The sequence below is a fragment of the Phacochoerus africanus genome, chromosome 8 (assembly GCF_016906955.1).
Source record: "Phacochoerus africanus isolate WHEZ1 chromosome 8, ROS_Pafr_v1, whole genome shotgun sequence".
Classification (NCBI taxonomy): domain Eukaryota; kingdom Metazoa; phylum Chordata; class Mammalia; order Artiodactyla; family Suidae; genus Phacochoerus; species Phacochoerus africanus.
Genome location: NC_062551.1, coordinates 58044287 through 58271769, shown reverse-complemented (window position 1 = coordinate 58271769; position 227483 = coordinate 58044287). Strand labels below are relative to the sequence as shown.

The following is a 227483-nucleotide window of genomic DNA, read 5'->3' as shown; positions in this document are numbered from 1 at the left end:
ATCTAAGTGGGAGAAGCAGCACCCACCTTTGTGACACAGATAAGGGAGCCCGGCACATTCCTAAGCCCTTCTTATCTGGTGGCTTTTCACATCTCACATCTCAGTGTTTTTCCTTGCACATGGAAAGTGAGCAGGCAGTGGCTCCTTTTCACAGCTGACATCATCAGGGTCTGCTGTGTCCTCCTCTGCAGGGGGATGGAGCGACATCAGTTACAGCGATGGGAGGGCTGAGGACGGGGCGCATCACCCTCGCCTCCAAATCATCACCCTGCCTCTGCCTCATTCCCCACCTCAACCGCGGGGTCTCAACATGGCAGCCAGAGGGAGCCTTCAAAAACAGGATTGCCAGGAGTTCCCGTCATGGCGCAGGGGGTAACAAATCCGACTAGGAGCCATGAGGTTGAGGGTTTGATCCCTGGCCTCGCTCAGTGGGTTAAGGATCTGGCATTGCTGTGAGCTGCGGTGTAGGTCACAGACGAGGTTTGGATCCCACATTGCTGTGGCTGTGGTGTAGGCCAACAGCTACAGCTCTGATTGGACCCCTAGCCTGGGACCCTCCATAGGCCAAGGGAGTGGCCCAAGAAATAGCAAAAAAAAAAAAAAAAGAGAGAGAGACTAAATAAATAAATAAATAAAAACAGGATTGCCAGATTTAGCAAATGAAAATACAGCATGCTCAGTTAAATTTAAATTTCAGATCAACAAAAACCCCCAAATTTTTTTTTGTATAAGCCTGTCCTTTGCAGTTTTAGGGAACTTCTGCATGCTGTGGGGTGGCCCCAGAAAAAAAGAGGAAAAGAAAAAAGAAAAATTAGCCAAGAAGCCTGTATTTAATCTGGCATTTATGGGTGTGTGTGTGGTTTTTTTTTTTTTTTTTTGTCTTTTTAGGGCCACACCCATGACATATGGAGGTTCCCAGGCCAGGGGTTGAATCAGAGCTGCAGCCGCCAGCCTACACCACATCCAGAGCAACGCAGGATCTGAGCCGCATCTGCGACCTACACCACAGATCACGGCAACGCCGGATCCTTAACCGGTTGATCGAACCCATGTCCTTGTGGATGCTAGTCAGATTCATTTCCACTGAGCCACGATGGGAACTCTTTGTTCTTCTTATTTGTGTATGTATGCATTGGCTGCGCCTGTGGCATGCTGAAATTCTGGGGCAAGGGATTGCGCTTACTGCCCAGCAGAGACCCGGGCTGCTGCAGTGACAATACAGACACCTTAACCTGCTGGGTCACAGGAGAACTCCCTTATTTATTTCTCACTGAAGTATAGCTGATTTACAGTGTTGTGTTAGTTTCTGGTGTACTGCAAAGTGGTATATGCACGTATATATGCATGTATATGCATTCTAGTCCATGATACTTTATTACAGGATCTTGAATATAGTTCCCTGTTCTATACAATAGGTCTTTGTTGTTTATCTCTTTTATACATAGCAGTTTTTACCTGCTAATCCCAAACTCCTCATTTATCCTTTGGTAACCCCAAGTTTGTTTTCTCTGTGCGTCTGTTTCTCTTTCATAAGTTAAGTCCAACAGGTGTCATATGTAAGTGACACCAGATGGTATCTGTTTCTCTTTCTGACTTTTCAGTTAGCATGAGAATCTCTAGGTCCATCCATGTTGGTGCAAATGGCATTGTTTCATTCTTTTTTATGACCTAGTAATATTCCACTGTATGTATGTACCCTATGTCTTTTATCCATTCCTCCGTCAATGGACATTTTGGTTATTTTCACATCTTGGCTATTGCAACGAGTGCTGCAGTCAAAACTGTGGCAGAACCTCTTTTAGAACGGAAGTCTGATTATGCTCCACACTCTGAAATAACTCCCTATTCACTCAGGGAGAAAAACGGCATCCTTAGAACACATAAAAGTATCTTTCAAAGCCTCATTCCCCACTTTCCCCCTTATAACCTCTGCCCTCTGCCCCCAGATAAGGGTATAAGTAACCTTCTCATGGCTTCAAGGTTTTGCTCAGATAGTCCCTCTCAATGGGACTCCCTCTTCCCATCAGCGGCAGCATGGACCCTCCGAGATGTCCATGTCCAGCCACCGGACCCTGTGAACAGGTGACCTTACCATGGTAAAAGGGACTCGGCAGTGTATGATTAAGTGAAGGATCCTGTGACGAGACCATTATTCTGGATGATCCAGGGTGCCTACATTTTTCCACCTGCAAAAGGGAAGTGATGAGGTATGTAGTCTGTCCAGCTACAGAGTGCCCCCCCCATCCACTTCTGCCCCTTCAGGTGCCCTTTTCTGGAATGAGGCATCTCATGCTTCTTCTCTCCTCTTGATACTCGTTCCTCCTCTAATAAGACTCTAAGCTATCAAAAGGTGAGAGGGCACATTAAAGAGTCTTCTTAGAAGCATCCTTGGCACCTGGAGCCATGGACTCTGGTCCCTTCCCATGCTCTGCCTTGACAGGTAATTCCATCAGCTAGGAGGAGCTCAGCTGCAAGAAACTGATGACCTCACGCTGGCTTACGCAAGGAAGATACTTAATCGTCTCGCCCCACAGGGAGGTTTTGTGCAAACGGGCTGGAGCATGCTGCAGAGTACCAAGCTCTTTCTATTTTATCACCCTGACATCTTCCGTGTTTGGTTTGTTGCCTCAGATCGCATCATGGCTGCAGCAGCTCCGAGTATCATGTCCTGGCACAAACACGCTCTCAAGTGTAAAAGAGCATCCCCCTGGCCTTCCATCAGGGAGCAATCTCCACATCAGAATCCCAGCTGGCTTCTTTTTTATTTCATACGGGCCGTACTGTCCTTTGCCTCTCCCTAGACTTTATTTTTATAGGGGTAAAACACTCGTAATAAAAAATTCACCATTTTAGCCATTTAAAAACCTACAAGTCAGGAGTTCCCATGTGACTCAGCAGGTTAAAGACCTGGCACTGCCACAGCAGCGGCTTGGTTTGCGGCTGTGGTGCAGGTTCAGTCCCTGGCCTAGGTACTTCCATGTGCTGTGGGCACGGCCCAAAACACCAAAGCAAAACGAAACAACCTAGAAGCCAGTGGCACTAAGTGCATTCTAGTTGTTGCACAACCATCATCACTATCTAGTCCCAGACATTTCTCACCACCCCAAAAACAAACCCCGCACCCACGGAGCCAGCACTCCCCATTCCTCTCTTCCCTCAGCCTCTGGCAACCACTCCTCTGCTTTTCGTCTCTGTGGATTTACCTATTCTGGAAACTTCATATAAATGGAACCACACAATATGTGCCCTATTGTATCTGCTTCTCTCACAAAGCATCATGTTTTTGAAGATCATGTGATAGCGTGTATGCGTACCTCATTCCTTTTTTATGGCTGAATAGTATTCCATTCTACAGATATGAGACAGGCTGGGACCTGGGACCTGGGACCCTTTGCTGCAGCGCTTGCTCCTAGACAAACATCTCCTCCAGCAACAAGATACAAAGAAACTATACGGGACTAAAAATAACTGTGCTTGGGCATGCACAGTTGGGGCAAATTATGGACAACAAGATACCAAAAAACAAAACAAAACAAAAAAAACAACAAAACCCCTACAAAAACACAACCGCCACTTCTGAAGAGCCAAGAGCAAAAGCAGAGTCATATACATGGCTCCCGCCACCCCGAGGAAAAAAACACCACTAAAAAGGGGTGAGCAAACCACCTAAGCTGCCCCTCTGGCCTGACCTCTAGACCTGCCCCTAGCTTCACCCCATATCAGGAACGAGCTTGCCCCACCTCAGGGAGCGAACAAGGTCATTTGTTACTTGCTTCTGCTCCCTGCAGGCAGCAGCAGGGCCCTGGATAAAGCCTTGCCTGAATTGCATGCCTGGCCTCTTGTCCATTTCTATTGATTCCAGAAGGCCAAGAACCCTGGCTGGTAACAGAGAGACCATGTTTTGTTCATCCATTCATTAGCTGCTGGGTGTCTGGGTTGTTTCCACCTTCTGGCTATTGTGAAGAGCGCTGCTAGGACCACCCCTGGACTCTGAATAGAGCTGTGGTGATGGGCTTGGATGAATCATTCACCCACTGAGGCTGGATGCTTTCCACCCGGACCTATCCGGGCTTATCAGCAAGAGGAAGGAAGCGCTATGGAGTAGGGGATGCTAAGGGTAGGGAATACTGGCTCATACTGTCCAGAATCATCAGCCTGCAGGAGCTTGCAGCAAGGGCAACTGCAGAAAGCTGATTTGGCTCTTGTGCAACCTCTTTCTTGCAAGATCCCCTGAGGTTCTCATCCCCCTCCGACCAAGCATTACGTTGCAACTGCAGGAAGCTGATTTGGCTCTTGTGCAACCTCTTTCTTGCACAAGATTCCCTGAGGGTCTCATCCCCCTCAGGCCAAGCATTACGTTGTGCAGATGTAGCCGTGACTCAGGGCCTTGGGACACCAAAAGCACTGGGCAAGGCAGGGCGGGGCCCCAGAGGAAGGCGTGGAGGTTTCTGAAGCTCAGAATCTCCAGCCAGGGTGAGCCTCCTTGCCACCTTTCTAGAAAAGCAGAGTAACCTGCATGCATGAGCAGATAAAAGCTCTGGATAACCTTGATGGTGGTTCTGGCCGTCCTAAGCCAACTCACCCAAACTCTCCGAGCCTCCGTTTCCCTTATTTGTTAAGTGGAATAACAGGGGCTCTCCTAGGGTCCTGCGGCTGAAACGGGTTCTTTCAGGAAGAACAGTTAGGGCGGTGCCCCGTACAGATGCGGCACTGAACAATGTTAGTGGTGATTTATTATCTGTACTAGTGGTAATAGTAAAAGCAGAGGAAGGAGGAGGAAGAGGGAAGGAGGAAAAGGCAGAGATAACATGAGAAGCAGAAGAGAAGGAAAGAGATGGACCACGTCCGGAGGCTTTGGGGAACAGGTCTGAGAAAGTCCTCAGAAGCTGCTGACTCGGGGGGGGGGGGGGGGCGCCCTCGTCAATCTTCTCTTTTGCCTCAAATAAATTCAATCCTGCCTACATCCTCCCTCGGTTTAGGGAACCACATGGCCATTTGCTCTGGTCCACCCCAACGCCACTGTTGCTAGGCAACCTTCTTGTGCGCTTGCGCACTTTCTCTCGTTTTTTTTTTGTTTGTTTGTTTTGTTTTGTTTTTTTGTCACACCTGCGGCATGTAGAAGTTCCAGGGCCAGGGCCAGGAGCCAATCCTACCCACAGCAGCGACTGGAGCCACAGCAGGGACAACGCTGGGTCCTTACCCCACCGAGCCACCGGGGAACTCCCGGGCAACTTTCGACTACATCTCCAGCACTCAGCTCTCATGGAGCAGTGGGCCTCTGTCCAGCTGTGGCTAAAGTCAGAGTCTGGTGCTGCCAGAACCCTCAGAGGACAAGGTCAGAAGAGAGATTACATGAGAGATCATAAAATTACAAAAGCGACTGCTTAAACACCTTATCCAGGGCATGAGGCATTATCATCGCTAAGAGTTAAGACACAGCGCTTACTATTTAGCGTCTTCTGCTAAAAACTTGACATGGATTAACTCACTAATCCTCCCGATAATGCTATTAAGTAGGTATCATTATTATCTCCGCTTAATAGATTAGAAATGGAGGCACGGCAAAGGCGAAGCAACTTGCCCAGGAAAACGCACAGGCGGGAAGTGTGGTTCCCGCAGGAGGCTGGGACCAGTCCATCTTCTTTCCTCACCACAAGCCTCACCAAGTCTCTCAGTCAGAAAGAAGCTAACCCTCTCTCCCAGTCCTCCTCCGTGAAGAAACACAAGCGCATGCAAAAATTGACATGCAAAAAAGCAGCAGAAAGGGACTTCCTGTCGGGGCTCAGCGGAAACAAATCTGACTAGCATCCGTAAGGACACAAGTTCGATCCTGGCGTTGCCGTGAGCTGTGGTGTAGGTCGCAGATGCGGCTCGGATTCCCCTGTTGCTGTGGCAGTGGTGTAGGCCGGTGGCTACAGCTCCGATTAGACCCCTAGCCTGGGAACCTCCATATGCTGTGGGTGTGGCCCTAAAAAGGCAAAACAAAAACAAAAACAAAAACAAAAACCCCAACCAACTAACTAACCAACCAACCAAAAACAGAAGAAGCAGAAAAACATCACACAAATCATTTAGATACAAACCCACAGACAGGCACCAATACCCAGAAATACACTAAAGCACAGATGGACACAAATGCATAGACACAAATAGAAACCCACAGAGAAACAAGCTCACAAAAACCTATTGAGGGTCTTACACACACACACACACACACACACACACACAGAAACAGAGATACGCTTGCACAGAGAAGTTTACACATACAATACCTTGTACCTGGTGTTTATACAAATAGCATGCTTGCACAACAGAAGCAAAAGCCACAATCCAAGGCAGTTGCAAAGGTGACAGAGACAGGGCCAGGCAGGACCCAAGAAGGGCTGGGAGTGGAATGAGCCCCTGAAAGCCATTGTCCCAGGAGCCAATCTCCCTAAACAAGCCCAGAGGGCAGCCAACCTCACCCAGAGCCAGCCTGCAGATTGTTCTCACAGAGCCACAAGCTGAGACTTGTTTGTGCAAGTTTCAACAGGGTTTAGCTGGGTGGTGCTGGTTCTGGGACTCCCGTGAATTTTCATACAAGCTGTTTCTTGGCCAGGGCTGCGGGGACAAAAGGCTTGAGGGGAGCCTGAGGATCTACACCCAATTTCACTCCCATGGCTGTTGGCAGGAGGCCTCAGTTCCCCTCCAAGGGGACTCTCCACAGGGATGCTCGTGACGTTTTCCCTGGAGTCAGAAAAATAAAAGGGCAACCGAGATGGGACTCACGGTGTCTCGTATCACCAACTCTTGGAAGTGACACGCTGTCACCTCTTCCATATGCTATGGGTCACACAGACGCATCCTAGGACAGTGTAGGAGGGCACTACACAGAGTGTTATGCTACCCAGGATTCCCCAGGGAAACAGAACCAACAAGATGTGCAAGAAATACAGAAAAACATTTATCGTAAGAAGTCATCTCACCTGATTGGGGAGACTGGCAAGCCCCAAATCTCTAGACTGGGTCAGGTGACCGGGGACCCAGGAGAGGTGATGCTGCAGTTCCAGGGTGAACGTGCTGGGGAATTCTCTCTTGCTCAGGAAGGCCGGTCTTCTCCTTCTAGCCTGTCCTTCGACTGATTAGATGGGGCCCACCCACCTTATGGAAAGCGATCTGTTTACACAAAGTGCATTCATTTAAATGTTACTTTCTTCTAAAGACACCTTCACAGAAATACCTAGAATAATGTGTGGCCAAATATCTGGGCACAGTGGTCCAGCCAAGTTGACAACACAAAATGAAGCCTCATAGGCAGGAACATGAGGAGGCAAGACTCAAAAGGGCCATCTTGAAGGCTGACCTGCTACCACTGACATGGAAAAATTTTTTAACATATCCTTAAATTCAAAAGCAAAAGACAAATCAATATTTACTCTAAGCTCCAGCGCAGGGGGGTGGAGCTGCTGGGAAATTGAGAATGAGTCACTACTGGGCATCTGCTAGAATTCTGCCAAGTTCAGGGTTAGGGGTACAACCACGTTCTGAGGCATCAGGGTTCCCCTCCAGGGTGCAGGTAAATCTGTGCTCAGGTAAAGAAATAAAACTCGAGGAGTTCCCCTCGTGGTGCAGCGGACACGAATCCGACTAGGAACCATGAGGTTGCGGGTTCGATCCCTGGCCTTGCTCTGTGGGTTAAGGATCCGGTGTTGCTGTGAGCGGTGGTGTAGGTTGCAGATGTGGCTCGGATCTGGCACTTCTGTGGCTGTAGTGTAGGCTGGCGGCTACAGCTCCGATTCGACCCCTAGCCTGGGAACCTCCATATGCTGCTGGTGCGACCCTAAAAAGCAAAAAAGAAAAAAAAAAGAAATAAAACTCAGAGTGTAAATACTCTGCTAGGGTTACTACGTTGCCAGTGTCAGTTTTTCAACAGAACCTGGGAACATGGATTTTGATGGGTAGTCTTTTGATGTTTAAAGGTGGGAAACTAATTCAGAAGTAAACTTTTGAGGTCCATCCACGTGTAGAAAGTACCTCTTTCCTTTCTATGGATGAATAATAGTCCATTGTATGGATATACTGCATTTGGTTTATCCATTCGTCCGTGGATGGATATTAAGGTGACTTAATATCTTTGGGTTTCTGTAAATGGTTGTGCTTGGAATATTCGTGCACAAGTATTTGCCTGAACACCCGTTTTCAGTTACATGAAACATGGAGAATAGATAAATCTGGAGTTCCCATCGTGGCTCAGCGGAAATGAATCTGACCAGTACCCAAGAAAACAGATAAATCCATAGAGACAGAAGGCAGATGAGCGGTTGTCAGGGGCTGGGAGGAGGAAGAAAGAAGGAGTAAGCATTTGATGGGTATGAAATTTCTTCGGGGCTGAGAAAAATGTCACAGGGCTAGATAGAGGTGACAGTGGCACAACACTGGGAAGGTACTCAATGCCACTGAGTTGTTCCCTTAAGGTACTCAATGCCACTGAGTTGTTCCCTTAATGGTTCATAGGGAGTTCAGCTGGTTAAGGATCTGGCGTTGTCACTGTGGTGGTGCAGGTTCGATCCTTGGCCCAGGAAGTACCACATGCTGCGGAAAAATGTAAAAAAAAAAAAATGGTTTGTGGTGAATTATATGTTATGTGACTTTCACCTCAATTAAATGCAGTCATCCCTCTAGTATGCCAGGGGATTGGTTCCAGGATCCACCACAGACACCAAAATCCACAGAGGCTCAAGTCCCTTATTTAAAAGGCGTAGTATTTGCACAAAACTTACACTTGTGCTTTAAATATCCCCTGGATTACTTATAATACCTAACACAAATGTAAATAGTTATAAATACAATGTAAATGTTATGTAAATAGTTGTCTGCCTTGGCAAATTCAAGTTTGGCTTTCTGGAACTCTTTGGAATTTTTTTTCCCCCTGAATATTTTCAATGGCAGTTGGTTATAAATAAATAACTTAGTAAACATTCTGAAGGCTACACGAAACACGCCTGTGGGTCTTATCCAGCCTTGTGGCTAGGAGTTGGAATCCTCTTCTTTGGGCTTAAAAAAAAGAAGACAATTACACAGAAAAATACAATACGATTCCATTTACATGAAGTTCAAACATAAGCAAAATGAAACAATTTTTTTTTGGTCTTTTTTGCCTTTTCTAGGGCCGCTCCTGTGGCATATGGAGGTTCCCAGGCTAGGGGTCTAATCGGAGCTGTAGCCACTGGCCTACGCCAGAGCCACAGCAACGCTGGATCTGGACCATGTCTGCACCCTACACCACAGCTCACGGCAATGCCGGATCCTTAAGCCACTGAGCAAGGCCAGGGATCGAACCCATAACCTCATGGTTCCTAGTCAGATTCGTTAACCACTGTGCCACGACGGGAACTCCAATAAAACTTTAAAAAATGAAAAAATAAAATAAAATAACTCTACCCAAAGTTTTGTGATGATCTATGTGGACAAAGAACTCTGAAAGAGAATGGATATGTGTACATATGTGACTGAATCACTTTGTTGTGCAGCAGAAATTGTCACAACCTTGTAAATCAACTGTACTTCAATAAAACTGTAAAAAAATGAAAAAAAATTGAAAAACTAGAGTTGTGCATTGAGGTGGGAATATCAGTGAGGAAATAGCAGCAGCTTCCAAGATGCTAGTTCTTTTTCTTAGTCTGGGTTCTGGGGAAAATAGGTGTTTTTTATTCTAATTCTTTTCTAAAAAATTACAGAAAAAATTAGCGTTTGGCCACACTCGTGGCATACAGAGGTTCCTAGGCTAGGGCTCGAACCCATGCCACAGCAAGGATCTGAGCCACAGCAGTGATAATGCCAGATGCTTAATCCCCTGAGCCACCAGGGAACTCCAATTTTAATTCTTTAAATGGGGTGTTGAGTCGCCCATTTTAAGAGAGTCAAACTATTCATACAATTTGTCTTCATAAAGCAGCACATGTAGGGGGCACTTCACATTTAAAAATAAATGTTTGGAGTTCCCGTCGTGGCGCAGTGGTTAATGAATCCGACTAGGAACCATGAGGTTGCGGGTTCGGTCCCTGCCCTTGCTCAGTGGGTTAACGATCCGGCATTGCCGTGAGCTGTGGTGTAGGTTGCAGACGCGGCCCAGATCCCGCGTTGCTGTGGCTCTGGCATAGGCTAGTGGCTACAGCTCCGATTAGACCCCTAGCCTGGGAACCTCCATATGCTGCGGGAGCGGCCCTAGAAAAGGCAAAAAAATAAAAATAAATGTTTGCTGAATTTTAAAAAAAACCCATACATTTGGATGTAAAGTAAAATATCCGCCTTATGTGAATCTGACTTGAGAGTGTATGGGTCTTCTAGGTGCTATTTGGATCCTTGCGACTTCTTTTTAAGTTTGAAATTAGGTTCCAAAAAAGGTAACTGTAAACAGAATGGGACAGAAAAGGCTGTAGGTTTCCAGAAGCTTCTATTTTCCTGCAATTCAAAAAATTTGAGGTGGCGTTCCCATCGTGGTGCAGCAGAAATGAATCCTACTAGGAACCACGAGGTTGTGGGTTCGATCCCTGGCCTCGCTCAGTGGGTTAAGGATCTGGCGTTGCTGTGGCTGTGGTGTAGGCCGGCAGCTACAGCTCCAATTAGACCCCTAGCCCAGGAACCTCCATATGCTGCGGGTGCGGCCCTAAAAAGCCAAAAGCCAAAAAAAAAAAAAGAGGTGACAAGATGCAAATTAATGCAAATAAATGCATTAAGTTCTCCTATAATACAATGTGGTTCCAGTTATTTGGTATTTCCTTCTTCCGGTTTTGAAAAGTCTACAGAAACCCCAGGTGGGAAGGATGGTGCAGAGGGAAGGCCCCACTGGACAAAGGGTCTCGCACCCAAGACCACAGGCCCCCTCCCCCAAGGCGGATGTCTCCCGGGCTTCCCAGAGTCAGCTGGGCACAAAGTCAAGTAGAAAACGAAAAAATTGTCCAGGATCCCCTTTCCCAGCACTTATCTCAGTTTATAATTGCACATTCATTAGCGTGATTAATGATTAATATCTGTTTCCATCACCAGAGTGTCAGCTCCGTGGGGGTCCCTTTTCACTCCCTACTGTATGCTGGGCCCAAAGTGCCACTTGATAAATAACACTAACAGCAAGACTGATGGAGTTAGAACTGTGTGCCAGAAGGTCTTCCAGGGGCTTTGCAGGGATTATTGCTACGTTCACGCCTCACGAGGACTCCAGGTGGTGAGCGTGAGGAACCAAGACACAGGGCGAAAGCAAGGGGTTGAAGCTATGAGAGGGGGAGCCAGGGTTTCAGGTCAGACAGTCTGGGTCCAGAGCCCACATTCTCAGCCACAACCTGACGCTTCCTCTGCTCCTTGAAGAGAAGTGAATGCACAGGAGTTCCCGTCGTGGCTCAGTAGTTAATGAACCTGACTAGTATCCATGAGGACTCAGATTCGATCCCCGGCTTTGCTCAGTGGGTTAAGGATCTGGTGTCGTTGTGAGCTGTGGTGTAGGTCACAGATGCAGCTTGGATCCAGCATTGCTATGGCTCTGGTGGAGACCAGCAGCTGCAGCTCCATTCAACCCCTAGCCTGGGAACCTCCATTTGCCTTGAGTGCGGCCCTAAAAAGACAAAAAAAAAAGACCAAAAAAAAAAGAAGATGAAGCTTTCTGCTAAGGATTCTGAGCATGGAGTTCCCATCGTGGCTCAGTGATTAACGAATCTGACTAGGAACCATGAGGTTGTGGGTTCGATCCCTGGCCTTGCTCAGTGGGTTAAGGATCTGGCATTGCCGTGAGCTGTGGTGTAGGTCGCAGATGCGGCTCGGATCCCACATTGCTATGGCTGTGGCATAGGCCAGCTGCAGCTCCGATTGGACCCCTAGCCTGGAACCTCCATATGCAGCAGGAGCAGCCCAAGAAATGGCAAAAAGACAAAAAAAAAAAAAGGATCCTGAGCACGATGTTCAGTCCATAAAGGAAGAAAGAGAAGGTCCTTCTGGGGTTCCCCACTGCATCTGAGATGGGGTGCAGTATCAGCCAATCAAGAAAGGGTTATCCCACCCCTCCTGGATGACAAATGATCTCCTTGGAGAGGAGAGCTGCTTCTAACCCTGGGACAAGTCATAATTATATTATAAATGTTACATGGTTTATGTAGTATAATACATGGTATTGTATAAATATCATGTTACATATATTTATATAATAACTTACACTGTGTAAATATCATGCCACATATGTAATTGGTATAATATTTATGTTATAAATATATTAATATTTATATATGTCATGTCATTTGGTTACAACATATATGCATATGAGTACATATATGTAATCATAGGAATTCTATATATGGCAGAATATGGATATTTTATATAAAGATAATATGCTATAATTATATATGATTATATAACATATAGTTATATTCATAAGGTATAATTTGATATAGAAATATTTGTGACTATATTAATATATTATCTCCATAATATTAATATAATAATCTGTTTATTATGATATAATCATATATATATAACATTAACATAATACATAGAATTTTATTTATGTTAGAGTTTTTATCTTACCATGTTTCTATTTATATTAAATATTATATTAATTTTATAATATAAAAATATGTATTATATATTTTCGGGGGCCATGCCCACAGCATGGGGAAGTTCCTAGGTCAGGGGTCAAACCCACGCCACAGCAGTGACAACACTGGATTCTTAACCCACTGCACCACAAGGGAACTCCCTATAATAGCACTTTATATAATATTATATATTATACATAACGACAAGTATAGTTTTATACTTACAGAGAGAAGCACTTTGGAGACTCACAATCACATTAATACACTCACATCCATAAGCCACCGCCGTTTCCGTATTATCAATATTTTTAGATGTTTAAAAGCCTCTGGCCTTTGCGATCAGCCTTAGTGATTCCTATCTAACTGTAGAATCCACTCGAGCTGTGATCTTCGAGTTGAAATACGTGCCTCGGTCTTCGAGAGAGGAGGCTGGGCCCTTGGCTGAAGGACTTCAACCGGTGGCATCAGGTTTTCAGGCCCTGGTCACTGTCCGCTGTTAACCAGCTTCCGCCAACACTCTGTTCACAAGGATACTCGTGGGAGTTCCCACTGTGGCACAGCAGAAATGAATCCAACTAGGAACCGTGGGGTTTCGGGTTTGATCCCTGGCCTCGCTCAGTGGGTTAAGGATCCTGTATTGCCGTGAGCTGTGGTGTAGGTCGCAGACGCGGCTCAGATCTGGCATTGCTGCGGTTGTGGTGTAGGCTGGCAGGTGCAGCTCCAAATAGACCCCTAGCCTGGGAACCTCCATATGCCACAAGTGCAGCCCTAAAAAGACAGAAAAAAAAAGAAAAAAGAAAAAAAGGATATGCGTGTTCTCTAAGACAGAAGCTTCTTCCCGGGTCCTCCTCGGAACTTCCTTCCATGTCCGTATTCCTACCAACAGCTGGTCAAGGCCACATCGGCTGCTTCTCGAATATACCTCAACACACCTCTGGCCTCTGCCCATTTCCCACTTCCGAGGCCACTCCTGCATTTTCAGATGTCCGTTATAGCTGAGCCCCGCTTCCAGGTACCAACGTGTGTATCAGCTTGCAAGGGCTGGAGTTCCCGTCGTGGCACAGTGGTTAAAGAATCCGACTAGGAACCATGAGGTTGTGGGTTCGATCCCTGGCCTTGCTCAGTGGGTGAAGGATCCGGTGTTGCCGTGAGCTGTGGTGTAGGTTGCAGACGCGGCTTGGATACCGCGTTGCTGTGGCTCTGGCGTAGGCCGGTGGCTGCAGCTCTGACTGGACCCCTAGCCTGGGAACCTCCATATGCCAAGGGAGCAGCCCAAGAAATTGCAAAAAAAAAGCAAAGTTTGCAAGGGCTGCTGTCACAAAAAGTACCACAGCCAAGGGGGCTTCAGCAACAGGGATGCACTGTCCTACGGCTCTGGAGGCTGGATGTCCCGGATCCAGGCGTTTGCAGGGCTGCTTCCTTCGGAGGGCTGCGAGGGCACCCCCCCTCGCCCTGTGGCCGGCTGGCCGCCTTCTCGCTGTGTCTCTCCCCTGCATCGTCCCTCTGGCCGCGTCAGCATCCTCATCTCTCCTTATTAGGACATTGGTCCTATTAGATGAGGGGCCTCCCTAATAACCCTGCGTTCCCTTGCTCACCTGGGCAGAGACCCCATCTCCAAATAAGATCACACTCACTCGGAGGTCCTGGGGAGGGGTCGGCACCCATACGTGTACTTTCAGGAGGGACCCCATTCAACCCACAATAGTGTTTGTGTTCCAAGCTGTGTTTTTTGTCGCATTCTGTGGGTTTGCAGACATGTGACTTTGGGGCGGACTAGTAGCACGTGGCAGGTTTTTGGAGCAACCAAGGGGTCCCGTTCCTCTCCCCTGGGATGCACGAATCACATCACAACGGACTCCAAAGCAAAGGTGTTCAATTTCCAAACCTTTAATCCCCAATCAGACCACAACGAGGTCAGACCCAGTGCGCCCCCCTATCCCCTGTTTCCCCAGAAAAAGTCTCTCCCACAAGTGAGGGCACCCAAATCTGGGAAATGAACAGGTCCAATGCCCTCCCAAGACCTCCCCGACCCCACGCCCCCATCCCCAGCTACCCCATCAGGTCCCTCCCGGCCTTCCCTGGGGACCTTCGTTCGTGAAAACCCGCCCCCCACCCAGCAACCCAAATTCAGCCCCAAGAAAAATATATGTACAGAGGAAAAAGATGAGGGCGTGAAGGCCAGGTGTTTGCAAACAGCCTGGGCCCCAGAGCAGGGAGAATACAGTCTCTCCAGGACAAGGGACAAGAGATTTTGAGGGGGACAAAGGAGAAGGGAGAAGGGCTTGGAAGTTGCTTAGAGAAAGCACAGCCGTGGTTCTAGGTGGCCCTGGGCCCCGACTTGGGACAGAGTGAGCCCCAGGGCCAGGGAGGCAGAGTGAGCAGGAGAAAGCAGCCGCCCCCCAGGATCAGGACCAGGCCGGCCCCCACGCCACAGCCCAGAGACCACGAGTATTCATAGGTCAGGGCTGGGGCCGGGGGCGGCTCGGGGCTGACCCTCTGTAGCAAGGCGTGCACAGAATGCCGGAACACCTCCAGGCTGACCAGAAGCAGCAGGCCTGTGGGAGAGGAGAAGAGACGTGGCACTCAGGCCCCTGGGGTCCCCAACTTAGGTCTGCGCATCTCCCCCAGTATCCCCCATCACATGCTCACGCAAACAAGAAACCTGGGGGACCCCCTAGCATCCCCTTAGTGACTACTTACTAAGCTCCTAACTCTACAGCAAGCCCAGTTTTGGAAGCTGGAGAGAGAGAAGGAGTAAGACACAAATGCAGACAGAAAGTAGAAGGTGGGTGCCAGAGGTGGGGTGGAGAATGGGGAGTTGGTGTTTGTGTGTCTTTTTTTTTTTTTTTTGTCTTTTTAGGGCCACACGTGCAGCATATGGAGGTTCTCACGCTATGGGTCCAATCGGAGCTGTAGCCACCGGCCTATGCCAGAGCCACAGCAATGCGGGATCCGAGCCACTTCTGCGACCTACACCACAGCTCATGGGAATGCCGGGTCCTTCACCCACTGAGTGAGGCCAGGGATCGAACCCACATCCTCATAGATCTAGGCAGGTTCATTAACCCTGAGCCATGACGGGAACTCCCCTAATGGGGATAGAGTTTTAACTGGCGAATGTGTGAAAGTCCCGGAGGTGGATGGTAGTGATGGTTGCACAGCAGTGTGACTGTACTTAATGTCACAGAACTGGACACTTAAAAATGGCTCAAATGGTAAGCTTTATGGTACATAGATTTTAGGGCTTAGAAAAAGAACAAAGCAAACCCAGGCATCGAGAATCACAAAAGTCAAATTAAAACTCCATCAAGATTTGAGTACAGCAAAGGAAAACATTAAAAAAAAAAAAAAAGCACGAAAAGACAACCTATGGAATGGGAGAAAATAGTTGCAAATGATGCAACCAACAAGGGTTTAATCTCCAAAATATACACACAACTCATAAGGCAACAACCAAAAACCGAACAACCCAATTGAGAAATGGGCAGAAGACCTGAACAGATTTTGCTCCAAAGACATACGGATGGCCAACAGGCACACGAAAGAATGCTCAACATCACTAATTATTAGAGAAATGCACATCAAAACTATAATGAGGTACCACCTTATACCAGTCAGAATGGCCATCATTTAATAAGTCTATGAATAACAAAGGCTGGAGAGGGTGTGGAGAAAAGGGAACCCTCATACACTGTTGGTGGGAATGTAAATTGGTACAACCACTATGAAAAACAGTATGGAGGTTCTTCATAAAACTAAATATAAAATTACCACCCCTGGGCATATACCTAGACAAAACTACAATTCAAAAAAAAAAAAAAAACCCAAAAAGATAGATGCACCGGTATGTTCACTGCAGCACTATTCACAACAGCCAAGACATGGAAACAACCTGAATGTCCATCCACAGATGAATGGATTAAGAAGACATGGTCCATATACACGATGGAATACTACTCAGCCATAAAAAAAGACCAAAATAATGTCATTTGCAGCAACATGGATGGACCTAGAGATGATCAGACTAAGTGAAGTAAGTCCGAAAGAGAAAGACAAATACCATAGGATACCACTTATATGTGGACTCTTAAAATGGGGGCACAGAGATCCTGCTGTGTCACACTGGGGACTCTGTCTAGTCTCTTATGATGGAGCCTAATACTGTGTGAAAATAGAAGGTGTACATGTATGTGTAACTGGATCACCATGCTGTACAGGAGAAAAAAAAATTGTATTGGGGAAATAACTATGAAAAAAATAAATAAAATGTGGAGTCTTAGATGTTAAAAAATAAAAATAAAAAATAAAATGGGGGCTCAAATGAACCTACCCACAGAACAGAAACGGACTCACAGACCTAGAGAACAGACGCGTGGTTGCCAAGGAGGAGGGGGAGGGAGTGGGATGGACTGGGAGTCTGGGGCGAGTAGATGCCAACTGTTACCTTTCGAATAGATAAGCAAAGAGGTCCTACTCTCTAGCACAGAGACTATCTCCGATCTCTTGGGACAGACCATGATGGAAGGTAGTATGAGAAAAAGAATGTATATATATGTATGACTGGGTCCCTTTGCTATATCGCAGAAATTGACACCACACTGTAAATCAATTATACTTTAACAAAAAAATTTAAAAAGACTTTCGTACAGAGTGATGATCGAATCTAAAATAGTTGACATCGGATTCCCTGGTGGCCTAGTGGGCTAACAATCCAGCGTGGTCACTGCGGTGGCACGGGTTCAAGCCCTGGCCCGGGAGCTTCCACATGCCATGGGTGTGGCAAAAAAAAAAAAGTTGAAATCAGAGAAGCAGAGAGTAGACTGGCACTTGCCAGGGACTGAGGGGAGGGGGAAAATGGGGAGATCCTGGTCAAAGGGCACAAACTTCCAGCTGTAAGATGAATAAATTCTGGAAATCTAATGTCTAGCATGGTGACACCACACACACACACACACACACTCACACACACACAGAGTTTCTACTTGTCAATCATGCCCCTGATAAAGTTGAAAAAAGAGTGACGGTGGATGACAAAATGAAAAGAAAATCAGCTCGGTTGTAATGCAATTTGATTAAAGAAAAAGAAAGAAGAAAAAAAAAAGTACCAAGCCAGATAAAGACCCTAAGCGCATGGAACCTATGTCCTACTTGGAGGAGGCAGAGGGTAAACAAATCAACCAAGGCTTGCAAAACGCAAATGCCTCCAGGAGACAGTGAGAAAGGACAAACACATGGGCAGGCAGGTGTGGTGGGGACAGTGACAAAGAGTAAGCAGCCCAAGCCTGGCTCTAGCCAACTACGGCCCAGCGGAAACAGGGACTTAACTGTCCAGCTCTTCTGATTTTTCAAGAATATCTAGCATTTGAAAAAATTACTACAATCTTACCCCCCCCCCCCAAAAAAAAGGAGTTCCTGTCGTGGCATAGCACAAATGAATCCAACTAGGAACCTTGAGGTTGCGGGTTCGATCCCTGGCCGTGCTCAGTGGGTCAAGGATCCAGCCAACGCCGGATCACAGCAACCTGTGAGCTGTGGTGTGGGTCACAGATGTGGCTCGGATCTGGTGTTGCTGTGGCTGTGGTGTAGGCCAGCAGCTGCAGCTCTGATTCGACCCCTAGCCTGGAAACCTCCATATGCTGTGGGTGCAGCCCTAAAAAAACAAAACAAAACAAAACAAAATTAGACCTCTAAGGGAATCCACCTGACCTTTAAATACGGCTCAGAGAAGTCTTCATACACTGCCAACCAAACCAAGTACACGGATGGGCCGTGGCTGGCCTGCGGGAGGCCGGGGTGTAACTTTCAGAGTAAACACATGAGAAGACCGGCTAATTTCAGACAGTGATGCTCCTTTTAGGAAGAAGGTAAACACAGAGTGATGGGAAGGGGTGTGGCAGCCAGGGGCGGGGCCGGGACTTGAGATGGAGTCATCGGAAAAGCCACCTGAGCCGAAACCCGAAGGATGACGAGACGCCAGCCAAGCACGAAACACTCAGTGATGGCTGTTCCAGGCAGGAGGGATGCAGAATCTTTGTGGCAAAGATGGAACACAGAGTGTTGGAGGGAAAAAGGGTCAGTGTGGCTGGAGCAGAGGATGGTGAAGGGTGGGCAGGGGTCTGGTCCTGCAGGACCACTGCATGGTCATGCATGAATCGTGGGTCCTGGCTGCCTCCCCTCTCAGACCCTGGAGTCCTGCCCCAACCTCACCCTGACCTTCCTTCTTGCACTCCGGTTCCCTCATGGGTTGTTTTTTTTTTTTCTTCTTCTTTTTTTTTTTTTTGGCTGCTCAGCAGCATGCGGAGTTCCTGGGCCAGGGATCAGATCTGAGCCACAGTTGCGACCTATGCCACAGCGGCGGCAACCCCGGCTCCCTTAACCCACTTTCCCGGGCCGGGGATCAAACCTGCGTCCCAGCATTGCAGAGACGCCACCCGTCCCGTTGTGCCACAGCTGGAACGCCCAGTTTCCCCGTGCTTTTAATTCAGGAGCTTGGAGGAGCTCCTGTTGTGGAGCAGCAGAAACGAATGAGACGAATATCCATGAGGATGTGGGTTCGATCCCTGGCCTCGCTCAGTGGGTTGGAGATCTGGTGTTGCTGTGAGCTGTGGTGTAGGTTGCAGACGAGGTCCAGGTCCTACCTGCGGCTGTGGCGTAGACCAGCGGCTACAGCTCCGATTTGACCCCTCGCCTGGGAGCTTCCAATATGCTTAGGGTGTGGCCCTGAAAAAAAAATGGCAAAAAATTTTTTTGAATGAAAAATAAAAAATAAATCAGGGGCTTGGAGAATACAGCCTGGAGTCTATGTCCTGTGGCTCAGTGGTCCCGCTGGGAGCCCTCCTTGTGCCCAGGCAGCTCAGCATTAGGGCTCTGGAGGCGGGAGAGACACCATCCTGTCCCCTTCATTCCACTGTACATTCATGCTTCTTCTCATTCAGTCAACAGATCTTGAGCTTTCATTAGAAAATACTAGAATATATTGGAGTTTCCTGGTGGCCTAGTGGTTAAGAGATCCAGTGTTGTCACTGCTATGGCTTGGGTTGGATCCCCGGCCTGGGAAACTTCACATGCTATAGGTACAGAAAAAAAAAACTATACATATACATATATATTAAAAAGTATACATGTATATATATATTTTTTTGTCTTTTTGCCATTTCTTGGGCCATTCCCGCGGCATATGGAGGTTCCCAGGCTAGGGGTCCAATCGGAGCTGTAGCCACCGAACTACACCAGAGCCACAGCAACGCGGGATCTGAGCCGCGTCTGCAACCTACACCACAGCTCACGGCAACGCCGGATCGTTAACCCACTGAGCAAGGCCAGGGATTGAACCCACAACTTCATGGTTCCTAGTCAGATTCGTTAACCACTGCACCACGACGGGAATTCCCCAAAAGTACACACACACACACACACATGTATATACATATATTAGAATCAATATATTATATATACAAATATATATGTATATACATATATGTATTATGTAAAAAAACAAGACTAATGAAGGCCCTGTCCTCCTGGATCTTCATCCTGAAAGTGGAGCTGGACGAAGATCAGGTAAATGTATTTTTAAATTTTTTTGTCTTTTTAGGGCTGCATTTGTGGCACATGGAGGTTCCCAGTCTAGGGGTCGAATGGGAGCTACAGCTGCCGGCCTACACCACAGCCACAGCCACACAAGGGATCCGTGCATCATCTGTGACCTACACCACAGCTCACGGCAACAATGGATCCTTAACCCACTGAGCGAGGCCAGGGAATGAACCTGGGTCCTCATGAATGCTAGTCAGATTCGTTTCCGCTGCATCACTGTGGGAAGCCCCAGGTAAATGTATTGATATGGGTTGAACTGGTGAACTGTGTCCCCCTCAAAAGTTCACACATTGGGGGTCCTGACCCCTAGCACCTTGGAATGTGACTATTGGGAGATCGGGTGTTTAAAATAGATGATTATGTTAAAATGACGTCACTAGGGTGGGCCCTAATCCAATATAGCCGGTGCCTTTGGAGGAGGAGGCAATGAGCAGGCAGGGGAAGGACCACGAGCGCTATTCCACGCCTAGGAGGTGGCCTCAGAAGGAACCAACCCTGCTGCCATGTTGCCCGCAGACTTGCAGCCTCCAGAACTGTACAAAAATGCATTTCCGGTGTCCAAGGCACCCAGTCTGTGGTACTTGGCTGTGGCCACCTGCGCAAATGAACGCGTTACAGAAACAGGACATTTCAGGCAGTGATCCCTTCTGAGAAGCAAAGTAAGGCCAGGCAGGAACACAGCAGGCGAGCCATGGTGCCTGACAATGGTCACTCTCTGAGCAGGTGATATACAACCAGAGACTTCAATGCTATGAAGAAACGGGGACATGGGCAGAACTGGCCGAAGAACGTTCCAAGCCGAGGGGAGAGCTGTGCCAGATGCGCTGAGGAGGGCATGAACTTGGAAGGCATGAACTTGGAGCGTCTGAGAACAGCAGAGAGGCTAGCGTGGCCGGAATGGAGAGAGCCTATGCAAGAGGTGACGTCTCCCGTGGCCAGGACCAGGCCACATACAACCCTGGAGAATTCCAGTGGTAGGAATTTATCAGTGGTCTTTGCTATGGGGAGGAACCACAACCTGAGTGATGGTTTTAACACGTCACCAAACAAGGGGCAGGTAGGATCTGGCCCTGGGCTCTAGTATGGGGACCACTGGCCTTGACCCACTAGCTTTGTGCCAGAATCGAATCAAATGCTCCCACGTCTTGCTTCTTCCACTAGACCTGATGAGGGGGTATTATTATCAGTCCCACATTATAGATGGGAAAATTGGGAAAATTGCAACCTAGAAAAGAGGCGCTTGAGTTTGAGCCTGGCCAGGTCTCTGGCAGACTGTTAATTGTATCACTTGACCTCCTCCCGGATCAAGGATCAAGCCTGACTTCCCTCCTGTGACCCAGAAGGGCCTCAGGATCTGGCCCTTGCCTCCTTCCGCAGCCTCTCTCAAGCTGCTCTTCCAGTGCTGCGGCAGCAGGGAGTAGAACTTCTTTCAGATCCTGAAATGCACCAAGTTCTTTCAAGCCTGGAGAGCCTCAGGCTGCTTGGAATAACTGTCTGCTAACCCCTCCCTGAGCCTGCCTTACGCATCCTCATTCTCTACATCTCCACTTAAATTACTGCCTCTTCCGAGAAGCCTTCCCTGACTGAGAAGTCGCCATCAGGTCTCGCTGTTACGTATTTTCATTATGCTCTTTACTTGTCACTTATAGCACTCATCACAATGGGTAATTATTACATCTATTAATTCATTCATCAATTTTTGCTTTGTAGGGCCACACCCATGGCACATGGAAGTTCCCAGGTGAGGGATTGAATCAGAGCTGCAGCTTCCAGCCTACACCACAGCCACGGCCACCGCAGATCCAAGCTGCATCTGTGACCTACACCACAGCTCACGGCAACACCAGATCCTTAACCCACTGAGCAGGGCCAGAGATCAAACCTGCATCCTCATGTATGCTAGTGGGATTCACTTTCATCGCACCACAAAGGGAACGCCCATGTATATTAATTTATATGAGCCTTATTTATTTGCCTAATTTCTATCTCTCCACTAGACTATATAATCCCCATGAGGGCCACAAACTTGTTTGTCTCTCATCTCTAAAACCCAGAACACCACCTGACAAATGTATTTCAAGAAGAGAAATAAAATACCCTGAACATGTCATTTGCTTGTACAATTTGCACAACATTTTCGTGCCCGAGACTTTCACAAAACACTTTTATAGCCACCCCTGCATGGCACCCCCAGGAATAACGCAGGCATGGGTTCAGTAACCACACCAGCGCCAAATTCCTACCAAGCTATAGGTTCCATGACAACAGGGATGTCTTAATCTTGTTCATCATTCGACGGCCAGTGGTACCTAGCACAGCATCTAGTACCTACTAGCTATTAAAGGCACGCTTGTTGAGCGAATGGCTGGATGAAGAGATGGATAAAGAGATGGATGGAGAGAGAAAGGGAGGGAGAGGAGAATGGAAAAGAAGGAAGAAAAGGCAGTGGGGGAAGGAGGGAACGGATGGATCAATGGAAAGACGGATGACTAGATGGAGGGATGCGTGATAAACAGATACTTGGATGAGTGAGTCTGTAGATCGGAGGAGAATTAAGCTCAGAGATGGAAAATGATTTCCCTAAGATCACTCAACTCTTAAGACGTCGGGGCACCAACCCAGATATCTTTGGATGCCCTGGGGATTTCCTGGTCCGTCTTTGACACCAGCACCTTCCTCGTTCTCTGTGCTCCAGGTCCCACGGGCTTTCTTACGGGACCTGAAATTGACCAAACTCTTTCTAGCGTGGTCACCCACTCAGACATTGGAAGTGGCGCCTCCTCTGCCTTAAATCAAGTGTCCTCATCATGCCCGCTGCTAGACTCTACTTTTCCTTCAAAGCACTTACCACAGTTGATAAGTGCGGGATGATCTGTAGCATTTCGGTGTCCTTAACCAGAGGACAATCTTCTTAAGGGCAGGCACTTTTCTGCCTGGTACACTCTTATAATATTACATATGACATATATATTATATATGCTGCACAATAATAGTATATCAAGTGGAATATATAATTTCACATGGAATGATATATTACATACATAATACAGAATTGTATGATATGTATTATTATATGTCATATGTAATGACATATGTCCTATGTAATATATATATTGTGTATAATGTGTCTCTGTATCTATCAATGAATTAAATGAACTAATGAATACATGAAGGAAAGGGAATGACTGGATTTCTCCTTTATTGAGGATGATTTTCTAAGGCAACACAAGAAGAAGAAGAAGGGGATTACTATTGGTTTCCATTTACGTGCGCTCTTGAACACTCATCCTGTCTCTGCAGCCTCATCTTGAGCCAAGTCGCTGCTTCATCTGCTCGTTAAGGTTACCATGTACATTTGTGCAAGCTTTGCCCTGCTTTCTGGTCTGCTCCTTCATGCTTTTCCTCAGACTTGCCAGGCCTTTTACAGACTTCATCCATGCTGTGCCATCACCATTGCTACCAAACACCAGCTCACCACCACCACCACCGCTGCCACAGACATCACCCACCTTGCCACACCACTGTCAACACCATACTTTGGAGAACTCCTGTTCCTCCTCCACTTGTCAGCTTAAACAGCACTTTCTCAGAAAGTGTCTCTGATACATCATCGTGTATACCCGTTATCTGCTTTATCATAACTCTCATCACAATTATGGTTGAAGTGTTATGTGTCTAATTGTTGGTTACTGACTATCTCTGCCTGAATCTAGGTTCTATGAGGGTAGACATAGTGTCTCTCCAGCCCTTAGCACACTGCCTAGAACATAGCAGGTGCTCAGTAGATATGCAAAGGATAAATACATGAAGTTTATATGACTAATGACCTATCTTATATTTTATTTTTATTTTGTCTTTTCTAGGGCCGCGCCTGCAGCATATGGAGGTTCCCAGGCTAGGGGTCTCGTTGGAGCTATAACCGCTGGCCTACACCACAACCACAGCATCGCAGTATCTGAGCTGCATCTGCGACCTACACCACAGCTCACAGCAACGCCCAGATCCTTAACCCACTGAGCGAGGCCAAAGATTGAACCCACAACCTCATGGTTCCTAGTCAGATTCGTTAACCACTGAGCCACAACAGGAATTCCAACCTATCTATCCACCTTAGGAAACATCTGATCCAATGAACGCTACATTTCACAAGATATAGGATTTTTTCTGGACTCTCAATTCCAAAAATGCAATAGTTCTTGCAGATCCCAGGTCCGAATCTAAAAGAGTATTTGGAGAAACTTCAATTCCCAACCAACAACAGGGGCCTGGAATTTTCTTACACTTGAGCCTATTATTGTCCTTGTGATTCTTTCCCAGCATGCAACAGGGCTTAGGGCCCTCCCTCAACCTCCCAGCATGCAACAGTGCTTAGAGACCTCCCTCAATCTCCCAGCATGCAACAGCACTTGGGGACGTCCTTCAACCTCTCAGCATGCCACAGTGCTTGGGGACCCTCAGGTTCAAAGAGAAAAAGTGTTTGGAGACCACCCCCCACCAATTCCCAGTCCACAAAAGAACTCAGAACTCACCCATCCATGAGGCTTCTAAAGCCCTTGAGCTTCCTCCAATTCTTTGCACACAGTAGGGCTCAGAGACCCAACCTCCCAGCATGCAACAGGGCTTAAAGCCCCAACCTCCCTGCATGCAATGGTGGTTGGCAACTTGACCTCCCAGCATGCAACAGGGCTTAAAACCCCAACCTCCCAGCATGCAATGGTGGTTGGAGCCTCAACCTCCCAGCATGCAATGTTCTCGGTCTCCAGGCTCTCACCCCTCACCTGAGAGGCCAAAGCAGACTGCTCCCACCCGGAGCAGGAACTCTGCACCTTTGCTGAGCACCATGATGATACAGAGGCACCCCAGGGCCATGACTATCAGGCCTAGCACTGCTATCACCGCAGCTGCCACATTCACCTCTGCGGGAAGGGGAAGTAGAGAACATGGGATGTAGGGAGTGGGGAGAATTCCTACATAGGGACCCAGAACCAGGAAGCTGAAAGATTTGGGACTGGAGGAGAATTTTCAAGAAGATCATCCAGTCCAATATTTTACTTCCACTGTTGAAAGAACTAAGACTCAGAGAGGGTCAGTTATTTGCCTAGGATCACAGAGCAGAGAAGGGACAGAGCCAGGATAAGGAGATGAGAACTACCAATTATTACTTATGGTCTGGGCACCACTGGTTTACAGGTGTGGAGTCAGGCAGTGGGATATTACAGGGGAATGACCCCAGTGGGATGTCTCCCCAGCTACTTCCTAGCTAGAAGGCTCTAGTAAAGTCACTGAACCTCTCTGAACCCCAGTTCCCTGCTCTAGAAAATCAAGATCAAAATCCCTCTTTGGTTGGGCTGCCATGAGGATTAGACATGACACATGTAACATGCCCATCGCTCCGCTTGGCCCAAAGCGCTTGTTCCATAAATGTGCGTTATGGTTATTATACTAACCCAGAGAAGCAGTGACTTGCCCAGGCTCACGTAGCACCAAGACACGAAAGGAATGATATATATGTGTACATATGCACACACACATACATACCCATATATATTCATTTATATATATATACACACATATATATATATTCAGTTTTACACAACACTGTAAATCAACTATACTTTAATTTTTAAAAAAGGAGTGGAGAGAGTAAGGAACCACTGCTTATTAAGGACCTACGATGTGCCAGGCACCACACTGTGTTTGAGCTGCAACATCTCATTAAAACCTTATAAAGACAAGATAATATCCATGACACGACCACAGTTCCTTTACTGGGGAAGATACTGAGGCACGGGAGTGATGGAGAGGCTGTGGTTAGAGTAGAAACGCTAAAGTCTTAAAAGTTTCATTGTCTAGTATGGTAGCCATGAGCCACAGATGGTCTTTTAATTTTAAATGGATTTAAATTGGACAGGATGTTTTTTTTTTCCCTTTTTAGGGCCACACGCATGGCATATGGAGGTTCCCAGGTTAGGGGCTGAACCAGAGCTGCAGCTGCCAGCCTACGCCACAGCCACAGCCACGCCAGATCCGTGCCGTGTCTGTAACCTACACCACAGCTCAGGGCAATGCCAGATCCTTAACCCACTGAGCAAGGCCAGGGATCGAACCCGCATCCTCATGGATGCTAGTAGGATTCATTACCAATGAGCCACAATGGGCACTCCAGGATTTATTTATTCGTTTGTTTGTTTAATGGCCATACCCAGGGCATACGAACGGTCCTGGACCAGGGATGGAATCTGAGCCACAGCTGCCACCTACAATGCAGCTGTGGCAACGCTGGATCCTTTAACCCACTGCGCTGGGCTGGGGAGCCAACCCGTGCCTCTGCGGCTGACCTGAGCCACTGCGGTCAGATTCTTAACACACCGTGCCACAGCGGGAGCTCCTCGATAGAATTGAAAACTCGGTTTCTTTGTTGCACCAGCCACATCTGGCCAGCGGCTACCATGTCTGGCAGACAGAGAACATGTTCATTTTCACAGAAGATTCAGTAGGAGAGCACTGCTTCAGAGCCAGAGTGATTGGGGTTTGAATACTGCCTCTGCCCCTTCCTGGGAAAACAAACTATTTATGGCCTTCCGTTTTCTCCTCTGGAAGATTGAGATAAAGCCCCTGCCCTACAGGGTCTTGGCAAGGGCAGGCACTCTTATCAGTGCAACACCCAGTGCTGTGCTTAGCATGCGGGGGGTGGGGGGGGGGGGATGCACATTTGCGAGGGGTTAGCCTGCTCTGCATAGAGTCGGGCTGGGACCTGCCCAGAGTTACAAAGCACATGGCGAAGGCAGAGCCGAGGCAGGACTGTTGGACCCAGGGCTCTGGAGAACCAACCCCCTAAAGATGAGACACCCCCCTGCCTGCCCCAGGACTTAGAGGCTTGCTCCCATCCTGCGGTAAAACAGCAAAGGGGACAATGCTATTAAGAGCTCCAGATACAAACTACTACACATAAAATACATAGGCAACAAGGATTTAGCTGTGTATCAGAAGGAATTATATTCACTATCTTGTAATAACCTATAATGCTACATAATCCGGAAAAAAAGAACCGAATCTCTGGGAGTTCCCGTCATGGCGCAGCAGAAAACGAATCCGACTAGTGTCCGTGAGGATGCAGGTTCAACCCCTGGCTTTGCTCCGTGGGACAGGGATCCAGCATTGCAGTGAGCTATGGTGTAGGTTGCAGACGCGGCGGCTTGGATCCTGTGTTGCTGTGGCTGGGGTGTAGGCTGGCAGCTGTAGCTCTGATTCGACCCCTAGCCTGGGAACTTCCATATACCGCAGGTGTGGCCCTAAAAAAGAAAAAAAAGAGAGAGAGAGAGAGAGAGAGAACTGAATCTTTTGACTGCACACCTGAAACTAACACAATATTTTAAATCAACGGTACTTCAATTAAGAGAAAGAGAGAGAGGAAGGAAGAGGGAGGGAACTCATCTAGCAGGGTCAGCATATCCCCTCCACCTGGGGAAAAAGTTCTTACCTTTCTTTGTGGTTCTCTGGAAGATGTGTGCATTCTCTCCTGTGGTGAAGAATTTAAAGTAAGTGCAGTTTGCTTCTGTAGGAACAGAGAGAAAAAGAGAGGTCATGACCTGGAGCTCCCGAGGGTAAGCCCAGGGCTGGACAGTTCGCACAACTCACAGTAACCTAGAAACAGGGCATGAGCTACCCTCACAGAGAGATAGGATGCCCAGGGAAATAAAACCACCAGCTATCACACAGCTCTCCAGGAGCTGGGATTCCAAGCCAGGGCTTTGAGGTCCAGATCTGTGGCTTTGAGGGGGCAACTGATCTCCCTGAGCTTCTCACTCTTCTTCTATAAAGTGAGTGAACAGTCTCTTTCCTGGCTCTGTCATGTGGGTTTGTTGAGGGTCAAGCGAGATGGAGGATGTGCTTTATTCAACCAAGGACACCAAGATCCAGGCAGCTAAAGGCTAACACTCTGAAGAGATTTTTACCTCAGAAAGGATTCCTGTCTCGACCACACAAAGAACACCTGCAGATCCGCAAGAAAGGAGAGGCGACCCAATTGAAAAACGGGCAAAGGCTAGGAAGAGTCAATTCATAGAAGAGGGAGCCTGGATTACTCACAAGTACATGAAGCGATGCTCCGCCTCACCAGGGATCACAGAAATGCAACTGAAATCAGCAGCGGGACGCCACTTCAGATCAATGGGATTGGCAAACATTAAAAGGGTGATATTGGAAGGAGAAGAGGAAACAGCTGCGGGTGAAGGATAGGTACTAGTCTTTCTGGAAAGCACTCCGACATGCTTTTTCATTTTTTTTAATAATGATTTTTCTTTTTTCTTTTTTTTTTGTCTTTTTGCTATTTCTTGGGCCGCTCCCACGGCATATGGAGGTTCCCAGGCTGGGGGTCTAATCGGAGCTGTAGCCACCTGCCTACGCCAGAGCCACAGCAACTCGGGATCCGAGTCGCGTCTGCAACCTACACCGCAGCTCACAGCAACGCCGGATCGTTAACCCACGGAGCAAGGGCAGGGACCGAACCCGCAAACTCATGGTTCCTAGTCAGATTCGTTAACCACTGCGCCACGACAGGAACTCCTATTTTTTTTCCATTATAGCTGGTTTATAGCGTTCTGTCAATTTTCTACTGTACAGCGTGGCGACCCAGTCACTCACACACGTATACCCTTTTTTTCTCACATTATCATGCTCCATCATAAGTGATGAGACCTAGCTTTCCGAGCTACACCACAGGATCTCATCCCTCATCCATTCCAAAGGCAATGGTTTGCATCTGTCAACCCCAGATTCCGAGTCCATCCCACTCTCTCCCCCCTCCCCCTTCCCCTTGGCAACCACCAGTCTATTCTCCAAGTCCATGAGTTTCTTTTCTGTGGAAAGATTTGTTTGTGCCGTATATTAGATTCCAGATATAAGTGCTATCATATGGTATTTGTCTTTCTCTTTCTGCACTCTGATATACTGTATGAAATGAAGCCTGTTTATAACCCAACAATTGCACTTCTAGGTATGCATCCAGAAAAAAAAAAACAGGTGCAAGAACATATATGTGTTGCATGATGCTCACTGCAGCACTGTTTGGAAGGACAGGGAGTCGGAATCAATGGAGGTGTCCATCTCTAAAGGAACAGAGAGATGCTCCCCTCCCTCCACTCCCCCTGCAGCCTCGGGCAAGTCTCTGCCCTACGTGCTGAGCCACAGACTAGAATAATAGAAAGCAGCACCAGAGATATCTGAGAAACCCAGTGTGAAGCAAAAAAGAAAAAATAAAATAAAAATAAAAATTGGGAACAATCTACAGCATGATGTTATTTAAGTAAATTAAAATACCTAGCTAAAAATAACGCTATATATTTCTGAGCTCAAATACATAACCACGGATGCACAGCAAACACGCTAAAAGATGAGTTAGGAAGGAATGAACACAACAATAAGAAGGTAAAATAGAGGGAGTTCCCTTGTGGCATAGCAGGTTAAGTACTTGGCATTGTCGTTGTGCTGGCTTGCATTGCTGCTATGGTGCAGTTTCAGTCCCTGACCCAGGAACTTCCACATGCTGCCAGTACAGCCAAAAAGAAAAAAAAAAGAGAGAGAATGTAAAATATATCACAAGAAGGATCTTGCAAAGGCTGGTAATGATTTTGTGACATAAATGCAAAGTATGATTCACCCAACTCTGTGTGCTTGAGGTTCAAGAAACCCTACACCATGAAACTACAATTTAAAAAGACACATGCACCCCAATGTGCACAGCAGCAGTCTTCACAACAGCCAAGGCAGAGAAGCAACCTAAATGAATGGATCAAGATGTGGCACATATATACAATGGGATGCGACTCGGCCATAAAAAGAACAAAATAATGCCACTGGCAGCAACACAGATGCAACTAGAGACTGTCATACTAAGCGGAGTCAGTCAGAAAGAGAAAGACAAATACCATATGATATCACTTATATCTGGAATCTAATATACGGCCCAAAGGAACCTTTCCACAGAAAAGAAAGAAACTCATGGACATGGAAAGAGACTTGTGGTTGCCAAGGAAGAGGGGGAGGGAGTGGGATGGACTGGGGAGTTTGGGGTTGGTAGATGCAAACTATGACATTTTGAATGGCTAAGCATCGAGGACCTGCTGTATAGCACAGGGAACTCTGTGAGGTCTCTCGGGATAGACCGTGATGGGAGATGACAGAAGAAAGGGAATGTGTGTGTGTGTGTGTGTGTGTGTCTGTGTGTGTGTGTCTGTGTGTCTGTGACTGGGTCACTCTGCTAAGCAGCAGAACTTGGCACAACATTGTACATCAATCACACTTAAAAAAGAAACTCTATGCTAAACTAAAAGGGCACCTTCAGAATTGCATTTTAAAGCCAGAACTTCCGACAGAATTCACCTAGTCCAATTCATCTTAGTCCCAACTTTTTTTTTTTGTCTTTTTGCCTTTTCTGGGGCCACTCCCGCGGCATATGGAAGTTACCAGGCTAGAGGTCCAATTGGAGTTGTACCCACCGGCCCATGCCAGAGCCACAGCAACTCGGGATCCGAGCCGCGTCTGCCACCTACACCACAGCTCATGGCCATGCTGGATCCTGAACCCACTGAGCAAGGCCAGGGATCGAACCTGCAACCTCATGGTTCCTAGTCGGATTCGTTAACCACTGCGCCATGACAGGAACTCCCAGCCCCAACTTTCTACAGAGGGGGAAGCTCAGGAGAGAATGGATGGAAAGGGAGGAAGAGAGGGTGGGAATAAGCGGGGCCAAAGAATTGGGAGAAAGGTCAGGTGGTCTAGGAGGGTGGAAAGGAATTTTCCAAATGGAAGGAGGAGATGGAGGGAAAAGAGGTCAACGCCAGAGTCAGGTGAGGTGTGTGAGACATCCCACCTGGTCCTCTGAGGGAAAGAGGGCGGCGTGAGATGTCCTGTCAGCAACAGCGGGAAGTATGAGTCCTGATGCTGCAGCAGCAAGAAGTAAATAAAGGATGTTTCTGTAACAAAGCAAAGGGCAAGGATGCTGTCTGTAGCTGTCGGTGGGGAAACACAGGCCTCGCCTACAAGGGAAATGGGGAGGGGGGCTCATCTAGGGAGGAAGGAGGTGAGGTACATCCTTCTGAGACAATGTGGAGTGTCTGGCATCCATCCGGGCTACCCATGATTTAGGATATCTTGTCTCTGGAGTTCCCTTTGTGGCTCAGTGGTTAAGGAACCCGACCAGGAACCATGAGGTTGCAGGTTCGATCCCTGGCCTCACTCAGTGGGTTAAGGATCCGACATTGCCGTGAGCTGTGGTGTAGGTGGCAGACGCGGCTCAGATCCCGCGTTGCTGTGGCTCTGGCGTAGGCCAGCGGCTACAGCTCTGATTCCACCCCTAGCCTGGGAACCTCCATATGCCGCAGGAGCGGCCCTAGAAAAGGCAAAAAGACAAAAAAGACAAAAAAAAAAGATATCTTATCTCTGACCCCGGAGAATATGGTACCTCCCATTCGGAAATAAGTGGGTGATGGGTCACGCACACCCCCACTTTGGGAGGTCCTTTGATGGGCAATGGAGTGTGATGGATATTTCTGAAATACTGATACTTGTGCGATGTCCTCTGCAGGGTCAGAATTGTGGGAAGATGGTGATGGTCCTTTCAGGAGGCTGGAGCCCCTTTTGACCATTAGGGCGACATCAAGGGATGTGAAGGACCTCACATTATGCAGTCGGGTGGGGCAGGACAGCCCCTCCACGGCCGTGAGGACCTCTGGGACATACCTACGGACAAGGGAGATGTGATAGAGTGTAGTTGTTTTTTTGTTTTTGTTTTTGTCTTTTTGCCCTTTCTAGGGCCGTTCCCGTGGCATATGGGGGTTCCCAGGCTAGGGGTCAAATCGGAGCTGTAGCTGCCGGCCTACAGCACAGCCACAGCAACGCGGGATCCTTCACCCATGGAGAAAGGCCAGGGATCGAACCTGCATCCTCATGGTTCCTAGTCGGATTCGTTAACCACTGAGCCATGATGGGAACTCCAAGTGTAGTTAAGAACAGAGATGACTAGGGTTCAAATCCCATGTGACCGGCCCAGGTGCACAGACCGAGCCCCTGACATTGCTGGCTCCACATGTTGGGGATCATAACTACGCCCAGAATTGCTATGAGGATTGATGAGTTAAGGTCTCTGAAGTACTTAGAGCCAGGCACGACCTAAGCATCTACTATTTTTATTACCAGAGCATCCCATTCCTCTGCAGTTTGGGAACTTCCTGCTTGAGGCTCTGAGGTTGCAGCCTCAGCCCGTCTGCCTGCTAAGTGGGTGGGTACCTCCGATAACACAGGTGCTCGGCATCCCACTCTGCTATCAAGGGCTTGGCACTTCCTAATTTGGACCCTACGGATGCAAGACCGTAAGACACCCTTTGGAGAGTAAAGAGTGTCATGGATGCCATCCGGGTGATCAAGCGACATCCTAAATGGCCTCTGAGGGGTGTCAGATAGTTTCCTTGGGTCAGTAGAGGTGGTGTGAGATCCCATTCCCGTTCCCAAGGGGTATAGGATGTCCCACTGGTATAAGTTTAGGGCTTGGCATGTCCCGTCAGGGAGAGTGAGAGGTATGGGAGCGATCTCTGGCATGGGGAGAGGGCGACAGAGCCACTCTGTAGGAGAATGAGGGCTGCAGGGGCGTCTGTGAGAGAAAATGAGAAGGGCTGGAGTGTCCAACCTGGGAATTTGAGGTGAGACAGACAGGAAATGAAAATATTTCATGGGAAGCACGAGGTCAGCCCCGGGAGGCTGGGAGGTGGTTGGTGAGTATCCATTGGGTGAAATCAGCAGCAGGAAGGAACGACACAGATTCTACTTTGGGGGTGGGTCCCCAGGATGGGAGTGGACGCTGTGTCCAGTGTGGGGAGGGCACGTTGGCACTAGGAACCCAGACTCTTTCTCTAAGGGCCCAGGTTGTCTGTGGGCACATGCACAGGATGTCTCAGGGGCTTCAGTCGATTCTGGGGATGCAGGGTGTCTGAGGGCACCAGCTGTGTCCAGAGTCACAGGCTGTGTGCAGAGACACACGGTGTCTCTGGGGACACCAGCTCTGGGGGTACAGTCTGGTCTGGGGACACAAAAATGTCTGGCATCACAGGCTGGGCTGGGAGTGTAGGAGCTATGGGGGTCCCAGGATAGCCTGGGGGCATAGGCTGGTCTGGAAGCAAACTGGTTTGGGGGAACCCACTACTCTGGGGGGCAGAAGCTGGTCTAGAGATATAGACTGGTCTGGGGGTGCAGGCTAGTTGGGGGGGTACAGACTCTGCAGTTTGTGCCTGGAGCACAGGGGGGATGCCGGCACTGGCTCTTTCTGGGGATGCAAGCTCTCTGTCTTTGGGGCTCAGGCTCCCCCTGAGACTCGGTGTTCTCAGATCCCGCCTCTCTGCTGTGTGGGGGGTATGAGCCCGTGGCAGGGCCTCTCACCTCCAGGCAGCTCCGCGGGACCGCAGGTGTCTCTGCCCGCCGGCATGTCCGCCTGCCACAGTCGCTTGGTGCACATCTTCCAGAGCCCCAGGTGAGCTGCATCGCAGACGGCACTGCTGTTGTCCCTGTAGGTGTTGAGTTCCACCCAGAACTCGGTGCCCACGGCCAGCACGGCCAGCGTGGCGCCCACGGAGGTCAGCAGCAGCGCCAGCTTGATCTTGCCCTCCCGCTCCGGGGTCATCCTGCCGGACTTGTGAGCCCGCCGCCGGCTCTCGGCCCCTCGCCGCCGGTCCTCCTCTTGCAGGAAGAAGTTGGACCACATCATCATCTTTGCCGCCGGCAACGAGGCTCAGGTGCGAAGGAGGCCCGGAGCCCGAGGCAGGCTCTGGAGGGGTGGGGGCGGGGAGGGAAGCGCCTGGCGTCTAGAAGCGGGTGAGGGGCCCGGCTTCCGCTGATCTACGAATAGGAAAAATCTGAAACCTCCCTGGAACCTCGAAAGGAGACGTCGAGGTGGTCCCCTGTGGGGCTTCGCAGAGAAAAAAAAAAAAAAAAAAACTAGATCCTCTGCTGAGAACCCTCTAAGGTCCAGAGGAGGGCCCGGGGTACCCACTGCAGCGCAGCAAATATGGGACCAGAGAAAAAGCAAGGTTCCCCCAGCGGCAGCGCTCGAAACGGGGTACCCGGGAGGGGAGCCTGAGGGCTCCAGGGGAAGGAGAACCGGGTTTCAGCTGAAGCTCTGCGGGGCGCTCCGGGGTCCCCACCCGAAGGAATCACCAAAGGGAAACTCTTGTTCCCGGATGGAAAGGACCTGAGCTCCCCACGAGGGCTCAGCGTTTGGGGTACTCGGGAAGGAGAGCTGAGGTCCCTTATGTGTTTGAGAGGAGATGCTTCCTGGCTTCTTTGGGCTCAGAGTCTGGGGAAGGAGGAGCTGGGTCCCCTCTGCGATTCAGAAGAGGAAAGACTGGGGTGCCGGGTGGGGTGGGGTTCAGAAGAGGAGGGCAGAATTACTACCGGGTCCCAGAGGGGCAGTAGGACCTGCAACTTTCACAGCGGAGGATCTGCTGTAATTCAGGAAAAGGGGCTGGGGGTCCCCCTGGTCATTCAGAGATCAGAGAAGGTCTACACTGGGGCTGAGGGACTCCCCCAGGGCTCAGGAAGGGGACCTGAGGTCCCCACTGGGGCTCAGATGAAGGGGCTGTGGTCCGCACTGCGGCTCAGGAAATGGGGACAAAGCCCCCCGCGGCTCAGAGGGCAAGTGGGACCCGGGAGGGACTCTGTGTCCTTTGAATCACTCGGCTCCCCCTCCCCCGGGCTCCCAGGGCCTGCCGGACCGGGACGGCTCCAGGCTCAGCTCCAGGCCAGGCGTCTCCCTCAGGCCTCCCACCCCCGTCTCCTGGACAGGGACCCCTCTCGCTCTCCTGCCTCGGCGCCGCGCCGACCCCAGCTCCGCGATGCCTCCGAACCGCCGCTTCTGCGCGCAGCTGCCCGCTCGGCCCGCCGGCCCGGCCGCTCCGCTCACTCCCAGCCTCGCCCCCATCCGCCCACCCCCCTTCACCCTCGCCGGCTATTTCGGGCGCGACCCGTAAATAACACCCGCACCTGTCGCCGGCGCCTGTTGCCATAGGGATCCCGGGTATTTTAAGGGGACGAGGGGCGGGGAGGAGGCAGGCTGCCCGGGGAGGAGGGGCCGGGGGCCGGGTCCTGACCGCCGGGGCCCGAAAGGACTTTTACTTCCTTAAGGGAGCAAGGGCGGGAGCTGAGGGTCCGATCGCCTAGGCGGCGGGAGAGGGGGCGGGGCAGGGCAGGGAACCTGGAGCTCGGAGCCGGAGCAGGCGCAGCCGCGACCCTGCACGCCGGGGTCTGGGGAGGAGGGGCCGGAAGTCTGGAGGAGGTCCAGGCCCCTAGCCCCGCCTCCTGAAGGCCAGGGGAGACTCCTAGGACCGAGGGAGGCGGGGCTAGTGGCCTGGACCCCGGCCTGTGGGGGAGGGGCGAGGGGCCGGGACGCCCGGGTCTGTGGGGGAGGGGCCGGCACTCTTGGGTATGAGGCCGGAGGAGCCCTGGGGACTCTGTTTCCGGGGACTGGACACCTGGCATCTGGAGGAGGGGTCTGGGGACCCAGACTCCTGAATCTGTGAGCAGAGACGCCTGGGGCCCAAATCCCTTGCATCTTGAAGGCTGGACGGGCAGGGTCCCGGCAGGGGTCCTCAGCTCTCCTGGAGGTTAGAAAGGGCAGGCCTTGGAGAGAAGCTGGTGTCCAGAGCGGGGAACCAGAGCCGCAGTCCTCTTCATCGAGTTTATTAGACGGGGCATCCCCGGGGGGACCTTCCATGCAGTTTCAGCTCCCCCAGGGCCAAGGACAGGGACAGCCGTGTGGAATGGCAGCAGGGCCTGATCGTAGCCCCTTCAGCCCCTCTGCGACGGCTCAGGTGGAACCCACCTTTCACCAACTCCTTCGCCACCTGTGGTTGGCTGCTCCAGCTGGCTGGGTGCACCCTGGCCCTCTCTGGATGCCCGCGGCGCCCCAGGCCACTTCCGTTGGAGCACGCACTGCCCTGGGATGTGACTGCGATTGTGTGCGCTTGTGTCTGGCTCACGCGTCAGCCTGGGGCAGGGCTCGGGTGCAAGAGGAACCCCTCTCATTGTCCTCGGCACCGCCCAGCCCTAACTGCCTCCACAAGGGGCCTTAGGAAATGGGCATCGGTGATTGGAATGAATGAATGAAGGGCGATAGTGGCACGGAGACATCCCCCTCCCAGGCCAGGGACGGTGCTGGCTGCATTTCCTCAATGCCTGAGAGAGGAGCATGACGCCTGTCTTCGGATCTGAGCCCCCCCCCCACCCCGCCCTGAGCTTGCTGGGCCCGGCACCTAACGGCCTAGGGGACTGTTTCTTAAATGAATGAGTGAGACCTGTCCTTTCCTTCCCCTCTGGGGGTGTTCCCAGGCCTTGGCAGGACTCAGAGGGGAATCTGAGAAAGTGCCGGGTGCTGGCAGCAACGTGAGTCGGGCTGTGCAGCCCTGGGTGAGGGCCCCAGGCGCCTCCATTCTCAGAAATCAGACACCGTCTGGCAGCACCTCTGCCCTGCCTCCTGGATCTGCCTTCCCCTCCTGGCCCCTGGGTCTCCCCATCTTTCTCAATCTTGCCTGTGGTAGCGGCTCTCTCCTTTTAGGGTGTATTTTTCTTTCTTCTGTCTCCCTCCCTCCCTGCTGGTCTTCCGTTCTCTCCTTTCACAGAAAGGGTATCTGTGTCTTTGGTGGCAAAGCGATTATCACGTTCATACCACAAGGATGGCCTGCTGTCTCTTTCCCTCCACCACCCTTTCCGCAGTCTCGTCCTTCCACTCACTTCCAGGACTCCAGGCCCCACCCCTGCATGGCGGTGACCTCTTATCAGGGTCATGTTATCTAACCAACGGCCACGTGGCTCCATGGAGCCTGCTCAGCTGCATTGGGCACCGCTGGTCATTTCCTTCTGGTCTCCTTCTGGTCCCTTCTTCTCAACCCCTCGCCTCTGTCCTCACCCCTCTCACCCCATGCAGATGCCTCCAAGGCCCTGGCCAGGGTTGTTTCTCTGCACTCACCTCCTAGGTCACCCCATCCAGTCCGGAGGCGTTAAATAAGCTGTCTCTTAGACACTGGCCTTTCAAAAACTTAGATGTTCAACCACCACGACCTCTCCCCCAAGCTCCAGTCTCACACACCGAACTGGCTACCTGATAGCCCAGCTTGGATTGCTCACAGGCATCTCTCATGGGTCAAGTCCAAAGGAGGATGCTTGATTCCTCCCTCCCAAATCCCCATCCCCCCCACCCCCAGTGACCCCCTTCCAGGCAACTCACAGCAGCAGCACAGCCCCAGCTGCACACTATTTTGTTTTTACATAAAAATAGGAGCTGCTTGTTCCTGTGTCCATCCCACCAAGTCTAGGATGAAGTTCAGTTTTCTTCCCAGGGCTATGAGCTCCCCACAGGACTGGTCCCCTGCCCTTTCGTCTGATCTCACCCCACTTTTCCTCCTCGTTATTAATCCACCTGCCATGGGGCCTCCTCAAAAATCAGGCGCTCCTCAGAGCTTCTGTGTCTGGCCAGAATGCTTGTTGAGTTTCTTTTCTGCTCACAACCCTCGTTACCTCTGTCCTGAGTTCTTCCTGAGGCTCCTCATAGCGAATCACCACGTCTTGCTTCATTTTTAAGGCCTTTTGTCATAACCGAAATTCTTTTTTTTTTTTTGTCTTTTGTCTTCTGAGGGCTACACCCGCAGCCTATGGAGGTTCCCAAGCTAGAAGTCGAATCAGAGCTACAGCTGCTGGCCTACACCACCGCCACAGCCACTTGGGATCCAAGCCACGTCTGTGACCTACACCACAGCTCATGGCAAGGCCAGATCCTTAACCCACCGAGTGGGGCGGGGGATCGAACCTGCGTCCTCATGGATACTAGTCGGGTTCGTTAACCACTGAGCCACAACGAGAACTCCATATAACTGAAATTCTTATTGTTTGTCTCTCCTGTACATTCCAGGAGAGCAAACCTTGGCTATCCGCTCACCGCCACAGAACTTACACCCAGCCGGGTCTAGAACAGGTTGGCACTTGGTGAGTATTTCTTGGGATGAATACTGCAACAAACCAAAGAAATGGATTGTTCCTATATGCTATGCTTGCTTCTGTGTCTCTATATTTCTTTTGGGCACATCCCTGCAGCTCTGCCCCGCCATCTCTGCGTGTATGTGTGTATATACATATTGCAATATAAATATATGGCATCTCTGAGACGTCTCTGTTCTGACTTGTGTGTCACCCTCTCTCCTGTCCCTTTCCCCCTCCTTTCTGGATCACCTTCCTGTGTCTTGAACTTTTTCCTTTTCCTGGGGACTCACTTAGTTTTGGTCACTGTCGCCCTCATCTTTCTGGCTCCAACTTCCCTCTTCCCCGTCTCCTCCCCTGCAACCCTCCGCCACCTTTCTTGCCTTCTGTGTGGCTTTGGGACTCTAGAATCCACTGCCCCCTAACCATTTCTTTCCCCCTTTCCCACCGAATTGGTCTCCTTTCTCTCCACGTCTCCCTGTCCTTCCCATTTATATCTCTATGCTAAGCTCTCCTCTGTCCTGCTCATTGCATCCCTTTCCAATGCTGCCTCCATGGAATTCCTCCCCAGTCCCCTGCCTGGGCACTAGATGTCTTTCTAGTCCATCCACAGGGGCCCCAGGGGGAAATTCCCAGCACCCAGGTCTGGTCCCGTCCCTCCTCTGTTCCCTTACTGATGCCCCATGTTATAAAGATAGAGGCAGGTGGACCCTCCGGCAGCATGGCACCATCGCCAAGCACTTCCTCCTGGCTGTGTGTCCATGTCTGTATTCTCATTCAGACTGGGAGCCCCTGGAGGGCAGGGCAGGCTCTGAATCATTTCTGTACCCCCTGCGATGCCCAGCAAAGGACCTGGCATGCTGGGGACCTTGGGAAATATTTGTTGAGCAAATGAAGGGAAACCCACTAAGCACTGTCCCTTCTGGATCCTCAGGGACCTTCGAAGCCATACCCCCATCCGGCCCCTCTACCCCATAGCCCTTTCCAGATCAAATGCCATTCTCTCTCATCTATTCCATAGCATCAGCCTCTTGTGCAGCCCTTTCTCATGTCTGTGGTGGTTCCTTTTAACTCTGACATCTGATCCTGCTGTTTACCTGCTCAAAACTCTCCCGTGTCTCCCAGTACCCTTGGAATAAAGCCCAAGCCCCCCAGCCTAGAATCCCTGCACCTTTAGACTCTGGCTTCTAACTGTGGCTCTGGTTTCACCTCCCACTGCGACCTGACCTTCTGCACCCCCAAAGGATGAGCCCTGTCTCCAATACATCATGATTTCATCCTCATACCCTCCACCCCCGTTCTTTTGCCACGAAAGCCTTCCTCACCCCTCATCACTCATCCTTTGAATCCCAGCCTGGGCCTGATGTCCTCCAGAAATTTCCCTGAGTACTGTCCAATCCTGGCAGTTGGTCTCTTCTTCTCTGGTCAAGGTGCCCCTCCTGGTCCCTGTTACAGCACCGATCATTCTGCCTAGATTTTTTTTTTTTTTTCCTGTCTTTCATCTTTTAAGGGCCGCACCCGCAGCATTGGGAGGTTCCCAGGCTAGGGGTCGAATCGGAGCTGTAGCCCCTGGCCACAGCAATGCAGGATCCAAGCCACGTCTGCGACCTACACTACAGCTCACGGCAATGCCAGATCCTTAACCCACTGAGCGAGGCCAGGGATTGAACCTGCAACCTTATGGTTCCTAGTCAGATTTGTTTCCACTGCGCCACTACGGGAACTCCTAGATTTCGGTTTTTGACTCCTCCTTGAGAGGACCACTGGGGGTCCTGATTCTAACACCCTGCCTGGTTCATTAGCAGACACTCAGAAATGGCAAGACATGAATGGCTGGATTAATGAATGAGCAAAACTTGAATCTCTAAGTCCAAGTGTTTCTCCTGCACACCAGACACCATGCCTGTGCTTCAGTATTTGCGTAATTATCTGCCCCCCCCCCACGACGAGTGTGTTTTTTAAGAGCCAGTGCCTGTGTTTGATGCTGGATCTCAGTATGTCTCTGCCTCTCACTCTTGTCTCTGAGTTCCTGCCTCCCTTTGTATACCATTCATGTTATAATCCTCTTTAAAACCATGTCCCCCACCCCCACTGCCCTCAGAATAAAATCTAAACTCTTGGCCTGACCTACAAGTCCTTGGGCAGTCTGACCTTGTCCGCATCTCCAGCCTTTTCTGGTTCCATCTGCTCCTGGCTCACTATGTACATGCTAGTCTTCGCTGGAAGTTCTTCCTGCCCCAGGGCCTTTGCATATGCTGTCCTCTGGCTGAGGCACTTCCCTCTTGCTTCACCTGGCTGACTTTTTTTTTTTTTTTTTTGGCTGTGCCTGAGTCATACAAAGGTTGGATTCCTGGGCCAGGGATCCAACTCGTGGCACCGCATCCACCCGAAGCTGCTTTAGTGGAATGCCAGATTCTTAACCTGATGCACTGCCAGGGAACTCCTTGGCGGGCTTGTCATCCTTCTAGTGTCAGCTGAAATATCCCTTCCTTTTAAACTGGGTTAAGCTTCTCTGGTGGAGCATTTTGTACTTTTCCTTTGCCCTAAATGTAACTTACTGATTGTGTACACAATTCTTTGATTGATGTCTGTCTCACGCACAAGAAGTAAACTCTTATGAGGATGCTGGGGACCCTGTCTGACTTTCTTCCTTCTGTATGCTCAGCATTCAGGACAATGCCTGGCACTTAGGCACACAAAGAAATTGCTGGTAATGGGTGAAGGATTACCTCTCTGTGCCTATTCACGTTCCCTCCCCAGCGCCATCCTGGTACACAGCAGGTGTTTTTAAGACGCTCGTGGAATGATGAATGAAGCGAATGAACGCCCCCGTCCATCCCGTGCCACTTTGCCTTTCTGCATCCCTTTATCTTTCTGTGTCTTTATATAGAGCATATATATAGTTTGTAGGTGTAACTCTATATTCGTGTGTTATGGGCCCCTCTCCAGGAGTTGGGCTGGGCTGGGAGTCCCTCCCCCTGCCCCGCCCCCACATGCACACAGCAAAACAGTAAAAAGAAAACATCTCAAAACTGCAAAAAACACCAGAGCCCTCCCCCCTCCCCCCAATCCCACAGAAAAATAAAACACGACGCTCCCTCCCCACAGCCCCCTCCCTTCCCTTCCTCCTCCCTCGGGGTCCCTGATTCGGAGGGTGGGGGGGCTCTCCCCCACGCCCGGGGGGTGGGGAGGGGGCGCGGGGGAAGGCGGAGCCGTCTCCAGCGCGCTCACGGGGAAGGAGGGGGGCGCCCCCGACCCCCGGCAGCCTCGTTGCACGCGCGCCCGCGCACGCGCCCCGGACACGCCCCCCTCGGCGCCCCCCGTTGTGCCCCTACACGGGCGTGGTTTTCCTGTTGAGCGTGTTGGTGTTAGAGGCGGCGGCCTCCTTGGCCAGGGTCCCGGGAGCAGCCGCGGCGGGGGCGGGCGGGGCGGGCGCGGGCGCAGCAGGCGGGCCGGTGACCGTGACCGTGACTCCGCCGCCGCCCGCCTCCTTGGGGAAGGCGTTGTGCAGCGTGAGGAAGCCGGACGCCCCCCCGCGGTCCCGCTCGGCGCCCGCCCCGCCGCCGCCGCCCCCTGCGCCCCCGGCGGCGCCGCCGTACGCCCCGCCGCCGCCGCCGCCGCCGCCGCCGGCACCGGCGCCCGCCAGCCCCGCAGCCACGCTGCCCTTGGACGGGTCTCGGCTGAGCGTGTACATGGAGATGTCCGTGGAGGCGAAGCCTGGGCCCCCGGCGCCGCCGGGAGACGCGTCCCGCGACGGCGACGGCTCGCTGGAGCGGGAGCTAGAGCGGGAGCGGCGGCGGTAGCGGAAGCGGTAACTGGGCAGACGGAGGATGGCCGAGGGGCCGCTCCCGCCACTGCCGCCTGCGCCCCCGCCGGCCTTGAGGAGGTCCGAGCGAGACTGGCAGTGCGCCTCGCGGCTGCGCTCTATGTAGATGTTGACGGCCAGCACGCCGATCACCTCGGCCAGGATGAACGACAGCCCGCCGAAGTAGAAGGACCAGCCGTAGGAGTAGTGGTTCTTCTTCTCCTCATCCCGCTTTGGGCCCGGCTCGCCCGCGTTGGCCGAGATGTACACGATCACGCCAATGATGTTGCTCAGGCCTGGGCGGGACGGTCAGACACGGGAGCCTCGAGGCCACCCCTGGCCCGGGTCCCGCCCAGCCAGCCGCCTCTCCAGCCGTCTAAGCTCCGCCCCCGATGTAGTTCGTAGCGCACCCCGGCCAGCCCAGGCCCCACCCCAGGTTAGGCTAAACTCCACCCACTGTGGTCTAGCCCCGCCCAGAGGGCCTAAGCTCCACCTCCGGGTGGTCCCACTCCTTCCCGGACGGTCTAAATTCCTCTCCAGCTGGCCCAGGCCTCGCCCCAAAGGGCCCCAGATCCTGCTTTGCAGGGTCCAAGCCCCGCACCCAGCTCATTTCCCAGCTAATTCAAGTCCTACTCTGTAGGTCTAAAGCCCCGCCTGGCTGGCCTAAACGTTGCCTCAGCTGGGCCAGGGTCCGCCCCAGATGGTACAGGCTCGCACCCAATGGTCCCAATGGACCTGCCTAGTGGACGTCCCTGGGACGGTCCGAGCCCTGCCCTCGATGGTCTAAAACTCCTCCCTGGATGGTCCAGATTCTGCCCCAAGATGGCGTAGGCCTCGCCCCCAGGTGGTCTAGGCCCAAAGGGTCTAGGTCCCACCTTGGGTGGTCTAAGCTGTGTCCCGGATGGCCCAGGCCCTTCCCTGGCTGGCTTAAACTCTGCCCTTGATAACATCATCCTGGCCAGGGTTTCCACATTCTACCCTGATGAGTCTAACTCCACCTGCTATAAATCTCAGTCTCCCTTAGGCCTCACCCTCTGCTTGTTTAAACTGTTAATGACGTGGTCCCGCTCTGACTCGCCAGGTCCTGACACATGCTGATTTAAACTCTTTCATGATTATCATCTATTCTTGGCCTTCTCCTTGCTGGTCTTATTAAAGCAAGTCTTCCGGCTACTCTAAGCCCCGCCTCCAGGTTGCCAAACCCCGCCCCCTGAGGCTTGAAGCCAGGCTCCTCCCCGAGGCAGGAGCTGTTAGCCCAGCCTTTTAAACACTCCAAGCCCCACCCGCTGTAGATCTTGATCCACTTCCAAAGCATCCCCTGCTGCTTAACTCCTTCCCCTTCTCTGGATTCCACCCCTTCGAAAGGGCTCCGACCCCTGGACTTTCCCAGTGCTACTCACTTTGAGTTGAAAGGGGGTCTTGCGCCTTAAAATCGTGCCTCACTCCGAAGTTGGTCTGGATGCTTTCGCAGGACCAGCCCCATCTCGGATATTTCCGAGTACACAAGGCCCCGCCCCCTAGAGCAGGCTCCTCCCCATCCGCATCCAAATCACTTTCTCCCTCTTAGTAGAGACAACTCTCATCTTCAAGAACACAATTAAGCCTCAAGGCCCCACCCCGTCTCCAAAGCTTCTCCCCTTCCTTTTCCTGGCCCGCGGGTTTTGGAATCTAAACTCCTGGCATCTCGGATTACGCGCTAGACACCTGTCTGTGCCAAGTTCACTCCCGCAGATGGAGGGAAGACGACACCTACCTCGCCCAGAGGGTGGCGATGGAGCTTGGGAAGAGCCTAGGAAGCCTCTGGGCCCCAGGGAGCGCCCGCGACAGGGTGGCTTTGCAGGCGCGCGCGCGCACACACACATACGCCACACGGGCACACGTGCGCGCTCAAGTGGGCTTCCCCCTCCCTCTGCCTCTCACCTGCTGCCACGAACAGGATCCCTGCGCCCAGAATGATGTTCCTCTTGGACTTGTAGACCCGGGAGGCTGCCACGCACACGCCCCCAAGCAGCAGCAGGATGGCGCTGAGGATGGGGAAGATGCTGGAGGCCCGGACGACGCCTAGAGAGAGAAAGGAGAGCAGGGGGAGAGAGAAGGGAGGGTGGGAGTCAGGGTGTCAGAAGCTGCCGCCTGCGCCCTGGCGCCCGTGCCTCCAGCCTGCCTTCCTCTCCGCTTCTCTCTCGCTAGTTTTCCAAGTCTCCTTTTTTGCCTGTGTTCTGATCAGTTTGGTTTTGGGAGGTTTTTTTTTTTTTTCCTCTCATTCTTTCCCGTCTTTAAAATTTCTCTATTTTTCAGTCTGTTGCCTCTCTTTTTCTTTCTTCCCCCATTTTTCTCTCTCCCGGCATATTCCTTTTTCCACCCCCTCTAATCAGTCTCCCCCTCCCCCCTCCCCCCGAACTTCTCTATTTCTCTGTGGAGCCTCTCCTCTCCCTCTCGCTTTCCTTCTCTCACTCTCTTTCCCTTCCTCTCTTCTGCGCATTTCTTTTCTCCAGATCCTTCTATCAAATTTCTATATCTCTCTCTCTCCCTCCCACCCCCCTTTGTGCCTGGCTTCATCTGTCTCTCGGGGTGTCTCTTCTCTTTTCCCTTGCCCCCTCCCGCCCTCGCTTCCTCTTCTTCCCTTCGTCTCCCCTCTCTCTCCCCACCTTTTCTGTCCGGCTTCATCTGTAGCTCTGGGTTTCCCCCTCTTTCTTTCTTTCTCCCTCTTCTCTGTGTCTCCCTCTCCGCCCCTCTTCTGCAGTCCTTTCCACCCTCCCGCAAACCCCAGGCAACCAGATTTGGCGATTTCTCAGCCCGGCTGAGGCCACAGCCAATCATAATTCGGGATTTGCCGCGTTTGGCGTAGCTGCCAATCGCACCACAGGCTTCCCCAGCCAGCTCCCGAGAGTGGCCAGTCTGCGCTGCAGATGCCCGCTCAGCCCCAGGACGCTGTGGCCAATCCCAGCCCAGAGAGTGACAACATTTACAGCACCGAGTTGCTTCGAGTCCCCAGGCCTGCACGGGGGCCAATCAGCTCCTGGGATCCCCCCTCAGCCCGCCCCAAAGTGAGAGGAGGAGACGGGAGAGGCACTGAGCCAATCGGAGATCAGGGGATCTCAGTATCTGGACTTTGATTGGCTGACAAGCTCATCTCTGCTTGTCGATCTAGGCACCTGAGCAGCGCCCCCCCTCCTTCCACTTGCCCAGGCCCCGCTGTCCCCCCAGCTGCGCCATGGACCCCCACGTACGGAGTAGATACTCCGCGCTGTCATGGTCGTAGTCCGTGTCCTCCGGGAAATGGTTGATCTTCACGCAGACGCCTCTTTTCAATCCTGGAGGGGGATGGGGGTGATGGTAGGTGGGCACTTAAGAGTGAGGGACCCCGGTGAGAATAGATCCTCCCCTTCCTCAAACCACTTCTCCCCCTGGGCTGACTGGGAGACAGGAAGTGCTGGAGAACGGTAGAGACGGTCTGGAACCAACTCCTGGGCCTCAGTTTCCCCACCAGTTAAAGAAAACAGGAGAAAGAATATGCAACACTCACTACCAGGCCACCAGGACCTTTGCCCTGTGTCCTGGACAAAGACACTCAGCCTCTCTGGCCTCTGTTTCCCCCTCGGTAAGAAAGAAGGCATGGGTTTCAGCAAAGTCAAGGCACCCTTCAACTCAAAACCTGTTGAGTCTGAAAATGCGTGGGAAAAGCTAGAGGCGACCGAGGGCGAGGAGGACTACATTTCCCATGAGGCCCTAGGACATCTTGTGTCCAATCGTGAGGAGACAGCAGCCCCAGCGGGTTACTGGGGTTGTAGTCCTTTCAGTCCTCCATCTACAGAGAGGGAGTCCCCCGTCTCTGCACGGACTAGCTGGAGTGGTTGGAGCCCCGCAGAGGCGCGAGAGGTGCAGCATGCCTCCAGGGGTCCTGCAGTCTCAGCCCCTTCCTTCCTCTCGGAACCCTCAGCCTGATGTATCCATAAGTATAAATATAAATACATTTTGCTTCCTCAGTTCTCCAGGCTTCTTCCAACCTCCAGGTCTTTGCCCAACGCTCATCCTGCACATGCTACACATCCTGCTCATCCTTCGCTGATGAAAAACTTACCCTTGCAAGCGAGTGGCGTTCGGGACACCTGCTTGAGGCAACTTTCCCTCACACACACACAGACACACCTCCCACCCCTTCGGGCGGTGCTACCCCCTTTTAAGCACGCATCTGGTGGACCTGTGATCTTCCTCACCACGCTGGGGGGGGGGGGGGTCCTGCATGCGGTCTGATTCCCCTGCGTGTCCCTAGCGTTGCCTGGCTCAAAAGAGGCCTCGAGAAAGGAGTGTTGAAAGATTTAAATTATGAATTAATAGAAGGATAGCAGAAGGGGGAACTGCCAGGCAGATAAAAGAAATGGGGGTAAAGGGAAGGACTGCAAAGAAGGACTGCAAGGCAATGAATAATCTAAGAGCTGATGTTTGTTAAGTGCCTCCTAGGTGGATTAATTCATCCAGAGCTCCCAGGAGGCCTATGAAACAGATAACATTATTGGTGTCAGGCAGGGGCCAGACGTTGGGAACTGGAGCTACGCTGCTTGATAATGAAGCCTAAATCCATCATGCCCTCATTTTGTGACCTCGTTGGCCTTACCTGGACCAATTTGCTTCAGTCCCTTTTCCTGTAACAAGGGGATACCAGGATCTACCTCCTGGAGTTGTTGTGAGCCTTGAATCCAGGTATACAGATTTAGCACTTTGCCTGGAACATAATTAATTGTTCAGCTGAGACCACGCCATATACCCATTGTCCAGATGAGGCAATCAAGGCATTAAAAAGGGTTCATCAAGTCACAGCAAATGGGTGAATTCAAACACACAGCCGTGTTGTCCCACTGGAATGTAAGCATATGGGGTGTTGGCCACTGTCTTCCCTAATATCTACCACAATGCCTACCACATGGTAAGTGGTTGGTCAAGATTCATATGAAATTTGATTGAATGAGCGACAAGCACGTGACAAGATGCTCAGTGTCACTAATCATCAGGGAAATGCAAATCAAAACAATGTAATACCATCCCATTAGGATGGCTACTGTAAACACACAAACAACAAAACAAAACAAAACATAACCAGTGTTGGTGAGGACATGGAGAAATTGGAACTTTGCTGCATTGTTGGTGCAGGGGCTGTGAAAATAGTACAGAGGTTCCCCCCAAAAATGAAAAGCAAAATTACTATACGATCCAGCAGTTCCACTTCTGGGAATACACTCCAAAGAATCGAGAGCAGGGTCTCTAAGAAATATCTGTACATCCATGTTCCCAGCAGTATTATTCATAACAGCCAAAAGCAACCCAAATGTCCATCAATGCATGGATGAATCAACCAAATGTGGCTTATACATACAATGAATATAATCCAGCCTTTAAAAGTAAGGAAATTCTTTTTTGTTGTTGCGGTTTTTTGTTTTTGTTTTTGTTTTTTGGCTGTGCCAGTAGCATGTGGAGGTTCCCGAGCGAGGGACTGAAGCTGCACCACAGCACAGCATTGACCCAAGCCAAAGCAGTGACAATGCCAAGTCCTTAACCCGCTGAGCCACCAGGGAACTCCCTAAAGGTAAGGGAATTCTGACACATGCTACAACTTGTATGAACCTTAAAGACATTATGCAAGGTGAAATAGGTCGGTCACAAAAAAACAAATACTGTGTGATTCCACTTATATGCGGTATCTAGAGCACTCAAAATCAGAGAGCCACGAAGCAGAGTGGTGATTGCTAGGGGCTGGGTGGGGAAAGAATGGGTACAGAGTTCAGCTTTGCGAGATGAAAAGAGTTCTGCAGTTTGGGCACACCATGAGAATATACTTAACACTACTGAACGGTACTTTTTTTTTTTTTGTCTTTTTGCCATTTCTAGGGCTGCTTCTGTGGCATATGGAGGTTCCCAGGCTAGCGGTTGAATCCAAGCTATAGTTGCCGGCCTGCACCACAGCCACAGCAATGCCAGATCCGAGCGGAGACTGCAACCTACGTCACAGCTCACGGCAACACCGATCCTTAACCCACTGAGCAAGGCCAGGGATCAAACCCGAAACCTCATGGTTCCTAGTAAGATTCATTAACCACTGAGTCATGATGGGAACACCTGAACTGTACTCTTAAAAATGGTTGTGATAATACATTTTATGTTACGTGCATTTTACCATATTTAAATAAAAATCGCAATTGAAAGAATGAATGAAGATACACATTTTGAGTGCAAATGCTTACCATCAGCACATCCATTATGGCGTGACAGGCAGGGTCAAGTTCTCTCCTTTCTTTCTTTCTTTTTTATTTGCTTTTTTTTTTTTTTTTTTTTTTTTTTGCTTTTTAGGGCCACACCTGCAGCATATGGAAGTTCCCAGGCTAGGGGTCAAATCCACTCTGCAGCTGCCGGCCGTAGCCACAGCCATAGCAATGAGAGATCCGAGCTGCATCTGCGACCTACACAGCAGCTCACAGCAACACCAGATCCTTAACCCACTGAGCGAGGCCAGGGATCGAACCAGCATCCCCATGGATACTAGTCGGGTTCGTTTTCGCTGAGCCACGACAGCAACTCCCAAGTTCTCTCCTGTCTTGAATGGGATCATAGTACTTCTCTCAAAACATTAATGCTAATTTGATGAGACTGAGCATGAAAACTACACGGCGTGCACACCCTCTAAGACACTAGTCATGATGGCCATTAACTAGCGCTTACCGAGGGCTGACCACACACCAGGCACTGCTCCAAGTATTCGGCAGATATGAACACATCAGCATGCAGGATAAATCCTAGAGATACTAGGCAGTAACAACAACAACAACAAAAATCCCTGCCGAACTATATCCAATCACTTGCGATAGAACATGATAAAGATAATGAGAAAAAGAATGTGTATATGTATATACGTATAACTGGGTCACTTTGCTGTACAGCAGAAATCAACAGGACAGGAGTTCCCATTGTGGCACAGTGGTTAACGAATCTGACTAGGAACCTCGAGGTTGCAGGTTCAGTCCCTGGCCTTGCTCAGTGGGTGAAGGATCCAGCATTGCCATGAGCTGTGGTGTAGGTCGCAGATGCGACTCGGATCCGGCGTTGCTGTGGCTCTGGCATAGGCCGGTGGCTACAGCTCCGACTGGACCCCTAGCCTGGGAATCTCCACATGCCGTGCAGGAGCGGCCCCAGAAAAGGCAAAAAGACAAAAAAAGAAAAAAAAAAGAAAAAAAAATCGATAGGACATTGTAAATCAACTATAATGAAAAAAATTAAGAAATAAAAAAAAGATAAAAAGCAAAAGCAAGGGATTTTCCGTTGTGGCTCAGTGGTTAATGAATCCGACTAGGAACCATGAGGTTGCAGGTTCAATCCCTGGCCTCACTCAGTGGGTTAAGGATCCGGTGTTGGCGTGAGCTGTGGTGTAGGTCGCAGACGCAGCTCGGATACCATGTTGCTGTGGCTCTGGTGTAGGCCGGTGGCTACAGCGCCGATCAGACCCCTAGCCTGGGAACTTTCGCATGCTGAGGGTGTGGCCCTAAAAAGCAAAAAAAAAAAAAAAAAAAAAAAAAATCTGGGGAAAAAAAATCCCTGCTTCACAGGTTAGGAGACAGAAGTGTAGATTTGAAGCGATTCCTCAATCCTGTGTAGATGGTCAATCCCACGAGGAGGCTCATGCACAGCCCGGCCTCAGAGCTGAGTGTATTTAAGGCAGCAGAGCCTGGAGGCCTTGAGCACATGCTCTGGACTCAACGCCAGAGTCACCACTTCCCAGCGGTGTGGCTCTTGGCCCTGGAACACCTCCGAGCCTTGGCTTCCTCACTGGAAAGTGAACATGGTCCTAAGACCAAATCAGGCTTGATAAGAGTTCAGGGAGGAGTTCCCGTCGTGGCGCAGTGGTTAACGCATCTAAGAACCATGAGGTTGCGGGTTTGATTCCTGGCCTCACTCAGTGGGTTAAGGTTCTGCTATTGCCATGAGCTGTGGTGTAGGTTGCAGACGCAGCTTGCATCTGGCGTTGCTGTGGCTGTGGTGTAGGCTGGCTGCTGTAGCTCCAATGAGACCCTAGTCTTGGAACCTCCATGTGCCGTGGGTGTGAGTTTTGCAGCCTGCCTCGGTGTCTTACCCGACCCATTGGGCTGGGAGCTCTTTCTGTGCTGGGATGGTGGTTATGTGTTGCAGGGCCTGCCTGGCACAGAACGAGGGTGTGCTGCCATCAGCACTGGGGCTCTGGCCCTCCCGTGTGGGGTGGCCAGACAGCTGACTCACTTCCCCTTTCTGGCCATTAGCTTCCTGCTCTGACAAACTCCAGCGATAATAATACCTTCCCCCTGGAGTGACGGGGGAGGACTCGATGAAATAATAAGGCCTGCAGATGCTGAGCACAGAGGGGCTTTATATGGTTGACTAGACTATATGGGGCTCTGGGTCCAGATTCTGGAGTCCTATGCCTGCAATTCCTGAGAAGGTGGCTAGACCCCTACAGATGCCCCTGGCCCCGGGGCTGGTTCTTGGGCACATGAAATGTGGCAGTTGACATGAGGTGTGAGCATAAAATATGTGCCAGATTTCAGATTCAGTATGAGGAAAAATGCATAATATTTCCTTAATATTGTTACATCATAATGTGTTAAAATGATAATATTTTGGCTGTGCTTGGTTCAATAAAATATATTACTAACCTTTCTATTCATGTCTTATAGTGTAGAAACTCTATTTATTAAATTAGATCCATTGAACCTTTCTCTTTTTACATGGTTTAACATCACGGCTAGAAATATTTACATTACATGTGCAGCTTGCATGCTGTTCCTAGTGGGCAGTGCTTGCTGGGACTTCTGGGTTATCAAGGAGGGAGACTCCGTCCTTGTTCACCTGAATTGCTAATAATAACAGGAAGAAGAACAGAATCTAAACTATGTAATCTAGGCTTTACTCCGTGTCTGCTGGCCTTTTGGATGCTTTGCACGAAATAACTCACTGAATCCTCCCACAGCCCTGTGGGTTAGGGGCTATTAGAATTCCTGTTTCACCGACGATGGAAACAAAGCACAGAGAAGTTAAAAATATGGCCCAAGGTCACCTTTCTGTGTGGCAGACAGGAGGTAACCCCGGCAATCTTGTTCCAGGGTCTGTGTCCCAATCGTGACTTTCTACAGTGTGTCTCAGAGAGACTCGGAGGGAGATGGGGAAGGGACCCAAGAATTCCCAAGGATGCAGCACCTTCAGGGGGTAATGGCCCAGGGGGACCAGTTTCTACACTCCTGAATCCCCGATGGGATGGAGGCTGGTGGTTGTGTTACCTCCACTCCTAGGAAATAAAGATGTGGATTCAAATCCAGACTCTACTGCGTACTTGCTGTGTGACCTTGGGAAAGTTGCTTCCCTTCTCTGAGCCTTAAGCTTTCTTTCTTCCTTTCTTTCTTCCTTTCTTTCTTCCTTCCTTCCTTCCTTCTTCCTTCTTTCTTCCTTTCTTTCTTTCTTTCTTTCTTTCTTTCTTTCTTTCTTTCTTTCTTTCTTTCTTTCTTTCTTTCTTCCTTCCTTCCTTCCTTCCTTCCTTCCTTCCTTCCTTCCTTCCTTCCTTCCTTTCTCTCACTGTGCCCACAGCATGTGGAAGTTCCTGGGCCAGGGGTTGAACCTACTCCACAGCCAGCCATGCAAGCCAGTGCAGGGACAATGTCAGAGCTTTAACCTGCTGAGCCGCAAGGGCAACCCTAAGCTTTCTCTTTTCTTTTCTTTTTTCTTTCTTTTTTTTTTTTTAATCTTTTTGCTATTTATTGGGCCGCTCCCGCAGCATATGGAGGTTCCAAGGCTAGGGGTTGAATTGGAGCTGTAGCTGCCGGCCTACACCAGAGCCACAGCAACCCTGGATCCGAGCCGCGTCTGCAACCTACACCACAGCTCACGGCAACACTGGATCGTTAACCCACTGAGCGAGGGCAGGGACCGAACCCGCAACCTCATGGTTCCTAGTCGGATTCGTTAATCACTGCGCCACGATGGGAACTCCCCTCTTTTTTCTTTTATATTGGCAGCACCCAAAGCATGTGGAAGTTCCCGGGCCAGGGATCAATCTCACAACACAGCAGTCACCCGAGCCACAGCAATGACAATACTAGATTCATAACCCACTGAGCCACAAGGGAACTCTGAGCCTTCAGCTTTCTTTTCTAGGAGAAGGGGGTAATAATAGCACACAGTGCACAGAGTTTTTCGAGCATTCAGTGACAGATGAATGATAGTTCTAGTAATGAGAAAGCCAACCTTTCTTTACCTCCTCCTTAAAACCTTTCCTTTGGCTCCCAGGATAACTACTTACCTCATTACCTTTTCTTTCTTTCTTTTTTTTTGTCTTTTTGCCTTTTCTAGGGCTGCTCCCGTGGCATAGGGAGGTTCCTGGGCTAGGGGTTTAATCGGAGCTGTAGCCAGCAGTCCATGCCAGAGCCACAGCAATGAGGGATCCGAGCTGCGTCTGAAACCTACGTCACAGCTCATGGCAACGCCGGATCCTTAACCCACTGAGCAAGGCCCGGGATCAAACCCGCAACCTCATGGTTCCTAGTCGGATTCCTTAACCACTGTGCCACGACGGAAACTCCTTACCTCATTTTCCCCAAAATGAGGTCGCTCCTTTCTCAGCTCCTTTTGCTGGCTCTTCTCATCTGCCTTTGCTGGCTCTTCTCATTTCACTCATTAGGCTTTTTTTTTTTTTTTGGCTCTGCCCTGTGGCATGTGGCAGTTCCTGGGCCAGGGATCCAACCCACGCCATAGCAGCGACCCAAGCTGCTGCAGTGACAATGCTGGATCCTTAACCGGCTGAGCCACAAGAGAACGCCTCTGATTGTCTTTTAATACTGGGCGAGCTCAGACTTCAGCCCTTCAACTCATTTTTCGGTTTCTTACTGTCTCTGCTCTGCTCATCCATCCACGGGCCACGACCTCCACCCCCACCCCGCTCAAGTTATATCTCCAGCCCAGACTTTCCCCCGAACTCTGGCCTCATACATCATATCACTAACATCTTAGATCAGCGGTCAGGGGTCAGCAAACTACCATCCATGGGCCAAACCCAGCCTGCCAAATCCAGTGAAGAATGTATTTTACTTTATTTTTTCTTTTTTTCTTTTTTCGGTTAGCGATTGAAAAACTGTCAGGGAAGAATATCTTGTGGCACATGAAAATGATATCAAATTCAAATGTCAGTGCCCATAAAGGAGTTTAATGGGAACCCAGCCATGCTCCTCCACTCACGCCTTGTCTCTGGATGTTTTTAGGAGGAGCAGTAAGAGAGATCGCACGCCCCACCAAGCCTAAAATCTTAACTGTACTGGCCCTTTGTAGGTCCTTTCCCACACTGGCCCCTGCCCCAAGTGACTCTACGACACGACCTCTTAGCTGTGTGATCTTGGAAAAGTCGCTTCCCTTCTCTGAACCTTCCTTTTAATCAACTAGATTAGAGAACTATGACAAATACCAGCCGTTCCATCTGTCCCTCATCCCCACCCTGTGCTCCCGGAACCCAGGCCACAGCCTTTGAGCAGGGATTCTCAACTAAGGGCGCTCTTATTCCTAGTCCAGAGACAGGGGACAATTTTGGTGGTCACCCTGGTGGATGCTGCTGAGGCAGATGTAGAGGCCAAGGATGCTGCTAAACATCCCACAACAAGCGCACAGGAAGGCCCCCCACCACCTGCTGCACCAGGGAATTAACCATCCCAAGAAGCCAACAGCGCCGAGGTCGGGAACCCCTGCTTTCCAGACACGCGGTCTCTTTCTCTCAGATCCCTTATCCCACACCCGCCCCATCAGCAATTTCTTCCCGCTGTAGCTGCAGAATATTCTCCGAATTCAAGCTCAACTCGACGGCTCCCATCCCAGAGAAGCCACGTCCAGGTTTCCAGCCTCCCCTCCGGCCTTCCCCTTAGGCAAGCAGCAGCAAGAGAGAGCCCCTTAGCTTTTCACTCAGCGCAGGTCAAACCCATGTCAAACCACGTGGAAAGCGGATCACGCTTCCTGAACCCGGACGTTCCTGTGATTGGCTGGGAGCGCACCTCCCACCGCCCCCCCCCCCATCACCGGCTCTGCCCCCGCCTCGCGGGCTCCCCTGGTGGTCAGGCACGAACTGCTACTGCCTTCACGATGTCCTACGGCCTGCAGCCGTTGCCTCCGGAAGCCACCCGGCTCCATCTGGGGTCATTCAGACCTCCTCTCGGATGTCACCTGCTCCGTCTCCTTCATCTGCCATTTCTACCATTTCACACACTTGTCCAGAACTCTTCCCATCACCTCTCTTGCTCTTTTTCCTCCTTAGCCCTCGGCTCTCGCATCCTACGTACTTATCTCCAGTATGATCTGCCTCTCCTTCTAGAATATAAGACATATAAAAACAAGGATTCCCCCCCCACTTCCACTGCTGTAGCTCCAGAATCAAGAACAGTGCCTGGCACGTAGTCTAAACTCAATAAAAGCAATTGTTGAGGGACCTGCTGTAGAGCACAGGGAACTAAGTCTACCCAATATTGTGCAATAACCTATCATGGAAAAGGATCTGAAAAAGAATGCATCCGTGTGTGTGTATAACTGAATCACGTTGCTGTACAGCAGAAATCGCCACAACATTGTAAATCAACTATACTTCAATGAAGCTTTAAAAATGAAAAAAAAAAAAGGGGGGGGGGAGTTGCTGAAGAAAGAGATGAATAAGTGGAATGATGACTGTTTGCCGTTCACTGTCCTAGCGGTTTCAGGACACAAGCCCCCACCCTCGGCTCTGCACCTGATGCTCGGTCAGACCGGGGTCTGAAGATGAAGCCAAATGCCCGCAGGAGGAAGAAAGCAATGGGATGCGAAAAGTGGACAGGTGTGAGGTGACAGGGACCAGAGGTGGCTGGAGAAAAGGGGATCTGATCTGATCTGAAGAGGCAGCTGCTACTAGGATCCAGCCAACTAGGACCATTACGGAATATCGGCCCACAAATGTGAGGCCTTTCCCTAGTTCAAAAGAAGCCTGAAATCAGAGTTTCGATGTGCAGCCTCTCTATTTTTAAGTGTTGGCAACTGATTCCGATTTTGGTTTCAGTTTTAAACATTCCGCACGCCAGACAAAGCCTATCTGCAAATCCCATCCATCAGACCTGAGTTCTCTTGGCTCTGCCCCAGTCACAGCTGGGTGACCTTGGGCAAGTGTCTTAACCTCTCTGGGTCTCGGTTTCCTCATCCCCAACAGGAGGGTGGCACCCCACCTATCGGAATAAATGAGATAATAACACTCTTTGCTCATCCAGTAAAACGGAGGAGGGAAAGATGGGGGAAAGAGAGGGATGACAAGACAAGGGAAGGGATTTCGATCTTTTGGGCCCTGGAGGGGGAGCTTTGGGATTGGCTGGTCCCGCTCCTTCTTGCAACAGTCCAGGGCTGTGAGGCTTGGGGAGGTGACAGGATAGCGGTCACACAGGCAGACAGATGCACAGGAGACCTAGAACCGGGGGATCCTGCTTCCCAGCCCAACACCCCCATGATATGTGTAAAGAAATGGTGAAGCTGAGAATGGGACAGAGGAGGAAGGGATAGGAGGAAGGCTGGTGTGGGGAGATGGGAGGCAGAGGGGGCTGGCTGGGAGGGAGGCCACGAGAGGGAGAGAAGGACCCAGAAAAGAAGGAATATGGAGGTTAGACGAGGCGGTGGCCCCAGGGTCAACCAACAAGGTATGGAAGGAGAAAGAGGGTGGGTAGAGAGAAGACGAAGTGGAGGCATCTAAAGGACCAAGGAGGGCAAGGACCAGGATGGGAGCTTGGGGGAAATTCTCTTGGGGGGTGGGGGAGGCAAGCAAGACAACAGAGATCCACCAAAGGACAAGCCGCACAGAGGAAAGAAGAGAGGTCATGAGTTATGGCCCGATCGGCGTGATGTTTCAGGGGAGAAACAGCCAACGTGAGGCCAGAGGGATGGAGGAGATGAGGTCGGTGACGAGGTCCATGGGAGGACTGGGGTGGGAGGAGATGCAATGAGCAAGGAGGAGCGGGCGGGCTCTGGAGAACTGCGGAGCAGGAAGGAGCGAGGGAACCGAGGCAGAGGGAGCCCCACGTGGAGGCCAGGCACCCAGAGCGGGTGAGAGGGACGGAGTAGAGGGGGATACATCAGGGGATTGATTCTGCCTGGAGGAGGCGCCGCCGGAGAGATGGAGGGGAGGCGTGGATGGGGAGGAGAGTCCGGGCGACCGGATTTAGAGGGGGGCCAGGTCACAGAGAAGAGTGCAAAGGACAGGAGGGGAGTGGAGGGGGTCGCGGGGGCTGGGGGAGAAGTGGGAAGGCCCAGGACCCGGAAGGGACCGGGAGAGTCAGAGGGAGGGGAGGAGGGGCAGGGCTCTCTCGGAGGGGCGCGAGGCGGGGGGGCCCTCTGCACCCTACCTTCCAGGCAGCAGATCCTCCAGAGGCCCGAGTGGGTGAGGCCGCCGGGGTCCTTCTTCTCCGAGGAGCCGCTGCCGCCGCGGGGCGGGGGCCCGTCGTCGCCCGCCGTGAGGTTGGTGGTGTTGCAGATGAAGGCGCGCGTGTAGAGCCAGTAGTCCGTGCTGATGGCGATGGTCATGAGGCCGAAGGCCGCGAAGGCGCCCACCGTCGTCAGCAGCACCTGCACCCCCTTCTCGCACCAAAGGCCCCTCTCTTCGTTCCAGCGCTTCAGCGACTCCAGTTTGACCACGGGCAGCCGGGGGGCCGTGGGCCACCACCGGGGCAGCGGGGGCGGGGCCGTGCCGGCGGCTGGGGGGGGTCACAGCGCAAGCGGAAGTGGGGGGGCCCGGGCCCGGGGCTGGGGAGGGGGCGACGAGGAGGAGGCTGCGGCCCGGGAGGGGGTCAGAGGGCGGCCATGGTCTTCGGCTGGTGGAGGGCAGGGAGCGAGATCAAGGATTAGACGGGAAGGCTTCCCCCCCCAGTACCCCCTTCCTTGCACCCCCCCAAAAAAATCCCTACTCGTTCCTCGGTTGAAGAAACTCCTTCCACTCTGCTCCCCACTGCCTCCCTTTCCCTGAAAAAAAAGGAAAGAAAGAAATCTCCCTGTGCTCAAAAAAGTCTTCCCACTAAGCGCACTCTGAGAAAGAGCCCATGTCCCCGACCGTGGTAGGACACGCCTCCAAGCCCCTCCAGCTCCGCCCCCAGCCCCACCGTCCAGGCAGCCCTCCCTCGAGCCCCCAGCGCTTCCTCCTCCCAGGGACACCTCTCCGGTTCCTCCTTTCTCACCACACCTTTCTCTCCTAAAAGTTCCACACGCTCCTTATCTGTCCCTGAAAGCCCCACCTCGTCACCTTCTGTGGCCTCTACTTGGGAAAAAGAAATCTCTCCATCTTTCCTCACCTTAAAAAAAAAAAAAGAAAAAGAAAAGAAAAGAAAAAAGAAAGAAAGAAAAAAGAAAAATCTTCCCAGCTAATCCTGTTGGCACAACTCCCAAGAAGCACACAGTTGCACAACTCCGAAAACCACACACTGTTCCACCACTACCACCCGATGCCCCCCTCCCCCGCCCCCCAGTCTCCTCTGCCTAAGAACTCCCTGCCCCACTCAGACCCCTGGGCCTCTAGACCAAGGATGCCAACCTTGATGGCACCTTGAAACCATCAGAGGACCCCTAAAGAGACTAATACCTGGGAAATTCTGATTTCATTGGCCTGGGGTGTGGCCCTGAGCCTCTAGGGTTTTAAATGCTCTCTGGGGGATTCTCAGACTAAACCAACACAGCAGGACCCCCTGGTTTGGAAGAATGCCCCCTATTTCCATCACATTCCCTCTGACAGCCCCCACTTGTCTCTCTTGGATCCCCCATCCCCTACTCCATCTTAGACTGGAGAAAAATCCCCCACTCTTTGGTGTATTTATAGGAGTCTTCCAAATCCAGCCCCTAGTGTCTCTACAACTTAGACAAACTCATCACAGCCATCACTTTCTCCTCCATTAAGAAAAATTTCCTCCGTGAGTGGCACGGCATTTTCTACTCACAGGAATCCCTTTCTCCAGACCCCAAATTTCCATCCCTCTCCATTCAGACCTCCCACAAGTTCTGACCTGTATACTCACTGCTGTGGCAGGAAAGCCCCCTACTCCACCCAGCATCCCCCCAACCCGTTCCTCTGCCCTTTCCCCATCTCCCCCTACCTCCAGATCCCTCACTGCAGCCCTTGTGAGAGGGATGAACCCCCTTTCCAGATCTCCCCAGTTCACTTGGAGTTCCCACTCTGTCTTTGACTTACAAGAACGCCCTCCCCACTGCCCACCCCCTGCCCTGACTTCTCTTACATCATGAAGGCTCCCCTTTGCTCTTGCCATCTTCTTCACCCTACTCCAGCTTCCCCAGACTCGCCCTCTTGGGGACACCCCCAGAACTCCCCCTACTATTTCACCTGTGCCGGAACATACACTGTACACTCATTTTTCTTCCGATTCTAAAAAGATCGCCTCCACAGATGGTGCCCCTTCGAAATAGCTGAGCCACAAGACTACAACTCTTTCAACTAGGAATCATTTCCCATTCTGCCCCCCCCCCAACGAAGAGTCCATTCATTCTTTCCCCCCTCCCACAGCAACACCACCACCACGCCCCCTGCCCTGCGTCTCCACCTTACCCAACCCACCTTCCAGTATATCCCCTACCTGCTTCCACCACTTTTTCCCAGACTTCTTCCCCCAAGCCTCCTACTAGAGTTAAGAGCCTGGAAGCCTTAGAGGAGAGGAAAAAAAAAAAAAAACAACCTGGTACGAGGTCCCAGTACCAGGGTGACCTTGGCCTCTTCTGCCCCCATCAGCTGGCCCTCGCTGGGTCTACTCCAAGGAGGGGTGTTGGAAAGGTTGTCGGCGGGGGGGGGGGGGGTGTCTCCATGGCAACTGGGCCTAGTGCCCCACACGTGTGTTCCCTCCTCACCTCCACGCCTGCCTGCCCACACGCAGCCCCTGCCCGAGCCCTATTCATCAGTGCCCTGGACACTGACACCCCCAGCCTCCCTCTCCCCCAGTTCTGGCCCCTTCCTCTCTTTCCTCTCCAGGAAGATGCTGAGTTTCCACTCCTCTCCATCTCTCGGCCTCTTCTCCCTGTGTATCTGTGCCCCCTTGCCACAGGCACCACCAGCTCCAGCATCCAAGCAAATCCCTGTCTCCACCTGGGGGTGAGTCTGGGACCCCCCCCCTCTCCAAGACATACCCTTCCCCTGCCAGGCCCCCTACAGCCCAGGACAAGGAGGAGATGGAGAGAGGAGGCAAATGAGGGAAATTCTCCATCAAATACAGATTCGAGACCTTTTCATTTTGTCGATTTGGGGGGCAATCTGCCTGTTTTGGGGGATTCTCCCCTTAGTCCATCTGCCAGCGGCAGCAAAGGAGGAGGGAGCAGGGGACCCCAATTCTGAAGCTCTGGGATAGGAGATGGGTCAGCATCGCTTCTCCTTCTGAAGGGGACCAGTTCCTTCCTCTAGAACTGGGGGGGGGGGGTGTCACAGAGCCTGGATTCTACAACCACCCACCTCCGATTAATAAAAAGATCCGTCTCACCTCTGGTAACGATAGGTCAACTCTCCGATGCAGTGGGGAGGGGATGCTGAGCCCCCCTGACGGCACCCCCCCAGGAAGACCCTTGTGGCTCCCAGTTCTCACTGCTCCCCCTCCCCCAGCAGCGAGGGACCCAGGCGTCCGACCTGGTTGGGGGGATGGAGATGAGGAGGCGGAAGGGGAATGGGGGTGATGAGGTGGGAGGGGAGGTTGAGGGGCAGCTCGGAGCTGGGGCTCCAAGGGAGAGGGGGTCGGGATGGGGGAAAGAAAGGTGAGGAGACAATTTTGTTCTCGAGTCGCTGGGTAAAGTGCGGAGCTGGAGGACGAGAGAGGGAGGAGGGAAGGAGGGGGAGGGGAGCCGCTGAGGATGGGGGAGCCACGGAGAGGAGATGGATGGGGGGGAGGGAAGGGATGGGGGGCAGGGTCTGGGTGGCAGAAGGGAGCTGGGGGGAAAGAGAGAGATCCAGAGAGGGAGGGAGAGAGACAGCCAGGAGAAGCGGAAAGAGACAGAGACCCAGAGTCAGGGAAACAGAAATGGGGGAGGGAGAAATTTGGGGGAGGCAGCGGCTGGTAGCAGAAGGAAGTTGGAGAGGGAGACACACACAGAGAGAAATATCCAGAGAGAGAAGGGGATGGAGGCAGAGAGAGGAACCCAGAGGCTGGGGGAGGGATGGGGGATGGGGACAGATTGGGACAGGGGAGAGGATGAGGGGTCAGGATCTGGGTAACAGAAGGAAAGAAGAGACTCAGAGTCATCCAGAGAGGGGGAGGAGGGACAGATGGGGAGAGACAGACAGAGGGAGACGCAGAGGATGGGGGAGAGAAGGAAAGAAATGAGGGGGGAGATGACCTGGGGATGGGGCAAAGGTTTAAGAGAGAGAAGGATAAGAGGGAGAGGGAGAGGGAGAGGGAGAGGGAGAATGAAAAACATTTAAGGGAGAGGGGTCCGAGGGGCAGAAGGTGCCTGGAGATAGAAAGGCATGTGCAGAAGGGAAGAGTGAGACCCAAAGAGAGAGACAGATGGGGAGAGACTGAGGCTGGGGGAGAGAGAGACCCAGGAAATGAGAGTCAGGGGTAGAGACTGAGGAAGCCTCCAAAGGAAGCTGGAGAAAAATGGGAGAGGGGCCAGGCTCGGATGAATGAGGGAGGTCAGAGATAAGGGATACCCTTGCCTCCTCCCCCAACCGCATCCCCAGACCCTGGTCCCTACCCCCATCCCCATTTCAAAGCCACCACCCCCACCCCCACTAGCCTCCATCTCTCCACAGCATCGCTTGCTGCCGCCACCGCCTCTTCCTGTCGTCATAGCAACAGGATCCAGGCGCCCAGCCAAGGCTGGCAGCAGCGGCCGGAAATGAGGGGAGGGCCTTTTAAAAAGGACCCCAGGAGCTCTCCCCTTTCCCCAAATCCAAGGGAAAACTCCTCCTCCCTGGGTCTTCCCACCACTCCCCCCCCCCCACCAAGTGGCAAGGGCAAAGATCTTCTGAAAATAAAATTACATTAAATTTACAAGGATAGCAAGCTTTTTGAGTTTCACCGATGATTTTTTTTTCTTCTTACCCCCTACTCACCCCTAGCTCAAAGAGTTAGAGTCCCCCAAGACAAGACGGAGATGGGAGTGAGAAAAAAAGTAGGATATGAAAAGCTTGCATGGAAATAAGTTTTCAAGAAGTCTGTCTGGGTTTGGGTCTCAGGGCTATGCCAGGGTTTTGAAAAGAAGGGATTTGCAAGTTCTAGAACTAGCCAGTGGGTAGAAGTGGGGCAATGGGAGGCATAAAATCTGCGATTTTCCGAGTCGGGAAGTTTGGTCTTGGGCTCAAACCTCAGAGATGCCAGTAGCCATGGTGTGACCTTGGGCAAAACGTTTCTTCTCTTCTAGACTCGGTTATACTGGAGGCAAAAGCTGTCTCCCATTAGAGGAGAACATCGGTGAGAAAAGGTCTTTGCACGCTGCTCTAGACAAGCAGTTCTTTCAAGACGGTATCTTCATGGAAATGCTGTCAAAAACGAAATGCTGGCCCTAATCACAGACTCGGGTTGGAGAGTTTGCCTGCTTCGCTGTCTCGTGGAATTCTTGCAGAATCCCGGCAGGGTGTGCACTGATGTTCCCATATTATAGATGAACAGACTGAGGCAGCGATTTGCCCACCATCACCTGGGGAAATACAAAGACAGCGCTGCAGATGAAGCAGCCTCTCTGTGGGGAGTTGCCAGGAAGAGTCTGTAACAGGTGAGTTTCAGAGTCACCTAATCCTCCATTCCTGGGTCAGCGCCTCCCTTTGCGGGCACTGGCCAAAGACAGAGAAGACTGGTGTTCCCTGCAGATACAATTGCCTCCCCTGGAGGAGCAGCTCGAGATTTCCACTGGCATTTCTTTAAATCCGTTTACTGAATTCTCACCCTGCCCCTATCGGAGAAAGGTGTTTAGAGAAGCATTCTGATATTCCTGGTTTAGAAGCGAAGAAATACCAGCCTCAAGGCGAGGGCCCTGGAATTCGTGAGAAACATTGGTTCAGCCTGCGTTGCTGAGCCAAGGAGAAGGATACAGCTGTGGACCATAACGGTAATTGATATAAATTGAGTGCTGGATGGACCAGATGCTAAGTGGTTTGCAGGCAGGGACTAGGTCCTCTGGGTTTGTTATTAGTCCCATTTTAAAGATGTGAAAACTGAGGCTGACAGAGACGAGCATCTCTTGCAAATAGGAAGGGTAACTGTGGAAATCAGGGTCAAGTCTTCAGATTCCCGAGCCTGTGCTATTTTCACTGCTGCTCTGTTTGGTGGTGGTGGTGGGGGGGTGTTTATATCCTAAATGGGGGAAATTATAAATAAGCAATAACAACAAAACAGATACTTTCAAAGGGTGAAAACAACATGACGATGATAAAATAAGCCAGGGTTTCTAAATCTCGGAACTATTGATATTGGGGCTGGATAATTCTTGGGGTGGGGGTGGTCTGTGAAATGTAGGATGTCCAGCTGCATCCGCGGACTCTGCTTAACTAGATGCCACTAGCAAGGGGTTATAATACAAAGAAGTCAGCCTGTCCTACCTCAAATCCTGTTCCTTATTGGAAGTCTTTGACCTTTTTCCTGTTTCCTGAACTGTTTCTTCTCTTACTTGCTTTTACACCCCTCAATAATGATGAACTTCTTGGAGTTCCCGTTGTGGCACAGTGGCTAACAAATCCGACTAGAAACCATGAGGTTGCGGGTTCGATCCCTGGCCTTGCTCAGTGGGTTAAGGATCCGGCATTGCCGTGAGCTGTGGTGTAGGTGGCAGACGCGGCTCGGATCCCGTGTTGCTGTGGCTCTGGCGTAGGCCAGCGGCTACAGCTCCGATTGGACCCCTAGCCTGGGAACCTCCACATGCCGCGGGAGCGGCCCTAGAAAAGGCAAAAAGACAAAAAAAAAAAAAAGATTGACTTCTAGATGAGTCCACCTTATACACTGTAGATTCTTTTCCCTAAGAGATCAGGGCATAGCTCATGTAGACCTCATTTTTCCTCCCTTCCTTCACATATCAGTATTTAAAATTCTTCTATTGATTAATTTTGTGGCATGAAGCAATAGACATATCACGAGTTCTTTCAGAGGGCATATCTCTTCTCTCTTTTTTTCTAGCAGTTTTATTGAGATGGAATCCACATTCCATGCAATTCACTTACTTCAAATGGATAATTCAATGGCGTTTAACTATATAATCACAGACCAGTGCAAGCACCAACCTTAGATCCGTTTTAGAACATTCTCATTACCCCAAGGTGGTACCACACATGCCTAAGCCCGCCATCACCCCCAATCTCCCCCTACACCTCATCCAGCCCTAGGCAATTACTAATCTACTTCTCATCCGTATAGATTTGCCAGTTCTAATCATTCCATATAAATGGAATCATATAATATATGTTCGTTTGTGACAGGCTTCTTTCACTTAGCATTAGTGTTTTCAAGGTTCATCCATGTCATAGCCTGTATCAATACTTCGTTTCCTTATGTTACAAGATAACATCCTGTGGTTTGGACATGCTACATTTTATTTATCTATTCGATATTTGGGTTACTTCCAAATTTTGGCTACTCTGAGTCATGCTGCCATGAACATTTGTGCATGATTTTTTTGTGGGAACGGATGTTTTCCCATCTCTTGGATGTATACCTAGGAGCAGGATGTCTGGATCATATGTCTATCCTTTTTATTTTTTACTTTTTTATTTGTTTGTTTGTTTTGGTCATGCCACGGCACACAGATGTTCCCAGGCCAGGGATGGAACCTGTGCCATGGCAGCAACCCCAACCACAGCAGTGACAATGCCACATCCTTAACCTACTGAGCCACGAGGGAACTCCTATTTATCCTCTTTAGAAATGTGATAGCAGATTTCCCGCTGTGGCACAGTGGGCTAAGGATCCAGTGCTGCTGCAGCTGTGGCGTAGATCACATCTCTGGCTTGGATTCGATCCCTGGCTCAGAAACTTCCATATGCCTTGTGTATGACTGAAAAAGGAGAAATGAAAGAAATGAGATAGCATCTCTGGACCTCATTCTGCAAGATAGAAATATTAGGTTGCTGAACAACCCTTCAGCTCCAGGAAGAATACTTTAGAAGGGATGTCCCAGAAGATGCAGGTTATGGGCCCTTCTAATCTCATCCCTAAATCTGTCCATGAATTCATCTTGCATTAGCTGAGGTCTCCCATGGGGCTGACCTGGAGACCTAGAGGCTGAGGCCCAGAGATAAATCTGCTAAGACCCCAACCTTGAAAATGTCCTCCACCCTCACTTCTCCTGATCCCATGTAGTAGGTGGAACCCCCAAATAACCCTCAATATCCCACCCCCTGGTGCACCACCTATAAAATCCCCTCTCTTTGTATGTAGGCAAGACTTGTGAATAGGATGGAGTGTCACCTCCCTGATTAGATTACATTATATGCCAGGTGAAAGGATTCTGCTTGTGTAATTCAGGTCCCTAATCAGTTGACTTGAAGTGAGTCAAAAGAAGATTATCCTGGGTGGGCCTGACCTAATCAGGCAATCCCTTTTAAAAGGGTCAAGAATCACCTCACATCAGTCAGAATAACCATCATCAAAATCCCACAAATAATAAAGTCTGGAGAGGGTGTGGGGAAAAGGGGACCCTCCTACACTGTTGGTAGGAATGTAAATTGGTACAGCCAATATGGCAAACCACATAGAGGTTTCCTTAAAAAGCTTAAAATAGAGTTACCATATGATCCAGCAATCCCACTGTTGGGCACATATCCAGAAAAAACTCTAAATAAGAAAAATATATGCACCTCAATGTTCATAGCAGCACTACGTACAACAGTCAAGATACGGAAGCAACATAAGTGTCCATTCACAGAGGAATGGAAAGAAGATGTGGTACATATATACAGTGAAATACTACTCAGCCCTAAAAAAGAATGAAATTTTGCCATTTGCAGCAACATGGATAGACCTAGAGATTATCAGACAAAGGCAAATATCATATGATATTACTTATATGTGGGGCCCCCCAAAATGATATAAATGAACTTCTTTACAAAACAAAACAGACTCACAGACACAGAAAACACACTTATGGTTACCAAAGGGGAAAGACGGGGGAGGGATAAACTAGGAGTATGGGGTGAACCAATATACACTACTGGATATAAACAAGATAAAGCACACAGTCCTGCTGTATTGCACAAGGAAGAATATTCAATATTTTATAATAACCTATAATAGCAAAGAATCTAAAAGAGTGTGTGTGTATATATATATATATATATATATGAATCACTTTGCTGTATTCTAGAAAATGACACAAGGCTATAAATCAACTATACTCCAATTAAAAAGGGGGGGGGGTCAAAAGTCAAAGAGATTCAAAGCAAGATATGCTCCCAACATATGCTTCCTGCCTGAAGGAGCAAATGGCCCCATTGCAGAGACAGCCATGCGGCCAAGACTTGAGGGTGGGAACCGCTAGCAAAACATAGGGACTTCAGGCATTCAACCACCGGAAATGAACGCTACTCAATGTGAGGGAGCTTGGAAGGAGGTCTCTCCCTAGTTAAATCTCCAGAGGAGGACCCAGCCAGTCGACACCTTGGTTTCAGACTTGTAAGACCCCCCCATTTTTTTTGCCCCCATCTACTGCATATGGAAGTTCCTGGCCAGGGATTGAATCTGAGCTGCAGCTAAGGCAGTACCAGATCCTTAACCTGCTGTGCCGGGCCGGGGATCAAACTCACACCACCGCAGGGACAACGTGGGATCCTTAACTTACCGTGCCACCACAGGAACTCCTGTGAGACCCTGTTTCATTGTATTGGAGTCCTGATCCATGGTAAACTAATAAAGCTGTGTTGTCTTGGAGTTCCCTTGTGGTACAATGGGTTAAGGATCCTGTGTTGTCACTGCCTTGGTCCCTGGCCTGGGAACTTTTGCATGCCATGGGCATGGCCAAAAAAAAAAAAAAATCTGGGTTGTTTTAAGCCCATGTTTGTGGTAATTTGTTATGCAGCAATAGATAACTAATACACCCTGTAAATCACACTGCACCAGGAAGCTCACACAGGGACCACTCAGGCAATGTTGCATTAACCACTCCTCCCTTACTCCCCACAACCAGCCAGCCAGTCCCTTCTGCCTCCTGCATCTCTTTCACATACATTTCCTTCACTCTGTCCAGCTCTTGTCTAGACTGTGTCACCAGCCTACACCATGGTTGCCTGCAGTCCAATTTTCACTTGGCCCCTAAACATTCAGAACTTTGCCCTTCCTCTGCTCAAAATTCTCCTATGGCTCCCTATTGCCCTCTGGAGAAAAACCTAAGCCCCTCACCTATGTCCTTCTGCCAAGGTCATTGGTCTGCTCTATGCCTTCCCTGTTGCCTCCTGCAAACTGGAATTGTTTTCCCTCCTCTGCCCAGATGCATCATGCCTTCAAGGTTTCTGAGTGTGGCTCCTCTTCCTGGACGCCTCTTCCATCTCTCAGCCATTTGACCAAACCTCTTCTATTGCTCCAAGATTCCGCTGACATGCTTCTTCCTCCAAGAAGGCTTCCCTGACCCCCCAGGTTGGCATCGGGGGTTCCAGCTGTGCTACCATCCTGCCCTGTAGTGCTCTCATTAGAGCACAGTCATCCTGCTTCGCGATCGGCACGTCAGTGGTCTCCCCCAGGAGAGCAGGACCTGTTGAGGACAGACACCGCTCGGGTTCCCGTTGGGGTCCCCTAGAGCCTAGCCCTGGCAGACAGGATGCTTCCATCCCCAGGTGCTGAATGAATGGATGGATGGCTGGATGGATGGATGGCTGGATGGATGGAGGGAGGAAGGAAGGAACCAATGACTCAGGGAATGAGTGGATCCGCATGCCAGGGTCCCTACCCTCCAGCAGTCCCTGCCCCACATCCTGAGTGTGCTTTTTCCCAGGTGCTTGAGTGTTTCTCATCAACAGCAGCTGGGGCCTTTGTGTTTTCTCAAGAGGAGCGCAGTGCTGGTGGTGTGTTTTCCCGCTGTACCAGGAAGAGAAGATCAGCATTTCTAAAACGTCCTCATTCAGGGTGAAGTGGAAATATTCCAGCGCTGCTGGGGAGTCAGATGGCCTGAGTTCCAATCTTTGCTTTTCCTTGCCTCCCTAAAGGACCCAGAATCAAATCATTGCGCTCTTCACGGAAGCCTGCCTTCTCTTGTCTAAAAAGGGGTTGAGGGCTGGGACTAGGGATTCCCCCCCCCTGGATGGGATCAAAAATGGGATGGATATTAAAAAATCACACGTCCAGGGAATGCTGGCAGGGCTCTTTCGGAGCCTGTGAAGCCCCTGAAATTATGTATGAAGGGTTTTTTTTTTCTTTTTTTTTTTGGCCACAACCGCAGCATGTAGAGGTTCCCAGGCTAGGGGTCGAATCGGAGCTACAGCTGCCGGCCTACACCACAGCCACAGCCACGTAGGATCAGAGCTGCGTCTGTGACCTACCCCACAGCTCATGGCAATGCCAGATCCTTAAGCCCCTGAGTGAGGCCGGGGATCAAACCCACGACCTCATGGTTACTAGTCAGATTTGTTTGCATAGTGCCACAAAAGGAACTCCTAGGAATTGTGTGAATACGGTTATTGTGTTGGGGGGGGTGTTTCATAGCTTTTATCTGATTGTCAAAAGGATCTCTAATCCCCTCTAAGGTAGGAGTCACTGCTTATAAATTGAGTTAGCGGATTTCCTGTCATGGCACAGCAGAAACAAATCCAACTAGGAAACCGTGAGGTCGAAGGTTTGATCCCTGGCCGTGCTCAGTGGACTGAGGATCTGGCGTGGCTGTGAGCTGTGGTGTAGGTCACAGACTCAGCTCGGATGTTGCTGTGCCTGTGGTGTAGGCTGGCAGCTGCAGCTCTGATTCAACCCCTAGCCTGGGAACCTCCATATGCTGCCGGTGCAGCCCTAAAAAGACAACAAACAAACAACCCCCACTCCCGGAGTTTCTTGAGGGCATGATTCGTGTTCTAGTCACCTCTGTATATGCCATCACAATGCTTCAGTGTAAGTGAAGTAAAAATAAATAATAAAAGTAAAAAATAAATTGATTTAGCAAAGTCTCCTGTGTTAATAAAAATAAAGGCCAAAAAAAAGCAAGAGAGACTATATAAATGCATAGATAATATCTAAAGTAGGTTTTTCTCAGCCCTGGCACCAGTCACATCTTGGGCCATGTCCTTCTTTGTGGTGGGGGGCTGTAGGGTGTTCAGCAGGATCCCTTGCCCCACCCGATGCCAGTAGTAATGCTCCCCCCCCCGTATCATCCAAAAATGTCCCCAAACATTGCTCCTTGTCCCCTGGGGGCAAAAATCACCCTGAGCCGGGAACCACTGATTTAGAAGAAGAAACTCATAACAGTGGTTCCCTCTGGAAAACAGAACTGGGATGGAGAAATGGGAGAAGAAGAAAGTTATTTTTTCTTTCTATCCTTCTCTGCTGTTTGAATTTGAAAATTGTGATGATGTGTGACATTTACAATAAAAAGGTTTATTGTTAAAATAGAGAGTTCCCTTGTGGTGCCGTGGGTTAAGGATGCGGTGTTGTCACTGTGTTGCCTTGGGTCACTACTGTGGCGTGGATGTGATCCCTGCCCTGGGAACTTCCACATACCTTGGGGCGCAGCAAAATATAATGTTTATTATGAAAAAAAATGACCTCTATTCCAGGGACCACAACACAGCAAATCACTACATCCGATACATTGCCTCCATGGCACACCACAGCAATGATGACAACTTTTGTGCCCAAGACCCAACTATATGCTTAAAAATGGTAGCAGACCCCCCAAATTTTTGTGTATGTGTGTTATGTCTGTCATTGTATTTTTTTTTTATGCCCACACCCATAGCATATAAAGTTCCCAGGCCAGGCATTGAAACTTCACCCCCTCAGTGACCCAAGCCGCTGCAGTTGGATCCTTAACCCATGGAGCCACAGAGGGAAGGCCTGCCTATCAATATTTAACATATTCAAAATTCAAAATGGGGCTATTTAAAAATATGTATTTAAGTAAAATAATAATAAAACAATTGTATGTTTGCATAAACAAAATGATTTCAAAAAGATAACTAACTATATTTTCCTCCCAAATATAATGGTATTGGTTTATATTTGAAAATCTACTTGATGTTTGGTCTCATAGAAGAAAAGTTAGGTTCTCTCATCTAGTTCTGCATTCAGTCTCTTGGGTTATTAGCCACTGGGACTCCTCCCAAAGACTCTGCACTCTACATACTCATAAGCGGTTAAGAATAAAGGGCAGATGTCTTAGTATTATTATAAAAATGGTTCTGACCTCGTGGGGGCCACACTTTGAGAACCACTGGTCCATAGCACTGTTCTGTAATGAAATGAATGCAAAACACTGTGTAAAAAATGATGATGGATAATAAGATGAAACTGGAGTTCCATGGTGGCCTAGCGGTTGAGGATCTAGTGTTGTCACTGTTGTGGCTCAGGTCACTGCTGAGGTGTGGGTTTGATCCCTGGCCTAGGAACTTCCACATACCACGGGTGTGGCCAAAAAAAAAAAAAAAAAAAAAAAAAACAGACTGAGGGGCTTCAACATACATGGAGGTGAAGGCTGCAGTTTAATAGGTAACCAGGATTCAAATCTTAGCTTGACCACTTACTAGCTGTGTGACCAGGAGAAAGTTAATTAACCTCTCTGTGCTTCAGGAGCTCATCTGTAAAAGGGAGGTCATAAAAAAGAAAAAAAGCACTGACCTCCTTGGGTGATTCATGTAAAGTCCTCAGGACTTGAATGCAAAGTGTCTGGCACAAAGGAAGCACTCAATACATTATGCAATTAATTTATGCAAACTATTATTATCAATAGTTTAAAGACAATCAGTTATACAATTGATGCTAAATGATCTCCATACTACAGGTGCAATTAGAAGGTACAGAACTGTGTGCATACTATAAATGCTATATCAAATAAACATATATATGCTACAGGTTCACCTGTGTATGGATTTAAACACATATATGCTTAAATATGCACATGGTATTCTTGAAATTATACATTGAAAGATGACAATATCTTAGGGCAATGGGCATTTCTGGACAGAAGGAGGTCATAAGACTTTTCCCAGCATTCCTTTTTTTTTTTTTTTGTCATTTTTAGGGCTGCACCCGTAGCATATGGAGGTTCCCAGGCTAGGGGTCCAATCAGAGCTGTAGCCGACGGCCTACACCAGAGCCACAGCAATGCCAGATATGAGCCGCTTCTGCGATCCACACCACAGCTCACTGCAACGCCAGATCCTTACCCACTGAGCGAGGCCAGGGATGGAACCCACAACCTCATGGTTCCTAGTTGGATTGGTTTCTGCTGTGCCATGACCGGAACTCCCCCAGCATTCTTTTTATAGAAGATAAACAAGGAGTTCCTTGGTAGCCTAGTGGTTAAGGATTCAGCATAGTCACTGCTGTGGCTTGAGTTCCATCCCAGACCTGGGACTGCATGCTGCAGGCACAGCCAGAAAAAAAAAAAAAAAAAAAAAAAAAAAAAAAAAAAAAAGATAAACAAAGCTTTAGCTATGGAATCCCATTCTCTTTTCAAAATGTAAAAAACAAAGCAAAAACAAAAACACTAGCTTATTTTTTAAAGAACATAAACTTTGGAATTGTTAAATTCTAGACAAAATCAGCAAATACCCCAGCACCTGCACCACAGCTAACCATCCTGCAGGCAAGACAGACAGCACCAAGCGATCAGGATGGCAGACAGCATCAATCGATGGGGACATCCTTCCTCCCGACACGCCCCCCGCCCAGCCGATCTTCAACTCCTTTTCAACACTGTGCTCCAAGCAGCCACTAGGAATTAATTAGTCTTGACAAGGAAGCTGAAACACATTTGCCCTCCGAGTTCTCAAACACGACCTCCAGAAATTCCTGAAATCGTTGAAAATGACTCAGAGTATTTCCCTCAGGGCGTCTGATCCTGCTGACTCTTAATTCTCTCCTGCCAACCTACCCCCACCACTCTCCTTGTTCCAGAGGGATTTGGAGTCTGCTAACCCATCCCCCTCCTGTTTTTACAGAAAAAGAAACGGAAGCCCCAGAGATTAAAAACTTGCTCAAGGTCAGAGAATGAGTTTGCATCAGATTCGTACAAGTGAAATATAGCAGCTGAGAGAGTAGGCTCTAGGATTAGGCAGAACGGGGTGTGAATTTTCCTTTGCATCTGATCAGCTGAGTGACCTTACCTTCCAGAGTCTCAGTTTCCTCCTCCACAAGATGGGGCTCTTTGGAGTTCCTGCTGTGGTGCAGTGGGTTAGGGATCTGGCTTGTCTCTGCAGGCGCCGGTTCTATCCCCGGTCTTGCACAGTAGGTTAGGGATCTCGCGGTTCCTCAGCTATGGCATAGTTTATTCCTGGCCCGGAAACTTCCACAAGCCGTGAGCGCGGCGGAAAAAGAAACAAGAAACAAAAAACAACTTGGGGCTCTTTGAAATGCCTGGTTCACAGGCTGCGAGAATCCAAAAAGCTAATAGGAGTTCCTGTCGTGGCGCAGAAGAAATGAATCCGACTAGGAACCATGAGGACCAGGTTCGATCCTTGGCCTTGCTCAGTGGGTTAAGGATCTGGTGTTGCTGTGAGCTGTGGTGTAGGTTGCAGATGAGGCTCGGATCTGGCGTTGCTGTGGCTCTGGTGTAGGCAGGCAGCGACAGCTCCAGTTAGACCCCTAGCCTGGGAACCTCCGTATGCCACGGGTGCGGCCCTGGGGGAGAAAAAAAAAAAGCTAATGAACAAAAAGGACTCAGCACAGTCTCCGACAGTGTGGTTGTGATCTTTACAGGATGTGGTAGGGATTGCAGAAGCTGATCTGGTTGCCCCCGGAGGCCAAATCTAGAGGAGGGGGGAAACCAAATTTTTTTCTCACTTTTAGTGTATTCAAGAAGAAGCTCATCAAACATTCGAGCTGTTTTCTTTTTTTTCCCTTTTCTTTATTTTGTATTGCTTTTTAGGGCACATGGAAGTTCCCAAGCTAGGGGTCAAATGGGAGCTACAGCTGCCGGCCTACACCACAGCCACAGCAACGCAGGATTCCAGCCGCATAATCAGCCTACACCTCAGCTCACCGCAACGGTAGATGCCCTGATCCGCTGAGCGAGGCCAAGGATCGAACCTGCATCCTCCTGGATACTAGTCAGATTACTTCCCACTGCATCACAACGGGAACTCCCCCGAGCTGCTTTCAGTCCCTCAGTGTAGTAGGTGAGAGCCCACTTTGAGCCTGTGAAATGTTTGTGTTTGCGTGTGTGCTAATTCCTACATACAGGGCTGCTGGAAACGTTTATTTCCTGTCTCCTGGATGGGAGGCCAGTGGCTCATAGCAGGTGCAATCAATATTAGCAGTTACTCTTTCTTAACCGAGCGACCAGGAGTTAGAAGAAGCCACTGCTCCCTGGTGCGGAAGGAGGGAAGCTCAAGGGTTGGAACCAGATGAACCCAGTTTCAACTCTGGATTCACAGCTCTGCCCAGTTCCACCTGCCTGACGCTGGGTGCGTCGTTTCACCTCCATAGACTTCGCTGCAAAATGAGCCCAACAAACTCCATGTGCAGGCTTGGGGAGAAAAATTAAATGAAGCCATAGAGGTAGAAGGCAGGCGAGTACTAGTTAACAGCACTCTACGTGCTCGCAGTGATACCAAGAGTTCATTTTTCTTGATCCTGACCTGTGTCATTGGCTGTCCCATCTGCTTTACAGGGACGGAATTTTAAAGTGCGGCTGTTGATAAGCCCGGTGATGAAGCAGTTTAAGGAACACCCATCTAACCTTATTCTGTAGCATTGTAGACTCCCTCACCCCCACTCTGGGGTCGCGATCTGAACCCGCCCTCGGAGGCCAATGCCCTCCCCCATCCCACCCCCGCAGGCGGAGACGTGTTTGAAATAAAGTTTATTGAAGTTTCTGTCGGTATTTACATATGATACACGGTAAATAACAGAGCCAGGCCCCCCACCCCACCCTTCCCCCCCCCTGAAGCCCCCCTCCCCCCAGCCTCGTTAAAAATCGCTGCGTAAAGACAGGTTAACTGCGGCGGTCCCCCCTCCCCCCCTCCCACTTAAGATGCAAACTAAAAGCCCCCATCCCTCCCCTGCCCCCCTCCCCCCACCCAGGGGGCCTTTCTGGTTCCGTGTACAACACTGTGCTACCTCGCCCCTCCTCCCCTAATAAGGGGGGGGGTGGGTGTGTTTCTGGAGACCCACACCCCCAATCTGTCCAAGGGGGCGGACGGACCCTTGGAAGAGGCCAGAGTTGGGGGTCTGAGATGGGAAGGGGGACTTCAATGAGGGGGGGTGCCAGAAAATGGAAGACTTCGAGGTTGGGGGGGTGTCGACCCCCGCTACTACCTCTCCCTCCCCCGACGGGGCCTCGAGGGGGAAGAGGCGGGCACAGGCGTGGAAACGGCGTGGAGGAATTCCCTCCACCCTAGGGTCTCCATTCTTGTCGTGTGGTGTGTGGGGCTGGGTGCATCTAGGGACTACGGATGAGCAGGTGGGGCGGGGGGAGGGAGGCAGAGGAGGAAGAGGAAGGCAAAGAAGCCAAGGACAGCCAGCAAGAAAATCCGTTCAAGATTTTCTGTCCTCGAAAAGGCAAGTAACCTTCAGAAGGCCGAGAAGAGTCGAGCAGGTGAGAAAGAAGGGGTCTCGCAAGTGTGTGTGTGGGGGGGGAGGATTAACCATACACACGGCCTCCAGCCCCCCAGCCCACTCCGGAGCTGTGGACGGAGCAAGGAGCGACCCCCACTGCACCCGACGACCCCGAAGGTCCGGAGGTGAGACTGGGCCCGGAAAGAGATTTGGGGGCAGAGGGGAGAAGAGGATGTTTGGCATTCCTGGCGGCTGCCGGAACCTACTCTCCAGCCCGGAGCCCCTGCAGCGAGAGGGAAGGTTGGGGGTCCGCGGAGGTGGGCGCGCTCTGCCGCTCCGCGAACAAAGCAGAACCTGGGAGCCTGTAATTGGCTGGGAGGGGCGTGGCCTGAGGAAAAGGGGCGGGTCATTTAGGAGGAGGAGGAGCCGTCTGGAGGTGGAAGGGACCACTGACGTGTTAGGGTCAGGAAAAGGGGAGGGGCCATTGGAAAGAAGGAGGGGTTTTGGAGACGGGGCGGGGCTAACGCGCGCACGGCATCCTCTGGGGGGGAACCAGGCGTCCCGAGGGCTTGAGCTAGAGCTGCGTTGCGGGGAGACCCGTGAGGAGGAAGAAGAGGAGGAGGAGGAGGAGGAAGAGGGGCTCTTGGAGGGCCGGGGCCTCAGCAGGGCGAAGTGGAAATGTGCAGGTGGTCGGGGTACTTGATGGCGGGTGGGTAGTTCTGCGTCATCTGGATGGATACGTCGCTAGAGATGTCGGAGGGGCTGCGGCCGCGGCGCCACGCCTCCGGCTGCAGAAACTGGCCCGAGTAGTCGGAGCAGTCGCTGAGACGCGGGCGGTAGAAGGCGGGGTGCGGACGGTACATCTCCTCCTCGGCGTAGCGCTTGGTGAACAAGTACACAGACATCACGCCGGCTCCCTGTGGCAAGGCGGGGTCAGAGTCCCAGCGGCTGGCCCTGGGCTCCCTCGGACCCCAAGACTCAAGACCCCCAGCCCCTCCTCTCCCAAGGCCCAAGAGTCCAGGCCTGCAGCTTCCTCCTTTCCCAGAACCCAGGAATTCGGGCCCCAGCCGCCTCCTCTCCCAGGATCCCGGGAGTCAGAGTCCTCAGCTTCCCTCCCCCAGATCCAGGAGTCCAGGCCCCCAGTGCCCTACTCCCCCGGGGAGTTGGAGTCCCAGACCCTCCTCCTCCAGGACCCAGGGGTTAGGACCTCAGCCACCACCTCCTTTGAATTCAGAGTCTACACCCGCAGACTCCTCCTCCACCTGGGCCCCAGAAGCATGCCCCACCCCCCCACCCCAACTCCCGCTGCCCTGCGCGAGACCCCATCCCCATTCAAAACTCCGGAGTCCGGGTCCCACAGACATCACCTCTTTGAGCAGGAAGGAGGACGCAGCGAAGGCAAAAGACCACCCGTAGCGATAGTGGAAATACTGCTCAGAGCTGCTGGGCCTGTTCATGACCTCGTCGTTGATGCTGGAAATGTAAAGAACCAAGCCCACCACCAAGGAGAGGCCTGGGGGGGGGGGGCAGAGGGGTGCCCTTGGTCCATTAGCCGTGGACCCTTTCCCCAGCCCCAGGCCCTCTGCATCTCGCTGCCATCCTCCCTCCTCTCCTCCCTGCTCTGTCCTGGACGAACTCCCATCCTTGGAAGCCCCTTGCATTGCTGGGCCTTGGCGGGATGCAGGGAGCCCAGAGATAAACCAACAACCTCTTCCTCCGCCGCCCCTCAACCCAAATCTGCCATCCAGGAGCTCACAGGGCAACTGGAGAAGGCACATACGGACACGGGTCAACAGTCATGTTCATGGTGACAGATCCTGTAAGGGAAGTAGCGGCACCAAACCCACCTGGGGTGGGGGTGGGGGGAGTTAAGGGAAGCTTCCTGGAAGCAGGACTTTGTCCAAATTCTAAAGGATGGGGCCCAGGGGAGAATTAGAGTACACCATTGCACCCTTCTGGCCAGGGCAAAGGTTGGGGGAACACTGAACTGATCCATCCATGTAGCTAAAACACAGACCACAGACACAAGACTCGAGGCCAGAGAAGGGAGCCAGGATGAGCCTCGAATGCCAGGCTGAGGAAGGAGCTTGGCATGGGTGCCAAAGGCACTAGGGAGCCATGGCAGGCCTGGAGCAGAGTAAGGACAGGGCCAGACTGGAGTGTTAGAAGGTCCTTTTGGGGCTGGTTTGTTCTGGGAAGAGACTGGAGGGGAGAAACTGGAGTTGTGGTATTCCAGGGGGAGGAGGCTGAAGCCTGAGCGAAGGCTGAATAGATGCAAAAAGCAACACCAACATCAGCAGTAATAGTAATAATAACAATAATAATTCCTTCAAACCTCACAACAGTGCTTTCAAGAAGGTACCATTTTTGTCTCCATTTGCAGTTTTTTGAGGAGATAGAGGCATGCGGAGAAGAGGGAGAGGAGAGGTCTGGTTTGAGAACTGTGAAGAGGCAAATATCTCATCCTCAAGAAGAACATGCTTTTATTTTTTATTTTCATTTTTTGTCTTTTTGCTTTTTTCTAGGGCCGCTCCCATGGCATATGGAGGTTCCCAGGCTAGGGGGCCAGTCGGAGCTACAGCTGCCGGCCTACGCCAGAGCCACAGCAATGTGAGATCAGAGCTGCATCTGTGACCTACATCACAGCTCATGGCAATGCCGGATCCTTAACCCACTGAGCAAGGCCAGGGATCAAACCTGCCACCTCATGGTTCCTAGTCAGACTCGTTAACCACTGCACCACGACGGGAACTCCGAACATGCTTTTAAACAGTAGCCATGCAAGGGTGGCTTAAGGAGGCTATCAAGTTCCTTGTCCTAAATTAATCCACATAGTCCTTCTCAGCATCTCCCCCTAGAACCCTACAAATAAACATTTGTGTGCTCATCACACCCCAGAATAACACTAAATGCCTTCCAGTGCCTACAAAAGAGGTTAGCAAATGATAACCCCAGGCTGCATTCAACCCACTTCCCACATTTGTATGGCCTACTACCTAGGAATGGCTTTCATGGAACTAAAATGGTTGAAAAAAATGCAAAAGAAGAATGTTTTGTGGCATGTAAAAAAGTCTATGAATTTCATTTGGCAGTCCGTCAAAGTGTTAAAGATAGAATTACCACATGACCCAGCGATTCCACTCCTAGGTATTTCCCCAAGAGAACTGAAAACATATGCTCACACACAAACTTGTGCCTGAATGTTTGCAGCAGCATTATTCATAATAGCCAAAAAATGGAAACAACCCAAACGTCTATCAACTGAGTGGATAAACAAAATGTGGTATAGCCATATAAAGGAATAGTATTCAGCCAAAAAAAGGAGTGAGGTACTCATTTACACTACCACGTGGATGAACCTAGAACATGTGTGAAGAAAAAGCAGCTAGACGCAAAAGACCACACATTGCACGGTTCCATTTATATGAAAGATCCAAAACTGGCAAATCCATAGAGAGAGAACGTAAATGGGTGGTTGCCGGGGCATGGGGTGGAGGGGGGATTAGGATGGGCTGTGAAAGGGAGGGAGGGGTCTCTCTGGGGTGACGACAACATAAAATGAGGTGATGGGGATGGTGGCACACCCTTGTGACTGGATTAAAACGGCTGACTACGTGAAGAGTGTGTTATGCGGGTTACACTATCTCAGTTCAGAAGGTAGATGCATGTATCATTTCAGGGTCCATAAATAAAATCTCGTGGGAACACGGCCACGTCCATTTATTTATATTTCGCCTATGGCTTCACTAGCGGTAGTGCCAGCAGAGACGGTATGGTCATAAAGCTGAACGTGTTTATTTGGCCGTTTGCAGAAACACTTCCCAGACTCCCGGACTGCCATGCCTACCTGGCCTGGTACCTCCCCAACTCACTCTTGCAAGTGTCTCCTTGCACCTTCCATTCAGGTCCCATGACTTTGCCCATCCTTCCTTGAACACAGCAAGCTCCCTCCTGCCTCAGGGTCCTTGCGCTGGCTGTTCCCTCATACTGGATGTCTCCATGTCTCTGTCACTGCATTTAGATCTCTTCTTCCTTGTCCCCTCTTTCGAAAGGCCTCCTATGATCTCCTTGTTTAAAAACATTGCTCCTTCACTCAAAATTAAAGACACACAGATGAAAACAGTAAGAAGATACCATGTCTCTTCCATCAGATCATCAAAAGTTAAAAAGCTTAACTTTTGGGGACACTGAGGAAATGGCCGCTCTTATGTATTGTTGGCAGGGATGCAAAATGGGACAACCGCTGTGGAGGGGAGTTTGGCCACGTCGAGCAAAATTACACACGTCATTATCCTTTGGCTCAGCAATCCCACGTCTAAGGGTTTACCCTAAAGATATACCCATTCAACAATATGAAATCACCTATGTACAGGTTAATTCACTGAAATATTATTTGTAATTGGAAAGCACTGATAATGACCTCAATGCCTTTACACAGAGGATTAATAAACTAGAAAACATCACATAACACAATGAAAAGGACGAGGAAGATCTCTATGAACTGATGTGGAGTTCAGTGATAGTTCCAGACTACATCACTAATTTAAAAATTAATACACAAAGGATTATAGAGAACACTAACTTTTAAGTTAAAAAAAAAGAGGTACAAAAATTCATATATATGACTGCTTATTTTTTGCAAAAGGGGCTAAAGGAGGGAAAACAAATATGAAGTTGATTACCCACAGGAGGTAGGAAAGAACAGAAAGGAAGAGATGGGAAGGAATTGGCATTCCTCTGAGCACATATTTTGCCTAATTTTGACCTTTGGAACTATGCAGCTATTTTCTATATTCAAAAAATAAAGGGAGTTCCCGTCGTGGCTGAGTGGTTAACGAATCCGACTAGGAACTATGAGATTTCAGGTTCGATCCCTGGCCTCGCTTAGTCGGTTAAGGATCCGGCATTGCTGTGGGCTGTGGTGTAGGTCGCAGATGTAGCTCGGATCTGGCATTGCTGTGGCTCTGGCGTAGGCCAGTGGCTACAGCTCCGATTCGACCCCTAGCCTGGGAACCTCCATATGCCGTGGGTGCAGCCCTAGAAAAGAAAAAAGAAATAATAAAATAAAATAAAATGAACATGAGTGAGGGAAGAAACTAAAATTCAAGATAAACAAAGATAAATGAAGCTAACTTATACCAAATGAATAATACCACCACAGGAGGTGGGGAAAGTAGTAAGCTAAGTAACTTTTAGCCAAAGTACTTTGAATAGTGATCAAGTTTAAAGACTAAGAGGCTGATGAAATCTTGAACCTCATTTCGTTGATTTTTGTTGTGAGTGGTGTAGGGGTAGCAGTGCCTAAGTTCTGTGCATTGTAGGGTTGAGCGAAAGCACACATATACCGATGGTTGCAGGAGCTTCTGAGAGAAGGAAGGTACAAATCTGAATGGGGTAAAGTCAGGAAAGACTCCTGGAGCATCAGTATAAACGCTGGTTTTACAAGTATATATAATTTCCCAACATGTGTACGGAAATATCCTAGAAGCAGTGACACCCCAGCAGCAATAAGCATACCTAGTGCCCAGATTTTGGTCTCTATCATCATCCCCACCAAGTCAGGAGCTAGGAAGAAACAGCTCATTTGAAACGGGAAATGGGGCCAGTAAAAGAGCACTGGTACCACAAAATAAGGATGAACTCAAAAAAAAATGTTGGAGACATGTCAAAAAAGGACACAAAAAAGAATGAAATGATGTCATTTGCAGCAACATAAGACAAGGATACAAAGGAACTTATTTTCAGAACAGAAAGAATTCACATATTTTGAAAAACTTGTGGTTAAAAAGGGAAAGGTTGGGGGGGATGGAGATGGACTGGGGGTTTGGGATGGGCGTATGCACACTGAGGGGTAAGGAATGATGGGCTCATGGGGACCTGCCGTCTAGCACAGAGACGGCTACCCGATATTCTGTGACAATCCACGTGGGAAAAGAATCTGAAAGAGAATGGACGTGTGCACATGGGTCACTGAATCACCAGGTTGTACAGCAGAAGTGATCGCAACCTTATAAATCAACTAGACCTCAACAAACCTTTAAAAAACGGGGGAGGACACAGAAACTCGTTTGAAGGGACTTCCTGATAGCGCAACGGGGGGGGGGGGGGCAATTTGAACACCAACATGAATAATAAAACTAACGGCATATGAAACACTGAATTTTTTAAAATGTGAATCCATACTAATATATTCTTTTTTGGGGTTTTTTTGGTCTTTTTTTTTTTTGCCATTTCTTGGGCCGCTCCCGTGGTATAGGGAGGTTCCCAGCCTAGGGGTTGAATCGGAGCTGCAGCCACTGGCCTACCCCAGAGCCACAGCGACGCGGGATCCAAGGCACGTCTGCGACCCACACCACAGCTCACGGCAACACCGGATCCTTCACCCACTGAGCGAGGCCAGGGATCGAACCTGAAGCAACCTCATGGTTCCTAGTCGGGTTCAGTAACCACTGCGCCACGACAGGAACTCCCACCATACTAATATATTTTCCAAAGAAATAAAGAAAACAGGAGAAAGTTCTTTTTTCCAGTGTCATCCATATAGACAGAAAAACAGTCAGAAAACACCACTTTGCAATCCCTGTAGTGATATTAGGACCCAGGCAAGCACCATCTGGACATTAAATCACGGACAGACAGAATCTTCCCATGAACTACCTACTCATTACAAAGAGATTTTTTATTGCTTAGTTTTTTTTTTTTTTAAATTATACTTGACTTACAATGTTCTGTCCATTTCTGCTGGACAGAAAAGTGATCCAGTTATATATATGCATATATATATACATACACACATTCTTTTTCTCCTGTTATCTTCTACCATGTTCTATCCCAAGAGATTGGATAGAGTTCCCTGTGCTGGACAGCAAGACCACTTTGCTTCTCCATTCGAAATGTCATCGTTTGCATCACTCACCCCAAACTCCCTGTTCATCCCACTCCCTCCCTACTCGCCTTGGCAACTGCAAGTCTGTTCTCTATGTCTGTGGGTCTGTTTCTGTTTTGTAGATAGGTTCGTCTGTGTCATATTTTTGCTGTTGTTGTTTTTAAGGCTGCACTTGCGCCATATGGAGGTTCCCAGGCTAGGGGTCAAATCGGAGCTGCAGCAGCCAGCTTACCCCACAGCCACAGTGCCGTCAGATCCCAGCCGAGTCTGTGACCTATACCACAGCTCATAGCAATGCTGGATCCTTAACCCACTGAGCGGGGCCAGGGATCGAACCTGTATCCTCATGGAGACTAGTCAGGTTTGTCACCACTGAGCCACAATGGGAACTCCTGTGCTATATTTTAGATTCCACATATAAGTGATATCCTATGGTATTTATCTTTCTCTTTCTGACTTACTTCACTTAGTATGAAAACCTCCAGTTGCATCCCAAAGAGATTTTTTAACACTTCCTTTATCATAAAGGAACCTGGCAGGTACCATCTGAACCGTGAAAGCAAAGCTAACATCACCAATAATAGGGCAGAGGGACAGCCCAGTCTCCTGATGTGACCGTGCCACTTCTTCATTTGTGGAGTGTCCCTGCTGGAAAGTTGTAACCTGGTTCCACTCTGCGGAAACCGGAGGTCCTTCTACAAAACACGGGCTGCGCTTTTCACAAAATGTCAACATGAAAGAGTTCCTTTAAAAGGCACAGGAACTGTATAAAAGATGAAAGGAGACCAAAGAGACACAGCAAGGAAATACACAAAGCGGGATCCTCGCCTGGATCCCCAATCGGGCGGAACACTTACTATACAAGTATAGGCAGTTAGGGGATGATGGGTGAGATTGGAATTTGGACTGTGTCTTAGCTATAACACTGTACAAATGTTAAACCTCCTGAATTTGATTATTGTACTGTGATGAGGAAGGAAAATGCACTTCTTCTTGGGAGATATTTGCTGAAGCATTTAGGGGTGAAGTGTTTGCAATTTATGTTCAAGGGGTTATACATAATATATACATATACCTATACATACATCTGTAGATATATACACATAAAATAGATGGGAAGAGGAGTTCCCGTCGTGGTGCAGTGGTTAACGAATCTGACTAGGAACCATGAGGTTGCGGGTTCGATCCCTGGCGTTGCTCAGTGGGTTGAGGATCCGGCGTTGCCATGAGCTGCGGTGTAGCTTGCAGACGCGGCTCGGAGTCCACGTTGCTGTGGCTCTGGTATAGGCCGGTGGCTACAGCTCCGATTCGACCCCTAGCTTGGGAACCTCCATATGCCGTGGGAGCGGCTCAAGAAAAGGCAAAAAGACCAAAAAAAAAAAAAAAAAAAGGCAGATGGAAAGAAAGAAAGAGACAAATGTGGCAAAAGGTTAAAAATTGGCCCAGGTGGAGAACATACGAGAGGAGAGTTCCTTGTATTATTTTTGCAGCTTTTCTGTACGGTTAATTTTTTTCCAAAACATCAAATTGTAAAGAAAGTAAGCACCCCCAAGCAGGATTTTCCCCCAAGATGCCCAAGTGTTACTGCAACTGGCTTATGTGTTCATGGTAAAGGGGAAAATGTCCCTTTTCAATAGAAAGCTCTAATGATGACCAAGTGTTCAAATTTTGTTCCACTCCTCACGGAATAATTTGACGTTATTTGCTACCAGAAGCAGTGGGCTAGAAAGAACGTGGCACCACCTCTGCATCTTCTTGCCACACACTTTTTTATTTTCTTTTTAGTGCCACATTGGCAGCACATGGAAGTTCCCAGGCTAGGGGTTGACCTGGAGCTGTAGCAAAGCACAGCCACAGCCATACCAGATCTGAGTTGCATCTACTACCTACACGGCAGCTTGCGGCCACTCTGGATTCTTAACCCACTGAGCGAGGCCAGTGATGGAACCCGCATCCCCATGGAGACTATGTCCAGTTCTTAACCCGCTGAGCTGCATCAGAAAATCCTTGCCAAACACATTTCACCAGGGTCTAATCAAGTCCAGACCTAACTTCCGGGTTACAGAAAATACAAAGAAAGAGGAACAACTCAAATGATACCAGGAGGAAACAATCAAACCACGAGTAGGATGTGGGATGTTCTACCAGACACCCTGTCCTGCAGTTTTGCACAAGGACAATGATATGTGCCAAGCTGTATCACCTGAGCAAGTCATCAATCTTATCTCCAAAAGAGAGACGACCAGAAATTATGATGTCTCTTGATATAATGCAGTAGGATATAACCGCACCACCTATGAATTCTTTGTTTCTTTGCTTTTAGGGCTGCACCCAGGGCATATGGAAATTCCCAGGGTAGGGTCGACTCGGAGCTGTAGCTGCTGGTCTACACCACAATCCCACGGCCACACCAGATCCTTAACTCAAAGAGCCAGGCCAGGGATCGAACCGGCGTCTTCATGAATACTAGTCACGTTTGTTACAACTGAGCCACAACAGGACCTCCCTATGAAGCATTTTTGCCAAAAAAAAAAAAAAAAAATCAAATGTGGATTTTAGTTTTACAGGAGAACACAGGATGAAGGAACACACTAAACCACAGCACAGGAATGCAACTGGAAATACTTAGAATGTGTGAATTCTATAAGACAAACGGCTAGATGTCTGCAACATAAAAATGGCAAGGGATCCGTAGGAGAGGGACCGTGAGAGATTAAAAGAGGCTTCAGGGATCTGTCGACGAAGTACACACATGGAATCTGGATCCTTACTTGCAACACACTAATTGTAAAAAAATAAAATAAAATGAGGCATTTATGAGGCCAGCAGGGCAATCGGACATTGGCTAGATGTTCATTTGTATTAAGCAGCTATTTGTAAGTGTTTGGGCATGTTAGTTGCACCATGGCTGTGTCAAAGAACAAGGTGCTAATTTCCCAGAGATATACTGGAATCGTTGTGGATAAAACGATTTCCTGTTTGAGACCAGTTTTAAAATAATGGAGTGAAGGAGTCCCCTGGTGGCTCAGTGGGTAAAGGATCCAGCGTTGTCACCGCTGTGGCTTGGGTCACTGCTGTGGCATGGGTTCAACCCCTGGGCCAAGAACGTCTGCATGCCCTGTATGTGGCCAAAAAAAAAAAAAAAAAAAAAGATAATGTAGTGAAGTGCAGAAGGGAGATGTGAGAGTACGACTAAAAAAAGATCCACCATATGTTGATAATTGTTGAAACTGAGTGGAGGGGACATGGCGAATTATACTATCCTTTCTATATTTTACAGTGAAATATATTTTAAAAGTCAGTGTTGTTGTTAAAAAAAAAATGTTGTGAGAACCAGTCTAGACTAAAAGAGACATTAGCTAAATGCTACGCATGAACTCAGATTGAATCCTGGCTCTGGGGGAAAAGCTATAAAAGGCGTTCTTGAAACAACTGGGACAGTTGGAAAAAGGAATGAATTATATTATGGAATTATTGTAAAATTTCTAGGTTTTTTTTTTTTAAAGAAACTTTGGCTTTTAATTTATGAAACACTTGAGGATTTTGTTGTTGTTTTGACTGCACCTGAATCATGTGGAAGTTCCTGAGCCAGGAATCAAACCTGCGCCATGGCGGTAGCCAGAGCCACAATAGTGACAATGCTGAAACCTTAACTCTCTGAGCCACCAGGGAACTCCAAAATTTCTAGGTTTGATAATGGAATTGTTGTTATGTAGAAAACGTCCTTACTTTTTTTCTCTGCTTTTTTTTTTTTTTTTTTTGAGGGGGAGGTATGCAAAGTTCTTGGGTCAGGGATCACACCTGAGCCATGCAGTGACCTGAGCTGCAGCAGTGACAATACCAGATCCTTAACCTGATGAGCCACCAGGGAACTCCAAAATGTCCTTCTTCTTTTTTGGTCTTTTTAGGGCCGCACTTAGGGCACATGCAAGTTCCCAGGCTAGGGGTCAAATCAGAGCTATTAACGCTGGCCTACGCCACAGCCACAGCAATGCTGGATCTGAGCCAAGGCTGTGACCTACACCCCAGCTCATGGCAATGCTGGATTCCCGACCCACTGAGTGAGGCCAGGGATCAAATGTGCATCCTCATGGACTCTAGTCTGATTCATTACCACTGAGCCACCATGGGAACTCCCCCAAATTTCCTTATTCTTGAGAGATGCATACTAAAATGTTCAGAGAGGAACACGCATGACGTCTGAAACTTACTTTCAAATTGTAAAGCCAAAAAAAAAAAAGTATGTAAAGAGAAAGAATATGGCAAAACGTTAGCAAAATCCAAGTATCTATGTGGGCCTGCGTGGAAGAAGGTGTTGTACTATTCCATAGATTCCCAAGTTTCCACTGAGTGATTGGGGTAAGATAAAATGACCCCTACCAGTCTCCTTCCCCTTAATCTGCCTTATTTATTTTTGTAGCATTTATCACCACCTAACATTATGTTTTCTATTTGTATTTTTTTTTTCCTATTTACAGCTACACTAGCAGCATATGGACGTTCTCAGGCTAGGGGTCGAGTCAGAGCTGCAGCTGAGGCCCATGCCACAGCCACAGCCATGCCAGATCGGAGCTGCATCTGTGACCTCTGCTGCAGCTTGTGGCAATGCTGAATCCTTAACCCACCGAGCAAGGTCAGGTATCAAACCCAAATCCTCACAGGGACAACGTCGGGTACTTAACCTGCTGACCACAACAGGAACTTCTATCTGTAATTTTCTCGTCATGCATCTCCTCCACCTCCTCCAGGATGCTGGCAACTAGTCGGCCTTATTTCCTCTTGCACTCCTAGCATTTGGCACAGGATCCAGCAGATAATAAATACTAGTTGAATGGGTAAATACACTCGCCATGCAGCTGGAACTTCTGAAAAGCTTGTTTGCTGCTTTCCCTTTTTAAATCCACTCTAAATCCCCATTCCTCCATCTCTACAGCACTTTCGACTTCCAGTATGCCATAATTTCTGCATTCAAGGAGGGGGGCCCATGAAGTGTTCCATGGTGGACAGGCATCTGAGATGGGTCTTGAACGGTGAGCAGGTTTATAGGAAAGGAATATTTACAGAAGGCCAGAAACTGCACTCACTAGCATACCCTAGTCAAATGCTTGGGAGTTCTCTCGATGCCCAACACCCCTCGTCCAAGAAGGATGGTCCATCAACAAGTCATGACCATTTTACTTCCTCAGTTTCTCATGGATCGAAACCCCTTTTTGCATCCCCGTCCCTGACCCAGCTAAGTCTGATTGCTATGCCTGTGCCATTGCCTTCAAACTCCTATCTCCCTGTTTATTATTTATTTCCTTAACCACACCAACAGCACGTGGAAGTTCCTGAGCCAGGGATTGAAGCCTGAGCCAGATCAGTGACAATGCCAGGTCATAAGGGAGCTCCCAATATCTCCCTGTTTTATTTTTATTATTTTTTTGGCCACACCCATGGCATATGGAAGTTCCCAGGGCAGGGATCAAAGCTGAGCTGCAGCTGTGACCTACACTGCAGTTGCAGCAAGACCAGATCCTTAACCCCCAACTGAGCCATAGTGGGAAAACCTATTTTAGATACTCGTTTTTCCTTTCTTTCCATTTTTTTTTTCAGGGCCGGATCCATGGCATATGGAGGTTCCCTGGCTAGGGGTCAAATTGGAGCTGCCAGCCTATGCCACAGCCATAGCAGTGCCAGATGTGAGCCTTTTCTGTGACCTACACCAGAGCTCATGGCAATGCCGGATCCTTAACCCACTGAGCAAGGCCAGGGATTGAACGCACGTCCTCATGGATATTAGTTGGGTTTGCTAACCACTGAGCCACAATGGGAACTCGGATACTGGTTCTTTTTAAGGCCCACACAAGCCTCTATCCTTGTAAAAACCCTTGTTGGCTCCCTAGTATTCACAAGAGAAAGTATTCATTCCTCAGTCGGATAGTCCAGGATTTTTTTTTTTTTTTTTGGTCTTTTTAAGGCTGCACCTGCTGCATATGGAAGTTTCCAGGCTAGCGTTTCAAATCAGAGCTACAGCTGCCAGCCTACACCACAGCCACAGCAACACCAGATCTGAGCTGAGTCTGCAACCTACGCCACAGCTCACGGCAACCAATGCCAGATTTTTAACCCACTGAGTGAGGACAGGGATCAAACCCGCGTCCTCATGGGTATTAGTCGGGTTTTTTACAGCTGAGCCATGACAGGAACTCCACACCAGGCTCTTTATAATCTGATTCTTGCTTCACCTTAAGTCCTATATTTCACATTGCTGTTCTAAGTAATACACATTCTCCAGAGAGTCGGGATCAGGGTGGATGAGAAGGAAACAAGCATTTCCGAAGAGAAAAAGAGTGTTTTCGCTGTTGTTGTTGTTTTCTCTCTTTTTGTTTTTAGTAATTGAAAGGTATCTAAAAATGATCTCAAAATGTAAGTTATTCTTGTCTTTCTTTCTCCTTCCTGGCCACTTTACAGTGGCTCTGGTTCTCAAAAAATAACCTTCTTTTCTCTTTTTTCTCCTTCCCTATTTCCCCCTCTCCCTCCCCCCTTTCTTTCTCTGTCATCCAGGCTTCTTCCTCCCTCCCTCCACCACATCTGCTTCAGAATTCTTAGAGCGCAGTGGGCAAGAATCACCTACATGCCAAGATGAATAGGAACAGCTTGGCTTTAGAACAAAGAGTTTCAGGACCATGGAGAGCCACACAGGCAGACGGTCCACCTTAGTTGCTTTCTAGGCTCTTAACACACGCTGGGGATACTCATCTCTGCACGAGGCACTTTTCTTTCTTTCACTTGAAAAAGTCTCCCTTTGCCATTTCAGCATCATCAATTTAGGTGTCACCTGCTTTTGGAACCCTGGTCACTCTCAGCCTCCCTACCCCTATTGCATCCACTGAATGCATCTTCCCTTTCCCCAGATGCCCAAGTTCTCCTGATCACGCATCCCTCCTACAAACACCTCACTGTGTACTTTGTACCAGCAACTCATCGAGTCTCTGGCGACACAAACAAGAGCAGGTCCCTGCCTTTTGGAGTTTACAAGTTCTGGTGGAAGGAGACAGAAAACGAATAGGATGACAAGAGCAATAAGTGCTATAAAACGAATATAAAATAGGGTCTGGGGTGGCTAGTATAGCAGGGGCAAAGCGACCTTGGGTACCATTGGCAGAGAAAGAAACTCTGAGGAGGAAACGGTGGAGCTCTTTGAGAATCAGGAAGAAGACAGGGTTCGTGAGTGGAAACGTGAGGTTGGGATGATGGCTTTCAATGAAGAGACTGAAGCTAGGGAGGCTGAACTTAGGAGCAATGGAGAGAGTGTTTGTGAATGAGGAAATGAGGTCAGGGGCTGGACAGGGGCCAAGTCTCGGAAGACCCTGTAAGTCAGCGTGAGGAATTGAAACGTATTCTCGAAGCAATGGAAATCCGTCAAAGCATTGAAGGAATGGGAGGGTTCTGGGATAAGCTCTGATGGACATGGGGCTGGGAGCTGTTTGGGGGCTGACGGCATGTGGGCTGCCATTTACGAGTCTGCATGTCACCAGGGCCCAGCACAGGCATGGCATGGAAGCGATCTCTCTAAAAGTTGGAGGCCTGACTGAATGAACCAGTGACTGAGCCTATGCACAGAATACATTTGAGGATCAGGAATTAATAGGAGCTATGCACGAGACGCATGCCTCTTATGACCTGGAAAAAAGAAAATCAATGTCACTCAGCCTCCTCCCCCTTCTCTCACCAACCAGATCTAGTCAGTCATCTGGTTCGATTGATTCTTCTGTCACCATCCTTTTCTCTCAAGCCATCCAGTCACCTTTAACTTCCCACCCCCTGCCCTGGCTCAAGCCTTATCCGTGATAGCCTGGACCACGGCATCAGCCTCCTCCACAGGCTGCACATGTCCCGTCTCTTTCCCTTTAGTCCATCCCCAGCATAGGCCCCTGAGGGATGTTTAACACCTGGGTGTGACCTATCCATCCCTGCCCCCAGCCCTCTCAGCACTTTCTCCAAAACTGAATGCTAAGGCCACCATTTACCAGGCCTCAGACAACTCCTGTCTCTAAGTCTGGATTTCCTCCCTGGGAACGTGAGGTGGTTGGATAGGATCATTCCGTTCTAGGATCTAAGACACCAGAATTATTTTCATCCTTTCCTCTCTCTTTCTCTCTCTTTTTTTTTTCTTCTTCTGCTTTTTAGGGCCAGACCTGCAGCATATGGAGATTCCCACACTAGGGGTCAAAATGGAGCTGTGGCCACCGGCCCACACCACAGCCACAGCAACACAGGATCCAAGCCATGCCTGCGACCTACACCACAGCTCACGGCAACGCCGGATCGTTAACCCACTGAGCAAGGGCAGGAACTGAACCCGCAACCTCATGGTTCCTAGTCGGATTCGTTAACCACTGCACCACGAAGGGAACTCCTCTTTAGGATTTTTAATTGTGGTGGGACAGCCGAGGGCCAGGGTGATAGGCTGAGTGGGATCCTGCTTCCACACGGAGCAATTTAACTACTGAGTGCTTCTGTTTCCTCCACTGAAAAACGGCAAGAATGATAATGGCATCTGCCTTACGGGTGAAGCAAAAGAAATCATGTGCATTGAGCACTTAGAACTTCTCCAAACCCCAGCACTCAATGAAATATTTATTATTACAGTTGCATTGTTACTGCTCTATGTCTGTCTGTCTGTCTGCATGTATGTACATGATCTGTATTTATTTGTTTATTTAAAACTCCTACATATTAAGCCCTTACTGCTATAGACTAGGCACTGGGTTGACTCTTCGCATCCATGATCTAGACCTGGGATCAGAAGGCTGCTATTTGTCCCGCTGCCTGTTTTTGTATGTTTGGTGAGCTAAGTGAGCTTTTTACATTTTTAAAAGGGTGGGGAGGAAAAAACAAAACAAAATCAAAACAACAGAAGAAGATTTCACGACCCATGAAAGTTACACTGAATTCAAATTTCGGGGTCCATACATGGGATTGTAGGAATGCAGCCAGGCCCACCGCTCTGCCTCTGGCTGCTTTGGCACTTCAACCCCAGGGTGACAAAGCCTGAAACATTTACAATCTGGCCCTAAGCAAAAACAGGTTGCTAACTCTCACCGGAGACTGGTCCTCTCACCAGCTCCACAAAGGAAGGCTGTGGTTTACACAGTAAGGGTAGGATGCTAACCCAGGTCTTTCTTGGTTCACAGTCACTCTCCCCTTTGAAAGCACACAAGTGGATATGTTGGGTGGGGTGCATAGGTCACAGTCCACGAAAGGAAGTTAGAGATATGGGGTTCAACCCCCTCCCAATTGCTCTATTGTTACATCATCAGAGGCCTGACTCTTCCAGACCTGACCGTTAGCATGACCTCAGGAAGTCAGGTCCTAGCACCCTGACTGGTATAAACATGGCTTTGGGGAGGAGAGCACCCTCATCCCAGTAGCATCCCATCCGATTCCAGCGCCAGCGCTGCTATTTACCAGCTACGTCGTCTCTCTGTTCCCACTTCTGTGCACCACGAACAGTGCAATTTTCCTTCTAATGTTTTGGGTGGGTTGAATAAAAGTCCCCATGCTCCCTACCCTTGCCCCACTTTCTGTCTCTCTAGGCCACTATTTTTCCATCTGACACTCTGGGATGGTGCTATTCTATGTGGCTTATTTTAGCTCGGTGTCTGGCTCCACATGCCATGATTCAAGTCTGCACGGAGGTTGCACCCTGGTTTCCCTAGGAAAAGGCCTTGTTGGGTTAGGTTGGAGGCGCGGAGGAGGTTTAGCCTAGAGAAAGCAGGGTGAGGAGAGGAGCGGGGAGGAGCCTGGGGGAGGGGAATGTTCAAGTTCAACTCTCCGCAGAGCCGACTCCAAAGAGGTAGCCCAGCGGGGGCCCCAGGGGAGGAATGGAAGTGAGACATGCAGTGGGGTTTGCTCATAGAATTTCAACTGCACTAAAAGGACCCGAATGGAGCTTAATCAAATCATGCTGAATTAATTCGCATTGACCTGAAGAATTGAGTCAGGATAGATTGCGGGTAGTTGAGTTGGGCCAGATGGATGGAGTTAAGCTTGTCAGAGCTGAGACGAGCTGGGCTGACCTGAGCTGAATTAGACCCAATCGGACAGGATGGAGCTGGGAAATTTGGAGGAGGGTAACACATCAGAAAGAAACTCTATTCCAGAGCTCAGGACACTCGCGTCCCCGGGGGCACCAGCCTACGCTGGTATCTTGGGCAACTCCCTGCCCAAGAGATCCCCATTTTAGCAAAGGAGTGCTCAGGATAACTCCCAGGCAGAGATGTTACGAGGTTATGCGTTCACTCGTGCCAAAGAGCCTTGTGTCTCAAAAGGACAAAGAACTATCCACAAACATTCAATCACAGCGAATGACAGGCATGCTGAAGATTTCAGGATGCAGTGTACTGATGCCTGCAACTCACTTCGAAATGCCTTTTAAAATGATGATAAGATAGACTGGTGGGTGGGTAGACAGGTACAGTGTAAAGCAAATACGGAAACATGGTCATGGCTGACTCTAAGTGGTGGCTACAGGGTTTTGGGGTTTTTTGTTTGTTTGTTTTTTGTTTTTTCCTAGGGCCGTTCCTGGGTCATATGGAGGTTCCCAGGCTAGGGGTCCAATCGGAGCTGTAGCCACCGGCCTACACCAGAGCCATAGCAATGCGGGATCTGAGCTGCGTCTGCGATCTACACCACAGCTCATGGCAACGCCGGATCCTTAACCCACTGAGTGAGGCCAGGGATCAACCCGCAACCTCATGGTTCCTAGTCAGATTCGTTAACCACTGAGCCACGACGGGAACTCCGCTACAGGATTCTTTTGACTTTTCCATTTGAAACACGTTCACGTACGATGTGGCACAGAACATAAAGAGCCCTGTAATCTGTTAATTGCTAAAATATCAGGAGTGGTTAAAAATACAGCCTCTGGAGGCGAAATGCGTGAGTTTGAGCCCCATCTCTGCCTCTCACTGGTTTTATGGCCCCTGAGAAAATGACTTCATGTCTCAGGGCCTTTGTTTCCATAGCTGTAAAATGGGGCTATTAATAGCGTTTACCTCACAGGGTGTGGTGAGTATCAGAGCAGAGCCGGGCACCTAATTAGCACCAATAAGCCTTCGCTGCGATTTGGCTGCTATCTCTAGTTCAAGAGAAGGAACGTGCGGCTCAGAGAGGTTCTGCAACTCCTCCAGGATCACACAGCGAGGAAGGGGCTTTCTTATGGGAAAGGGGAGCCAGAGGTTCCTGGAAACTAAAACAGTCCCGCAGCCTGTAAATCCTTTCCTTGGGCTTACCCGATAGGATGAAGAAGATGCCAGAAACGAAGGCCAGAATGGTCCTCTGTGGGCGGATGTGGCCGATGTTGCTGATGACGAAGGCGGTGAACACGAGGAAGAGGCTGACCATGGGGAAGGGGGTGGCTGTGCGCACTGTCTCTGGGGGAGGGGTAAGCGGAAAGACGGGGGTGAGGGGGGCTCTCCAGGGGGCACACCTTCGCCTTGTCCACTCTTGTGACCTCTCCGCGGCCACCGCCTCCCGCCTTTTATGTGGCTCCGCCCCTTTCTGAAACTTCCACTGCTGCCTCCACCCCTTCACCCAGGCTCCTTTGGTTTGGCCCGACTCCTTTCCTATTGGCTCCACCCACCTCCAAGACTCCGCCCCTTCACCTGACCCCTCCTCCTTACCCAACCACTCCGCCCGCTTCCAAGCTTCCAAGCCTCTGCTCCAGTTGCCCCTGCATCCCACCCCTTCCCTGGTCCCGCCCTTTCTCCCAGGACCCGCTCTGTCATCCTGCCCCCTTATGGCCTAACCCTCCCACTCCCGCTCCCCCTCACTCAGAATATTCTCCGTGTTTTCCGTCACCAAGTTGATCTCCGGTTCAAGGAAATATTCTGAGGCCACGCAGCGACCCTTTTCTCGGCCTGGGGAGGGGCAGATAAGACGGCAGGGCTGGGTGAGAGGCCCCTAAGCTCTGGAGAGGCGGTCAGGGGCAGGACGCACAGTAGAGAGACCCCAGGATGGGACTGTGAGGCTTAATCCAAGGGTCCTGCTCTGTCCTGCTCTTAGGGGGTTGCGGAAGCGGGTGGGCAGGAGTCTGGAAGCTCCTACTGCAAGCTGCCCTAGAGGCCCTTGGATGGAGGAGGATAGGGGGCACACCTTAAGTGAGGAAGGGCTGTGGGCCGGGACTCTTAAATCCCTCAGGAGGTCAAGGTCTGGGAGGTGAGGTGGGACACGATTCCTAGAAGGAGCGGTCTTTATGGTAGCTGGGAGGCATGGATTATTGTTGTTATTATTACTATTATTATTATTTAGTCCTGCTCATTCAACACTGGAACTGTCCAGAAGACAAGTTCTGAACCTAGACTACAGCTTTTAAGGGATCAGGAGACTCCAGGGGCCTTACTGGGGATTAGACACCTGGAGATTGTGTGAGTGCTGCATTGGGGTTCTTAGATCTGGGGAATAAAGAGCTAGAATTGACTCTCCAGATAGAAATTTGACTCTCTAGAAGAAAAACGGGATCTGTTTCTGGATTTCTGGCACCCAAGGGATGGGACGATGGATAAGGACTCTCGGGTCCCAGGCAAGGTGGGGAGAATTGCCTGGAGGGAAGGCGCCTACCTGCGAAGAAGCAGACTCGCCATAGGCCGGCGTGCAGTGCCATCTTGACCTCCGTGGTCTGGTTCTGCGGCAACACGGTTCCCTCCTCCATGTACAGCCAGTAGTCCGTGCTGACGGCGATGCCCACCAGCAGCAGGCCGCACGCACCAAACACGCTGCTCAGCAGGGTCAGGGCGCGGCTACTGCAGTGACTCATCCTCAGTGGCGGGGGGCGCCCTGGGGGGCCTGAGGGACACGAAGCCCCGGTGGAGAGCCCTGATGGGACCACTAGAGTCCCCCAAACCCCACGAAGCCGTGTGGGACACTGGACCTGGGCCAGAAACACCAATCCCCAAACTGAAGCCTCTCGAATCGACCTCTGGGTCCTGACCCATGACACAGATTGACCCTGGATTCCAACCCTGTGTCTGCGCCTAGGTCCCAAATATCATGCCTCTGACTAGAAACTCAATTCCTGTATTCTCAACTCAACCTCAAAACCAGACCCTCCAACCTTAATTGCCTGCCCTGACCTGAGACCTTAAATCTAGACACCAGACACCACCAGAATCCCTAACCTTGAGCCTAGACCCATGACTCAGAAACTATTACCCTGATCACACACCTCAACCCTAGGACAAGCACGCCCACCCCACCCCACCCCCAGTCCTGACTCAGTGCCCTAACCAAGCCCCCAACTTTGAATACCAGACCCCAACAAGAACTCATCACCTCAACTCTGAGCCAGGTCCTAGGTCCCTAGACCCTGAATATTGGATCTTGAACACTAAGTGGTAACTTAACTAAGTGGCAAGGTAACTGGTCTAGAAACCCTAACCTAGGCCACCAATTCTGACCCCTTGCCCAGACCTGGCACCCTGACCCCTATCCTTTGGACTCTGTCTCTGAATAGCAACCAGAAATCCCCCAGGTGGGTCACTAACCACATAGCCTGGCCTCAGGCCCTGACTTCAGGCCTTTCATCTAAATTTAACTTTTGGACTCTTATATTGACCCTTGACACCCAATTCTAACACCCAATTCCAACACCAAGCCCTTGACCCATGACCTTCTAACTCTGATCTGCTGGCTTGACCTCAATTTGGTATCCCAATCTGAGACTGTACATCATGACCCAGATCCAAAATTCCAGAGCCTTAATCCCTCCTCCATCCCAAATTCCTCCAGGCCCCTGAACTGGGATGTTGGAATTCCACCCAAGGCCACCAGATCCCAGAATATGGGGGGGTCCAGAGACCTGGAGCCAGGATTTGGGCTAGAAACTCCAGAATGTCAAAACCAGGCTATAGGAATCCCCCCTTGCCAACTCAGCATGCTAAGCGGACCACTCCAGTCCAATGGTGACCCTCCCTCAAACTAGGAATCAGTGCTCTGAACTCTAAAACCCAAATCAGGAAGCCCAGGAAAACCACTCCTCCCATTCCCATTACAAACCCCCCAAATTCCCTGCCAGAAGGTCTGCATTCCAACTTCCCAAGCTAGGACCTCTGATTACAGGCCTTCTTCAGCATCCAACATGGAACCTGAATTCCCTTAACACGGGACCCTCAAAGCAAGAGATCCCCAGGTCATAGCTGTGGTCTCCCAAATGCCAATCAGGGATCTGGAGATTCCAACTAGGGAGTTCGTAACCCCTTACCCACCACACTCACCCTTCACAGGGAACCTCTAAATCACACAGTCCCATGAATTGGGGGACTCAACTTGGGATCCCCAACCCATCTCAACTAGAGACCTCAACATACTGGAATACCATGATTTTCTTTTTTTTTTTTTTTTTTGGCTGCACCCACGGCATGCATAAGTTCCCAAGCCAGGGATCAAACCGGAGCCACAGCAGTGACAAGACCAGATCCCTAACCCACTGAGCCACCAGGGAACTCCTCTATCACTTTTTTAACCATGAAGGTTAAGACCCCTAATCAACTCCCCCCACAATGCAGCTGAGGCTTGGGACCCCACTCTCCTTAACCAGAATTCTTGTAGCCTTGAAACTTGACACTGCCCCCAATAAGAACCTGGGAGTTTGAGGTAATCTAACCTGCTTCCACTCCATCCTAGCATTCAGTGCTCCCACCCCACCGGCCCCACCCCCAGCCTCCTGGAGGATTCAGGGACTGGGGCCTGGCAGAGCTCCCACCAGTTTTTCCTCCCATCCCCCATCCCATGGCTCCAGGGCTTGACTGGCAGCTGCCTGCTCCTCTTCCAGTCCACTCATCTCAGCATCAAAACCCCTGTCACTCTGTCTGCCCTAGTCCCAGGTAGCTGACCTCGGCGCCCCCCACTGGCTCCCCAGCACTTGGGACTTGCCCACTGTCACCCTTCTCACTTTGGCTGTGGCGCTCCCTTCTTGCCTTGCTAGATCCCTCCTCCCTCTAAATGGCCCACTCAGATCTCCTCATTCTCCTCCAGCCTCCAGCCCTTCCTCCTTTGGGACCCCCACCCCCCTGGCCCGGAGCCTCCTTCCTATCCGTCTTTATCCTGGCCTCTCCTGGATATAGGCTTTTGGGTCCCCAGGGTCCTGTTCTCCAAGCCCCAAGTCCAAACTCCACCTCCTTTCAATCTCTTGGGAAACGTACTCCCCCTTTCTGGGTACCCCTTCTCAGACCGACCTCCTGCCCTTACTGGGCCCGGGCCCTCCCCACTCAGCCAGGACAGCCTCTCTCAAGGACCTGGCCTCACCTTCCTCCGTACTCAACGATCTCTAAGACTCGGACCTCAAGAGTACACTTGCCCCACGCTGGGACCCTCGGACCCCGTCCTCCCGATCCCTTAGGCCCAAACGTCCCTCCATCCTCCATTGCCTCCCGAACTCGGGACCGCCAACATCCCCCCAACCCCCGAGCCACCCCGACTCTTTTTAGCCCCGATTCCCCGGCTCCCAGCCGCCTCAAGTGGAGCCCCCCACCCCCCCGCCTTCTTCCAGGACCCTCCCCTCGCGCTCACCTCGCTCAGGGCTGGGCGGACGCTCCGGGCCGCGGGCCCCGCAGCCGCATGACCGGCCCCGCGGCTTCCCCCGGCCGCCGCCGCCGCCGCCACCGGGGTCGCCGGTGCCCGCGCCCCCCGCCCCCGCCCCGGAGCCCGGCGTCCCGGCCCCCTCCCGGCCTCCCACCCCCCACCCCCCGCGCCCGCGGCCTCACTCGGCGGACGACGCCGGGAGCTGGGACCCGCGGCCCCTCATTGGCTGCTGCGGAGGAGGGGAGGGACGGGGAAGGGAGGGAGGAAAGGATGCAGGAGGGAGGGAGACGGGCCTTGAGAATGGGGGAGGCAGGGAGGGAGAGAGAATAGAAACAGAAGCAGAGCGAGCTCGCGAGGGGCAGGGGCACACGGAGAGGCAGAGAGACAGAGTAGATAACCCAGAGTCACACAGCGCGACCGCGAGGCTGAGAAATCCTGAGAGTCGCAGGTCTGGAGACTGAAGGAGACACAGAGAGGGCCTAAAAGAGGCAGAGAGAAAAGGAGAGGCAGGGATCGGGTCTTGGACCCCCCTCGTCCAGGCTCAGAGATGCTGGGGTCCTGGACGTGGAGAGGTCACAGAGACACAGGGAGACAGGTAGATCATCAGAGGCCTTGGGCTGAGAGATGCTGAGACCCAGAGACCTTGAGGTAGGGAGGAAGGGGGAGAGCGAGATAGAAATAGAGATAGAGATAGAGCAAGAGCAAGAGCGAGAGGGAGAGACCCTGAGCTGGAGAAACAGCAGGGGCAATCCTGGGGGTTCCCCTGATGAAGACTGGGGCTCTGGACAGGTGTGGGGCGGAGCCTGGGGTCTGGGCGGCTGGAGGAGGCGGGAGGGGGCGTCCCGGGCCGGGGTCCCCTGAGCAGCAGGCGGGCGCAGAGCGGAGCCGGGTCCTGCAGCCGCCGCGGAGCCGGGAGCCGGGCCAGCACCCCCGCCCCCCCGCCGTGATGTCAGCGGGGCCACTCTTAAAGGGGCAGGCCGCCCGCCGAGGGTCGGAAAGGGGGCTGGGGGCCTTGGACACCGGATGGGTGTACCGCGGTGGTGCTGGAGGGGCAGGGGGAGCCCCAGCACCCAAGTGGACTGAGTCCTGGAAACCCAATAACCTGCTGGGACGAGGAGACGCTGGGGCTCCCCGAGGGAGCCTGTGAAGCTTTGGGGCTCAGTCCCCTCCAAATACAGGCAGAGGCACACCATTCCACTGGCCTGTCCCTGTCCAGGGACTACACTTCCCATCAGCCCTGGCGGCGGGGCCCCGCACTTGGGGGAAGGGTCCGCCGCGCTGTCTGCTGGGAAGTGTAGTCTGTCTGGGCTGTCCTCTCCACTCCCCTCAAGCCCAAGAGGGTCAAGGCAAAGGGGCCCAGAGGGCGCGTTGGCCTGTCTTCTGCCTCAGTGGCTGAGTCTTAAGTTCATGGGTTCCAACTGTTTTGCTTTCTCTGTTGCGGGGTCTCTCAATTGCAGGTTTGCCTTTCATCCTCCCTCTTAGGACACCCTGTCTCCCGGGTCTCAGTGTGTCTGTTTCTGTGAGCTTTACTGCTCTGGGCGAATGTGTATGTGCTTGTGTCTGTGCCCAGGGTCTCTACGGGACATGCTCTGTGGTCTGTGAGGACACCTCCGCCTCTTTCTGCACGTGTCTGCTTTGGTCCTCTCTGTGGCGCTCTCTCATTGTGTGGCTCAATATCTCTCTAGCTCTCTCTCCCTCTCTCTCTCCTCTCTCCTCTCTCTGGGTCTCTGTTCTTTGCTTTCATGCTCTCACTTTATGGGTCTCTGTGTTTACTCTCTCTCTCTCTCTCTGTAGCCCCCTCCCCCACCTCTCTCTCTCTCTCTCTCTCTATTTCTATATACAATCATTGTCCCACCTCCACGCCCTCTTCAAACTCCAAGCTTGGAAGAAAACATCCAAACACTTCAGCATCAGCATCCCAAATTTATTCTCCAGCAGCTGTGGCCGGGTGGGAGAGGCAAAGAGGATTGGGAGTGGGGAGGGTCACCGAGAGTGGTAGGCATAGGGTAAGGGTGAGGTTCCGAGAAGGACTGGAGCCATGCAGCGATGGGTTTAGGATGGGGGAGTCTAGGACGAAAGCTGAGAACAGTTGGGGAAAGAAGCTTCCATACATCCCAGGAATCCTCAGAGCATAGAGGAAGGGCACTGGAGCATGGGGCACAGCCTCCCACTTAACTCCAGAACAGAGTGGAGCTAGGCGGGGCCTCGGAGGTGGGGAAATGTTGTTCTGGAATCTGTTGAGTCTGGAACAGCCCACCCCATGAGACTATTTCCCAGAAATGGGGGGGGGGGGAGGAGAGGCATAGATTCTACCAAATGGAGTCTAGAACCCCGTGGAGTTGGGACGGTGGTGGTGGTGGTTCTGGAACTTGGTGGAGCAGAGTAGGGCGAGAATCTAGAGCTCAGCACAGCAGAATCTATAACACGGTAAGGCTCTAGAGACTGTGTAGAGTTCAGAACGCCAGGAACACTTGAGAGAGGCAGCTAGAACCCAGGGGTGGGGGTAGGGTAGAACCCCGAATGCTTGGGAGCAAGATCGAGAATTGGAAAGAGGATGGTGAAGGGCAGGCTAAGGCTGGCGCGGCTGAGGGAGCCATGGGGACACCTAGTGGCGGCAGGTGAAATTACATGACGGGCACAGGTGCTGGGCTGATGGGGCTGCGGGCATCCGGGTGCACAAAATCCGGGTTGACATAAGTAAAGCCTTGGAAATCAGCTTGGTCGATGCTGGCCAGGACTAGGCGGTCTGGGGGCGTCAGCGCTGGCGCCGCCCGCGTGAAGAACTTGTCGAAGTTCTCACCGCTGCGGCCACACTGTGGGGAAACATGGGGACGGAAACACGATGTTCTGCCCGCTCCTGGGGTGTCCGCCTATGGCCCTGCAATCACCTCCTGTCTCCTCGCACATCCTCCATGGCCTCTGCATCTCCTTTTAGAGTGTCTCCGCAGAGGGAACCCCACCCCACCTCCACATATCAAGCCTGGAGCTCATGGGTACCCCATCCAGGAAGGGCCAAGTTTCCTCCCCCCCCCCCCAACGAAGGTGATACTGACCGGACGGGGTCTGAACGGAGGGGCGATCTCCAGTCGTTCCAGCCGTTCCCAGTCGATCCAGCGGAAGAAGCCATGAGCTCTGATGGTGGATTCTCCATCTGGCCCTGAGCCCAGGCGCTTTGCTGGGTGCTTGGTTAGGAACTGCGGAAAACACAGAGAGAGACGGACAGACAGACAGAGTCCCAGACGGGGAGGCCCGGAGAATGACACAGGGAGAGGATGACAAGGAAGGAGGACCAGAGAGACACGAGGATAGAGATCCAGAAAGAAGAGAATAGCGAAGGGAACAGAGACGGGGGCAGGGAGGTGAAATAAGAAAGGGAGAGAGAAAGAGGAAGAGGTGGAACAGATGAGGTGGGGGTAGGTGAAATCCAAACCCCCCAAACCCAGGGGCAGACAAAGAAAAAAGCAAAATCAGGGTATGAGGGTGTGAGTGGCAGAGAAACCCAGAAAGAGAAGAAGGAGAAAGGGGGAGGAATGCCAGAAGGGGGATGGAGGGAGAGAGGGAGAGGGGCAAAGTGACAGGGCCCAGAAGGGGAGAGAGGAGATTGAAGACCCAGAGAAGGAGGGGAATAGAGATCCAGAGAGAAGGGGAGTCTCAGGGCGGGGAGGGGGGGACAGAGATGCAGAGAATGTAGGAGATGCGGCAGGAGAGGGGGCGGGGAAGATGGAAGCCCAGGAAGAAGGGAGGATGGAGTCCCAGGAGATGCCCAGAGAGAAGGACAGAGACCCGATAAGAGAGCAGAAGAGGAAGAAGAAGACAGCGGCCCAGGCAGGACAAGGAGGAAAGAACCCCAGAGAGAGGACGGAGATCCAGCGTGTGGGCATGAGGGTGGGGGTGGGAGGGAAAGAGAAGGTAACAGAAACCCAGAGAGAGGAAGACAGAAAAGATGGCCAGAGATCCCCAAGGACACAGAAAAGGGAGAGACACGGAAAACCCCATCACATGGAGATGGAGGCAGAAGGATGAGACGGAAGCCCAGAGAGAGACAGTCAGAGAGACATGGAGACAGGAGCTAGAGGCCAAAGTGTGCTAACACCTGTTGAACAACTGCCACAGGCTAGGCTCGTTCTCCTGTCTTAACTCCAGAACCCCAGAGGAGTCTGAGGCTCCCAGAGTTTGGGTGACTTGCCCGAGATCCCACAGGAAGAAATGTGGTAGGCGTTAACGTCACCTGACCCACACCCATCCTGGAAAGGCAGCCCTGGCCTTCCAGTACTTCTTGCAGGGAGCTGGGGAGAGGGGGCAGAAGCAGAGGACAGGATAGAGCCCATCCTTGGGCTGGAGGTGGCAGCAGGGCAGGATGTTACTGTTCTAACAGCAACAACAAAATATCTGTATTATGTAAACTTTTTCAGCAGATGGAGGTAAAACAACTCGAGGAGTGGGAGTGTTTTTCTATGTGAGCAGAGATACTGCATGGGCAGCCCTGGATGGGAGCAGGGCACATGGGTTGTGGGTCTGGAGACTCTGGCAGTCAGGGGGCTCTCACCCCCTTGCAGATGGCCACAGCTTCACGGGACAGCGACTTGGGGTAGGTGACCGTTTGTTCCATGATGGCCTGAAACAGCTCCTCCTCGTCCTCCCCATCAAAGGGGGGCTGAGGAAGTGGAGGGGATAAAGAGTTAGAGACTTGACAAACTGCCTGTCCCCGCCTTCCACACCCTTGTCACCCACCATGAAAAGGGCCCCTCCTGTCCCCAGATTCCCAAGGAAAATTTTGACCAAATTGGCAAATCTCTATCTTTCTCACTCTCAGACACTCTCATTTCCTATCTCAGATGCTTCAGCTCCCTGCACCTCTTTGCTGTTCTGCCTCTCTCATCTGCTATGTAAATCAGCAGCGTATTAATTAGGCAATATGTCATTGAAACAGAAGAGAGAAAAACCACAGGACAAGCTGTAAAAACATTCTCCTGGATGGATGAGTGGCCACCAGTCTTCCGGGATTAGGGTAAGCAGTAACCAGACAAGGATTCTTTTTTTTTTTTTTTTTTTTTGTCTTTTTAGGGCCGCACCTGCAGCACATGGAGATTGCCAGGCTAGGGGTCAAATCAGAACGGTAGCTGCCAGCCTACACCACAGCCACAGCCATGCAGGATCCAAGCAGTGTCTGCAACTGACACCACAACCCACGGCAAAGCCAGATCCTTAAGCCACTGAGCAAGGCCCTGGATCGAACCTGAGTCCTCATGGATGCCAGTCAGATTCGTTTCTGCTGAGCCATGATGGGAGCTCCCAGGCAAGGATTCTTAAGGTGGGGTTTAGGGAGTCTATTTATACAATTGAGAGGGTCTATGAATTTGGGTGGGGAAAAAATGCATCTTTCTTTAAAAAAAATCTCTAGCTGAAATCAGCATTCAGCTTCAATTATGAATGTAGGAAGCAAACCACAACAGGAGTGGTTGTGACTTCATCACCCACGGAAATCATAGATATTTTCTTATCTCATCAGAGTGGCAGATATCTCAAAATACCAGTCGTCTCTACTTCAAAACTTCTGGTAGACCTTCCTGTTTACTCCCTATTCCTGTGAGATAGTACTATTTCATTCATTAGTAGGAAATCACATTTATGCCCATATTCTGTTATATTTAAACGACTGTACATATTTAAATTACATTTAGTTGGTTGGTTAAATTAGACTCAAACTTTTAACATTTTGATAACCATATTTCCATATGATTAACTTCTTTCATAATGCTGTTATTCTATTGCATGCATTTATTTTATTTTATTTTATTTTTTGCTTTTTTAGGGCCACACCTGCCGCATATGGAGGTTCCCAGGCTAGGGGTCGAATTGGAGCTACAGCTGCTGGCCTATGCCACAGCCACAGCAATGCCAGATCTGAGCTGTGCCTGTGAACTCCACCACAGCTCACGGCAACGCCGGATCCTTAACCCCCTGAGCGAGGCCAAGGATCGAAACCGCGACCTTGCGGTTTCTAGTCAGATTCGTTTCCACTGCACCATGCCGGGAACTCCTATCGCATGTATTTAAAACATTGTTCTGAAAAGGGGGTCCGTGGCGCAAGACATGAAGAACCCCTAGCCTATGGGAAGACAATGTTTCAGGACCACGGAGAGCGCCTTCTTATACCACGTGACCTTCCCCACTGCTCAGCACCATCTCCTAATCCTATACGCATCCTTCCAACCTGCTCCTCCTGAGATTATGGCCATGTAATAGGTGGAGCCCCACCTCTGTTACCTTTAGCCAAGCCAGCCTCTCCCCAGCTTCCCTTACCTGGCCTGCCAACATCTCATACAGCAGGACTCCAAAGGACCACCAGTCGACAGACTTCCCATAGGGCTGGTAGGCAATGATCTAACAGGGGAGGAAGGCAGGCAAGGAATTATGACTCGTACCTTAGAAAACCTAGGGCCCCTCTGGATTCACCACCTTGGAACCCTGACCACGTTAAGTGTTTTCAGCGCAAGCTTTTCCCACTCAGAACACTTCGGCTCCATCCTTTGGAAAAGTTGGGAAACAAACTCTACCTACCGAGAACCTTCCGTTGGTTCCACATACAAAGACTACCTTAAGGACCAATTTCCACTCACCTGGAAGATTTAGGTAACTGGACTCTCTCCTTACAACATCAGGTGCATAGGGCAGAATTTCAGAGACCAGAGAGGGTCTGCAGTCTGGACATGCATCAGATTCACCTAGGGGACTGTTTAAAGACGGGCGTTCCCAGCCCTGAAGAATGCCAGCCACGACAGGCCAGAGTCAGAGGCAGGAAGATGTGTCTATTTTTCAAAATCTCCCTGGGTGATTCTGATCAGCAGCTCTGAAGGGAAGATCAAGGCTGGCACCACCAACCCACCTGCTCCTTCAAGGGAGAAAATAGGGATGGGTGTTCTCAGTCTATATACATACAGTTAGATCATTAGCTCCACCCCCCCCCCCATCAAAGGCAGACCCACCCGCTTGAAATACTCAGGAGACAGCCTCCCAGGCCTGTGTTCTGGGGGGATGCCCCCCCCTCAGAGAACACTGGAAATCATCTCCAGCTTCTTAGAACAGCCAGTAACAGGCCCTGTCCTCCTAGAATCCCTAGAGCGGGTCCTGCTCTTTCGGAACTTTCACCCACCGGTCCCCGCCCACTTTACCTATTTAGAGGCCCAGCTCCGCCCACCTACGATGCCTCCCATGAGCCTCTCTGGGCTGCTTGCATTAGAACACCCATGATTGGAGTTCCCACTGTGGCTCAGCCAAAACGAACCCACTAGCATCTATGAGGATGTGGGTTCGATCCCTGGGCTTGCTCCGTGGGTTAAGGATCCCATGTTGCCCTGAGCTGTGGTGTAGATTGCAGACGTGGCTTGATCTGGTGTGGCTGTGGCATAGGCTGGCAGCTACAGCTCCAACTCGACCCAGAGCCTGGGAACTTCCATATGCAGCAGGTGTGGCCCTAAAAAGATGCGCACTAAAAAACTCCCGTGACTCATGTAAAGACCCCAGGGTCCCACATTGTGGATTTTTGTTTTTGTTTTTGTTTTTATGGCCACACCTGCAGCATATGGAAGTTCCCAGCCCAGGCAGCAACACCACATCTTTTTTTTTTTTTTAAGGACCCCACCCACAGCATATGGAGGTTCCCAGACTAGGAGTCAATTCGGAGTTGCAGCCGCTGGACTACACCACAGCCACAGCAACGTGGGATCTGAGCTGCGTCTGCAACCTACACCACAGCTCATGGCAACGCCAGATCTTTAACCCACTGAGCAAGGCCAGGGATCGAACCCTCAACCTCCTGGATCCTAGTTGGCTTCGTTAACCACTGAGCCACGACGGGAACTCCCCGAAGTCAGCTTCTTGACCCATTGTGCCACAGTGGGAACTCCCCTACACTGTGAATACTGGACAACCAGCCCTACCCGCTCAGCAACCTTGGAGAGCACCAAGAGCAACAGAGGTGGGGTTACCTCGGGGGCTATATAGTCTGGGGTCCCACAGAAGGTGCGAGTGGTGGTCCCGGGGAAGACGTTCTCCTTGCACATGCCAAAGTCAGTGATCTTGATGTGTCCTTCGGCATCCAGCATCACGTTGTCCAGTTTCAGGTCCCTGGGGGGGGGATGGAGTGGAGTGGGTAGGAATTGTGGGAAGAGTTGAGTTCAACAGGCTGGAGCCATAAATTGCAATCCCTTCCCCTCTAGGGGCCTGACTCCTGCCCCTGAGAGACCTGGGACTGCTCACCGGTAGATGATGCCCTGGTTGTGAAGGAAGAAGAGGCCGATGGCGATTTCTGCAGCGTAGAACCTGAGGGAGGGGGCGGGGAGTCAGAAGGCGGAGGCTGGATCCGGCGCCCTTCCACCTGCCCCTCTCTCCCTCCTCTCTTGGCGGAGACTCACGCCGCATGGGGCTCCTTGAACTTGCCCAGCTGCTGAATGTGGTACATCAAGTCGCCCCCGGTGACGTACTCCATCACAAAATACAGGCGATCCTGGGAAGAAGTGGGCCGGGTTTGGGGATGAGGACACGCCCACCCGCGGTAGGCAAATCTCCATTCCTGCGCCTTCAGGGCAAAGGCGGCAGGCTCTGGATCCACCCAGTCAGAAATCAGGAGCAACTGTATACGCTTCCTCAAAGGCCGTGAAGATCTGGAGCCCCCACGACCTCGGAATCTCGACCCACCCCATCCCTTGTTACTCCAAACTCTCAGGTGTTCTGGGTCTCCATTCTCAGAAGTGACGATGGAAGCCCATTCCTCACTTGAAATCCCAGGGTTCCTGAAACCTCTTTCCATAGCCACTCACACGCATCTGCAATCCTGCGGGCTGCCTGTTAGGAACCAAAGTTGTTCAAGGTTTCACTTGCAATTGGTACTAATTAAAAAAAAAAAATTCCAGGAAGCTGGCTACACCCACTCAGAGCTCTTGAAAGGAGAGCTCAAACTCCTAACGGTTTTGACTCCTTGTCCCGGTTCCATGATCTTAGGGAAACACCTTGTTGCTGACAAATCGTTAACTCAGAAGCCAAGAGTGACAGTCTCGTAACTCAGAGCCCACTTGTAGGCATGCTCACTCAGAGACATTCTCCACGCACTCCTTTACTCCAGAAACTCTTAGTCAAAAAACACCCACTCAAGAAGGAGGGTTTTGGAGTTCCCCTCGTGGCTCAGTGGTTAACGAATCCGACTAGAAACCATGAGATTGCAGGTTCGATCCTTGGCCTCGCTCAGTGGGTGAAGGATCCGGCGTTGCCGTGAGCTGCGGTGTAGGTTGCAGATGTGGCTTGGATCCCGCATTGCTGTGGCTCTGGCGTAGGCCGACAGCTACAGCTCCAATTAGACCCCTAGCCTGGGAAGCTCCATATGCAGCGTAAGCGGCCCTAGAAAAGGCAAAAAGACCAAAAAATAAATTAATTAATTTAAAAAAAGGAACGAGGGTTTTCAGGCCACGCCCACTCAGGAGCCCAGCCGTCTGGCCACGCCCCTCCAGGGCACCTGCATTCTGGCCACACCCACTGAGGAGCCCGCTGCACCCAGAGTTCACAGAGTTCTTGGAAACTCAGACTTTCAAAGCCTGACCTGATCTATTCCGTGGGGATGAGGCCGGGGTCCTGAGCCGACCTCTGCCCCCTCCTTTCTTACCGGAGTCTGGAAGGTGGAGTGAAGCTGGGTGAGAAAGTGCGGCCGGCCTCCAGGGCCTCGGCCCCCCAGGGCCAGCACACGTTTCTCCACCAGGGTGCAGTCCACGTCGTCATCCTGGACAATCACGTCTTTCTTCAGGATCTTGATGGCATAGAGCTCATCCGAGCCCCTGCGCTCTGCCAGCATCACCTAGGGGCAGAGACCAGAAGGGTCTGGTCCATTTTGGGGACCCAGACGTGCAGGTCCCTACTTCTCCCTTTCAAGGACACAAAGAAATGGAATCCCAGGTCCTCCCTCTGTCTCTCAGGGGACCGGGTGCCCCGACTTTGCCAAGCAGTCCCTTAGGGAATGGACCCACATCTTTATGCACATGCTCTCCAGGGACTCAAGAGGGCCCATCAAACCCTCTTTGGGAACTTAGTAGCCTAGTGTCCCCCCCCAACCTCCCCCCCACCTTTGAGTCTAAGAATCAGAAACCTGGTCCCCACCCCAGACACCCTCCCTTCCCTCAGAGCCCCAGGAATCCAACCTTCCCAAAACTGCCTTTTCCTAGAACCATGAGAAAGCTGAAGTCCGAGATGTGCAGACGTCCAGGGCTCGCCCCAAAGAAACAGCGCTTGGAGTCGGTGGGACTAGGGGATGGGGAGGGGATGGGAGAGGATGAGGGACCCATCCGCACCCTCTGTGAGAAAGGGGAGAGATCCAGAGGTAGTCAGACCCCAGAAGGGGATAAGAAGGCACCCCTAAGAGAGACAGTATCCAAGAACGAAAGGGACAGGGAGAGACGGAGAGAGGAAAAAAGCTGTTCCACCCCACTCCTTGGCTTAAGAACCATCTCTGATCTCCCATAGTCTCGAGGGTTTTTCTTCATTATTCAACTAGCACTCAGTTTACAATATGCCATGAATCCTCTGGAAAACCCTTATCACCCCGTTCCCACTTTAGAGAAGAGGAACCTGGCATAGAGATATCAACGAACTGGCCCCAAGTCACAGAGCGTGTAAAAAGCAGAACCAGAAAATCAAAATCCATTAAAACCAGAAGGAGCATCTCCCCTCTTTCTGTTTCTGCACCATGCTTGGGTCTCAGGAAGAAGGCATTGAACACAATGTTGCAAATCAATGATAAACGACTAAAATTTTTTAAAGGAGAGAGAGTGTTGAGTGGATAAAGGTCTCAGGAGAGGAATGGATGTCCTACGGTTCAAGCTCCAGAGCATACCCAGAATCTGAATACCTGCACCGTCCTTGTCCCCTGGGACCAAGCCACGGGCAACTCGCCTCTGGGCCTTCCCAATGGCCCTCTTCCTTTTTCTACCATCAGCGCTCTCCACAGAGGCAGGCATCCTGTTCAAAGCTAGATCATCTCAGGCCACCTCCAATGCCCTCCCATCTCCCTTGGTTGAAAAGCCAGAATGGTCCCAAGACATGACAAGGCTGGCCCATCGCCTCCCTCTCTGACTCCATCTCCTACTTCTTCCCACCCTCACCTCTCCCCCTTCTCCAGCCTCACTGTTCTCCTTGCTGTGAAGACACTGCTGGCCTGCTCCCACCTCAGGGCCTTTGCACATGATCTCCCCTCTGCCTAGAAGGCTCTCCCCCATCCTCATGGCTCTCTCACCTCTCTGATGCCTTTTTTTTTCCCCCTTCTGTGTCCAAGGCATACAGAAGTTCCCAGGCCAGGGATTGAACCTGAGCCACAGGAGCAACTCAAGCCACAGCAGTGACAATGCCAGATCCTTAACCCACTGAGCCACCAAGGAACTCCCTCACCACCTTTATGCTTTGGCCCCATGGGCACTTCCTCAGTGAGGCCTAGGTTTCTCAGTGGTTCCTAGTCGGATCGGTTTTCCCTGTGCCACGATGGGAACTCCTCCTGTATTTGGTTTAATGTCTTCCTCTGAGTGTAAGCCCCATGAGGGCAGGTTTGTTTTTTCCTCTTTCTCTCTCTCCTCTTGTTTGCTGCCATAGCCCTAGTGATTGGAACCATGCCTTGCACACAGAAGGCTCAACCAAATGTTTTTTTGAAAGAAGAGGTGGTCTGGAGTTTCCATCGTGGCACAGTAGAAGCAAATCCACCTAGGAACCATGAGGTTGCGTGTTTGCTCCCTGGCCTTGCTCAGTGGGTTAAGGATCCAGCATTGCTTTAAAAATTTTTTATTGCTGTGGCTGTGGTGTAGGCTGGCAGCTGTAGCTCTGATGAGACCCCTGGCCTGGGAATCTCCATATGCCTTGGATGTGGCCCTAAAAAGCAAGAAAAAAAAAAAGTGGCCTGAAAACCTGGTCCTTCTGTGCCTGGCAAATCCGGCGTTTCTCTATATCAAGTTTTCTTTGCCTCTCAGGTCCTGCCCGGTGCTTCTGAGGGCTCCCTAGCATCTGAGGCCACCTCCCTTAACAAACACATTCCTTCTTTATCTGTAACTTTCTCCTGCATTGAAAGCGGAGCTCCCCAGGGAATGGCCTGATTCCACTCCCAGAATAGGGCTTGGTTTATGTAAAATCTCAGGAAATAGGTGTTCGGTACATGAAAAAAAAAAAAAAAAGAAGAAGAAGAAGAAAAAGAACGAATGGCAGAGAGAAAGGCCATCTTGATAAATGGAAAGAACAACTCAAGGAGCAATGCAGGCGTCACCTCCTTAGGGAAGTCCTCCCTGATCACCTCCTCCCACCCCCAGGCTGGGTTGGTGCCTCCTCTGTGATTCTTCAGGTCCCTGGACCACCTCTGATTCAGCATCTTCAGGTCCCTGGGCTACCTCTAATTTGGCATCTTCAGGTCCCTGGGCTACCTCTCTGATTCAGCATCTTCAGGTCCCTGGGCCACCTCTAATTCAGCACATCACCTTGGAATCTAAGTATCTGTGACTCTGTCCCCACCTTGGAGAGTTGCCTGAGGGTCGGACTCACCCCGGGAGAGCCAGGACTACTCAGCGAGCACATGGCCTCACTTTGAGCATGTGCTCAACCCATATAGGTGGAAGTGAAGACAAATATCAGCAGAACGAGATGTCGGGGGGACAGATACAGACCACGGGGATAAAACTGTCTCTATCCCAGGCCTCCAGCTCTGCTCACCTCATACAGTTCCAGGGGGTAGTTACAGGCCTGGGGGAGAAGAAAGCCAGAGTCAGGGCCCCAGAGGGGTACCGATTGCCCTAAAGCAGGGGGTGGTGGCCCCCAGACCCCCAAACCATGGGGATGAGTAGGAACTCTAATTCCCAGAAGACCCTGGGGCAGGAGCCCCCTAGAAAAGCAAGCGAAGGAGTTCCCTGGTGGCTAAGCAGGTTAAGGACCTGGTTGTCACTGCTGTGGCATGAGTTTGATCCCTGGTCTGGGAACTTCTACATGCTGCCGGCGGTGCATGGCCAGGAAAAAAAAAAAAAATCAGGAGAAGGAACACCAGGGTTTTCTGGGAATTTCAGTCTCAGGACCAGAGGGCAACCAGCGATGGAGTTTGGGAAAGGCCAGCTCTGAACTGTGGGCTGGACTGGGCTCCCCGTGGGGAAGCTGGGGTCTGGGTACCTCAAACTTCTGGAGGAGGCTGCAGTTGTCAGCATCAGCCACTGGCACATTGTAATATTCGCCCTCCTCCTGGTTCAGTAACTTGTACCTGACATACAGACGGAGACCAGAGCGAGGGGTGGGGTGGGAACGGGGCACCCGCGGGAGAGGCAGAGACATCCGAAGGGGGGAAGAGACAGAGAGACAGAGATAGAGAGAGAACGAGTGAGCTAAGTCGAGAGGCATAGGGGAAACGGGGGAGGAAGGAGCGCCAGAAGGTAGAGAAGAAAGTGGCCTGGCCAAGAGAGACCCCACACGGAGGGAGATGCGGGTTGCTGGGCACCCCCGCCACCCTTACCAGCCGTCCACTGGCGCCTTGAGCAGCTCCGAGACCCCGAAGGACATGGCACCCATGAAGTCGTTGCGGGAAGTCCGGTCCCAGTCCCACACCTCCACGCTGAGCCGGCGCTCCACGTCCCCCGGCTTCAGGTTGCTGCGGGAAGATGGGGGGCTGCGGTGAGGGGCCCGCCTCTCGGCTCCCCCACCTCGCCATGCTTGGTGCTGGAGCACGGGGGGCAACCCTGGAGCGCTGGGGCCTGGCTCCTGCCTTGGAACGTGTCTTCCCACCCTGGTCTCCCCGAAGGGGATCTAGCTCCTTGTCTGGGCCCTCAGGAAACCTAGACGGCTCTCTCTCGCAGTCTCCCTTCTTCTCTTCCCAGCCCTCCCCATCCCTCTCCCCCGGCCTTTCTCGACAGATCCTTCCCACTTTCTGTCTCCCCCCGCCAGATCTGTCCTTCTGCTTGTCAGCTGGCTTCCCTTCCTCTCCCTGTCACCCACCCATCACCCCCCACCATTCCATCTGTGTCTCTCTTTGGTTTGTGTCTCTTCCGAGGCTCAGTGTCTGAGTCTCTGTCTCTGATCTCTGTCTCCCTCTAAAAGGGTGGGCTTTCAGATGGAAATTAAATACACAGATGTCTGTCTGTCTCACCTTCTGTATCTCCATCCCTCTCCTCCCTCAATCACTCCATTTTCTTCTCCCAGCACCTTCACCTTCTTCTGCCCTTTGGGGGGTTCCCTCTATTCTAACACCTCCCACCAGCTGCTCTCTGGGGCCTTGTGGGCCACCAGGACCCTCCGATCACTGTCCAGCAGTCATCACAGACTCCCCTGCACCCGAGGCTCACAACACAAAGGTCTCGTTCCACACAGGGTTTAGCGTGGCTTTCACCGTCCGGGTCTTCTGTTTCGTCAAATTCCGAGGGTCTGGGATGAGTTTCAGTTTCACATAGGGGTCAGACAGACCATTGGGGTCCATTGGGATGAGGTTACGGGCCTCGCCAACTGATGGAGGTAAGGAGGCAAAGGAGCAAAGATGGGGTTAGAGACCCAGGAAGGGTCCCCCCCGTCCCCCGCCCCCTTAGCCATCAAGAATTCAGTACCCAGAAGACCAGGCATAAACCCCTTTCCCCAGCCAGGGACCCAGAAATCAAACCCCAAACCCTTGCCTCTATTAAAACCCAGGAGTCAGGACCCTGGTCAAATCGCCAGTAGAAACCGAGCCGCCCTCGGAACCACCTCCTTCCCCCCACCCCGTCCCCCGCAACCCGAGCTCCTCGAGGCCTAGAACAGCAATTAAGAGGCGCTGAGGGTCGCCAGAGGCAAAGCTGGAGAAGGGGCTTGAGCTAGAAGAGGCGTGGCTGGTGGTGTTCCGCGTGTGCAGCTGGGATCAGGAGTGTGGGCGTGACCTCGGGAGGGGCGTGGCCTTGTGTGTCACCTCAGGCCTTCCGGCTTGGGGGACAGGGCGGGGCATGGCGAGGGGGCGGGGTCTCACCCGTGATGTGGATCTCATCTGAAGTGGGAGCCCGGATTTCCAGCTGCAGGCGCCCGCGGCGCTCGGTGTGGTCCACACCGCACAGAGAGGGCACGCTGCGCACACAGCGCCGGTGCACGTTCATCTCGCAACCTGAGATGGACAGAACTGCGGTTAGCACTGCCCAGAAACCCAGACACCTAGCTTTTGCAGGAGCTCCGGAAGTGCCAAGGTGCGGCCGGAGCCACAAAGAGAGACTCACAGGAACATTTCATGCCCTGATGAACCAGCCCGTAAAGAAGGGAGCCGCAGTGGTCGCAGAAGGTGGGGCTGCTGTAGCTGTGCAGACGGAACTTGTGCTTGTTCCGAGGATCCTGCAGGCAGGGAAGGGTCGGTCAGCAGGGGTCTGGAGGGTGTGCTAAGAGAGCATCCTTCTGAACTCTTCCTGCCTCCGCCCTGCTCCCAGTCTTCCTGCTGCTCCACCTCACTCATTCACTCTGCAGTATTTACTGAGCACCCAATGTGTGCCAGGCACTGTCCTGGGTGCCGGGACCCAGCCGTGAGCAAAACAAATACAAACTCTGTCCAGGCAGTGTTTTTAGTGGAGGGAGACAGAAAATAAACGTGATCAATAGAGAGTATATTGGGTAGCAACAGGTGCGCTGGACACAAGTGCAGCAGCGAGAGGGACTGCCAGGGCTGGGGTGGGGGTGGGGATGTGGGGCAGGAGATCTGAAATTGAGTGATCAGGGGAGGTGTCACTAACACGGTGGTCGTGGGGGAGAACCTGAAGGAAGCGGAAGATTCCAACATCCCCGTAGTCCTACCCCCACCCTGCCTTCCACAGGTTGATCTCTGAGAACTTGTGGCCATCATGAACCCCAGATCATTCACTGTCAGCCTCTATCAATGTCTGCCCGCTGACGATCTGCCTTCTCTGAGCCCCTTTTGGGATGGAGAATATGACCTCTCAGTTTTAGGGACTCCCGCCTCAGGTGTAAAACACATAACCTCGCCTGGCATGTTAATTGCGCTCAGTACTGGTACTGCTGTCATTACCGCCCTGGTTATTATTAGTCATTTTATTGCAGTCCCCACATAGACTTGGGTTTAATTACCAGAGAGGCCATTTCCCAGCTGTGCGATTTTGGACACGTACATGCCCCGTTTTGAGCTTCGACGTCCTCCTCTGCCCAGTGGAAATACACAATCTAGGTCTCAAAGCAGCGCTAAGTGTCCAGTCCAATTGAGCACTTATTTAAGACACCAGTAAAAGCATTTCTCCTTCCACCCTCAGCAATGTCTGAGTGTTAAATAATTTGATATTTGCCTTTTCCCTATTATTATTATTATTATTTGCAAAAATTTCCTAGGCTGAAAATTCAGGGCATTCTTGGACTTTCATTTCTTTTGCAGTTTGGTGGAGATTCTATTTTGCATTATACTTGAGTGGCAGGAGGGTGCTGGCCATGGCCGTGAACTCTCTTTTCCTGCCCTGGACCTCTAAAAATCTTCAGCTGACCCCAGCCCAAAGGGTTCCTGCCACGGGAAATGAGATAGTATGGGTGAAAATTCCCAGCAGGGCACCTGATAGAGAAGCTGTTCTGATTATTCTCAAGGGGAAAGGAGCTATTAAAAAGGAGACAGGGAGTTCCCGTCGTGGCGCAGTGGTTAACGAATCCGACTAGGAACCATGAGGTTGTGGGTTTGGTCCCTGCCCTTGCTCAGTGGGTTAAGGATCCGGCGTTGCTATCAGCTGTGGTGTAGGTCGCAGACGCGGCTCGGATCCCACGTTGCTGTGGCTCTGGCGTAGGCCAGTGGCTACAGCTCCGATTCAACCCCTATCCTGGGTACCTCCATATGCCATGGGAGCGGCCCAAAGAAATAGCAAAAAGACAAAAAAAAAAAAAAAAAGGAGACAGTACTGGGGCTCCAGTTCGAAAAATGAGGGTCCCAATTTGGACTCTGCCCACCAACCAGCTGTGTGGCCTCTCCTCCCCCACCACCATCCTTTTGAGATACTCAGGCCTCTTCTCCAGAAAATAGGACCAAGACCCCCCCCCCTTCCCCCACCAAGGAGCTCTCATGAATAAAAGAAATCATGCTTATCAAGCCCTGAGCACTTCCTAAACCCTTGATCTGTGTTTCTGACAACAAGATTAAAAGCTTAATTCTTCATTGGGAGTTCCCTAGCAGCATAGTGGTTCAAATGAAGGCGTCAGGAAGTTCCCTTGCTGGCTCAGCGGTAACAAACCTGACTAGTATCCATGAGGATTGAGTTTGATCCCTGGCCTCACTCAGTGGGTTAAAGATCCAGCGTTGCTGCGAGTGGCATATGCTGGCAGCTGCAGCTCTGATTCGACCCCTAGCCTGGGAACTTCCATATGCTGTGTGTGTGGTCATAAAAAGACAAAAAACAAAAAACAAAAACAGAAAAAGCTAAGGATTCAGCCTTGTCACTGCTGTGGCATGGGTTCCATCCCTGGCCCGCAACTTCCCATATGCCAAGGGGATGGCCAAAAAATTTAAAAAAAAAAATTTTTTTTTAAGCTTAAAGCTTCGTAAAGAAAAAGAAAGCCAGGAGTTCCCATCATGGCTCAGCGGAAATGAATCTGACTAGCATTCATGCAGATGCAGGTTTGATCCCTAGCCTCGCTCAGTGGGCTGGGGATCCGGCGTTGCTATGAGCTATGGTGCCATTGTGGTGTAGGTCGTAGGCGCGGCTCGGATCTGGCGTTGCTGTAGCTGTGGCGTAGGCCGGTGGCTTCAGCTCCCGTTCAACTCCTATCCTGGGAACCTCCATATGCTGCGGGTGCGGCCCTAAAAAGACAATCGAAAAAGAAAGCCAGGGTGCTAGAAAGACCGCATACTCAGTATTTCTCTCTGTTTCCTCATCAGTAAGAGTAATCATTTTGCAATAATAATAATTAATATTCTGTCTTTTGCTACGTCCTGGTGCTATCCCAAGTATGTGACTCATTTCATCCTTAAATCAACCCTCTAAGGTGGACATGGTTATCAGCCCCAGTTTACAGACAGGAAACTCCAGAGGGGCAGAGAGGTAAATTAACTTTTAGAAGGTCACAGAACCAGTATGTGATGGAGGTGGGATTCCAGGCTAGGAGTTTAGGAGCCTCTGTCAGATGATGACAGGACTGATACCTCACTTTACAAGCTGTTGAGCAGATTCAACCCTCTGCTGTATAGAAGACACCTGATGAGGGCACGCAATGAGCACTGAGTAAATCAGGAGGGCTGATGTTGGAGATGGGCAGGTGATGCAGCCAATCAGAACATACAAAGATGCCAGTGACAGTGATACTCAGCATGTCAGTGTATGTTTTCTGAAGTCATATCTTCTATGCAAACTTCACTTTTCTTTTTCTTTCTTTTTTTTTTTGTCTTTTCTAGGGCTGCACCCGCAGCATATCGAGGTTCCCAGGCTAGGGGCCCAATCGGAGCTGTAGCCACCAGCCTATGCTAGAGCCACAGCAACTTGGGATCCGAGCTGCATCTGCAACCTACACCACAGCTCATAGCAACGTCGGATCCTTAACCCAGTGAGCGAGGCCAGGGATTGAACTCGAAACCTCATGGTTCCTAGTTGGATTCATTAACCACTGAGCCAGGATGGGAACTCCTAAATTTCACTTTTCTTGACCTGCCAAGGTGGCAAAATGCCTCATGGACGCCTGTGGTTCTCGTGCTCGCGCTCTCTCTCTCTCTCTCACTCTCTCTCTCTCTCTCTCTCTCTCTCTCTCTCTCTCTCTCTCGCTCTGCCTCCTTCTCCATCTGCTAATCAAAAAACCTGTGTCAAACGCTGGGCTAGTCTCTTAACCCACACGACTTCACTGGGCTGTCAAAACAAGCCTGGGGGCGTCTAGATGGATGCCGTCCCACAGCCTAACCACAGGTGGCTATTTAAATCAAAATCAATTCAAACAAAATGGGACTTAGATTTCCACCCCTCCGCAGCTAGAGATGGTGGCTGGTAGCTGGACAGAGAAGATACAGAATGCTTCCATCATTGAGGAACGTTCTATTGGTCAACACTAGATGGTCAGCTCCATGTTACCGAGGGGGAAACTGAGGCTCAGAGAGACGAGCCCCGCGGCCAGACAGAAAGGGCAGGAGGGCTGGGGGTGGGCTCGTAGGGTGGACAGCTCTTGTAAGCCCTTGATGTGGTGGGGCAGGGGAGAGAGAGAAGGGCTGTGCGTATCTGTGTGTGCGTACATAGGATCCACACATGCACACACGGGTGTGCACGTGGGAGTCTGAATGTTAACACGTGTGTGCATCTGTCTTACAGGATCCCCCCCTGGGCTTGCCCCTCTCAGCACCTCCTAAGCGGGTATTTACCACCTGGTTCTCGTTTCTCTTTCTGGGTGTCTGCACCTCTGTCTGTCTCCTTCCTCCTATGTCCGTGTCTCTGCTCCATTGCTCTGGCTCTCTCTCCCTCAGTCTCTGAGTCTCTTTTTCTGCCTCCCTGAGACTCTCTCTCGGTCTCATCTGGGGATCTTGGTGCCTGCATCGATGATCAATTTCTCTCTCTCGCTCTTTCTCTGTCCCTAGGTTCGCTAGTTTGTTAAATCTCCACTCCTGGATCACAGCCCACTGCCTCCAGCGCCGAGGTCCCCTCACCCCTGCCTCCTCTCTGTCCCCCACCTGGGTCCCCAGACTGTCCCAGTCCCCTCTCATTCCCCTTTCCAGGCCAAGGGCAGGGAATCTGGGCCAGACTAGCTCTCCCTATCTCTCCAGCCCTCCCCTCCCCTCCCAGCCTTAAAAATAGCAGGAGAAATTGGGACGGACGCCGAGGGGGTGAGGGCGGGGGCGCGGCCCGAGGAGAAAGAACCAGGTGTCCGGGTACTCACGTCTGTCTGGGGGCCCTTCCCAGCGCCTGGACACTCGAAGGTCACAAATTCGTGGCATCGTCGGTGAACCACAAAGCTGCAGACTGAAGATGAGAATCACAAAGACACAGAGACAGAGAGAGAACCCAGTGGACAAAAAAAATCAGAGCGGAGACCCCAAACCGCAAAGTAAAACGGGAGAGGGGCTTCCCGATAGAGGTCAATACAGAGAAAAGCAAAGAGACCTTGACATGTAGAGAGAGAGGGAGAGAGTCAGAGACCCTGGGAGACAGAAATTCAAAAGGTAGACCCAACGAAACAGAGATGCAGAGAGTCACAGAAACAGAGTCCAGAGAGCCTGATGCATACACACAGCCAAAGGGAGCCAGAGCCAGAGAGACAGTGAGAGGCAGAGACAGAGACAACAGAATCCCATGGACAGACACAGACCCACAGACAGAGATATGAAAGCGAGGAGAGAGGCAGGCTGACTAGAGGAGAGGAAACCCAGAGAGATGTCCTCCAACAGAATGGAGAGCATCAACTTGGGCAGAAGTGAGTCTGGGGGCGCTGCTGCCGGCCCGCCCCCCTCCCTGACTCACGCTGTTCCTCAGCACGAGCAGCTGGTGCTTTAGGCCTCGCCCCCCTCCCCCGGCCCCCATAACTGCGGGCCCCACCCGGCCCCCCACCCGCCCATCGGTGACCCACTCGGCCTGCCCCTGCCTAGGACTGTTGGTGTTGTCATGGCAACAGCAGCCGGGGGGGGGGGGGGGGGGGGGCTCTGACTTTGCATCTCCAGCCCCCCCCTTCGGCTCCCCTTTTCCAAATCTCCCTGTTCCCATGGCAACAGATTCTCCAAATATCTGTCCCCACCTGGAGCAGACCGAGGGAGGGGCCCCCAGCACCACCTCCGCGGTAGCCCCGCCATCAGAGAGCTCCCTCCCCACTGCAGGCTGTGTCTCTGCCACACCCCCCGCCCCGGGCTCCCCCGCGCCTCTCTGGGGACCAGGGAACACGTGTGTGAAGCAGCCTAGGCTGGGAGGCCCCAGCCGCCACCCTCCTGAGGGTCCCAGGAGTCCAGGCCCCCAGCTCTTACCTTGACACTGCAGGCCCTGTTTTCCAATCCCCCTGCAAGAGGCAAGATCTGAGATCAGTGCAGAAAAGGGTACCTGGACCCCTCACCTCTGCCAGTCAGAGAAGGCCTGCCTGCGTCCTCCCATCCTCCTCCCCCCGGACCTAGAAGTCTGAGCCCCAGCTGCCTCTTCTTTCCAGAGCCCAGAAATTCTGCCCCCACCCAAGTCCTCTTCTCTTAGACCCAGGAGCCCAAGCCCCCCAGCCCCTTCTTTCAGACACCCCAGAAGTCCAGGGCCCCAGACCCTCCTCCTTCCGTCCCAGAAGTCCAGGCCCCCAGCTGACTCCTACTCTAAAGCCAGGAGCCAGGGCTGCAGCCCCCTCTTCCCTCCTCACTCAGGGGTCTGGTGCCTCAGGGGTCTTTAGCCCTAGTCTCCTCATCCCCCGGGGCCCCAGGCCCCTTCCCTCACCATATGAAGTCAGTGCAGTGGCTGCAGAAGGTTGGTTGCTTGAAGAAGCGAGCTGTGAACTTGTGGCTCTTGACTTCGTGGACCACCTTCTGCCTCAGAGCCCCTTTTCTGCAAAACAGGGGCCGGGGTCCCCCCTCTGAATCGCCTCCGCCGGGGCCCAGGCCTGCCATGGCCCCAGGAGCGTCGCAGGGACCAGGATCCTGCTTTGCTGGGGAAACAGGTGGAAGGGCAAGGTGCCGGAGACTCGGGAGAGCGAACGAGCCAGCGGGAAATTCCGAGGTTGGAAGAGGGGCGAGGCACCTCCAGGAGCGGAGCGCGCAAGGCTGGGAGCGGCACCCCTGGGCGCGCCGGCTCCGCCAGGGGGAGCGGGCGAGCGGGGCGGAGAGCCGAGGGCAAGGGCGCGGAGGAGCCGGAGGCACGGGCGGCGGCGGTGGTGGGAGCTCCAGCTCAGGCACCTGCTGAAATGTGGGAGCTCCGGGTGGGGGGAGGCGTTGCCATGACGACCGAGGGGCGGGGTTTCGGCTTAAAGGCGTCCCCCTCCTTGAGACTAGGGACAAATGCCCTCCCTCCTCTCCCCAACACACACGTGCACACACCCACTCCGGAGGCTGGCTGAAGGGAGGGGACATCCTCCGAGCCGTGCCCTGCCCCCTCCCCAATCTGTCGCCCGGCCTCGTCTCCCTCCCCAACTAGGGTGCCTCGGTGGGTCCTGTTAGCCCACTGCAACGCCACTCGGATCTCTGGGTCTTACTGTGTCACTCTGTCATTGCACAAACTTTGTATTCGTGCTGGGATCCAATGGTGGGCAGGGAGGCTTGGTGTCTCACTTTTTCTGTTGCCACCCGAGTCTTGATTTCTCTCTGGGCTTCTGTGAACTGGACCATCCTTGTCTGCCTCTGGGTGTGTCTTTCCCTTGATCTCTGTTCTCTCAGTATTCTTGGCCCTCGGTCTCTCTGGGTGGATCTGGGTTCCTGTCCTGGTCTGAGAATTTGCTTTCATTTCTCTGTTTTCTTCGCTCTGTGTCCCTATTTATGTTTGTCACTCATCCTATGACCCTCTCTGGATCTGGATGTGTCTCTCACTCCGTATGTGTCTCACAGTGGATCCGTCTCTCTCTGTCTCTTCCTGTCTCATAAATCCTTCACGTCTGTCTCCCCGAAGCTCTTCCTCTCCCTGTCTCTTTGGTTCTGCTTCTGTGAATCTGTCTCTCCCTCCCTCTGCGTCTTTCTCTTTGAGAGGCAGTCTCTGTCTCTCTCCCTGTCTCTTTCTCTACGTCCTCTTCTATTTCCCTCTGATTCTCTCCCCTCCTCTCTGTGTCCATGTCTTTGCAGATGCTTCAGTGTCTGTCTCTCTCCCTTCCTGTCTCTACGAATCTCTCTCTGTTCGTGCTTACCTCTTTCTCTCTATCGCTGGGCGTCTCGATCTAAATGTTTAAGTTGATCTCTCTCCCTCTCCTCCCTAGCTCTATCTTCGTCCCTTCCTCACCTACTCTATTTGTCTCTCTGGCTCTCTTTCTCGTCTCTGGGGGGTCCCTCCCTTCCTCCACGTCTCTCTGTGATTCAGTCTCTGTTCCTCGCTGGCTTGGGAATGCCCTGTGCGTCTCTGTCTGGGGGTTGGCAGGGTCTCTCCGAACGTTGTCCTTGTCGGTTTCCTCCTGTCTCTCCCCTCCATCGCCCCAACTGCGTCTCTGCCTCACTCTGGTCGCTCTTGATTCCTCCCCCGGCTGGCCACAGCGTCTTCGTCCAGGCTCCGGGGAGACCTGCACTGTTGCCAAGGGCAACCATGGCCCGCCCGCGGCTGCGGGGTGCAATGCATTCTGGGACTTGTAGTTTGGACCTGCGGATCGGCTGTTCTCGCAACTCGGCCGAGAACTTCCTCTCCCGGCACGCCCCGCGAATAGGGGCGGGGCGCTGCAGTGGAGCCTGGGGATTCGGGACACCCCCCACTTCTTCTTTGGGACTTTTGGGGGTCGGGGTCCGGCTTCCCGAAGCCGAATGGGAGATGAAAGAATCCGAATCCTCTCCTAACCCCCCAACATGGTGTCTCCTGGCTTTCTAGCCCCCCTCCAGGCGTCCACCGAGGCTCAGGATAGAGGATAGGGGCCGGGGTGTCCCGGACAACAGATCTGGGAATCCCACCGCGCTCTGTTCCAGTTCTGCTTGGGTTCTTCCCGAGCCACGAGCCTATCATCCTCGGGTTCTACAGCTGCTGTGTCAGATGCCTTCCAGACAGGGTTCAAGCTTGGGATGGGGGAGATGTGGGGGGCGCGATGTCCTCTGAGAAGGTAGGGACTGGAGTAGGTCAGAATTCTGGAGTGGATACTGCAGAGATGGAAAGGAGGCTTTTCCTAACCACAAAGATGTGCCCCTGCTCTAGTTAGCCCTCCCCACCTTCTCCAGCGGGACCCTTCCCTCCCTTGCAGTGTCTCTTCCCAATTGCTTTTGCCGATGTAGGTGGTGCAAGAAATGGGTTGCATGATCCCGGAATTTTCCCAGATTCATGTTTCTTTGGGATTCTCCTCAGGCCGGAGAAACAAAATTACCTGTGAGAGATTCATTGCAGGAGGAATTCATTTGCTCATCAGGGTGTTCTCTTGACCAGGTGTGTCAAGAAGCTTAGAACTGAAGGTAAAACGGAGCTGGGAGTGGGGATACAGGCAGGATCAGATGCTGAAGGCCTTGACTGAGGGCCTTTGGTATTACCTGTGGGCCACCTGGAGTAGGATCTAGAAGGATTTGAGCAGGGAAGGGCAGGATCAGATCTGGATGTTGAAAGCAGAGTATCTCTCCGGGAGGGCCAGGATGCACTGGAGGTGGGATGAAGGAGGCCATGGCCATAGCTCAAACGAAACAAAATGAAAGGAACTTGTGGAGAATGGGACAGATAAAAATAGGATTTAAGAGGAGGAAGAGACAGTATGTGACCAGCCACTGACTGACTGGTAAGAACGAGTGCCTGGGTTTTCAGCCCTGAGAGGTTATTCCTGAGAAGTGGGGAGCCTGAAAAGCACTAATTTTGGAGGAAAGATGCTGCACATTGAGAACGAAACACTGAATTTTTGAAGTGCTCATGCGACTTCCAAGAGGGAGAAATCTTGTTCATTTCTATTCCAACTAGCTCTCCTGATTTGAGTGAGTAATTTAGAAAATCCAGACACAGGTAGTCCATTCCCCCCCCCCCCCCCCCCGCCATGAGACCAAAGTTGTCTTGGCTTCAGCCCCTTTCTCCTACCAGACCCAGGAATCTGGGCCTTGCCCTCTTTTCTGGAGCCCATCCTGATAATAAAGCAAGCACGAGTCTTTCTTTTATCTTTATATTGAGTTTTTAAAAAAAATGAACATGACGGATGTGGGAGAAGGGACAAGGCTTCTCTCTCTGATTGACAGCAAGGCCTGATGGGAACCAGAAGCTCCGGGGAATTAAAAAAAAATAAAATATATATTTATACATTTATATAGATCATGTTAGGCGTGTGAGTCCCAGAGAAGCAGGAAGCAGCAGAAAGCAAACTAGCACGCAGAAACACGTGTGTGCACCACACACTCAAGCAAGGCAATTCTTTTCACATTGGCACAGCAACCATTCCCCCCCCGAAATAAATGTTTTGAAAAGAAAAAAAAAAAAGAATATCAGCTTAATATCAGCTTTAAGGCTGATATTAAGGCAGTGGCCATTTTTTTCTCCTCCGGCAAAAGGCAGGAGATACTATTTTTAACACTGAGGCTGGAGGGCGGCATCACTGCCCCTTACACCTATTTCACTCCAAGACCCTGCACTTCTTTGCCAGCTCCTTTTTTGGCACCTCAGGGAGTAGCTGGGATGGAAGGCCTCCAGTCCTTGCTTCCTTTAAGATGGCCTGTAGGCAGTGGGTTTTTGGAACCTTGGCAAAAATTCTGGATCCAATCCCAGGCGAGGCTGAGCACCAGGTGGGGCCTAGGGCGCCAGGATCTATGCTTGAAGCCTCCAGCCCACTGGGAATTCCTGACCTCCAGCGTTTTATTTTTGAACTTAAGGAGGTGAGGTGCATTGTATACCCCCCTCCCCTGAGAGAAAGGGGGCCCGATCCCTAGCTACCCACCCCACCCCCCAAACACACACACACACAAACACATACACATCAACTAAGGCACAGCCAGGACGGGCAGGCATGCTTTGGCAATGAGGCCCCTCTGGAGGCCCAGGGGATGAAGAGCTGCAAAAGGGTGTGTGATGTGGGGCTCAGCACCTTCTGGGGCTCAGCACCTTCGGACGTGGGGGGGAGGCAGTGGGGCAGCAAAGGGAGATGTCTCAGGGCTCGGGATGGATCAGAGGGAAACGGGGAAGAGGTGGGTCAGGAAGAAGGCAGAGAAAACCAATAGGATGATCAGGACCCGAAACGAGCCCCCACGGAGAACATGAAAAAAAGAAGAGGCATCCAAACAGGATGTGGCAACCAAACAAAACAGGAAGGGAGGCAGAGTGGGTGGAGGGGTGAAGAAAACAGATCAGAGAGCAGGAGGAGTCAGGAAGGAGAGAGGGGAGCCAGAGAGAGGACATCAGAGGACCTCGGAACTCGGGAGAGACTCTCAGCTGAGAAGAGGGGAGAGGATGGGGAGCCCCTGGGCAGAGCCTCAGACCCTGACAAAGACCAGGCGGGCCGAGTGCACCAGGTCGGCCACGTAAGCCAGCAGGTTGATGGCTGTCAGGATGGCCACAGCCAGTCGGCGGTCCCAGGGGCACACGTAATAGGTGTGGCGGTCGCCGCAGCCCGGATCCATGGACCGCCGGGGATGGCCGCCGTACTTCTGGTCGAACTGGTAGAGCGGCCAGAGGACCAGAGCCGTGGCATAGAAGAGGACGGAGATCAGGGCCAGTCCGGACAGGAAAGTGGGGAAGGCGATGGGCAGCACGTTCGTGCAGTCACCCAGGTTCAGCAGGATGGCCACAGCCGCCAGGATGAAGCAGATGGAGTACACGGCCACGCACCACTCCAGGGCCGGCTGGTGCTGGTACAGGTTGGGGTTGCTGATGAAGGCGAAGATGACACAGGCCACGAAGGTCTCCAGCACCTTGAGCAGGCCTGGCACGGTGGCCATGTAGCCGGTGATCTCGCCGGGCCGGGCCCGGGTCCAGGCCACTTCGGTGGCATAAGCCACACAGGCGATGCAGGAGAAGGCAGTGGCAGCGATGGCATGGTCCCGGGAGCGGCCGTGGGACAAGAACTGGACGTAGGTGGTGGGGTAGATGACGGAGGCCGAGAGGCAGAAGAGGGCGGCGTAGCAGGCGTAGGTGATGGGGAAGTTGCGCCAGGATAGGGGGAAGCGGGCCTGGAGCCCCGCTAACTCGACGATGAGGATGATGAGGGTCACGGCGAAGCAGAAGCACCACGTGAACATGGACCAGTTACCCATGGCTCCGGTCCACGCGCCCACGCTGGCCACCAGCGAGAAGGCCACGCAGGTGGAGATCAGCTGCAGCAGGCGGAGGAGGCCCAGGGGCTGGGTCAGTGCCCGAGGGGACCCCACGATGGTCGAGGAGCCCAGGCCCGAGGATGACGACGTGGTGGTCGTGATGGTGGTACGGGTCACCGTCACTGGCATGGCTGGGGCGGGGGAGGGAGGGGAGAGAAAGTCTCCTAAGAGATCCCGCTGTGGTGTAACGGCGATCGGCAGCATCTCGGGAGTGCTGGGACGCAGGTTCGATCCCCCGGCCCCAGCACGGTGGGTGAAGGACCTGGTGTTGCCGCAGCGGTGGCTGCTCAGGTTTCACCTGCCGCTTGGATCTGATCCCGGGCCGCGAACTCCACATGCCGCGGGATGGCCAAAAAGAAAGTATCCTAGGAAGGTTCCAAACTGGAGGACCCAGGCCTCCAGCACTTGCCTCCCCGGGGTGGGGGTGAGGGGGTATATATGGACAAAGTAATGTGGACCTGAGCTGGGGGTGCCCAGGAGGTGGGGCCTTTCAGGTTTCAGATTGGGCCAGTCCCAGGCCTGCCTGGAGGAGGGGTCATCCTGGTGCTAGCCCCCTCCTCCCTCCACCCCCAGTTTTCCTACCTCCCACGTCAGAATTCAGGACTGTTGGCCCCCCTCTCTCTTCTTCTCCAAACCCCCTTTCCTCTCTCTGAAAGCCAACTTCTGCCAAGCCATGTCTCTTTCTTCCCACCCCAGACAGGCAAAGCAGCCCTCCTTCCTCCAGAGACTCAAAGATTCTGCTCTAAATTACATCCCCCTACCTTGCCCTCCCCATCGCCCCTGCCAGAAGAAGAGGCCCTAGCTTCTGTGACTTCTCTCTCTCTTTCTTTAGGGCCGCACCCATGGCTATGGGTCAAATTGGAGCTGTAGCTGCTGGCCTGCACCACAGCCACAGCAATACCAGATCCTAAGCCATGTCTGCAACCTACACCACAGCTCCTGGCAACACCAGATCCTTCACCCACTGAGCGAGGCCAGGGATCGAACCTGCATCCTCATGGATGCTAGTCAGATTTGTTTCTGCTGAGCCCTGATGGGACGTCCTCTCTTTTTTCCAAATTTTGTTGTTTTTCTTTTTAGGGCCACACCTGTGACATATGGAAGTTCCCAGGTGAGGAGGGGTCGAATGGGAGCCGTAGCTGCAGGCCTACACTACAGCCAGGGCCACATCAGATCCAAGATGCATCTGCAGGCTAAGTTGCAGCTTGTGGCAACGTTGGTTCCTTAACCCACGTCCTCGCAGAGACAGTGTTGGGCCCTTACCCCTCTGAGCCACAGTGAGAACTCCTGTGGCTTCTTAAAAACCTCATCTCTGCACTTCCTCCCTTAGGGTACTCAGGGTTCTGCAACCCAGTCCCCGTGCCCAACTTCCCTCTTTCACCGAATGGCCCCATGTGAGCCATTCTCAAGTCTGATCAGAGCTTCCAACCTCCCAGCCCATCTCCTCTCGCCGAGCAGGGGTCTGGTCCCAGCTCCTGGAAGACCAAGAACGCTCCCCTCCCTCTTGGACCTGGGTCTTCTGTCTCAGCAGTTCCTCCTCCCGTGTCCACCCCCACATGAATTTAGGTCTGGGGTAATTCAACCCAAAGGAAACTGAGCTTTCTCCTGCCCCTCCCCCAACACGGGGTCCAGCCCCTCTCAGGAACCAAGCCAGCTCACTCCCCGACTTCCCGGAAACCTCAGCTCCCCAGATTCTCAGCTGGTCCAGTGCCACTGAAATAAATGTCTAGGCCTTCCTCGTTCAGTAATACAGCTTCTGACCCCAAGGCTCTGGCTCTCAGCACTGAGCACACCAGACTCCAGGAAAATCAGCTTCTTTCTTCCATCGCCTCAGAACCTCTGGCTCTGACGTCCTTGTCCTAAAGACCCTCAGAAATGAATGCCCAGCCTCAGCTCCCAACCAGGTGTCAGGAATTGAGCTCAGGCCCTAAAATATCTAATCTCAAGGTTGCCACCCCTAAAAACCTCAGAAAGCCTCTCTCAGCCACAGGACCATTAAACTTCTTCCTTCCAGGGTTAGGCACACAAGAGGGAAGTGCCACAGCCTTTAACCCAGCGGTCCCCGAGGACACAGGAGGCCAGCACCTGGACACACTTCTTCCTCAGACACACAGGTGTCTGCCCCCTTCTCCTTGGAACCCAAGCTCCCAGGATCGAGGAGTCCAAGTCCCCAGGCCCTCCACCTTCAGACCCGGGAGCACACCCCCGAGCCCCAGCTCCTGTCTCGGACTCCAATATTCAGGACCCCCAGCCCCTCCCGGCCTCAGACCCAGGCGTGCAGCCCCCAGCCCACTCACCAGCGGCCTTTGCTGAGGACCCCACCAGAGAAAGATCCGGCTCTGGAGGCGGATTAAGGCAGACACCTGGAAAAGGCTAGTCAGAGGACAGGAGGGGGAAAGAACGTCAGCGTCCAGCTCAGGCACGGCTCCGCCCTCCCCGAGATCCAGGCGCTCAGCCGGGCCCGCCGCCCGGGGCTCGCCCAGACCACGCGGTGACGGTCCGCAGGCCCCAGTCGCGCCTCCCCGCCGGGGCTGAGACTTGGCCCCGAGCCCCAGGGAGGTCGGGGTGGGTGACCCCAGGGAAGCCCCGCCCCTTCCTTCCTCCCCCTTCCCTAAAGCGCGCGGGCGGGAACGGAGGGAACCCGGCGAAAGTGCACGCCCCGCGGGCCGGCGTGGGCGTGTGTGATCGTAACCCCGTCCCGGGCTGGAAAGCCGCAGGGCGGGCAGCGAGAAGGCCCAGGGCGGTGGCTGCGGGGGCGGGCGGCCGGGCCAGCGCCGCGTCTCCGTGCCTTATAAGGGCTTCAAGTCAGCCCAGCCATTCGGAATGCGGCGGGGACCTGGAGGCGGTGCCGGGACCCCCGCCCTGCTCGTGGATTGGGGGGGGCGGGGGGCGGGGAGGAGGGAAGGGGCCCGGACTCCAGATCCCAGCGAGAGAAGGCTGCAAGTTCGGATTTCTGGGTCGTTCAAAAATGTGAGTTCTGGGGCTCCATAAGGTGGGCTGTGAGCCTGGGCGCCCAAGAGGGACTCTTTTAGGGAACCTGGACCCCTGGGGTCGCCTTGCATCCGCCCCCTGCCTCGGGGCGGTAAAACTGTGGTCGGTGTGGGAATCCAGTCCCGAGACAGCAGCCACACCTCCCCGCCGGTAGAGCAGGGCCTCCGGGGCCACCTGGGAGGTGCTAGGGAGGAGTCGGCCACCTCCGGCTTCCCCCAACCCGTTAGGAGGAAGTTGGGGCGGGCCAAGGAAGCAGAGGGCGGGGCACAGTCAACAAGTCTCCCGGAGAAGGTGAGTGAGCGCACCGAGCACCGGGAGGGGAGGGGTCCACCTCCATTCTCAGAGCCCCCAGTCGTGGTCTGAGGTCAGAACTCAGGAATGCACACCCAGAGACCGGAGGAGGGAGAGGAAACACCCCGTCGGCTTGCTGGGAAGCTCAGGACTCCCCGGCCACGCCCCAGCCTTCTCTCCACCTCCATGCCAAACACCACACCCCATCGCTCCACAAACCCAGAATCGCGCCTTGAACCCAGCCTATGCTCTCAACACCCTGGGGCCCAGCACGACCTCACTTTGGGAGCCCAGGGGCTGAATCTCAGCATCGCCCCCCACTCCTTCGAGTCCAAAGTTCGGATGAGGAGATCAGGAATTCTGAACCCCAGCCAATTCCTCAAACCCAGGACTCCAGACCCCAAGCTCCTCCAGGAACCCAGGGTCCCCAGACCCCTCCTCCATCAGACCCAGGAGCCCAGACCTCCAGCTCCCTCCTTCAGACCCCAGTGCTCGGGGCCCCCAGCCTCTCCTCCATCAGACCTGGGTGTCCAGGCCCCCAGCCCCTCCTCCCTCAGACCCAGGTGTCCAGGCCCCCAGGTCCCCTGCTCTCTCAGACCCAAGTGTCCAGGCCACAGCCCCTTCCTTTTTCGGATGTATGACCTGTAGGAGTTCAGGTCCCCAGCCCTCGCCCTCTCCGGAACCCGAGTCCTGACCCAGCCCGTCTCTCTGGGGACTCAGACGTTTGGAATCTCTCTGCACCTAAGAATCCTGGACGCTTCTCCCACCCTCGGGAGTTCCCGAAGCCTCACCTCAAGGGCCTGTGGCGTTAGCGGCTGAAGCAGAGGCGACAGCTGCAGACTAGAAGGGTCTGCGGACTGGGTGGGGCTGGCGAGCCAGGGACAGAGCGCGGGCGGGGCCGGGGGCGGGGCCGGAGCTCCGGGCTCCGGCCGGGTAAGGGACTCCCCCGGCCAGGGCTATCCCAGCCCCGCCCAGAGGGCGGGGCCAAGACAAGGCCACACCCCTCCAGAAATAAATACACCGCAGAACTCCCGCCCTGCCAGCGGAGGGGGTGGAGGGCTGAGGTCACTGTTTCCGTGGTGACAAAACAGGAAGACACAACAGCTGGCGGAGTGGGGGCTCCTGGGGGCTGCCCTCCTGGACGCAGCACTGGGGAAGTCTCCAGGGCCGGCCCGGGAAGGCTGTTGCCATGGCAACCCGTCTGTTTAGTATTTGTTTGGGACAGAGCCCCCCAGCCCAAGTCCCCATCCCGGTCTCATTTCACTCTGTTCTCCCTCTCCCTTACTGCCCCCTCCCTCCTCGCCGGCTCCAGCCCCGCTCTTCCAGGATGCGTGAAATTTTGGACATCGGGGTCGCCGCGGGTTGGGAGCGGACCAGGCCTCTCAGTTTAATGGGGTCTACGGACAGAGTCTCTATCTCCTGGATCCCCGAAATAGGAAAGGGTTGAGGGTGTGCCAATCCTTAGTCCTTAGGGGGGTTGAAGACTAAGGATTGGGCTGAAATCCCGCGCTCCTGGATCCCCGAAAGGACAGTGGTTGGATTCCTATATTTAAGGACCTTGAGGGAGGAGAAAAACGGGTCCCCGGATCCTCATTTACACGAGGATTCGCGATGTAAGGGGCTGATGAGCCGTGTCCCTGGGTCCCCTATGTCACTGTCGATAGGGGCAGGGGAGGGGCGTTGTTGGGAGCAAAATAGCTGGAATCAGGGCGATAGGATTTGGGGGCATGGACTCCCGGGATCGACATGCCGCCTCGGCTGCGGGCCCAGATTCTTGGCTCTAAGAAGCCATCAAGGGCTCAGGCTCAGACTCCTGGGTTTTCAGAGCAGATGTGGTTACAAGCCGAGCCTCTTGGGTCTGGAAGTGAAAGATATTTTTGGCCTGCATTCCTGGCTCCTGGAAAGAGGGAGGGGCTCAGAAGCTTAATGAGGACGAGGCTGGGGGCTGGGGGTGCCAGATTCCTGCAAGAAGGGAGGGCCCAAGAGGCTGGTCTGCCCAGGCCCCACAGCAGGGAGGGGCCGTGGGGTCCTTTTTTAAGGGGTGGCTCTGGGGCCTTGAATCGGATTGGCAGAGCCAAGAAGCAAGCGGGAGGTGAAGGTCGGGATGCACAGCCCGGGGCTGGGGTGGGGCGGGCACCGGGACGCCCGGGTCCCTCCCTGCTGGCTGGGCTCACTCACCGTGCTCTGCAGTCGTCCCCGGCGCCGCCTTGCTCGCGGCTGCCGCTGGGCGGGGCCTGGTGGCTGCGGATGCTCGACAAAGCTGAGCTAACGGGCGCTGCCCGCGCTGCTGCCACTGGGCGCCTTCCAGGCCGACTACTGAGGAGGCTTTGAGGCCGAGTCCCAGGGTGGCAGCCGCGCGCCTCGCGAGGGGAGGGGTCCGAAAGGATGCGGGAGCTCTGTGTCCCAGGCTGCGTGCCCTACGGAGGTGGGAGGGGCTGGGGGGGGCACCTGGAAGCCTCCTGCTCTGCAGAAGTAGGAGGTAGGGATGGAGGTGGGAGGGGTGTGGAGCCCGTATGCCCACTTTTGGGCCCTGCATAGGCGGTAGACGCAGACCCTCTCTGTCATTATGTGTCCTGAATGGTGTGTGGGGGGGTGTCTCTGGGCCCGGCATCAGGATGTACAGGGAGTCAGGACATGGCATTCGTTGGCAGTTCTCCAGGAGCGACCCCAGGTTCTACTCACACAACCCCTTGACCCCCAGGTAGAAGCGTCTTTTACCTCCTTCCTGCCCAAATCAGCCACTCTCTCTGCTTGACCCGGGAGGGGCACTCCTGAGGTAGACCCGAATAGTCCAGGGGCCGTCTCTCCTGCAGCTGTGCTCACTGGTGGACGCAGAACGCTCTTTAGGCACTAAAACCTCAAAACAGCAGATTTTAGGGTAGTGGGGACAGGAAGCAAACATTTAAGGAATGAGTCAGCGGGTGTGATCCTGAGACATGACCCCGCAGGGTTCCTGAGTCTGTGTAATCTGGCATCATGTATAAGCCACTGGTTCACAGTGTTTACCCACCCTGTAGGACCCCAACCCAAGGTCCTGGCTCCAACCTGGCACCCAAACCCAGCCTCAAACAGGCCATGCCTCTGTTCTGGGAGACTAGGGGCTTTAGGGGATGTGGTACAGGTTTCTGCCCCTAACTTTGTAATAAAAACACAGTTCCTCCATCAGAAGCAATGTGGTGTGGGTCAGCTTGACAGTGAAAAGGACCATTCAGCGTGTACACAGATGCTGCCCTTGGCAGGAGTGCGGAAAAGCAAGGAAAACAAATACAACCCAGAGGTAATGATGCCAGGCAGGAAAACACCATTGCCCAATCCCTGATGGAAGGGGTCCCTTGCGATTGGCAGGTAACCAGGCATTTGGCAGGTCTCCCTAGGAAGCCCTGCCACCTTCAGGGGGGCCCAGCACTGCCAGCAAGGTGGGCCTCCACCAGTGACCAAGTTCTGTTACTTGGATGAGGCGAATCCATATCCAACCACCTCATTCATAAGCCCGTTAAACAGCTACTGGGGAGACGAAGAGAAGAAGCTTACTGAGGAGTTCCCGTTGTGGCTCAGTGGAAATGAATCTGGCTACCATCCATGAGGATGCAGGTTCGATCCCTGACCCTGCTCAGTGGCTTAAGGATCTGGTGTTGCCATGAGCTGAGGTGTAGGTCACATATGTGGCTCAGATCTGGTGTTGCTGTGGCTGTGGTTAGGCCAGCAGCTGTAGCTCCGATTGGACCCCTAGCCTGGGAACCTCCATATACCACCAGCCCTCATCCAAGCTTACTGGGAACCTACCAAGAGTCATCTCAAGAGTAGAAACTCAGAAGTTCCCATTGTGGCTCAGCGGTAATGAACCTGGCTAGTATCCATGAGGATGTGGTGGGTTCGATTCCTGGCCTCGCTCAGTGGGTTAAGGATCTGGTGTTGCATGAACTGTTGGTATAGGTTGCAAATGCAGCTTGGATCTGGCATTGCTGTGACTGTGGTGTAGGCCAGTGGCTACAGCTCCTATTCGACCCCTAGGCTGGGGACTTCCACATGCTGCAGATGAGGCCCTAAAAAGACAGGAAAAAAAAAAGTATAAAGTCACATACTGTTGGAGGGGTCTTATTATGAATAACCAAAGACACTTTTTTCAGCCCTATCACTTAGTAAATTATGGGGGTTTGGGGAACTTGGTGCCAGGAGGGAACAAACCCCCAATATATAGATCTTTTTATATCAGAGTATCACACAGGGTTTTCCATACGCTGGGTGCCCTGGAAATTTTCATTCATTTATCAGTGACTATATTTATAAGCACCTCCTATGTGAGAACAAAAGACTAAGGAGTATTTCAGCCTCCACCTTGGCATGCAGAAGTTCCCAGGCCATGGATCAAACCTGCATCACAGTAATGACCTGAGCCACAGCTGTGACAATGCCAGATCCCTTAACCTCTAGGCCACCAGGGAACTCCTTGAAGGGGATATTTCTTTCTTGGTTACTTCCCTAAGTGTCAGATTTCCCAATTTTCATGGGATTTTATTTCCCATGCTCTAGCAGGTGTGTTTTAATAACACAGACAGTGTATCTATCCGTTCTTTCTTACTTTTAAGATCTTATCAGCATAATGTGCTCTGTGCAACTGACCAGAAGAGCATCTATGGGGTATTGAACTAAGAAGTTGCTTTTATAGGAGAATTTGGTGATTCTCCTATATAGTCTGTCTTCCTATCACCCCAGCCTTGGAAAAGAAAAAAAGGAAAAGCCCGGCTATCAGGGCTTTTTTCCTCCCTGTGCTTGTCCCAAAGCACTTGAGCATGACCGGAGAAAGTCATGTTACAGGACATAAAGATAGGGTGGCCAAATGCAGATGTACCCTCTGTATTGCCTCAGTCCTAGTGCAATCACCTGGTCAAATCTTTCTTCTTGTTCCCATAGTGACAAGGAAAGGATTTTTTTTTTTCCTCTTCAGTCTGCTCTCACCCCTCATTCTCAGCCTATGACCTACCTTCTTTGTTTAGAGAGATAAAAAAAGCCGTTGACTGGTAAGCCCCTCAACTTCCCTATATGGAAACCACAAACCTGACTGTATTTCCAGGTCTCTTCTTAAACAGTCATGAAGCTGTTCCCATCTCATCATCTCATACCAATCCTTATTCTTTTTTTCTTTTTCTTTCTTTTTTTTTTTTTTTTTTTGCTTTTTTGCTTTTTAGGGCTGCACACACAGCATATGGAGGTTCCCAAGCTAGGAGTGGAATTGGAGCTGTAGCCTGCTGGCCTACACCACAACCACTAGCAATGCCGGATCTGAGCCGCATCTGTGACCTACACCACAGCTCACAGCAACACTGGATCCTTAACCCACTGAGCGATGCCAGGGATCGAACCTGCATCTTCATGGATCCTGGTCAGATTCGTTTCCACTACGTCATGACAGGATCTCTCCCCATTTTTTTTTTTTTTTTGTCTTTTCTAGGGCCACACCCATAGCCTATGGAAGTTCCCACACTAGGGGTCTAATCAGAGCTGTAGCCACCGGCCTTTGCCAGAGCCACAGCAACGCCAGATCCGAGCCACGTCTGCGACCCACACCATGGCTCATGGCAACACCAGATCCTTAACCCACTGAGCGAGGCCAGGGATTGAACCTGCAACCTCATGGTTCCTAGTTGGACTCGTTTCTGCTGCAACACAACTGGAACTCCCTGCTTTTTTTTAAATAGAGGTGCAGCTGATTTACTGTATCGCATTAGTCTCAGGTGTACAGCAAACTGGCTTGCTTATACACATATACATATAGCTATTCTTTTTCAGATTCTTTCCCATCGTAGGTCATTACAAGATATTGAATACAGATCTCTGAGCTATACAGTAGGTTCTCAAAAAGTAACTACTATTACTTTATTTTTATTTATTTGTCTTTTTGCCATTTCTTGGGCCTCTCCCATGGCACATGGAGGTTCCCAGGCTAGGGGTCGAATCAGAGCTGTAGCTGCCAGCCTATGCCAGAGCCACAGCAACGCGAGATCCAAGCCGTGTCTGAAACCTACACCATAGCTTACGGCAACGATGGATCCTTAACCCACTGAGCAAGGCCAGGGACTGAACCCTCAACCTCATGGTTCCTAGTCAGATTTGTTAACCAATCAGCCATGATAGGAAGTCCCCCCAGTCTTTATTCTTTTCTCTTTTTTTCTTTTTCGGGACCTCCTGCATCCCCTGGCATATGTTCCCAGGCCAGGGGTCAAATCCAAGCAGGAGCTGCGACCTACACCATGGCAATACCAGATCTTCTTAACCCACTTCACTGGCGAGGGGATCGAACAGGCACCTCAACAGAGACAAGTCAAATCATGAACCCACCGCACCACATCGGGAACGTTCTTTTTCTTTTTTTTAAATTGAAATATAGTTGATGTACAATATTATGTAAGTTACAAGTGTGTAATATGGTGAGTCACAATTTTTAAAGGTTATACTCCATTTATAGTTAGTACAGAATATTGGCTATAGTCCCTGTGTTGTACAATATATCTTTGTAGCTTATTTTATACATAGTAGTTTGTACCTCTTACTCCCCTCCCCCTATTTCACCCCTCCTCCTTCCCTCTCCGCACTGGCAACCGCTAATTTGTTCTCTATAAGTCTGTTTCTGTTTTTGTTACATTTGCTAGATTGTTATAATTATTATTATTATTATTATTTTGGTCTCTTTAGGACCACACCTGAGGCATATGGAGGTTCCCAGGCTAGGGGTCGAATCGGAGCTGTCGCTGCCGGCCTACACCACAGCCACAGCAATACAGGATCCAAGCCACGTCTGCAGCCTACACCACACCTCATGGCAACGCTGGATCCTTAACCTGTGGAGCGAGGCCAGGGATTGAAACTGCAACCTCATGGTTCCTAGTTGGACTCGTTTCTGCTGCAACACAATGGGAACTCCCAGTTTGTCATATTTTTTAGATTCCGCATATAAGTGGTATCATACAGTATTTGTCTTTCTCTGTCTGTGACTCTGTGGCTTATTTCACTTAGCCGAACAACCTCTAAGTCCATCCGTGTTGTTGCAAATGGCAAAATTTCCTTCTTTTTTATAGCTGAGTAGTGTTCCATTGTGTATATGTACCACATCTTCTTAATCCACTCATCTGTTGATGGACACTTAGGTTGCTTCCATATCTTGGCTATTGCAAGTAGTGCTGCTATGAACATGGAAGTGCATGCATCTTTTTTGAATTAGAGTTTTTGTTTCTTTTGGATATCTACCCAGCAGTGGAATCGCTGGGTCATATGGTAGTGCTGCTTTTAGTTTTTTGACTCAAAAAAACTTGTGTTTTGATCCTTAAATATACCCTTCATCTCAAAACCTCACTATTGCTGCTAGTAAACAATATTCTTTGCTTCTAATACTCCAGTGTCTTTTGCTAAAAGGAACTTCTTGTTGTCTTTTAAAGAAATAATGAAGTTCCCATTGTGGCTCTGTGGGTGACGAATCCGACTAGGAACCATGAGGTTGCAGGTTCGGTCCCTGGCCTTGCTCAGTGGGTTAAGGATCCAGCATTGCCATAAGCTGTGGTGTAGGTTTCAGACACGGCTTGGATCCTGCGTTGCTGTGGCTCTGGCGTAGGCTGGCAGCTACAGCTCTGATTCGACCCCTAGCCTGGGAACCTCCATATGCCGCAGATGTGACCCTAAAAAGCAAAATAAAATAAAGTGGAAATTTTATGTTTTATAACAAAAGTTAAAAAAAGAAAAAAAAAAAAAGAGTAGCTGGGCCAATCGCAAAGAAGAATAACCAAGCTGAAGAACTTTTACTGCCAGGGATCAAGATTTATTTATGAGGCCAAGGAACTGGAAGAAGTTGTATTGGCACAAAGCTAGAAAGACAGAACCTGGAACAGACTGGAGAGACTGGAATGGAAGAGGAGAGGAAAATGGAAGATCATGAACACCCTGAACCTCTTTTTCTTTGACATTTTAAAAGAATGTTTGAGACCGATAAATGGAATCATTCAAATGTCACTGGGGTGGATTTTGCCAGGCATGCTGGATTGAGCAAAAAGCATCCTCAGAGGGGCTCTCCGTGCGTGGGTACCTCATAAACCCATGCTCAGGAGCACATCTCTAGAATCCTCGGTATTCTAGCAACCCTCCCTCTCTGATTGGGCCTCTCTGGTTCTTAGACCATCTAGCATCAAAGGGATGAATGGATTCCTGCCTTCCTTAGAACAGCGCTGTCCAACAGGAATGTAGTATGAGCCATCCCTGTAATTTAAACACTTCTAGTAGCTACATTTTAAAAATATAAAGAGACAGGAGTTCCCACTGTGGTGCAGTGGCTTAAAAATCCTAATGCAGCAGCACAGGTGACTGCAGAGGTGCGGGTTCGATCCCTGGCCCTGCACAGCGGGTTAAGGATCCAGCATTGCCAGAACTATGGCATAGGTTGCATCTGTGGCAGGGATTCAATCCCTGGCCCCAGAAACTTCCATGGGTCAAGGGTGTGGCCATAAAAAAAAAAATGAGAGAGAGAGAGACAGATGAAGTAAATTCTAATCATATAGTTAACCTAAATTATTGATATGTTTTACATGATTTTTAGAAATAAATTACCTACTTGTTGGCTGATGATGGAGGTGGCCTGTACTCTCTTAAAAATCCAGTGGGTAGGAGTTCCCATCTGACTAGCGTCCATGAGGACACAGGTTTGATCCCTGGCCTTGCTCAGTGGGCTAAGGATCCGGTGTTGTCATGAGCTATGGTATAGATGGCAGATACGGCTCGGATCCTGCATTGCTGTGGCTGTGGTGTAGGCCAGCAGCTGCAGCTCTGATTCGACCCCTAGTCTGGGAACCTCCATGTGCCACAGGAGCGGCCCTAAAAAGCAAAAAAAACAAAAAAAACAAAAAAACAAAAAAAAAGAAAAGAAAAGAAAAGAATCCAGTGGGTAAATGAAGTCAGACAGAGAGAGACAAATAACATATGATATCACTCATATGCAGACTCTAAAAAAATCATATAAGAGAATATATTTATAACATAGAAACAAACTCACAGATTTTGAAATCAAACTTATGGTTACCAAAGCGGAAACTGTTGGCGAGGGGGGGAGGAGAAGCTAGGAGTTCGGGATTAAAATATACACACTACTGTATCTAAAATAGATCACTTGCAGGGATCTGCTGTGTAGCACAGGGAAATCTATTCAATATTCTGTCAGAACCTATATGTGAAAAAAGAATGGATATTTGCATACGTATAACTGATTGCCTTTGCTGAACCCCTGAAATGGATACAATGCTGTTAGTCAACTATACCCCCCAAATTAAACAAACAAACAAACAAACAGTAGTTTGCCCTGAGTACATCTTGATGTGAATGGTATATATATGTGTGTGTATATATATATATATATATTTTTTTTTTTGTCTTCTTGCTATTTCTTGGGCCACTCCTGTGGCATATGGAGGTTCCCAGGCTAGTGTAGGGGCCACTGGCCTACACTAGAGCCACAGCAACTCGGGATTCGAGCCACATCTTCGACCTACCCCACAGCTCACGGCAATGCCAGATCCTTAACCTACTGAGCAAGGCCAGGGATCGAACCTGCAACCTCATGGTTCCTAGTCGGATTCGTTAACCACTGTGCCATGACAGAAACTCCGTGAATGGTATATTTTTAAGAAAATGTTTCAAGTGGTACTTGGAGGTAGAATTCATGAAATGGACAGTTGAAAAGGTAAATTCATACGCTCAAGTTGTCTAAATATAGGGTAACATGTTATCTACCAGCTGAAGCAAGTATCTGCTTTTAGATTTAAATTAGTTAAACTTAAGTCAAATTTAAAACTCAGTTCCATAGTCCCACTGGCCACCCTGCAAGCACTCAATGGGGCCATCAAATTGGATGAGAATGTGTGAGTTTCTCGTGCTTGGAATGGAACTCTTAGTTAGTCCGTGCCAGCTTGTATTAGCATACAGATTCCAGCTGTATTTTAAAAAATAATACATTGTGACCAAGTGAGGTTTATGCTAGGAATGGAAGTATGGCTAATATCCGGAAACCATCAATGAAGTTATCATATGAACAGAGCCAAAGAGAAAAAGCCACATGACCAATTCCATCTGTGCTAAAAGAGTATTTGACAAAATTTAATTAAAAAAAAAATACAGTGAATAAATAGGAAATTAGAGTTTCTAAAGCTGTGAGACATCTGTGGGTCTCCAGGGTTCTACTGGGTGAAGGGAGTTCTCTGGTCTTTGGTGTCTAGTGGCAATCAAGAGCTGCCACTTCTCAAAATGCTCTCTACAGACATCAGCCTTTATAAGCTGGGGGGACTTTCCAGCACTGAAATTCTCAGCTTACTTGCAGGGGGACAATTCCTCATTGTAGGCACACTGGTGGGGGCTGCTCTCTTATTTATTAGGAAGGCAAGGGGAGCCAGACCTGTCTTCTTCCTGCTCTCTGGAAGGTAGAGAGTAAACACTTGAATGCTTCCTCCTGGAATTTTTTTTTTTTTTCCTTTTAGGGCCACACCTGCAGCATATGGAAATTCCCAGACTAGGAGTCAAATCGAAGCTACAGCTGCTGGCCTACACCACAGCCACAGCAATGCAGGTTCTGAGCCACGTCTTTGACCTTCACCCACTGCTCATGGCAACACTGGGTCCTTAACCCACTGAGTGAGGCCAGGGATTGAACCCGCATCCTCATGGATGCTAGTTGGGTTCGCTAACTGCTGAGCAGCCACGACAGGAACTCCTGCAGCTGCACTAATTGCTTTGTGTCCTTGCCCCTTTCTGGCCTGATCAAAATCCTAGGAGGGATGTTCCCATCCTGGCGCATCAGAAATCTGTCTGCTGTCTGTTCTTGGCCTCCAGCCAACTGACATTCTCCAGCCATCGCAGGCACTCTCACTGTGACTTATGTGTCCTTCCTGTGTGTCTGAGACCGAGAGCAATGCCTGTCACGTGAAAACCAGGACCACTGAAGGCAGGTGCTCTCCGTGCCACATGCAGGAGACTCTCGGGAGTTCCCTGTCCTGCAGCCCGACAGGAAGTTTCATGCCCCTGAGATGGTCTGGCTTTTCCTCGTGATGCAGATTGTGAAACCAAGCGTGGCCCTGTGGGGCTCCTGGGTGCAAACGCCTTTCTGGGCTCCCCATTTCTTTCTTTTTCTTGTTCTTCTTCTTTTTTTTTTTTTAGGGCTGCTCCTGCATCCTATGGAGGTTCCCAGGCTGGGGGTCGAATCAGAGCTGCAGCCGCTGGCCTGCACCACAGCCCCAGCCCACGGTGGATCTGAGCCATATCTGCAACCTCCACCACAGATCACGGCAGCGCGGGATCCTTAACCCACGGAGGGAGGCCAGGGAGTGAACCTGCGCCCTCATGGTTACCAGTCAGGTATGTTAACGCTGAGCCACAACGGGAACTCCTGGGCCCCCCATGTCTTGCTCCTGGAAATGAGCTTCATTCAGCCATCACGACCTTCCCAGGGACAGGTTCAGACGCGTGCTGATCGGGAAAGGGAGGGGATGCAAAGCCAAGGGCGGAGCCGTCAAGGAACAGCTTCGAGTCCTTCCGTGGCCTTCTCCCTGACTTAACAGCACCCTAAACACAATCACCCATAAGCCAAAGAATCGGCACCCTGCGCACAATCGCCTGTGGGTGAAAGAGGATTAGCACAGGATGTTTTTCAGGCACTTTCCTAGTTGGTTTTCATCTCTGATCAATCCGCCCTTTTTGCAAGTACGGTTATTCGAGGCAATAACCCAGAAGACCACCGCCAGGATCAGGCCGAGAGCTCCTGGCTCCAGCTTTGATGACCAAGATCCTTCCAAAGAAAGAAGAATGTATGTTTGTCCCAATCCTGATTCCTATCCGAAACCCTGTTTTTCTCCTTTTTACTATAAAACGCCTCACAATTCTTTCCAATGGAGGGGGGAGGCCGGGGCGGGGGGCGGGGGGGGGGAACCACACAGTCTTTATGGCATTAGCCTGCTGTGACCCTCCTTTGCCTTGCCTGGCAATCAAGAGAGCTATTTTTTTTTCCTCCTTTATCCAAAACTCTGTCTCTGCGTTTCAATTCGGCACCGGCACACAGAGGCCAAATTCCGGCAACAATTGGAGTAACAGATGGTGACTTTCGTTGTCCTTAAGCAAAATAGACCAAAGTCTTCTGTTCTGAAGATGTAGGCTGCACGGGGGGTGTGTAGGGAGGTGCGGAGGATGAGGAAGGAAGGAAGGAAATCCATTTGATTTGAAAAACTCCCCTGCTGAATGTACTTATCAGATGGAAATAAATCAAGTCTCCGTCTACAAGGAACTGGATAAATAAACTGTGGTACCTCCCAAGAAAGCTACAAAGTGCAGATCTAAAGAAAAAAAAAAGAGAGAGAGAGAGAGAGAGAGAGAGAGAGAGAGAGATAGGGAGCTCTAGGTACCGAAATGAAAAATCTCCCAGGATATAGTCTTAAGTGAAAAAGGCAAGATGCCGAACCACATATGAAGATGTAATCGTCTGTGTGAAAATGTATAAAAATAAGAATCCGGGAGTTCCCCTGTGGCCTAGCAGTTAAGGACACAGCCTTGTCCCTGCTGTGGCTCAGGTCACTGCAGTGGCCTGGGTGGGATCCTTGGCCTGGGAACGTTCACATGCCATGGGTGTGGACCAAAAAATAATTCAAAATAGGTTATTCCTATTTTATTATGTTTGCATAAACATTGGAAGGATCCCCAAGAGACTCATAATAGGGGGGGACCTTCAAGGGAGGGCAAAAAAAAAAAAATGAAATGAAGGGAACCTGTATGGAATTGCAACTTCTCTCTGTACGTGTATAAATTTAAAATGTTAAACACGTGAACATATTACTTACTTAAAATTATATCTATATACAGATTAGATGACTCAAGACATGGAAAACGTTTAGAACAATGGCCCCACGTCAGAATGTGCTAATTATTACTCAATACACGTGCTGTGGAAAGTTCTAGAAAGATGCAGAAATTGATTCCGACCAGAGGGCGGACTAGACAAGTGGAACATGGGTATGAGTGACAGCTCTTTCCCTATCTACCCTTTTTTGGCGTATTTTCTCATCCTCTGCCATGGTAAATGTGTTACCAAGTCAAACCGCAGAAGGATGCCTGCATTTTAATGAGCTATTTATAATCTGCCAGGCAAGGAGCTTTATGATGACAAATGAATACAGATGCCTTTTTCTAGTGCGCTTCTAGGAGGAGATGAGAGGAAGCGCATAAGAAACGCTGCAGTCTCTTTCACAGATAAAAATAATGGGGATCAAATATCCACGGGCTGATGGCTTGAAGGCCAAGACTGATTTAACCCGGAGTCCGTGATCCCCGGGCGTGGGATTTACTCCACACCTTTTGAGGGGTGTCAGAGTTCTGTGAGCCAGGCTGCGGCCAGGAGCCAGGGGTAACCTCCAGGACCGCCACGTGGCCCCGGGAACCTGGGCCTGCCTTCTGGGACCTCAGCACCCAGGAGGCTTCCATAAAAATACCTCGGCTCAGGTCATCTAGGGCTGAACCTATACTGTCACCGCTTGTGGTCTGTCTAAATCTGTCGTTAAAGGGCGTTGGCCAGCGGAAAACACACGAAAACAGCTCAAGAAGGTCTGCAGAGCTGGGTCCCCCTCGGCGGGTTGCGGGGGCAGGGGGGCGCATCCGTGTTAGATCGCCCTCTAGCGGACTCTGAGGGTAAAGCACCTTCAGCTTGGAAATGGACCAGGGGCGTGTGCATTAGGGCGAGAAGACCAGAACCCCCGGGGGCTCGCTGCTTTGCGCCCATGTTCACGGGGAGCCATTGGGTAAACACACACCTGCACTACTTGTTTTTGCCCAGAGGAATAAAAGGAGGAAGTCTGTTGCGGGCTGAGTGAAATGGCCACTGGAGGGTGTGAGCTGAGATAAAAGGATGAAAGACGCCAGAGTCCAAGGATAAGGGCGGGGGTGGGGGTTGCGGGGAGAGACCCTCCCCCCCAACCTCCACCCCCACCCGCCCCACTGTGGAGGAGCAGGAAGGCCAGTGTTGATGAATCCAGAGTGACAGCAGAACGACGGGTGTGAAATGAGGCAGATAACGTGGTGTTGTCACAAAGACAGATACACAGATGGATGAAACAGAATATAGATTTCAGAGACACATACGCACATAGAAAGCCACCTCATCTGTGAACAAATGCTGGCAGCATTGCAGTGGGGAAAGGGTGAACTTTTTCTTTCTGTCTTTTTTTTTTTTGTCCTACTGAGCCAGTGACCCCTACCCCACACCATATCCTCAAATAAATTTCCAGGTGGTTCTTAGGTCTGACAAAGAGAAACAATACACATTCAAGGATAACACATCTTGGAGTTCCTATCCTGGCACAGTGGTTAACGAATCCGACTAGGAACCATGAGGTTGCGGGTTCAGTCCCTGCCCTTGCTCAGTGGGTTCAGGATCCAGCGTTGCTGTGAGTTGTGGTGTAGGCCACAGATGAATTCCCTGGTGGCTTAGAAGGTTATGAACCCCGAGTTGTCACTGCCACAGCCCAGGTTGCAGCTGTGACTCATGTTCAATTCTGGCCCTGGAAGTTCAGCATGTCACAGGTGAGGCAAAAAAAAAAAAAAAAGAATAAGACGTCTTTGGGATATTGGGATTGGCAACAATTTCTCTTTTTCTTTTCCAAACACATGGCATATGGAAGTTCCCGGGCCAGGAAGTGACTCCCAGCTGGAGCTGCAACCTACGCCACAGCTGTGGCAACTGCAGATCCTTAACCCACTGTGCCGGGCTGGGGGATCGAACCCATGCCTCCACAGAGACAAGCCTGATCATTAACCCACTGTGCCACAGTGGGAACTCCTGGCAACAATTTCTTAACCAGGATACAGAAGCAGTAAGTACTAATGAAAAGTGAGAAACTGAACAATCTTAAAATGGAGAATTTCTGTGCCTACAGACAATGTTTGTGTCTCTCCTCCCCAAGTTTATATGTAGAAATCCTAACTTCCCCCCTCCCAGATGTATTTGGAGGTGGGGGGCTTGGGGTGGTAATTAGATCATGAAGGTAGAGCCCTCATGAAAAAGAGGGCTGTCAGGGAGTTCCCGTCGTGGCTCAGGGGTTAACGAATCCAACTAGGAACCATGAGGTTGCGGGTTTGATCCCTGGCCTCGCTCAGTGGGTTAAGGATCCGGCATTGCTGTGAGCTGTGGTGCAGGTTGCAGATGCGGCTTGGATCCCATGTTGCTGTGGCTCTGGTGTAGGCCAGCAGCAACAGCTCCAATGAGACCCCTAGCCTGGGAACCTCCGTATACTGTGGGTGCAGCCCTACAAAAGACAAAAAGACCAAAAAAAAAAAAAAAGAGAGAGAGAGAGAGAGAGAGCAAGAGAGTGAGCTGTCTATGAGCCAGGAAGCAAGTCCTGGCCCGCCACTGACTCTGCCCCCGCCTTGATCTTGGCCAGTCGGGTAGTGTTCTGTTAGAACAGCCTGATTGGACGAAGACATCTGTTCACCAAAAGTCACTTCTGATGAAATGTGGGGGTGGCACCTCTTGTGTCCAGATCCTCTGCAGAGATGTCCCTAGACCTTATCACTCCTCAGGGGACACAGGTTTTGGCTGCACGGATCTGGCCTCCAGGGCACTTGTCACCCACAGAGTCTGTATGGTTTTCGGATGTCTCAAAGGACCAGTCAGTCTTTGAGTCAGGAAACAGCAGACTCAAATGGGTGACTGGTGGAGAGCTTAACTGTTTACAGCGGTGTGACCAGAGCGTAGGAAAATAATCCAGGATCTACTGTCCAGTAAAATAAAAGCGATGCAGAGCGGATCAGGGTTATGCCACTGCATGAAGAAAGTTGAAAAATAGGATTATATTTTCCTGTGTTCTGGGTTTTGCACAAATAGTGGAAACATGCATAAGAAACTCATTGAGGGAGTTCCCTGGTGGTCTAGTGGTTAAGGATCTGGTGGTGTCACTGCAGCAGCTTGGGCTGCTGCTGTCTCGCAGGTTCAATCCCTGGCCTGGGAACTTCTGCATGCTTCTGGCATGGCCCCCCCCAAAAAATAAATAAAAGAAAACCATCATGTGGTAGCATGTGAGGAAGGGAGGGGAACTATTTAAGTGTAGTAGCAGGAATGAGATTTTCTTTTTTGGGGGGCTGTATCCATGGCATGTGATTGAACCTGGGATTGAACCCATGCCAGAGCAGTGACCAGAGCCAGTGACCAGTGACAATGCTGGATCCTTAACTGCTAGGCCACCAGGGAGCTCCACAATATCTTTTAAAAGGTACGCCTTTCCCTATTATTTGGATTTCTTAAACTCATAGGTGTGTTACCCATGTAGCAGCAATATATTAATTAGGAGGCTCCCATCAGGAAAAGCATTGGAGTTCCTGTCGTAGCTCAGCGGTTAACGAACCCGACTAGTATCCATGAGGACAGGGGTTTGATCCCTGGCCTTGCCCAGTGGGTTAAGGATCCAGCGCTACCGTGAGCTATGGTATAGGTCGCAGAGACAGCTCGGATCTTGCATTGCTGTGGCTGTGGCGTAGGCTGGCAGCTATAGCTCTGATTCAAGCCCTTGCCCGGGAACCTCCATATGCCATGGGGGCGGCCCTAAAAAGACCAAAAAAAAAAAAAATGAAAAGGAAAGAAAGAAAAGCATTCAGAACAGTGCCTCAATTGTGGTGTCTTATTACCTACTAACCACTAAATCTATATGAGTAGCTGCAATGAATTTCTGGAAAAAGATAGGGAAGAGTGGTAAGAAGGGAGGGGGGTTGAGAAAACTGGAAAATTGGGGTGTGGGGGGGCATTTATGGGACCTAAAAATTGTTTTTGAGATGTAGTGGACATATGGCATTGCGTAGGTTTAAGCTGCACGTGTTGATTTGACACACTGATATATTGTAATACAATGGCCACCACAGCATAGGTATCGATTTGATACATTTAAATATTGCAAAATGATTGCACAGGAGCCTGAGCTCACACCCCATCATCTCACATAATTACCATTTCTTCTCTGTGGTGGGAACACTTAAGATTTCGTCTCCTAGCAACTTGGGAGTTTATAACGCAGTATGGATGACTCCGATCACCACGCTGTGCATTCGATCTGCAGCACCAGCTTATCCCACTTCCCGGTCTGTGCCCTGAAACCTCAGCTCCCCACTTCCGGCACCCCCTGCCCTGGTAAGTACCATGCACTTTTTTTTTTTTTTTTACCACTTGTGGCTTTTTTAGATTCCATGTATAAGTGATGGCCTACAGTTTTTATCTTTCTCTGATTTATCTCACTTAGCATCATGTCCTCAAGGTCCATGCCTGTAGTTATAATCTTTTTTCTTCTTCTTCTTTTTTTTTTTTTTTTTGGCCACATCCATGGCATATGGAAGGTTCCCAGGCTAGAGAGATGAAATCCAAGCTGCAGCTGCAACCTATGCCACAGCTACAGCAATGTCAGCTCCTTAAGCTGCTGAGCCAAAAGGGAACTCCTTTTCTTTCTTTCTTTTTTTTTTAGTAAGGTATAACTGACATATTGCATTCTGCTAGTTTCAGGTGTATAACATGATGTACTATGTGTATATATTGTGAAATGACCACCACAAGAAGTCCAGTTAACATCTATCACCATATGGTTATTTTTTTTTAATTTTTTTATTTTTTGGTCTTTCTGGGGATTCGAATTTTTAAGACCTAATCTCTTAGCAACTTTTTTTTTTTGCTTTTTAGGGCCGCTCCCACGGCACATGGAGGTTCCCAGGCTAGGGGTCTCATCGGAGCTACAGCTACCAGCCGACCCCACAGCCACAGCCACGCAGGATCCAAGCCACATCTGCAACCTACACCACCACTCATGGCAACACCAGATCCTTAACCCACCAAGCGAGGCCAAGGATCGAACCTGCAACCTCATGGTCCTTTGAAGGATTTGTTTCTGCTGTGCCACCACGGAAACTCCAACAACGTTCAATTATACAATTCGGTATTGTTAGTTACTATTATCATGCTGTGTATTATGCCACCACCACTTACTTTCTAACCTGAAGTTTGTACCCATTTGTAACTTTTTGTTTTGGCTACACCCATGGCACGTGGAAGTTCCTGGGTCAGGGACTGAACGTGCACCACGGCAGCAACCTGAGCCACAGCAGTGAAAATGCAGGATCCTTAACCTGCTGAGTCACCGGGGGACTCCCGGTAACCCTTTTTCTTGTATGTCTGCCATTCTGTCCTTTGTCCTTTGCGATTCACCACGTGTGTTATTACTGAGTCAGAAGCTGGCTGCATAATTTCCTCTGGCGAGTGGGGAGCCTTATGATGGGGAAAGGAAGGCAGAGGCCTCTCTGTCACCCAGCGTCTGGAGGAGACTTAACTGAGCTTGCCCCTGGGCAGAGAATACCAGCCACACTGCAAAGACTGACAGAGAGATACACAAAGATTGCTGACATGCTCCCCCACAAGTGTCGGAGAGGAAGGCCAGAATCTGACCCCACGCCCTGCATCTCTAGATCTGGGCTTCCCCCCAGCGTTTACCTATCACTGGGATCTGGTTTCTGTGAGTCGAGTCAGGTGGAGCGGGCCTGTCCACCCAGCAGACCGGGAGCTGCTCCAGGGCTGCAGCCCCACCCATCCCTCTCCAAGAATGAGAATCCTAGGAAGTTTCCAGAATGTGTCATTCCCAGATAAACTTAGGCCTGGAGAGTGAGGTTGGGCAGGCCCCAGGGAGCTCTGTCTGTCTGTTCTGGGCAGGAGTCTGGGGCAGGCTGTTTCAAGAAAGAAACTTTTAGAAAAGAAAGGCAGAGTTTTCAAGGCAAGGCTGGGCCCGTGAGGGCTCTTGCTTGCTCAGAGCTCCCTCTAGGGGCTGTGATGGGAAAGTGCACTTATCCCAGACTAAAAAAGACGATAATATTTGGAGCTGCCTGTGTGGCTCAGCAGGTGAAGAACCCAAATAGTACCCATGAGGATGCGGGTTCCATCCCTGACCTCACTCAGTGGGTTAAGGATCCAGTGTTGCTGTGAGCTGTGGTGTAGGTTGCAGACGCTGCTCAGTTCTGGCATTGCTGTGGCTGTGGTATAGGCCGGCGGCTGTAGCTCAGATTCGATTCCCTAGCCTGGGAATCTCCATATGCCATGGGTGTGGCCATAAAAAGAAAAAAAAAAGGTGATAATACTCTTCCCTTTGGCAATTATTTGTTGATTGGGCAGGCCAAAGGACGGTGGCAGGGGATAAGACAGGCACAGTCCATACAATGAAATATTAGTCATAAAAAAGAACCAAGTTGTGCCATTTGTGACATGGATGGCCTAGAGGGTATCATGATAAGTGAAAAAGGTCAAACAACACAGAAACAGAGTCACAGACACAGGTTAAGGGACCTGGAGAAAGAGAAACAGGAATGGCTTTCTTGACATCAGAACCCATGTTGGGAGTTCCCTGGTGGTCTAGGGGTTATGATTCAGTGAGTTCACCCTGGTTCACTCTCTGGCCCAGGAGTCCCAGGCACAGCCAAAACAAAACAAAGACATTTTAGCCCAACCCATTGTGTGATCTAAGCCTGGCTACAATGCTGGCTTTTGAACAGGACTCAGAAATTAATGATCTTAAGGGAGGGAAAGAAGGAACCAGGGAGGAGCAGTCAAGAGACAAGAGTGCAGCCTTGGGGCAGGTCCTGGTTCCTCCTCAACAACAAAGTCTTTGAGTCTTGTGGGACCTGATGCCCCACCCTGGAGCTGGGATGTTGACTCTCTAAAGCCTGGCCTCTGCCACCTTGGCCCCAATTCTATGCTGAATTCTCCTCTGCTCAAGCCCTCTCATGAATATGCATGGATCCTTAGCTTAAAACTTCCCCAGTTTTGCTAATTGAGGGTGACACTGCTTTGGGAAAGATCCCTGATGTTCTCCTTATGCACTGCAAGTAATAAATCCTTCCTTCTCCCACTCTTGGGCTTGGTGGTGTATTGGCATGACACCCACCAAGAGGCGAACTCAGTTTTCAGGTAGCAAACCAACAGGGCATTGCCAGAGGGAAGAGAAGTGGGAGTAGGAAAGAAAGAGGTGGGGAGACTGAGAGGGACATGCATCCAGTGGCAAAATAAATGAGTCACAGGCAAAAGAAATGCACAGAGTGGGGGATATAGTCAATAACCACATAATAGCTTCGTACGGTGACAGATTGTAACTAGACGGCTCCTGGCGATCATTTTGAAACGTGTAGAAATATCCAATCACTATGTTGAGTTGCAGCAATTAATATAGTGTTGTAGGTTACTTATAGTCAAAAACAAACGTGCCAAGAAACAGACAGAAAGACGTCAGGTTTGTGGCTGCCAGGGGTGGGGGTGGGGGAATTGGATGAAGATGGTCAAAAAGCACAGAATTCCAGTTCTATGATAAATAAGTACCAGGGCCATCGAGTAAAACAGGATGAATTAACTAAGTACTTATTTATGAATTAAGTATGTACCAGGGCCATCAAGTAAAACAGAGAATTAACCCTGCTCTGCGTTATATATGAAAGTTCTCATCACGAGGGAGACAATTTTTTTCTATTTGTTTTCTTTTCTTTTCTTTTTTGGGCCTCCCCCATGGCACAATGAAGTTCCCAGGCTAGGGAGCCAATCAGAGCTGCAGCAGCCGGCCTACACCACAGCCCCAGCAGCACCAGATCTGAGCCGTACCCGCCATCTACACCACTGCTTGCAGCAATGCTGGATCCTTAACCCACTGTGCGAGGCCAGGGATTGAACCTGCATCCTCATGGACACTAGCTGGGTTCTTAAGCCGCAGAGCCATGACGGGAACACCCTCTTTCTTTCTTTCTTTTTTGCTTTTTAGCTGCACCCAAAGCAGGTAGAAGTTCCCAGGCCAGAGATCAAACCCACACCACAGCAGTGACAATGCCGGATCCTTAACCTGCTAAGCCACTAGGGAACTCCTCTATTTCTTTAATTTTGTATTTCTAGGAGATGGTGGATGTTCACTAAACTTACTGTGATCCTTAATTCAGGAAGTGTGCAGATCAGGTCATTAGGCTGTACCCTTAAACTTATGCAGTGCTGTATGTCAATTACAGCTTGATAAAATGAGAGGAAAATTAAATGACAGACACGGTCCATCAAGGGCCACAATCTAAGGAGACAGAAAGAAGACACATAGGCAAAAAAAAAAGCTAGAGGCTTTCAAATACAACAGGTGGAGTCCAGGTGAGGATATCTGGGGATCCTGGGAGGGGAACTGGCAGGTGTGGGAGCCATGCCTGAGATGGTAAATCCGAGCTGAGGACTGAAAGATGAGGGGGAGCCACCCCTGTGAAGAGCCTCAGTGAGTCTGGACATCCAGACACAGGGGAGAAGGAGCATCAGGACCCGGCATAAAGGGGATGCAACTTAAGTGTATGAAAAAAAAGTCAGAGGTGTTCCCGTCGTGGCTCAGTGGAAACAAATCTGACTAGTATCCCTGAGGATGCAGGTTTGATCCCTGGCCTTGCTCAGTGGGTTAAGGATCCGGCATTGCTGTGAGCTGTGGCGTAGGTCAAGGATGCGGCTCGGATCCCGCCTTGCTGTGGCTGTGGTGTAGGCTGGTGGCTACAGCTCTGATTGGACCCCTAGCCTGGGAACCTCCACATGCTGTGGTGTGGCCCTAAAATAGAAAATCAATCAATCAATCAATAAGGGGGAAAAAAAAGGAGTCATAGAGAGAGAGAGACGCTGGCCAGGAGGTAGGAAATAAACAGCTCTGGTTAGCCAAAGCCAGATCCTGTCAGGCCTTTTTAGGACACAATTAAGTCGCTGGCTTTAGTTTAGGGTGGAAAAGGAAGCAATTAGATGCCTTTTAGAGAGGAAATGACAAAATCTGATTTCTGTGCTGAAAGAGGCTGGCTGGGTGGGGGAAAGACAGCAAGATGGGAGTTCCCTGGTAGCCTCATGGTTAAGAATTCAGCATCCGGAGTTCCCATCATGGTGCAGTGGTTAACAAATCCGACTAGGAACCATGAGGTTGCGGGTTCGATCCCTGCCCTTGCTCAGTGGGTTAACGATCCGGCGTTGCCGTGAGCTGTGGTATAGGTTGCAGACGTGGCTCGGATCCTGTGTTGCTGTGGCTCTGGTGTAGGCTGGCAGCTACAGCTCCCATTAGACCCCTAGCCTGGGAACCTCCATATGCCACGGGAGTGGCCCAAGAAATAGCAAAAAGGGCAAAAAGGCAAAAAAAAAAAAAAAGAAAGAAAGAAAGAAAAGAGAAGAATTCAGCATCCTCAGTGCTGTGGCTTGGGTCGCTGCTGTGGCGCGGAATCCATCCCTGGCTGGGGAACCTGTGTGTGCCACGGGCACAGCGCCCCCCCCCCCCAAAGACAGCAAAGTGGCAAGCATGAAGCCAGGAAGCCAGCTGAGAAGCCCAGAGCAGACCTGGGGACGTCACTGGGGTCTTTGGGGAAGATGCCGGCGGTCTTTGGCGGGTGGCTGCAGGGCACCCAAGGTAATGGGAGCTTCTGCAACTCAGCCAGTCTCTACAGAGCGGAGTGTGTCCTATACTGCCAACGAAGCCAGGAAGAAGACAAAGTCCCTGTGCTTGTGGGGCTCCTCTTCCACAAGGGGGGACTGATAAGTGACCACATGAGCACGCAGGCTTAGCCTGGGATGTCTGAGCTGACCCGGACAGTGAAGACGGACAGAGCCATGGAGGGGACTGGGAGGAGGTTAGGCCTCCGAGTTGCCCGCAAGGTGATCAGCAAAGGCCTTTCCAGAGATGATGCTTGACCTAGGGCCTGAAGAGTCCCCAGGAGAGCCTTCCAGGAGAGGAGATGCCAAGTTCTAGGTCACTGCTGCGGCGCAACTTTGAGCCCCGGCTTGGGAACAGCTGCACGCTGTGGGCAGGGCCAAAACCACCAGGCGCGCCCTCGTGCAACCAAGGACAGAGGGTCATCTTAGAGGGACTCACCTTATGATAGACTCACTGTTCCACAGAAATCCACCCAGGATTGCGGGCTGAGATCGTCTGAGGGGCCAGTTGTCCCAGGTGATGCTGACTGGGCTCTGTGATGGTTGAGAGACATCTGGTCAAGACAAGATAGCAGGGTTATTCCACCAGGTATATAGGAAGGCAAGGTCATTGGGGACCAGGGAAGTCCCTGGATGCCATTGCTGGGTATGTCGGCAGGACAGGGGCTTGCTGCTCTTTTCCCCAGCATTTCTCAGGGTTGCGTTTCACACAAGCTACCTGGATGGATGAGGACCGTCTCCCTCTGGAACCAAGCACAGGGCTCCCAGGAAGGGGGTGGGTTCTGCCAAGCTTAGTGCTTTTTAGCTCAGACACGAAGTCCTGCATGTTCAGACACCCTCCCGGCCCCTCTGCTGCCCAGGTGGAGAGATTTGGAGACCAGAGGAACTGACAAAACTACAGTCTTGGTGTTCCCATTGTGACTCAGCGGTTTAAGAACTCGACGTAGTGTCCTTGAGGATGCAGGTTCGATCCCTGGACATGCTCAGGGGGTTAAGGATCTGGCGTTGGCTGTGGGGTGTGGTCTAGGTCACAGATGCAGCTCGGATCTGGCGTTGCTGTGGCTGTGGTGCAGCCCTCAGCTGCCGCTCCAATTCAGCCCCTAGCCTGGGAACTTCCATATGCCACATATGCAGCCCTAAACAGATGAAAAGAAAAAAAAGAACAAAACAAAATAGGACATGGTCTCTTGCTATCTGTCATGCTGTGAGTAATTAATATATCTTTGATCTCTGACCCTGGTGTCTCGTACCTTCTGCCAGCATCCATGAAACAGAATAAGATATTGGTTTGTACTAGTGCAAAATCTGGGACCCCCGAGCATGACCTTGAAAAACGGATCGCTAAGATCTCTGAGAGCTTTGGCAGAGGCTGTGGGCTCACTCTCCATTCCAGACTGTGAGGGATGGAGTCAGAGTTCCCCTTGGGTTAAGACCTCATTCGCTACAGGATCTGGAGGAATGCCTGGGACAGAGTAAAGAGGTTACATAGAAGGCACTGTGCTTCTTAGCATTTTTAAATTGTTGTTATGGAGACATGCAGAGACACACTTTAAAAGGAAGAAGGGCTCATCTGGGGAACTTCTGGGAAGAAAATGAACATATCTGGGGGATTTGGCCTCAGGCATTCTGGGAAGCAGATGAATTCATTTTGGAAATTGTCCTACACTCAGAAAAGTTGTCATCCCATGGACATAGATAAGAAGGTGCTGAGAAACATGCTTTTTTTCTTCTTTCCTTTTTTGGCCACCCCACACCATATGGAGTTCCTGGGCCAGGGATCAGATCTGAGCCACAGTTGTGACCTACACCCACTGTGCCAGGTCAGGGATTGAACCTGTAACCCTGGCGCTGCAGAGACGCTGCCAATCTCCATTGCACCATAGCGGGAACTCTAAGTGTGCCTTTTTTGTGTGTCTATATCTATATCTACAGAGAGAGGAATTTTATTATGGGGAATGAGCTGGTGCAATTGCAGAGACTGATAAGTCTCAAGATCTGCCTTCAGCAAGCAGGAGACCCGGAAGAGCTGATGTCTCCTTCTTGATCATAGACCCAGGAGGAGTCAATATTTCAGTCTGAATCCAAAGCAGGGGGAAAAAAGGGAGTTCCTGTTGTGGCTCAGTGGAAAAAATCTGACTAGCATCCATGAGGATGCAGGTTTGATCCCTGGCCTCACTCAGTGGGTTAAGGATCTGGCAGTGCCATGAGCTGTGGTGTAGGGCACAGACACAGCTCGGATCTGGTGTTGCTGTGGCTGTGGTGTAGGCTGGCAGCTACAGCTCTGATTCGACCCCCAGCCTGGGAACCTCCATATGCCATAGGTATGGCTCTAAAAAGATTGAAAAAAAAAAAAAAGAGAGAGAGAGAGAGACACCAAAAATGCAACTTCCCAGCTCGAAGGCAGTCAGACAGAAGGACTTCTTTCTAACTCAGCCTTGTTCTATGCAGGGCTTCACCTGATTAGATGAGGCCCACCCCCTTGCAGAGTGCAATCTGCTTTACTGATTCAAATGTTAATTTCATCCAGAAACACCATCGCAGACACCCCCAGAATAATGTCTAAAAATATCGGGGCACCTCGTGGGCCAGCCAGACTGACACAGTGAATTAACCATCACACTCAGGGAGTTCCCGTTGTGGCTCAGTGGGTTAAGAACGTGACTAGCATCCATGAGGAAGCAAGTTCCATCCCTGGCCTCGCTCAGTGGGTCATGGGATCTGGCGTTGCCATGAGTTGTGGTGCAGGTCGCAGACACAGCTTGGATCTGGTGTGGCTGTGGCGTAGGCCAGCGGCTGCAGTTCTGATTCAGCCCCTAGCCGGGGAGCTTCCATATGCTGCAGGTGTGGCCATAAACAAGCAAACCAAAAAAGAAACCAACCAGCCAACCAACAAAACCCCATCACACTCAGCCTTTACTCTGAGCTTCTGGGGACAGAGCTCTGCATCTGAACTTCACTTGATCTATGTTTTTGGAAGGATTCGGGGAGAATCTGAAAAGCATCATGGGGAGGAGCCAGGGCACAGGTGTAGACAGCCTAGGTTCAAACCCTGTCTCTACCATTTAGTAATGAAATGCCTGTTACATATTTGCTGCAAAGATTTGCTGCAAAGATTTCCTCTCAGATTTGTGTCATCCTGTTGCTTCTTCCATCTGAAAGCGGAGTCTGTACTATACATAAAATAAATAAGCAATAAGGATTTACTGTACAGCACAGGGAGCTATATTTAATATCTCGTAACAATCTATAATGAAATATAATCTGAAAAATATATAAATATAACTGGCTGTACAGCAGAAATGAACACCACATTGTCAATCAACTATACATCAATAAAATAATTTTTTCTTTTTCTTTTTAGGGACGCACCTGCTGCCTATGGAGGTTCCCGGGCTAGGGGTGGCATCGGAGCTGCAGTTGCCGCCCTACACCACAGCCACAGCAACACTGGATCTGAGCCGCAACTGCAACCTACGCAGCAGTTTCCAGCAACAACAGATCCTTAACCCACTGAGTGATGCCAGGGATTGAGCACACATTTTCATAGATGCTATGTTGGGTTTTTAACCCACAGAGCCACAATGGGAACTCCAATAAATAATTTAGAAAAAAAAGAAATAAAGGAGTTCCCATCGTGGCTCCTTGGTAATGAACCCAACCTGTATCCGTGAGGATGCAGATTTGATCCCTGGCCTTGCTCATTACGTTAAGGATTCAGCATTACCATGAGCTGTGGAGTAGGTCTCAGACGTGGCTCGGATCCTGAGTTGCTGTGGTTGTGGCGCAGGCCAGCAACTGCATCTCTGATTCGATCCCTATCTTGGGAACCTCCATATGCCACGGGTGCAGCCCTAAAAACACAAAGAAATAAATTCAAGGAGTAAATAGGTACTTTATAAAAAAAAGAATGAAAAAAGAAAATAATCATTGAAACCAGAGGCCAAAAGTTTCAACTTACTAGTGAGAACACCTTCAAACAATCTCCAAGAACAAAAAACATTCGCCCATATTAGCTCTGGGTTATTCATTCATCTTTGTGTGGATAAGGAAGAAAAAAGTTAGCAAATATTTACACACCCAGTGTCTTAAAATTAAAGTCTAAAACACATATATTCTATAACTTCCCATCATAAAAGATAATACTCATCAGATTGATAGTTTTTTTTTTTAAGAATCCCAAGGATGATACACTTGAAATTAGGACTGACAGTAATGGGCAATCATATTAAAATGTTTCTTGTGAAAAATTCTGCTGATTGAAGGCTGTGTGTGAAATCAGGTTTGTGGAATGTTGGTGAGTTTGCTCAACAGACTTGTGATAACCAAACACTGGCTGATAGATATGGAACCTGCTGATGTAGCTTTAAGTAGCTTAACGAGTATAGATGTTTGCACAGATTATCTCAGAATTTAGGACAAATATAAAGTTCTTCCTTCCTGCAAAGTTATCCTGAGTGTAAAATAAACCAACGGCTCTAACAGGTACCAGTGGAGAGGGTTGCACAGATTGCCCTTGAATTTGGAACAAATATAAAGTCACTTCTCCCTGCAGAGTTATTCTGTGTATCAAATAAACAAATGACTCTGACAGGCAACTTTAGAACAGTGGTTCTCCACTGAAGAAAATTTTGCCCCCTCTTTTTTTCTTTTTCTTTTGACTTTTTGGCCGCACCTGTGCCAAGTGGAAGCTCCTGGGTCAGGGATTGAACCTGAGTCACAGAAGCAACCTGAGCCACTGCAGTGACAATGCCAGATCTTTAATCCGCCTTGCTACGCGGGAACTCCTGTCCCCTGTTTTAAAACACAGGTTCTGTTGCTATCCAGGTATGGTGAGGCCAACAGATCAAGGCATGATTGCCATTGAAAACACAGCTTTTTTTCTTTTCGTTGTCTTTTTTTGGGGGGCCACACCTGCAGCATACGGAAGTTCCCAGGCTAGGGGTTGAATTGGAGCTACAGCTGCCAGTCTACACCATGGCCATAGCAATGCCAGATCTGAGCAGCATCTGCCACCTACACCGCAGCCCAGGGCAACACTGGATCCTTAACCCAGTGAGCGAGGCCAGGGATCAAACTAGTATAGTCATGGGTGCTACTTGGGTTTGTTGCCACTGAGCCACAGCGAGAACTCCAAAAAACATGGTTTCTGGGGAGTTCCTGTTATGGCTCAGTGGTTAACAAATCTGAATAGGAACCATGAGGTTGCGGGCTTGATCCCTGGCCTTGCTCAGTGGGTTAAGGATCCAGTGTGAGCTCTGGTGTAGGTCGCAGATGTGGTTCGGATCTCGCATTGCTGTGGCTGTGGTGTAGGCTGGAGGCTACAGCTCCGATTGGACCCCTAGCCTGGGAACCTCCATATGCCAAGGGTGTGGCCCTAAAAAGGCAAAACAAATGAAAAAAAAAAACCTGGTTTCTTACTGGGATATAATAAGAAATATGTATTTGATTTGCATCCCTGGTTCCTGGCACAGAGCTTCTAAAACCCTTATAGGTGTTCCTTGGTGGCACAGTGGGTTAAGATCTGGAAGTGTCCCAGCTGTGGTGCAGGTCGCAACTGTGGCACTGGTTTGGTCCCTGGCCCCGGAATTTCCACATGCCATGGGCATGCCCTCCCCCCAAATTATTTAAAATTAAAAATAAAACCCTGTAATTTCCTGATGGATAGACCTGAGAGAAGCATCATTTGTTTTATTTGGTCTTTGCCCAAGACAACATAAAACCCTGGAACCTCCAGAGTCATAAGAATGCCTTTTGCAGAGGAAATGAATCCGACTGGGAACCATGAGGTTTCGGGTTGGATCCCTGGCCTCGCTCAGTGGGTTAAGGATCCGGTGTTGCTGTGAGCTGTGGTGTAGGTTGCAGATGCGGCTCGGATCTGGCATTGCTGTGGCTCTGGTGTGGGCCGGCAGCGACAGCTCCGATTCAGCCCCTAGCCTGGGAACCTCCATATGCCACGGGTGCAGCTCTTAAAAAAAAAAAAAAAAAAAAAAAAAGCTTTTTTGTACATTAGAACATAAGTGAAGATGTAGAGCAATGATGATGAGGATGGATGGGGACCCCTCATAGCTTCAGGAGGTCCCCAGAATGACCAAGTCACCATGAGAGGTCTGCAACTTTCAGCCCAACTCCTTTCTGACCCCTGGTGTGTTTGAGCTAATCGCCCATGGCCAGCGATGTCACCGATCATGCCTCTGCAATGCACCCTCCGTAGAAAACCTGAAACGATGGCCCTTGGGGAGCTTCTTGCTTGGGAAACCTATCAAGATGCTGGGATGGTACCATCCCGCAGAGGCTTGGAGGTTCTGGGTCTCCTTCCCCAACACCTTGCCCGTGCATCAGTTCTCCACGGCTGTTCCTGACTTGTATTTTTTTTCTTTCTTTTTTTTATTATTGAGATAGAGCTGATTTACCACTTTGCAAAGTCTTTCCACGGACACTTAGGTTGTTCCCATGTCTGGCTGTTGTGAACAGTGCTGCAATGAACATGGGGTGGGGGATGTATCTTTTTTTTTTTTTTTCTCTTTTAGGGACCCACGCATAGCATATGGAAGTTCCCAGGCTAGGGGTTGAATCAGAGCTGCAGCTGCCAGCCCACGCCACAGCCACAGCCGCAGCCATGCAGGATCCAAGCCACATCTTCAACCTACACCCCAGCTCATGGCAATGCCGGATCCTTAACCCCCTGAGCGAGGCCAGCGATCAAACCTGCAACCTCAGGGTTACCCGTTGGATTCGTTTCTGCTGCGCTATGACAGGAACTTGGGCATGTATCTTTTCGAATGACGGTTTTCTCTGGGTAGATGCCCAGGAGTGGGATGGCTGGGTCACAGGGCAGTGCTATATTTAGTTTTTAAAGGAACTGCCATACTGTTCATAGTGCATATGCACCTGTTGTATTCTTCATGTTAAACCACTAATCAACAAAACACTTCTCCTGAGTTCTGTGAGCCGTTCCATCACGTCCCTGATCCCGAGGAGGGGGTTGTGGGAACCCATCCTTTATAGCTGGTTGGTCAGAGGTTGGGGCTGGGGGGGGGCATTTGGAACCTACAACTAAGGCAGTCTCTCGGGATGGACCCCTGAACTCCCAGGGTCTCACGCTAATGCCAGGTGGATAGTGCGAGAGTTGAACTGAATCAATGGACCTTTATGTGGGGTCTGGAGAATTGGTCGCTGGTGCAGAGAAAAATCCCTGTGTTTGGTGTCAGAAATACCAGGAGTAAAAGCAGCACCGCTGGCCTCAAAGATCCCAAGTGGGGGGGGCGGCAGGAGGCAGATGGGGGTGAGCAGAAAACGAGAACAAGAGTCCTTTTTGTGGTTTCTGTGGGAAGGATCAGGCAGGCAGGGTAGGCAGATTTAGGGCTGTCTAGTTCATCTTCTTTTTTTGGGGGGGGCGCATCTGTGGCACATGGAAGTTCCCAGGCTAAGGGAGGAATCAGAGCTGTGGCCACCGGCCTATGCCACAGTCACAGCAACGTGGGATCTGAGCCGTGTCTACAGACTACACCACAGCTCATGGCAACCCTGGATCCTTAACCCACTGATCGAGGCCAGGGATCGAACCTATGTCCTCATGGATGCTAGTCAGATTTGTTTCCACTGAACTATGCCGGGACCTCCGGGTTGTCTGGTTTGAAGAAAGGCAGCCGACTCTAGGGCTTAGGGGCAGCCCCTCATTGTCTGGTATTTGGCCCCGGGGTGCCTGGGGCCAGGGAAGAGGGCATAAGAGCATAATAAAGGAGGCAGCTGAGGGTCTGGGCTCTGGGTTGGATGGTTTGCCTCTAAAAGGCAAGTTGTGGCATTCCTGTCATGTCACAGTGGAAACGAATCCGACTAGTATCCGTGAGGATGAGGGTTGGATCCCTGGCCTCGCTCATGGGTTGAGGATCCAGTATGGCCATGAGCTGCGCTGTGGGTCTCAGACACGGCTCGGATCTGGCGTTGCTGTGGCTGTGGCATAGGTTGGCAGCTGTAGCTCCTATTCGACCCCTAGCCTGGGAACCTCCATATGCGGCAGGTGCAGCCCTAAAAAGCAATAAATAAATAAATAAATAAATAAATAAATAAATAAATAAAAGGTAGGTTGTTTGCCCTCTCTAGGAATCAGCGGGTCCTGCATGGAGCGGTTCCCCCCAGGGTCAAAGACCTGGGACATGCCCAAGCATCAAAAACACAGAATCAGCACAAAGTTGCAAATCAACTACACGCCAGGAGTTCCCTCCTGGCTCAGAGGGTTAAGGATCTGGTGTCGTCACTGCTGTGGCTCAAGTTGCTGCTGTGGTGGGGGACCGATCCCTGGTCCAGGGACTTCTGCATGCCACAGGCAGCCCCCCACCCAAAAAAAAATCAACTGTACGTCAATAAAACTTTAAAAAATGAGAAGGAAACACACACACACACACACACACAGAATTAAAGGAGAGAATTGATATCCCCTCCCATAGATAATTTCAAGGTCTTGAGACATGTTCGGCTGCTACCATTCAGAGAAGGGGGGAAGTGCTGTTGGCATCTTGTGGGTGGACACCAGAGATGCTGCTCAACACCCTACAGGCCCCAGGACCGCACCCCCCCGCAACCCCCGCCCCAAGAATGAGCCAGCCCTAACATCAACTGTGCCGAGACTGAGAAACCCTGGTTCCGAGCAAAATGCAAAGCCTCATTTCCCCACCGTTGATTAATTAAATAGTTTCCTAATTCAGTAGCTGTTCCTGTGGCTTCCTGGGTGCCAGGCTTTGCAATGGACCACAGGGGCAGGTACCAACCACATGGGCTTGGAGGGAGTCACGCTGGCAGAGCTGGCTGACTCGGGGCGAGCTGGCTGACTCGGGACCCAGCTGTTCAAGATGTGCTGTGAGAAACGCTCTAGAGAGCACGGAACAGTGAGAGTTCTGCCTGCCAGCGGTTTCCCTTCCTCTTCCTGAGTCTGGGTTTTGATGAGAAAACATGAGTAATTGTTTGACTCGGCAGGCAGCACACAGGCGGCACCTGCTGTGTATTCCTAGCTCTTGCCTAGGTCTTCCAAGCTTTTTTATTTTATTTTATTTTTTTGTCTTTTTAGGGCTGTAACCGTAGCATATGGAGGTTCCCAGGCTAGGGATCAATTTGGAGCTGTAGCCGCTGGCCTACACCACAGCCACAGCAACACTAGATTCAAGCCTACACCACACCTCATGGCAACGCCGGATCCTTAACCCACTGAGTGAGGCCAGGAGTTGAACCTGTGTCCTCATGGATACCAGTCAGATTCATTTCTGCTGCATGACAACGGGAACTCCTCTTGTAAGCATTTGATACATTTTTTATCAAATCATATATTCATTTTTTTTTCTTTTTTGGCTGTGCCAATAGCAAGCAGAAGTCCTGGGCCAGGGATGGAACCCACGCCACAGCAGCGGCCACACCAGGTCCTTAGCCCACTGAGCCACTAGGGAACTCCCATGTGTGCAATTTTATTTACTTATTTATTTAAAATGTATTTTTTTTTTTTAGGGCCATACCCAAGGCATATGGAGGTTCCCAGGCTAGGGGTCCAATCCGAGCTGTACCCACTGGTCTACACCACAGCCACAGCAAGGAGGGATCCAAGCCGTGTCTGCAACCTACACCACACCTCACGGCAACCCTGGATCCTTAGCCCACTGAGTGAGGCCAGGGATCGAACCAGTGTCCTCATGGATGCTAGTCAGGTTTGCTAGCTGCTGAGCCATGGCGGGAACTCCCCGTGTGTGCAGTTTGAAATAGCTGTGCATTTCATGGGTATGTGAGTACTCAACAAATGAATGAATGAATGAAAATCATGAATACATTTCTGAGGAATAATGAATACATTTAGAGAGAGGTAAGAATGACTTGTTTTTGAACCTCCCTGATTCCTCCCTGAAAAACCAACACAACACTAAATTAAATGTATTTCAATTAAAAACAAATAACCCCCGGAATTCCTGTCGTGACTCAGTGGTTAATGAATCTGACTAGGGTCCATGAGAACCGAGGGTTCGATCCCTGGCCTCACTCAGTGGGTAAAGGATCATGAGCTGTGGTGTAGGTCGCAGATGCGGCTTGGATCCCATGTTGCTGTGGCTGTGGTGTAGGCTGGCAGCTACAGCTCCAATTAGACCCCTCGCCTGGGAACCTCCATATGCTGTGGGCGTGGCCCTAGAAAATGCAAAAAACAAACCAACAAAACCAAATAACCCCCCTTAAAAAAAAGAATGGCAGGGAGTTCCCGTCGTGGCGCAGTGGTTAACGAATCCGACTAGGAACCGTGAGGTTGCGGGTTCGGTCCCTGCCCTCGCTCAGTGGGTTAACGATCCGGCGTTGCCGTGAGCTGTGGTGTAGGTTGCAGACGCGGCTCGGATCCTGTGTTGCTGTGGCTCTGGCGTAGGCCGGTGGCTATGGCTCCGATTCGACCCCTAGCCTGGGAACCTCCATATGCCGCGGGAGCGGCCCAAGAAATGGCAAAAAGACAAAAAAAAAAAAAAAGAACGGCAAACACAGCAAAGAAAAATACCTACAGACAACGTTTTCAGTAAAACTAGGTGAACCCCAGTGAACCTTGGAATACAAACAGATGGGCTCAACTAAATATATATATAATATATTTTGATATTATATAAATATATAAAAACATATAAATATGCATTGATATAAAAAAATTTTTGGTGGTGCCTCCAGCATATGAAAGGTTCTAGGCCAGGGACTGAACCCATGCCACTCCAGTAACCCAAGCCACAGCAGTGACAATGCCAGGTCCTTAACCTACTCAGCCACAAGGGAACTCCAAAGTATGTTTCTTGTTCTACATCATAGCACCAGGATAGTTATGAGCAAACAACTACGTAAATGGAGGGAACCTTAGAAAGAAGCTAAGTAGTCGGAAAAGATCACATGGAAAGAGGACCTGACAAGGGTCAGAAAAGGACTAGAAACTTCAACATTTGCAAAAGGACGGCGCCCCTACAAGAAACACAAGACTGAAGTGCCCCACAGAAAATACAGTTAAACTGATGATGGAGAAGGAAAAAAAAAATCAGATCTGAATGAAGAGATTCAAAGGCCAAGGGACAGAAAGACAAAGAAGATCCCAAAATACCTGAATAGAAACTGCTGACGGAAGAACGCCAAACAGTGGAACAAAACAAGTCAGAAAAATCAACATCTAATAAACGCATCTGAAAGAAAGGCTTTGGGTCTTTGAATTGAAGGAGAGTCATCGGTGAGACACGTGCTAGGAAAACTACCAGTTGTTTGTGTTTGTTTAGGAAAATAATTATTTACAGATCTGAGCAACAGATCAAGTTAACGTAGAAGGGCAAGCCAGTCAGATTAGTATCACATTTTTTGACGGCAGTACCGTGTTCCAGGAGATGGTGGTTTAACAATTGGATGATACTTAACATAAGCGTTTTTTTGTTTATTATTTTTTTGATTTTTAGGGCCACACCCATGGCATATGGAGGTTCCCAGGCTAGGGGGCCAATCGAAGCTGTAGGTGCCAGCCTAGCCACAGCCACAGCAACACAGGATCCAAGGCACATCTTCGATCTACACCACAGGTCACGGCTAGTGGTTTTTTTTTTTTTTTTTGGTCTTTTTGCCTTTTGAGGGCCGCTCCCGCGGCATATGGAGGTTCCCAGGCTAGGGGTCTAATTGGAGCTGTAGCCACCGGCCTGTGCCAGAGCCACAGCAACGCCGGATCTGAGCTGAGTCTGCCACCTACACCATAGCTCATGGCAACGCTGGATCCTTAACCTGCTGAGCAAGGCCAGGGATCGAACCCGCAACCTCATGGTTCCTAGTTGGATTCATTAACCACTGAGCCACACGGGGACTCCTTTTTTTTAAATAAATAAAAAAAAATCTTGACGAAGTGGGGCTTATTCTAGGAATGCAAAGATGGCCAACATTTGGAGATTATTAAATGAACTTTATCATCCTAACAGAGCTAAGAATAATCACACGATTGTCCCTGGATATACTAAAGGGACACGATGAAATTTAATGTATATGGAGGTTAACACATACTGTAATAGGAATATTTTAAAAATATTGATAGAGGAGTCCCTGCTGTGGCGCAACAGGATCAGCGGCTTCCCTGGAGCCGAGGGACACGGGTTCGATTCCCAGCCCAGCACAGTGAGTTAAGGCTCTGACGTTGCCGCCACCAAGGCAGCCTCGGTCGGAACGGCAGCTCTGATCTGGCCCCTGGCTCAGACACTTCCACGTACCCCGGGGTGGCCAAAAAGGAAAAAAAAAAAAGTTTTTTTAAGAAATAAAATATTGATAGCCTAAAATTCAAGATCTCAATGAGCAAATGTTAGAAGCTGTGATAAAAATAACCCGAGAATCGGAATTTACATCAGGGCCAAGCCAAGAACCCCCACGATCTTCGCTGCAACCGCACACAGATAACACATCCTCCACAGGGGAGCGGCTGGCCTTGACCATCGCGCTCCCCCGCCCCGGACAATCTGATCTCCGACTCACCTGCCACGGAAAGTGTTCCGAGGAAGAGACTCCGCTTTCCGTGACTCAGCACTTTCGTTTGCCCAGCGATCTTTGCGTAGCTCCTGCTTTTGGGCACTCGTTCAGGTGCGCGTGCTCTCCCGCTGGGCTGGGACAGAAGAGGATCCTGGGGTCAGGGTGACACAGTCTCCCCCACGTTCCTCTTCGTTTCCCTTAAGGGTTCTCGCAGGATCCATAGCTGCGACTTTCTTCCTCCCGACAAATGGGCTTGTTTGAGGAAAACCGAGCAGGGAGCGTAAACCGGTGCCTTTCTCTGCCCCCCCCCCCTCACTCCAGGGTTGTTAGTCGCCAGGTACTTTTTAATGCGGCCATGAACTAGGAGACAGAGGGAGGGATACTTTCTCAGCTGTTTTCTTTCTCCCCCTTCCTTCCAAACTAAAGCAGTGAATTGCTTGCCCTGCCGTTAGATGCATATACGATCCGGTACCCCCGAAAGCATCTGTTCTCTTAGAGTGGAATCCTCTACCAGAATCCACCTACCCGCGTGGCTCGCTGAGTAGGGCTTGGATCCTTGTTCGGGATCTGAAACACGTGACCACCTTCATCGCCAAAACTGCCACGCAACCTTGGGAACTGTCTTTCCCCTATGCTCAGAATCACTGGCTGTTAAAAATTAAGAGGTTTTTCGTTCCCCCCCTTCGAGAACAATAGCATCGTTTAACTTGGAGTTTCTTAAAGTGTTACTAAGATATCCCAATTTGGCGACTGTTAAAGGAAGCTAATACCTCTGCTCCTTGAGATTATTCCTAGTTGCTCTCACGTGCTCAACTGTGCTCAGGCGTGAGTCATGTAAAAGTTGCCCTGGCGACGCTTTGATGAGTTTCACTTCCCGCTGCTGCAAGGCTGGCTTTGTTTTTTTTTGCTGCTGTGTTGGCGCGCCCTCTGCTGGGGATACACACGCTCTGCAGTCTCGGGCCCGTCCAGGCCGGACTCTGAGGCAAAGGTCAGAGGTCCCTTTACAAAATTTAACAAGGGGCGCTCTCACCGTACCCTGGGAATATAGTTCCAAATTTGCTTATGACCATCCATGGAAGCTTCAAGTTTATTTTAAAAAAATGTCCCTTTCCCTGATTGCGGGGCAATTAGGATATAATTATTTCTGATTTGCAGGCCCTGGGAATTATGTAATTGAAGCCTCAGTCTGCTCATAAGTAAAAGCTGACTCCTCAGTTACCTGCTCATTAAACTCTTGAGTGGATTCACAAGTGGGCGAGAGAGGTTTATTGCAACAGCCAGCTCTGCTCCCAATAGTTTTAAATACAAATTTTGACATGTTCCTACAACTACCTGGATGGAAGAGATATCTAAACGCAGCTTTTTTGTGCAGTTTGGCATCTCCCAAACTAGGAAGCATCTTTTCATTGAAGGCATATTACTCTAGGGGTTCAAGCCGGAGTGGCCATAAATACATGGAAGCCACTTAAATGTCCATCAACAGATAAATGGATAAGGAAGACAAGATACATACATAGATGGAATATTACCAGCCAGAAAAAGAATAAAATTTCCCCACTGGCAGCACCATGGATGGGCTTAGAGCATATCATAGAAAGTGAAGAAAATCAGATTTAAAAGGGTAAATACTATATAATATCACTTTCTGTGGAATCTAAAAATGGTACAAATGAATCTATAGAGAAACAGAAACAGACTGATAGCGAACATACTTATGGTGACAAAAAAGGAAGTTGGCGGGACAAATTATGGGAATGGGAATGGGATTAACAGACACACATGGCCATATGTAAAATAAACAAGGATTTACTGCAGAGTAAGGGAACTAAACCTTATCTTGTAATAAATTAAAATGGAAAGGAATCAAAAAATGTCTATATGTATAGCCGAATTCCTTTGCTGAACACCTGACACTAACACAATCTTGTAAATCAAACAGGCTTCAACTAAAAAAAAAAAGATTCTTTGGCCACTGCCAGTGATGGTCACATTCGCCTGCTGCAAGGCGAAGGCTGTTTCTCCTGCTGTGTTGGCGCGCCCTCTGGTGGTTATACCTCTGCAGTGCAGGCACCGGCACTGCAGTCTGGTCAGTGAGACAGAAGTCAGAGGTCCCTCTAAAAAATCCACCAAGAGGCCCCCTTCAAGGTCCCCTAGAAAAATCATTCAAAATTTGACTCTCTCCATCCACGGAAGGTCTGATTGAAAAATTCTCTTGCCCTAATTGACTGCTGGGCGATGAGAAAAACATTTTAATGGTTTGCAGGTACTGTGAATTATGTAACTGAAGCCTCAATGTGCTCATATGTGAAAGCCGTAGAAGTGTTCCTGAAACCAACTAGGAGGTAGAGGTTTTCTAAATGCACATTTTGGACACTTCAGCATCTCCCAAACTAGGATGAGTCTTGTCATTGAAGGCAGATTATTCTAGGAGTTCACCAGGAGTGGCCATACAGATATGGATGCTACTTTAATATCCATCAACGGAAAAATGGATACGGAAAATATGGTGTATATATGTAGATGGAATTTTCACCTGGCAGCAACATGGATGGACCTAGAGGATATCAAGGAAAGTGAAGAGAATCAGACAGAAAAGCATATTGTATGATATCACTAACTGTGGGTGAATCTAAAAATGGTACAAATGAATCTATATAGAATATAGAGACAGAAACAGACTCATATACATTGCAAACATACTTATGGTCCTGAAAAGGAATAAGGGAGGCACAGACTTTGGATATGGGATTCACAGATACACATGAGCATATAGAATATAGATAAGCAGCAAAGATTAACTGCGGAGTGAGGGAACTATATTCAATATCATATAAAAATTGAAATGGTAAGGAATCAAAAAATATATATGTATAGCTGAATCGCTTTGCAGAACATCTGTCACTAACGCAACCTTGTAAATCAACTAGACTTCAAGTTAAAAAGATTCTGGTGCGTCTCTTGAATAGCCCATCCTCCTGCTGCAAGGCTGGCTCTGTGTCTCCTGCTGAGCTGGCCCGCCCTCTGGTGGTTATGCAGGTGCACTGCAGGCACGGACCCGTGCCGCCTGGGCTCTGGGACCGAGGTCAGAAGTCCCTCTGTAAAACTCAATAAAAAGTCCCCTTCATGGTCCTCTAGGGAAATCATTCAAGTTTTGACTATCACCACCCATGGACGCTCCGATTAACAAATTCTCTTTTCCTAATGGACTTCTGGGCCACGAGAAATATTACCTATGATTTATAGGTACTGTGAACTATGTAACTTAAGCTTCCATTGGCTCATATGTAAAAGCTGACTCAATTAGCTCGCGTGCTCATTCATTTTCTTGAGTGGATTCACATGTGGGCATAAGACGTTTCTCAGGACAGCTAGCTCTGCTCCCAGGAGTTTTATATACAATCTTTGAAATGTAGAAGTGTTCCTGAAAGTAACTGGATGGAACAAGTATCTAAATGCATGGTTTTTTTGCATAGTTCAGCATTTCCAAAATTAGGACGCCTCTTGTCACTGAAGGCATATTATTCTAGGCGTTCAAGCAGAGTGACCATAAAGATACGGATGCTACTTAAATGTCCACCAACAGATTAATGGATAAGGAAGAGATGGTGCATGTAGAGCTGGAGGATTAACAGTCAGCAAAAGACTAAAAATTTCCCTGGAAGCAACACGGGTGGACCTAGAGGAGAATCATAGAAAGTCCGACAGAAAAGGATAAATATTGTATGATATCACTAAGGGTGGAATCTACACATGGTACAAATGAATCTATATAGAAACAGAAACAGACTTATTGACACAGAGAAGATACTTACGGTCACCAAAGGGAAGGAGGCGGGACAAATTATGGTAATGGGATTAACAGAGACACACAACCACATGTGAAATAAATAGCTGGGATCTACTGTGGAGTAAGGGCACTATATTCAATAGCTTGCAATAAACTAAAATTGTAAGGAATCAAAAAATATATATATGTGTGTAGCTGGATCCCTTTGCTGAACACCTGACACTCGCACAATCTTGTAAATCAAATAGACTTTAGCTAAAAAGGATTTACTGTAGAGTAAGGGAATTTTATTCAATATCTTGCAATAAATGAAAATGGTAAGGAATCAAAGAATATATACATTCTATATATATATATATCTTAATCCCTTTGCTGAACACCTGACACACACACAATATTGGAAATCAACTAGCTTTCAATTAAAAAAAAATAATAAAGGTTCTGGGGCAACTCTAGAGGAATAGCACATCCTCCCGCGGCAAAGCTGGCTCTGCTTCTCCTGCTGTGTTGGCGCGCCATCTGGTGGCGATACACATGCACTGCAGGCACCGGCCAGGGCTGCCTGGGTTTTGAGACAGAGGGTCAGAGGTCCCTGGATCAAACTAATAAGGGCTCCCCTTCACGGTCCCCTAAGAAAATCATTCAAAATGTGAACTATCACCATCCATGGGAAGTCAGATTAAAAAAATTCTCTTGACCTATTTGACAGCTGGTCGATGAGGAAAAGTTATTTATGTTGTGAAGGTAATGAGAACTGCATAACTTAGGCTTCCATCTGCTCTGTGTGAAAGCTGACTCCTCAGTTCCCTTGTGTGCTCATGGACCTCTTGAGGAGAATCACACGTGGGCATAAGAGGTTTCTCTCAAGACAGCTAGTTCTGCTCCCAGGAGTTTGAAAGACGCATTTTGAACAGTAGAAAGGTTCCTAAAACTAATTGGATGGTAGAGTTTCCCTCGAGGCACATTTTTTGAAATTTTAGCATCTCCCAAACTGGGGTGCATCTTCTCACTGAACGTTTTTACTCTAGGGGGTTCAAGCAGGAGTGGCCGTAAATACAGGGAAGCCACTTAAATATCCATCAACAGATAAATGGATAAGGAAGACACGGTAGATATATAGCTGGAGTACTACCAGTCAGAAAAGGAATACAATTTTCCTATGGGCAGCAACATGGATGGACACAGGAAATGTCATAGAAAATGAAGAAAGTCAGAAAAGGATAAATATTATGTGATATCATGAACTGTGGCATCTAAAAATGGTACAAATGAATCTATACAGCAACAGAAACAGACTTATCAACATAGAGAAGATACTTATGGCCACAAAAAGGGAAGGGAGAGGGAAAAATTATGGGAATGTGACTAACAGAGATCTCTGACCATGGGTAAAACAGATAAAACAACAAAGATTTACTGCCGAGTAAGGGCAATCTAATCAGTATCTTCTAATAATTTAAATGGGAAGGAATAAAAAAAAAGTATAGCTGAATCTCTTTGCTGAACACCTGACACTAACACAATATTGTAAGTCAAATAGACTTTAGTGTAAAAAAAAAAAAAGATTCTTTGGCGACTTTTGATGAATATCACATCCACCTGCTGCCAGGCGAAGGCTGTTTCTCCTGCTGTGTTGGCGCGCCACCTGTTGGCTATACCGGTGCACTGCAGTCACGAGCCAGTGCTGCCTGGGCTCTGAGACAGAAGTCAGAGGTCCCTCTACAAAACTCAGCGAGGGCCCCTCTTCACCGAACCCAGAGGAAATCGTTCCAAATTTGCTTACAACCATCCATGGAAGCTCCAAGTTTATGTAAAGTTTCCCTTGCCGTAACAGATTTCTTGGCCGTTAGGATACAATCATTTCTGATTTGTAGGCACTGTGAATTATGTAATCAAAGTCTCAGTCTGCTCATAGGTAAAAGCTGATTCCTCAGTTACCTGATGTGCTCCTTAAACTCTTGAGTGGATTCTCACGTGTAGGCAAAAGAGGTTTACTGGGACAGCCAGCTCGGCTGCCAGGAGTTCTAAATAAAACATGACTGTAGAAAGGTTCCTAAAGCTACACGGTAGGAAGAGGCATCTAAATGCACATTTATTGACCCTTCAGCATTTCCCAAACTAGGAAGCATCTTGTCGCTGAGGGACTATCACTCCAGGGGTTTAAGGAGGAGTGGCCAAAAAGATATGGAGGCCACTTACATGTCCATCAACATATAAGTGGTACATGTGCAGATGGGGCACTGCCAGTCAGAAGAGTAGTAACATTTTCCCATGGGCAGCACCATGGATGGACCTGGAGAATATCATAGAAAATGAAGAAAGAGAGAAAAGGGTACATATTATGTAATATCACTTACTGTGGAATCTAAAAATGGTACAAATGAATCTATAGAGAAACAGAAACAGACTTATAGACATAGAGAACATACTTGTGGTGACAAAAAAGGAAGTTGGTGGTCAAATTATGGGAATGGGATTAACAGACACACACGGCCATTTGTAAAATAAACAAGGATTTACTGCAGAGTAAGGGAACTAGTCACTATCTTGTAATAAATTAAAGGCAAAGGAATCAAATTATATCTGTATTCATAGCCACATCCGTTTGCGGAACGCTTGATAGTGACACAATCTTGTAAATCAAATATACTTCAACTAAAAAAAAAAAAATTCCTTTGACAACTCCTGAGAAATATCACATTCTCCTGCTGCGTTGGTGCGCCGTCTGGTGGTGACGCAGGTGCACTGCAGGCCCGGGCCAGGGCTGCCTGGTCAGTGAGACAAGAGGTCAGAGGTCCCTCGATTAAACCCATCAAGAGGCCTGCTTCCTGGTCCCCTAGGAGAATCATTCAAAATTTGACTTTCACCATCCATGGAGGGTCTGATTGAAAAATTCTCTTGCCCTAATTGACTGCTGGGCGATGGGAAAAACATTTTTAGTGGTTGGCAGGTACTGTGAATTATGTAGTCTGCTCATGCATAAAAGCTGACTCCTCGGTTACCCCGTGTGCCCATGAACCGCTTGAGGAGATTCACATGTGGGCATCAGAGGGCTCTCGGGACAGCCAGCTCTGCTCCCAGGAGTTTTAAATATAAACTTTGACCTGAAGAAGTGCTCCTATGAGTAACTGGATGGGACAAGTAGCTAAAGGCATGTTTTTTTTATGCAGTTTGGCATTTCTAAAACTAGAATACATTTTGTCACTGAAGGTTATTATTCTCGGGGTTCAAGCAGGAGTGGCCATAAATACATGGAAGCCAATAAATGTCCATCAACAGATAAAAGGATAAGGAAGAGATGGTATATACAGAGATGGGATATTGAGAGTCCGAAAAACAAGAAAACTTTCCCACCGAAGCACCATGGATGGAATTAGAGAATACCACAGAAAGTCACACGGATAATGAAAAAATTATGCGATAACACTCTCTGTGAAATCTACAAATGGAACAACTAAATCTATACAGAAACAGAAACATACCTCTGGGCATAGAGAACATATTATAGTCACGAAAAAGGAAGTGGGAAGGACAAATAATGGGAATGGGATTAACAGGTACACAGAGCCATTTACTGCAGAGTAGGGGAAATATGTTCAATATCATCAAATAAATTCAAATGGTAAGGAATCAAAACATACATATGTATATCTGAATCAATTTGCTGAACACCTGGCACTGACACAATCTTATAAATCAACGAGACTTCAATTAAAAACAAAAAAGATTCTTTGGCAAATCTTTTTTTAAATTTTTTTATTTATTATTTATTTATTTATTTATTATTTATTTATTTTTTTGGTCTTTTTGCTATTTCTTGGTCTTGGGCCACTCCCGCGGCATATGGAGATTCCCAGGCTAGGGGTCCAATCGGAGCTGTAGCCACCGGCCTACACCAGAGCCACAGCAACGCGGGATCCGAGCTGCGTCTGCAACCTACACCACAGCTCACGGCAACGCCGGATCGTTAAGCCACTGAGCAAGGGCAGGGATCGAACCCGAAACCTCATGGTTCCTAGTCGGATTCGTTAACCACGCCACGACGGGAACTCCTTTTTTTATTTTTTATTTTATTTTATTTTATTTTATTTTATTTTATTTTATTTTATTGGTCTTTTTGCTATTTCTCTTTGGCAAATCTTGATACACATCCCTTCCTCCAGCTGCAGGGCAGGCTCGGTGGCTTCTGCTGTGTTGGCCCGCCCTCTGGTGGTTAGGCAGGTGCACTGCAGGCACGGGCCAGGGCTGCCTGGTCAGACACAGAGGTCAGCCGTCCCTCGATACAACGCGACAGGAGGTCTCCGTCACGGTCCCCTAGGAACATCCTTCAAATTTGGACTCTCACCATCCATGGAAATTCAATTCTTTTAATTAAAATATTAAACTACTCCCTTGCCCTAACCGATGACTTGGCCATGAGAGAACATGATCTATGATTTGCAGGGACTGTGGACGAGGGAACTGCAGTTTCCATCGGCTCATATGCAAGAGCTGGCTCCTCAGGTCCCTCGTGTGCTCTTGAACCTCTTGAAGAGTTTCACACGTGGGCATCAGAGGTTTCTCGGGACAGCCAGCTCTGGTCCGGGGAGCTTTCCATCCAAACGTGACTGTAGAGGGAGTCCTCAAAGGAACTGGATGCTGGAGGGTTTCCTTTTTTTTTGATTCTTTTTCTTTTTTTCATTTTTTTTTTCTTTTTAGGGGGACATCTGTGGCCTATGGAGGTTCCCAGGCTTTAGCTGCCGGCCGGCACCACAGCCACAGCCACAGCCACGGCAGATCCCAGCCGCATCTGCCAGCTACACCACAGCTCACCGCAACACCAGATTCTGAACTCATAGAGCGAGATCAGAGATCGACCCTGCGTCCTCACGCACGCTCCTCAGATTCATTAACCACGGAGCCATGACAGTAACGCCTAGAGGTGTTCTCAAGGCCCATTTTTGGAAAATACTGCAGCTTTTCCCCAACGAGGAGACATCTTGTCTTGGAAGGGACATTCTTCTAGGGGTTCCGGCGGGAGGGGCCCCTAAGAGGAAGAAGCTACCGAAATGTGCATCAACAGAAAAGCGGATGAGGAAGAGAGGGTGCGCCTCGAGATGGAGGACCACCCGGCAGCATGAGAATAGAATTTGCCCCTGGCAGCAATGTGGATGGACCGAGAGAATATCACAGACCGGGAAGAAAGGCAGGCAGAAAAGCAACCTGTGTGACGTCACTAACTGCGGAATCGACACATGGTACCGATGAATCTACACAGAAACAGAAACAGACTCATCGTCATAGCGAACCTCCTTATGGTCCCGAAAGGGAATTGGGGAAGGGACACATGGATATGGGATTCACACATGCATATGAATATATTCCATAGAGATGAACAGCTAGGACTTACTGTAGAGTAAGAGAAATAGAGTCAATATCTTGCCATAAGCTAAAACGAGAAGGAATCAAATATATATATGTACACACACACACACACACACACACACACACACACACAGCAGCATCCCTTTGCTGAACACCTGACACGAACACAATATTGATCATCAACTAGCCTTCGATTAAAAACAAAAACAGGAGTTCCCGTCGTGGCGCAGTGGTTAACGAATCCAACTAGGAACCCTGAGGTTGCGGGTTCGGTCCCTGCCCTTGCTCAGTGGGTCAAGGATCCGGCGTTGCCGTGAGTTATGTAGTTTGCAGATGCGGCTCGGATCCCGCGTTGCTGTGGCTCTGGCGTAGGCTGGTGGCTACAGCTCCGATGGGACCCCTAGCCTGGGAACCTCCATATGCCGCGGAAGCAGCCTAAGAAATAGCAAAAAGACAAAAAAATTAAAATAAAATAAAAAAATAAATAAAAATAAAAACAAAAACCAAGAGGAGTTCCCGTCGAGGCTCAGAGGACTCGCATCTGACTAGTATCCAGGAGCACGTCGGGTCGAGCCCTGGCCTTGCTCAGGGAGGCTGGGATCCCGCGTTGCCTGCGAGCTGTCAGGCTGGAGCTCACAGTCTCGGCTCGGACCCCGCGTGGCTGTGCCTGCTGCGATTCCAGCCCTAGCCGGGGCACCTCCACGTGCCACGGGTGCCGCCCGAAAAGGACCAAAAACCCCACAAATTTTCTGGGGCCAATCTTGCTGACTCTCACATGCTCCTGCTGCAAGGCAGGCTCTAGGTCTCCGGCTGCGTTCGCGCGCCGCCTGGTGGCGATACACATGCGCTGCAGGCACGGGCTCGTGCTGCCTGGGCTCTGAGACAGAGGTCAGAGGTCCCTCTATAAACCGAACACGAGGTCCCCTTCATGGTCCCCTAAGAAAATCGTTCCAACTCTGACTCTGGGAGGTCCGATTCAAAACAATTCTCTTGCCCTAGTGGACTGCTGTGCCATGAGAAGAAGGTATTTTTGATGGGCAGGTCCTGTGCCCTCTGTACCCTAAGCTTGCATCCGCTCATAGGGAAAAGCAGACGCCTCGATTCCCTCGTGTGCTCATGAGCCGCTGGAAGAGATTCCCACGTGGGCATAAGACGTTTCTCAGGACAGCTAGCTCTGCTCCCAGTAGTTTTATTCATTTGATTTGATTGGATTGTCTTACTTTATGGATTTTGAGCGTGGGACTCGCAGCATATCCAGGTTCCCAGGCTAGGGGTCAGATCGGAGCTAGAGCTGCCAGGCTATAGCACAGCCACGGAAACGCCATTCGTTTGGAATACAACCTTGGAACTGGACAAGGCTTCCTAAAAGGGTCTGGCGGGAACAAGGATCGAAATGCACATTTTTTTTTTTTTTGCACATGTTCGCATTTTCCAAACTAGGATGCATCTTGTCCTTGAAGGCATAGGACTCTGTGGGATCAAGCAGGAGTTTCCATAAACACATGGAAGCCGATCCATAAAGAATCAGAAACAGACTCCTGGACACAGAAAACAGAGGTGTGGTCCCGAGAAAGGAAGTGGGAGGGACGACTTCCGCGAATGGGATGAACAGACAGACACTTAGGCCAATCAGTCAAACGGATAAAACGACGTGGATGTCCTGCCGAGGAAGGGAACTGCGTTCACTCCCTTGTAATACACCAAAATGGGAAGGAATCAAAAAATATATGTATGCATAACTGAATCCCTTTGCTGCACACCTGACACTAACACAATCTTACAAGTCAGCAAGACTTCAGTTTAAAAAAAAAAAAATTGTTTGGCAAATCTTGATACACATCCCCTCCTCCTGCTGCAAGGCAGGCTCGGTGGCTCCTGCTGTGTTGGCCCGCCCTCTGGTGGTGAGGCACGTGCACTGCAGGCACGGCCCAGGCCGCCTGGTCAGTGAGACAGAGGTCAGCGGTCCCTCGATACAACGCTACAAGAGGTCTCCGTCACGGTCCCCAGGAAAATCTTTCAAAATTCGACTATTTCCATGCACGGAAGGTCAGATGTAATAAATCCCCTTGCCCTAAATGACTGCTGTGCAATGATAAAAAATTATCTATGTCTTGTAGGTTCTCTGAACTATGTAACTTAAGCTTCCATCTGCTCATATGTTAAAGGTGACGCCTCAATACATGTGCTCTTGAACCTCTTGAGGAGATTCACACGGTGGCATAAGAGGGCTCTCAGGACAGCTAGCTCTGGTCCCAGGAGTTTTAAATACAAACATGACTGTAGAAGGGTTCCTAAAATTCACTGGATGGTAGTTTTCTAAATGCACATTTTTTTGACACCTTAGCATTTCCCAAAGTAGGATGCATCTTGTCACTGAAGGCTTATTACATTGGGGCCTCAAGCAGGACTGGCCATTAAGATAAGGATGCTACTTAAATGTCCATCAAGAGAAAAGTGGATAAGGAAGAGATGGTGCATGCAGAGATGAAGTATTACCAGTCCGAAAAATAATAAAATTTCCCCTGACCAAAACATGGTTGGACCTAGCGTATATATCACAGAAAGTGAAGAAAGTCAGACAGAAAAGAGTAAATATTATATGGTATCACTAACTTTGGAATCTACAAATGGTACAAATGAATGTATTTAGAAAGAGAAACAGGCCTAGAGGCATAGAGAAAATACTTATAGTCACAGAAAAGAGATGGGGAAGGAGAAATTATGGGTATGGGATTCACAGATATGCATCACCCTATGGCATCAGATAAGCAAGAATTTACTTGATAGGAAAGGAAATATATTCAATATCTTATATAAACTACAATGTAAAGAAATCGAAAAAATACTCATGTATAACCCATTCACTTCGCTGAACATCTGATACTAACACAATATTTAAATCAGCTAGACTTCAATTAAAAAAGCCAAAGATTAGAGGCAATTCTGGGTGAGTTACATTCTGCTGCGGCACAAGCCTGGCTCTGTTTCTCCTGCTGTGTTGGCGCGCCATCTGGTGGCGATATCGATGCACTGCATGCGTGGGCCAGGGCCGCCTGGGCTCAGAGGCAGAGGTCAGATTTCCTTCTACAAGAGTCAACGAGGGGCCCCCTTCATGGTCCCTTAGGAAAATCTTTCAAAATTTGACTATCACTATCTGTGGAAGGTCCGATTAAAAAATTCTCTTGCTGAGTTCCCATTGTGGCCCAGCGGTAATGAACCCAACTAGTATCCATGAGGATGTAGGTTCAATCCCGGGCCCCGCTCAGTGTGTTAAGGATCTGGCGTTGCTGTGGCTGTGGCGTAGGCCGGCAGCTATAGCTCCGATTTGACCCTTAGCCCAGGAACTTCCATATGCCGCAGATGCAACCCCCCCAAAAAAAATGAAAAAAGAAAAATGAATCTATATACAAAAGAGGAGCAGACTCACTGACATAAAAAACAAACTTTGGTTACCGAAGGGGAAGGGGAAGAGACAAATTAGGAGTAAGAGATTATCAAATACCCAGGACCATATATAAAATTGATAAACAGGATTTACTGTATAGCACAGTGAAATATATTCAACATCTTGCAATAATCTATAAAGGAAAATAATGGAATTAATATACATGTAGATGTAAAGCCGAATGACTTTGGTGAGCACGTAAAACAAACACAACATTATAAATCAACAATACATCAATTAAACAAAATTACCTGACAACACAATGAGTCACGTCTTCCTGCTGTTTTTGCGGCTCTGGTGGCGCGCCCTCTGCTGGTGATTATATGCCCTGCAGTCTCGGGCCAGTCCTAGCTGGGCTCTGAGACCGAGGTCAGAGTTCCCTTTAAAAAACTCAACAAGAGGCCCTCTTTATGGTCCCCTGGAAAACCGTTCAAAATTTGATTATCACCAGGCATGGGAGCTCCGATTAAAAAGATTCTCTTGCTCGGACTGGTGGGCAATTGAGAAAAATTGTTTAGGATTTGTAGGTGCTGTGAATTCTGTCACGTAAGCCTCTATTGGCTAATATGTAAAGCTGATTCCTGGTTCCCTCGTGTTCTCATCAACTCTCTTGAGAACCTTCACCTGTGGGACTGAGTGAGTTCTCAGCACCGCTTTCCTTGTCCAAATAGTTTTCAATATTAACTTTAACTGGTACAATTGTTCTTAAAACTAGCGGGATGAGAGTTATTCCACAGAAATCCTGTCTCCCCCAGAATTAAAATCACTGTACTTTCCACTTGAGACCTGTGTCAAGAATCTGCCACATCTTGGATAAAATGACTTGATGCTTTTTAAACAGTCCAGAGTATGTATGTTGATAGAATCAAATAAAATTTTTTCTTCCCTATTGGTTCCAGGGATATGAATTTTTTTTTTTTTTTTTTTTTTTTTTTGCTTTTTAGGGCCACACCTGTGGCATATGGAGGTTCCCAGGCTAAGGGTCGAATCAGAGCTGTAGCCACTGGCCTATACTACAGCCAGAGCAACATGGAATCAGAGCCGCATCTGTGACCTACACCACAGCTCATAGCAATGCTGGATCCTTAACCCACTGAGCGAGACCAGGGATGGAACCCACAACCTCATGGCTACTAATCAGATTCGTTTCTGCTGAGCCATGACAGGAACTGCCAAAGGAATCTTCATTCGTTTGTTTTTTAAGCCCCTTGGACTAAGGGTTTCTATGTTTCTCAAGCTCAAACATTCTTATGCACATAGGAGGGAGTTAGAGGTGGGTCCCAGGACTGCAAAGCTGAGAAGGGTGAGCCTGACTGGAATGCTGATTCTCTCAGTCTGTTCAGCTGCCATCACATAATCCCCCAAACTGGGGAGCTTATAAACGACACACATTGATTTCTCCCAGTTCTGGAGGCTGAGACATCCAAGATCCGGGTACCAGCAAGGTCGAGTTCTGGGGAAGGCCCTCCTCCAGGGTGTAGACTGCTGGCTTCTGGCTGTGTCCTCACCTGGTGGCAGGGGCCAGCCAGCTCCCGGGGTTCTCTCTGGAGGGGCACTAATCCTGTTCCTGAGAGTCCACCCTGATGGCCTTAACTGTGTCTCAGAGGCCCTCCTGCTCACACCCGCGTGTTGGAGAGGAGGGTTCAAACTGTAAATCGTGGGAGGAAACAAACATTCAGACCATATATCATGGACGATTGGCTTTGGGAAATTTTACACGTGTTAACATTTTCAGTTCCAATAGCAACAATTCTAAAATGCACCCCCCCCTTTTTTTTCACACTTTAGCATTTCAAAAACTTGGATGCATCTTGTTATTGAAGGCATATTTGTATTCAAGCAGGTGTGGCCCTAAAAGGCCATTTAAGTGTCCATCAACAATGAATGGATAAAGAAGATACACCTGAACACCTGAGACTATAACACAACACTGTACATCAACTAGACTTCGATATGAAAAAAAAGATTCTCCGGCAGCAATTCAGGCGTTTCCCTTCCTCTTGCTGCAACGCAGGCTGCTTTCGCCTGCTGTGTTGGCGCGCCCTCTGCTGGTGGTACAGATGCTTTGCAGGCCTGCCTGGGCTCTGAGACCAAACTCCAACAAGGCGCCCTTTTCCCGGCCCCTTAGGAAACTCATTCAAAATTTGCTTACCACGATCCACGGAAAACCCAATCTTTAAAACAAAAATTCTTGGAGTTCCCTTGTGGCACAGCTGGTTGTGGATCTAGCATTGTCACTGCAGCAGCTCCAGTTGATGCTGTGGCTCGGGTCTGATCCCCCCCACCCCCCCGGGAACTTCCGCATGCTCCGGGTATGACCAAAAAGAAATAAAACATTTCTCTTGGTCTAACCGACTGGTGCGCTATTACAATAGAATTATTTATGATTTGCTACTGTTAGCTAAGTAACTTAAACCTCAATTGCTAACATGTAAAGTCTGGCTCTAGATTCCCTGGCGTGTTCGTTAATTCCCCCCCCCCTTTTTTTTAGGACCTCACCTGCAGCATATGAAGGTTCCCAGGCTAGGGGTCAAATCAGAGCTACAGCTGCCGGTCACCAGAGCCACAGCAACGCAGAATCCAAGCCGCGTCTGCAACCTACACCACAGCTCACCACAGCACCGGATCCTTAACCCACTGAACAAGGCCAGGGATCCACCTGCATCCTCTTGGATACTAGTGAGATTCGTTTCCGCTGAGCCGCCACCGGGAACTCCCCTCATCAACTTTCTTGACTACATTCTCATAGGGACATAATGTCTATAATCTGAATTTCAAGCATTCTTCTGCAGCAAGAACTTTTTTTTTTTTTTTGGTCTTTTTGCCATTTTCTTGGGCTGAACCCATGGCATATGTAGGTTCCCAGGCTAGGGGTCCAATCGGAGCTGTAGCCGCTGGCCCATGCCAGAGCCACAGCCACACGGAATCCGAGCCGCATCTGCGACCTACACCACAGCCACAGCAACGCCAGATCCTTAACCCACTGAGTGAGGCCAGGGATCGAACCCACAACCTCATGGTTCCTAGTCGGATTCGTTAACCACTGAGCCGCGACGGGAACTCCTGCAGCAATAACTTTTTATCTTCTCTTTCCAGGATCTCCTCCTATCTTTTAGTTTCCACCCAACTGTAACCATTTATCAACCAGCCACTGCTTCCCACCCTCTCATGCTTCTGGCAATGCATGTGTGATTTTTTTCGATTAAAAACATGTCTTCATCAATACTATGGTGCAACTCTCTGAGTCTACGACAGAAAAGGAAAGAAAAATGCTCATTTACCCTGTGTCTCAATAAATCCGGGGAAAAGAAAAATGATCACTGCCCTTCATCACTATGAAATGATCCAGTGTATCCATTATTATTCACTGTTCCTTACGATCTACTTTGTCTAATAGGGCTATAGCCCTGTTAGTTTTCTGGTGTTCCTGTTTGCACAGTGTAGCTGTTCCTTCCTTTTACGTCCAGCCTATTTGTATCCTAATATTTAAAGTGTAACCTTTTTTTTTTCTTTTAAGCCTGTACATGTGGCCTATGGGAAGTTCCCAGGCTAGGGGTCAAAACAGGATCAGAGCCACCTCTGTGACCTTCAAGCGTAACTGCACACAATAGAGTTACAGGAGTTTCCTTTCCATGTGGCAGTCTTTGTGTTTTCCCTGGAAATGGGCACAAGAAAGTGCTTCTGATGTGCAGATCAACATTTTAGTTCCTCCTGGGGTTGCTGGTTACATTGCAGTAATTTCTTTGTGAAAATTCATCTTGCTGCACCGTGTATGAAGTCTGCACTTTTCTGTAAGTATGTTACACACTGAAAAGCTTACTTAGGAGTTCCTGCTGTGGCACAGTGGGTTAAGGATCTGGCGTTGTCCCTGTGATGGCTTGGGTGGCTGGTTGGTGAGGGTTTGATCCCTGGCCACGGGAATTTTCACGTGCCACCAGCGCAACCAAAAGAAAATTTTAAAAAAGAAAGAAAGAAAGAAAAAGAAATGTTTACTTAACATTATATATCATTAAAATCACCATGTCTAGAGTTCTCTGAAGGCGCAGTTGTATAAGGAACCAGGGCTGTCACAGCAACAGCATGGGTCACTGCGGGGGTGTGGGTTTGATCCCTGCCCCAGGAATTTCCAACTACAGTTGGCTTGGTCAAAAAAAAAAAAAAAAAAAAGTCTTTGTCCACTGGTGATACATACAGGGCACTAAATACATCCCATCTTCACCCTTCATAGAGGCTCCCAGTGTGCCTTGAACCAGAAGAAACCTCCCATGTTTGGAGGGAACCATGCAGCATCTACTTCCTGTGGTTAAGAGGATTCAGCACCAGGGGTGTGTTCATGCAGAGTCTGGGAGGTGGAGGCTGGTGGCTGTGGATCCCTCTTCTCCTCCAGGCTGTGTCGGATCCCATATCCAAAGTATATGGCAAATCCTAGCAGTGAAATGAGACCATGAGAAGAAAACTAGGTGCCGACCCCACTTACAAATGCCCAACAGGCCTCCTGTTATGGCATCTGACATAGTTTGTAGGAAGGGGATTGGGTTCAGCCATTTAAGACGCCTCTTTATCCCAAAAAACCACTTACCAACAGCATTCCAGATGCCAAACTGGGCCCAAATCACAGAGGACAGCTGCATCATCAGGTAGATATTCACAAAGATGCTCAGCACTGGGAGGACGGGCAGAGCAGGGACCTGGGGGCAAAGCCAGTGACTCCCTGAACACAGCACCCACAGCTGAGAGGGAGGCCCCTCCCCCACCTGGGCGGGGAGACCCCAGTCCTCCTCAGGCTGTGCATTCAGGGCCCGCTGAGACCGGGGGTTGGGGGAAGCACTGGGTGGGACCAGGGAAGGTCCATGGGCTTGAGCAAGTCCCCCCTTCCCTGGTCCAGCAAAGGAGGCTTCACCTCAAAGCATGCCGACTTCACCCCCTCAGCCTGGACAGCTGGGCACATAAGGTCACCTACCCTGAAGGGAAGAGGAGAGGGGTTCTGGGGCTGCCTCCAAATGATGGCAGTGATCCCCGCAATGAGCAGCAGCAGCAGCACAGCCCCTGCTGTGAACCCGGGGTCTCCAGAGAACACTTGGCTGGGCCACAGGGCCAGGAGCAGGCTCAGGATGGTCAGCAGGAGAACTGCAAGGGTCAAGGGGGAGGACAGCAGGCTCAACTCCAGAGGCCAAATGGGCCAAGACCTCGGGTCACCCCTCCCCGACACTGCCCACCCCAGGAAGGGCCATCACATCTGCAAGACTCCTCAGCTGCCAGCACACCCACTCCCTGCCCATCCTGTCTATCTCAGAAGGTGACCAAAAAGAAGTCCCCGTGTTCACCCAGCAGGAAGGCGCATCCACAGACAATCTGGCCAGATTTCCAAGTGGGGGTGGTGCTGATAGGGTTACACAGACTCTTTAGAGGGTTTGAGGTTCCTGCTTCTGCTGCAGATTCCAAAGGACTTTCCTCAACGACAGGACCCATCTCAGTTTCATCCTCTGTTCTCTTGTTCTTGCTGAAATTCTGGTGTGGCTGATACCTGCATTAGAGGTATAAAGACAATATTACCAGCAGCCCCTACTCACCTAACAACACACAGCCTTCTTCATCTGCTTAAGCCCGGCTGGACATTTAGAAGAAATAAGAGGATTACCTTCCCATCAGTCCCCACGAGTCCCAGACCCCCAGTCAAGGTGCATTGGAGTCTCACCTGAGGACAAGGACAGAAAAAGCCACGAGGGTGTAAGACAGCAGAGTCCCGATGGACATGAGGTCCACAAGATCTGTGAAGTTGAAGAGTAAGGCCATGACCCCTAGAAGGAGAGCACACACAAGGTGGGAGGAGGGAATGAGAAACCACTGGAAATACCTAAGTGAAGGAATCTGATCAAAGAAAGGCGTGGGTGTTGCTTTTCACCTGCAAGAGTTCCCGCGGCCATGATGGACTTGACTTGGTTGTGTGCGCAGGCGTGGATCCGGGTCAGTCCCCGGAAAAGGAGCCCATCATCTGCCATTTCATAGATCAGCTTCGGCATCCTGCACATGGCACTGTGGAGCCTGGAGGAGAAGATGGAAACAGGCGGGAGGACATGGAGAAGGAGGATGGACTGGGGCTTCTGCTCCCCAGCCTACAAGGCATAAGGCGTCTTCCCCTCTTGCCTCTTAATCCCAAGGGCTGGGATAGCTGAGCCTCTGACAGTAGCTGGGGAGCAAGCTTTGACACTCACCTGGATGTCAGGGCACAGAGGGTGCCAACAGCCACGACATATCCTGCCGGAGCCCCCCAGCTGTGGAGAATAGCTTGTGGCAAGGGGTTGTAAGGGTGAATCTGGTAATACGGCACCATGAGAGTGACAGCCGCTGAGACCCCAAAATATGCCAAAAAGCAGACGAAGAGTGAGATCACAATGCCGAAGGGGATGGAACGATGAGGAGTTAGAGCTTCTTCCTCTGCAGGACGGGTGGATGTCTTAGGTCAGGAAAACACGCTGGGGGTGAAAGCATAAAATCCCTTTCCTCTTGCACCTGCAAGAGCAGGCTACCCTTCTACCCACCCCTATGCCCGAGGGCTGCCCAATATGTGTCCAAACCCGTGATGGGACCCACAGTGACCACGTTACCTTTAGTGGCAATGATATGAACACCAAAAAACATGTAGAAGCATAAAGCTGCTCCACGGAGAATCCCTTCAAAGCCAAAAGGTGCAAACCCTCCAGAACCCAGAGGGCCCAGCCTATGAGAGAAGGAATGAGGAAGAATGTGGGGGAGGCTGTTCAGACATCGCTCCTGGACTCGTCCATTAATACCCCGAGTCCTGGGCTCCAGGACCCTCATCACCAGGTCAACCTCCCAAATCTCTCTAGTCCCTTGCTATATTCCCAGCTCTGCCTCCCACCCCCCCAAGCATTCCTATGGCCAAGAGGACGCTCCTAACCTAGAGGTGTCATTGGATCCAGCTGTGGCCAGTGTGTAGTCCTGTTCTGTGAGCTGCCAGTTGTGCAGATCTCCCTTCATGAAGCCAGAGAGGATGATGAGGCTGAGCACCAAAAGGCTCAAGCCTGTGGACACTTTGGTGACCAGGGCTGACTCATGAACTCCCAGAACAAGTACTGTGAAAAAGATTGCTTATGAAACACTCAAATATCCAAATCCATAGAGACAGAAAGCAGAATGGTGGTTGCCAGGGGCTGGAGGGTGGGTGGTGGTGGACAGATGGACAGTGACGTTCACGACCAGGGTCTGGAGGGTGGGTGGTGGTGGACAGATGGACAGTGACGTTCATGACTAGAGGGTTTCCTTTGGGGGCGATGGAAAGACTCGCAACTAGAGGGAGGTGATGGCTGCACAACATTTTGAATGAACTAAGGGCAACTGAATTGTATACTGGAAGATAGTTATTTGTGGCCATCATCTCACAATCCCATCAAATTATCAGGTGGCATACCTTAAACGTATACAGCATTGTCTGTCACTTATATGTCAATAAAGCTGGAAAAATTATTAAAATGGTTAATTTTATGCTATGCAAATATCCTCTCAAAGAAAAAAACATTTTTTGGAGTTCCTGTCATGGCTCGGCAGTTAACAAACCCAACTAGTATCCATGAGGATGCAGGTTCGATCCCTGGCCTCGCTCAGTGGGTTAAGGATCTGGTGTTGCTGTGAGCTGTGGTATAAGTTGCAAGAGCAGCTTGAATCTGGCGTTGCTGTGGCTGTGGTGTAAGCCGGTGGCTACAGCTCCGATTGGACCCCTAGCCTGGCAACCTCCATATGCTCCTGGTGCAGCCCTAAAAAGACAGAAAAAAAAACCCCCACAAAAAACCGAAACCCCAAAACAACAACAACAACAACAACAACAACAACAAAACCCGACCAAAAACCCCCCATCTTTTGAAGTTCACACTGTGGTGTAATGGGATAGGTAGGAAGCACGTTTGGTCTCTGGTCAGGTACGGTGGGTTAAATTTTGACCTTGCCACAGCTGTGGGGAAGGTTGCAAGTGCAGCTTGAATCTGATCCCTAACCAGGGAACTCCATCTGCTGCAGGGCAGCCAAAAAGGAAACACACACACACACACACACACACACACACACACTACCTTTGGTCTAAGCACAGGGAAGGAAACTTGTTGGTCTAAGAAAATGATTCTCAGCTGGGGCTACTTTCAATCTGCAAGGGACAATGGCAATGTCTGGAGACATCACATCTTCATTATCACAGTTTGGGGAGTGGATGTCCCTGGGATCTAATGACAAAGATCAGGGATGCTACTCAACACTCAACATTTTTTGAAAAAGCAACACAACCCAAGACGCACAGGACAGCTCTAGACACCAAAGAATAATGAGCCCCAAATGTCAACAGTGCCAAGAGTGGGGAACAACGGTCTATGTCTTGCCTTCCGGTCTCTCATAGCACAGACCTTTCTTTCCATCCCCCCACCATTTTTCTACCCCAAGCCTTTTCCACCCCAGCTCCCCCTCACACCCCCCTCTTCCCATCCCATCTCTGACCCCTCCTCACCAGTCATCAGCAGCACCAGACCCAGGGCAAAAACGTCGGCATACGTGGCCAGAAAAGAGGGCATGTGTAGAGGGAAAGCTTCCTGCAACACTTGAGAGACGTTCCCAATCAGTCTGTCAAAGATGTAGCTCCAGGCCCTGGCCACACGGGCGGTACCTGCATCACAGAAGAAGGAACATCCATAGACAAACATAAACATAACTGATGTGCCACAGGATGTATTTATGAGAAAAAAAAAAACAGTAGACAAAAAAAAAAAAACCATCTCAAAGAGTTTCTTTTCATGGCCTGGGGAGAGTAAACCCAGGAGAGTCCCAAAAATTCAATTATTTAATATATTAGGAGGAGAACAACGTTATGCAAGAAAAGAACACGGAAAAGTAGAACAAAGAGAGCTGGGATGGGGGCTGAAATTTTCCATCCAGTGGTAAAAGAAAATCCCATGAAGGCAATAGCCAAGCAAAGCCTTGCACATGGTGAGGGGTGAGCCTGTGGGACCTGCCTCCCTCTCACCCACTCCTTGCAGTTTCCTCTCCTTCTGGGTTCTTGGTCCATCATTTAAGGAAAAGCAGGGTAGAGCTGAGTAGAATGAAGTCGTGGGGCTTTCCCGACACTGTTACCCACTTGTCTCCACAAGGTCAATAACAACATCTCAAGAACCACTGAAGACCTCAATCCCTCAAGATAGTTTCCCAGTCTTAAACCCCATGCCATTCCCTTCCCTATCATCTCACCGATGACCAAGGACAGTATGGAGTTCCAGCCAGTGATGAAGGCATGCAATTGTCCCATGGCGACATAGCTGTAGAAATACACGGAACCAGAGCGTGCTACCTGGGCCCCCAGCTCTGCATAGTAGAGCCCAGACAGCATAGTAGACAGACCGGCCACCAAGAAGCAGATGACAGTTGCTGGTCCAGCTATGAACTTGGCCACTTTACCAGCCAGGATGTACACACCAGGTCTCAGGATCCGGCCCACGCCCAACACCACCAGGTCGAAGGTGTTCAGATGAGCCACGTGACTCTCAGACTCCTCCCTGGGCTTCAGTGGCCGCCTGCGGACCAGCTTCTCCCCAAATAGGTGAACATACTGACCCAGCATCCCAGACATATTGAGGAGCTACGACCTGCAGAGAAAACAAGTGGTCCTCATGTCATATGCCCTGTATAAGGGTCATCTTTACTATTGTTTGAGCACAAGTCAAAAGATGAGTCTTAGAATCCAGGCACTGATCCAATCCCCACATCTTATACAAACACTAAAGCTCCCAGCTCCTGCTTTCATCTGGAAAATGGGTCTTCCCACCCTCAGGCTGAGCCAGGCTGACCCAGCTGCACCCTGCGATGGCAGAGCCTCTTTAGGAGCCACTGGACCCTGCACCCAGTCTCCTCCAGGGGAGGGGATACCCAAGACTTACTGGATCCTGGGGGTAGGGCCTGGAGCAGGGATCGGTCAGGGAGGCTGAGGTTAAGCTGTGTGGGGCTGGAGCTGCCTCCTCTCCAAAGGGGGAAGCAGGGAGTCCCTGAGCCCCAAGGACAAGGCTTAACCCCTGGGTTGTTGGGTGGGGCTGGGGCTGGGTGGGTGGGAGCATCTGGAGTGTTGCTATCAGCCCTTGACAGGTCTGTAGTTACCCTCAGGGCATGGTTTTAAGACTCTTTCTTTCTTTCTTTCTTTCTTTCTTTCTTTCTTTCTTTCTTTCTTTTTTTTTCTTCTTTTTTCTTCTCTCTTTTCTTTCTTTCTTTCTTCTTTATTCTTTCTTTCTTTCTTCTTCTTTCTTTTCTTTTTCTTTCTTTCTTTCTTTCTTTCTTTTTTTCTTTCTTTCTTTCTTTTTTTTTTTCCTTCCTTCTTCCTTCCTTCCTTCCTTCCTTCCTTCCTTCCTTCCTTCCTTCCTTCTTTCTTTCTTTCTTTCCTTCTTGGCCACATTTGCAGCACATGGATTCCCAGCCTAGAGGTTAAATCAGAGCTGTAGATGCTGGCCACAGACACGCCAGCTCCAAGCCACCTCTGCGACCTATACCACAGGTGAGGACAATGACGGATCCTTAACTCACTAGGCGAGGCTGGGGATGGAACCTGTGTCCTCATGGATGCTAGTCGGGTTTGTTTCCACTGAGCCACAATGGGAACTCCAGAGATGTTACTTCTTGTGGCAAAACGCACGTAACATAAAATTGACCACTTTAATAACTGTAAGTGTCCAATTCAGTTAAGTATGTTGACATTTTGTGCCACCAAACTCCAGAACTTTTTGCATCTTGCAAAACCGAGACTCCGTACCCACTCGCCAGCAATGCCCCTCCTCCTTTCCCGGTTCCTGTCCATCCCCAACTTCCTTTCTGTCTCCATGAATCTGACCCCTCCAGGTACTTCGTTGAAGTGGAAACATTCCATATTTGTCCTTTCTTGTCAGGCTTCTTTTATTTTATTATTATTTTTTGTCCTTTTTTTTTGTCTTTTTGCCTTTTCGAGGGCTGCTCCTGCGGCATATGGAGGTTCCCAGGCTAGGGGTCCAATTGGAGCTGTAGCCACTGGCCTATGCTAGAGCCACAGCTTCACGGGATGCGAGCCGTGTCTACAACCTACACTGCAGCTCATGGCAACGCCAGATCCTTAACCCACTGAGCAAGGCCAGGGATGGAACCCGCAACCTCATGGTTCCTAGTCGGATTCGTTAACCACTGAGCCACAACGGAAACTTCAAGTCAGTCTTATTTTATTTACTACATTATCAAATAGGTTCATCCATGTTGTGGCATGTGTTAGAATTGCCTTCCTTTTTTAATGCTGAATAATACTCTATCATTTGCACATATGATGTTTGGCTTATCCATTCTTTGGTCAGTGGGCACGTGGGCTGCTCCACGTTTTAGCTCACGTGACTTAATGCTACTCTAAACATGAATGTACAAGTGTCTCTTCCAGGGTGTGCTTTCAGGTCTTTCGGGAAGATCCTCAGCAGAGGAATTGCTGGGCAACATGGCTCTAAGACTTGCCAAGGCTGGTGATGGAGAAGGTGTTCACATACTGAGGTGTGGGGACGTCAGGGTGGCTGGTACAGGCTTCAGCCTGAACGTTGTGTGCAGCTACGACAGCCGGTCAGACCCTCACGGCACATCTGCTCTCACCACTGAGGTCAAGGAGGTCTGTTTGGAGGATGAGGATGAACAACTCCCGGCTTATGGGCTCCATGGCAACACTCACTCGGAGATAAGGTTTCCTTCCCACCCGGACCCGAGGGTCCCGCTGTCTCGCTGTCTGAGGACTAAGTCTGTCTTTTTTGAAATCCTGAAGGAAACTACCTGGTCATGGTTTATGTATGACCTATATTTTAATAAGGTAGATTATGCTGAAAACGATGCTTCCACGGAGCAGGTCCTCAGAGCTACTGGAAGGCTGTCTCCCCTGCTATGGTCCTCAGTTTGACTCAAATAAATATCTTTCCCCTTTTTTTTTTTTGGCTGCACCTGTGACATGTGGAAGGTCATGGATCAAACTGGAGATAAGGAGTGAAAATTCCAGATCCTTAACCCCCTGTATCACAAGAGAACTCCAGCGTTTTCCTATTCTTATGAAGATTGTTTGTGTATTATTTCTATGGACACATGATTTCATTTGATCATCACGGACCCAGAGAAGCAGGGGCTGTAAGACCGGGGACCCCACTCACATCCCTGCTCCCTCCCAGTCTTCTTAACTCTACTCAACTCTCCACAGTCTGCACGTGGCCTGAGACGCTCCAGGTTGGGCAACCCCCAAGCCCAGCTGCACCCCACCCAGGAGAAGGGGAGCTTAAAACCTCTGCTGTGAAGTCAGGCAACAAAAGCATTCAACAAGCATTCTGCCTGCACCCAGCCTTGCAGGAAGGGAGGGAGGAGACAAAGGGGAGGGTGACCTGGGCCCCTTCTCCAAGCAGCTCTGTTTGCTGGAGAGCTGAGCACACAGGCAGAGCAGGGGACCTGGATGTCAGAGCAGAGGAGCCCCGCTCCTCAGGGAAGGAATCCCGGGAGCAGGAAGTGGAGAGGGGCAGGGTGGTGGTGGCGGCAGGGGAATGGCAGGTGGTGGTGAAGGGGTGACAAGACCATGACACGCATCAAGTGACACTGAGCACAAACTATCAAAAGGGACTTACATGGACCTGGAGAACAGACTTGTGGCTGCCCGGGACGCGGGGCCGGGGGGTGGAGAGGGAGGGAGTGGGAGGGATCGGGAGCTTGGGCTTATTGGATGCAACTTGGAAAGGATTTACAATGAGATCCTGCTGAGTAGCATTGAGAACTATGTCTAGATACTTATATCGAAACAGAATGAAGGGTGGAAAAAAAATGTATACATGCAAGTGTAAGTTGGTCCCCATGCTGTACAGCGGAAAAGAAAGAAACAAACAAACAGAACCAAAAACACAAAAGGGACTTAATGTAGCAGTTGACTCTTACTTCAACTTAAACAAATGGTAGGTGATTTAAAATATGTAGGAGTTCCTCCTGTGGGGCAGCAAGATCACGGGATCAACTGTCTCTCTGCAATGCCAGGACACAGGTTTGATCCTCAGCCCAGCACAGTGGCTTAAAGGACCAGGCATTGCCATAGGGTAGGTCACAGCTGTGGCTCCGTTCTGATCCCTGGCCTGGGAACTTCCAGGTGCCAGGGGGCAGCCAAAAAAGAAAAAGAAAAAAAAATACTGTTAAGTTTTTGGACTTCCCTGGTGGCTCAATGAATTAAGTCACTGCTGTGACGCTGGACACTGCTGTGGCATGGGTTAGATATCTGGCTGGGGAACTTCTGCATGCTGCAGGCATGGTCAAAATAAATATTGCAGGGAGTTCCCATCATGGCACAGTGGAAACAAACCCAACTAGGAACCTTGAGGTTGCAGGTTTGATCCCTGGCCTCTCTCAATGGATTAAGGATCTGGCATTGCTGTGAGCTGTGGTGTAGGTTGCAGACGAGGCTTGGATCTGGCATGGCTGAAGCTGTGGTATAGGCCTGCAGCTGTAGCTCCAATTAGACCCTGAGCCTGGGAACCTCCATATGCCATGAGTGTGGCCCTAAAAAGAAAAAAAAATAATAATAAATATTTTAATTTTTTAAAAGAAGTGCCTGCCATGGAAGACGGAATGAGTGGCTTAAGATGTTGAGAGTTTTAGTTCTATTTTTTTTGTTTTTTTGTTTTTTCCCCTCATGGCTGAGTAGTTGTTCCTTTTTCTTTTTTCTTTTCTTTTTTTTTTTTTTTGGTGGTGCCTCCTCTGGCATGTGGAAGTTCCTGGGCCAGGGATCAAACCCACACCACAGCAGTAACTCCAGCAGTGAGAGTTCTGGATCCTTAACCCACGGTGCCACAGGAGAACCCTATGAGTACCTATTTCTTGTGTGCAGCTTAGTAGTTTTATTTCTCCCTCTGGTTTCTGGGTATATTGTGATACATTTTCTGAGAAAATGCATCTTGGTGTTGCACAGTTATGAAGCATACTTTTGTGTATGTATCTTATGCTTTTAAAAGTTTACTTAAAATTGTACAACAGAAAGTCATTTTGTCCTCTGGGAATATTTACAGGGCTGTAGATGCATCCCGCCTTCACACCCCTCAGAGACTCCCAGTGTCTCTTGAACCACAAGACACCTCCCGTGTTTGGAGGGAACCACACAGCATCTACTTCCTGTGGTTAAGAGGATTCAGCACCAGGGGTGTGTTCACCCAGACTCTGGGAGGTGGAGGTTGGTGGCTGTGGATCACTGTTCTCCTCCGGGCTGTGTCGGATCCCATATCCAAAGTATATGGCAAGTCCTAGCAGGGAAATTAGACCATGAGAAGGAAACCAGGTGCTGTCCCCACTTACGAATGCCCAGCAGGCCTCCTATTAGGGCATCTGACACAGATTGTGAGGAGAAGGATTAGGGAAGGGGTTGAGTTCAGGGACCCAAGAGGCCTCTTCATCCCAGAAAGCCACTCACCCATGGCATTCCAGATGCCAAACTGGGCCCAAATCACAGAGGACAGCTGCATCATCAGGTAGACATTCACAAAGATGCTCAGCACTGGGAGGACGGGCAGAGCAGGGACCTGGGGGCAAAGCCAGTGACTCCCTGAACACAGCACCCACAGCTGAGAGGGAGGCCCCTCCCCCACCTGGGCGGGGAGACCCCAGTCCTCCTCAGGCTGTGCATTCAGGGCCCGCTGAGACCGGGGGTTGGGGGAAGCACTGGGTGGGACCAGGGAAGGTCCATGGGCTTGAGCAAGTCCCCCCTTCCCTGGTCCAGCAAAGGAGGCTTCACCTCAAAGCATGCTGACTTCAGCCCCTCAGCCTGGACAGCTGGGCACATAAGGTCACCTACCCTGAAGGGAAGAGGAGAGGGGTTCTGGGGCTGCCTCCAAATGATGGCAGTGATCCCCACAATGAGCAGCAGCAGCAGCACAGCCCCTGCTGTGAACCCGGGGTCTCCAGAGAACACTTGGCTGGGCCACAGGGCCAGGAGCAGGCTCAGGATGGTCAGCAGGAGAACTGCAAGGGTCAAGGGGGAGGACAGCAGGCTCAACTCCAGAGGCCAAGTGGGCCAAGACCTCGGGTCACCCCTCCCCCACACTGCCCACCCCAGGAAGGGCCATCACATCTGCAAGACCCCTCGGCTGCCAGCACACCCACTCCCTGCCCATCCTGTCCATCTCAGAAGATGACCAAAAAGAAGTCCCCATGTTCACCCAGCAGGAAGGCGCATCCATAGACAATCTGGCCAGATTTCCGAGTGGGGGTGGTGCTGATAGGGTTACACAGACTCTTTAGAGGGTTTGAGGTTCCTGCTTCAGGTTCAGATGTCGGAGAAATTTCACCCTGTGCACACATCTCAAGTCCATCCTCAGTTTTCTCATTCTTGATTACATTCTGGTCTGGCTGGTATCTGATTTAGAGGTATAAAGGTGATATTAACAGCTGCCCCTACTCATCCAACATCATACAGCTTAATCCACTGCTTTTTGCCTTAAGCCTAGCAGGACATTTAGGAAGCAGCATGAAGGCAGAAGGGGATTGTCAACCTGTCAATCTCAAACCAAGACCCCCAGTCAAGGTACAGTGGAGTCTCACCTGAGGACAAGGACAGAAAAAGACACCAGGGAGAAAGCGAGCAGGATCCCGATTGATAATAGGTCCACAAGATCAAGGATCGTGAAGATCAATGCCATGACCCCTGAAATGGTGATTCAAGTGAGCTGGGGCATGGGAGTGGAAAACCACCGGAAATATCCAAGTGAAGGAAACCGATCAGGGGGGAGTGGGCTTTGTTCACTCACCTGCGAGTATTCCTGCAGTCATGATGGCCAGGACAGGAGTGCCTGTAAAGGCGTGGACCTGGATCAACACCCGAAAGAGGAGCCCATCATGTGCCATTTCACAAATCTGCTGAGATGTGGGGAAGATGACACTCTGGTATCTTAAAGACAAAATGGGCACATGTGTGAGGACATGGAGAAGCAGGACAGAGCAGGGCTTCTGTTCCGTAGTCCACATGGGCTGAGGTGTCTTTCCCTCTTGTCTCTCAATCCCAAGGGCTGGGATACCTGAGACTCTGACAGTAGATGGGGATAGAGCTGTGACACTGACCTGGATGTCAGAGCACAGAGGATGAGAAAAGCCATGACATATCTAGCGGGAGCCCAACCGACGTGGAGAAAAGCCTGGGGGAAGGGGTTGTCAGGCTGAATCTGGTAATAGGGCACCATGAGGGTGAGTGCCGCTGAGACACCAAAATATGTCAAAAAGCAGATGGAGATTGTGATCACGATGCCCAAGGGGATGGAACGCTGAGGATTTCTGGCTTCTTCCCCTACAGGATGGATGAACGTACTGAGTCAGGAAAACACATTGGAACAAATGTCAAAATCCCCTTCCATCTTGACCCCCCAAGAGCAGGCTTCCTCTAGGCTCAAGGGCAGACCAAGCTTTGCCCAAACCCCTGCTAGGTTACACAACGACCATGTTACCTTTTGTGGCAATGACCTCAAAGCCAGAAAATGCATGGTAGCAAATAGCTACTCCTCCGAGAATCCCATCAAAGCCAAAGGGCACAAACCCTCCAGAACCCAGAAGGCCCAGCCTAGGGGAGAAGGAATGAATAAGAATGTGGGTGAGGTTCAGGCATCTCTACCGGGTTTCTCATTTAACACCCCAAGTCTTGGGCTCTAGGACCCCCATCATCAGGATCCACCACCCCAGATCTCTCTAGTCCCCACCATATTCCCAGCTCCCCCTGTCCCCCCAAACCCCATATGCATGACTAGGGCCAAGAGGACCCTCCAGACATAGAGGTGTCACTGGATCCAGATGCGGCCAGTTTGTAGTCCTGTTCTGTGAGCTGCCAGTTATGCAGGTCTCCCTTAATGAAGCCAGCGAGGATGATGAAGCTGAGCACTAAGAGGTTGATGCCTGCGGACACTTTGTCAACCAGGGGTGACTCACGAGCTCCCAGAGCCAGCACTCCTGTGGGAAAGACGGACTATGAAACGTGATATAACTCAATCCATAGAGGCAGAAAGCAGACCAGTGGTTGCCAAGGACTGAGAATTGGACAGAGGGTGGATGGATGGATGGTGACTGCTCAGTGGGTGATAGAAAGGCTTGGAACTAGATGGAAGTGAAGGTTGCACTACATTGTAATGGATTTTTTTTTCCTTTTTTTTTTAATGGCCTTACCTGCAGCCTATGGAAGTTCCTGGGCTAGGGGTCTAATTGGAGCTGCAGCTGCCAGCCTACACCACAGCCACAGCAACACCAGATCCGAGGTGCATCTGCAACCTCCCCTGCAGCCTGAGGCAAGGTGGAGCCTTAACCCACTGAGTGAGGCTAGGGATTGAACCCCCATCCTCACAGACACTATGTTGAGGTCTTAACCCACTGAGCCACAATGGGAACTCCCAACACTTTCATATATTAATTGCCACTGAATTATACTTTTTTTTTTTTTTGGTCGCACCCATGGCATGCGGAAGTTCTGGGGGTAGGGAAGTTCTGCATTTGTGATCTGTGCCACAGCTGTGGCAATGCTGTATCTTTAACCTGTTGTGCCACAAGGCAATTTCCAAAGTGTACACTTTTAGGCGGTTAACTTCTTATGGTGTCCATCATTTCACTGCACACAGGCCTATCAAATCATCATACTGTACACTTTATATTTATACTGTGTGTATGTCAATTATATCTTACTCAAGCTAGGGGGAACATTTTAAAAACGGTTGATTTTATTCTATGTGAATTTCCCCTGAATTAAAAAAAAAATCTGTGGTCCCTATATAGAGGGAGGAACTTGTTGGTCAAGTAAATGTTTCTCCAGTGAGACTGATTTTGTCCCCCAAAAGACCCTTGGCAATGCCCAGAGACATTCTGATTGTCACAATTTGGTAAGTGGGTATCATCAGTATATACTGAGTGAAGGCCAGGGGTGCTACTCAACACGAGACAATGAGTTTGGGGGTTTTTTACTGCACAGAGGGACATTCCCATTGTGGCTCCATGGGCTAGGAACACAACAAAGTGTCTTTGAGGATGCAGGTTCAATCCCTGGCCTCACTCAGTAGGTTAAGAATCTGGCATTGAACAGGCTGCGTCATAGGTCACAGATGCAGCTTGGATCCAGAGTTGCTAATGGCTGTGGCAAAGGCTGGCTGCTGCATATCTGATTCAACCCCTAGCCTGGGAACTTCCATATGCTGTGGGTACAGCCCTAAAAAGGAAAAAACAAATGTCCAGGACACCCTCCAACCAATGAGTGATCCAGTACAGAATGTCAGGAGTGCCAAGTTTGGGAAACTAGGGTCTGTGGTGCCTTCCTCTCTCACTGACCATGTTCTGCTTTCCAGACCCGATTCCTCCCCCCCACCCCCGTTTTGCTACACCAAGCCTTTCCCACCCCAGCTCATCCATCACACACCACTCTTCCCAGCCCATCTCTGACCACCATCTTACCTGTAAGCAGCAGCACCAGGCTCAGGGCAACAAAGTCTAGGTATGTGGGCAGAAAGTAGGGCAAATGCAGAGGGAAGTTTTCCCGCAGCACCTGAGAGATGTGATACCCGATCAGACTGTCAAAGGTGAGGCTCCAGCCCCTGGCCACACTGGCAGTGCCTGCAGCAGCAGAAGAAAAAACAGTCATTGACACACATATATTGCACACCTAGGAAGTGCTATGAGATGTGTTTTGGGGGTGGGGCAGGCTGACAAAAGAGCTAATCTACGAAGAGTTTTTGGTTCATGGGAAGGGAGGCCCTGCCCAGAGGATTCACCAAATAGCTCAACTAGTTCATGTGTTCAGAGAAGATCAGTGTTAGGCAAGAAACAACTCTGGGAACTGGGACCAGGATGGCTGGAAGGTGAGGACTGTGATTTTAAAATGAGGTATAGGAGTTCCTGTCATGGCTCAGTGGAAACGACTCTGTCTAATATCGATGAGGATGCAGGTTCTGGCCTCAATGGGTTAAGGATCCGGTGTTGCCATGAGCTGTGGTGTACATCGCAGATGTGGCTTGGATGGTGTGTTGCGGTGGCTGTGGTTCGGCTGCGGGGTCCAGCTCTGATTCGACCCCTAGCCTGGGACCCTTCCTATGCTGCGGGTGTGGCCCTGAAAAGACAAAACACATACAATAAAATAAAACAAAATGAGGTGTAAGGGGAAATCCCACAAAGACAGCAACTGAGCAAAGCCTTCCAAAGGGTGAGGGATGTGCCTCCCTCACACCCACCCCCTAGGCTACCCTTTCCTTCTGCTTTCCTGGTCCTTCATTTAAGGAAAGCAGGACAGAGCTGAACAGAATGAGGATGTGGGGTTCTCCTGCTGCTATTATCCACTCCCCCCCACGTCCAAAGTGGATAGCATAGTGCAGGTGAATGAGGGAAGACCCCAACCCTCACTCCTATTTCTTTTTCTTTTTCTTTTTTTTTGTCTTTTTTGCTATTTCTTGGGCCGCTCCTGCGGCATATGGAGGTTCCCAGGCTAGGGGTCTAATTGGAGCTGTAGCTGCCAGCCTATGCCAGAGCCACAGCAACGCAGGATCCGAGCCGTGTCTGCAACCTACACCACAGCTCACGGCAACGCCGGATCGTTAACCCACTGAGCAAGGGCAGGGACCGAACCCGCAACCTCATGGTTCCTAGTTGGATTCGTTAACCACTGCGCCACGACGGGAACTCCCCCTCACTCCTATTTCTTGTTCTTAAGCCCACACCTCCCCCCCGCCAAATCATCTCACGGATGAGAGAAGAGAGTATGAAGTTCCAGCCAGCGATGAAGGCACACAGTTGTCCCATTGTCACATAGCTGTAAAAATACATGGAACTGGAGCATTGTACCCGGGTCCCAAGCTCTGCATAGCAGAGCCCAGACAACACAGAAGACAGGGCGGTCACCAAGAAGGAGATGGTGATTGCTGGTCCAGCTATGACCCTGGCCACTGCACCAGCCAGGATGTACACGCCAACACCCAGGGTGCTGCCTAGACCCAGAGCCACCAGGTCAAGGATGTTCAGATGAGGTGTGGGAATCTCAGACTCCTCCCTGGGCTTCAGCAGCCGCCTGCGCACCAGCTTCCGACCAAATTGGCGAATATACTGACTCAGCATCTCAGATGGAGCTGAGGCTAAGCTCTGCAGAGAAAACAAGACACAAAATCATCCAGGATGTCCATCCACCCTTGGCCCCGGGAGTCCAATTACACAGAGCAATGGGATCACAGGAGCAGGTGGTAAAATCATAGATTGGCCAAGTTCTCCACCTCAGAGCTTTGGTGTCTAGAAACACAGGGAAGACTGTAATTATGTTTCAAAGTTACCAGAAGGGTTGCTTAAAGAGCAGTGAGCGAAAAAGAATATATCTCCCCCAAATGCACCACTTTGCAGGTGGATTGTTTTGAACTGAAGGCAATTAAGACTCCACAGACTCAGGAACAGCTCTCGCCTCTGCCTTAACTGCTCAAAATAGCTTAGAGAGAATGTCCACACCCAGAAGAGAGCTTCTACCACAGACAACCTTTTATCTCAGAAAGACTTATCTAAATAAAGTGGCAAGCATTTGGTGATCCAGCATTTGCTCTTTCCACCTTCCTGGGGGCTGTCTCCCTTGGCTTTGAAGCCCCAGATCCCCACCCCCTCCGCCTCAGCTCAGAGCTACGTGTAAGCCTCAATCACCTGACTGCCTTTACGCCTTAGAGTTTTTATGGGAGTCTGGTACATCCCAAATTAAATGCATTCATTTGTCTTATGTCAATTCAATTATTAGGACTTCCAGTCATGGCTCAGTGGTGAACAAACCCGACTAGTGTCCATGAAGGAGTGGGTTTGATCCCTGGCCTCACTCATTGGGTTAAGGATCCGGCGTTTCCGTGAGCTGTGGTGTATTTCGAAGACACGGCTCAGATCTGGCATTGCTAGGGTTGGCATGGAGGCTGACCTTTGCAGCTCCGATTTGACCCCTGGCCTGTGAACGTCCATATGCTGCAGGTGTGGCCCTGAGGGGAAAAAATAGTTTTTTAAGGTATAAAAATGGACTTTTCATGACAAACATCATATGCGATCACAAATATGCAGAATCTAGAAAAAAATATATACAAATGAACTTATTTACAGAACAGAGACTCACGGTCTTTGAAAACAACCTTATGGTTACCAACGGGGATAGGTGGGGGAGGTTTACATGGATGGCCTGGGGTTTGAGACTGGGATGTACGCACTGCGGTATATGAAATGATGGCCAATAGGGACCTGCTGTGTAGCACAGGGTACTCTACCGAACAGTCTAGAGTAATCTATACGGGAGAGAATCTGAAAAAGAATAGATGTGCGTATGCCTATAACTGAATCACTTTTTTGTACAGCAGAAGTGATCAGAGCAATTGTAAATCAACTATACTTTGATAAGACTTTTAAAAAAGTGGAAAACTTGTTACAAGGAGGAGTGACAGGATTCTCTTTCCCTCTCCACTGAGGCCCGGCAGGTCTCCTCCTCAGCTCTGCTGACCCAGGGCACACACGTTTCTGCCAGGGGTGGGCAGTCTTCTGTCTCTGATATTCCAAAGTGCAAATGGAGCAGTTGGGTTAAGAGTGAGCTCGCAAAAAGCCAGGAATCTTGGATTAGAGGTGTGGCTCCGACAACAGCCCCGTGCCTTTGAACAAGTCATTTCTCTGGACCTCTGTTTTCTTCTCTTCCAGACAGAGCTGGGGAACCCTCGTGGAGCAGGAACGTCAAAGGGAGCAGCTGCTGTGCATTAAGTACGGGGGTTCCCCCAAAGTAAAAAATGGAATGAACCTATGATCTAGGCATTACCCCTGTGGGTGAGATGCCAGGAACGTGTTCCCAGAATCGGGGTTCTTGCTCATGGAGCCGAAGAAGGCACTTGGCGAACACACAGGCAGCAAGCGGGCAAAGTCTTTATTACATGAAAGCAAACAGCTCCCAGGACAGGCTGAGAAGGGGAAGAAGGGTCCCCTCTCTATTGTCCTATATGGACTTTTATCCCTTAAAGATGGGGGTTACCAGCGTGGGGTCCAGAAGGATGTGGTTTTCTCCCCTTGGCCTTGCTCAGTTAGCCATGTCAGTCCTTGTCCAATAGGGGTCTTAGGGGTGGAAAAGTCCCCTAAGTCTCATGCTTGCTTTGCCCTTCTCTTCCCATAGACGAAGTCACAGCGGGTTAGAGATTAATGCCCATCTGGACAGAGGGACACTCCCTGTGGTATACAAGACCTGTGGGGATGTGACTCCCTGGAGCCCTTAAGCCACCAATGTTCACCCACAGCCACAGCAAAAAATGCATCGAAGCCCGTGCTCCCACACTGACAACATGAGTTATTATTCTGCCTCATGTGTATACCCCAAAGAACTGAAAATGGGGTTTCAGAGATTTGCAGACTCATGTTCATAGCCCATTATTGGCAATCGCTGAGGATGGAAGCAAAACCCAAATGTCTACCCACGAAGGAACAGATAAACGGAACATGGTCTATGCATACGATGGCATATTTATTATTCAGCCTTAAAAACCAGAACCCAAACCCAAACCCAAACAGGAATTTGTGCCCCATGCCACCATATGGCAGAACCTTGAGGACATTACGCTAAGTGACATAAGCTTGTCCCACATATACACACAGTGCATGATCCCACTCCTGTGAATGCCCTAGACTGTCAAGTTCAGAGGGACCGAAAGCAGAATGGTGGTTTGCCAGGGCTGGGAAAAGACAAAAGTGGAGACTCATTGTTCAAACAGGGACACAGTTTCCGTTTTACAAGATTATAAAGTCTCCCGGAGCTTGGATACATGACAATGTCAATAAATCTAGCATTGCTAAACTGTATACTTAAAAATGGTACGATGGTAGATTTTGTGTTATGTGTATCTTACAACCACATGTTATTGCTGCCCAGGATAAATATTAGAGACAGTTTCACTGGTTGCTGGGTGTAATGAACACCAAGGAGACTTAACATGAATCACCATTAGTCACCTTCTGCAAGTACCCAAACCGGCAGATGCTCAAGCTCCTCCATAGCCTTAGCAGGAGAGCCCTCAGATACACAGTGTCAGCTGTATAGAGGAGAATAAAATCAGTGGTCCATATAGCCTAAACGTTTTATATATGCAATCTTTCCTGTTATTTGAAGACCTATACAAACTGAGTCAAAGACCCTCTGGACTTGGACCCCATCTCTCCCACTGCCACCCCTTCTCACACAAATACAACAGCTCCCAGCTCCTTCTGCTTTCATGTGCACAATGGGTCTTCCCACCCTCAGGCTGAGCCAGGCTGACCCAGCTGCACCCTGCGATGGCAGAGTCTCTTTAGAAGCCACTGAACCCCACACCCAGTCTCCTCCAGGGGAGGGCATACCCAAGACTTACTGGATCCTGGGGGCAGAGCCTGGAGCAGGGATCGGTCAGGAAGGCTGAGGTTAAGCTGTGTGGGGCTGGAGCTGCCTCCTCTCCAAAGGGGGAAGCAGGGAGTCCCTGAGCCCCAAGGACAAGGCTTAACCCCTGGGTTGTTGGGTGGGGCTGGGGCTGGGTGGGTGGGAACATCTGGAGTGTTGCTATCAGCCCTTGACAGGTCTGTAGTTACCCTCAGGGCATGGTTCTGGGCTGTCCTTTTCATGGTAAAATACACCGTCCATAAAGTGGCCATTTTAATCATCTTTAAGAAGGCAGTTCATTCATGTTACTACGTTCACATTTTGTGCCACCAGACTCGAGAACAGTTTTGCATCTTGCAAAACTGAACCCCTGTACCCACTCAACACCAATGCCCCCTTTTCCTTTCCCAGTTCCCGGCAATCCCCGTTCTACTTTCTGTGCTAGGAATCTGACCCCTCTAGGTGTTGCTTTGAAGGGGACTCATCTAATGTTTGTCCTTTCCTGTCAGGCTTATTTCACTTACTGCCATGCCCACAGCCTTCATCCGTGTTGCAGCGTGTGTTCGATTCTCCCCCTGTTTAATCCTGAGTATGGCGCTGTCATTTCTACTTAGCACCCGGCTTTCCCTCTTCTTGGTCAGTGGACACTTAGGTTGCTTTCAGGTTTTCGCTATTGTGACTTATGCTTCAGCGAACGGGAGTTTGCAAACATCTCCTGCAGAGTGTGCTGTCGGTTCCTGCCGGTGTATCCTCAGAATTGGAATTGCTGGACCATGCAGTTCTAAGGGTGCCATGTGGTTGTGATGGAGATGCTATTCACATCCTGAGGGCTGCCTTATACAGGTTCCGCCTGAATGTTTCTGAACGTACCACAGCCTGGCAAACCCTCATGGCACATCCATCCAGGTCGAGCATGTCTGGTTGGAAGATAAGGATGAGAAACTCCCTTCTGACAGCCTCCGTGGTAACCCTCCCTGGAAGACAAGGGTCCCTGCCCTGACGCCAGGGTCCTGCTCTCTCACCGTCTAGGTACTAAGTCCGCCTCTGTTGAAATGTTGAAAGAATATAGCCTGTCGTGTCTGATGTATGCTCTTTGCTGGGACCAGTTCTGAGACTGGGCTGAAAACCTTGATTCAACAGAGCAGTTCCCCAGAGCTGTGCAGGAGGCTGCCTCCCAGACTGCAGTTCTCAGTTTGGCTCAAAGAAACCTCTTTCTTGGACGTAGCCTGTGTGGTTCAGTGGGGTTAGGGATCTGGCATTTTTACTGCATTGGCTCTGATTGATGCTCTGTCATGGGTTTGATCTTTGGTGGGGGAAATTCTGCAAGCCGCGGCTGCAGTCCCCTCACACACACACACAAAAAAAACCAAAACCCCTCTGCTGTGGGCTGAATGCTACCACACTCTCATATTCATATGTGGAAGTCTTAACACTCATGCAGTCCCACGGAATGTGTCTTTGGTGACAGGATCTAACGAAGGGCAACTCAGTTCATTAAGGCGGCTGCTCAACCACTACACCTATTGTCCTTATGAGAAGCGGAGGATGGAATGCAGAGAGCATAACACAGCGACTTGGGGGCGACAGATTGAGCCAGCAAAAAAGCAAGACACCTAGATATACTGAATTTCATATGAACAATGCCCTTTAGATTTTTCCTTTAATATGAATATTTTCTGTAGGCGTATACTGTATGAATCTGAATTATGCACCGAGTTTTAATATACGTAGATCATACATATGCACAGACCTAAGTCATTTTATTGTTCTTGGCAGATGCAGCATTTCTTGCAACCCTGTGTTCTCCGATGATGGTTAACCTTTTTAAACGATGAAGAATTTTAAAAATCAGGTAGGTGTATTTTGCATTACAAACAATGCTACCGCACACATGGTAGCCTACAGTGTAAACACAACCTGTCTAAACACTAAGAGAAAATACGTGTGTGACTCCCTTCGTTGTCGTCTTGTCTTTGCTGTGATTGTCTGGAACCAAACCAGCAAGAGACACAACATATGCCTGAATGAAGTCTCCAGTTTGGGTCATATCATTGAATTGTTGCAGAAAGCACACCATTTTTCTTTCTTCCTTTCTTTCTTTTTTTTTTTTTTTTTTGGTTTTAGGGCTGTACTTGAGGCACATGGAAGTTCCCAGGCTAGGGGTGGAATTGGAGCTGCAGCTCCTGGCCTACAACCAGAGCCACAGCAATGCAGGATCTGAGCCACATCTGCAATCTCCACCACAGCTCATGGTAACGCCAGAAACTTAACCCACTGAGAGAGGACCAGGATCAAACCAGCGTCCTCATGGATGCTACTTGGGTTCATCACTACAGAGCCACAGTGGGAACTCCAAGTGCACCGTTTTTCTATCCTAGAAAATGGCCCACATTCGGGTCTGGCTGACTGTGTGTTTGGGTGAAATGCGAATCTATCCCTTAGGTCCGCTAGGAGCTGGTAGTTGATCTAGAGGCTTGATTCCATTCTGGTTCAACTTTTCCTCAAGACTCTTTTTAAAAATGGGGAAAAAAGAGGGAGGTCTCACTGTGGCGCCATGAAAACAAATCTGACTAGGAACCATGAGGTTGCAGGTTCAATCCCTGGCCTTGCTCCTTAACCGGATCCGGCGTTGCCATGAGCTACACGGTCACAGATGCGGCTCGGATCTGGTATTGCTGTGGCTGTGGCATAGGCTGGCAGCTATAGCTCAGTGTGACCCCTAGCCTGGGAACTTCCATATGCTGTGAGTGTGGCCCTAAAAAGACAAAAAACTAAAAAATGGGGTATGAAAGCCTGTTGTGGGGACAGGATTCTGCATTGTCTGTGACAGCACAGTGGGTAGCACAGGGCGTCTCTTTGTCCTACATCCAGAAGGGAAGAACACTGATCAAATGACGTCACCCTCTTCCGTCAAAGGTCACCTAACAGCCTTAGTCTCCATCAGTTGCTTCATAAGCCTGTGATTTCATCAGACCTTGAGAGGGTCTTTCCTAATTTTGCTCATCCTCTTCTACCTCTTCTTTAACTCCTCTGAGCCTTTTGCCACTTAAGTCCTGACCTCCGTCCCTCCTCCAGTTTATCTCAGTGGGTCTGTGCCACAAACGAGCCAGTTCATAACAATAAAGAGAAGCGATCCCTTGCTCCTTCCCTCCAGCTTGACTGAGCTATCGTGTTACATTGTCAAAAGGATTCGTTTTCTTCTTCTTTTCCTTTCTCCCATCCCACGCCTGGCCTGAGGACTTCCATATGCCGTGGGTGTGGCCCTAGGAATAAATGAAGTAGCAAAAATCCTATACTTCCTTACTATCAACATCTTCAACGTCCAAAATCTACATTTCAAGCCTTCTCTTCTGCAACAAAACCTTTTTTTATCTTGGCTCTCTATGTTAACTTTCTATCATTTAGTTCCACCAAAGTGTAACCATGTATCGACCAACCATTAGGTTCCCCCCTTTTCCCCTCCTCTGGCAATGCAGGTGTTGTTGCTGCTGTGTGTGTGTGTGTGTGTTTTAATGGGCAGAACGAGGCACATGGAAGTTCCTGGGCCAGGGAGTGAATGCAAGCCTCAGTTGCAACCTATGCTACAACTGTAGCAATGCCAGATCCTTTACCCCACTGTGCAGGGCCAGGGATCACACCTGCACTTCTGCAGGGACCTGAGCCACTGCAGCCAGATTCTTCACCCACCCCACCCACACTGGCAGCCCCCAGGTGTTTTTAGGGTTTTTTTTTTTTCCAATTAAGAATTTTTCTCATCAACTCTCTTCCATAATTCCAGGCGTCTACGACAGAGAAGTAAAGGAAAACTATCATGGGAGTGGTCCTGTGGCACAGTGGGTGAGGATCCCGGGTGGTCACTGCAGTGGCGTGAGTCCCTGGCCTGGGAACTTTCACATGCTCTGGATGGGGCCAGAAAAGGGGGGGAAAACCCAAGAAGAATCATCACTTAGCCAATGCAACACTGTATCTCAAGTCAAGCTGGGGGGAAAAGAAAAAGGATCATTTCTCTTTATTGTTATGAAATGTTCCACTGTATCCATTGTGAATAATCATGGATATTTATTAAGAAAACTGCCTTTTTCTTAAGGTCTGCCTTGCCTGTAAGGAATGGAGCTCTGCTAGCTTTCTTGTGAGACTCTTTGCACACTGTGTGTGTCCCAAGATTTATTTGTTTATTTTTCGCTTTTTAGGGCCGCACCTGTAGCACATGGAGGTTCCCAGGCTAGGGGTCAAATCAGAGCTCCAGCTGCCAACCTATGCCACAGCCACAGCAAGGCAGGATGTGAGCCACGTCTGCAACCTACACCACAGCTCACGGCAACGCCGGATCCTTAACCGATAGAGCAAGGCCAGGGATCAAACCCACAACCTCATGGTTCCTAATTGGACTTTTTAACCACTGAGCCACGACGGGAACTCCAAGAGAGCACCTCTTTCATGCAGGTTAGTGTTGTGTTTCTTCCCCTGGTTGCTGGTGACACGGCTGCATTTTCTTCGGAAAGTTCATCTTGCTTCACACTTAGGAAGCAGGCACTTTTCTGTATGTACACTATGCTTTTTAAAGGTTAGTAGACATTATAGGGTAAAGTCATTGTGTCCACTGGCAATAAATACAGGGCTCTAAATGCCTCCTGCCTGCATCCTCCACGGAGGCTCAAAATGTCCCTTGAACAAGGAGATACCTCCCAGGAATAGAGGGAACCACACAGCATTTACTTCCTGTGGTTAAGAGGATTCAGCACCAGGGGTGTGTTCACCCAGACTCTGGGAGGTGGAGGCTGGTGGCTGTGGATCCCTCTTCTTCTCCGGGCTGTGTCGGATCCCATATCCAAAGTATATGGCAAATCCTAGCAAGGAAATGAGACCACGAGAAGAAAAAGTGGTCACTCTCCCCGTTTACAAATACCTGGTAGGTCCCCTATTATGGCATCTGACAGTTTGTGGGGAGAGGTCATTAGGAAGGGGGCTGTGTTCAGTCCCTTGAGAGGCCTCTTCATCCCAGAAAGCCACTTACCAATGGCATTCCAGATGCCAAACTGGGCCCAGGTCACAGAGGACATCTGCATCATCAGGTAGACATTCACAAAGATGCTCAGCACTGGGAGCACGGGCAGAGCAGGGACCTGGGGGCAAAGCCAGTGACTCCCTGAACACAGCACCCACACCTGAGAGGGAGGCTCCTCCCCCATGTGGGCAGGGAGACTCCAGTCCTCCTCAGACTGTGCATGCAGGGCCCACTGAGACTGGGTGGGACCAGGGAAGGTCCATTGGCTTGAGCAAGTCCCCCTTTCCCTGGTCCAGCAAAGGAGGCTTCACCTCAAAGCATGCTGACTTCAGCCACTCAGTCTGGGCAGCTGGGCACATAAGGTCACCTACCTTGAAGGGAAGTGGAGAGGGGTTCTGGGGCTGCCTCCAAATGATGACGGTGATCCCCGCAATGAGCAGCAGCAGCAGCACAGCCCCTGCTGTGAACCCGGGGTCTCCAGAGAACACGTGGCTGGGCCACTGGGCCAGAAGCAGGCTCAGGATGGTCAATAGAAATACTGCAAGGATGAGCTGAAAGTTGAACTCCCAAATATGTCCGGATCTTGGGTCACACCCCTCCTCAAGGCTGTCCACAACACAAAGGGACATTCCTCCAATACATCTCCTGAATTACCAAACACTCCCAATCCCTTCCCCTCCTGCCAAATTCTGAATGCCGCTAAGGATAAATCCCAGGGCTCACCTAGCAGGAAGGCACATCCATAGACAATCTGGCCAGATTTCAGAGTGGGGGTGGTGCTGAGAGGGTCACACAGACACTTTAGAGTCTTCGAGATTATCCCTTCAGGTACAAATTCCAAAGGACTTGCTATCACTTCAGGATCCCCTTCAGTTGTGTCCTGTGTTCTGTCATTCTTGCTTATATTGTGTTCTGGCTGGTATCTGAAGTAGAGGTAGGAAGGCGATATTACCCGCAGCCTCTACTCATCCATCATCAGACAGCCTCCTCCCCCTCTTTTCTGTCTTAACAGTAGCAGGACACTCAGAAAGCAGCATGAACCCCAAAGAAGTGCCCACCCTCCTTTAATCCCGACAAAGTCAAGACCCCCAGACAAGGTGTGCTGGAGTCTCACCTGAGGACAAGGACAGAAAAAACCACCAGGGAGTAAGCAAGCAGGGTCCCTGTGCACATGAGGTCCACCAGGTCACTGAACTTGAAAAGTAAGGCCATGACCCCTAGAAGGAGGACACACACAAGGATGGGGGGGGGGGGGAGTCAGAAGCCACTGGGAATATCCAAGTGAGGGAAACGGATCGAAGCAGAAGTGGCTATTGATTATTCACCTGCAAGAGTTCCAGAAGCCACGATGGCCACCAGAGGGGTGCGTGTGCGGGCGTGGAGCCAGGCAAGTCCCCAGAAAAGGAGCCCATCATCTGCCATGGCAAAGGTCACTCGAGACATAGAGAACATGGCACCCAGGAGGCTGGAGGAGAAAACGGAAGTGAGTGAGGACATGCGGAAGCTCAACAGACAGGCGCTCTGGGGGAGGCGAGGGGTCTGTCCCTCTTTTCTCTCGACCAAGGGACAGGAGACCTGAGAATCTGGCAATAGATGGTGCGAACACTTCAACACTTACCTACATAGAAGACCACAGAGGGTGCCAACAGCCACAATGTATCCAGCGGGGGCCCACCCAACCTGGAGAAAAGCCTGGGGCAGGGGGCTGTCAGGATGAATCTGATAATAGGGCAGCATGAGGGTGAGTGATGCGGAGACCCCAAAATAGGCCAAAAAGCAGACGAAGAGTGAGATCACGATGCCCAAGGGGATGGAACGCTGAGGATTTACAGCTTCTTCCCCTGCAGGACGGGTGGAAGCATTGGGTCAGGAGAACACGCTGGGGGTGAAAGCATAGAATCTCTTTCCTCTTGCACCTGCAAGAGCAGGCCACCCTTCTACCCGCCCCTATGCCCGAGGGCAAAGCAAACCCCTGATGGGACCCACAGGGACCATGCTACCTGCAGTGGCAATGATATCAAAACCAATGAACCCGTAGAAACACGTGGCTGCTCCTCGGAGAATCCCGCCAAAGCCAAAAGGCGCAAACCCTCCAGAACCCAGAGGGCCCAGCCTACGAGAGAAGGAATGAGGACTGGACTCCTACGTTAACACCCCAAGTCCTGGCTTCTAGGACCCCCACCATCAGGATCCACCACCCCAGATCTCTCTAGTCCCCCACTATATTCCCAGGTCTGCCCCCCACCCCCACAAGCATTCCTAGGGACAAGAGGACCCTCCTAACCTAGAGGTGTCATTGGATCCAGCTGGGGCCAGTTTGTAGTCCTGTTCTGTGAGCTGCCAGTTGTGCAGGTCTCCCTTAATGAAGCCAGCGAGGATGATGAAGCTGAGCACCAAGAGGTTGATGGCTGTGAACATTTTGTTAACCAGGGCTGACTCATGAACTCCCAGAACCAGTACTCCTGCGGGAAAGATGGAATATGAAACATGCAACATAACTGAATCCATAGCGACAGAAAGCAGATTAGCTTTTGCCAGGGGCTGGGGGACCAAAAAGGGGGCGGATTGGAGTTCCCATCATGGAGCAGCAGAAATGAACCCCACTAGTAACCATGAGGTTGTGGGTTTAATCCCTGGCCTCACTCAGTGGGTTAAGGATCCGGCATTGCCATGAGCTGTGGTGTAGGCCACAGACGCGGCTCAGATCCTGCGTTTCTTTTTTTTTCTTTTCTTTTTTTTTTTGTTGGTCTTTTCTAGGGCCACACCCACCGCACATGGTGGCTCCCAGGCTCCAGGTCCAATTGGAGCTGTAGCCACCGGCCTACGCCAGAGCCACAGCCACGTAGGATCCGAGCCGTGTCTGCAACCCACACCACAGCTCGGCAATGCCGGATCCTTAACCCACTGAGTGAGGCCAGGGATCGAACCCACAACCTCATGGTTCCTAGTCAGATTCGTTAACCATTGCGCCATGATGGAAATTCCAGATCCTAGGTTTTTGTGGCTGTGGTGTAGGCCGGCGGCTATAGCTCCAAAATGGACCCCTAGCCTGGGAATTTCCATGTGCTGCAGGCATCGCCCTAAAAAAGCAAAAAGCAAAAAAAAAAGACCCCCCCCCAAATAACCCCTTTGGTTTCCGTACAGAGGAAGAAGTTGTCTGTCCACACAAATTTTCTCAGCTGGGGCGATTTTCTCCCCCTGGGGTGTTTTGAAAATACCTGGAGGCATTTTCATTGTCATAATTGGTGGCGTGGGCGTCACTGGGATCCAGTGAATAAAAGACAGTGATGCTGCGCAGCATCCGACAAGGACGACCAAAAAAATCCCACAGAGATAGCGCCCCCCCGTCAACACGCACCAAGAATGACCCAGCCCAAATATCCGTGGTGCCAAGATTGGAAAACCACGGTCTATGTCTCACCTTCCTGCCTTTCAGTCCACAGACCCTTCGTTCCAGTCCTAACACCCACCCACTTCTTCTACCCCAAGGCTCTCCCACCCCGGCTCCCCCTCCCCCACAACTCTTCCCATCCAATGTCTGACCGACCCCCTGTCTCACCCATGAGCAGCAGCACCAGGCTCAGGGCAAAAAAGTCTGGGTACTTGGCCAGGAAGTGGGGCACATGCAGGGAGAAAGTTTCCTTGAACACCTGTGAGATGTGGCTCCCGATCAGGCTGTCGAAGGCGGAGCTCCAGGCCCTGGCCACGCTGGCAGCAACTGCAGTGACAGAAGACGGAACATTCACTGAAAAACATAAGTTGGTTTCCTACTATGTGTCATGGGGTGATTTTTGTGGCAAAAAAAGAAAAAAAAACAAACAGCAAACAAACCTCCAAACAGACAAAATACCTAACTTCAAAGGCAGAGAAGAGTCAAATGATTCACAAAATAGGTCAACTATTCAATATGTTAGGAGCAGATCAAATGTTATGCAAGAAAAAATGACAGGGAAGCAGGACGAGGAAGGCGGGGATGAGGGTGGAAGGTTTAAACTGAGGGATAAGGAATAGCCTACAAATGCAATAGCTGAGCGGGCTTCAAAGTGGCAAGGGCTGGGTCTGTGGGACGTGGCTGCCTCCCACCATTCTCTCCCGTTCCCTTTCCTTCTGGTTTCTTGGTGCAATCCTTTAAGAAAAGTAGGCTAGGGAGTTCCTGTTGTGGCTCAGAGGGTTAAGAACCTGCCATAGCATCCATGAGGATGAGGGTTGGATCTCTGGCCTCTCTCAGACCCTGTGTGGCTGTGGCTGTAGTGTAGGCTGGCAGCTACAGCTCTGATTAGACCCCCAGCCTGGGAACCTCCATATGCTGCAGGTGTGGCCATAAAAAGAAAAAAAAAAGAAAGAAAGAAAGAAAGGAAGGAAGGAAAGAAAGAAAAGAAAGCAGGATAGAGCTGAGTAGGAGGAAGCTGTAGATGTTTTCCTGCCACTATCCACTTCCCTTCGCAAAGCAGATAACAAAGTGCTTGTGAATAAATGAGACCCTAACTCCCCTCCTAGTTTCCTGATTCTAAGCCCCATGCCTTCCCCATCCCCATCATCTCACTGATGACATAGGAGAGTATGAGGTTCCAGCCAGTGATGAAGGCACACAGTTGTCCCACTGTCACGTAGCTGTAGAGATACGCAGAACCGGAGCGTGGTACCCGGGCCCCAAACTCCGCATAGCAGAGCCCAGACAACACCGAAGACAGGGCGGCCACCAGGAAGCAGAGGACGATCGATGGTCCAGCTATGTCCCTGGCCACTGCACCAGCCAGGATGTACACGCCAGCCCCCAGGGTGTTGCCCACACCCAAGGACACGAGGTCAAGGGTGTTCAGACAACGAGCCATTCGACCCTCAGACCCATCCCTAGGCTCCAGTGACCTCCTGCGGACCAGCTTCTGACCAAATAGGCAAATTGACTGACACAGCATCCTGGACATATTGAGGAGGCTACGCCCTGCAGAGAAAACAAGACATGAAGTCATCAAGGTTGTCCACCCACCCTTGACCCTGGGATTCTGATTCCACAGAGCAATGGGGTTAAAGGAGCAGGTGGTAAAAGCTCAGATTGGGCACGTTCTCCAACTCAGAGCTTTGGTTTCTTCCCGTCTAAAGACGATTTTCAATGTGTTTCAAAGTTACTGTTTGTTTGAAGAGAAGTAAGGGGAGAAAATTATGTCTCCCCAAAATGCGCCCCTTGGCGCTTGGATTGTTTTGAGCTGAAGGCAATTAAGACCCAGCAAACTCAGAATAAGATCTTTGCCTCTCCCATAACTGCTCAGCATAATTTCGATAGAATGTTCACGCCAGGAAGAGAGCTATGACCAGAGATAACCTTTTGTCTCAGAAAGACGTATCCAAAAAAACAAATTGGGAAACATGTGTTTCCTGAGCATTTGCTCTTCCCACCTTCCTGTGAGTTTTCTTTCTTCCTTTTGAAGCCCCAGATTGCCACTCTATTCTTAGCTCAGAGATTTGTGTAAGCCTCAATTACCCGGTTGCCTTTGTGCCTTAGAGTTTTTATGGGACTCTAGTCCATCCTGAATTACATGCATTCATCTCCCCTAGGTCAATCTAATTATTAGATCAGCCAAAGCAGCTAGCAAGGAAAGTTTTCTGTTCCTACAGAGGCAAAAGCTTCCAGCACCGTGCCTGGCACACAGCAGCTGAATAATGGGTCTAAGTTGAATGGATAACAATGAATTTTGAAGAGGGCAAATCAACCAGATTCGCTGGTTCCACTAGCTCTCCTGCGTGTTACCTTGTCTGATTCTTCACAAGCCACATACCCCTTTTGTCCTCTTTTCCCTACAAAACATGAGAGGTTAGAGTTACCATCATATTCCCTCCCTTTCTTGATGGGTATGAAGTGACCCTTTAAGGGACTGAGTGATCAGAGAGCTCAGACCACATGTTTCTACACCGAGGATCCTGAAACCTGGAAGCTTTCCGTGTCACAGCTTGCAGAGCAAAATGGAATGGGAACTCTGAGTTGGGACAGGATGAGATGGAGTTTGTAGGAAGAGATAGACTCTAGCACAGCTCAGTGAAAGCATCAAACCAGCATGGCTCCCCAGTTGCCAGGAGGGCCAGAGGATCAACCTACCTTCTGAATCAGAAATGACAGGACTCTGTTTTCGCCTCCTTTGGGACATGGAGCGTCTCCTCACTACACACAGCTCTGCAGGGCTGGGCTGACCCACGTTTCCATCTGGGGGCTTGTGCCCAAGACTTTGAAAAGTCCAAGTGTAGCGTTTTTGCTTAGAGTAAGCATTCAAAGAGCTAGGAAACTTTGACTGGCATCTTTTTCTTTTTGGCCTTGCCTGAGACATGGGGAGGCTCCAGGGCCAGGGACTGAATCCACACCACAGCTGTAATCAGAGCTACAGCAGGGGACATGCCAGATCATGAAACCGCTGAAGCACACAGGAATGCCTAGAGTCTTGACACCACCAGGGCCCATTTGCTTTTGAACAAGCCTTTACTTCTCTGGGCCTCTGTTTTCTTCTTGTTCAAATAGAACTGATGAACCCTTGTGCACGGGTAAAATGGCACAGCTGCTATAGATAGAGCGGGGTGGTTTCTTCAAAAATTAAAATGGAATTATGATATGATCCGGCAATTACACCTCTGAGCATATACCCAAAAGAACAGAAAATAGGGTCTCCAAGAGCTATGTGGACACCCACGTTCCTAGCAGCATTATTCACAGGAGCTGAACGCTGGAAGCATCACACTTGCCCATCCGTGAAGGAATGGATACACACAACGTGATCTATACACACACAGCCTTAAAAGATGAGAAATTCCGATGCATCCTGCCACATGGAGAAGGCTTCAGGATGTGATGAGAAGTGGCCAACGCCAGTCACACACAGACAACGACTGTGTGATTCCACTTCTGTGAAGTACCAAGAGGAGTCAAATCCACAGAGACAGAAAGTGGAAGGTTAGGGTGGGGTTGGCCAGGGTCAGGGGTGAGGAGGAGAAGGGGCATTGCTGGTCAGTGAGGGCCTGGTCTCAGGTTGACAGGATGAAGAGTGCTCTGGAGGTTGGTTGCACAGCATACACTTAAATACACGTAATATACAATATACTTAAACACTACACCTAATGTTACCAAACCATACACTTAAAAATGGTGAAGATGGCACATCTACGTTAGGTGTATTTTTCTACAACTTTTAAAAATTGCTGGCAGTGATAAGCAATAGAGCCAGCTTCACTTAGCAATGAAGTGGACCAAACCCCAAGGTAACTGAATCTAAAACACCAGAGAACGGTCCCCAGTGGACATTCGAATCCCAGCTGAGGAGCCAGCAGATGGGGAGGCAGACAGGCCACAGGAGACTGACGGCAGCGGTGCACGTATCAGAAACTCGGAAAAAGAATAATCTCACATCGTTTGGATATTAAAGACTCTGGACACGGATCCAGTCTCTCCAAGCTCCACCTCTTCTCACTCACACAGAAAACTCCCAGCTCCTTCTGCTTTCATGTGCACAATGGGTCTTCCCACTCTCAGGCTGAGCCAGGCTGTCCCAGCTGCACCCTGTGATGGCAGAGTCTCTTTAGGAGCCGCTGAACCCCGCACCCAGTCTCCTCCAGGGGAGGGCATACCCAAGACTTACTGGATTCCTGGAGCAGAGCCTGGAGCAGGGATCAGTCAGGAAGGCTGAGGTTAAGCTGTGTGGGGCTGGAGCTGCCTCCTCTCCAAAGGGGGAAGCAGGGAGTCCCTGAGCCCCAAGGACAAGGCTTAACCCCTGGGTTGTTGGGTGGGGGTGGGGCTGGGGCTGGGTGGGTGGGAGCATCTGGAGTGTTGCTATCAGCCCTTGACAGGTCTGTGGTTACCCTCAGGGCATGGTTCTGAGATCGTTTTTACAGTTGTTCAATACATTTTTTTTTATTTCCCCAATACATTATTTTTTTTCTACTGTACAGCATGGTGAGACAGTTACACACACAGGTATTCATTCTTTTTCTCACATTATCATGCTCATCACAAGTGACTGGATGGAGTCTCCAGGGCTACACAGAAGCATCTCATTGCTTACCCATTCCAAATGCAAGAGTTTGCAGCTAGTAACCCCACAGGCCCAGGCCGTCCCACTCCCTCCTCCTCCCCCCAAGAATGTCTTTTTCATAGATAAGGATGAATCCCTCCCTCCTTATGGTTCCAGGTTAACCCTCTCTCACAGATAAGGAGTTCCCAGTGTGGCTCAGTGGGTTAAGAACCAGACATTGTATCTGTGAGGATGAGGGTTTCAGCCTGAACTTTGGGTTCAGGATCCAGCATTGCCAAAATCTACAGCTTAGGTACAGGTCTGGCTGGGATCTGGCCTTGCCGGGTCTGTAGGGTAGGCTGGCAGGTGCAGCTCCCATTCAGCCCCTAGCCTGGAAACTTCCCTGTGTGGCAGGGGAGGCCCTAAGAAGAAAACCACAAAACCACAAAGATAAGGAGTGGTAACATTCCCTTCCCAGCCACCATGCTCCGGCTGTGCTGCTCTATACATACGAAACCTGTCTCTTTCAAACCCTGAAGGAGTATATCCTGCCAAGTTTGATGTATATCCTTAGTTTGGAGGAGGTGTGAGAATGTGCTGAAAACCATGCCTCAGTGGAGCAGATCCTCAGAGCCACTAGAAGGATGTCTTCCCAGCTATAGTCCTCAGTTTGGCTCAAATGTAAAAATATATATGTATGTATATAAATATACACACACTCATGTATTGTATATATAGAATGTGTATATATGTGTGTGTATATATATTTAACTTAATTTTTGCTGTACACCTGAAAAAATTGTGAATCAATTATACTGCAGTAAAACTTAAAAATTTAAAAAGACATACATTTAAAAGATAAAAAAAATATATCTCCCCTCAATGAAAAATAAATCTAGGGAGTTCCCTGGTAGCCTAGTGGTTAAGAATCCAGCATTATCACAGCTATGGCTTATGTCTGATCCTCGGCCCAGGAACTTCTGAATGCCACAGGTGTAGGCCCCCCCCCCCAAAACACTCTAGGAGTTCCCATTGTGGCTCAGTGGAAACTAATCTGAGTAGCATCCATGAGGATGTGGGTTCAATCCCTGGCCTCGCTCAGTGGGTCAGGGATCTGGCATTGCCATGAGCTGTGGGGAAGTTCTCAGACACGCCTCAGATCCTGCGGTGCTGTGGCTGTGGTGTAGGCCGGCAGTTGCAGCTCCAGGTTGACCCCTAGCCTGAGAACTTTCACATGCCATAGGTTTGGCCCTAAAAAGCAAAAAAATAAAATAAAAATTAAAAAATAAAAATAAAAAAAACAGTAAAATGAAATGGGGAAAAGATAGTCTTTTCAGCAAATGGTGCTGGGAAAACTGGACAGCTGCATGTAAATCAATGAAACTAGCACACAGCCTCACACCATGCACAAGAAGAAACTCAAAATACCCTAAAGACTTCAACATAAGACAAGACAACATAAAACTCCTAGAAGACAACCTAGGCAACACATTCTCTGACATCCAACTCATAAATGCTTTCTTAGGTTGTTTCCCAAGGCAATAGAAGTAAAAACAAAAATACACTAATGGGACCTAATCAAACTTACAAGCTTTTTCACAGCAAAGGAAACCATTAAAAAACAAAACAAACAAACAAAAACACCAAAAAACCAATGTACAGAATGGGAGAAAAGAGATGCAAACGATGCCGCTAACAAGGGCTTCATCTCCAAACTAGACAAAAAACTCATACACCTCAATAGCAAAAAAGGAAAACAACCCAATTTAAAAAATGGGCAGAAGACCTAAATAGACATTTCTCCAAAGAAGTCAGGGATTGAAAATAGACGCAAGAAAAAAAAAAGATGTTCGACTAATCACTAATTATTAGAGGAATGCAAATCAAAACTACAGTGAGGTACCACCTCAAACCGGTCCGAATGGCCATCATTAATCAATCTACAGGAGTTCCCATCCAGGCTCAGCAGAAACAAATCTGACTAGCATCCATGAGGACGCAGGTTCGATCCCTGGCCTTGCTCAGTGGGTTAAGGAGCCAGCGTTGCCGTGAGCTGTGGTGTAGATAGAAGATGCAGCTCAGATCCCGTGTTGCTGTGGCTCTGGCGTAGGCCAGTGGCTACAGCTCTGATTCAGCCCCTAGCCTGAGAATCCCCATATGCCATGGGTGTGACCCTGAAAAAGACAGACAGACAGACAGACAGAAAGAAAGAAAGAAAGAGAAAGAAAGAACAACAACAAAAATAAGTCTACAAATAACAAATGCAGGAGAGAGTGCAGAGAAAAGGGAACCCTCCCTCCCACATTGGTGGTGGGAATGTAAATTGGTACAACCACCATGGAAAACAGTATGGAAATACCTCAGCAAACAAGTTATAGACCTACCACATGATCCAGCAATCTCACTACTGAGCATATACCTGGACAAAACGTTCCCTGAAAAAGATGCATGCACCCGTGTGCTCATCGCAGAACTGTTCACCATAGCCTGGATGTGGAAACAACCTAAATGTCCATCAACAGATGAGCAGATCAAGAAGATGTGGTACATATACACAATGGAATACAACTCAGCCATAAACAGGACCAAATAGGGCCATTTGCAGCAACATGGATGGCACTAGAGACACTCATACTGAGTGAAGAAAATCAGAAGGAGAAAAACAGACACCCTACGATATCACTTCGATGTGGAGGCTAAAATATGGCACAAAAGATCTTCCTACAAAACGGAAAACATCACAGACCTGGAGGACAGACTCGTGTTTGCGGGGGAAGGGGAGGGGGTGGGAGGGACGGGGGTCTGGGGGTAGTAGATGCAAACTGTCCCATTTGGAGTGGATGGGCAGTGGGATCCTGCCGTACAGCACAGGGAACTACATCCAATCACTTGTTTTTGTGTTTTTGGTTTTGTTTTTTGTCTTTTTCCTTTTCTGGGGCCGCTCCCACGGCGTATGGAGGTTCCCAGGCGAGGGGTCCAATCAGAGCTACAGCCGCCGGCCTACGGCACAGCCACAGCAACACGGGATCTGAGCTGCGTCTGCAGCCTACACCACAGCTCACGGCAACACCAGATCCTTAACACATGGAGCGAGGCCAGGGATTGAACCCGCAACCTCGTGGTTCCTAGTCAGATTTGTTAACCGCTGAGCCACGATGGGAACTTCATCCGGTCACTTGTGATGGATCAGGATGGAGGATACAGTGAGAAAAAGAATGTATATATAAGTATCCCTGGGTCACTTTGCTGTGCAACAGATATTGGCAGAAGAGTATAAATCAACTAAACAAAAAAAGGAAAAATAAATAGATTATGCACATGTAAAACAAAAAGATACCTGCACCCCTATGTTCCCTGCAACACTATTCACCACAGCCAAGACATGGAAACAACCCAAATGTCCATCATCAGATGAATGGATTAAGATGTGGTACATACATACAATGGAATAGTACTCGGCCGTTAAAAATGAATGAAACAATGCCATTTGCAGCAACGTGGATGGAACTAGAGACTCTCATACTAAGTGAAGTAAGTCAGAAAGAGAAAGAGACGAGTTCCCATTGTGGCTCAACAGTAACAAACCCAACTAGTATTCATGAGGACGTGGGTTCGATCCCTGGCCTCACTCAGTGGGTTAAGGGTCCAGTGTTGCCATGAGCTGTGGTGTAGTTAGCAGACGTGGCTCATATCTGGCTTTGCTGTGGCTGTGGTGTAGGGTGGTGGCTACAGCTCCGATTCGACCCCAATCCTGGGAACCTCCATATCCCACAGGTGTGGCTCTTAAAAAAAAAAAGAAGAAGAAAGAAAGAAAAGTTTGCTTAAAGATTATACAATATTATAGTGATTTTGTCCACTGTCAATGAAAACAGGGCTCTAAATGCAACCCACTCACACCCCACAGAGGATCACGGTGTCCCTTGAACAAGAAAACACATGCAGGGTTTGGAAGGAACCACACAGCATCTACTTCCTGTGGTTAAGAGGATTCAGCACCAGGGGTGTGTTCAGGCAGAGTCTGGGAGGTGGAGGCTGGTGGCTGTGGATCCCTCTTCTCCTCCGGGCTGTGTCGGATCCCATATCCAAAGTATATGGCCAGTCCTAGCAGGGAAATGAGACCATGAGAAGGACAAGTAGTCACAACAGGCCTCCTGTTTTGGTGTCTGACACAGTTTGTGGAGACAGGTCATTAGGAAGAGGGTTGGGTTCAGTGATTCCAGAAGGGCTATATCCCAGAAAGCCACTCACCCAGGACATTCCAGATGCCAAACTGGGCCCAGGAAACAGAGGACATCAGCATCATCAGATAAACATTCACAAAAATGCTCAGCACTGGGAGGACGGGCAGAGCAGGGACCTGGGGGCAAAGCCAGTGACTCCCTGAACACAGCACCCACAGCTGAGAGGGAGGCCCCTCCCCCACCTGGGCGGGGAGACCCCAGTCCTCCTCAGGCTGTGCATGAGGGCCCACTGAGACTGGGGGTGGGTGGGGGAAGCACTGGGTGGGACCAGGGAAGGTCCATGGGCTTGAGCAAGTCCCCCCTTCCCTGGTCCAGCAAAGGAGGCTTCACCTCAAAGCATGCCGACTTCACCCCCTCAGCCTGGACAGCTGGGCACATAAGGTCACCTACCCTGAAGGGAAGAGGAGAGGGGTTCTGGGGCTGCCTCCAAATGATGGCAGTGATCCCCACAATGAGCAGCAGCAGCAGCACAGCCCCTGCTGTGAACCCGGGGTCTCCAGAGAACACTTGGCTGGGCCACAGGGCCAGGAGCAGGCTCAGGATGGTCAGCAGGAGAACTGCAAGGGTCAAGGGGGAGGACAGCAGGCTCAACTCCAGAGGCCAAGTGGGCCAAGACCTCGGGTCACCCCTCCCCCACACTGCCCACCCCAGGAAGGGCCATCACATCTGCAAGACCCCTCGGCTGCCAGCACACCCACTCCCTGCCCATCCTGTCCATCTCAGAAGATGACCAAAGAGAAGTCTCCATGCTCACCCAGCAGGAAGGCACATCCATAGACAATCTGGCCAGATTTCCGAGTGGGGGTGGGGCTGATAGGGTTACACAGACTCTTTAGAGGGTTTGAGGTTCCTGCTTCTGGTGCAGATTCCAAAGGACTTGCTTCAACGACAGGACCCATCTCAGTTTCCTCCTCTGCTTTCTCCTTCTTGCTGAAGCTCTGGTCTGGCTGGTACCTGCATTAGAGCCACAAGGCAGAACTAACAGCAGCCCCTACTCATTTAACATCAGACAGTCTCATTCATCTCTCTCCTGACTTAAACCCAGCAGGATTTTTCAAAGGCAGGATGAAGGCAGAAAACGTTTATCTCCCCATGAGTCCCAGACCCCCAGTCAAGGTGTGGTGGAGTCTCACCTGAGGACAAGGACCGAAAGAGCCACCAGGGAATAAGCAAGCAGGGTCCCGATTAACGTGAGGTGCACAAGATCCCTGAGCTTGAAGAATAAAGCCGTGACCCCTGGAATGAGGGCACACACAAGGTGGGAGAGAGAATTCATAAAAACAGTCGAAATTGCTACGGTAAGGAAATTTGTCAACGAGGCAGTGGGTTGTTTTTTTTTGTTTTGTTTTGTTTTTATTCACCTGCGAGCGTTCCAAAAGTCAACAAGGCCATGATCGGGGTGCCTGTGCGCCTTGGGGCAAGTCCCCAGAAAATGAGCCCTTCTTCTGCCATTTCATCAATTACCGACAGCATGGGGAACATGTCACCCAAGAGGCTGGAGCAGAAAATGGAAAAGCGTGTGAGGATGTGGCGAATCAGGACAGACTGGGGCTTCTTCTCCCTAATAACCCACATGGGGTGAGGTGTCTTCCCCTCTTGTGTCTCAATCCCAAGGGCTGGGACACCTGAGCATGTGACAGTAGCTGGGCAGCAAGCTGTGACACTGACCTGGATGTCAGAGCACAGAGGGTGCCAACAGCCACGACATATCCAGCAGGGTCCCAGCCAACCTGGAGAAAAGCCTGCGGCAGGGGGTTCTCAGGCTGAATCTGGTAGTAGGGGACCATGAGGGTGAGCGCCGCCGAGACACCAAAGCACATCAGAAAGCAGAGGCAGATTGTGATCATGATGCTCCAGGGGATGGAACACTGAGGATTTTGAGCCTCTTCCACTGCAGGACAAGTGGACATACCGGGTTGGGAAAGCACACAAGAGTGAAACACAAACTGCCCTTCCCTCTTCCCCACCAAGAGCAGGCTAACCTGGAGTTCCCATTGCGGCTCAGTGGTTAATGAACCCGACTAGCATCCATGAGGACGCAGATTCGATCTCTGGCCTGGCTTAGTAGGTTAAGGATCTGGCGTTGCCGTGAGCTGCGGTGTGGGTCGCAGACGTGGCTTGGATCCCACGTTGCTGTGGCTGTGGTGTAGGCTGGTGGCTACAGCTCTGATTGGACCCCTAGCCTGGGAACCTCCATATGCCGCAGGTGCAGCCCTAAAAAGACAAAAAAAAAAAAAAAAAGAGCAGACTAACCTTCTACCCACGCCTATGCCCGAGGGCAGCCCAGTCTCTGCCCTGACCCCTGATGGGACCCACAGGGACCACATTACCTTTAGTGACAATATCATCAAAACCAACAAACACGTAGTAACATGTAGCTGCTCCTTGGAGAATCCCTTCAAAGCCAAAAGGCACAAACCCTCCAGAACCCAGAAGGCCGAGGCTGTGGTGAGAGAAGGGATGAGGAGGAACATGGGGCAGGTTCAGACAGCCCTACTGTTCAGCCATCTCCTCTGCTGATACCCCGAGTCCTGGGCTCCAGGACCCCATCATCTGGATCCATCAGCCCAAAGCTCTTTAGACCCCACTATATTCCCAGCTCTTCCCCATGACACTCACAAGCAATCCTATGGCCAAGGGGACCCTCCTAACCTAGAGGTGTCATTGGATCCAGATGCAGCCAGTATGTAGTCCTGTTCTGTGAGCTGCCAGTTGTGCAGGTCTCCCTTAATGAAGCCAGTGAGGATGATGAAGCTGAGTACCAAGAGACTGATGGCTGAGAACACCTTGGTAACCAGGGCTGACTCACGAGCTCCCAGAGCCAGCATTCCTGTGGGAAAGATGGACTATGAAATATCTAACATAACCAATAGACAGCACAAATGAACATTTCCACAGAAAAGAAAATCATGGACTTGGTGACTAGACGTGGGGCTGCCCGGAGGTGGGGGAGGGAAAGGGGGGGAGTGGGAGGGATCGGGAGCTTGGGGTTCATGGAGGCAAACGATTGCTCTTGGAATGGATTTACAGTGAGATCCTGCTGCGTAGCACTGAGAACTATGTCTAGATACTTACATCGCAACATAACAATGGGAGGAAAAAGTATGTATACGTGCATGGGTAACTTGGTCCCCATGCTGTACAGCAGTAAAAAATAAAATAAGGTAGTATAATTTTAAAAAAATTAAAAATAAAATAAAATAAAATAACCAATGCAGGCGTTTCTTTTGTAACTCAGGGAGTTAAGAACCTGACACAGTCTCTGTGAGGATCTGGGTTCGATCCCTGGCCTTGTTCAGTTGGTTAAGGACCTGGAGGGCCATAAGCCGTGATGTAGGTCACAGAATCAAGTCGGATCAGGCGTTGCTGTGGCTCTGGTGTAGGCCAGCGTCTACAGTCCGAATGGACCCCTAGCTTGGGAACCTCCATATGCCATAGGCACGGCCCTAAAAAAGAAAGAAAAAAAAAGTAATTTTATACTATGTTAAATTTCCTCTCAAAAAAAAAAAACAAACTTTGGTTTCAGTACAGATGAAGTAATTATTTGCTCTAAATAAATGATCCTGGGAGTTCCCATCGTGGCTCAGTGGTTAATGGACCTGACTAGTATCCGTCAGGATGCGGGTTCCATCCCTGGCCCCGCTCAGTGGGTTAAGGATCCGGAGTTGCCATGAGCTGCCATGTTGCAGCCATGGCTCAAAACCCACATTGCTGTGGCTGTGTCATAGGCTGGAAGCTACAGTTCTGATTCAACCATTAGCCTGGGAAGTTTCATATGCTGTGGGTACAGCCCTAAAGATACAAAAAGAAAAAAAAAAAAAGATCCTTGGCTGGTGTGATTTTGCCCCCCCAGGGGACATTAGACAATGACTGAAGATGTTCTGACTGTTACAATTTGGGATGCAGGCATCACTGGTACCTAGTGAGTAAAGTCCAGGGATGTTACCCATCTGACAGTGATTAAATTAAGAAAAATCTACAATGCACAGGACGGCACCTCACGCTAGAGAATGTCCAGGCTAGGCATTCCCGTCGTGGCTCAGCGGTTAATGAATCTAACTAGGAACCACGAGGTTGCAGGTTCAATCCCTGGCCTTGCTTAGTGGGTTAAGGATCCGGCATTGCCATGAGCTGTGGTGTAGGTTGCAGACGCGGCTCAGATCCCGAGGTGCTATGGCTGTGGCTATGGTGTAGGTTGGTGGCTACAGCTCCAATTTGACCCCTAGCCTGGGAACCTCCATATGCCTTGGGTACAGCCCTAAAAAGCAAAAAAAAAAAAAAAGAAGAATGTCCAGCCTAGAAGGTCAGCAGTGCCAAAGGTGTGAAATAGCGTTTATGGTTGGCTTCCTGTCTCACATTTCAGATCCTTCTCTCCACTCCTAACCTCCCCACCCCTCTGCCACCCCAAGCCTTTCCCACCCGGGCTCCCCCTTCATGCTGCACTCTTCCCATCCTATTTTGACCCCTTTCTCACCCGTCAGCAGCAGCACCAAGCCCAGTGCAAAAAAGTCTGGGTACGGGGCCAGAAAGAAGGGTATATCCTGAGAGAGAGTTCCCCACAACACCTGAGCGATGCGGCTCCAGATCAGGCTGTCGAAGGTGGAGCTCCAGGCCTTGGCCACGCTTGCAATGGCTGCAGTGGCAGAAGAAGGAACATGCACGGACAAACACACATTGAACCCCTACCAGGTGCCATGCCATGTATTTTGTGGGGAAACGACAAGGTACCTCATCTCAAAGGGTTTCGCTTCATGGGTTGGGGAGATTAGACAGAGATGATCCCCAAATAAGTCAACTGTGTAGTGTTAGGAAAGCAGTGTGACACAAGACAACAGGGAAGTAGGAACAGGAGGGCTGGGAGATGAGGGTTGGCATTTTAAATCAAGGGGATTCCATGCAGGCAACAATGGAGCAAAGCCTTCACAAAGGTGAGGGGTGAGCCTACGGAACCCGCCTCCCTCTCGCCCACTCCCTATGCGTCCCTTTCCTTCTGGGTTCTTGGTCCGATCACTTAAGGAAAGCAGGACAGAGCAGAGTAGAATGAAGTTGGAGGGTTTTCGTGACACTGTTTCCTTCCAGGACCAGGAAGGACTGAAGACCCCGATCCCACACCTAGTTTCTGATCTGAAGCCCCACACCTTCTCCAACCATCATCTCACCAGTGACATAGCCTAGTATAAGGTTCCAGCCAGCGAGGAAGGCACAGAATTGCCCCACGCTGATGTAGCTGTAGAGACACGCAGAACCGGAGACTGGTACCCGGGTTCCAATCTCCGCATAGCAGAGCCCAGACAACACAGAAGGCAGGGCGGCCACCAAGAAGGAGATGACAATCGCCGGTCCAGCCATGGACACGGCCACTGCACCAGCCACGATGTACACGCCAGCCCCCAGGGTGCTGCCCACACCCCTAGCCACCAGGTCAAGGGTGTTCAGACGAGGAGTCCGTCCACCCTCAGGCTGCTTCCTGGGCTCCAGTGGCCACCGGCGGACCAGCTTCTCACAAAATTGACAAACATACTGACGCAGCATCCTGGACGGAATTGAGGAGGCTCTGCCCTGCAGGGAAAACAAGACACAAAGCCATCTGCCCTTCGTCCTCATTGTCTGTTTCATGGAGGGGGGAGGGAGTTGGGGAGCAGGGGGCAGAGAACACATTGGGCAAGTTCTCCACCTCATTCTTCTTTAAACATAAAGAAGAATTTGTTTTAGGGCCCCACCCATGGCCCATGGAAGTTCCCAGGCTAGGGGTGGAATTGGAGCTGCAGCTGCCAGGCTACAGCACAGCCACAGCAACGCGGGGTAAGAGCCACGTCTGCCACCTACACCACAGCTCATGGCAACGCCGGATCCTTAACCCACTGAGCGAACCCAGGGATCGAACCGCATTCTCATGGATACTAGAGGAGTTCTTAACCCATTGAGCCACAACAGGAACTCCTACAATTAGGATCTTCCCACCACCCACACCCCTGTGTCTTTAACAAGTCATTTCCTGCTCTTGACGTCTGTTTGCTACTTGGGTTTTTTCTTTTTCTTTCTTTCTTTTTTTTTTTTTTTTGGTCTTTTTGTCTTTTCTAGGGCTGCACCTGAGGCATATGGAGATTCCCAGGCTAGGTGTCTAATCGGAGCTATAGTCACAGGTCTACACTAGAGCCATGGCAACGCGGGATCCAAGCCGCGTCTGCACCTACACCACAGCTCACGGCAATGCTGGATCCTTAACCCACTGAGCAAGGCCAGGGATCCAACCCACAACCTCATGGTTCCTCGGATTCGTTAACCCCTGAGCCACGATGGGAACTCCTGTTTCCTTCTCGTTGAAATGCTGCTAAGGAACCTTGGCACCATCAGTAGGAATATAAAATGGTGCATCTGCTGAGGATAAATGGTGGTTCCTCAGGAAAGTAAAGATGGCAGTTCCCACTGCAGCACAAGGGGATAAGAATCTGACTGCCATGGCTCCGGTCAAGGATGCAGGTTCGATCCCTCGCCTGAGGCAGTGGGTTAAAAGCTCTGGTATTGCCGCAGCTGTAGCTCAGGTTGTAGCTGTGTCTTGGATTCAATCCTTGACCCAGGCACTTCCATATGCTCTGGATGCACCCTAAAGAGAAGAAAAAAAGTAAAGATGGAGGAGTTCCCTGGTGGCTCCATGGGTTAAGGATCTGGTGGTATCACTGCTGTGGCTCAGGTCTCTGGCCTAGGATAGATCCCTGGCCCAGGAACTTCTGTATGCCCTGGTCACAGCCAAAAAAAAAATTTTGTCTTTTAAATGTAATGAGCACATGATCCAACAATTCCACGGCTGGGTGTACACTCAAAAGAACAGAAAATAGGGTCTCCAAGAGCTATGTGGACACCCACGTTCCTAGCAGCATTATTCACAGGAGCTGAACGCTGGAAGCATCACACTTGCCCATCCGTGAAGGAATGGATACACACAACGTGATCTATACACACACAGCCTTAAAAGATGAGAAATTCCGATGCATCCTGCCACATGGAGAAGGCTTCAGGATGTGATGAGAAGTGGCCAACGCCAGTCACACACAGACAACGACTGTGTGATTCCACTTCTGTGAAGTACCAAGAGGAGTCAAATCCACAGAGACAGAAAGTGGAAGGTTAGGGTGGGGTTGGCCAGGGTCAGGGGTGAGGAGGAGAAGGGGCATTGCTGGTCAGTGAGGACCCGGTCTCAGGTTGACAGGATGAAGAGTGCTCTGGAGGTTGGTTGCACAGCATACACTTAAATACACGTAATATACAATATACTTAAACACTACACCTAATGTTACCAAACCATACACTTAAAAATGGTGAAGATGGCACATCTACGTTAGGTGTATTTTTCTACAACTTTTAAAAATTGCTGGCAGTGATAAGCAATAGAGCCAGCTTCACTTAGCAATGAAGTGGACCAAACCCCAAGGTAACTGAATCTAAAACACCAGAGAACGGTCCCCAGTGGACATTCGAATCCCAGCTGAGGAGCCAGCAGATGGGGAGGCAGACAGGCCACAGGAGACTGACGGCAGCGGTGCACGTATCAGAAACTCGGAAAAAGAATAATCTCACATCGTTTGGATATTAAAGACTCTGGACACGGATCCAGTCTCTCCAAGCTCCACCTCTTCTCACTCACACAGAAAACTCCCAGCTCCTTCTGCTTTCATGTGCACAATGGGTCTTCCCACTCTCAGGCTGAGCCAGGCTGTCCCAGCTGCACCCTGTGATGGCAGAGTCTCTTTAGGAGCCGCTGAACCCCGCACCCAGTCTCCTCCAGGGGAGGGCATACCCAAGACTTACTGGATTCCTGGAGCAGAGCCTGGAGCAGGGATCAGTCAGGAAGGCTGAGGTTAAGCTGTGTGGGGCTGGAGCTGCCTCCTCTCCAAAGGGGGAAGCAGGGAGTCCCTGAGCCCCAAGGACAAGGCTTAACCCCTGGGTTGTTGGGTGGGGCTGGGGCTGGGTGGGTGGGAGCATCTGGAGTGTTGCTATCAGCCCTTGACAGGTCTGTGGTTACCCTCAGGGCATGGTTCTGAGATCGTTTTTACAGTTGTTCAATACATTTTTTTTATTTCCCCAATACATTATTTTTTTTCTACTGTACAGCATGGTGAGACAGTTACACACACAGGTATACCTTCTTTTTTCTCACATTATCATGCTCATGAAAGTGACTAGACTTAGTTCTCAGTGCTACACAGCAGGATCTCACTGCTAATCCATTCCAAAGGCAATAATAGTCTGCATCTATTAACCCCAAGCTCCCAATCCATCCCACTCCCTCCCCACAATTGAAATATATAATGCACATCAAATTTCCATTTCATCCATTTTAAGGGTCCAGTTCAGTCATATTAAACTATGTTCACATTTTGTGCTACCAAACTCCAGAAGGTTTTGCCTCTTGCACAACTGAAACTGTACCCACGCACCAACAAACCCCCTCTCCTCTCCCGGTTCCTCGCAATCTCCCTACCACTTTGTCTTCGGCATCTGACCACTCCAGGTGCCTCTTACAATAGATAAGTGGAGTCATTCCAAGTTCTCCTTTGCAGGAAAGCTCACCTTACTTAGCAGGACGTCTGTAAGGTAGACACACGGTGCGGCATGTGTTAGCATTCCCTTCCTTCTTAATGCTGAACAACACGCTGCTGTGTGTACACACGACCTCTCACAGCCCTTCGTTGGTCCGTGGGCACTTGGGGTGCTGCGTGTTCTAGCTCTCGTGAGCAACGCTGCCATGAACAAGGCTGTACAGAGAATTCTTCTGGAGGGTGCCTTCGGTTCTTCTGGGTGAGTCCTCAGAAGGAGAATTGCTGGACCTGATGGGTCGAAGAGTATCCTGCGTTTGCAGTGGAGACAACGTACACCACTCGAGGGGTGGAGACGTCATTTTGGCTCATACGTGTTTCTGCCTGAACTTTGTGGGAACTATCCTGTCAAACCCCTCCTGGCAGATCTGCTTTAACCATTGAGGTAAAGAATGTCTCTGTTTTTATAATGATTTTCATGTTTTCTATTTTAACTGGTTACAGTGCTCTGTCAGTTTTCCAAATAGCAGAGACCCAGTCACACACACACACACATATGTACTGTATGTATTCATTCTTTTCCTCACATTATCCTCCATCATGCTCCATCACAAGTGACCAGATGGAGTGCCCAGGGCTACACAGAAGCATCTCATTGCTTACCCATTCCAAATGCAAGAGTTTGCAGCTAGTAACCCCACAGGCCCAGGCCGTCCCACTCCCTCCTCCTCCCCCCAAGAATGTCTTTTTCATAGATAAGGATGAATCCCTCCCTCCTTATGGTTCCAGGTTAACCCTCTCTCACAGATAAGGAGTTCCCAGTGTGGCTCAGTGGGTTAAGAACCAGACATTGTATCTGTGAGGATGAGGGTTTCAGCCTGAACTTTGGGTTCAGTAGGTTAGGATCCAGCATTGCCAAAATCTACAGCTTAGGTACAGGTCTGGCTGGGATCTGGCCTTGCCGGGTCTGTAGGGTAGGCTGGCAGGTGCAGCTCCCATTCAGCCCCTAGCCTGGAAACTTCCCTGTGTGGCAGGGGAGGCCCTAAGAAGAAAACCACAAAACCACAAAGATAAGGAGTGGTAACATTCCCTTCCCAGCCACCATGCTCCGGCTGTGCTGCTCTATACATACGAAACCTGTCTCTTTCAAACCCTGAAGGAGTATATCCTGCCAAGTTTGATGTATATCCTTCGTTTGGAGGAGGTGTGAGAATGTGCTGAAAACCATGCCTCAGTGGAGCAGGTCCTCAGAGCCACTGGAAGGATGTCTTCCCAGCTATAGTCCTCAGTTTGGCTCAAATGTAAAAATATATATGCATGTATATAAATATACACACACACATGTATTGTATATATAGAATACCTATATGCGTGTGCATATATTTAACTGAATTTTTCCTGTACATCTGAAAAATTGTAAATCAATTATACGATAAAAATGAAATTAAAAAATTAAAATAAAAGTTTGAAAAAACATACATTTAAAAGATAAAAAAATATATCTCACCTCAATGAGAAATAAACTTCTGCATGTCACAGGTGTAGTAAAAAAAAAAACATCTAAATGAAATATTTTGACTAGAACATAAAAGAAAAATGCGCATGTCATAGGATAGAAGTGGATGAATTTTCCCAAATGAATGTACTCACATTAGGACAAGCAGGGAAGGAGTTCCCATCATGGCGAAACGGAAATGAATCCAACCAGAAACCATGAGGTTGCGGGTTCCATTCCTGGCCTCGCTCAGTGGGGTAAGGATCCAGCATGACCTTCAGCTGTGGTGAAGTTGCAGATGCGGCTTGAATCTGGCATTGCTGTGGCTGTGGTGTAGGCCAGCAGCTGTGGCTCTGATTAGACCCCTACCCTGGGAACCTCCATATGTCAGGGTGCAGCCCTAAAAAGACCACACACAAAAAAGAAGGCAAGCAGAAATACTGCCCCCACCCTGGAACCTCCCCTTCCCCCACTGCCAATCCAGTCCCCACTCCTCCTAGGAGGACCTCTGTCCTGATCCAGCAGCAGAAATTGATGTTGTCTCACGTCAGGTGCTCTGTAAACGGACCCAGTGTAGATGGACGCAGGGGTCTGACCTCTTTCACGTATCTTGGGTTTGCAGGTCCCTCTGTAGGGCTGTTGCAGGGAACTGAGAGGGCCCAGACTCCCTGCAGGCAGGTACAACTTCAGCTCATCACAGTCTCCACCTAAAAATTAACCAGGGTTTTGGGCACTTGTATCCCATCGAAGCTGGAAGAAATCACGTCCATCCCTCACAAAGAACTGACCCCGTCCAGTCTCCATGGGCTTTTAGGTCGGCTCCAGTGGGGAGCCGCCACAAGGAGAACTGAGATGAACCTCTAGTAGATGTGTCGTCGTGCATATTTGGGTCAAACTGTGTTGGGAACATACCTAGAAGAGGTGACACCTCTTTCTATTTCCAACAGCAGAATATCCGCACTCCACATCCCACCAACCCTTGCTGCTTTTGTTTTTTTCCCCATCGTTTTCATACTAGCTTTTATGGAGCATTCTAGTGGTATTGCATTTTATTTTTAATTTTAAAATTTTAATATAGTAATAATGGCATCATAAGGGAAACTCCTATCATGCAAAGTTTCTAATCTCAGCCACTAAAAGGAGTTCTGAGTGAGAAAGGAATCTGAGCTCTTCATCCAAGCCAACAATCCCTCAGGGAGTTTTTCTGTCCTTCTTCTGGCTATTAGGTGATGTCTAGGCACTGGACGAGGGCGTGGAAGATCCACAGGAAGGAAGGGAAGGGTCGTTTAAGAGTAGAGCGAAGGGCTCTGGTTCTGGAGGTACACTGCCCGGACTGACCCCCTCTCTATGGGGCAACCCATGGAGGCTGTCACTAAGCTTCAGAGTCACATCTGTAGGTAAGAGAAAGAACCTTGTAAGCTTGAAGCAAGTCCAGGTCCTAAGCGTCCTCCACTTCCTCTGTAGGAGTCTCCTATATAGTCGATCCCTTGCAAATATTGGTTGAGGTTTCCCGAGTGACAGAACTGACACCAGGCCATGGTGGAGACTCAGGATTCTGTCCCCAAGGGGCTGATAATTGTTCGGGATCCAGACAGGGAAGCAGCTCAGGGCAACTGGCCAAAGCTTTAGAAGAGCAGTGATGACATGCCAGTTTCACGTGTTTGGTGTAAGGCACTTTCTCTCGGATGTAGTTCGTCAAGGCAAAACCTGGGATGTGTTCTGCCCACATGTGTTTGTTCCTAGTTTTCCCTCAGGCCCTTCTTTCCCCACCCCGATTTCCCAGCATCCTGTCTTCCCTCCAATCCAGCTGGGCACTTGGGCATTTAGGGTCCTTTGTTCTGCAAACTGAACCCTCATACCTCAGAGTGTGTCTGTATTTGGAGACAGGCCCTTAAAGGGGGAATTCAGGACAAGCAGGTCATTGGGATAACCCCTAACCCAATGCACTCAATGTCTCTCTAAGAGGAAATGAGAATGCAGAGAGCATACACAGAGACCGAGGGGTGAGAGACACAGCAAAGAAACACACACGATGCCGCGATACAGTGAATTCCAGATGAACAGGGAAGAGTAACACGTGTCTTTTTAGTACTTAAACTACATGTACCTATTTTATGGGTATTAACTACACATAAACATATGAACATATATTTGTACAGGCATACCTTGCTTTACTGGGCTTGGAAGACACTGCATTTCTTTCTTTCTTTCTTTTTTTTCTTTTTTTTTTTTTTTGCAAATTGAAGCTTTGTGACAATCCTGTGTTATCCAAGATGATTGGGGGTTTTCCTTTTTTTTTTTCTTTTTAGGGCCTCAGACTCCTGAGGTCAATTGATCTTCAACAAAGGAGGCAAGAATATAAAACGGGAAAAAGGAGTGCCCATAGACCCACTGTATATTGTGTCTGCACTATCCCAACACTCAACATCTTGCTCTAGGAATTCCTGTTGTGGCTCAGCGGAGACAGATCCAACTGGGATCCAGGAGAGATGAGGGTTCCATACATGGCCTCACTCAGTGGGTCAGGGATCTGGCGGAGCGTGAGCTGTGGTGTAGGTCTCAGACACGCCTCGGATCCTGAGTTGCTCTGGCTGTGGCATAGGCCGGCAGTTGTAGCTCCGATTCAACCTCTCCCTGGGAACCTCCATATGCTGCAAGTGTGACCCTAAAAAGCAAAAATAATAATAACAATAATTTTCAATTGAAAAATAAATAAAAAGGGTAAAAGACAGTCTTTTCAGCAAATTGTGCTGGGAAAACTAGACAGCTGCATGTAAATCTTGATGCTAGAACACACCCTCACACCATGCACAAGAAGAAGCTCAAAATACCTTAAAGACTTCAACCTAAGACAAGGCAACATAAAACTCCTAGAAGACAACCTAGGCAAACATTCTCTGACATCAACCCCACAAATGGTTTCTAAGGTTGTCTTCCAAGGCAATAGAAATAAACACAAAAATAAGCCAATGGGGCTAAGAAAACCTAACGGCTTTTGCAAGGCAAAGGAAACCATTAAAAAAATAGACAATGTACAGAATGGGAGAAAAGAGTTGCAAATGATGCCACTAAAGAGGGCTTATTCTCTAAAATAGACAAAAAACTCATACACCTCAAT

At 50.1% G+C, this 227483-nt stretch overlaps 9 protein-coding genes across 20 annotated transcripts; all 9 read right to left on the bottom strand.

The window, feature by feature from the left end:
• Positions 1-14665: 14665 nt before the first annotated feature.
• On the bottom strand, positions 14666-35389 carry CACNG6 (calcium voltage-gated channel auxiliary subunit gamma 6). 2 transcript variants are annotated; one of them, XM_047792643.1, is made up of 4 exons: positions 33582-35389; positions 27634-27708; positions 24932-25069; positions 14666-15112 (listed from the first exon to the last, which is right to left on the bottom strand). In XM_047792643.1, exons 1-4 carry the CDS (start codon positions 33907-33909, stop codon positions 14874-14876), a joined length of 780 nt encoding a protein of 259 aa, XP_047648599.1. In that variant the 5' UTR covers positions 33910-35389; the 3' UTR covers positions 14666-14873. The 2 variants fall into 2 exon arrangements, with proteins under 2 accessions (XP_047648599.1, XP_047648600.1); XM_047792644.1 differs by lacking the exon at positions 24932-25069.
• Positions 35390-41457: 6068 nt separating this feature from the next.
• CACNG8 (calcium voltage-gated channel auxiliary subunit gamma 8) lies at positions 41458-57768 on the bottom strand. Its single transcript, XM_047791377.1, has 5 exons — positions 57747-57768; positions 56364-56711; positions 45198-45281; positions 43891-44031; positions 41458-42266 (listed from the first exon to the last, which is right to left on the bottom strand). Exons 1-5 carry the CDS (start codon positions 57766-57768, stop codon positions 41497-41499), a joined length of 1365 nt encoding a protein of 454 aa, XP_047647333.1. The 3' UTR covers positions 41458-41496.
• A 15376-nt stretch (positions 57769-73144) lies between these two features.
• Positions 73145-93385, bottom strand: CACNG7 (calcium voltage-gated channel auxiliary subunit gamma 7). Its single transcript, XM_047791204.1, has 5 exons — positions 93106-93385; positions 92319-92405; positions 91779-91919; positions 74981-75126; positions 73145-74530 (listed from the first exon to the last, which is right to left on the bottom strand). Exons 1-5 carry the CDS (start codon positions 93299-93301, stop codon positions 74273-74275), a joined length of 828 nt encoding a protein of 275 aa, XP_047647160.1. The 5' UTR covers positions 93302-93385; the 3' UTR covers positions 73145-74272.
• Positions 93386-97966: 4581 nt separating this feature from the next.
• PRKCG (protein kinase C gamma) lies at positions 97967-120579 on the bottom strand. Of its 8 annotated transcripts, XM_047790387.1 has the most exons (20): positions 119959-120579; positions 118168-119737; positions 117417-117524; positions 116972-117003; positions 115897-115979; positions 111288-111399; positions 111047-111178; positions 110400-110556; positions 109574-109708; positions 109237-109324; positions 108790-108819; positions 106248-106400; positions 105719-105907; positions 104478-104569; positions 104323-104385; positions 104052-104190; positions 102367-102447; positions 100610-100717; positions 99117-99257; positions 97967-98876 (listed from the first exon to the last, which is right to left on the bottom strand). In XM_047790387.1, the coding sequence occupies exons 2-20, from the start codon at positions 118413-118415 to the stop codon at positions 98688-98690; spliced, it is 2280 nt and encodes a 759-aa protein (XP_047646343.1). In that variant the 5' UTR covers positions 118416-119737; positions 119959-120579; the 3' UTR covers positions 97967-98687. The 8 variants fall into 8 exon arrangements, 7 of the variants coding, with proteins under 7 accessions (XP_047646343.1, XP_047646342.1, XP_047646339.1 ...); XM_047790386.1 differs by having other exon boundaries at positions 118168-120579; XM_047790383.1 differs by lacking the exon at positions 119959-120579 and having other exon boundaries at positions 117417-118294.
• A 134-nt stretch (positions 120580-120713) lies between these two features.
• MYADM (myeloid associated differentiation marker) lies at positions 120714-128963 on the bottom strand. 3 transcript variants are annotated; one of them, XM_047790380.1, is made up of 3 exons: positions 128867-128963; positions 125164-125239; positions 120714-122997 (listed from the first exon to the last, which is right to left on the bottom strand). In XM_047790380.1, exon 3 carries the CDS (start codon positions 122993-122995, stop codon positions 122027-122029), a length of 969 nt encoding a protein of 322 aa, XP_047646336.1. In that variant the 5' UTR covers positions 122996-122997; positions 125164-125239; positions 128867-128963; the 3' UTR covers positions 120714-122026. The 3 variants fall into 3 exon arrangements, with proteins under 3 accessions (XP_047646336.1, XP_047646337.1, XP_047646335.1); XM_047790381.1 differs by lacking the exon at positions 128867-128963 and adding an exon at positions 128327-128378; XM_047790379.1 differs by lacking the exon at positions 128867-128963 and adding an exon at positions 126940-127055.
• Positions 128964-177991: 49028 nt separating this feature from the next.
• Positions 177992-183326, bottom strand: LOC125133452 (cationic amino acid transporter 3-like). Its single transcript, XM_047791586.1, has 12 exons — positions 182957-183326; positions 182223-182378; positions 181795-181797; positions 180633-180807; positions 180319-180431; positions 179926-180148; positions 179616-179755; positions 179409-179511; positions 179038-179237; positions 178674-178840; positions 178293-178401; positions 177992-178138 (listed from the first exon to the last, which is right to left on the bottom strand). Exons 1-12 carry the CDS (start codon positions 183324-183326, stop codon positions 178017-178019), a joined length of 1881 nt encoding a protein of 626 aa, XP_047647542.1. The 3' UTR covers positions 177992-178016.
• A 4384-nt stretch (positions 183327-187710) lies between these two features.
• LOC125133265 (cationic amino acid transporter 3-like) lies at positions 187711-192362 on the bottom strand. The gene is made up of 10 exons (XM_047791376.1): positions 192176-192362; positions 190516-190693; positions 190198-190310; positions 189818-190040; positions 189508-189647; positions 189302-189404; positions 188920-189116; positions 188556-188722; positions 188175-188283; positions 187711-188007 (listed from the first exon to the last, which is right to left on the bottom strand). The coding sequence occupies exons 1-10, from the start codon at positions 192360-192362 to the stop codon at positions 187886-187888; spliced, it is 1539 nt and encodes a 512-aa protein (XP_047647332.1). The 3' UTR covers positions 187711-187885.
• Positions 192363-201483: 9121 nt separating this feature from the next.
• On the bottom strand, positions 201484-209851 carry LOC125133075 (cationic amino acid transporter 3-like). Of its 2 annotated transcripts, XM_047791080.1 has the most exons (12): positions 208199-209851; positions 206651-207049; positions 205667-205825; positions 204392-204569; positions 204108-204220; positions 203726-203948; positions 203433-203572; positions 203222-203324; positions 202831-203030; positions 202479-202645; positions 202117-202225; positions 201484-201949 (listed from the first exon to the last, which is right to left on the bottom strand). In XM_047791080.1, exons 1-12 carry the CDS (start codon positions 208422-208424, stop codon positions 201828-201830), a joined length of 2139 nt encoding a protein of 712 aa, XP_047647036.1. In that variant the 5' UTR covers positions 208425-209851; the 3' UTR covers positions 201484-201827. The 2 variants fall into 2 exon arrangements, with proteins under 2 accessions (XP_047647036.1, XP_047647037.1); XM_047791081.1 differs by lacking the exons at positions 201484-201949; positions 202117-202225 and having other exon boundaries at positions 202532-202713.
• A 4018-nt stretch (positions 209852-213869) lies between these two features.
• LOC125133076 (cationic amino acid transporter 3-like) lies at positions 213870-223373 on the bottom strand. The gene is given in 13 exon segments (XM_047791082.1): positions 213870-214132; positions 214135-214196; positions 214344-214452; positions 214727-214893; positions 215091-215290; positions 215470-215572; positions 215698-215831; positions 216005-216227; positions 216667-216779; positions 216989-217166; positions 218811-218969; positions 219496-219895; positions 222905-223373. Coding segments are annotated over 13 exon segments (2055 nt in total). The 5' UTR covers positions 223082-223373; the 3' UTR covers positions 213870-214102.
• Between the last annotated feature and the right edge of the window lie 4110 nt (positions 223374-227483).

Coding starts and splice junctions, on each gene's coding strand:
- CACNG8 (XM_047791377.1), bottom strand. CDS start 57,768: ATGGGGGATCCAAGAGAGACAA. Junction 44,032..45,197: donor CAGCGCGGAGTATCTACTCC/GTACGTGGGGGT, acceptor TTCTCTCTCTAG/GCGTCGTCCGGGCCTCCAGC. Junction 42,267..43,890: donor GATCCTGTTCGTGGCAGCAG/GTGAGAGGCAGA, acceptor CGTCCCGCCCAG/GCCTGAGCAACATCATTGGC.
- LOC125133075 (XM_047791080.1), bottom strand. CDS start 208,424: ATGTCTCAGGCAAGGCCAAAAAGAAAAAGATGCCAGTCAAAGTTTCCT. Junction 203,325..203,432: donor GGCTTCTGGAACTCTTGCAG/GTGAATAATCAA, acceptor TCCTCCTTCTAG/GGGTCATGGCCTTACTTTTC. Junction 201,950..202,116: donor TGGCATCTGGAATGCCATTG/GTAAGTGGCTTT, acceptor TTTCCTTGCTAG/GATTTGCCATATACTTTGGA.
- PRKCG (XM_047790383.1), bottom strand. CDS start 118,045: ATGTCCCCTCCCTTCAGCCAGCCTCCGGAGTGGGTGTGTGCACGTGTG. Junction 115,980..116,971: donor ACAGGGCCTGCAGTGTCAAG/GTAAGAGCTGGG, acceptor TCTCATCTTCAG/TCTGCAGCTTTGTGGTTCAC. Junction 109,709..110,399: donor TGGAACGAGACCTTTGTGTT/GTGAGCCTCGGG, acceptor ATCTTCCCGCAG/CAACCTGAAGCCGGGGGACG.
- CACNG6 (XM_047792643.1), bottom strand. CDS start 33,909: ATGATGATGTGGTCCAACTTCTTCCTGCAAGAGGAGGACCGGCGGCGA. Junction 25,070..27,633: donor CCAGAGAACCACAAAGAAAG/GTAAGAACTTTT, acceptor CCCTTCCCGCAG/AGGTGAATGTGGCAGCTGCG. Junction 15,113..24,931: donor AGTCTGCTTTGGCCTCTCAG/GTGAGGGGTGAG, acceptor CCTCTCCCACAG/GCCTGCTGCTTCTGGTCAGC.
- LOC125133452 (XM_047791586.1), bottom strand. CDS start 183,326: ATGCTGGGTCAGTATGTTCACCTATTTGGGGAGAAGCTGGTCCGCAGG. Junction 180,432..180,632: donor GGATCCAATGACACCTCTAG/GTTAGGAGCGTC, acceptor CTTCTCTCATAG/GCTGGGCCCTCTGGGTTCTG. Junction 180,149..180,318: donor TCATATCATTGCCACTAAAG/GTAACGTGGTCA, acceptor CCCGTCCTGCAG/AGGAAGAAGCTCTAACTCCT.
- MYADM (XM_047790380.1), bottom strand. CDS start 122,995: ATGCCAGTGACGGTGACCCGTACCACCATCACGACCACCACGTCGTCA.
- LOC125133265 (XM_047791376.1), bottom strand. CDS start 192,362: ATGACTGTTTTTTCTTCTGCTGCTGCAGGCACTGCCAGTGTGGCCAGG. Junction 190,311..190,515: donor GGATCCAGTGACACCTCTAT/GTCTGGAGGGTC, acceptor CTTCTCCCCTAG/GCTGGGCCTTCTGGGTTCTG. Junction 188,284..188,555: donor CCTCTCCTCTTCCCTTCAGG/GTAGGTGACCTT, acceptor CTTTGCCCCCAG/GTCCCTGCTCTGCCCGTCCT.
- CACNG7 (XM_047791204.1), bottom strand. CDS start 93,301: ATGAGTCACTGCAGTAGCCGCGCCCTGACCCTGCTGAGCAGCGTGTTT. Junction 92,406..93,105: donor GCGAGTCTGCTTCTTCGCAG/GTAGGCGCCTTC, acceptor GCCCCTCCCCAG/GCCGAGAAAAGGGTCGCTGC. Junction 74,531..74,980: donor CCTCCTTCCTGCTCAAAGAG/GTGATGTCTGTG, acceptor GCCTTGCCACAG/GGAGCCGGCGTGATGTCTGT.